Source organism: Ovis aries, chromosome 15 (assembly GCF_016772045.2).
Source record: "Ovis aries strain OAR_USU_Benz2616 breed Rambouillet chromosome 15, ARS-UI_Ramb_v3.0, whole genome shotgun sequence".
NCBI classification, from domain to species: domain Eukaryota; kingdom Metazoa; phylum Chordata; class Mammalia; order Artiodactyla; family Bovidae; genus Ovis; species Ovis aries.
The window spans coordinates 81398011-81656882 of NC_056068.1; the positions used below are offsets into that span (position 1 = coordinate 81398011).

General features: G+C 48.4%; 9 protein-coding genes and 1 long non-coding RNA gene across 32 annotated transcripts; 3 read left to right on the forward strand and 7 right to left on the reverse strand.

Moving 5' to 3' along the window:
- Nucleotides 1-9279: 9279 nt before the first annotated feature.
- Nucleotides 9280-36723, reverse strand: PATL1 (PAT1 homolog 1, processing body mRNA decay factor). Of its 7 annotated transcripts, none has more exons than XM_060400157.1 (20): nt 36590-36723; nt 34574-34685; nt 28368-28585; nt 27994-28074; nt 27061-27255; nt 26608-26700; nt 26025-26126; nt 25490-25579; nt 25035-25255; nt 23108-23197; nt 20737-20917; nt 20091-20214; nt 19171-19268; nt 18661-18720; nt 17490-17638; nt 16120-16279; nt 12427-12582; nt 10488-10579; nt 10243-10392; nt 9280-9928 (listed from the first exon to the last, which is right to left on the reverse strand). In XM_060400157.1, the coding sequence occupies exons 1-20, from the start codon at nt 36602-36604 to the stop codon at nt 9907-9909; spliced, it is 2409 nt and encodes an 802-aa protein (XP_060256140.1). In that variant the 5' UTR covers nt 36605-36723; the 3' UTR covers nt 9280-9906. The 7 variants fall into 7 exon arrangements, with proteins under 7 accessions (XP_060256140.1, XP_042088692.1, XP_060256138.1 ...); XM_042232758.1 differs by lacking the exon at nt 36590-36723 and adding an exon at nt 35692-36573 and having other exon boundaries at nt 26608-26679; XM_060400155.1 differs by lacking the exon at nt 36590-36723 and adding an exon at nt 35692-36573.
- Nucleotides 36724-46327: 9604 nt separating this feature from the next.
- On the forward strand, nt 46328-69134 carry LOC132657892 (uncharacterized). The gene is made up of 4 exons (XR_009596681.1): nt 46328-46548; nt 47230-47350; nt 56593-62980; nt 68832-69134. It is a non-coding gene; the product is annotated as an uncharacterized LOC132657892 (long non-coding RNA).
- Nucleotides 69135-79064: 9930 nt separating this feature from the next.
- LOC101112925 (olfactory receptor 10V1) lies at nt 79065-80031 on the reverse strand. The gene is given in 3 exon segments (XM_012096475.4): nt 79065-79238; nt 79271-80010; nt 80013-80031. Coding segments are annotated over 3 exon segments (933 nt in total).
- A 32384-nt stretch (nt 80032-112415) lies between these two features.
- LOC101113173 (olfactory receptor 10V1-like) lies at nt 112416-117273 on the forward strand. The gene is made up of 2 exons (XM_060400169.1): nt 112416-113663; nt 115006-117273. The coding sequence occupies exon 2, from the start codon at nt 115039-115041 to the stop codon at nt 115984-115986; it is 948 nt and encodes a 315-aa protein (XP_060256152.1). The 5' UTR covers nt 112416-113663; nt 115006-115038; the 3' UTR covers nt 115987-117273.
- Nucleotides 117274-128680: 11407 nt separating this feature from the next.
- Nucleotides 128681-178672, forward strand: STX3 (syntaxin 3). 15 transcript variants are annotated; one of them, XM_060400168.1, is made up of 11 exons: nt 132386-132517; nt 150369-150452; nt 162023-162122; nt 162850-162924; nt 163992-164059; nt 166853-166961; nt 167991-168064; nt 168167-168301; nt 169968-170078; nt 176438-176529; nt 177040-178672. In XM_060400168.1, exons 1-10 carry the CDS (start codon nt 132488-132490, stop codon nt 176513-176515), a joined length of 864 nt encoding a protein of 287 aa, XP_060256151.1. In that variant the 5' UTR covers nt 132386-132487; the 3' UTR covers nt 176516-176529; nt 177040-178672. The 15 variants fall into 15 exon arrangements, with proteins under 15 accessions (XP_060256148.1, XP_060256151.1, XP_042088706.1 ...); XM_042232772.2 differs by lacking the exon at nt 169968-170078 and adding an exon at nt 170191-170301; XM_042232767.2 differs by lacking the exon at nt 132386-132517 and adding an exon at nt 133351-134531.
- A 456-nt stretch (nt 178673-179128) lies between these two features.
- MRPL16 (mitochondrial ribosomal protein L16) lies at nt 179129-183251 on the reverse strand. The gene is made up of 4 exons (XM_027979824.2): nt 183112-183251; nt 182738-182803; nt 180821-180969; nt 179129-179781 (listed from the first exon to the last, which is right to left on the reverse strand). The coding sequence occupies exons 1-4, from the start codon at nt 183164-183166 to the stop codon at nt 179296-179298; spliced, it is 756 nt and encodes a 251-aa protein (XP_027835625.1). The 5' UTR covers nt 183167-183251; the 3' UTR covers nt 179129-179295.
- A 6690-nt stretch (nt 183252-189941) lies between these two features.
- Nucleotides 189942-190195, reverse strand: LOC105602398 (thymosin beta-4-like). Its single transcript, XM_042232776.2, has one exon. It carries the CDS (start codon nt 190123-190125, stop codon nt 189991-189993), a length of 135 nt encoding a protein of 44 aa, XP_042088710.1. The 5' UTR covers nt 190126-190195; the 3' UTR covers nt 189942-189990.
- A 7051-nt stretch (nt 190196-197246) lies between these two features.
- CBLIF (cobalamin binding intrinsic factor) lies at nt 197247-216037 on the reverse strand. Its single transcript, XM_004016507.5, has 9 exons — nt 215909-216037; nt 214834-215010; nt 213870-213983; nt 213302-213442; nt 211268-211449; nt 205689-205866; nt 203980-204181; nt 201724-201842; nt 197247-197485 (listed from the first exon to the last, which is right to left on the reverse strand). Exons 1-9 carry the CDS (start codon nt 215985-215987, stop codon nt 197424-197426), a joined length of 1254 nt encoding a protein of 417 aa, XP_004016556.2. The 5' UTR covers nt 215988-216037; the 3' UTR covers nt 197247-197423.
- Nucleotides 216038-222546: 6509 nt separating this feature from the next.
- LOC114118339 (ATP synthase F(0) complex subunit B1, mitochondrial-like) lies at nt 222547-223897 on the reverse strand. Its single transcript, XM_042232778.2, has one exon. It carries the CDS (start codon nt 223880-223882, stop codon nt 222830-222832), a length of 1053 nt encoding a protein of 350 aa, XP_042088712.2. The 5' UTR covers nt 223883-223897; the 3' UTR covers nt 222547-222829.
- Nucleotides 223898-229049: 5152 nt separating this feature from the next.
- Nucleotides 229050-243509, reverse strand: TCN1 (transcobalamin 1). Of its 3 annotated transcripts, XM_012096487.4 has the most exons (10): nt 243415-243509; nt 241350-241442; nt 240943-241122; nt 239846-239986; nt 237802-237957; nt 236399-236577; nt 233373-233556; nt 231308-231491; nt 229586-229704; nt 229050-229277 (listed from the first exon to the last, which is right to left on the reverse strand). In XM_012096487.4, exons 1-10 carry the CDS (start codon nt 243491-243493, stop codon nt 229216-229218), a joined length of 1377 nt encoding a protein of 458 aa, XP_011951877.2. In that variant the 5' UTR covers nt 243494-243509; the 3' UTR covers nt 229050-229215. The 3 variants fall into 3 exon arrangements, with proteins under 3 accessions (XP_011951877.2, XP_042088711.1, XP_060256143.1); XM_042232777.1 differs by lacking the exon at nt 241350-241442; XM_060400160.1 differs by lacking the exon at nt 241350-241442 and having other exon boundaries at nt 229050-229704.
- Between the last annotated feature and the right edge of the window lie 15363 nt (nt 243510-258872).

Sequence of the window (258872 nt, forward strand, 5' to 3'; positions counted from 1 at the left end):
GTATTTGGTTTCCCAGTTTTACCTTTTTTATAATCGAAACAAGAAATTCTTACTGGAAAACAGTAATTCGTGATTTCAAAGGACAACATGCTGTCCCCCAACCAGATGAAGCAGAAATTCAAGTCTGTTTAAGTCAGGTTTGCCTTGTAAGTTAACTGAGGCGTGCTCTCAGGGACAACACCTGTGAGAGGGTGAAGGCAACAGGATCAGAGGGAGAAGCTGAACCCAGAGGCACTCACAACAGAACTCCTCAGCTCTGGGGAAATCTGAACTTGGGTTGGTCTGTTGCAAGTGTGCAATCTTGAGACAAAACAGCTGGGTGCTTATTCTGCAGAACTGGTCGGTCATAGCCTGCTGGGCGTGTGGAAGGAGCCAGAGCTGCACCCCAGCCCTCTGGTCTCATCTCGCGTTCATGTTTCTGCAGCAGGATGATGAAACTGACTGAAACTAGGAAGGCCCAGACGTGAGGGCAGATTCCCCAGCGGGGCCTCCGGGGAAGCCGCTCAGCTCTCTCCTTGTGGGTTACAAGGGAACTGGGTGCGACCAGAGAGCAAAGAGCACATTCGCGGTGCATTTTACAGATGATCACACAGGGATTGATTGTAAATTTTTAAAAGGGGAGCTGCATACTAGCTGGGAAAATTCACCTCCCTAACCTCTTAGCAGGAGGCACTATTGACCGATTGACACTACAGGAAGTCTCCCTACATACAAGCGAGTTCTGTTCTGAGAGCACATTTGTAAATCCAATTTGTAAGTCCAACACGGTTAGTCTAGGTACTCAGCTAATACAATCTGCTGTTGTACTGAGCTGTAATCGGTTTATAATATTTTTCACACAAATAATTCATAAAAAACAAAGACAAAAATAAACATTTTTAATCTTGCAGTATAGTACCTTAGAAGTACAGTGAGTGAGTGTGAAGTCGCTGTTGTGTCTGACTCTTTTCGACCCCGCGGACTATAGCCTACCAGGCTCCTCCATCCATGGGATTTTCCAGGCAAGAGTACTGGAGTGGGGTGCCATTGCCTTCTCCAGTACAGTAGTACAGAAAACTACAGCTGGCACGCGGGGGCTGGCATCCAGCAAACGGGCGGGAAGCGTCACTGACCCAGGAGGGAGACGAGGGGGGAGAAGGCAGAGCTCAAGGGTGGGCAGCAGCAGGAGTCGGGGGACGAGCTGCAAGCGTGTTCACGCCTGACCTTGACGGCACAGGTCCTGGTTCCTTGCTGGATGCAGTTCCATGTCTACCTCTTGAGAAGAACGATCCAGGGCTGCGGAGGGCTCTCCTCCCCATCTTAGATGACGCAGCAGTGCTGGACTGCATGCTGAACGGCTGCAGCAGCCTTCGTGCACCACTCTACATTTGGGTCCCGGGCCCAAGAATCTAACACCGTGGCTCAAACAAAGGCAATCCCCTGGCCATTTCCTGTCCTGAATCTCCTGGGTTCTTCACTTCTTCTTCCTCCTGTCTCTTCATCCCTTCCCTGGGCACATTCAAATCTTTGAAAGTTCACAACTTAAAGCTTCCTATGTAGGGGCCTTATTGTATTCATTACCACATGTCTATATTTACAGCACAACATAACTCATCCAAGTGGGACCCCGCACACATTTTCCTAGGGGGTATGACAAACCTGGAAGTACTGGAACTTCATATGAAGTACAAACAGATTAGTAAAGCGAGGGAGAACCAGCTTTTACTGCGTGCCGAGCACTTCCACAAACGTAATTTCATTTATTCTTTGTCACTGTTCCAGTTGTTTTACCACCCCGTCTACAATTTTAAAAATTGAGAATCAAACAAGCAAAATACCTTATGAAAGCAAAGCCAGCATTCCAACACAGATACAAAAAGGCCCTCAGCCTTGGCAGGCTTCATGCAACTGGTGCCATGGAATCTTCTCGTAAGGACAGAAACTATTCAAAGAAATCGCGTCATAAACACAACTAACTGGTGTTTGGTTTAATGTAACAGAGCTACTGTGATACTTTTATCTTTTAAAAGTATCACTAGCCTGCCCCTGTTCCCGTTTCTCCCAGGGGCGCATACTAACGTTTTAACCAACCTCTTCAGGCTACACAGAGCCGTCTGTTTCACACCGGCTAGTCATACACTGTACTTTAGAGAAAATGGAGGCTGTGCATGAAGAACTCCTTCACATTTGAATACTTTTTTTAAAAAGATCATTCAAAAGATGTTTTTCCCCAATAGCTCTTAATGAACCCTCATGTTGAATGGCTGAAAAAAAAAAAAAAAAACCCTTTGTAATGACTCAGGTTAGGTTTATTTGCAAGTACAAGCGCAGGCACCTCAGTCGTGTCTGACTCTTTGCGACCCCACGGACTGTGCGCCAGGCTGCTCTGTCCACGGGATTCTCCAGGCAAGGACACTGCAGTGGGTTGCATTTCCTCCTCCAGGGGATCCTCCCGACCCAGGTACTGAACCTGTCTCCTGCACCTCCCACATTGCAGATGGATACTTACCGCCGGGTCACCAGGGACAGAGGCCCAATTTACGTTGGTTTAAACACGGAAGAGTTTATTCTCACACCTAAAGACATTTAAAAGATAATAGTAAAAGGCACGCAGAGGCGGGCAGCGCGGGGTCGGTTTGGCGGCTCACGGAAATCTTCCCGGCAAAGCCCCTTCTTTCTGCTCCTGTGCACCGTCACTGTCGTTGAGGTTATTTTTGCCCCAAGATGACGGCTGGAGCTCCAGTCATTGTAAGTGCATTCTAGGCAGCAAGAGAGGAAAGAAAGGAGGACAGACAGGCATTTCCTTTCGTTTAAGGAGCATTTCTGGAAGTTCCACACAAGGTGTCTGCTCCTGTTGGATGGAGAAACGTCGGGAAACGGCTGTGAAGGGGTGCAGGTGTTCTTTCCTGCCACGCCCTCACTACAGTGTGGGACAAACCATGTCCATGCTCTCTCCCTTTCCTTCCTTTAAATACAAGCCAAAATCTATTCACTATAAAAGATATAAGGGTTCAGAAATGCACATACAGAAAACGAAATCTCTCCTTAACCACACCTTCTAGAAATGACCATTGTTAACAGCTGGATATTTATTCTTCTACTATCCTGTGGATTTTAAAAATTAAAAAAAGTCAATGATAAGATGTTTGACACCTGCTAGTTCGCCAGGACGGCCATAACAAAGTGCCACAGACAGGGCGGCTTAAACAATGAAAGTGCGCTTCCTCACAGCTCTGGCGCCCGGACGTCTGAGGCTGAAGCCCAGGTGTGAGCGGCGCCGGTTTCTCCGGACGGCTCGCCATGGAGAGGGCCGTCTTCCGGGGTCTTCACGGGCAGGCTTCCCCTTGCCCCCATCACCGCTGCTTGTAAGGACGCTGCCCATACCGGATTAGAACTCACCCTAATGACTTCATTTATTTTCTTGTGACTTCATTTCAAATTAATCTTTTTTTGTTCTTTTGAACTCTCTATTCTGCATTGGCGTGTAGCTCATTAACAATGTGAGTTTTAGGTGAACAGCAAAGGGGCTCAGCCACACATAGCCATGGGTCCATCCTCCCCCAAACTGCCCTCCCATCCAGGCTGGACCAGAACACTGAGCAGGGTCCCCTGTGCCACACAGTAAGTCCCTGTTGGTTATTCTTTTTAAATACAGCAGCGTGTACATGTCCACCTCAAACTCCCTGACTACCCCTCCACCCCTTGTCAAAGGCGCTGTCCCCAAAGACGGTCACGCGCCGAGGCGGGGCGCTAGGCCTGCAGCTCGGGCTCTGCTGCTGTTGCTGGATGGTGGGGAGGAACAGCGCTGCTCTTGCTGTACAGCAAAGCTGAAGCGGTGGCGCACGCATATGCACACATCCACACACGTGCTTACGTCTCCGCATTCTACCCCCTGATGGATTACAAGATATTGAACGTAGCTCCCTGTTCTACATGGCACGGTTTGTTGTTTTTTTTTAATCTATTTTATACAGTAGTGTGCATCTGTTATTCCCAAATTCCTAATTTATTCCTCCCCAGCCCCTACCCAGCAAAGTGACTTTCCTTAGACTCTGCAAAGGCTTCCCGCGGCAATGTGAGTAAAGCCCTTCAAGGCAGTGTGGCCACTCCACTCCAGCGACATTGACCTGTCACGGTGAGAATCCCCGCCCCTTCTCATCTCGGGCAGAGGTCGGCTCCTTCACCCTGCTTGGGATGCTCCTCCCAGCGCTGGGCTTGGCCGTCTTCTTCTCGGTATGCGCGCGTCCGCTTCAATGTCGCCTTCTCCTCAAGGCCTTCCCTGGCCTGTCTGCAGCTCAGACCCCCATCACTCTCCGTCCTTCCATCCTCCCTTGTTCTCCTCTTAGTGCCAACTGCCCCCCAGAGCACAGCCTTTGTCACCTCTGTGCCCGGGAACGCTGGACACTCATGAGCTTGTCGGGCTTACTGTATGAAACTGTTTCCGACCTCGGGGCAGCTGTGGTAAAATGAGTGACGATGTCGTTTGGAATGGGCCTTGCACACACAGATGAGTTCATGCCACTAAGGTCTGTTCTGAAGCTCTGAATAATCCTGTCAAGCTGTTTCTTTGTGGCCCAACTATTTTATGAAACGATGCCAGTTGGACGCTTGCTTGGTATGGCCTGTGTGCTGGGAACTGGGGCGCAGATGGGAATGAGGACCGGCACGTTCATGGAGCTCCCATATGAATGCAGGGAACTGATGAGTGACCGACCGCCTGGGGCTGAATTTATCTCATATAAACAATGCATTTCCAAATACTGAGACGGAAGCGTGGGAGCAAATCGTTTTTAAAATCTCCTCTTCAAAATGCTTACACCAAAAGGACCACACAGATGCCTGACAGCTGCCTTTCTGAAATTCTGATCCTTATATACTGTAATGGACCTCGACAGTTAAAACCTGAATCACATTTTTGAACTACTGAGAGGGAATTATTTCATCTGCCTACTGGAAATGAAGGCATTAAAGCCCAATCAGAAGAGCGCAGATGTCCCTAAACGCTTGCAGCTCCTGAGTTCTACTACACGAAACATTTATCCATAAGCAGGAGCCTGCTTGTAGCCACGATGCTGGACATGGAGTTTGAAACTTCCAGTCTGAATCTTAAACCGGAGCACTTATTAGCTGGACGGTCTTGCTAATCTCGTTTGGGTAATGTACAATTATAGCTGCCCATTCTAATATTTCAAAGGGTAATAGAGAAGACTTGAATTAGAAAATTAATGTCCGTGCTCTCTGTACACTGTAAAAAGAGCTATAGAAACACAGACAGCATATTAAAAAGCAGACATCACTTTTCCGACAAAGGTCTGTATAATCAAAGCTATGGTTTTTCCAGGAGTCATGTAGGGATGTGAGAATTGGACCACAAAGGCTGAGCACCGAAGAACTGATGCTCTTGAACTGTGGTGTTGGAGAAGACCCTTGAGTGTCCCTTGGACTGCAAGATCAAAGCAGTTAGTCCAAAAGGAAATCAACCCTCAATATTCACTGGAAAGACTTATGCTGAAGCTGAAGCTCCAATATCTTCGGCCACCTGATGCAAAGAGCTGACTCATTGGAAAAGACCCTGATGTCACAAAGATTAACAGCAGGAGAAGGGGACGACAGAGGATGAGATGGTTGGATGGCACCACTGACTCCATGGACATGACTTTGAGCAAGCTCTAGGAGATGGTGAAGGACAGGGAAGCCTGGCGTGCTGCAGTCCATGGGGCCGCAAAGAGGCGGACACGACTGAGCACCTGAACGGCCATAGTGGGTTCACCTTTGTTCACTGCTGGATGAACAAGTGACTTGGCAGAAACTACCTGAGGATGGAATCTATTAAAAGGGGAGCAGTTAAATTATGGCATGCAGTGGAACACCATACAATTATTAAAATAAACAGTGGTGCCTCTCTACATGGACATGTAAGGATATCCATGACGCATTAGGAAAAATCCAGCATCTATATGCATCAAGCAACCGCTTGGTAGACAACATCAGACTGTCAGCCAGGGTTTTTCTGGGGGTGGTGGTGGAATCCCTTAGAGTGGTACTAAATCCGTAAGCAACGTAAGAGACGCTCTACTCACAACAGGGGAGGCACACACCACTGACGGCCTCGTCCCCATCCAGACGCTTCCTAGGTCTCGGGCTTGACTTAGGTTAACAGTTACCTTGGAGAATGAACTTGGCTGAACTGTAGAGCTTAGAGTCATGGTGAGTAAACAGGCTCCTTGGAACAGTCTTTCATGCCACATTCACAAGATAAAAGGCAAAGCTGAGGCTGTTAGGCAACCTGCAATCTATTCACAACTGCACCTCTGCTTCAAGGTTAATGGCCAAAACTACGCTACCTGTGGCCTTAACACACTAGACTTGCTGCCTGAAAACCATTTTACTTTCTTAAGGATCACAGTGCCAACATACTTAAACACAGCTGGGTGAGAAGTGTGAGACGCCTTCCACTACTTCCCCACTTGGACTTTGTGCACACGAGACTTCACTGCTCTCCACGGGGAGAGGGCAGTCGGCGGTCTGCATCAAACTCAGAAGGTCATCGTGGCCTTCCTGAGACAGACAGGGCAGCTCTGGTGAAAGCCGGCTGGCTGGTACTCAGGCCACAACGGACCTGAGCAGATTTTCTGTGTGGACGGAGCGGAGATCCATCCATTTTGATTCATCAGTCAGTGAGGAAAAAATCCAATTTCTGAAAATATAGAAACTCACTGGGAGAAGTGGCTTGGACTTAAAGTGGTTTTGTGATTCCTCAACTGTTTAACAGGGGAATTTAAAGTGTCTAACAGTGCAGGACCTGACCACACCTCACAGGATAACTGTCTTGCTTTCACATTTTTTTCAGCACATTCATCTTTCAAAGTCAAGTACGCTGGCTCTGAAACCGAGCACAGCCAGATCAGGCCTTCTTGTCCTGCTAGCACGCATCCCTGGAAAGTAGGGGGCTATGCTTTCTAGCAGTTTTTAGAGAACAACCCCCTTTCGGTTCTAATATCAATACATGCAGACTGAAGACAGTCTGGACAATGGAAACGAGAAACCACCACCCACACACAAACTCCTCCACAAGCCTCCCCCTTGGAGGCAGCCACCGCCCTCCAAGCACCCTGGATTGTACCCCTTCCACGCCCCGTGCCCACATGAAGTCATATACATGTGAAGGACTGACTTACACTCGACCTCATACTCGAAGTGCTTTCTGATGTAACTAAGCTCTTCAAAAATAGTTATTTCTTCTCAGAATATAAGCAATGCTTGCTCTCTACAGAAGATTTGGAGAAAACTGAAAGCAAAAGGAAGCTCCCCACAGTCCTGCCACTGAGAGATGCACGTCTTTAGGGGAACACCTGCAGGAGCATTGCTCTTGCTCAGTCGCGTCCGATTCTCTGCGACCCCATGGACTGCAGCCCGCCAGGCTCCTCTGTCCATTGGATTCCCCAGGCAAGAGCACTGGACTGGGTTGCCATGCCCTCCTCCAGGGGATCTTCCCGACCCAGGGATTCAATCTCTATCCCCTGCATCCACTGAGCCACCTGGGAAGCATGTCCTCCCAATTTCTTCCCCATCACATATACAGTTTCATAAGAACTGCATTCCAAGCATATATACTTTCTGCTTTCCCCCACACCAGACCATAAACACTTTTCATGATTAAATATTATACCTGTACCTATTGCACAGATTATCCCTTAGCCACTAGTGAGTATTTAGGTTATTTCTAATTTCCCTGTTACAAATGATGCTGCGGTAAGTTTGAAATAGCTAACATGAATTTATTACAAAGAATCACCAATTTTTTCTCACCTCTTCTGAGAAGATATAAATGAGAGCTAAGGAAATACTAACCCTGAGGCAGCTTAAGTTAAAACTAGGCTTTGTGAAGGTTCTTAACTAAACTCTCAGCTGCCAAGAGACGAGGAAGGTGAGCTGCGGTCTATCCACTGAATTTTTCTATCCACTGAATTTTCTAATTCTGCTTTGCAGTTAAAAGTGGGGGGGGGGGGGAGGGGCAGTGACTGTTGAAAGCATCCTAGCTTTTCTTTTTAAAAATATGCATTTATTTGTTTGTGGCGCACAGGATTGGACCAGGGATCAAACCCGTTTCCCCTACACTGGGATTGCAGTTTCAGCCACTGAACCATCGGGGGGGCCCACACCCCAGGTTTTTTAAGGAAAGTTATGTAAACATAAGATCTTTATCTGTCTCCCTTATGACAAAATCAGAAATAAAAACATCAGGTGATACCATCCTCGCCAATCCCCAGCACCAAGAGGCCTGCTGATCTATCTAAACACGCTAGAAACACGCTAAAAGGCATGTTCAGGAGAAACAAGCAGGAATGTTGGCACATTTTTTTTCAAGTATACAATTTGTTTTTATTTACAATACCCTATAAAAATGTAAATTTAGAAACTTCTTAATTAATTAAAACCAAACAAAAAAGATAAAAGCACAGAAGAGAAGAGATAATCGTCGAGCCTTCACCTGATCGGCTGTGAAGGGAAGGCAGGGGGTGATGGCAGAGGGGAGGAGGGGCGCACAGGGCACAGGGGGGAGAAGTACAGGCGGAGAATAGGACAGCCGGCTGGAGCGGAGGGCCTCACTGCTGTACAATACATTTATGTGCAAAATGTTCATTTGGGTATTAAATACCGGAACCTGCCCCCCTCCCCACTACATTCAGAAAGGTGAGAGCAGCGAGGTGTGCTCAGGACAGGCGGGTGAGATCAATCAGATGCTGTCTGTTCAGGGCTGGCATCACCAGGGACCCAGGCCCTCATCTGGGTGACTGCGGAGCGGTAGAGGGTGGTGACGGGGCCACAGGCGCCCCCCCCCCCCCCCCCCCCCGGACACAGACCCAGGCCCTGGCTGCAGGCGAGACCAAGGGGCTAGGGCAGCGCTTCCGCCTGCCGAGCCGAGGGACCAAGGGGCGGAGCGGCGGCCTGCGCTCCCGCGGGGAGGTGTGGAGGCCCCCCCAGGACACCAAGTGCAGACAGGGAAGGGGACGTCAGAGCATGGCTCACTGCAGCGGTCTCAGGAAGACAGAGCGAGCGCGCTGACGCTGCGCGGTGGCAGCAGGCTCCAGGCCCGCGCTCCCGCAAGCCTCCGCGCACCTGCAGGCGCGGCTCAAGCGCCCGCGGCCAGAGCGGGGCCGGAGCGGGGCCGAGCCTAGCCGTGTGCCGCCTCCACTGCTGCGCTCAGAACCGAAGGAAACCCGGGCGGGGAGGAGACAAGAACGGCTCAGCTGAGGGCTGGGCACCGGCCACTGAGCGCACTGAGCTTATTACGCGTGCTGCATACCCTATATTTTATTAGAACAGGGAGAACCCATCAAATCAGCAGAGGATGGATGAGGAACAGATTAAAAACACATCAGCTGGGTTGTGGTTAGAGAAGGGATGGTGTGCCAACTAAATTTCTCAGTCTAAACTCGTTCTTTAAGGGCCCTCTGGAGGCCACATAAACATATGTGTCGGGGTGTGTGTGTGCGCGTATATATTTATATCTCTACTTCATCAGCTCTCCTACAGTCATAGAAATAAGGGGCGATGAGGGAAGGGATTCTGTGGCAGGCTACAACCTACTCTGAGTTGGAGCGGTGGTGGGGGGATGAAGGGAGAGGTTATGTTTGTGTCTCAAGGGCAAAGAAAAGGCAGGATGGAGAAGACTCGAGTAACGTGGGACATGCAGGACTGTCACACAGAAGGTAAGAAACCAGCCGAAGTGTGAACCCAGCCACGCTTCACAGAGCAGTGGGCAGGACCTGGCATTCAGAGACAGCCCCTGTGAATGGACTCGGTCCCACCAGACGCTCTGGGGAGTGAGCTACCTTCCCTCCCTCGTTTAAAACAACACTCCATTGGCGATGGCAGCAGAGCAGGAGGCAGCCAAGAGGAGGCACAGGACGCGCGTGGAGGCCTTTACCGTATCCCCTGAACTAGCCTACGGCACAAAGAGAGAGAGGAGACCTGTGTGAATGAGTTCAGAGAGCAGTCATCTGCACCAGAACCCAGCCCTGTGTGACCTCTCCTATCGGAACACTGCGAGATCTGGACCCCAGCTGCTGTCCCACTGGGAGGGTTCTGCTGCGGCCACAGTGCTTTACATCCAGCAGACACTCGTGTATTTCACAGAAGTCTTTAATCTCTTCCACTGGGCTCACGGCGTCTCACGCCCCTCTCACCCCCAACCTCCTCAGCGTAGCTTCTGAAGTGCCAGCTTCAGGGAGATGTGGGACCCTCCTGTTTCCAACTTACTGCAGCTTTGTCTCCAGCAAGTTCAGTTTCTGTCGGTCAACGTAGCGAGAGAAGAGGGATACTAGGTTTGTGGGTATAGAGACTGGCTTGGCCAGGCCCGTCTGGGGAATCCGCAAAAGTTCTCGGGTTGCCACGAACATCACCTCCGTCCTAACAGGGAAAACCGAGAAAAATAATAATGTAAGAAAAGGAATGAAAAAGAGGACCTGAAAGAACTTCAAAGAAGAAACACGGCCCAGACTGACCACGGGTTGCTTTGCGCCGATTCTGAAGCGGTGTCTGAGCTCTGTAGGTCTTCCCCGCGGCTCAGGACGAGGAGGAGCAGGGACAGGCCAAACTGTGAGAGGAGACAGAGGGTGTCAGATGCCGCACTGACGGCCGGGGCCAGCGCTGAATGCAGGCACCCTCCACCGTGCTGCTCCGAGCCCACGCAGAGCCCAGAAGGGTCCCTCCTGACTCGGCAGCTCAGGCTCTCAAGGGCAACGGGAGCCCCGGGCCCCACAGCCCCCAGCTCCCCCATCCCACCCTTTGATGAAAAGCAGACTCTTCCCTGCCACAAGATGGGGGTGGGGGGCGGGTAGCTTTTCTCCTATTTACTAGAACAGAAATAGAAGGGAAAGTTACAAGAAGACAAATTTTGATACAGAAAATTAAAAGTTTATAGAAAAAAACAAAAAAAGTAAAACATAGAGTTTGAATTAAGAAAACAGGTGTTAAAGCCCTGTGGGAAAATACACAAAGAAAGGGAAATGGAATGATTAGGCTATGAAGAAAACATTCCCTTAAAAAATGACATACATATCTGGAAATATAAAGGCTTAGAGGATGCTAATGAGAGTTTGAAAGATGAAGAGAGGATGAGCAGATCCATCCGCCGTATCTAGGACTGCTAACACATGAATATTTATTTCACTCCGTGGGCAGGAAGAGCAGAAAACACAGACTCTAAGGGGCAAAAACACGGGCGAGGCCGAGGCTGGACGCACGGGTCACGGCTGCCAGGGCCCAGGAAGGGAAGCGGGCAGGTCCTGGGACTCCAGCCCCCCGTCTGAGTCCACCTCACGGAGGATATCCTCGCCTTTCCACAAAGGTCCCTTCATGTCACTGTCAGAAAAACAGCAGGTCACATCATCTCATCTGCCTTCAGGCTTTTGCACTGCCTTTATCAAAATAAAGCTAAGGGACCGAATAACGTGGAAGGCACACAACTCCGGGACCCCGTCTCGCGTCCCGAGGCCCCGCCGCCCTCTCCGTCTCCGAGGCGCTCCCTGCCCTTCCAGCCAGGCTCTCCAGGTTTTCAGGTGCAGAAGAGCACCCCCCCACCCGCCCCGGGTCTCCTTGTCCCTCTACTGTAGCGGATGGTCCCGAGTGAGCGCCACTGCGTACCCAGCACTAAACTGCATCGTTCACGGCCGCCTGCTCACCTAAGTGACGCCGACATCACCTCCACTTTACAGATCAGGAAACCGGCTCAGCAAAGTGCAATGACCGGTTCACGGTCACAAACCTAGGACGCGGCCGAGGAGGGGTGGAAACCTGCTCTGCCTAAAAGCGCACCGCTCTCCTTCTGTACTGACTCCTGGGAGTCTCTGGACCTTTAATCTGATATAAATGAAATATGAACTGGGATGTCTTGTGACAAAGACCGCTCATTACCTACCTAATCCTCTTTCCTCCTACTAGATCTGACTCTACCCGTGGTGACAATGGCGTGAACTCAGAGATGTTTCCAGCCTTCCCTGCACTCGGGTGTGGCGTGAGACTACGAGCTGGCCGTTGAGATTAAGTAGAAGTCGGTGGTTAGAGCTCCGGGAAAAGGTCCAAGTGAGGAGGCCAGATCCCCCACACCCTTCAGCCCTTTAAACCCACCTCTCCTCCTGGTGCAGAGCGGAGCTCTAAATTCCACACCCACTGAGGACGCAAGCGTGGCAGCCGCTGCTGGGAGGGCACAGCAGGGGACCAAAGGAGTCTGCACCCCAACACAAACCGGGTTTTCTCCACGTGAGGTACAGAGCACCCTGTCTTGTGAAAATCACTACCACCTCCAGCTTCTGTCACCACGAGCTTAATGGAGCTCCCGGCTGAGGCTACAGCTGCAACCCCCTAGCCCTCCTGTTTCCCGCCAGCAGCCACCATTTGTACCCGTTCCTCGGGCTGAGAAGGCTCGCAGGGCTCAGGGCTCACCTTGTTCTGGAGCACGGCAGAGAGGTGCGGGTTGGACGGAGCTGGGGCCGCTGCACTCTGAGGTAGGTTCATCAGCTGCTGCAGAAGGCTGGTGACGGTCACTGGTGGAAGATGGTAGAGGAGGAGAGAGAAGGGACTCAATAGGCACGGCAGCACCTACCGGAAGACAGAACGGACAGGCCATCACAGTCTGGTAGCTGCTGCTTCTGCCACAGCCCTGAGTGGGCAGGGACGGAGGGGTGCTCACTGCCCCAGGCAAGATGTAACAAAGGAGCCTGACAAGTCCGGCAGATACTGCCAGCATCTCAGCAGCGGATTCCATGGCAACTGCTGAGAATTTTTTCCACGCGCACAGGAACATCATTACTTGTGTGAACCAAGGGTGCAAAATCACTTCTCAAATACAGAGCAAGATACATGATAGAACATCAGTATTCATTCTACAAATACTCAGATGCTTACAATGTACCAGGCACTATGGGCTAAAAACATAGGATAAACAGGACAGACCCTCAGGGGTCTAAGATACAGAGAAGCCGTGAGTTAACTGTCAACTTACTATACTATGAGAGGCACTCTAACAGGTAAATTCTGAGAGTCAGAGAGTTACTGAGAAGTATTTTCAGACTTAATGGTATCTTGATTTATCTTTATAAAAGCTCAATGAGGAAACGGAGAAGTGATCAATCAACGTTTATAGATCAGAGATGCTAAGTGATCAGAAACCCAGACTCTGGTCACAAAGCTAGTAGCCAGAACCAGAATTCAAGGCTGTTGGATTCCAGCCTGCTAGTTCACTCTTTCTGCTTTGCCAGAAGGCCCAGACTGGGAAATTAAAACACAGGGCTGCTGGTGTAACCAGGCTGTGACACTTCAAGTCGAGGGTGCTTCCAGCACTCAATGACCATAGCATGAAAAATGAAGGCTGGTTCAGCTTTAAGTAGCATTCAAGAACAGAGAGACTCCTTTTCATGGTCGACTCTTCTAAACAAGCAGAGCTTTAAAAATTAAAGCGTTCTTGCGTGCGTGCTAAGTCACTTCCGTTGTGTCCAACTCTGTGCGACCCCAGGGACCGTAGCCCGCCAGGCCCCTCTGTCCATGGGACTCTCCAGGCAAGAATCCTGGAGTGGGTCGCCGGGCCCTCCTCCAGGGGTCTCCCGACCCCAGGACCGCACCCATGTCTCCTGCGCCTCCTGCACTGGCAGGTGGCTCGTTACCACTAGCTCCGCCTGGGAGCCCAGAGCATTTTAAACGTACACAGAAGTACCAACAGTATAGTGAAGTCCACGTACCCACAACCAAACTCCAAAAATTCAATCAGTAACAGGTTGCCAACCTCATTAAATCTATGTTCTTCCCGTACCACATCATCTTTTTCATAAACAGCAACACTTCACTGCTGTCACAATATTATCGTACCTGCAGAAGTTTAACTCCTTAACGATCATCTAATATCCACTCCAAACTCAAGTTAGTCTAGCTGGCTCAGAAGTGCCTAGGAGCCAATTTATTCTAATGATGGTTCAAACCAGACCCGCGCGTTGCATGTGGCTTTAAGGCTTTCAGAATCTGTTAGCAGGTCCTCTCTCACTGGCCCGTCTCCTTTTCTCATGCCATTTGTTTGAAGAAACTGGGTCATCTGTCCCATAGTTTGAATCTGGCTAATGGCACCTCTGTGGTATCACTTAGGAATGACCCAATCTTCAGTCTTTCGCCCGTAAAAACTGGTAATTAGGATCAGAGGTTTGACTGAACTCGAGTTCAGCAGAGGGGGCAGGGCGGTGTGCAGCAAGACACCCATGGAGAGCTGAGAGCTCCCTCCGCGCAGCGTCAGGAAGCACGCTGCTCCCCTCCGTGGGGCTTGAGGTCGTCTGCGGGTTCAGGTGTGGCCAGCCTGCCCCAACCAAAGAAATGAGAAAATCCCCATTCATCTCTGACCTCACGCTTTCAGCTCCAGTAATGGCTGCTGCCCAGACAGACTGTTTTTTCCATTAGGAGCTGTAAAACGGCCATTTTGTCGTTTCTTTGGAATTTGTTAGCTGAAATTCTTCTGTAAAGAAGAACTTCCTAATATCAACACTCTAGTCACCTTGACACGTGGCTGTAATGCAGCAGGATAAATGCTTCTTTTCCTTTACTTACCACTTTTCAGAATAATGAGTTGATGGCCAAGCAATCTCTTAAAGTGTTTAGTACATTCTTTTCATATTATGGACTCACGAAACATATCCAGTCTACAGCAATGCACTGGTGTTAATTTTTGTTTCTGACACAAATTATCCCATTGTGACCAAAAAGGGGGTTCCTTCGAGTCGGTCTGTGCATCTTTCAGGCAGAACCATAGTCATCTTTCAGCTCTCTTGGTTTCTGGCATGATACTCCATAATTACCTTGTACATTTTATGCCTCAGACCTGGAACCTGTTATTACTTCAAACAAACAGTATTTACAGATGTGGTCTATTACTCTTTAACACATACAGGTAAAATCTTAGCCTCTAAATTCAACCAAGTTTTCCTCAGTAGCAGGTGAGCTCCACTACAGCAGGCCTCTCTGGGTTTCTAACTCCTAGCACCGAGAATCAGCTGCTGTACTTACAGGACCTGAGCAGTGCCTGGGACACAGAAGTGCTTAGTAAGCATTTGCTGAGTAAAGAAACTCTTCCGAGTCTATTGTTTCAGAAAGAATAAGTCTCACACCTTTCGGTTCATTCTCATAAACTCTACTCTTCTGAACCTCATACTTAATGGCACTGGCCCTTTGTGCTAGCTGTATCAACTTCTTGCTTTGAAGGTCTAATACTATTTCGAATTTTGCTAATCTTTCAAGTATTGTGATAGGAATAAGCAGAGAGCAATTCTTACAAACTTGATAATCACGTTTCAAATTCTAGCCCATGGCTTCCCTAGTGCTCGGCAGTAAAGAACCTGCCTGCCGGTTCAGGAGGCACGGGTTTGACCCCCCGTGCGGGAGGACCCCACGTGCCCTGGAGTCACTAGGCCGGTGCGCCCCGACTGCTAAAGCCCACACCCCCGAGAGAGAGAGGCCCGAGCGCGGTAACTGGAGCAGCCCTGCTGGCCACCACGAGAGGAGCGCCCATGAGGCAACAAAGACCCAGCACGGTCAAAAATAAATAAAATCTAAAATACTACTAAAAACAGTAAAGAAAATAGAACCCACAAATTCTAGCCCAGTTTAAACTGCTTAAAAGCACTGGCCCAATTCCTGTGGGACACCATTGAAGTAAGCATACAGGTCAGTGTTAAGCCACTAAAAACAGCCCATGAATGATACTTTACATCCAATAAGGTAAGCAAGATCATGAACTGCAAATAGTGAGCAGTCAGACCCAGCCGGGGGCCTGACCTTCTCTCTGTAAATACAGATTCAGCAAGTCTGGGGTAGGGCTGAACTATTTGCTTCCAAAGCAGTTCTAACGCAGATCACAGCTTAACAACTGTGTCACACGAGACGGAATTACTGCTTTCCTCATGTTTAGGGACATGGTCTGTTGGATAAAGAAGTAGCATTAAAAACATAGGCTTGGAGTAAAGTTTTTGCTTTAAATACTCATGGAGCCAAAGATTAGGTAAAAGAACACAAAAGGGAAAAGGGGGGAAAATAAGTTTGGCTTCTGGAAATCTTATCCACTGTGAAGACCCAAGGGAAAGAGGACCCCACATGGCGGGTCACCTCATCCTGCGCATCCTTCTTGATGAGGAAAGGCAGGTTCCTGGCTGTTGTCATGAGAATGTCCGCTGCTTGCTCTGTGGAGAGGAAAGGCAGGACCCGGGCCACCATCCTCTTCCCCTTTCGGATGCACATGATCTGCACAAAGTGGTCGTCACTCGGGCTGCGGGGAAGAAAAGGCCAGCTCGGGTCAGCAACAGCAACGCAGAAACCCCCTTTCTCCTCCTCCATGTTGCCAGATGAACACACTGCATTCGTGTGCACCCTGCAATGATCTGCACTACAAAACAGTGAGAATTACTTTACCAACTCTCAACAAATAATAAAAAGTAAATTCTTTGAGTTTCATGAATATTGAAAATCATTTCAAAAATTGTACATTAAAAAAACTAATCTAACCATAGGCACTGATTTCCTTTATTAACTTTCAAGTAACGACACAAATGACATGGTTAAAACAGCAAAATCTGAAATATACATGTATTAATAATATTCATAATCTCAGAGATAATTCACTAGTGCTATCATTTTGAAGGCATTTTTGCTGTGTATTATATATTTTTATCTTTCATTTTTAAAAAAGGGGGATCCATATAATTTATATGGCTTGTTACTTTTTTCACTCAAAAACTTATAAACACTTTTCCATGGCAATACATAATACTTTACAGATTTTACTGGCTACGTAACAGTCCAATCTACGGAGAAACCCAGATTTATTCAACCAAGCTCCCTGTCAGTCCAACTCCAGAAAAGATGTGCTAAAAAGAAGGTCCTTTTCAAAAAGAATCATCAATTCTCTTGAATGGGCAAAGACAAAGGGAGCATCCTCTTGCATTCATCAAATAAATACTGTGATTTCTGGAACATTTACCATTAGCAAGATTCTATTCCAGATACTGGGTGGGAGAGAGATGACAGAGAGACAGAGAAATTATACTAAGAAGCTTAGTCTTCACTGGAAGACTGACTGGCTTCCACAGCAAATAAGAATTGTATGGCAATCCCAGGAAAGCATGAATGTTTACACTTTCCATCTTAGTAGGAAAGAAAATACATAAAGATTACACGGTTGAACATTAGTAAGCATAAACTAGATACAATCTATAAGCTCAACAAAAGAAACTAAATGTTTCCCACTGTCTCCAGCGTCCAGCACTGTTCCTAATAGGTATTGAAGAGGTACTTGCTAAATGAATGAATTCAAGATACATAGATTTCCACCCCCTCCCCCACCCCAGGCTCAAAAGGATTCTAAAATGTTTTCTATGGAGTGAGCTTACTGAAATGGTAAGGAAGGGTAAAGGCAGGATATATAAAGCTCAAAGGAATCCAGCGAGACTAATGTTCTCACCAAAGGACACAATTCTCACCTCTCCTGTCCAGGCAATTTCCCCCTTAAGTTGTCGTACATGCAACAAATTTTGTGCTTTCTTTCATCCATCAGGGCAGGTCGCTCTTCTTCCAGACTTAGGAGGTAACGCCTTTCGTAATCCTCCACATCAAGCAGTAAACTGTAGGTCTAAGGGAGAGACAAAGCGGGCCTCAGCAAACTCAGCGTGAGGTGCACAACGTGGCCGTCCAGGACTAGCAGACAACAACGTAAGAGTGGAAGCTCACAGAAGAGTGAGAGGAAAAACCTGCTCGCTTAAACCCAGAGAAACACTGTCAAACAACTCAGGAAGAAGACACCCTTCAGGAATCGCTCCCTGCCCCTTCTTGACCACTAATCCAGCAGGCGATGGTAGTGACACGATTATCCACTTCCCAAAGTTTCCAGCAGCAGCCCTGTTAGTAACGTGAGCAATGCACGCCACCGCGTCCCGTGATGCCTCTATCTGTGAAAACGAAACAGCTAGCGACTATAGGGTGCCAGGCCCCGCTCTAAGCACCGTGCCAATACTCACTCATGGAATACTCACCACAGCCCAGTGAGAGGAGACTCTCACCACTTTCATTCTCAAAGATTAAAAAACCAAAGACGGCACAGAAAGGTTAAATGACTTGCCTCAAGTCACAGACTTGGTGAGAAATGATTTGGAGCCTGTTCTCAGAGTCTGTGCTCTTAACGCCTATACTCTATGCCCCACAACATGGTGTTTTATGGTTCAACACTAACTGCCTACTACTGATTTTCCTTAGAACCCAGGACAGTGCCCAACACCCAGGGAATGGTCAATAAACATACGGGAACTGACTGAACAGACAATCCATTCACAGGCAGAACAGTGTAATTTTTCTCTTCATTTTCTTAGAAAGATGCCCTGCCCTAAAACACTCAGCCACTAACTGAACAAGCCTGGACAAAACCCCAGGACTTCTGATTGTAACTACAGTGCTCTTTCCACGAGGCCACAGGCGAGGTAAACCACACTCCTTTCCAGCATGCCCTGTACACAACAGGCACTTTGCACAAACATGTACATCAGTTAAAATCGCAGGACACTGGCCGACTGTTTACTTCCCCACGTGTCGCGTACACACACATTTCACAGTCTGCTAAGCTGAAACCAACTACAGCACCTTTGGCAATTCTAAACTTACTTTCTCAATTATGAAAAGGGTTTTTCGTCTTTTGTCCCGAACCTGTTTTTCTTTTGTCTCCTAAAAAAAAAGAAAAGACTTTTCAATATGAACTCTTTAACCATGTTAAGAATTATTTACTGCTGGTAAATTCCATAGGTAATTCTATTTGTGACAGTACTGTGGGGATTAATAATCAGGCAGAAGTAATGGGGGCAAAGGTCACAGAGCTGACTGAAGGGCCCACACATGAACTAGTAACTAAGTTCACAGAGGAGCAAAAGGTACTGGAGAATGCAATGGAAAATGAAGATACCATAGGAAAATCTTAAGCACACAGAAAATGATAGTTTTAAAAGCTGGAACAAACAGCTAATGCTGTTTGTGGCCAGGGTTACCTGGCAGGAGCCAGTTCAAAGGCTCCTGCCACCCCAGGTTCTGCCTGGCTGCCTTAGGATCCCAACCCAGGGACCGTCAAAGAAGCAGTGCTGACCCAGACTTCCTTAAACACACAATTCTGTGGCTACTTACATCATCCTCACTCCGAGACGTCACAACAGCATCAATCATTTTTCGGGGATTATTCACACTAGAGACAGTGAGCTTTCCCAAAGAGCCCTCAAACTGCACTGCAAGGACAAAAAGTTGCCAACAAGTAAAAACCCAGCAACACAGGCAGACAGCATTCAACGAAGATCATCACAGTCTCTCTTTTCTGGCCCCACTGCATGGCCTGCTGTTGTTTAGTTGCTGAGTCGTGTCCGACTCTTTGTGGCCCCATGGACTGCAGCCCGCCAGGCTCCTCTGTCCGTGCGATTTCCCAAACAAGAATACTGAAGCAGGTTGCCACTTTTTTCTCCAGGGGATCTTCCTGACCCAGGGATTGAACCTGCGTCTCCTCTGTCCCTTGCACGGTAGGTGGGTTCTCTGCTGCTGAGCCTCCAGGGAAGCCCCGCTGTGTTCCATGCGGGGACTTTAGTTCCCCTGACCAGGGATGGAACTCAAGCCCCCTGCAGTGGAAGCACAGTCTTAACCACTAGACTGCCAGGAGGTCCTATGTTCTCTAGTCTTTACTCCAGACCTAAAAATTCACTACAAAAATCCATGTATTATCGAAGGCAATCTCTTATCAAAAGATATCCTTTTCCATTTTTTTTTTGGTTGTAATTATGAAAAGTCTGAAGTATCTTCCCCTTTATCTATTTTATGGATACTAGAAATTATAACATTTTAAAAAGTCATGGAATCTCAAGCAGGAATGGACTTAAAAGGTCATCTGTCAAACTATCCAGTTCACGCTTGAGTAAGTGGGCCTCCGCATCTGTCAGGGACAGCGGTGCCGCGCACATCAGTCTCACACGTCCCCTTCCCGTCATCCACACAGCTGCGGCTGCCGTCCCGCCAGCAGCACAGCAAGTCTCTCGGCCGTGGGCGTGGGACAGCGGCCTCACCTGGCTTGTAGGTGTGCTCCAGCCTGGCCACCTGGGGCGTGATGAGCTTGGTGCGTTCCTTTCTTGGGCCGTCACCGTGCACTTCTTCAGCAGCTGACAGCTTCTCCAGTTTTTCAAAGTAATTCTGCCATGTGAGAAGAGGATTGGCCGCTCTCTATCATGGAGCGACTTACACCAGTGGCAGCACCGCTGCTCGCGCTCTATACGTACTGGCTTTTAACTTTTATCAGATTGTGAAGAATTTACTTTATCAAAAAATCCCAGCCTTCAAAATTAGCATCAATGGAAACATCATTAGACTGCCAAAATTCTTAATTTTAAGAACCAGATTATTGATGCCAAAAGATTTGAAAATATTGGTTTGAGAGTCTCTATAGTTTAGAAAAGGCATATATGCAAACCTTTCAGTGAATATCGTGAGAGATTCTTCAGCTTGAAAAACGGGACAAAATTCTTACCTACTTGAAGACTACCTCAGAAGAAAATTATACCAATACTTAAATGAGTACCTTCACCAGGGTAAGTGACTAAGCTTACCTTTCAAACTGGCCCAGAGTGCATACCTGGTAATAAGAATCATCCAGGTAGGGGTCAGTGCTCATGCCTGGTAACAGAAGTCATCCGGGCACTGGCCCAGAGCACGCACCTGGTAGTAGAAGTCGTCCAGGTAGGGGTCAGTGCTCTGCAGCTGCATCATCTGAATCTTAGAGACCCAGTCTTTCTCTCGCTGCAGCATGAGGTTAGCATACGGGTCCTTCCGGATATGATCCTGATGACTGCTCCGGTGACTCCCTCTGTCTCCTGCACCGTTGAGAGTCCGATGCTGACTGGAAAGGAAATACAGGTCACATGCACTCCGAGTGGACACATGAATTACACCTTATAACAATACTGGAGTAAACCAGGCCAACTAAAAAAAAAAAAAAAAAAAAAAATCCCCTTTGCTTTTATTAAAAGAGGAGTGAAAAAGAATAGAATTTTAACAAAATTTGAGAGGAAGGAGCTATGGAATACCTAATCAGAGGACTAAACTAAAATCTGGGTGCCTTACCATAAGCTAAGCACCTTCTCCTATGGACTTGTGTATAAGCCCCATAATAACCCTATGAGGTCCGTAAGTTTATTTTCCCCACTTAAGACAACAAACTGAGCTCAGAAGAGATCAGGTAACTTGCCCAAAGCAGTACACCTGGCAGCAGTGAGAGGTGTGACCACAGGCTACCTTGACTCCAAGTCTACATACTTTTAAAAAACTTGTTGAAAATTATGATATACTTTAAACACATAGAAAGGTCCAGCAAACATTATTCAAAAATCCATTTACTCACCATTTGGACTAAATGAAAAAATTATTTGGTCAAACTTGTTTCAGATTTTTAAAAAGTAAAATATTAACCTAACACAGTGCTACGTTTACAGTTGAGGGGCCACCTACAGCCCTCAAGATCAGTTTCCAGCTCCCCTTCCTTCCTATAGGAACTACTATCCTGACTTTGATACATATCCTTCAAGAAATATTTTTATACTTTTACTACTTGTACACCTACCTTTTATTACTTATATTACTTGTACATCTACCTTTAAATATCATACAGTAGTATTCCATTTTACATAAATGGTATTAGGCATAAAATTCTGCTCCTTGATTCTTATTCAATATTATGTGTTTCATACTTGTCCACATTGATAATATACCCCCCAGGTATATTCTGAAAAGTAAAACTGCTAGGATTCAATGTATCTACATTATAAATCTTATTGTTTATTGCCAAATTCTCTCTCCAAAGCCTATATATATTCCATTCCTGCTAACAACGACAGTGTTGAGACACTTCATGTTTTGCTGTCTGAGGATATAAAACGGTTATCTAATTTCAATCTGCACTTTTCTCATTACAAGTGAGCCTGAAAATCTTTGTGTTTTTATGAGCCATGTAGGTTTCCTCTATTGAAAGACTGCATGCTTGTGTCTGATGCCTTTTATTACACAGAAGTTTAATATATTTTTACAATTTCATAAAAAATATTTGTAAACAACTTTACAAATAACTGCTGCTAACTGCTGTACAAAGAAATGTACAATTTAATGTATACAAATTGGTAAGTCTGGACAAATGCAAACACTTGTCATGCCAGCAGCATAAAAAAGGCACTAGACATATACACCCACTCCTTGGGTCCCTTTGTTCTTCTTCCCTTTTGGGGGGCTTGGGGGCGGGTAAGATACTTAACATGAGATCTACCTTTTCAAATTCTGAAATGCACAATACCATAATGTCAACTGCAGGCCTGTTTGTATTTTAACAGTCAATATATTATTAATCTTTTCCTTTACGGTTTGTATTTTTTGTATCTTAAAGGCCCATACTAGTTTTTTACCTCTGCAAAGAATATTCCAGAATTTTTTTTTTTGAAAGAAAAAGGAAATTAGACACAAAGAACCATAAAAGGGAAGGCTGCAAAAACTTCAAAGTTATGTTTAATTCTCTTATTTTATGTATAAGAATGATGACAAAATATAAGCTCCATGAAAGCAAGGGCATGTTATGTCTTGTTCTTTCAATCTCCCAAACTGACCACAGTAGCTGGTACACAGCTGGGGCCACATATATAAATATATATTTGAATGAAGATTAAACAGAGGCAAAAACGAAGTGACTGTCGGCTTTACATAAGACCCAAATGTAATGCTAGAGACTATACTTCAAGATCACCTCCGAGCCGAGACGGTAAACAAAACGCAGCCAGAAGTATGGGAAGAACTTGGTAAGGAGTGAGTGGAAGATGCTGGCCACCCCCACCCCAGATCGAGACTGCATTTCAGAATCATATTAACTTGGAAATAAGTTGATAAGCCCTAGTCATTCAAAGCTTGTGCATTACATAAACTAGCACGTATGACCTGACTTAGCCAGCTGAAATAAGCTCAATATTGATTAAATTTACTTAAAAAGTAAGCTAAATCAGGCAAAAATGAAACCTAGATTAAGAAACCACAAAAGAGGTTAAGTACGTACTTTCTATTCTGTTGCTGCCTCTGATGCAAGAGTCGACGGTGCTGTGGATGAAGATGGGTTGTGTCTGGTCTAAACACTGGGGTCTGCGATCTAAGAAAAAGGGAAAGATGTTCAGTTCTGTCCTTTTGATGACCTGAAGCTTTAAAGAATGTGATCAATACCGGATAACTTCACACAGGTTCACCCAAGAGAATGCTGGTGTCTACTCTAAGAAGATCTTTCAGAAGGAAGACACAGCTGTATTTTCATGTCTTCCATGAAAGACAATTCTCAACTCCTAAAAAGACAATCATAAAATCTGAGTGAATCAGCAGTAAGCTAGTTTAATTCTCTTTGCTCCTAGCTGTTAAGGAGAAGTCTCTAACTAAATTTAATGTACTCAAATTCAGATTTGGAAATGATCCTGAAAATATACATGTGACGGTTAATTTAATATGCTGATTGCCTAAGACACCCAGTTGTTTGGACACTCATCTAGATATTGCTGTGATGGTGTTTTATAGATGCTATTAACATTTACAATTAACTTTAAGAAATAGAAAGATGGCCCTAGATAATGTGGGTGGGACTTGCCTATCAGTTGAAGGCCCTAAAAGGAAAACCAGTTTCCCAGAGAAGGAATTTTGCCTCAAGACTGGAATATGGGAAGGCCTGATTGCGTCTCCAGCCTGCTCACCTGCCCTACAAATTCAGACCTCAGGTTGCAACCACAACTTCCAACAGAATGTCCAGCTTGCTGGCCTGCCCTACAGATTCTGGACTTCCTAGCCCCACATTCATGTAAGCCAATGCCTTAAAGTAAATCTCTTCTTTATTTATCTATATGCTATTGGTTCTGCTTCTCAGGAGAACCCTGAGACAATGTGATATATAATAAAACACAATTTCACTGAAGCAGGAACTTAAACCTCTATGGTAAAGTCCCAGTGGAAGCAAGCAAGTAGCTAAACACTGAGATTAGCTGACAACTCAGCATCTCTATCTCTGTTCCTCTTTTTCTTTGGTTGCACGATGTAGCTTGCTGGGTCTCAGCTCCCCTGACTGAACCTGAGCCATGGCAGTGAAAGCACTGAGTCCTAACCACGGGGCCGTCAGGGACTGCCCTCACTGTTCCTCAGTGTAAGATAATTCTTGTTAGATGAGAAGCACTTGGCGCATGTATGTGTGTGTGTCAAATGGATATGTGAGACATAAGAAACTTTAGAAGAAATAAAAAGGTGACTGCTGCTGCTAAGTCGCTTCAGTCGTGTCCGACTCTGTGCGACCCCATAGATGGCAGCCCACCAGGCTCCCCGTCCCTGGGATTCTCCAGGCAAGAACACTGGAGTGGGTTGCCATTTCCTTCTCCAATGCATGAAAGTGAGAAGTGAAAGTGAGGTCGCTCAGTCGTGCCCGACTCTTCGAGCCTTCCAGGCTCCTCCGTCCATGGGATTTTCCAGGAAGAGTACTGGAGTGGGGTGCCATTGCCTTCTCCAGAAAAAGGTTATTAATGTGCAAATCTAAGTAGGAAGCATCCTGTTGTTTAGTTGCTAAGTTGCGCCCTACTCTTTGTGACCCCAAGGACTATAGCCCATCAGGCTCCTCTGTCCATGGGATTTCCCAGGCAAGAATCCTAGAAGGGGTCGCCTTCTCCAGGGGACCTTCCCAACCCAGGGATGGAACCCAAGGCTCAGCACTGGCAGGCAGCTCTTTATCACTGAGCCAGCCACCTGGGAGGCCCAGGAAGCACATGACTGGAGGGAAATGGGATTCACATCAAACGTTGGAGACCATCCAACATTTCTGTGTTTGCCAACTTGAGGATCAAATAACATCACAAAATACATCATTTGAAAACAGCAAGGAGACTGCTACCTTCTATCACTAAATGTCAACAATCAAGTGACTCAGTGGACAAGGGACAGACAGTCACACTTTCTCTGTATACCTTAGATTCTGCAGGTGGGGTCCTGGGCCAGGGGGGTGCTGCTGTGGAGGTGGTGGTGTAGCAGGGGGTGGGGCACTGAAGAAGGCGCGGAAGCCTGGCGCAGGGGGGAGCATCTGCCCAACTCGCCCTTGCAACAGCTTGGGATTCATGGCGGCAAGTGGGCTGCCCACGAATCCAGGGACCCGTGCAAACTGGCTGGGAGACATCCGTCCAGGCTGTAGCTGCAAAAACAAGATCTTGGATTTAGCTGATTGGCAGGTCCCCTTACATTCATCCACAGAACAGTGAATACTGTTTCCATCAATAACTTTGCTTGAGAAAGTAATGGCAGGAAGAAAGAAGAGGCAGTAGGAATTGATTAGCAGCAAAACAGAAAGGGTGGGGGCGGATGTGAGCCAGTGAACCTTAGGAAAGTTAGGCGAGCTCCTTATGGGCTGAGCTAATCCTACGCTTACCTGCGCTCCTCCAAGAAGCTGTGCTCTCTGGAGGGGGCTGAGGACAGGAGGGACGCTAGGGGGAAAAGGGTGGCCCAGCAGGGAGGAGTTCTAAAAAAAAGAAAAGGAAAAGAAAACATTAGAGTCATACCGTAAACACAGAGAAACAAGAGAGGAACTCAACGGAAATGCAGAATAGACATGGATAGGAAAACTCTTAAAGGGTAGAGCTGAACTGTCCGCTGAAGGAATGGAACAGAGAGTAATGCTAGGAGCTACGAAGCACCAGGATTATGTAACGTGAAAAGGCAGCAGTCGAATGAGGGAGTGTAACAGCACGAAACCAGATCATTTCGAGTCTAGATCTTTAAAGATACGAGATGAGCTGAGGGAAGAAACAGCTGAGTACGATGAACCATGTCTGCTGACCCGGGCACTCTAAGACCCAGAAATTCAAGTATGGAGATTACGAGAGACACGCATCATCTAGGAGGCACCGATACACTGATGAGAAAATACACACTGCACACCTTCACCTGGGTGCAGAGCGACGTACCGGGACACTGCAGAGCTGGTTTGGAGACACCCTCTCACCATAGGGAGCAGGATACCGCGGCGGCATCGGGGGCCGAACATGCACAGGCTTTGGACACAGGATCTACGAGGACAAGCATACGTGCGACGGCACTCAGGGAAGCTGGCTTTCCCCCCGCCTGTGCTCCCTCCCCTCGAGTACTGGCAGAGACACAGAACTCAATGCAAAGCCCTACTCCCAAGCAAACTGCTATGGCTTCGGTCCACGTGTAGAACCTTCGGTCACTTCCTCTCACAAATACCAAGCAACGTGCCACTTTTTAACTGAGGAAGATTTAGCTAATTCTCCAGTTATCCCCACCCTTCCATGCTATCTGAGGGAGGGACCAGCAGATATTCTGACCTGCAAATTCTCTCCAAGAGGATATATTCTGGTAGCAGTGAGGGAGATGGCATGATAAGAAAGCTGGAGGTTTAACTAAGCCCTGCTCTGACGCCCCTGTGATATGGCCGCCATGCTCAGCTCTTCGTGTCCACTGCGACTCCACCGTTTCAGAGGATACTGAGCCTAACTAGGCCAGACCAATGCCACCCTCCCCCCATACCTTCCACATTGGCCTTCCTTTCCAGCTGCTGGTTTCAGGTGGAGGGAAGTCTATGGAACAGGACTGCACAGGCTCTAGGGAAAGCAGGGATATCTTAAAGGTAAAAAGGGATGTGGACAATGCTGTGTGTTCCCACTCCCCCCAGCTTTCAGCTACCTCTCTGCCAAGGTTTTGGGCAGCCAGCAAAACACTTTAAAAAGGATATGTACACTAAATGTGGCTCACTACCCTTTTTCTCCCCCGATTAAAAGGCAGCAGCAACAGGAGCAGCACCAGCCAAGGGCATTGGGGAATGTGTCTCTTATTTGTGCTAACTTCTCCTCTAACCGGCTATTTTCCTTTTTAACCTGATGCCTACCCCACACTTCCACCCTCCTCCCAGCAGCATATTTCCCAAAGAGTTTTGCCCAGATTCCCAGTATCCTGGGCTGAGTGCCTGTTGATGAGAGGTACCTGCTGGTTGAAGCTGGGCACAGCCATCTGCTTAGGTGGGGTGCCTATGGGGACAGCTCTAACAGGAGGACTCCCAATGACAGGCGAGGTGGACCGCCTTGGTAATGCGCGCTCGGAAAGGTCCCGATCGTCTTCTGGGCCCTGGGGGGGCCTCTGAGGCAAGGCATATTCTAACACAGACACTGTAGGCATTTCCTAATTGAGGAAGTAGTGTTAAAAAAATTAGCTAGCTCGAAATGTCTTAATCACCTTTACAGATGCCCAATACCTTGAGAAATTATTTTTTTAATTTTTAATTTAGTTTTATTTCATATCCAGTAAAATTTACCCTCTGTGGCATAGAGAACTAAATTCTGATAAATGCACAGAGTCATGGGCCTGCCACCAAAATCAAGACTCAGAAGTTTTGTCGCTCCCCAAACTTTCTCAGCGCTGTCCCTTTGCAGTCACCTCTCCCACTGCCCTCGACCCCTGGCCAACAGCAACCTGCTCTGACAGGCGTGCCTGAAAATGAGTGAGTGTGTGTTCAGTCGTCCAGACAAGAATACTGGAGTGAACTGCCATTTCCTACTGCAGGGGATCTTCCCGGCCCAGGGATAGAACCCGTGTCTCTTGCAACTCCTGCACTGCAGGCAGACTCTTTATCACTAGTGTCACCTGGGAAGCCCCTAAAATGACTTTAATTGAAACTGAGATCATAAGCTGCCAAACTTTTCATGTTCCGATGGCTCCCTTTCAACCATTTCAAAGGAAAGCACAATCAAGTGGGCACTACCATGGAGTCTGAGGTTCAGCTACGGCTGCTGGACAATGTGACCAACACAAGGCCAGCAGAGAGCACACAGCTGCACATCGCTCCAGTAAGGGAAGGGCAACAACAGGAGCCAGGTTGCGGACGCTAGAAACTTTATATAACGCGAAAACGTTTAATACCTGAGCAAGCAGTGGTCCTCGGATTCGCCTCAGAACTTCAGATCCATCCCAGATGCTGGAATTGAGACTTCCTGGTTGGGGCTAGCAAGAAGGGAAAACACACACAAAGTGTGGAATAGTGCAGGCTCTCTGGGGAACTTACCAGTCTGTGGTGAACAAAGCTCCCAAAGAGCTGCAACTGTTGAGGATCAAGAAATTACCACATTCTAGAAAATACCTTTTACCCCAACTTCATCTCTAGAACTGCTATGAGGAATAATACCATCAGATTTCTATGGAACGTGTAACTCTCTTGGTATCGTAAACGAAACAGCAACAGCAAAGCCCAATACTCTACTTCAATTCCTAGTGTGCTCCAGCTCACAGCCACTTACTTCCAACACTGGCCTGGTCTGTACCGCCCTCATGATAGCTGGGTCTTCAAGTTCATTTTCAATCACCATCTTACTGAGCCTCTCTGCCAGATTCTCCTCATGGTCACCCAACAAGTCCATCTCATCCCGTTCTCCATTGCCGGTTTGTTCATTAACTGCTGCAGGAGGCTTCTCTTCCAGTTCAGCCAGGCGCTCATGAGCTTCCTGCCAATCATCATCTATGAGGAAATCAGAAAAAGAAACAGAGTTCATATTGGAATTAAAAGTTTCATGAAATTCTTCTGTCAGCCAATAAACAATTCCAACTCCAGAAGACAGGTGGGAAGTTAAATTTCCACCTAGACACACGAAATAAGGTTTAAATTAAGGGGGCACATTTAAAGTGGGCTTCTCACCATTGAGAACAAACATCCTAGCAGGAATAAAATTCAAACTAATTTTCAAAAAAATTAAATTCAAACTAATTTACAAAATTCAAAGTAATAGGTTAATACATTAGCAATGGCATCTAGATTATATTCTGAAACAGATTTCTAAATTGGTGATATATGCATATACTACAACCAGTGGGTTTGAGACTCTGTGACATTTTAGGCAAAAACTCATGCTAGCATACAAGTTTCTCTTAGATAACTGTGATCTTCTTTACAAGCTTTTAAATCCATTCATTTCATCCAATTGGTGTGTTCTGAGCATCTATTATGTGACAAACACTGTTCTAGGTGCACGGCATCCATCACCATAAGAAACAGACAAGGAAAGTGACATCTGAGCAAAACTTCGGGAGTTAAGAAGTTAGCCACGTGGATATCTAGGGGAAGAAAGTCTCAGGCAAAGGACGGTCAGTATAGAGGACTTAGGATTAGAGACCGACAATTTTCAGAAGCAGCAAGGGCTGCGTTTGGACTGGAATGAACAAGGGTGAGGGTAGAAGAAAAATGAGGTTGGTGCGGGTTGAGGGGAGCTCTCAGGGGTCCTTTAGAGCTTCTCTGAAATGGGACCCTCAGAGGTCAGGATGTGGCTGGGCTTGCTGAAAGAATCCATCTGGCTGCCATGCTGAGAACAGATTTGGGGAGAACGGGGTCGCACTGCAGGAAGCACGGAGCTCTGTTAGGAGGCTACTGCAAGTACGTCAGGGGAAAGGTGAGCACCAGCCCTCTTTAACCGCGGCCATTTCAGCACACTGCTATAGTCTGTATCACTGATCCCAGGTAATTTCCTCATTGTTTATGCTGACAGAGCATTATTTCACAGATGAAAATCTTCAGAAGCCTTTATCAGCTTCTCCAGAACTAGACCTCACCTCCATCACCTCTTTCATTCCAGGCTCCTTAACCACATCACTCATCATTCCCTTCTACCTCCATCATAAAAGCGCTACTACTGTGCCTTTAGCATTCAAATTCAGACCCCGTTCTTTCCCTCCTCACTGATGCTTCCTCTACATAATCTTTTCATCTCAGCTCTGGCCTCTGCCTCATCTAACCCACCAGAGCCCCACGCACTATCCTGCTGCATACGTTACATATTTTATCCTTATTTTAGTGTTGTGTGTTCTGCGAAACCCAACACAGAGAGACACCAGGGAATTCTCTTTATAACTCACATCACAACACAGAATTCTGAAAACTGTCCTTAATGACAATCCTCCCCATATAATTTTTCTATATAGCTCATTTAAAGAAAGGAGAAGGACTGGAAACAACATACAAAGAAAAAAAAAGTGTCTGGTATATACTAAGGATGTAATAAATGGTAGCTATTTCAAAAAAAGATTCAGACTTTCATATGCAACTTGTTAAAAGTATCTTTACTCCTTTTTCCTGTTTACTAATACATGTTTGCTAAAAAAAAAAAATTTAAACATTATACAAATATGCAACTTAGCCAAACTTCCCCACAAATTCTTCAGGAATGTTAAATTTTTTAAAGTAGAAACACGTAACTACTGATAAAAACAAGGTTAAGTGGGATTTCCAAACTTATAACCTGATACGCTCGGAACCACCGTCTAGTCTTGGAGGACTGTGGTAGATCTGAATGTGCTATGCACAGTAAGGGAAAAATCTAGTTTAGATAAAGATTTACAGTACCAAGTTATCAGTCACTAAAAACACACAAGGAATAGCATAATCAAAAATCAATTGTGACATTAATATTTGGTGTCATCTTTGCTAAAGAAGAGTAAGCCAAGCATGCTCTGAAGGACCAACTGGTTTTTCCAACCTTATTGACCCAACAGTGCCAAAAAAAAGGGGGGAAAAAAAAGAGTCTATAATCCCAAATTATGGGATGTTTTAAAAACATTTATTACCAAAATTTAAGAAACTGATTTGTTAATGGATTAATTCTAATGTAGAAGAGTTTTCATTCACTTCTCATAATCCTATTTACTAACTTTACTATGAAGTGAAGTGAAGTTGCTCAGTCGTGTCTGACTCTTTGCGACCCCACAGACTGTAGCCCACCAGGCTCCTCGGTCCATGGGATTTTCCAGGCAAGAGTACTGGAGTGGGTCGCCATTTCCTTCTCCAGGGCATCTTCCCAACCCAGGGATAGAACCTGGGTCTCCTGCATTGTAGGCAGACGCTTTACTGCCTGAGCTACCAGGGAAGCTTTACTATATGTCTCATCAACGATGATAATCTATTTGTCCTTAGTAATTAATTTAAAAAACACTGATTAATAGCCATATTCTGTAAGAAAGGCTCTGCTGTGAACTGCTACTTCTTCAAACATTGAGTAAAGAAATCCATGCCACAGAACGCCATCATCGCCATTTTAGGTGTTTCCTGTTTTGTGGAGAGTCACCTGAAGCAACACAGAGGCCACACACGTCCTTGGCGTAAAGAGGCCCTTCACTCTGTATCTTCTTTGAATGACTGAAAAATATAGTTACTTAAACATGCCCTTGTTTATTTGACCTCAACCCACACTCATCAAAATGATGAAGGGTAGGGAAAACAAACAGCAAGAGAAACGAAGGGAAAGAGATACCTACTTTCCTTCAACTACTCAACCTATACTCTGGGACTTCCCTGATGGTCCGACGGCTAAGACTCTGTGCTCCCAATGCAGAGAGCCCTGGTGCAACCCCCGGTCAGGGAACTAGATCCGACATGCCACAGTGAAGATTCTCATGCGACGCAACTGACTCAGTACAGCCAAATAAATACAAATGTTAAAAAAAGTTAACCTATACCCAGATGTGAGTTACTAAAACCCTGTCTGCTTTTATAAACATGTACTTGTTGTGGCAATTCCCTTCAAATTTGTCTCTGGGATATATCTGAATAAAAACAAAATAAAAAGAAAGTACAGTTAATTTAATTTTAGAGTAATCTCAGTCTCTAAAGATTTCAGCAGCTATCAGTAAAAAGGAGGAAGAAAGAATGAGGATCCTTCCACACGGAGGCAGAAGATTTCCAAGGATTCCCCAAAGACTCTTAAAAATAACTCGTAGTTTACACTGATTGTATTCATAGTTACTTAACCTCTCTGGCACTTTCCTTCTTCATTGGCTAAAATGACGACAATAATAGTGCCTACCTCAGAAGGTTGCTATGAGGATTGATAATAGATGCAAAACATTTAGAATGGTCCCGAGTATCTAATAAATACCTTGGAAGTGTAAGCTTTCATTTTTAGAGAATGAGTTGAGCTTACTGTGGCCCATTTATTGCTCAAAGATGATGCAAATGTTTTTTTTCCATGCAAAGACACTGACTAGTTTCTTACAGAAAGGTGACATCAGAGCATTTGTAGCCAGTGACTTAAAATAACTATTGTATTATCAGGTATTACTCAAGAGACTCACTTCTTGAGTTAAAAACCATCAAGACAAAACATGTCACAGGTCTAACATTCTACTTCCTTGTTTAAATTCTCTACCCATCTGTGGAAATATATTAAACAAATCACAGGTAGACTTAGAAATTTTCTTTTTATAAATCTGTATACTATTTATATCAAGGTGTTAGGAGGAACTAGGATTTTAACCTTACAACTGTCTCAATGTTATGGACTCACATCTGGAAATCTTTTCTCCACTACGGACTCTGTAGACCAAGAAGTCCTTAATCACCCTTGTGCCTCAGGGGACAGAAATGGGCTCCCCTATCCACATGCTACTTCACTGCTCTTACCTTTTTACCAACCTGTTCTTTTACTGTGTAACCCTGGGGGCTTTTTCAATGTGTGTGCACTTTTTGCTTTTCCATCCCATAAAACACAATTCTGCATACTTTAAAATTCTTTTAAGGCAGTACTCTCCTTATCTCGGGAGAAACTCAGAAAAAAGTCGAGCACTCTAGAAGTCAGGAAGAAGGCAAGACTATTTCTCTCCAGCCCAGGTTCAAACTGAGGACGTTTACTATGTCTCATCTTAATATACTTCATTTTAATACAGATGAATCTGCTATAAAATGGAAACATTCAGTACACTATTTTAAGTGAGGAAGAGCTCCAGAAGCAAGCACGCACTGGTCTGCAGCTTCAATGTGTTCTACAGGTTTTTGCTAAAGTTTCAAATATAGTCTGCAATTCCCACCAGCCCCTACTCCCGTCATCCTCTGTTCTTCCCCCCTCCCCTGTGACCTCCCTGGAGAAAGAGCAGCATCTTGGATCATCCTCTGGGACGAGCTCTTCCCTTAACTACGGCTGGAGTCCAAAAGGTCTTCAGTTCCCTTTTGTAATGAGCCTTGTTTCCACCTTAAATACTCCTCTTCCTGCTCCCAAAAGCGGCAGTTCTAGTTCTCCAGTGAATTCTGTAAACCCTGACTGAACAAAGAACATTTTTTCATTTTTGCCAGTTCACTCAACTCGGTCTAAGCTTAAACAAACTTAAGCCATTTAGGTCACTGCAAAACCAGTAACCAATATATTTTTAAAGACCTCTTGTTTGTTTTTGATATTCAACATTTTGGGGTTACCCAATACTGGTAAGTTTCCTCTTCTTCTTCCTTATTGCTTAAGTTTGAATATCTGTTGCTTGGACAGAGTTCAAAGAAACTCCACAGATGCACACATCCCAGTGTAAATGTGGTCACTGTTGGTTTTCAACACCATCAGTCAAAGCAATGGCACCCACTCCAGTGCTCTTGCCTGGAAAATCCCATGGACGGAGGAGCCTGGTGGGCTGCAGTCCATGAGGTCGTTAAGGGTCGAACACGACTGAGCGACTTCACTTTCACTTTTCACTTTCATGCACTGAAGAAGAAAATGGCAACCCACTCCAGTGTTCTTGCCTGGAGAATCCTAGGGACGGGGGAGCCTGGTGGGCTGCCGTCTATGGGGTCGCACAGAGTCAGACACGACTGAAGTGACTTAGCAGCAGCAGCAGTCAAAGCAAAGATAGCTGCATCTCCCTCTTTTTGGCCTCCCACACGCTGGATCTTAGTTCTCCAACCAGAAATGGACCTGGGGCCCTTGGCAGTGAGAATTCAGTCTTAAGCACTGGACTACCATGGAATTCCCTTACCTATTCATTTTTAAAGTATAGTTTAATTTTAACTTATTAGTATGCTTTTTCTAGAAACTCAAGTTTCAAACTTTATCATATAAACTTGCTCCCTAAATTTCTCATCTCAGTAATTATAACTGTGACCTTTAGTTTAGTTTGGCTCTTTAATTTTTTAACCTCTTCCAATTCCCGAAATATTTATCTATCTCCAGGGATGAGAAAATCTCATCTGTGCACAGCACTTTTCTAACTTATGAAGACTTTCTATCACCAAAATTCGTGGAATCAAAAACTCTATTTAGCTGAATATTCTACAGTACAACAGCAGGATCATGCTATATACTATTGATCAACTAAATTTTAAAACATACATATCTGAATCTGAGTTTTCTCCTAGTCCACTAGTTAATTTGTACATTTCACAAATAAATATTTACTTCTTCTAGGATTATTTTAAGCCTTTATAAAATGTGTACTTCTCTAATCACTTGATTTTCCCATAGTGTCAACTGAGGGCCACAGATCATAAAGCTGGAAGGGAAACAGCTTAGAAAAACACCTGGTTTTGTAAGCGAGGCAAACAGAAGCCCAGAGGAGCAGGGGAGCTGCTTGGAGTGGAGAATAGAAGTCTGCCAACTCTGTGAATGAGGATATTCCTGCTAAGACAAAAGTATCAATGCTGATAAAAGGCAGCACTTGAAAAGAGCAGGAGACCAAGACATGAGAAAAGAAAGCTGCCACTTACCAACTGCACCTGACCCAAATGTATCATCATTGAATTGATCAATCTCTTCATCCTCCTCTCCCAGGCCCTGAAATGCATCTTCATCTTCATCCAGAGGACAATCCTCCAAAGACTAAAAAAAAAAAAAAAGAGAGAGAAAAAGATTAGCTATTCAGGAAGTTCACCACCTCAATTTCAAAATGTTCTAAAAATGTTTTTCTTACCTTACCAATCAACACAATAGCTTCATTATAACTCTCTGTACAGATGGCATTTTTTCTATCCCCCGATTTCCCTGACATTGGAAGATTCAGTACCTTTTCTTTCAGCTTCTCTTTCCTATTTATTTAACCTCTTCCCCCAAACTTCCATTTCTCTATTTATCAAGGCTCTAATAATAGCATTTCCTCATGCAACCAAGAAATTAGGCCTGCAACTTCCTTCCCATCACTTGTTACAATGACAACTGAAAATGAACACTTTATTATTTTGCCTGAGTTATTTTTCACTGAAATTCTCATCTTCCCCATGTTCATGTCATATTCTCAACTATTAATCCCTTTTAAAGCTTTCTCTTCATTTTCCTTCACACAGTTTGTTTTCCTACAGGCTCATATTTGGTGGTAAAAGAGAAAGCTAAGTTTCAATCACAGTGAACTCTTGAAAAACTGATGTGACAAGTTCAAGCTACCTGGACAAGCCACACCCCTTCTGATTAATTCATTCAAAACCTCCTGAGCACCTATTGTGTCTCACGCTGTGTTAGACTTTAAACCACAATCTCTTTAAGTGGTAATGCAGGGACAATACCATCTCCTTCAGAGGTGTTGTGAGGCTCAAAGGAGGCAAAGTTTTAGACAAACACTGGATATTGCTAGACAATGCTAGATATCAACATAACAACCTAGGTGTGTTCTAAACACTCCCTTCCCTCCCCCTTCATTTCACTTTTCAACTGATTAATTTCCCAAGTTTTCTTGGGAACTTTGCCACTGCATCTCATCGCTTCTCTCCATATTTACATAAAGCCAGTTTGATCTTGAGCCATTCCTATCAAATAGAAGGTCTATGTGTCCACAGTTTCCAAAGACTCAGGGTCGGAAATCCACGCGCTCTCTGCAGGCACATTTCTGATATACCTTGACTGACCACCTCTCAGCGAGGCTGTTCCCAAACGAAAAGTTAGCTTCAGGGGCCAGTCTACCCATCTTAAGTCCTCCCAAACTCAACACGAAACAAGCAGGCGACAGCCTCCACATCAGAGGCAACTTCTCGAAGCACTCGCAAATCGCGAAAGTCTACTGAACCAAATCACTGCTTCTCAAATTGGAGAGACTCTTAGGGATCACCTAGGCCAACCCTGTCCGTTCTACAAGTCCCAGAAACAGTCCAAGGGATCAGGAGTCGCTAGAGGTCACACGGCGAGTTAGCGACAGCGCCAAGCCTCTCGACGGGTCCTGCATTCCCGGGACCTTCCCCCAGCCCACGTCTCCGTCCGCTCGCCCCCAAGGAACTCCTGCGGGACACGCCCCTCCCCAACCGCCAGTCCTCTTCAGTAAGCAGTCCTCGGCCCCGGTCAGAAGGCAAGTCCGGGCCCCCGGGGCCCGACGATCGCCCGTTTGTGAGGGGGAGACGCTTCCGTGTCCAGGGCGGGAAACGCGTCTCTGGCCTTTCCCGAGTGACTCCTCCACAGGGATCCCCGGCTGCGGGGGCACGGCTGTCTACTCGGCGCTCCTCCGAGGCGGGGGCGGGGGGCTGTGTGCTCACGGCACTTCACGGGCCCGCCCCAGCCCGACACAGAGGTCAGCTCTCTCCGCCGGCCACCGACAGGGCGGTCCCGCCCCCCCCCGCGAAGCTGGCTCGCCACTCGCGGCTGAAACCCGCGACCCCAGAACCGACGCCCTCCGCGGGGTCCCGCGGGTGCCCCCGGCCGCCCCCTCCCCCCCGAGGCGCGGGACCGACGCGCGTGAGAGACAGGAGGAGAGCGGGGCTCGCGCGGGAGCGAGGGAGGGGTCACTTCCGGTCGCGGCGGCTCACCTCGTAGCGGAACATTCTGGGGGGGGGGAGGGAGCGGGGAGGGGAATGGGAGAGGGAGGGAAGAGGCGCCGACTCCCCGGGCTCCTCCGCGCGCGGGTCCTCCACCGGCTCGCGACCCCTGGCCGCCGCCGTACGCCGGGGCGTGCGTGGGGACGTGCGCAGGCGCGCCTCGGCGAGGGCGGCCGCCCCGCTCGGCACCCGGCGGCGGCGGCTGCGCGGGGACAGATTTGGCGTCCCGCTTCCTAGTCTCAGCGGCGGGAAGGAGGTCCCGCGGCGAGAGACTGCGCACGCGCCGCCCGTCGGGGGCTTCCTCGCGGTCTGGGCTTGTAGCTCCGCCCCCCCGTGGCTCTGCGCTCGCCCGGCGCTCAGGTTCCAGTCACGAGTTTTCCGTCACCGACGGGGCGGAGAAAAGCCTTGTGATTGTCACAGGACAGGGCGTTGAAGCGTCCCAGGCTTGAGTCAGCTTGGGCTGGAAGAAATGGAGATTCCTAGACTGTCTTTCCAGCGTCCAGCACCGTCTTGGGGTGCTCGGCGTTCCTCGCGACCGGCCGTTTGCGCCGAATGCGGGGGAGGGGCGGCGGGACGTTCAGGCCTTCGGAAGGGGCGGCGTTCGTCGCCACCTTCAGCGGCACGTCTCCCGCTGCGCCGACAGCAGCTCGGGGCTGTGATTTATGTCTCTGTAGTGGTGAGGGCGTTAAAAAGAAAAAGAAGGCCGAAGACTTGTTTAGGGAGGTTCCGCCCGAGAGGTGTTTTTAGGCCCCAGGCGCGCGGAGTGGGAGAGCGGAGAAGGGCAGCCCGTCCGGGGGCAGCGCGGTCTTGGAGGCTGAGTGCGCCGCTGGTGACACCAGCTCCTGAGAGGATCAAGGCCGGGGCGGCGTTCGCCCGGGGCGCCGTGCTTCCGCGAGCCCGTGGGGGGATTAACCTCTGCTAGCGCGGCCCGCCCTGCCCTTTCGGCCTCAGGACTCTCCTCGAGGATTAACGTCGCACCACGAAGAATTAATTCTAAGAAGGAGGGCGTTTCGCAGCTCCTTTCTCCTGGTGTCTGAGTGCAGCCTCGCCTTAGGAGTGGCATGAATTCCTTGCGTGTTAGTCTGACCAGTTTAATCAGAGTCTGAGGAGTGGACATTGTGAATTTGGAACTGGAAGTTCTGGGTGGGAGGCAGTGCTTTGTCACTGGCTATTAGCTTTGGAGCAAGTTACCTAAACGTGTCTGAGGCTTAATTTCTCTGTAAAGTGGATTTAATGATACCTGCCTCACAGAGTAGCGGTTCCATGGCACGATGATTCCACTACTACTCATGATGGCGGTTTGTGAGACAGTGATACTGTTAATCGCTCAGTTGTGTCGTTCTTTGCGACCCCATGGACTGTAAGCCGTCAGCCTCCTCTGTGCCTGGAATTCTCCAGACAGGACCACTGCGGTGGGCTGCTATTCCCTTTGGATCTTCCCTACCCAGGGGTCGAACCTGGGTCTCCTGGATTGGCAGGCAGATTCTTTATCTTCTGAACTTGTGAGATGGTACTATTATTTTCTCTATAGATGTGGAACCTACGGATTAGAGATGTTAAATAATTTATCCTAAACCACTTCCCTTGTATCTCAGTCGGCATAGAATCTGCCTGCAGTGCAGAATACCCCGGTTCGATCCCTGGGGGTCAGGAAGATCCTCTGGAGAAGGAAATAGCAACCCACTCCAGTATCCCTGGAAAATCTCATGGACACAAGAGCCTGGTGGGCTGCAGTCCGTGGGGTTGCAAAGAAGAGTTGGCAAGACTGAGAGACTAACACTAATAAACCACCCATAGCAATGGCAACCAGGTCTTTCTGATTCCAAAAATCCAATCTCTTAATCACTGTGATGGTTTTACAAAAGTGAGTGATTACATGGGCTAGACCTAAAGCTTGAAATGGAGCAGGCTAAGTATAAGATGATAATTAGAATCCAAGCATTCATACAACATTACACAATTTCATATGCTAGGTACCAGCAAGTCTTAACAATGATCAAAGAATTGGTGCCATGTAGACCTGTGCATGCCTGCCGAATCGTGCCCGACTCTGTGCAACCCCATGGACTATAGCCCACGAGGCTCCTGTGTCCATGGGATTTTCCAGGCAAAAATACTGGAGTGGGTTGCCATTTCCTCCTCCAGGGGATCTTCCCATCCCATCAAACTCAAGTCTCTTGAGTCTTTTGCACTGGCAGGAGGATTCTTTATCACTGCACCACCTGGGAAACCTGGCGATTGTGACCCACTGTCGTATGTGGCCAGCTGCCTGTTTTTGTCAGTAAAGTTTTGTTGGAATGCAGCCATCCTTATTTATTTACATATTCTTGGTTGCTTTAAGGAGCCAAGGGAGAGTTGCATACTTACAATGGAGGCCATTTGGCTAGCAAAGCCTGAAATATTTACTATCTGGCCTGTACAGAAAGAGTTTGCTGATGCCTGATATTGTGGATCCTGTTTTCTGATGATTATGCTAGAAATCAGAAATTTAAAAAAAAAAACTATGCCTCTAATTAATGAACTACTTGAGAAAACATAATGGGAAGTAGGAAACATTTAGAACTAAGCTATAAACTTATTAACATAGAAAGACTTTTCAGTTCAGTTCAGTTCAGTTCAGTCGCTCAGTCATTCAGTTCAGTTGCTCAGTCGTGTCACTCTTTGCGACCCCTGTCCATCACCAACTCCCGGAGTTCATTCAAACTCATGTCCATCGAGTCAGTGATGCCATCTAGCCATCTCATCCTCTGTCCTCCCCTTCTCCTGCCCCCAGTCCCTCCCAGCCTCAGGGTCCTTTCCAATGAGTCAACTCTTCTCATGAGATGGCCAAAGTATTGGAGTTTCAGCTTCAGCATGAGTCCTTCCAAAGAACACCCAGGAATGATCTCCTTTAGAATGGACTGGTTGGATCTCCTTACAGTCCAAGGGACTCTCAAGAGTCTTCTCCAACACCACAGTTCAAAAGCATCAATTCTTCGGCTCTCAGCTTCACAGTCCAACTCTCACATCCATACATGACCACTGGAAAAACCATAGCCTTGACTAGACGGACCTTTGTTGGCAAAGTAACGACTCTGCTTTTGAATATGTTATCTAGGTTGGTCATAACTTTCCTTCCAAGGAGTAAGGGAGAGATAGCTAAAGCAGTTTATATAGAAAATAGGATAATCTCAAAGAATAAGGAAAAAAATTATAACGAGCAGAAGTGAAAGAAACAGAAAGCAAGGTGTCATAGAGACCATGAATAAAATTACCTGTTTTTCTCACTGTGAGGCCTGTCTTTAATGGAGGTTCATGAGAATCCTTTAGGTGAATAGTGTATTTTTGGAACTACATAACAGGCCCATTCTTTTCTTAAAAAAAGAAAAAAAAAGGTAATTATCTGGATGTGCAGCATATTCGTTGCTGCATGTGGGATCTAATTCCCTGACCAGAGATTGAACCCAGGTCCCCTGTCTTGGGAGCACAGAGTCTTATCCACTAGGCCACCAGGGAAGTCCCAACAAGCCCATTCTTAAGATGGAGAAGGTACAAATTATTTTCACAAGTAATTCTGGGGAAATACGACATGAGGTCTCTGGAGAGTGTCCCTTGAGTGGATGGAATAAAAGTCTTTCCTTCATGCCAGGTGTATGAAAAAGGCTTTTGACATCAGAGAGAGGAGGACATCAGTTAGTGAAAACTGCTGTGCTTTAGCATTGTCTGTCCTTTTTCAGAAGTTGTAAATAACCCACTGTGGTATTTACAGAATCTAGACATCCTCTTTCTGTTTTTAGATGGTGGTAAAAACATAAAATGCACTTTCTTGGGAGACTAGTTTCAGATGTTGTATTGATTTTCATTAAGTAATGTACAGTTCTACAATAGTGGTTCCCAGCCTCAGCAAGAGGGCTTATTAAAACAGGCTGCTGGGCTCCATCCCCAGAGTTTATGAAGTTAGTAGTTATGGAGTGGGACCTAAGGATTACATTCATACAGTTCCCGAGGGATGGTGATGCTCTTGGTTCTGGGACTACACCTTGAGAACCACTGCTTTATTACCCTTGAGTGCTTGCAGAGGGAAAAAGAGTGGTGGGCTGTCCACAGGGTCATTTCTTACATAGTCAACAAAGTTGTGACGGACATCCTAGAAAGTTACGGGAACCCTTGGTGCAGCAGACCTTAGGCAAAAAGACTAGCCATATAATGAAAATAAAAATGTGTAAGACAAAAACCTGCGGTAGATTAAAAGAGCCCGCAGATTCTTTGACTTTCTCTCATCGAGAGGTGCGTTCTGTTTCCACGGTTCCTTGCATCTGGACTGGACTGTGAAGCCTTTGACCAATGGAGAGGTGGGGGGAGGCGTGCTGTGTCAGCTCTGTGTCTAGTGTCTGAGAAGGTTGACATTGTGGGTCCACGTTAGATGTCTAGTTACCTCACTGAGGAGGTCACATGGGAAAGCTCTGAGGCTCCATGGAGAGGAAGAGGGGTCCAGCTGAAACCAAATCACCAGCCACACTAGACTGATGAATGAAGCTGTCTTGGACTCTCCAGACCCACTCAACTACCAGCTGAATATTATCAAGTGACCCCACTCAACCCCATGTGGAGTAGAAGAATCACTCAACTGAGCCTTTCCCAAATACCTGACACATGATACTGTGGTGATACAATAAATGGTTGTTTTAAAACACACAATTCTGGAGTGGTTTATTACTACTGATAGGTACCTGGGACTTCTCTTTAGAAAAGTTACACCAAACTTGGAAATAAGGAAAAAGGTTACTATGTGCCCTTTCTGTGTTGTAACAAGAACATTGTCTAAGGATAACTTGAAGTTCTCGGGGAGTAATTTTATTTGACTGAGCATTTACTGTTAGTGAGGTGCCAAACTGGGTACAAGTTAGATGTTATTTTGCAGAAGATTGCTAAACTGCAAATTACTTTTGTCCAGTTGAGATGATTTCATTTTGATAGAAAGGTAATCCCATAGGGGACAGTTCAACTGCCTCCCCAGATATTAACTGGTATATCTAACATTCGAGTCTTATTCAGCATTCTTTTCTCTACTCGGTTTGGTACATGTTTTCTTGTATTTCTTTTAAACCAGCCTCACCATCCTGCTGAGATAAATAAATGGCCCATACTCATATTGGTTCACAGACTGGTCCCCATACACGAAGGGCAAGGAGAGCCTGGAGAGAGCCATTCCAGGTTGGTAGGTGGTAGGAAGCGCCTACAAAGCAAGAGAACTTACATACGGAGTCTGTCTGGGGCAGTCAGATGAATAGATCACTGCACTCACCTTCCAGAATCTTAAAAGATTATGTAGAACCCTGAACAGAGTCCAGTCATGCGTACCATCCAGGTGGTCTCAACAACATCTTACTCTCTTGTCCTTAAAAGTAGCTCCCACCTTGGGAAAGGTGGGCAGAATGTACCTTCTGAGTACAGAGGAGGGGGTGTGGAGCATCCGGTATCCAGGGTCCAGTTCTGGGGGCAGCGGATGATCGTGTCCTCTTAGTGACGACCTGCACCAGCTTGTGATACACGCAACAGTTTGTTATGTAAGAAGCTGAGAATCTGTTCTGTGCTGGGTTTTGATCATGGGCTGGGTGGTTTATGAGTTAAGTGCTGAATGGTTGTGTATTAGTTTGCGCTCACTGCTGTAACAACTTAACACAAACTTAATGGGTTAAAGCAGCACTAATTTATTCTCTTACAGTTCTGGAGGTCAGAGTCTAAAATGGGTTGTAGAGCTGTGTTCTTGCTTCCAGAGATGACTAGGAGAGAATCTGTCTTCTGACTTTTTTTAGTGTCTAGAGGTTGGCCGCATCTTTTAGCTTGTAGCCTCATCCTCCGTTTCCAAAGCAAGGAGCATAGCATCTCCCAGACTCTCCATCTGTCTCTCTCTCTTTCTGTTGTCACATTTTTCTCTCCCTTCCTCCTTCCTCCCTCTTATAATCTGTGATAACAGTGGGAGGGGGGACTGTGTATTCATAATCCAGGGTAGTCTCTTCATCTCAGGATCCTTAATCTCATCTGCAAAAATCCCTTTTACTGTATTGCCGGGGTCCAGCCCCAGTGGATCCAGGGAATTCGAAGGGTGGGGCGTTGGCATGAGAAAAACTTATTTATTGATTGATATAAGATTAGATTAAGAAACTGTAGTGTAGTAGGAAGATTAAGTGGAGGAAGAGGGCTGAATAGCTTGGTTTACGCGGAAGGCCAATAAAATTCCAGACAAGGAATTTGCACCATCTACGTTGGGCCACCGGCGCTCGCTTGAATATCTAAGGGTGCCTCACCTTAGGCTCCCTTTCGCGGGTCTTAACAGCCAGGGCAAGTAAGTAGACCTGGCGAGCCTCCGCGCCCCAGGTGGAGATTCAGCCTGAAATTAAAGTAAAGAGCAGAGAGAGGGAAAGGGAGAGAAGAGAGAGAGAGAGAGACACGGGGGAGCCAGATTCCCAAGAAACCAGGCCGAGAGACTAGGCCGAGAAACTGGTCCGAGAAACTGGTCCCCTCCTTTATTGTTCAGAAGGCCTTTTATACTTTTGATAAAACATGGAGATCAATGGGTAACACAAGATTTTGTAGTGTTCGTAGCCCAGACTCTTTCTATACATCATTTTGTATACAAAAGGCCTCAGGTGATTTACATTACCTTCTGGCCAAGAGGCTTGTTAACACTTTTTGGCTCTCTTCCTTAATGAATGTTAATCTCATTTCCCCTGAAGTGTTTTTCTTTAATCTACATCTCCTTAAAGCGCTGAAGTTACATCTCTATAGAACAAAAGTGCAGTGGGTTATAACAAAGAAGGTACTTAACTCAAAGATCTAATGTTGCTAATACCAGGTCTACTACTTGTTTTTCTATATTCCAACTATATCTAAAAATAAAGAATATGAAAATCTGGCAGCAAGTATTGGCTCAACAAATGAAACCTTTAATCAGTCCTATTCTAAAGATTTTGACTCCTCGGAAGCCCCTACATTCCTAGGATGTTTTAAGCTTCCTGTGCCTCCTGCGGTCAGGAGGCCTCAAACAATCACTCGCGCAGCTGTACGAGTCCTGCAGGCAGGCTAGAAAGCCATCAGAGGGGTTTTTGGATTGAAACACTCTTTCAAATGCAGAAGACTAAAGCCCTGAATTGACTTTTTCCAGAGAATGTCAGAAGAGTGGAAAAGCAGAGCACAAAAACCGGCAGATTTTTGTTGGGGTACATGCTTAGGAATTTCCAGAGGGGCCCCTGAAGTCTGAGCACGCCTTGCGTATGTCAGCTTCCTTCCTCATGACCTTGTCACGGGCGGGAATCCTCACACTGGCTCCCGGCACTGTATAAAGTGACATACAGGTTCTGGGGGTTAGGACTTGGGGGACCATTTGGGAGACCAGTTTTCAGCCTACCCCATGTGGTATATGTGAACAATTGTGGGGTATCCAAAATGATTTTTGGTGGTATAATGAAACATTTTAACATTTAAGTGTTGGTTCTGTATACTATTTAAAGATGGAAAAAAAGATTTCACTAGGTGGAACTATGAAGGGCGTTGAAAGGAGAATCAAGAACGAGCAGGGGATCAGGCAGGCTTCCCGCCCCCTCCAGCCATGGGTCCCGGAAGGGGCAGCTTGGTGCTGACAAGTCCTTGGCAGTAAGAACAGGCTGTGGAGGCACCCCTCCTGTGTGAGTCTGTGAGCAGCTGGCTCTCGGAGGTGAGGAGATGTGATGGTTCGCTGGGGCAGACCGTGGCACTGGAGAAGGCAGCAGAAGGTCCGTCTTGCTGCACGTCTCTCTTACCGAGCTGGCGAGAGAAGGGGGCGCGCGCAGTGCTGATGCTCCCGTCGTTTCCTGCTGACCCTGAGCACTGCAGAGCAGAGGTGGGGCGCTGAGAACGAGTCTCCTCATCATTCACACCAGTGGTCCCCAGCCTTTCTGGCAGCAGGGACAGGTTTTGTGGAAGAAGTTTTTTCACAGACTGGTGGAGAGGGGAGAGTTTGGGGATCATCCAAATGCGTTACTCGTTGTGCGCTTCACTGCTCTTACACTGTGATGTCATCATGCAGCTCACCACCTGCCGCTCACTGATGGGGTTTTGATACAAGTGTGTAAGCAGCTGGTTTGTGGTGGTCCCTGGGAGTCAAGCCTCTCTGGAGACCATGATCTGTATTTGCAGCCGCTCCCCAGCACTAGCATCCCTGCCTCAGCTGCTCCTCAGATGATCGGGCGTTACGTTCTCATCAGATCTGATGGGAGGCAGAGCTCAGTGGTAACAGCTCTGGGGAGCAGCTGCAAACACAGATGAAGCTTCAGCTTCCTCACTGGATGCTGGTCATTTCCTGCTATACCGTCCAGCTGGGAGCCCCTGATTTACACAACTCAGGAAAGGGGTGTTTGTTTGTTTGTTTGTTTCCGCTGCTTGGTCTGCAGGATCTTAGTTCCCTGACCGAGGGTTGAACCCATGTCCGCAGCACTGAAAGCACTGAGCCCTACCCACTGGACAGCCAGGGAATTCCCAGAAACTGCTTCTTACTCAGCATTCCATTCTCTGCGGCACCTGCTTCAGCACCTAACCGTGTAATTGTTCAAACACTGCTGAGTTCTTTTTAGTTGTAAACCAACATGTAGAAAAGAGATGGTTCATAGGCAGTGTCTTCACACCCTCTACCTTGTAGGTCCAGGTGCTCTTCACGTGCCCCTTAGTATTGCCTCCTCGCCTTGATTTCTTGTGGTTTCTGCAGAATCATCAGAGCTGGACTGGGTGGCAGCATCCCATTCAAAATACAGCTTTGCCCATTTTACTGGCAATAGCTAGTGCTAAAGAAACGGGGGCGGGAAGGGTCGGGAGAGAGGGAGCAAATGTCATGGAAGCTTAATCGGCTCTTACCCTTAACTTCCTGCCCAGTACCTTGGCTTTCCTAGGCCCGAGCTTAGTGGGGCCATGTTTCTGGCATGAGACTCCCATATTTCCCCACACCTAAATGAGAGAGACTGGACTTCCCTGGTGGCTCGGTAGCAAAGAGTTCACCTGCCAGTACAGGAGACGTGGGGTTGATCCCTGGGTCGGGAAGGTCCCCTGGAGTAGGAAGTGGCAATCTGCTTCAGCGCTCCTGCCTGGAGGATCCCACGGGCAGAGGAGCCTGGGCGGCTATGGTCCATGGAGCCGCAGTGTCCCAGGAGTGTGACTAACAACAGCAACACATGGGGAAGGGCAGTGGCCCCCACTCCAGCGCTCCTGCATGGAGACTCCCAGGGACGGGGGAGCCCGGAAGGCTGCAGCCCATGGGGTCGCTAAGAGTCGGACACGACTGAGCCACTTCACTTTCATGCTTTAGGGAAGGAAATGGCAACCCACTCCAGTGCTCTTGCCTGAAAAATCCCAGGGACGGGGGAGCCTGGTGGGCTGCAGTCCACGGGGTCGCTAAGAGTCGGATACGACTAAGCCACTTCACTTTCACTTTTCACTTTCATGCTTTGGAGAAGGAAATGACAAACCCACTCCAGTGTTCTTGCCTGGACACTCCCGGGGACAGGGGGAGCCTGGTGGGCTGCCGTCTATGGGGTCGCACAGAGCTAGACACGACTGAAGCGACTCAGCAGTAGCAGATTAGCTTCTAGTCTCTGGCCTTTTCCTGGGGCACTTGGGAGAAGCAGAGAGAGAGTCAGACTATTTCATGAGCCTGTTGTTGCTGAAGGGACCTTGGCTGGATCTCTTTTTTGGGGGCAAAGTTCAGAAAAGGAAGAGAAGCTTGTTCAACAAAGCCTGAAAATTGGCCAGCGTTGCATGAATACTACTGAAAGCCTGGTGGTGTTCCGCTAACAATCACGCAGAAGCCCGATGAAATTACGAGGGTGCTTAAGTGCTCAGGCACGCTTGTTTCCCTCGCTTGATCAGGAAGATGTCTGCATTGCGGTTTTCTTTCGTTTCTTCCCTGTTGAGTAAGAGGGGATACCTACAATAGAAAACACAAGGTATGTAGTATAAGACACAGGACATTTAGGATCTGATAGTGAACTGGGGATTATATAATGTGCGTAGCAAACCATCTTGGATTTAGTGGGTTAAAACAACAATAATGATTGATTTGGCTAATGAACCTGCAGTTTGGCTAGGACCATCTCTGCTCCAGGTGGCACCAGTTGGTACTGCTTGAAGGCCGGGGGTGACTCAGTGGTTGGTTGCTGGAATCATCTGACGTTTCACTCACTATCTGGCATCTGATGCTACCAGTCAGCTGGGGGCCCAGTGGGGTTTTCAGCCACAGCACTTACGTGGGGGCTTTCTGTGCGGTTTCTTACTTTCTTCCCAGCATGGTGGCTGGGTTCCAAGAGCAAGTGTCCCAGAAGGGTCCGTTGGGGGTGTGTCCCTTTTATAATCCAACCTAGAAAGTCACAAAACATCACTCCTGCTTTAGTTACAAGTCCATCCAGGTTGGAGGGAAAGACGGACCCCATTTCTGGAGGGGAAAAGTGTCAGCATTATCGTGTGAGGAGAACATGTGGGAAGGGGTGTGGCATCAAGGTCATGTTTGGAAAATGCAATCTGTCACAAGGGCTAAGAGGTAGGAACTCAGGCCCTTTGGATCAGACAGGCTCAGAAGCCTCTGGAAACAGAAGTCAAATCTCACAAGGCAAATATTTTTCTCCCCTTAGGAAGTCACTACCACCACCACCAGGACCGCTGCCTGCGTCTGTTATCACTGTGTGTGAGGAAGGGGTGTATTCAGAGGAGGCTTGGGGAATCTCTGCAATTTGGGAGCTTGTTAAACCTCTGGTAGGTGTATGCCCTGATTCCACAGTGGCATATGGGCAAAGGGCACATAAAATCCCCCTGACACCCAACCTATCGACGGCTGCCCTGTTCATTTCAGTCACTCCCCAGACAGTGTGGTTTGTGTTCACTAACGTCATGCTTGTTATCTATTGCTGCATAAAAAATAGCCCCAAATAGAGTAGCTTTAAACAAAAGTGATTTACTATCTCACAACGTTTCTGAAGGTTGGGAGTCTGGGAGCAGCTTAGCTGGGTGGTTCTGGCTCATTGTTTTAGGAGGTTGCAGTCCTCTGAAGGCCTGCCTGGGGCTGGAGGATCTGGACCCAAGATGGCTCACTTACACAACTGTTGGCCAAAGGCATCGGTTCCTCCCCGGCTCTTCATAGGAGGCTGTGGTTCCTTGCCATGTGGACGTCTACATGGGGCTTCCTGATTGTCCTCATGACGCAGGAGGTCCTCTTAGAGTGAGTGACCTGAGTGGGAGGCTGCCATATCTTTCATGACCCAGGCTCAGAAGTCGTTTATCATCATTTCGGCCACATTCTTTTTGCTAGAAATAAGTTAAGTACACCCCGACAACTCAAAGAGAGTGGGATTAAGCCCCACCTTGTAAAGAGAGATATATCAAAGAATTTGTGGATGTATTTTAAACCCAGCACATCACAGCCTATGTGAAGGCAACCTCCAGACCTTTCCATCATGGCAGTTTTCTGGAGAGATGAACAGATTCTAGTATTATGACGTAAATGATTATGAAACAGGGTTTCTCAGGTGGTTTAGCAGTAAAGAACCCACTGGCCGATGCAGGAGACGCAGGCGACACGGGTTCTATCCCTGTGTCAGGAGGATCCCCTGGAGGAGGCAACAGCAACCCACTCCAATGTTCTTGCCTGGAAAATTCCATGACCAGAGGAGCCTGCTGGGGCTATAGTCCATGGGGTTGCAATGAAATGATTATAAAGTAGAATGCAAATAAGGTGATATTGGTGCAGCAATATACAGACTGATTTGTGGAACAAAGTAAACAGCCAAGAACGTAACGTAAATGTGCCTTTAGTGTGTGATAAAGATGACAGCTCAATTCAATGGACAAAGGAAACATGGTTTGAAAATGACACTAAAGCAAGTGGTTACTTGTTTCGGGAGGAAAGTTTACCTGGTAGCACAGCATAAACCAGAATAAACGCACCGCACACAACAGAACAATAGATCCGTGCCGTGCGAAAGTTAGACAGAGAGCAGCAGGAGCAAAATATGGATGAGTATCTGTACGATTTCACGATAAAATTTCAGGACTTCTTTACTGTAAAATCGGAAACATTTCAAAATTTAAACACTGAATTCCATAGTAAGAACATATCATACGCATGAATATCACTTCAGTTCGGTCGCTCAGTCGCGTCCGACTCTTTGCGACCCCATGAATCGCAGCACGCCAGGCCTCCCTGTCCATCACCAACTCCCGGAGTTCACTCAGACTCACGTCCATTGAGTCCGTGATGCCATCCAGCCATCTCATCCTTGGTCATCCCCTTCTCCTCCTGCCCCCGATCCCTCCCAGCATCAGAGTCTTTTCCAACGAGTCAACTCTTCACATGAGGTGGCCAAAGTATATATAATCATTAACAAAATTTTAAAATATTTTTCACACATATGAGAAAGTGTTAACTTAAAATGCCAAGACAAAAATAAATCTTAAAGTTCTTTAAGCATCTTAAAAAAAAACTCACACAAATTTAGATGGCTGTAAATATATAAGACGATGAATTAATAATCAAATGTAAACCAGATAAATAGTTGCTGCTGTAAAACCATCAAGTTGACAAATAGTAAGAGAGAAAGAAAGAAAACAAGAAGGAAAGAGAAGGAGGGAGGAAAGAAGACAGGGAAGGAAGGAAGGAAACCAGCCCAGGGTTGACCATAAAATTATAGTCAGTGCCTTTGTGGAGCAACAGACTGGTTTCAAATAGGAAAAGGAGGACGTCAAGGCTGTATATTGTTACCCTGCTTATTTAATTTATATGCAAAGTACATCATGAGAAACGCTGGGCTGGAAGAAGCACAAGCTGGAATCAAGATTGCTGGAGAAATATCAATAACCTCAGATATGCAGATGACACCACCCTTAGGGCAGAAAGTGAAGAGGAACTAAAGAGCCTCTTGATGAAAGTGAAAGTGAAAGTGAAAGTTCAGCTCAGTCGCTCAGTCGTGTCTGACTCTTTGCGACCCCATGAATTGCAGCGTGCCAGGCCTCCCTGTCCATCACCAACTCCCAGAGTTCACTCAGACTCACGTCCATCTAGTCGATGATGCCATCCAGCCATCTCATCCTCTGTCGTCCCCTTCTCCTCCTGCCGCCAATCTCTCCCAGCATCAGAGTCTTTCCAATGAGTCAACTCTTCGCATGAGGTGGCCAAAGTACTGGAGTTTCAGCTTTAGCATCATTCCTTACAAAGAACACCCAGGGCTGATCTCCTTCAGAATGGACTGGTTGGATCTCCTTGCAGTCCAAGGGACTCTCAAGAGTCTTCTCCAACACCACAGTTCAAAAGCAGCAATTCTTCAGCGCTCAGCCTTCTTCACAGTCCAACTCTCACATCCATACATGACCACAGGAAAAACCATAGCCTCGACTAGATGGACCTTAGTCGGCAAAGTAATATCTCTGCTTTTGAATATGCTATCTGGGTTGGTCATAACTTTTCTTACAAGGAGTAAGCATCTTTTAATTTCATGGCTGCAGTCACCATCTGCAGTGATTCTGGAGCCCAAAAAAATAAAGTCTAACACTGTCTCCACTATTTCCCCATCTATTTCCCATGAAGTGATGGGACCGGATGCCATGATCTTCGTTTTCTGAATGTTGAGCTTTAAGCCAACTTTTTCACTCTCCTCTTTCACTTTCATCAAAAGGCTTTTAGCTCCTCTTCACTTTCTGCCATAAGGGTGGTGTCATCTGCATATCTGAGGTTATTGATATTTTTCCCGGCAATCTTGATTCCAGCTTGTGTTTCTTCCAGTCCAGCGTTTCTCATGATATACTCTGCATATAAGTTAAACAAGCAGGGTGACAATATACAGCCGTGACGCACTCCTTTTCCTATTTGGAACCAGTCTGTTGTTCCATGTCCAGTTCTAACTATTGCTTCCTGACCTCCATACAGATCTCTCAAGAGGCAGGTCAGGTGGTCTGGTATTCCCATCTCTTTCAGAATTTTCCACAGTTTATTGTGATCCACACAGTCAAAGGCTTTGGCATAGTCAATAAAGCAGAAATAGATATTTTTGTGGAACTCTCTTGCTTTTTCCATGATCCAGTGGATGTTGGCAATTTGATCTGTGATTCCTCTGCCTTTTCTAAAACTAGCTTGAACATCAGGAAGTTCATGGTTCACGTATTGTTGAAGCCTGGCTTGGAGAATTTTGAGCATTACTTTACTAGCATGTGAGATGAGTGCAATTGTGCGGTAGTTTGAGCATTCTTTGGCATTGCCTTTCTTTGGGATTGGAATGAAAACTGACCTTTTCCAGTCCTGTGGCCACTGCTGAGTTTTCCACATTTGCTGGGATATTGAGTGCAGCACTTTCATAGCATCATCTTTCAGGATTTGAAATAGCTCAACTGGAATTCCATCACCTCCACTAGCTTTGTTCATAGTGATGCTTTCTAAGGCCCACTTGACTTCACATTCTAGGATGTCTGGCTCTAGCTGAGTGATCACACCATTGTGATTAAAAAAGTTGGCTTAAAGCTCAACATTCAGAAAACTAAGATCATGGCATCCGGTCCCATCACTTCATGGGAAATAGATGGGGAAACAGTGGAAACAGTGTCAGACTTTATTTTCTGGGGCTCCAAAATCACTGCAGATGGTGACTGCAGCCATGAAATTAGAAGACACTTGCTCCTTGGAAGGAAAGTTATGACTAACTTAGCATATTAAAAAGCAGAGCCATTAATTGCCAACAAAGGTCCATCTAGTCAAGGCTATGGTTTTTCCAGTAGTCATGTATGGAGGTGAGAGTTGGGCTATAAAGAAAGCTGAACACCAAAGAATTGATGCTTTTGAACTGTGGTGTTGGAGAAGACTCTTGAGAGTCTCTTGGACTGCAAGGAGATCCAACCAGCCCATCCTAAAGGAAATCAGTCTTGAATATTCATTGGAAGGACTGATGCTGAAGCTGAAACTCCAATACTTTGGCCACCTGATGTGAGGAACTGACTCATTTGAAAAGACCCCAATGCTGGGAAAGATTGAAGGCGGGAGGAGAAGGGGATAACAGAGGATGAGATGGCTGGATGGCATCACTGACTCGATGGACTTGAGTTTGAGTAAACTTCAGGAGTTGGTGATGAACAGGAAGGCCTGGCGTGTTGCAATCAATGGGGTCGAAAAGAGTCAGACAAGACTGAGTGACTGAACTGAACCTTTGTGAATGGGGCTTTGCTTGTGGCTCAGTGGTAAGGAATCCACCTGTCAATGCAGGAGACGTGGGTTCGATCCTGAGTGGGGAAGATCCCCTGGAGGAGGACATGGCAACCCACTCCAATGCCCTTGCCTGGAGACTCCCATGGACAGAGGAGCCTGGTGGGCTGCAGTCTATGGGATCGCAAAGAGTCGGACACGACTGACCGAGCACACACCTATGTGTGTCATCTGTGCAAGTACAAATTAGTGGTCTTTCTAAAATGCAGTTTGGCAGTGTGTAAGTAGGGGGTTAAAATATTTTAACTTTAAGGAAGTAACCAGGTTCATACACAGTGACTTATATAAGGCTTTTTATCACAGTGATACTTAGAACAGTGAAGCATTGGTAGCCATCTGTTATTTTTTGTTTTTGTTTTTTTTTTTTAAGTGGCATGGGCTTAGTTGCTCGGAAGCATGTAGGACCGTCTGGGATCAGGGGTCTAACCAGTGTCTCCAGCATTGGCAGGCAGACTCTTTACCACTGAGCTGCTGGAAGCCCTGGTAGGCATCTAAATGCCAGTAAAAATAAATGGATATGTTAAGACAGCCATGTTTTTGAAGGCTACTGGAGTGTGGCAAATGTTTGTGCTACCAGTTAGAGAGCAAAGCAGGGCATCAAAGCTCCTTGGTACATGATATATGGACGGGGAGGCCTGGCGTGCTGTGATTCACGGGGTCGCAAAGAGTCAGACACGACTGAGCGACTGAGCTGAACTGAACTGAACGTATAAAGTTCCCGAATCTTAGTTGAGGTTTGACTGGTGAGGTTAGAAGGGCTTCCTGGTGGCCCAGTGGTCAAGACTTTGCGCTCCCGGTGCAAGGGGCGGGGCTTGGTGCTTGCTCGGCTAACTAAGGTCCTGGCGGCCGCAGCGAAGGGGAAACAGGGCGAACCGTAACGTCGCAGCCCAGCAGGAGCGCGGAGAGGAAGACGGTCTCATTCCAGTTCTGCCAAACAACCATTGTTAGTTCCTGCACCCCTTCTTGAAATGTCCCATTCGTATTGAGAAGAAAATGGAATGAAGATACTGTTTCTAATTTTAAAGCATCACCCGTTACACGTTTCTCAGTGGCATATCAGATATTAATGTGTTATGCTTTCACAACGTCTCAAGACTGACTGACCTTGAAAGAAACATTTCCCCAAACTCAGTCAATAGAGAGGAGAAAAAGAAGAGTTTATGAGTGGAAATCTGAAGAACCATTAGTGTTCTTAGAGGGCCTCTCACTGGAGTTATTGAATACAATAACTCCACAAGCAGTTATTGAATACCCCAGCATATGCAAACCTCTGAATAGCACTGTGGAGAGATTACAAAGAAATAGGAACATTCTTTGCCATCACTTGATCATTAATTCAATAAATATGTATTGAGTGTTTAGTTAAGTACTATTTTTGACTTGGTGGCTCAGCTGGTAAAGAATCTGCCTGCAATGCAGGAGACCTGGGTTCAATCTCTGGGTTGGGAAGATCCCCTGGAGGAGGGGAAGGCTACCCACTCCAGTATTCTTGGGCTTCCCTGGTGGCTCAGCTGGTAAAGAATCTGTCTGCAGTGTGGGAGATCTGGGTTTGATCCCTGGGTTGGGAAGATCCCCTGGAGGAGGGAAAACCTAACCACTCCAGTATTCTTGCCTGGAAAATCCCATGGACAGAAGAGTCATGGGGTTGCAGAGTCAGACACGACTGAGTGACTTCACATTCACTTACACTTCAAGGTTCATGGATGGAAAATATTCCTCTTATGACTTCACATTCACTTTCACTTCAGGGTTCATGGATGGAAAATATTCCTCTTATAAGCCTGAAAGTGAAAGTGAAGTTGCTCAGTCGTGTCCAACTCTTTGTGACCCCATGGACTGCAGCCTACCAGACTCCTCCGTCCACGGGATTTTCCATGCAAGAGTACTGGAGTGGGTTGCCATTTCCTTCTCCAGAGGATCCTCCTTGTGTCTTATAAACCTGGTTCAGCTTAATTCCTTTGGGTTTAGAAAACATGGCCACTAAAAACATGCCCATCTTATTAGCACTCTTTAGCTTGGCTTTAAATCATTCAGCACTCAAAGCTCCTACTGTTTCCGCACATAAGGAAAATATCCACTCTCTCCATCTCCCTGCATCTCTGCGTGAAGGAGGTCAGGCTGGTGTGCACTGCCCATCGGGGCGATCACTGCCCTGTGCGGCACCACCGAAAAGGGACTGAACGTCGAAGATACATTTCTCTAGACCAGCGCTCCCCCACTATTGGCACCAGGGCCGGTTTCCTGGGACAGATTTTTCCCCGGACCAGGGTACAGGGAGGGGAATGGTTTGGGGATGATTCAAGCACATCACATTTCCTGTGCACTTGTTTCTATCATCGCATCAGCTCCGACCATCAGGCACTCACTCCTGGACTTTGAGGACTTCTGCTCTAGACTGTCGGCAGTATGCTGGGCTAGAACAGACTCTCAAAGGGAAATGAGAATTTAAAACAAGCGTCTTGCTTCCGATGCTCTGTAGCTGCTCTCACACACCCAAGCATTCCTCCCACCCAGCAGCCATCACGTAACAAGCCGCCCAAATGCTCACGTGTTTTGTTCATTACTACTTGGACCTGGGTCAGAGTCACCCTCATGGGAAGGACGTTTAGGTTTCTGTGAAGGGGCAAGATTTTAAGGGTCTCATAAAGATTGTCATCCCTAAAATTATTTTTTTTTCCCTGATAAAAAAGAAAATTCACCCAGCTAAAATAAAAATGTGAGCTAAGATGGATGGGAGTGGGCGTGTAAATTAAAGAGGGCCAGGTAAATGCTCTATTGTATCCATCAATAGCACCTTATCTGATTTTATTTGCCAGAATCAATTTAGCTGCTTTTTCAGGCCCTACAAAGGGCATTTGGGAGGAGAGGGTGACATTTACTGGGTGTAAACCTTGGCCTTCCCTTGTGGCTCAGATGGTAAAGAATCTGCCTGCAATGCGGGAGACCTGGCTTCTATCCCTGGGTTGGGAAGATCCCCTGGAGAAGTGAACGGCTGCCCATTCCAGTATTCTGGCCTGGAGAATTCCATGGACTGTTTAGTCCATGGGGTCCCAAAGTCAGACACGACTGAGCGACTTTCATTTCACAAACTTTGGGGCATGACTGAATGTCTTCCAGCAACTCGGACAGTTTGTCAAATACCACTTTAAACTTTGTCAATGTATGCAAGTTCAGATAGCTTATTTAAATGTTGTTAAAATGCTCGGCAGGTAGGAGGTTAGCTATTAATACCTCCGTCTTGGGGCTAGGACACAGAAAGTGTAATTAACTTGACTCATTATCTTCCAGGGATTTGCAACATTCAGATCTCCTTGTAGGTAGCAAAGATGACGTACATCTTGGCTTGACTCTTGTCCCCAAACCATGAACCATCTGTGATCTTGTCACTGAAAACAGTCAAGGAACCCAGGACAGACCAGTGAATGACTTTTCCCAGGTCGTAGATCTTTTATACACAGAAGCATGACCTTAATGACATTTAAAACTAGAGGAAAAGATAAGGAGTTTCATCCAAAATTTCTAGCTAATTCTTTGAATCTACAAGGTGTCTGTGGTTGGGCTACTCTAAAAATACTACTGATTCGAATAAAAATTATATGAGTGAGGTTTGGCTAAGCCTATAAGCGGTTCATGTATCTGCAGACTCAAAGCTGTGGTTATAGGCACCACAGGGGCCAACCTCTGGTTCTTTAAAACACAGTCATACTGACTGGTCCACAAAATTGGCAATAAAGTCTGGTAGGGTTAAGAGCTATTTAGAAGAATGTAATAAGAACTCTACAACCAACCTGTCTTTTGATAGATCTAACTCACTCTGAGTAGCACATGCCCAGGAAAATATTTTGAAAGCAAAAAAGGCTATTTGTATGAAGATATTTCTAGTGATTGCATTCATTTGAATTAAAAAAAAAACTCAGTAATTGGAAACTGGATAAGTATATTTTTATGTGTTACAATTGCTATCACAGATTGTTATATAGCCATTAAGTAGTATTGATATATGTAAGACCACATGGAAGAATGTTTAAATGAGACTCAAAGTGTTAAAACACAAATTATTGTGTTTACTGATCAAACTTGTATAAAATTTCTCTACATTAGAAAGAATCAAAAGAAAACACTATAATTAGAGTTTAGGAGGTTCTCTTTTTTTTCCTATAGAATACTGATGTATGAAATAAAAAATAAAAAACTAATTGGTAAATGAAAAAACAAAAACTTGAGTCTGGAGTCAAGAAGACCTTGTCAGCTGCGTAACTATGACAACCGTATCTATGTGCATTTCACTTTAATCTTCAAAGTGCAAGTGATTAGCATCCACCCTATAAATTGTTGTAAAGGTTAAACGCAGGAATGATTTATACAGGGCCTGGTGTTGTCATAACAGGCTAAGTATTATCCTAACTGATTTATCAAAAGCTGTGCTAGTGGCCATGTGTGAGTTTCACCAGACAGCATGAGTTATTCTGATGTAATATTGTCTGAGAACCCGGCGATCGTCTTTTCCTGCTTTCATTTCTTTCTGCACGATAATATGCCTTCCTGCCTCGGATTATCTGCACGGCACAAAGCATGTCGGTGTGGCATGTTATTGCTCCAAGTCGAACCCACACGACCTAGTCTCATGAAGAAATCCCTGACTGTAAAAATATTCCCGACTCTGTGAGAAGTTGCCAGAGCATCTTTACCCTCCTGGGCTTTAATCACTATAACTGATGACTAAGGCTGCATATATTTATGTTTTCTCTCATTTCAGGTTCTCCAAGAAGGAGGGTCTCAAGGCTCTTGAATCCTGTGCATACCGGTGCACGCGCAGCGACTAGTACCAGAATGCAGGAGGCAACGTAAGGATGAATTCAGCAAATAAATCAATGATTTCTTACTTTTACGTGCTGGGAAAGAGAGAGAATATACAGCACACTCTGGGAGATTTTAAGGTTCTTGTAAAGACTGGTTCAATGTAGGATCTCATTTTAATCCTTTATAAGAAACGAAAAACAGTAGGGAACTTCTCTAGACCATCCTGAATCTTGGGGCCAGAGCCAAAACAATTTCTACCTGATACTTTAGGACCACACAGATTCGTGTTACATAATGGGGTCTTAAGGAGTTGACCTGTCTACCCTTGAAATGATCATTACCGTTCTTGTGACCAGATGTATAACCCCTCAGTTCTCTTCATTGTGAAGTTATCAGATACTTTTCTACTCTGAACCCAAACAGGAAATTGCTCAGTTGATTCCCTTCGTCTGTCTTCACTTGCACTAAATTGGGAGAACAAGGCCCCGTGACGAATGGCACGGCATGAATAAGTCTGATTATCTGGATAGAAAGTCAACACGAAACAAACAAAAAGAAAGTCAAGACTTAGATCAAAATTCTGTGGTGCTGCCAGCCTTCCGGATTTTTGCAGATGTTACGAAACCCAAAGATAGATCATCTTTATTGTCCTAAGGAAGAATCAGGGTCACTTCGTTGTCGTGAAGAACTCTAAATGGCGTAATCTGTACCTTTACTATAGTCTGTGTCTTCATAGCTGGATCTTAAACACAGAGGTAAAGAATCTGACACCCTAAAAGTCAGCCAAGAGAGATGCTGGGTTTGGCTGAGAACTCACCTTCCCATAGAAGAGTAAACCTGTCTTCTAAGCCAAGTATAAGGCTAAAGACTTCCCACTGTCCCGAAGCCTTTACAGCTCCTGCAGGGATTGACGCTAATCTCCTGGGGTCCCTAGATCCCTGCCCGGAAGCAAGGGCCAGCTCAGAGCTCAGACTTGCCTGCAGGAATCTCTGTTAAGCGAAAGCTCTTCTTCAGCAGTTTGGCGTCTCATTCTGTTTTATTTAGAGTGAGGCATTCCCCTCTCAGAGCTTGGACACCAGAAGTGTTGCACAACCAACAAGCAAATTCACATCTTCAACTGTGGTTGGTAGCCCTTAGAAATTTCAAAGCAGGAAAAGCAAAAAGCCTTTATTAGTCATTGTTTAATAGCTTTTCAAGAATCGACTTGATACTTTTCACTGGTACTTTGCCTTGATGATGTCATTCTCTTTCTCTGTTGTTTTAAAAATTGTTCCTAAGTACACCTGAAAGGGCTTCTCCCAGGGGGTGCTAGTGGTAAGGAATTCACCTGCCAAGGCAGGATAAGTGTTTCCATTCTTGGGTCAGGAAGATCCTCTGGAGGAGGAAATGGCAACATACTCCAGTATTCTTGCCTGAAAACCCGTGGACAGGAGGAGCTGGGCGGGCCACAGTCTGTCGGATTGCAAAGAGTCGGATGCGACTGAGCGCAGACCACGGGTACACCCGGAACTGACGCAGCGTTGTAGATCACCTGGGCTCCAGTACAATTTTTAACAGATGAAAAAGCTATAAAAAATAGTTCCTCGGGTGTTATGTGGATGTTATACTCTGTGATACTCTTGTTACACCAGAAGGCAACAGCCAGAATAATTTCTCTTCTAAAGTAAGATCACTAGTGCTATTTTTGTATATTAAAAAAAGAATATTAAGTAATACAGTATCTAGTTACCTAAAGGGTTGAGAGATTGGATCAAACATATGATTATTTTGATGCAAGTCCCTTGAAATTTTATGTGATAAAGGCAAAATCTGGGGCTAACAGAATACCTCTTTATTTTTCAGATATTCTGAAGTTTTGTAGACGCAGTAAAATACTCGTTTAAAAATAATGTAAAATATACATGTATCACAATGTGTAATTTTTTCCAGGTGCTCTTGCATTACTCTTTTATTCTAAAAGGGGGCAGAGCACACCCTTGGAAAGAATGACATAGCCCAAGGACACAACCTGAACCGATTAGAGCCGAAGGGGGCAAAGGCGGCGGACAAGTCAACTTCCCTTAGACCTTGAGTCTCAGTATGTGATCACTGTAACACGTCAGCAACTAAGGCACCAGGGCGCTTCCAAAGCCAACTATCAAAGGCCAAACCATGGGTGATGTTCTAATTTCTGGAAATTCCTGCCCCTTCCCACAAATAGTTGGAATAATCCTCCCACTTGTTAGCCTATGAAATTACCCAGTTCATAAAAACTAACCACACCATATTTCAAGGTCACTCTTACCTTCCGAGATGGCCCATACACTGTCTATGGAACATGTTTCTCTCTAAATAAACCCACTTCTTCCCTGGTGGCTCAGACGATAAAGTGTCTGCCAACAATGCAGGAGACCCAGGTTCAATCCCCGGGTGGGGAAGATCTCTTGGAGAAGGAAATGGCAACCCACTCCAGTATTCGTGTCTGGAAAATCCCATGGACAGAGGAGCCTGGTAGGCTACAGTCCATGGGGTCACAAAGAGTTGGACACGACTTGACTTTCACTTTTCTTACCTAAAAACAAAAAACAATCCCCCCTCATTTGAAAGCAATGTGAAATGTATGTAAAATGTACAAATATTACAATATGTAATGCTTTCCAGATACTTTTGCATTACGCTTTTATTCTAACACTATTTTGTGAGCTCGAGATTATTCTTTGTGTTTTACAGATGAATTAATAGATACTCACCCAGGTTAAGTCATGCACAGTGCTTGAGACAGGGTTGGAATCCAGGTTTCATACCTTGAAGCCCCTTTCCTTTTGTTTTTGCATAGCACATTGCTTGGTACTGAATCTTACAAAAGTCTTAAGAGCAACAGGTTAACACAGAAAAGCCTCATCTTCTGAGCCTCAGTGCTACAGTGCCAGGGGGAGGTTTCTTTTATTATATTAGGCTACCCTTGTGGCTCAGCTGGTAAAGAATCCGCCCGCAACGCAGGAGACCTGGGTCCGATCCCTGGGTTGGGAAGATCCCCTGGAGAAGGGAAGGGCTCCGCACTCCAGGATTCTGGCCTGGAGAATTCCAGGGACTGTGTATTCCATGGGGTCGCAAAGAGTTGGACACGACTGAGCGACCTTCACTCTTTCTCTCCTAGTGAAACAACCTGTTGCCCTAGACGGCAGGGTGAAGCTTTGCTGATTTTTCCTCTCCCCTGTCTTGCTGCTGCTTGGCCTCAGACTTGGGTGCTGTCAAGGGAAACTCCCTTCAGCACAAGCTGAACAGAGCCTTCTCAGCCTTCTGACCCAACAGGAGAACCTCGGGAACCGGGAAGCACCAGGGAGATTCTGGAGAGGGAGGGTCTTAGGGAAAACAACCGGATAGGGTTGTTTATGAACTCCCAAGCTCACTCTTGAGCCTCAGATGAGTGGAAATGATTCTACACAGCAAGACTTTGAGAACTGAACTAAGAGATAAATTGCTTTTCAGTTGCCAGACTGGCCACAGGGTGCTGGAACGCGTGCGGAATGCATCTGAATATCACGTTTTTACTTTGAAATATCCCTTCTCGTGGAAAATGGAGCTGACGTTGAGACCATGAAGGGCTGGTGGCGGTAAGAGACTTTCCTGCCCTTTGACCCTAATAACAGAGAAAGCACGGCCACTTGGGGTGATAGGAACCGTGCTAGAGAAACAGGATGGGGGGACAGATGGGCAAGGTTTGGGGAGAGCTGTGAACGCTGCTGATGCCCCAGCTGGACCACTCTCTTGAGCAGCGGATCTTAAACTTTATTAAGTATCAGGATCACTTGGAAGGCTTGTGAAAACCCAGGTTGCTGAACTCCGCCTTCTCCAGTTTCTGACTGAGTAGGTCTGGGCTGGGGCCTGAGAGTCCGCATTCGTAGCGGCTTTTGAGGTGATGCGGATGCTCATGGCCCTGGAAATGCACTTAGAGGGTCACTGCTGTCAAGGAGCATTGCAGAGGGACCAGCTTGGTTCCAGGTGCGTATTATTAATTGGAATAAGACACACACATACACACACACACACAGTTCAGGCCCTAACCCAAGCTCAAGAGACTTCCCTGGTGGTCCAGCGATCAAGCATCCGCCTGCCAGGGCAGGGGGCGTCAGTTCGATCTCTGGTCCGGGAACTAAGACCCCACATGCTGTGGAGCAACTACACTCGGGCCCCATGCCTGAGCCCGCAGCCTGCCCGCAGCAGAGAAGCCTCCCCAAGGAGAAGCCCGAACGCAACTAGAGAGTAGCCCCCGTCAGGGCAACCAGAGAAAGTCCGAGGGTGGTTACAAAGACCCAGTTCAGCCAAAAATGAACAGACAAATGAACAAATAAGGAGTAATACATATATGTAAAAAACCCCAAAACCAAAAATAAATAAATAAGAAATAATACATATATGTAAAAAAAAAATAAATAACAAAGAAGAAATAATACATATATGTAAAAAAAACAAAAATGAACAAATAAGAAATAATACATATATGTACAAAAAGCAAAAAACATCAATAAATAACAAGAAAAAATACATATATGTAAAAAAAGAAAAAACAAAAATGAATAAATAAACACATAAGAAATGATACCTATATGTAAAAGCACTCTGGCCCTACCCCCAGGAGCAGCCCCTTCTTTCTGCTGCCCCTCCTCCCCCTACACTGAGCAGCCCCTTCTTCCTGCTCCCCTCCTCCCCTACACTGAGCAGCCCCTTCTTCCTGCTCCCCTCCTCCCCCCTACACTGAGCAGCTCCTTCTTCCTGCTCCCCCTCCTCCCCCTACACTGAGCAGCCCCTTCTTCCTGCTCCCCTCCTCCCCTACACTGAGCAGCCCCTTCTTCCTGCTCCCCTCCTCCCCTACACTGAGCAGCCCCTTCTTCCTGCTCCCCTCCTCCCCTACACTGAGCAGCCCCTTCTTCCTGCTCCCCTCCTCCCCCCACACTCCTCACTGTCCCCCTTTCCTCCTCTGGGAGCTGGTGCATCAAGTGTGCAAAGAATGTCTGTGTCTCCCCGACCTCAGGAACAGCTCCTTCTGTCTCCCCCACCTCCTTCTCCTTCCCTTCCCTCGTCCCTTTCCTGTCTTTCCACGCTACTTCCGCCTTATCTTAGAAGCACTTACAAAGCATAGTTGGAATTTCCATGAGAACAGTTCCAATTTTCAGCACAGTGGTGACTCAGAGGAGGTCAGAGAGACTTTCTTCAAATAATTATTAAATTGTTGCAACATCGGATACCTGGTTCCATCGCCTATAGATACTCATAATACCTTTCGGCTCACTTCTCAGCCATACATTGCTGAATTTTCCAGGTGAAGGCTGGGTCTAGGTGGGGTTCGCTGATTCGGTTCCAGTTTTGGTAAACTGAATGTACAACATATATCCATTAAGACAGATCCGTGTCTAGAAAAATCAAACGAAAGAGCACTTTATTCGCAGTGAAGCCCATCCACCTTGCACTGGGCGTGGCTGCTACACAAGCTGGCCTCTGTGCTTTTTTGTTCTTGGGATTTGGGAAGAAAGAGACAGAACTTGAGAAAAATAACAGATGAGCTAGTTTCAGCAAGTTCCACGAGAAACAGGCAAGAATCCTTTTGAATGTCAAAAAAGCAATCACATTTACAATCTTTCTGACATCAGGAAGAAAAGAATGAGCTTGTTCTAATTCTTTTAATAATTTTCCTTTTTAGAAAAATATCCATAAATAACACTTTCTCACCCTACCCATATAAACAGCATATCTGAACTTAATGATCAGAGATAATGGAGCAGTCTTAGGAACAAAAAGCCCATTATTTGTATTATTAAAAAACTGGACACACCTAAAACGTTCAGTTTGGGTGGAATGGTTTGACTCTGTTAACCAGCTCTCACTTCGAAGATGTTGTGTAGCAAACCAGTCCCAAACCCAGCGACTTATAAGCGTGAATTTACTTATTTACTTAAAATAATTGTGCAGGTGGCTGTGGGCCAGCGTGGGTTGCTCTGATTCAGGCTGCAGGTGGGATAGACTTGTCTTCAGACTGTGTTTCGTCTTCTCCACACATGTTTTCAGTCCAAACTGAAGGGTCATGCTTCCTGGGGCATGGTTTTCTCATTGCGATACAGGAAGGTAAGGGGATTAGTCAAACCAAGTCAGCGTGTCTGAAATCTGTGCTCCATCGTGTGTGCTAACCTTCCATTGGTCAGAGAGAGTCACATGACCAAGACCGGCCTCCAGGGAGCCTGCCGGCTTACCCTGCCCGGTCCTGGGTCCCAGTCCAGGGTGCAGCCAGGTCGTGCGATGGAGGGAGCCAGGGCAGAGCCCAGAGCGCCAGTCCACGTCTAGGGCACACCCTAACAGTCACATGACGAGAGGTGAGTGTGGCTGAGAAAGCTCAGCTGATAAGTCGTGTCCAACTCTCTGTGACCCCGTGGACGGTAGCCCACCAGGTTTCTCTGTCCGTGAAATTTCCCAGGCGAGAGTACTGGAGTGGGTTGCCATTTCTTCCTCCAGGGGTCTTCCTGATCTGGAGATCGGATCCGCTGTCTCCTGCATTGCAGGTGAATTCTTTACCATTACACCAGCTGATAAGCCCACACGATGAGATATTTTTCTTAAAAACAACAGCGAAAAAACCCACAGCTTTTTATTGTGGGTAATGTCAAAATGCTGAAGCTGAGACTCCAATACTTTGGCCACCTGATGTGAAGAGCTGACGCATCTGAAAAGACTCTGATGCTGGGAAAGACTGAGGGCAGGAGGAGAAGGGGACGGCAGAGGATGAGATGGTTGGATGGCATCACTGACTCAATGGACATGAATTTGAGTAAACTCTGGGAGTTGGTGATGGACAGGGAGGCCTGGCGTGCTGTAGTCCATGGGGTCACAAAGAGTCGGGCATGACTGAGAGACTGAACTGAACTCAACTGAATGTCAAAATATGCAAGTAACAAGAGGAGTCCAGGGAGCCCCTAGGTGCCCTCACTCAGCCCCAGCAGTCATCAACACGGGCTTCCCTTCCTTTATCTGAATTTCCATTCAGCCACCCCCCACCCCCGTTGGGTTGCATTAACTCCTAGATATCATATACTATAGGGTCTATATGCAAGAGAATTTTTAAAAAGCACTGGCCGTGATCTCTTGAACTATAATTTCTTAAGAACGTGATGGAATCTTAGTTATAAAAAACTATGTCAATTATAGGTTTGAACGACGCAGGAAATGAACCCAACTTTTTGTAAAAGAGGATAATGTGTTATTACAGGTACATTAAAAGCATGCTATATAAGAGATCAAGTGGAAATTTAACAAAATGCTAATAACAGTTGTTCTTTAGTAGTGGGAATAAAGATGAATTTTAAGAACTTTTAATTTCTATCCACATGCACTTTCTTTAATAATTATGGATTACTTTTATAATGATGACAAATTTCAGTTCAAACATAAATTTAAATTCCTGGGCAAGGCAGCTTACCTGTTTGGATATGCAATCTTCCCTAATGGTCCTGTAACTAGTTTACTGAAAAGGAAGCACAGAAAAGTAGAAAGAGAAATACACTTGCCATCAAAGGACCTTGGGCAGACCACTCAGACTCTCACAACCTAGGTGGACTCCCCGTCTGTCAAATAAGGATAATGTAAGAGCAAGCTTCATGCATTAAATAAGCAGGGGGACAGTATACAGCCTTGACGCACTCCTTTTCCTATTTGGAACCAGTCTGTTGTTCCATGTCCAGTTCTAACTGTTGCTTCCTGACCTGCAGATAGGTTTCTCAAGAGGCAGGTCAGGTGGTCTGGGTATTCCCATCTCTTTCAGAATTTTCCACAGTTTATTGTGATCCACACAGTCAAATGCTTTGGCATAGTCAATAAAACAGAAATAGATGCTTTTCTGGAACTCTTTTGCTTTTTCTATGATCCAGTGGATGTAGGCAATTTGATCTCTGGTTCCTCTGCCTTTTCTAAAACCAGCTTGAACATCAGGACGTTCACAGTTCATGTTCTGCTGGAGCCTGGCTTGGAGAATTTTGAGCATTCCTTTACTAGCATGTGAGATGAGTGCAATTGTGCGGTAGTTTGAGCATTCTTTGGCATTGCCTTTCTTTGGGATTGGAATGAAAACTGACCTTTTCCAGTCCCGTGGCCACTGCTGAGTTTTCCACATTTGCTGGGATATTGAGTGCAGCACTTTCACAGCATCATCTTTCAGGATTTGAAATAGCTCTACTAGAATTCCATCACCTCCACTAGCTTTGTTTGTAGTGATGCTTTCTAAGGCCCACTGGACTTCCCATTCCAGGATGTCTGGCTCTAGGTGAGTGATCACACCATCGTGATTATCTGGGTCATGAAGATCTTTTTGTACAGTTCTTCTGTGTATTCTTGCCACCTCTTCTTAATATCTTCTGCCTCTGTTAAGTCCATACCATTTCTGTACTTTATCGAGCCCATCTTTGCATGAAATATTCCCTTGTTATCTCTAATTTTCTTGAAGAGATCTCTAGTCTTTTCCATTCTGTTCTTTTCCTCTATTTCTTTGCACTGATCGCTGAGGAAGGCTTTCTTATCTCTTCTTGCTCTTCTTTGGAACTCTGCATTCAGATGGGAATATCTTTCCTTTTCTCCTTTGCTTTTCACTTCTGTTCTTTTCACAGCTATTTGTAAGGCCTCCCCACACAGCCATTTTGCTTTTTTGCATTTCTTTTCAATGGGGATGGTCTTGATCCCTGTCTCCTGTACAATGTCACGAACCTCCGCCCATAGTTCATCAGGCACTCTGTCTATCAGATCTAAGCCCTTAAATCTATTTCTCACTTCCACTGTATAATCATAAGGGATTTGATTTAGGCCATACCTGAATGGTCTAGTGGTTTTCCCTAGTTTCTTCAATTTAAGTCTGAATTTGGCAATAAGGAGTTCATAATCTGAGCCAGTCAGCTCCTGGTTTTGTTTTTGCTGACTGTATAGAGCTTCTCCAAATTTGGCTGCAAAGAATATAATCAATCTGATTTTGGTGTTGACCATCTGGTGATGTCCATGTGTAGAGTCTTCTCTTGTGTTGTTGGAAGAGGGTATTTGCTATGACCAGTGTATTCTCTTGGTAAAACTCTGTTAGTCTTTGCCCTGCTTCATTCTGTACTCCAAGGGCAAATTTGCCTGTTACTCCAGGTGTTTCTTGACTTCCTACTTTTGTATTACAGACTTGACGTGGAACAACAGACTGGTTTCAAATAGGTAAAGGAGTATGTCAAGGCTGTATATTGTCACCCTGCTTGTTTAACTTCTATGCAGAGTACATCATGAGAAACGCTGGACTGGAAGAAGCACAAGCTGGAATCAAGATTGTCGAGAGAAATATCAATAACCTCAGATATGCAGATGACACCACCCTTATGGCAGAAAGTGAAGAGGAACTAAAAAGCCTCTTGATGAAAGTGAAGGAGGAGAGTGAAGAAGTTGGCTTAAAGCTCAACATTCAGAAAACGAAGATCATGGCATCCGGTCCCATCACTTCATGGGGAATAGATGGGGAAACTGGAAACGGTGAAAGACTATTTTTTGGGCTCCAAAATCACTGCAGATGGTGACTTCAGCCAGGAAATAAAAAGACGCTTGCTCCTTATAAGAAAAGTTATGACTAACCTAGACAGCATATTCAAAAGCAGAGACATTAGTTTGCAAACAAAGGTCCATCTAGTCAAGGCTATGGTTTTCCAGTGGTCATGTATGGATGTGAGAGTTGGACTGTGAAGAAGGCTGAGTGCCGAAGAATTGCTGCTTTTGAACTCTGGTGTTGGAGAAGACTCTTGAGAGTCCCTTGGACTGCAAGGAGATCCAACCAGTCCATTCTGAAGGAGATCAGCCCTGGGTGTTCTTTGTAAGGAATGATGCTAAAGCTGAAACTCCAGTACTTTGGCCACCTCATGCGAAGTGTTGGTTGACTCATTGGAAAAGACTCTGATGCCGGGAGGGATTGGGAGCAGGAGGAGAAGGGGATGACAGAGGATGAGATGGCTGGATGGCATCACCGACTCGATGGACATGAATTTGAGTGAACTCTGGGAGTTGGTGATGGACAGGGAGGTCTGGCGTGCTGCGATTCATGGGGTTGCAAAGAGTCAGACACGACTGAGCGACTGAATTGAAGAGCAAGCCAGAAACATTTTGTTCTTGAGGATCAAGTACATGTGAAAACATTTTGTAAATGGAAACTTGCTATACAAGTTGGAAGATATTACTACTATTTTTGAGACCAGATTCCAAGCTAGAACCCGAAGGCCGATAATCATGATAGTCCGCTTTAGACGGCAGGCTCTAAGGAATTGTCTTGTTCCTTCGTTTCGTGTGGCCAGTTGGAAAGAGCACTAAGCTGATGGCACGATGGGCTAGGGTTCCTGGTCTGTTGTTATCACTGATGAGTGCTGGAACCGTCTAAGAGTCCTGCCCACTTTTTTTTTTTTTTTTGGTAAAAATTAGAAGTTTGGATTAGATAATGTTCAAGTGTTTGAACATTTGCTTCCAGTCATTAGGTTGATTTGTTTACTATCTGCTGGGTTGATATTCACACAAATCTGTGCAAATATGGTGACAGGGAGTGGACCAATTAAAACATGGAATCCAAGTTTTCACAAAGCAGATGTAGATTATGGAGTTTCATATTTAGAACCACACAGTACATGGAAACATCATTTATTTGGGAAGTTATGCGCTGCCTTCAGCGTGAGCTGGACTTAACCAGAGCGCTTAGGTTGGCAGACCGTGCCTGCCCCTTACGAGCCGAGTGACCCTGGGCAAATCCCTAAAGTGTCTTGATGATCCGCTTCTCAGTCTGACAAATGTACGTTATAACGTTTGTTTCATAGGGATTCTGTTAAGAGGATAAAGATGGTAATGTTCTCGAAAGAGCTATGCGTGTGGAAAAGTACTGTACGCACGCAAGATTTCTGCTCTGACGGTCGGGGGTGAGTCAGCTGAAAACGCAGCACGTCCTGTTCTCACTGATCGTAACGAGTGAAGCCGGTAAAGGGAGTAACCAGAGGCTGCGGGTATTTTTTTTTTTTTAAGTAAACAAAAGAAATAATTAGTTTCAAAAGCTTACAAGAACCTGAAATGGGAGTTGGAGTTTTGAATGTTGACACAGGAGCAAGAGATTTGTCAGGAGACCAGGGCTTCAGCTCAGTAATTGCCACTCCCTGGATTATTACCCTGAGTCTTACTAAACAGAGTTAGAACCCTTAGAGATATGTCTAAGGGCAAGCTATAATAATTCTCTGGGGACACTGTGCGACCTCAAGACATAATTATCAGACTCAAGAAAAAAGTTGAATTTGTATTACATTAACGAAGAGAACTCTGATAATAACTGGGAGCAACAGATTCAGCACACATCTAAGTAAACACGCCAGTTCCCAAGTACTGCGGCCAGTGGTTCCCAGACGTTTTCTCGTTTTGTGCGTTGGGCACAACTCTTTTAAGACTGCACTGTTTACACTCTGTCCCCTCTTTCTCGCCTCTTACAAAGCCTTAGTATTCTGGCTATTTTATTCCTCAAAATCTTGATGTCTTGGGAAAATATAATTTTTTTTCCTCTAATGGTAAAATAAGCAATTCTGTTAGTTCCTCCTGGCAGTCCAAATGTCCATCTCTCTTTTGGAGGGTGCTCCCTAATTATCTTCCTGGAAAAGTCCAGCTCATCTTTCCTCAGACGCTCCAGTGCCACCCCTCTGTGGGGGCGCGTGTGGCTAACCCAGCGTCTCACAGTGCTTCCTGTGTGTTTCAGCTTAGCCCTTGTTGCGTCAGATCACAGTGATTTGTTACCGTGTTTGTTACCCTCCCTGGCCTGTTAGTTCCGTAAAGAGAGGACATGTCTTTTTCCATCTTTAGGTCTCACGATCTCACACTTTGTCTGATGTTGAATATGGGATGACATCAGAAGAGAGAATGGAAGAACCCAGTGGCTGAACATGTGGTCTAATTTTTTAAGAATATTTGGCTGCTCCAGCTCTTGGGTGGGGCACACAGAATCTTTGATCTTTGCTGGGGTAGGCCAGGGATCAAACCCTCTGCATTGCGGGTGTGGCGTCTTAGCCATGGGACCACCAGGGAAGTCCCACCTAGCCTCATTTTTGACCTGTATCTCTTCTCCGAAATGGATGGACGCTCAAAAGACAGAGCTAAGAAAAGAAATCTCTTGATTAGTATTCATCTCTTTTCTTGCTTCCTTAGTGGTAAAGAATCTGTCTGCCAATGAAGAGACCTGGGTTCCATCCCTGGGTCAGAAAGATCCCTTGGAGAAAGAAATGGCAACCCACTCCAGTATTCTTGACTGGAGAATCCCATGGACAGAGAAGCCTGGCGGGCTACAGTCCATGGAGTTGCAAAGAGTCAGACACGACTTAGTGACTCAACCGCAAGAAGAACCATCCCCATTACTCCAGTCCTTTCTTTCATCTTTCCCTGCTTCTTGCCTGTAATAAGTAAAATGGTTCATTGTCAAAAAATAAAGCAATACATGGATTATGACCTAAAGGACAAAATAAACAATCATGATTAGATGCTGATATAAACACATATTTGAATAAAATTAAAGAGGGAGAACAGACAAATCTCCCAAACAGTAGCTACTTCCCTCTCAATCCGGGGGAGCATAACTCGGCATTATCTGGACATGAGTTTGAGCCAACCCCGGGAGATAGGGGAGGACAGGGAAGCCTGGGGTGCTGCAGTCCATGGGCTTGCAAAGAGTCAGACACGACTGAACAACTGAACGACGGCAACAAACTCTACATTCCTCAAGCGTGAAAGTAAGTGCTGACTTCCTTCCCCCCAGAAAAATATGGGAAGGGAGAAAAAAGGGTACATTTACGCTGGAGAACCTGACAATCGCAACCTCCATCTGGCGATCAAAGTCAGTGTCAACAGGGAAGCCGTGTTTTCAGTATGAACCCTTGACACGATGTGGTTAGAATGATGCTTCACCTCCGTGTCTTTCTTCCCAAAGCTCAGAACCCTTTGTCTCACTGTCAGAAAAATTCAATCTGAAGGAAATTCAGCAAAATACCTGACCAGAACGTCTCAAAACTGTCAAGGCTATTAAAAATAAGCAAAGTCTAAGAAACTCACAGCCAAGAAGAACCTTAAGGGACACGACTACTGGGTTATGTGGTATCAAGTGAATGGGATACTTGAACAGAAAAAAGGTAATATGTGAATAAAGTATGAAATTTAGTTCTTAAGAATTGGTTGATTAGTAATGACAAATGTACTTTAATAACGTTAACAATAGGGGAAGCTGAGGGCAGTGTGTAGACACTCCCAGTCCTTTCTAAACAGATAGGCCCCTGGACTTCCCTGGTGGCGCGTGGCTAAGACGCCAAGCTCCCAGTGCAGGGGGCCAGGTTGGACCCTTGGTCAGGGAACGGGATCCCACATGCTGCAACGGAGTTTGCACATCACAGTTAAAGGTCCCGCATGCCGCAGCTATGACTGCATGGCCAAATAAAGAAATATTCACTTAGGAAATAAAATAAATGTTCCCCAGTTTATGTCACCATGTTGATCGCCTTTATGGAAAATATTGCAGCCTGTAATTATCTTTTCTGTTGTTTTAGCACCAGAATTTATTAGCAGGCTGACACAAACATGTAAAGTAGGCCAAGACTGTTTTCACTGCATCTTTGATTTCCTTACTTCTCTATATACCACGGGACCCTGGTTAGAATTTAGAGCCATGGCTTCCTCCTAGCACTCAATAGGACATTGCATATAGGCCTGTTTCTTAATAGCATCTTTTTCTTGTTTTTTTTTTTTGTTGTTGTTGTCTGAGCAGAGAAAGGTTTATTTCAGGACCAAGCAAGGAGAACAAGTGGCTTGTGCTCAAAAAACCCAACTCATCCTAAGAGCATCTTACATCACCCTTAACCTTAGTCAACGGATCGGCACAGTGCAGAGAGTCCACCTTGAAATACACTTATCTTCTTGAAATACACTTATCTTCTTTGTTTGCTTTCTGTCTTTCCCATTAGATCGTAATCTCCATGAGGCGACCGTCTTCTCTGTCCATGCCCTGTGGCGTTCTCAGTATGTTCCAGGTTGCCATACATCGAAGATGCTCAGTTGGTGACCGTTGAATGAAGGAAGGAAGGAAGTCGGAGGTTACAACCTAGACCTGTAGGATCACTGCAGCTGGAGCAGAACTACCATCCTGTTACACTTTAGAGGAAGGCGCTTTCCGCCTTCCCCAGGGAGAGGCAGCAGACAACATGCCTGCGACCTGGGCTCCACTTCCCTCCTTCCCTCCCTCTCACCTTCCCTTATCTCTTTTCTTCCTCCCCCTCTCCCTTGCCCACTTCCCACTCTCCCTCCCTCCCTTCCTTTCCTTCCTTCCCTCCTCCATTCTTTCTTTCTTTCAATAACAAAAATAGTAATATCCCCAAGCATCCCATGAAGTGTGAATAATATGACATTGCCTGGAGTTGTGTGAATAAGGCGGTGACGTACGTTGCTAGGAAGTCACTTCTAGGAGACTCAGACTTTATTGAAAAGTTGTCACTGAACCAGAAGCGCCTCGCTATTAAGGATAAAGAAAGGCTGTTTCTGTGCACAGCTGGGGGCTTCCCCCACGCGGGGATCCCTGAAGACAACGATGACAAAGAGGCTGGGAGCCCTGAAAGACAGTCGCAGAGGAAGGGCTGGGTGTCAGGCCCTAAGCGCAGTGCGTCTTCCTATGCGTTTAATCAAGAGCGGTGTCGGAGAGCTAAGGAAGACTGTGTTTCTTATGGTCTGTGTTAGTCTTTGAAGTATTTCTGTGCTTTGACTGGTGTGTTCTGTTTCTTCCATTAGGTTATTTAACCTGCACTTCTCCAGATGATTTTTTTTTTTTTGAGTGTCATGCATTCAGTTCAGTTCAGTCGCTCAGTCATATCCGACTCTGCGACCCCATGGACTGCAGCACACCAGGCCTCCCTGTCCATCACCAACTCCCAGAGTTGGCTCAAACTATATGTCCATCGAGTTGGTGATGCCATCCAACCAGCCCATCCTCTGTCATCCCCTTCTCCTCCTGCCCTCAATCTTTCCCAGCATCGGGGTCTTTTCCAGTGAGTCAGTTCTTCCCATCAGGTGGCCAAAGTATTGGAGTTTCAGCTTCAGCATCAGTCCCTGCAATGAACACCGAGGACTGATCCCCTTTAGGATGGACTGGTTGGATCTCCTTGCAGTCCAAGGGACTCTCAAGAGTCTTCTCCAACACCACAGTTCAAAAGCATCAATTCCTCGGTGCTCAGCTTTCTTCATAGTCCAACTCTCACACCCATACATGACCACTGGAAAAACCACAGCCTTGACTAGACAGACCTTTGTTGGCAAAGTAACGTCTCTGCTTTTCAATATGTTGTCTAGGTTTTTCATAGCTTTTCTTCCAAGGAGCAAGTGTCTTTTAATTTCAAAGCTGCAGTCACCATCTCCAGTGATTTTGGAGTCTAAGAAAATAAGGTCTGTCACTGTTTCCACTGTTTCCCCATGTTTTTGCCATGAAGTGATGGGACTGGAAGCCATGATCTTAGCTTTTTGAATGTTGAGCTTTAAGCCACCTTTTTCACTCTCCTCTTTGACTTTCATCAAAAGGCTTTTTAGTTCCTCTTCACTTTCTGCCATAAGTGTGGTGTCATCTGCATATCTGAGGTTATTGATATTTCTCCCGGCAATCTTGATTCCAGCTTGTGTTTCTTCCAGTCCAGCGTTTCTCATGATGTACTCTGCACAGAAGTTAAATAAGCAGGGTGACAATATACAGGCTCGATGTACTCCTTTTCCAATTTGGAACCAGTCTGTTGTTCCATGTCCAGTTATAACTGTTGCTTCCTGACCTGCATATAGGTTTCTCAGGAAGCAGGTCAGATGGTCTGGTATTCCCATCTCTTGAAGAATTTTCCACATTTTGTTGTGATCCACACAGTCAAAGGCTTTGGCATAGTCAATAAAGCAGAAATAGATGTTTTTCTGGAATTCTCTTGCTTTTTCAATGATCCAGCAGATGTTGGTAATTTGATCTCTGGTTCCTCTGCCTTTTCTAAATCTAGCTTGAACATCTGGAAGTTCACGGTTCACATACTATTGAAGCCTGGCTTAGGGAATTTTGAGCATTGCTTTGCTAGCGTGTGAGATGAGTGCAGTTGTTCATGGTGGTAAATTTATGAGATATTCAAAGACATATTAGGTATGGTCTCTGGCATCAGTGAGGTCAGTGTCTGACTTGGGAGATAAAACACAGCTTTATCTCCCAAGGTTTTGTTAGAAAGGCCAGAAATGTTTCCCTAACAACAAAGTCCAAAGTGAGACTGCCCCTTGAAAGAGATGTTAGCATAGTTGAGGATGGACAGACGATAAGAGTCAGGGAGGCTTTGCGGTGGAGGTGAGCCGGCCCTGAAAGAATGGCTGCAAGTCAATGATGATTGAATTAACGTAGTGTTTTTGAGATCTCTAGATCCCAAGCTGATGGAAATAGTTTCTTACTCCCAAGAGGTCAGAGTGTACTGAGAGAGGTAAATAGGAGCAGTGCCGTGTTCTGGATGCAGCGATGTCGTTACATCCCAGCACACAGGACGCCCAGGCTCAGCGCTGTCGCATGTTCTGCGTGAGAGGGCTGCCAGGGAAGCCTTTTCAGTTCATGCGCTGCTGGGCTAAGTAGCTCGAAATAAAATTACGTGTCCTTTAAAAGTATGTAAAAGGTGGGCTTCCCTGGGGGCTCAGAGGTAAAGAATTGCCTGCCAATGCCTGGGACATGGGTTCAATCCCTGGTCTAGGAAGATCCCACACGCTGCAGAGCAACTTAGCCCACGCGCCACAGCTACCGAGCCTGTGCTCTAAGCTGGGAGACACGACTACTGAGCCCACGTGCCCGAGGGCCCAGGCTCTGCGACAGGAGAAACCCCGGCAGGGAGATGCCGCAGCATCGCAGCTGGAGAGTCGCCCCAGCAATGACTGGAGAACGCCCGCTCACAGAGACAGAGACCCAGAACCACCAAGAATAAACAGATAAATGACGCTTTTAGAAATGGTGCAGAAAAGGGAAGCGATGGTGGGATAGCATCTAGCTTCTAACCATCTTCCATAGTTTAAACAGAAAAGATGGAACGTAGTGAGCCATAAATCACTGAAAAATCATTGAAAGGGGTGGAGAGGTGGGCTCTAGGCTCAGACTCCAGGAGAGACTCTACAACGCAGAACTGTCCTCCCGAGGAACCAGGTTGTTTAACTGAAAGGGTCGGGGGAGCAGGGAGTCCCCAAAGACGGAATGTTTGACTCCAGAACCGCAACTCAGGTGCTCGACTCTCAGCAGCAGCATGGAAGCCTCACGCTCAGGACACTTCCTTCTCCAGGTTACTGGGCTCCAATCCATGTCTTAAGGGACTGCATTTGGTTGGTGGAAAGCAAATAATATCCTAGTTGCTAGGGAGTCTGGGAAGTCTAAAGCTGGTACGTGAAGACTCACCAGAGGGTGGTTGGAATAGGTTATGTACAGACCAAGTTGCCGTATCCTGAACAAGCGGTACACAACCGCAAAAGTCAGAGAGCACCTAGTGCATTACCCGTGTGTGTGTGTGTGTGTGTGTGTGTGTGTGTGTGAATTATAAATTGTTGTTGTTTAGTTGCTAAGTCATGTCCGACTCTTTTCTGAGGGACTATAGCCCACCACGCTTCTCTTGCCATGGAGTTTTCCAGGCAAGAACACTGGAGTGGGCTGCCATTCCCTTCTCCAGGGGATCCTCCCAGCCCAGGGATGGAGCCCAGGTTTCCTGCATTGGCAGGAGGGTTCTTTACTGCTGTGCCACCAGGGAAGCCCAATTATACATTACACACGTGAATATTCTCCATGTGTTTGACTGGTGTGGGACAATTTCTGACCTGTAATCTGCAGTCCATGTAGACAGCCCACTTACCTGAGATCCCACCTACCAACTAGAGATCCTGTATGCCACTACTAAGACCCAGCACAGCCCAATAAAGAAATATTAAAAAAGATAAAGTAGCGATTCTCTTCAAAACCAACCAACCAACCAAGAAACCAGTGATGACCAAGAGTCCACAGGAAGTTACTCAGATGTGCCAAATGCGTGTCACCCGAGGATAAGGCTTCTAAATGGCCAGGTTTATAAGTGTTTTAGGGTAATTTGATTGTATGAAAGGATTTGATACGCTCTCCATGATGTCCTTCTTGAAGAGATGGTTTAGTCTGGGTGTATGGTGAATCGGTTACTTTTTTGCTGCACAAGGAACCACTCCAAACTTCAAATAGCAGGCATTTTATTTTCCCAGGCTTCTGTGGGTCAGCATTTAGGCTAGCTCAGCTGGGCAGTCCTTCTGCTGGTCTTGCTGGGGTCACTCGTGTGGCTTCAGACAGCCGGTGGCTTGACTGGGGCTGGTCTCGGGAGCCTCAGCTTGGTGTCCAGTTTCTGCTCCGTGGGGTGTCGCCCTAGCCCTGGCCTCTTCACAGGTCAGTCTTAGGACAGCAAGAGAGGACAGGGGGAGGGGGACCGCTGCCTGTGGCACCTTCGCGGACGTCCTGGTGACCAGAGCGAGTCACATGTCCATGGAGGACAGAGGTCACCTAGAAGCACGGATACAGGACTATGGGGTGTCCTGGGGCAGGTCCCCATGGAGACACTGCACCACAGCTGGTATTAGCTGAGCAGCTTTCTATCTCGTTGGACGACAGTTCCCAAGGAGGAAGACTGCATTCATCCTGGCCTATTCTAGATATTTGTCAATGACTTGGAGAAGGAAAATGAAATGCAATTATAATTTTGGCCGTGACATAAAATTCTGATGAATGAAATAAATCCTGAAGATCACTTTGTCAGTTTGGGTCACTCCAAAACCAATAAAAGCACAATGTATCAGTGTTAAATAAAAAGGTTTGCTTGTGCGTTAGTAAAACAAATCATGGTCAGGCGGCATCGAGAGGCCTATGAAAGCTGCCCTTGGGGGCCTGCCTGGTGGTCCTGTGGTCAAGACTCTGTGCTTCCAACGCAAGGATTGGGTTCCATCCCTGGTCAGGGACGTAAGATCCCACATGCCCGTGTGGCACAGCCAATAAAAGAAAGAAAGAAACAAGGAAAACGGTATTTGATTCATATTTATGAGACTAAAATGATCAAGATGAATTAATAAAAATACAGTTCACAGGTAAAAGTAAAAATTAATGGGTGAATGTAACTCAGATGACCATTGTATCTACTACTGCGGGCAGGAATCCCTTAGAAGAAATGGAGTAGCCATCATGGTCAACAAAAGAGTCCAAAATGCAGTACTTGGATGCAATCTCAAAATGACAGAATGATCTCTGTTCATTTCCAAGGCAAACCATTAAATATCATGGTAATCCAAGCCTATGCCCCAACCAGTAATGCTGAGGAGGCTAAAGCTGAAAGGTTCTATGAAGACCTACAAGACCTTTTAGAACTAACACCCCAAAAAGATGTCCTTTTCATTATATCCGACTGGAACGCAAAAGTAGGAAGTCAGGAAACACCTGGAGTAACAGGCAAATTTGGCCTTGGAGTACAGAATGAAGCAGGGCAAAGACTAATAGAGTTTTGCCAAGAGAATGCCCTGATCATAGCAAACACCCTCTTCCAACAACACAAGAGAAGACTCTACACATGGACATCACCAGATGGTCAATGCCAAAATCAGATTGATTATGTTCTTTGCAGCCAAAGATGGAGAAGCTCTATACAGTCAGCAAAAACAAGACCAGGAGCTGACTGTGGCTCAGATCATGAACTCCTTATTGCCAAATTCAGACTTAAATTGAAGAAAGTAGGGAAAACCACTAGACCATTCAGGTATGACCTAAATCAAATCCCTTATGATTATACAGTGGAAGTGAGAAATAGACTTAAGGGCCTAGATCTGATAGACAGAGTGCCTGATGAACTATGGAATGAGGTTCGTGACATTGTACAGAAGACAGGGATCAAGACCATCCCCATGGAAAAGAAATGCAGAAAAGCAAAATGGCTGTGTGGGGAGGCCTTACAAATAGCTGTGAAAAGAAGAGAAGTGAAAAGCAAAGGAGAAAAAGAAAGATATTCCCATCTGAATGCAGAGTTCCAAAGAATAGCAAGCAGATTTTTAAAAAAGTCTTCCTCAGTGATTAATGCAAAGAAATAGAGGAAAACAACAGAATGGGAAAACTAGAGATCTCTTCAAGAAAATTAGAGATACCAAGGGAACATTACATGCAAAGATGGGCTCGATAAAGGACAGAAATGGTGTGGACCTAACAGAGGCAGAAGATATTAAGAAGAGGTGGCAAGAATACACAGAAGAACTGTACAAAAAAAGATCTTCATGACCCAGATAATCACGATGGTGTGATCACTCATCTAGAGCCAGACATCCTGGAATGCGAAATCAAGTGGGCCTTAGAAAGCATCACTATGAACAAAGCTAGTGGAGGTGATGGAATTCCAGTTGAGCTGTTTCGAATCCTGAAAGATGATGCTATGAAAGTGCTGCACTCAATATGCCAGCAAATGTGGAAAACCTAGCAGTGGCCACAGGACTGGAAAAGGTCAGTTTTCATTCCAATCCCAAAGAAAGGCAATGCCAAAGAATGCTCAAACTACCACACAATTGCACTCATCTCACATGCTAGTAAAGGAATGCTCAAAATTCTCCAAGCCAAGTTTCAGCAGTACGTGAACCATGAACTTCCAGATGTTCAAGCTGGTTTTAGAAAAGGCAAAGGAGCCAGAGATAAAATTGACAACATTTGCTGGATCATGGAAAAAGCAAGAGAGTTCCAGACAAACATCTATTTCTGCTTTATTGACTATGCCAAAGCCTTTAACCATGTGGATCACAATAAACTGTGGAAAATTCTGGAAGAGATGCGAATATGAGACCATTTGACCTGCCTCTTGAGAAACCTGTATACAGGTCAGGAAGCAACACTTAGAACTGAACATGGAACAATAGACTGGTTCCAAATAGAAAAAGGAGTATGTCAAGGCTGTATATTGTCACCCTGCTTATTTAACTTCTATGCAGAGTACATCATGAGAAACGCTGGACTGGAGGAAGCACAGGCTGGAATCAAGATTGTCGAGAGAAATATCAATAACCTCAGATACACAGATGACACCACCTTTATGACAGAAAGTGAAGAGGAACTAAAAAGCCTCTTGATGAAAGTGAAGGAGGAGAGTGAAAAAGTTGGCTTAAAGCTCAACATTCAGAAAACGAAGATCATGGCATCTGGTCCCATCACTTCATGGGGAATAGATGGGGAAAGAGTGGAAACAGTGTCAGACTTTATTTTTTGGGCTCCAAAATCACTGCAAATGGTGATTGCAGCCATGAAATTAAAAGATGCTTACTCCTTGGAAGGAAAGTTATGACCAACCCAGACAGTATATTCAAAAGCAGAGACATTACTTTGCCAACAAAGGTCCGTCTACTCAAGGCTATGGTGTTTCCTGTGGTCATGTATGGATGTGAGAGTTGGACTGTGAAGAAGGCTGAGCACCAAAGAATTGATGCTTTTGAACTGTGGTGTTGGAGAAGAGTCTTGAGAGTCCCTTGGACTGCAAGGAGATCCAACCAGTCCATTCTGAAGGAGATCAGTCCTGGGTGTTCATTGGAAGGACTCATGCTGAAGCTGAAAGTCCAATATTTTGGCCACCTCATGGGAAGAGTTGACTCACTGGAAAAGACCCTAATGTTGGGAGGGATTGGGGGCAGAGGGAGGAGGGGACGCCAGAGGATGAGATGGCTGGATGGCATCACTGACTCAATGGACGTGAGTCTGGGTGAACTCTGGGAGTTGGTGATGGACAGGGAGGCCTGGTGTGCTGCGGTTAATGAGGTCGCAAAGAGTCAGACACGACTGAGCGACTGAACTGAATGGAACTGATGACATTTGAAGGAACAGGTGGAATCTTCTAGCTCAGCTTTGTTTTCTCAGAAATAAGGAAACTGAAGTCTAGAGGCTTAGAGAGACTTGTACAAGGTAACACATGTTCCCACTGGCAGAGCAAGCCTAGGGCAAGGAGAGCGGCGCTGTGTGGAGTCCGCTTCGTCTTTAGGTTTCTGATGCGAGCCTTCTCATCCTGGCATATATTCTGCTAGCACTTCAGTTTTCTCTTCTAGAGTAAAGAAGACGATACTTATGATGGCGTAAGGGAGAGAACCCACATAACGTTCCTCATTCCCAGCAGATGTCCAATAAGTAAATGCTTCTCCTCCATCCGCGCCTAGGACACTGCGCCGCCCTGTGTGGTAAAGCTTCATTTCAGTGGGTAGCATCCACGTCCTCCGGTGCTCCTACAACACCATGTCACTGTGGCGTACACTCTCGGCTCCTGCAAACCATCCGGGCATAATTATTAACAGCGTCCCATTTCATTCTCAGAAGTGTCCTGATTTAAATAAGTCACAGAACCAGCCGACCTAGAGCCCGCGTAGTGCCCTCCTGAGGGCAGTTTTCAGTTCTTTGTTCCTCATGCTATAGATCAAGGGGTTTAAGATGGCAGTGATGAAGGTGTAGACCACTGACACCACCCGGCCCGACTCAGGAGAGTAGCTGGACCTCGGGGACAGATATATGAAGCTGGTGCAGGCGTCCTGCGGGAGGACCGCCGAGAGGCGAGAGGAGCGCCGAGAGGCGAGAGGAGCACCGAGAGGCGAGAGGAGCACGTGGAGCAGGCCCGGCGGCGCCCTTCCGCGGGCCGGATCCGGAAGACGGTCCCCACGATGAAGACGGAGGAGACGGAGACCACCGAGAGGGGAATGCTTAGGCTGATGAAGCTGATGGCGTACAGAGCGCTCTGGTGAACGTGCGTGTCCGCGCAAGCCAGGCGCATGGCAGCGGGCATGTGGCGGAAGAAGTGGTAGATTTCACTATTGTTGCAGAACGGGAGGCGGAAGATTAAAGCAGTCAGCGGTAGCGACAGCAAGAACCCTAGTACCAGGGCCCCCACCATCAGCGCCACACACAAGGGCCCGCTCATGAGGAGGGTGTACCCTAAAGGGTAACGGATCGCTATCAACCGCTCGTAAGCCATGGCTGCGAGCAGGACGCCGTCAGCCCCTCCCAGGAAGACGAAGAAAAACATCTGGGCACCACATCCGGCGATAGAAATGGGGGTTGTGCCCATTGAAAGAAGGTTTGCCAAGGCCAGGGGCGTGATGCAAGATGTACAGAGGATTTCCAGAGCTGCCAGGTTAGCCAGGAAAACGCATATGGGGGTGCGGAGGGGATGACTGATCTGAACAGTAAGGGCAATGAGCGCATTTCCACGCAGGCTGGTCAGGTACACCGCCAGGAAGGCCACGAAAATCAGCGCCTGGACCTTAGGGTCGGCTGAGGATGGACGAAAGGAGAACTGCACCTTGCCGTTTTATTTATTTCCTCCATGGGTACCGCACTGGACCTATGAAAAGGGAAGGTGACAGGAGTCTCTAGGCATCTCTTTTAAATTTAACCTTTTGTTTTCTGTTGGGGTATAGCTGATTGACAGTACTGCGAAAGTTTCAGGTGAACAGTGAAGGGACTCAGCATACACGTCCGTGTATCCGTTCTCCCCCAGACGGCCCTCCCATCCAGGCGTCCACATGTCACTGCGCGGAGCTCCCCGCGCTGCACAGTAGGTCCCCGCCGTGGTCCCTGACCATGTCTTTCCCCCGTTCTAGGCCTCTCTTTTAACATGATGCTTTCCCAACTCCTCCATGCACAGAGGTACTTCGGCAGCTTTCCTTTTACAGCCGAGCAGGTGACATTGCGATTTATAGTTTGGCCCTCTCTCACCTTCCTCCCTTTTCCTTCCTACGCTGAAGACCGAGAACTCCTCGGTGGTGGGGGTTCTGACGACCTTTACTTTAACTCCCGTCTCTAGCACAGTACCTGGCAAAGAATATTTCTCAAGAAGTATTTCTGAACAAACGAATGGATAAAGTCAATTTAAAGTTCAAATTTACAAAACAGATAAAGGTATCAGTTCATCACGGGAAACTTGAAATAAAAAGTTTTAGGAACATATAAGTAGATGCGTGTCACAGTTTAAAGAACACCGGGCATTGTGATGTTGTATCAGAAGCTCCACAGTTCACACGCATCACAGTTGATGCTGTGTATAAAGCAGATACCTAAGGAGAACCCAGCACAGCACAGGGGACTCTGCTGAATGCTGTGTGGTGACCTGAATGGAGAGGAAACCCAGAAAAGAGGGGACATGTGTGTGTGAATAGCTGATGTGCTCTTCTGTGCAGCAGAAACGAAGATAGCGTGGCACAGCAACTACACGCCAGGAAATTGAACAAACTCTGTAATTCAGTGTAAAACCTGGAGACTTTGTTGATTTGTTTTGCTTCCTCTCCTTTATCCAATAATATTAGTATTTATTTGTCCCTAAACACTGATACTGTCCTTTAGAATTTCTCATCTCTAAAGACTAATATGATATCACTTATGTGCAAAATCTAAAAAAAAGATACAAATGAACTTATTTACAAAACAGAAAAAGACTCACAGAGAACACACCCAGTGGGTGGAGGGATAGACTGGAAGTTTGGGATTGACAGGTGTTTTGCTTAGTTGCTCAGTCGTGTCTGACTCTTTGCGACCCCACGGACTGCAGCCCGCCAGGCTCCTCTGTCCATGGGATTCTCCAGGCAAGGGCACTGGAGTGGGTTGTCATGCCCTCCTTCAGGGGATCTTCCCGACCCGGAGATCGAACCAGGTCTCCCAGATTGCAGGTGATTTCTTTACCATCTGAGCAACCAGGGGAGCCCAAGAATGCTGGAGTGGGTAGCCTGTCCCTTCTCCGGACCCAGGAATTGAACTGGGGTCTCCTGCATTGCAGGTGGATTCTTTACCAGCTGAGCTACCAGGGAAGCCCAGGATTGACATGTACACCGGGCTATACTTAAAGTCGATAACCAGCAAGGACCTGCTCTATAGCACAGGGAGCAGTGCTCACTGCTCTGTGACGACCTACATGGGAGAAGACTTTGCAAAGGAGTAGATGTGTATGTATGTGTAGCTGAGCCATCGTGCTGTGCCTGAAACCAGCACAGCACTGCCGATCAGCTTTAAAACAGAAACGAAGGCCTTCCCTGTCCTTCGTTAAGAATCTGGTCTGGGAAGACTGCACACGCTGCGGGCCGCAACTACTGGTCCTGCGTCCCCCGAGCGCATGCGCTGCAGCAGAGAAGCCGCCGCAACGAGGAGCAGCCCAGCTCCCAGCACCCGGGGAAAGCCTGCAAGCAGCAGTGAGGGCCCAGGGCAGCCGAAAGGAAACGAGCGCTCAAGCAGTGAGAAGATCCCGCACATCCTCTGCTTTGGCGCCTCCCCACTGCCCCATCAGTTCTATCCGCTGTTACCTTCCATTGGGATTTTTGTGATGGCCTTCCTTCTAACCTTCCATTTCTCTTCTTTTCTCTCTATAATTCATCTTGCTCTCCATGATCACATAATTCATCTGCTTAAGGTTTTGTAATGCCTTCTTGTTTATTAAATGACGGCTTTCACACCCGTCTGCTGGTTATCCACAGTCTCTCTTGGGTCTGACTTTTTCAGCCGATCCCACTGAGGATGGATATCCCTTGGTTATCCCTGCTATGCACCATGTAGCCTACTCATCGGCCTCTTATCTATCTTTCACCTTTCCGCTTCATATAATTCTGTTTTCCTTCTAGCTAGAAAACTTCTCCTTCTTTGCCTAATGCAGATCCTGCCCGCTTTTAAAATTCTAGGTCATGTTCTTTTGCGAGGCCTTTCTGGAACGCTCCGGTTTAAATCTCTCTCCTTTCTCCGAATTCTTTGTCACTCATAGTGTTTTGATTTTAGGGCTAATGTACAGTCTTTACTGTATCTGTATGTTCTGTTCCACATTATATTCGAGGTTCCTGGAGGACAAGGGCTCTGTCCTATGACAAATGATCATTTATTCCAAGTTAAGTCCCAGACAAAGTGAAAGTGTTGAATACTTACTTGGGTTAGCTTATTTTATCCATTCCAGTGGTCCCAAACCCTTCTGGCACCAGGGACCTGTTTCTTGGAAGACAGTTTTTCCATGGACCGGCATTGGGGGAGATGGTTTTGGGATGATTTAAGCACATTATATTTGTTGTGTACTTTATTTCTATTATTATTACATCAGCTCCACTTCAAATCATCAGACATTAGATCCCAGAGGTTGGGGACACCTGCATAAACCATTTTAGTAAACATGTACTATTATCTCCCCAATCTACAGGTGAAGACATACAGGACTAAAAAGGTTAAAGAGTGCTTGAACTCACGTAAGTCAGCAGTAGGGAAGCCAGCATTTGAAAGTCGGTTCATAGAGCTGCTGTGCTTAGCCTTCGCCTGTACTACATTGCCTTCCACTATGCTTCATGTCTCTGACGTGGGGGCTTGGACGGTCAAGCATCAGCCTGCAGTGCGGGAGACAGGTTTGGTCCCTGCGTCGGGAAGATCCCCTGGAATAGGCAATGGCAACCCACTCCACTATTCTTACCTGGAGATTTCAATGGACAGAGGAGCCTGGAGGGCTGCAGCCCACGGGGTTGTAAAGAGCCAGATACCACCGAGCGGCTAACACTTCCAGCACTTTCAAGTGGCTTTGTTATTTGACTATAGTTCAGCCATAGGTAGAACTCTGGATGGTCTATTGGAAAAGAGCACCTAAGATCTGAGACCAAAAATGCTGGATTACAGTATTTCTGGGCTAGAGAGGCATTATTATAGCCTAGACCATGGTTTACCTGCATGGCCTAATTGACCTTAATGTTTTATTTGTTAGCACGAATTTGGACTCACCTGAAGAAAAAAGTAAAATCTTAATTTGGGAGTTCTGACTGTGGGGTAAACGGGGAAGGGGGGATAATGTGCTAACTGTCACTCAGAGGCTGAAAGCCCGCTTGGGGCAGAGGTTTCTGTGCCTCCTGGAGGTACTCGTACCAGCTGGAGGATTCCCACATCAGACGTACCCAAACAGAAACATGTTTGTCCTTATAAAACATTCTTGAATAACGCTGTTTATATGTCATTATAAATGAGTATTGTATATGAATTTATGAATTCATAAATGGCTCTCATAGAATTAATTCATAAAATGAAATACACATTTTATGTTGTTGTTCAGTCATGAAGTCATGTCCGACTCTTTGCAACCCCATGGACTGCAAATTTTAAATATGTCTGTAAATCTGAGAAAATTATATGTCTGAAGAGACTATTTACTTTCTGAAAGAGACTCCAAGAGTATTTTGCGGCAGCAGCATCTGGAAAGATGAGTCAGAATCTTGTCCCTTTACTGTAGATACCTTGAGTCATATGGAACTCACTTCTGAAAGTTGGTAATGGTGGCATATAGGCAATCTCACATAATACTTTTCAACGTAATACTTTCACAAGCACACTCTTGAGTAAATCAAATGAAATGCTCAGACCAGCAGCATTCAACAAAAGGTATTATTCTCCTATTGCATAATACGAGGTAATATTCACTGGACCCTGCACACCATGCTAACCATTTTATAGGCGTCCCTTCACTTAAGTGGTCCTTCAGCCCTTTATTGCCTGTATTGTTTTCAGATGAAGACATCCAGGCTTAAAGGCTTTAACCAACTTGCCCAGCTAGCAAATGGGAAAGGAACGATTCCTAGTTCAGGCTGAAGCAAACCTCAGCTTCTGTTATGAAAATAAACTACACCTTACTGAGCAGCGCTCTGTGTGTAAGGCTGACTGGTAGGTGTCCTAGAGAGTCAGGTCCTTTCATTGTCCTTCAACAAACTTATTCTCCGTACATGAGTGCCACAAGCCTTTCTCAGATCCTTACAAAGTCAGCGCTTAGAACCCTAATTTATAGCCTCCCTCTTTTCTTTTTGCTCTTTCTTTTACCCTCTCTCACCAACTGCTCACTTAATCAATATCCATTTTCATACATTTTTGGAAAATTTTTATTTTCAGAAAACACAGTTGCTTCACAGCGTTGGTTTCTGCTGCACAGCCAAGGGGATCGGCCATGCGCGCACACGCATCCTCTTTTCTGGACTTCCTTCCCATTCAGGTCTTCACAGGGGACCGAGCGGAGCTCCCTGTGCCGGATGTTTTCATTTGTTATCTATTTTAGTAAATAGTAAAAAGCATTTATTAAGACTCTCCACTAGGTCAGGCATAGCTGTAGTTTCTGGGAGAAGAGGGAAGAGGGTGGAGAATGAGACAGCATGTCAACACTCAAAGAGCTCAAAACCGAATGAGAGATACAGTCATAAAAAGAATACAAGTCAAGTTCAGCTGAGGGTGTCATAAAAGGCCAATGTGTGAGGAAAACTCAGGCACATCTCTTTCTATCCTATAACGCTTTTTGAAAAGTTCGTGTAATTAGAATTAATTCTTTTAACGCATATGGGGGATTCTTTTCTTTTTTAAAAAATTTATTTTTTTAACTGGAGGATAATTGCTTTATAGAATTTTGTTGTTTTCTATCAAACCTCAACATGAATCAGCCATAGGTATACACAAGGAACCTTCTAGCTATTCCTCTTATAATAGAAGTAGGCATTTTCTAATTCTTTGACTCCTAAAGCTTGACATTTGTGATGATGGACTTTTTTTAAACCAGAGAAATCCTTGAAAGCACCAACATCTGTGTATCTCAAGGTTAGGACAGTGCTGGACTCAGTCTAATCTAGGGGCTTCCCAGCTGGCTTAGTGGTAAAGAATCCACCTGCCAGAGCAGAAGACACAGACTTGATCCCTGGGTCGGGAAGGTCCCCTGGAGAAGGAAATGGCAACCCACTCCAGTAATCTTGCCTGGGAAATTCCATGGACAGGGGAGCCTGGTGGGCTACAGTCCACGGGCTCAGAAAAGATTCAGACACGACTGAGTGACTGAAACAGCAGGCATATCTGGACCACAATCCCTTGGCCATATCGGACAGAGCCTCCTTCTTGCCATTCGTCATGGTGAAGAGCATGGACTTCACGGCGTGCATTCTGGAACTCCCCTTCAACTGTCTAGTATAGAACACTGGTTCTGAGTCAAAACTGAACTTGGACTGTTTCTGGGAAAATTTCCATACTTAGCTTCTGTTCCTGGACAATGTCTACCACGAGGCTTGTCCTGGTTACAAGTTAGAGTTTTCCCCAAGATTCTAAAACTGGAGTCTAGAAGAAGATTCTTGCCTTTTAATGTGCTCATGTGGACTACAAGTCATCGCAGATTTATGTGGATTCTTTGCTCAGTGCTGAGGACGCCAACGTTCTGTCCTCCAAGGATCCCCAGGCTGGTTTGTTGATTGCTTATGGATTCAAGCATATCACTATGTTGAAGCACTTCTCAAATTAGATCTGATTCAACTCTGGGACTTAGAGAATGTTTCATCTTGCCTCTTCTTTCTGTATAAGGCAACACCCGCTTTACGTATCATATCTTTGTAGCTTGGAACTAACCTCTGAAGTTCCCATGATGTTTAGGCTCAAAATTATCATCAAATAATGACATTCATAATAACAAAGCTGACTGAAGGGACACTCTTGGTCCCCAGAGATGACTTGGGAATGTCTGCCTGGGAAGCATAAGGCTACAAGATCAAATTCAGTGTTCCTAATATTTAAAATTGCATCAGGAATATTCCATTGGTACATCTTCCCTAAGGATTATTTTTTTCAGTCACTTGAATTCAACGATGAGGTCAGTTGGGAAAAAGAAAAATGATTATTTTCATTGATTTACCTTGAAATCCTATTCAAAAAAGGAAATGTCCACACGGAGCGTTATTCATGCTCGTTTCCATGTTCTGCGGCACCCTACTCGCTCTCTGTTTTGTGATCTTATTTATTCACTTGGCTCTGCTGGGTCTTTGCTGCTGTGCGGGCCCTTCTCTGGCTGCAAAGCAGGCACTGCTCTCCTGTTGCGGAGTGCGGGCTCCAGGGCTCTGGGGTCGGCAGCTGTGACCTGTGGCCTCAGTAGTCATGGCTCCCGGCCCCAGGACGCAGGCCCAACGGCTGTGCACGAGCTTAGTTGCCCTGCGGTGTGTGGGGTCTTCCCAGATCAGGCGCTGAAGCCGTGTCTCCTGCACTGGCAGGCGGATTCTTTACCACTGAGCCACCAGGGAAGCCTCCCCTTCTCTCTTTGTTCCTGGGAAATTAATTCCTCCTGACTTTCCTCTCACATCTAAGATATTTCTTCTTAGTCTCATTCAGTTCAGTTCAGTCGCTCAGTCATGTCTGACTTTTTGAGACCGCATGGACTATGACATGCCAGGCCTCCCTGTCCATCACCAACTCCCAGACTTTACTCAAACTCATGTCCATTGAGTCGGTGATGCCATCCAACTATCTCATCGCTTGTCGTCCCCTTCTCCTGCCTTCAGTCTTCCCCAGCATCAGGGTCTTTTCCAATGAGTCAGCTCTTCCCATCAGGTGGCCAAAGTATTGGAGTTTCAGCTTCAGCATCAGTCCTTCCAATGAATATTCAGGACTGATTTACTTTAGGATTGACTGGTTTGCTTTAGGATTTATTTCTTAATCCATATTGCTGGTTTTCCCACTTTCCCTAACTCCCACTAAAGCTGAATCTTTGTCTCAGTTCTTCTTTTCTATTTACCTTTTTTTGGGGATAAGTAATCAAGTTTAGTTGTTTGACTTTAAATACGAACAACAGGCTGATAACGCTGAAATGTATCATTTCCAGCCCTTGGACAGCAAGGAGTCAGTCCTAAAGGAAACTGACCCTGTATATTCTTACTCCTTGGAAGGAAAGTTATGACCAACCTAGATAGTATATTCAAAAGCAGAGATATTACTTTGCCAACAAAGGTCCGTCTAGTCAAGGCTATGGTTTTTCCTGTGGTCATGTATGGATGTGAGAGTCGGACTGTGAAGAAGGCTGAGCGCCGAAGAATTGATGCTTTTGAACTGTGGTGTTGGAGAAGACTCTTGAGAGTCCCTTGGACTGCAAGGAGATCCAACCAGTCCATTCTAAAGGAGATCAGTCCTGGGTGTTCATTGGAAGGACTGATGCTGAAGCTGAAAGTCCAATACTTTGGCCACCTCATGGGAAGAGTTGACTCATTGGAAAAGACCCTGATGCTGGGAGGGATTGGGGGCAGAAGGAGAAGGGGACGACAGAAGAGATGGCTGGATGGCATCACCAACTTGATGGACATGAGTCTGAGTGAACTCTGGGAGTTGGTGATGGACAGGGAGGCCTGGCGTGCTGTGATTCATGGGGTCGTAAAGAGTTGGACACGACTGAGCGACTGAACTGAACTGAACTGATTCACTGGAAGGACTGATGCTGAAGCTGAAGCTCCAATACTTTGGCCACCTGATGCAAAGAGCCGACACATTTGAAAATACCCTGATGCTGGGAAAGATTGAAGGCAGGAGGAGAAGGGGACGACAGAGGGTGAGCTGGTTGGATGGCATCACTGACTCAATGGACATGAGTCTGAGCAAACTCTAGGAGATTGTGACGGACAGGGAAGCCTGGCGTGCAGCAGTTCATGGGGTCACAAAGAGTCCACATGACTTAGCAAGTGAACAACAACAACTTTGTCCCTGAACTAGAGACTAGTGTATCCACCGTCCATCTGTCAATTACAAATCGGTGTTTGCCAGTTTGCCTTCTGCCCCTGCAGAGACTGAACCCTTTGCTGCTGCAGCTGCTGACCTTCAACACACCATGAAGGGAGGTCAGGTTGGAGAGTGAGGCACTCTGCTCCGGGGGGACTGGTGGAGCAGGTCTCTAGATAGTTAGATGTTTTCAGGAACTGATTTTATGACCCCAGTCCTTGCTTCTCCTCATATCTAGGAAAGCACTAAATCCTTTCATGGTGACGTCAGCTCCTCAAGACCAGCAGAAAACCTTTTGGAAATAAGCACTTGATTGAACTCCCCCTACACTGAGATCATATTTGCTGACCTTCTCCCACTACCTCCTTGGAGCAGTTTCTCAGCTCTCTGAGGGGCTGTCCCCCAGGCTGCAGTCCTCATTTTGCCCCCAATAAAACTTTACTCCTAACTCTCACGTTGTGCATCTTTTGGTAGTTGACATATCTAACAGCTCTAATTTGATCCTAGTATCTTACATTGTGCTTCCTGGTGGCTCAGCTGGTAAAGAATCCGCCTGCAATGTGGGAGACCTGGGTTCGATCCCTGGGTCAGGAAGATCCCCTGGAGAAGGGAATGACAACCCACTCCAGTATCTTGCCTGGACAATTCCATGGATAGAGGAGCCTGGCGGGCTACAGTACGTGGGGTCAAAAATAGTTGGACATGACTGAGCAACTTATGCTCTTACATTTAACATCTCAAAGCCAGAACTTTTCACCCACCATCTGCTCAGGTGTCATGCATTGAACCATTCAGATCCTGACAGCAGTCTCTCAATATTATTTGTTGACCTTGATGAAACTAACATTTCACTCAATTTCTTGTAAAACATCTAAAGAGATGGTTTTCTTTCAGTGTCCCTTGGAGAAATGAGGGATCATTAAAAAAAATTTTGTTTTATTTCATTCATGAAATTACAGAATTATTATAGAAGGGATTTTAAGAAGTCATGCAGGGATTATCATCTTGGATCCCATATCTCAAAGGGCCTTCAAGATTATTAGTGGAGTTTTCAAGTTCAAAAGCACTAACGTTCGTCAACATTTTCTTGGGACAAGTTTATGCTTTATTGTTATTAGTATTACTGCTGTTCTTTGTTTTCGGTTTTTTTGTTACTTGGGGGTTGGAGACAATATATAAGAACGGTTAAAAGAGTAAAGCTGATTCAGGCACCTTGCATGCGAAGCTGTTTCAGTTGTTCTGACGCTTTGTGACCCCACAGAATGTAGCCCACCAGCTTCTTCTGTCCATGGGATTTTCCAGGCAAGAATACTGCAGTGGGTTTCCGTGCACTCCTCCAGGGCATCTTCCCGACCCAGGCGTCACATCTGAGTCTCTTACGTTTTCAGCATTGCCAGGCAGGTTCTTTATCACTAGAGCCACCTGGGAAGCCCAAACTTGGATCCTGACCTTGGCTAAGCCTCTGACCATGTGTCCTTGGGTAAGTTAACTACACTTTCCAAGCCTTGGCCACTTCCCTGGTGGCTCAGCGGTAAAGAATCTGCCTGCCAGTGCAGGAGACCTGGGTTGGACCCCTGGATCAAGAAGATCCCTGGAGAAGGGAATGGCAACCCATTCCAGTATTCTGGCCTGGAGAATCCCATGGACAGAGGAGCCTGGAAGGATGCAGTCCATGGGACCACAGAGAGTCCGACACGACTGGGTGACTAAGAATGCATGCATGCACGCAGCTCTTCATTAGCTCTAAAATGGTTATTGTGGGGTTTACGGAGAAAACACCGTAAAATCTGTATCCTGCAGAGAATGTTGAGAGCTCCAGATTTTATTCAAGGTTACTTCCTATACAGATGTCCATTCTGAATATGGACTTTCCAGCTTTGTTGGGGTATAACTGGTGAGTTAAAATTGCATTTCTTTAAGGTGTACAATGTGATTTTTTATACATTAAGAAATGATTACCATGGTCAAGCTAATTAATATACCCTTCACTTCATATGGTTTTCCAAATGTGTGTTAAGAATACTTAACATCTCTTTACTTAGAAAATTTCAAGTACACAGTGCGTTTCGTTAACTTCAGTCACCATGCTGTACGTCAGAGCTCTGGAACGTACTCATCTTACAGCTGGAACTCGAACCCTCTGGCCAGCCTGTCCTCTCCACTCCCTAGCCCTCGGGAGCCACCCTTCTACTCTTTGTTTCCTTGAGATCAACTTTTTTTGATTCCACATGTAAGTGTAAACAAAAACCATTTGTTTTTCTGTGTCTAGCTTATTTCACTTAACGTAACCCCTCCAGGTTCATCTATGTTGTCTCAAATGGGAGATTATCATTCTTTATTAGGCTGATTAATATTGCAATTTTTATGTCTACGTACATATATATGTGTATACACACACACGCATATATGTATCGATACACACTTTTTAGGCCATTCACCCTTCAGTAGACGTTTGGCTTGATTGCATATCTCAGATGCTCCAAATGATGCTGCCGTGGAGACGGAACGCAGGTATCTCTTTGAGATGCTGATTTCACTTCTCTGGCTTCTCCAAAGGCGTGGGATTGCTCGATTTCGCTGCCACATGGTAGTTCTATTTTTAATTGTTTGCAGAACCCCTCTGCTCTTTTCCATTATGGCTGCGCCACTTTAAACTCTCAGCAACAGTGTATAAGACCTCCCTCTCCCCCACAGCCTCGCCAAGACTTGCTATCTTTTGGCTTTTGGATAATAGCCATCCTAACACGAGTGAGGTGATATCTCACTGTGGTTTTTATTTGCACTTTCTTGATGAATAGTTGCATTGAACATGCTTTTATGTACTCTTTGGCCACTTGTGTGTCTTCTTTGGAGAAATGTTTATTTGGGGTTTTTGCCCATTTTGAAACCGGGTTGTTTGGGAGTTTTTGCTTTTGTGCTGTCTACATTCTTTACGTATTTTGGATGTTATCCCATCTCAGCATTTAGGGTTTGTGAGCATCTTCCCTCATTCTTCAGCTTACCTGTTTAGTTTCTCGACTGCCTCCTTCGCTGTGCAGACGCTTCTCAGCTTGATGATGTCCTAGTGTTTATTTCTGCGTTTCCTGTTCATGCTTTTGGTGTCACCACGGAAAAATCATCGCCAAGGTCGGCATCACGCAGGCTCCCTCCACGTTCTCTTCCAGGAACTGCATGGTTTCAGGTCTTATGTCTACGTTCTTAACAAATTTTGTGTTGATTTTTGTGTGTGGTGTAAGCTATTTCACTTTTTCATGCAGATATACAATTTTCCTCATGTCGTTTGTTAAAGAGACTGTCCTTTCTCCACTACGTATTCTTGGGGCCTTTGTTGAAAACTGTTGACCGTGTGTGTGGGTTTATTGCTAGGCTTTCTGTCTGTTCAGTTGGCCGGTGTGTCTGTTTTGTGCCAACACCACTGCTATCTAAGTCACTGCAGCTCTGTGTTACAATTAAACACCAGGACGTGTGAGCTCTCTGGGTCTGTCCTCATTACCCATTGCTCTGGGATCTTCTGTGGCTCCTTCCGTTCGAATTCTAGGACAGTTTTTTCTACTTTTGTGAAAAATGCCACTGGAATCTCGATAGGAATCACGTGAATCTGTAGATAATTTCGAGTATCGTGGACATTTTGAACATATGAATCCTTCCGACCTGTGAGCGTGGGTTACCGTTCCACTCATTTGTGTCATCTTCAGCTTCTCTCCTCAGTGTTCTATCCTGATAATCTCCCATGTGCCTGTTACCTCCTCCTTTAGGGTCACTCCTAAGTGTTTTGTTCTTTTTGCTGCTACTATAAATGGGATTGTTTTCTTACTTTCCTTTTCAGATAGTTTGTTGTTAGTGCGTAGAAATGCAGCTTATTTTTGTATATTGCTTTTGTATTCTGCAACTTTGCTGAGTTTTCCTGTGGATTCTCTGGGTATTTCTGTGGAGTCTTTGGAGTTTTCTATATATCGTATAAAATCATGCCGTCCATAGAGATAATGTTATTTTTCTGACTTGGATGGCCTCCACTTCTTTTTCTTACCTAACTTCTCTGGCTAGAAGTTCCAGTGTTTTCTTGACTAAAAGTAGCGGATTTGTGTTCAAAGATGCTTGAAAATTATCTGACATATTTCAGCTTGATAAAAGCTCTGAACAAAATAGAAATAGGAATACACTGTTTGAAATATTCTAGCTTTCAGTAATTCTGCAAGTGTCTATTGAGTACCCGTGGCGTGCCAGGAACTTGCAGTACACTGGCGAACAAGACAGAGCATATTTCTGCCCTTGTGCTTGTACTAGTGAGCGGTTTCTGTGATGTAAGCGCTTCCTCGGTGGCTGAGTCAGTAAAGAATCCATCTGCAATTCAGGAGACCTGGGTTCGATCCCTGTCAAGATCCCCTGGAGGAGGGCGTGTCAACCCACTCCAGTATCCTTGCCTGGAGAATCCCATGGACAGAGGAGCCTGGAGGGCTACAGTCCATGGGGTCGCAAGGAGTTGGACAACACTTAGCAACTAAACCACCATAGGCACTTTTCTGGGTACGTCACATGTATCACTTAATATTCACAATTAGCTTGATGAAGGAGGTAAGACTATTAACCTCATTTTTCAGATAAAGAAACTGAGGGCCAAGATGTTGAGTAACTCACCCAAGGTCATACAACCAAGGAATGGCCCCCAAATTCAAACCTGTGCTCCCCTGCTCCAAAGCAGGAATCAGAGACCTTCCTGGCAGTCCAGTGGTTAAGCTCTGCCTCGCAAGGCAGGAGACACCACTCTGACTCCTGGTCTGGGAGCTGAGATCCCACACAGCACGGAGCAACAGCCCCGGGCACTGCAAGAAAAGGTCTTGCACGATGGGCAGTGAAGGCCCCACGTGCACAGCCAAGACCCAGTGCAGCCAAGCTGTAATAAATAAGTAAGTATTCTTAACAATACATAGAGCAGGTATCGGCCAACTACAGCCTATAGGCCCCATCTGCAGGCTACTTCGTTTTGTAAATCATGTTTATTGGAACACAGCCACACTTAGTCATTTCTCTATTGCCTGTGGCTGCTTTTGCGTTACAAACAGCAGAGATGAGCAATTGTGACAGAGACTGTATGGCCCATAAAGCCTAAAGTATATATCCTCTAGGACTTTACAGAAAACATTTGGTGGTCCCTGTTGCAGACCTTAATTCTCCATCGTGCACTGACTCTTTGTATTAAAAGGCTGTGTTAAATTCTCACAGAAGGCATCATTTTAAATGGTGGACAAGCAAACCAGGTTCATAAAATATCAGGTGCTAGAAAGGACAGCCACTGTTACAATGATTATCCGAGGCTTTGCAGAGGTTCAAAATAATGCATTCAGACGAGAAAATAAAACAATTGGCGTCGATGATATGATTTTACACCTTGAAAATGTTAAAATAAATCTTCATTTTGCATTAAAACTATTAAAATAGACTTTTCTTCCGTGTGGCTGCGTGGCCACGCTGCGTTAGTTTCTACTGTGCAGTGAAGTGGCTCAGCCACGCGCGCACACACCCCTGCACACACCCCTTCCCATCCACGCGCACACACCCCTTCCTTCCCATCCACGCGCACACACCCCTTCCCCTCCACGCGCACACCCCTTCCCCTCGGACCTCCTTCCCATCCACACGCACACCCCTTCCCATCCACGCGCACACCCCTTCCCCTCCACGCGCACACACCCCTTCCCCTCCACGCGCACACACCCCTTCCCATCCACGCGCACACACCTTCCCATCCACGCGCACACACCCCTTCCCATCCACGCGCGCACACCCCTTCCCCTCGGACCTCCTTCCCATCCACGCGCACACACCCCTTCCCCTCGGACCTCCTTCCCATCCGGGTCGCCACAGGGCGCTGAGCAGAGGTCCCTGCGCTCTGCAGAAGGTTCTCATTGGTTGTCTCCTCCACACATAGGACCGATCGTGTGTGCGTGTCGGTCCCCGGCTCCCAGCTCAGCCCACCCCCCTCTTTGGTGTCTGTTTGCTTGTTCTCTACATCTATGTCTATTTCTGCTTTGCAAATAGGATCATCTGTACTATTCTTCTGGATTCCACATATGTGAGTCAATCTGTGATGTTTTTCTGACTTACTTCACTCTGCATAGTACTCTGTAGGTCCATCCATGTCTCTACAAATGACCCAATTTCGTTCTTTTTCATGGCAGAGTAATATTCCTCTGTACGCACGTCCTACATCGTCTTTATCCATTCCTGTGCTGAAAGACACTGAGGCTGCTTCCACGCCCCGGCTACTGTAATGCCGCTGTGACGAGCACCGGCGTGCATGCATCTCTTGCGGTTTTCTCCGGGTCTATGCCCAGGAGTGGGATTGGTGGGTCATATGGTACAGAACATAATAATCTTGCTTCTGCATGGTTTAACTTCTGTGTTTCAGGACTCTGTCTAAAAATCATTTTCCGAGAAAGGTCATCCTCTACTCCCTTAACTACAGTTGCCCACTCCAGCCCCCATTCCTCCGCTTTATTTTCACTTATCATCACCTAAATCCCTTCACTTTCTAATTTATTGTCGGTTCTTTCTCACTAGGTTGTAAGCTGCCTCGAGGCTAGGGCTTGTCTGTCTCGTTTGCCACTGTTTCCACTCGCTCCATCCGCGCCAGGGACCCAGCGCAGGCGCTCAGTAGAGATGTGAGACCACCTCGGTGGCGATGCGCCAGGGACCCAGCGCAGGCGCTCAGTAGAGATGTGAGACCACCTCGGTGGCGATGTGTCAGGGACCCAGCGCAGGTGCTCAGTGCAGAGATCTGAGACCACCTCGGCGGCGATTCCTGTGAAAGGAGAGATGGAGCGGTTCACACCAGGGTCTCGCGTCCCTCGGGAGTCTCGGCAGTTCTTCCCTGTGGTCCCTAAATGATACGTCACGTTTCCCGAGCTCTCGGGGCAAGAAACGCTTAAAGACCCCACTGCTAACTAAGCCTCCTGAAGATTTTCAACAAGCCTGAGGTAAGGTTTGGCTTTTGTTTGGGAAAAAGCCTCTGATGGTGGGTTCCCTCCAGCCCATGGGGTCACAAAGGGTCAGACATGACTGAGCAGCTAAGACTTTCGCTTTCTTTTCCTTCCTTTCTCCTTCTTATTACGTTTTAAGGTTAGACAAATGTACCACGAATTTACAGGAAACAGGCAAAGATCCTCATTTCTCCTCATGGCACGATTGTGACTATTGATGGGCTCTTAAGGGCTTTCCAGGCGGTGCTAGTTGTAAAGAACCAGCCTGCCAATACAGGAGGCGTAAGAGACGTGGGTTCGATCCCTGAGTCAGGAAGATGCCCCGGAGAAGGAGACAGCACCCCACTCCAGTATTGTTGTCTGGGAAATCCCGGGGACAGAGGAGCCTGGCGGGCTACAAGCCCATGGGGTTGCAAAGAGTCAGACACGACTGAGCAACCTCACTTTCACTTTTCACTTTCATGCACTGGAGAAGGAAATGGCAATGTTCTTGCCTGGAGAATCCCAGGGATGGAGGAGCCTGGTGGGCTGCCGTCTATGGGTCGCACAGAGTCGGGTGCGACTGAAGCGACTCAGCGGCGGCGGCAGCAGCAGGAGCAGCAGCAAGCTGACTTTCCTCCATTCATGCTCCCCGCCTTTCATCCTTTCTTGATCCTTTTCCTCGTGAAGGCGTTTTAAGGCATTGAGTTCCTACACCGCGTTATTTAATGATTCTTCAACAATTAGAGGATTTTGTTGCCTGCGGGTGGCACGATTTGCTTCTTACTTTTAGGTACAGAAATACTAGTACTAGAAACAGCTCTATATGAATATCTTTTCCTTTCCTTTGACTTGCTTCTTTAGAATTCCCAGCAGTAGAAATATTAAGAGTCTATTTTTTGCATGTAGTCATCTTTATTATAGTTCATGAATAATTAGAAACAGTCATGGATTTCTTTATTAAGACACCTAGACTCTGGTGAGCATCTGCTTTCCATGTGTTAGAAAATCCACTGCTGACTTGAGAGTGGGGAACAGGCCAGGGTCTTCGCATCATCAGGACAGATTCGCATCTCACAGGAAACCTGAAGGGGTCTCTGGGCCGCCCAGATCGCCTCCGCCATCGTAACAGACACGTCCACCCTTCCGCGTCCTCGGGACTTCCTTGCACCGCTCCCTGGTGGTCGGGTGGTAAAGAATCTGCCTGCCAGTGCGGGAGACGTGGGTTCGCTCCCTGGTCCGAGATCTCACCTGCTGCGGAGCAACCAAGGCCGTGGGCCTCAGCTACCGAGGCTGCGGTCTAGAGCCTGGGAGCGACAGCTGCTGCGGCCGAACGCCCTGGAGCCGCTGCTGCGCGACCGGAGAGGGCAGCACCGGGCGCAGCCGGGCCTCCCGACTCGGGAGAAGCGCGGAGCAACGGAGACCCGGCAGAGCGGGAAGAAAGTACAGAAGCGAGCAAGCAAATAAATAAAGCCTAAGAGATTTTCAGTGGGCACCGGGGCAACAGAACATTCTATTACTCCGCTGGTTTTTAAGGCACAGTTCCAGGGTTAAATGTTGCGCCTGAACAATATTTTCAAATCGTCCAAAAGTACTGTATTCCTTTACCAAATCAAATAAAGGACCCCAAAGCACCGTGTTAACCGCAGTAATGATTTGCTACAATCCACCTATGGGAGACTGCGACTAAGCACATAAAGCGTCCTGTGAACCGCAAGGAGGGTGGCTGAGGTTCCTCTGCTCTCCCCGAATCAAGCTATTTGGAGCCCCAAGCACACGCAGAACGGGAGTCTTTCCCGAAAAAGCTTCAATTAAAAAAAAAAAAAAAGTTCTCCAAATAGGAGATAATGCAGTCTCCTATAGATGGAATATACAATTCAGTATTCTCCCCCAAATCCAAAAAAATCTGCAAAGGAAACAAACAGGGGACGTGACCGCAAGCCGACACGGAGCAGTGTAAGTGTGGGCAGCCGGCAGTTTCTCGGCCACGGCTGGAGTCTGTGCTTCGGTTTTCTCGTCTGTAAAATGAAGACAATAATGGTTCCTACCTCATAAGTTTATTATCAGGAGTAAACGCATTGATTGGCATATAGTGCCTGGAATAGTCCCTGACACCCAGGAAATGCTAGTTTCTATTATTTTTAAAGCAGTGAGCACCCAGCAACACTTCATACACATTAGCTGGTATTTTATGTTTATTTTTTTCCCAGTTTTCCGTGCTGTGACTCAAGCTACTTGGCTTTGTTGCTTTGGCTTAATTATTTTTTGAAAATTGAATTGCCAGAAAAACAGAGTTGCCTTTACTATATGCAAATCGCATGAATATGTGTGTAAAGACAAACAAAATACAGAAGCTGCCCTAAAGACGCTAGCAGCGTATTGTGTAGCCGGGGAGACAGGCCTACACACAAGTAACTCAAGGGTAAGTAGTTCCAATGAAAGGAATGTGCTGACTATGTATCGAGAGAGGAAGAGTCAATTTCAAGCTTCTAAATCAGCATTTTCCTCTGAGGGGCCTGGTGCTTCTAGCCAGGATGGCTTTGGCTCAGATGTGTCCTCGAAAGAGTTGATGAGCAGGGACTGGTCTGCTGTGGGCGTTCTGGGAAAGCAGGCTGGCTGGGAAAGCAATCTTCCTTCAGTTCCATTCCAGGGGGCATTGAGGATAAGTTATCTGAATGAAGGACTAACCGTGCATTCATGGAATGACACTTTTATTGTTGAAAAAATCACCCGTTGTGACCAGACATATATTTTTCTTAATTTCTGTATACACTGTGTGCTTTGAAATTTTGCAAAGCGCTGCACTCCACAGTTTGAGGGGAACACCGCTTGTTGCTCCCTTTGTCGTGTTAGAGTTTGCAATTAAGAAGCGTGCTCAGAATGCCGGTGTTTAGCAAAGAGCGTTAGAACGTGCAGAACAGGAAAGACGCTTTCCAGGCTCATCCCTCGAAGCGTGTATTCTTTCCACAGCGTGGCGACTGCAATTTTTTAAATCTCACTTTCTGTGTGGTGTTATATCGCAACTATTTCCATGTTGTTACATTGTATCTATAAATGTAATTTCAAACAATTGCGTAGTGCTTCATCGACTGACTCTAGCATTCCATATCAGGTTGGTTTCATTATCCCCTATTAAAACTACGCTGTGACTTTTACCTTGAATATAAAGGTTTCTGTTGCTGTTGTCATTATCATTCTTATTTAAGATTAATTTCTAATTTTAAACATGATCACTAAAGTCAAATGCTAATTTTTATTTGGAAAATTCCCAACCTACACAGATTAAGAGGACAGTACATGAACACCTATGCGTGCATCACTCGGCTTGCAAACGTGTGAAATATCATTTTCCTGAAGATCTGAGTCTCCTACCTCTCCATCAGTGAGTCTGGTGATACTCATTTCTTCAAGACCCTGCCTGTACTGGGGATCACTGTCAACAACTAAAGCAACAGGAAACGTAGCGTTAAAACTTGGTTCACTTGTTACACCAAAAAAATAAGTAAATAAAATGGTGGCCGAGTGTTTAATTTGCATATATTTTGGCCCCACCCCCTCTGTTTAGCAGGAAAGTGTTTGGGGCGTGGCCCAGGCTCTGAGAACCCCCCAAGAAGATCAATGCAAAGACTTCTCCATTCAGAGCTACTACCTTCAGCCATTCGAATAACACTGAAGAGGTAATCCATAAACACAAGACAGTGTCTGTGTGCACCTGCAAGTCTGTTTTGCAGCAAATTAACCCTCAACAAGGTGTGAGGGCCATGTGCATAGGACTGGATGGCTTAGAACAAAGGTGTGGTGGGTAGGACGCGACTGCGGATTTGGTCATTGAGGAGCTTCCTGACGTTATACCCCAGGTAAGCTGTGCTAATGTCACTTATAAAAATATTTTGTGATAATTGTATGTGATATCAAAAGAATAAGAAATTCCCTTTTTGTTTTTTCTTTAGTTTTACTGAGGTATAATTGACTAATAAAGTCAAGGTTCCTTTCCTTGTTTTAAACTGCAGCACTGAAGCGTATGAGACCACAGCACCCCAGCAGGGGTCACACCCAGGCCCCTCGCAGTGGAAGCTCGGAGCCCTAACCTCTGCACTGCCGGGGGTTCCCGAGGCTCCTTTGCATTTTAAGTTTGGGATCAGAGTAGAGGAACATGTCTTAAAAAGTGTTTGCTGCTGCTGCTAAGTCGCTTCAGTCGTGTCCAACTCTGTGCGACCCCATAGACGGCAGCCTACCAGGCTCCCCCGGCCCTGGGATTCTCCAGGCAAGAACACTGGAGTGGGTTGCCATTTCCTTCTCCAATGCATGAAAGTGAAAAGGGAAAGTGAAGTCGCTCAGTCCTGTCTGACTCTTAGCGACCCCACAGACTGCAGCCCACCAGGCTCCCCCGCCCCTGGGATTCTCCAGGCAGGAGCACTGGAGGGGGTTTAGGGGACTTAATCTAGAATTATGCTAAGTCGGGTCGGTGGAGGGTGAGCCATACATAAGGGGATGAAAGCCCTGCTTAGGGTGGACTCGATACTAATGCGAACAAAGGTGCATAAGAGAAAGAAGGTGAAACAAGAGTAGGGTCAGCATTTGATGAGGTAAAACAAAACGAAACTGGATTGTTGAAAGTTTAAAGAAAAAACAAAGCACAGCACCAAACCTGTGCATGTGGGGAACGGGGAAGACGGCAGTGCGCGCTGTTCAGCGTCTCTGGCTTGCAGCTCCCGCCTCTGTAAAACAGGTGACGCGAGCACCTGGGTTGCCGGCCTTCTAGGCTTGCTATGAGAGCCACGTGCTTTTGTACGAATACGTACTTTTAAGGCGTCCTGGGCATGACTGGACGGTCAGAGTGACCGAGGGGCACGAGCGTGGTCAGGAAGGTTTGCTTTAAGAAAGAGAAAGGGGGAATGGAGGTCAAGGGAAAGCCTGGAACTGGAAGGAGACCTCGTTGAGGCCGATCTACGGCTCGGCATGGCTGGGCTGGGGAGTGACACTTTCAGACCCCACCTCTCCAAGGTGGGCGTCACACCCTTCCCAAGGGTGAAAGGACAACGCCCACTCGTGTAACTTCCCGGGGTCACACAGCTAGCAGGTTGAACGGTAGGGGAGGCAAGACCGCGTCAACCAAACTCCAGAGGAAGCAGTAAGGGGTAAGGACTCAGTGACTGCAAACTGTTTCCAGCACAGCTGGACCTGCGCCAGGCCCAGGGACACAGGAGGGTGCCTTTGCCCGTGACTTCCTTCCCCATCGCAGGCTAACGGAGGAGCACCGGCGGGAGCGGTCCACTTCCCCTTCCGCCCCTTCTGAACAGGCCGGCGGGGCTTCCCTCATCTTCGCTGCCTCCTTGCTGCTTAGGAAGCCTCATCGGACAGGTCGCCATCGGGCTCACAGTCTGGCGAGCCCCCTCCCTGCATACCCCGATGTGTGTCCTCCTGCTCGGCCTGGCCTTGCTGGAGATCGCCCGCTCCCCCGGCTCTGTCCCCCGACCCTGGCCAGCACCCTTCCCACGGGGAGGACGCCCTTGTCTCTCCCTGGCTGCGGATCCCGGATGTGCTTCCTCATCATTCTCAGGGGACTGACTGTGTCTTGCTGGCTGCCAGTGCTTAGGACAGGCACGTGGCCACGTGTCACCCCTGCGTTAGGCCTCGTGCTGAGTTGGCAGCTCTGTGAACAGATGGCCTTGGGGTCTCTAGGCCTGGGGTTCCTGCTGACGTTGCCTTTGACCACCTTCATCTGCCTCCTTCCATTCTGCGGCCACGATGACACCTACCACTTCTGTGACACGCCTGCCGTCACGCGCGGGCACCAGGCTGCCTCTGTGCCGCTGGCGTGCCCGCTGCAGCCTCCCCTTCCTCCTGATCCTCTCTCACGCCGTGAGGATGGAGTCGGCCCAGGGAGAGCGCCGGGCCTTCTCCACCTGCCCCTCCCACCTCACGGTGGCTCTCCTGCAGTTTGGCTCCTTACCCACCTTCGCCCCAGCGCCAGCTCCTCCCCAGGGGACGGCCGGGCGGGGTCTGTGGTCTACACCTTTTTCTCACCGCTGCTGAACCCCTGGATCTAAAGCACGAGGCATCAAGAGGTGACTCAGGCAGTGAGAAGACTTATGGCGAGAACGTGCTGACTCGTGGAGCCAGAAATAGCCCGTAGGAAAAACATTGCCCAAATCGGAGGTAGGGACATGATCCAAAGGACAGGAGGCTCAAAAGGAAAGAAAGGGGTGGAGGGAGGGCTGTGTCGCCTGTGAAACGCTCATCAGTACTCAGTCATCCACTTCCCAGCAGATTGCGGTGCTGCACCACCGACCGGTCCCCACCCACATAGTCAGCCTCCTCAGCCCCCTCTCTCATCACGTGTTTAAAATGAGGACCAGTGCGGGACCGTCTGTGAAGAAAGGAGGGATGGATGAGATGAATGGCCACGGTTGATACAGGAGATGCCGTCCTGTTGCCTATTTCAACGGCCTTCACCCCTGAAGGCAGGCAGGCCCAGTGGCTTCACACGTCCAGACGGCCTTTGCTTTTTCCCTTGCTCGGTTTCCACGGCCTTAATATGTTGTTTTATCTTTTATGTTTGAGATTCCTTTTTATTTTGATCCCATCACGTGCCCATCATTTTCTCTTTCGTCGTTCTTTAAAATTTATGTCTAATTGGAGGATGATTGTTTTCCATGTTGACTTGGCTGCTGCCGCACACCAACGTGGATCAGCCAAAGGTCTGCGCACGTGCCCCACCCCCCCCACTGCATCTCAGCTGTCTAGGTTGTCACACACCAACGTGAATCAGCCAAAGGTCTGCACACGTGCCCCCCACTCCCCACCGCATCTCAGCTGTCTAGGTTGTCACAGAGTGCCACACTGAGCCTCCCCTGTTACAGAGCGAAGCTCCACTGGCTATCTATTTTACACATGGTAATACGTGTGTTTCACTGCTACTCTCTCAAGAGACACGTTACCCATGTTGGCCGGAGATGTCGCGATACACTTTTAGAAAGGTACAATCAACATTACCGTGTGGAGCTGTTTAAATTGATTAAGGGTTCATTATACTATTTAGGATTGCCTTTATCATTCACATTTTGCTCTGTTAAGCTTTTGTTCCGACCTTGTATATGGTATAAATTCAAGTTTATTGTTGTAAAATTTTCAAAAATGCTGCATCACGAAATTCGGAGTGAAGAAGAGTTTTTCGGTGAATTTTATGCAGATACTTCCTGTGACTGGGCAACACGTGTACTAGTGTCTCAGAATATGACAGTTCTTCAGAATATAGTTCTGAGTCAGACGATGTGAATATTAGACCAACAAAAAGACAAAAAAAAAATCTTAGTAATTGACTCTGATATGGAAAGTGAAAATGAAACTCGAAGTGCTGGAGAACGCTCCTTTGCTTCTAAAGAAGAGCAAATTGAAGACAAGATTTCAAAAAAAATTGGAAGACTTTATAGGTGTGTCAGGTGTAACTAACTATTGAACATAATAACCCCCCAAAAGTTGTTACTATTTACTCAAACACGGGCATTTCAATATTCACTTACATAATAAAACGCCAGCCACAGCATTAGTTTCTGCAAAAATTCCCTGGTCATTAAAAATCTGTCTGGCCAGACTATCTGACAGTGATTTTTTATTTTCACAAAATCATACTTCTTCTTATGCGAGTGAGTTTCATATGTTTTGGTATCGCCTCTTTAAGAAGTCTGTAAGGCCCCTCGAAGCAGAAGAAGGTACTTGTTGTTTCTTTGTGTTTTCCGGTGCTCCTGTATTTGCTCACCAAATATGCTAGATACTTAGTCCCAGGCTCAAGACAAAAAACGTGAGCCCTAATCTTTCCTCCACATGAAAAAGGGATGATACTATTAGTGCATTCTTGCAGCAAGGGGTTGGGATGACAGTTAAAGAAGCTCATGATGTGTACAGTTACAGTAGGGAAGGACAGAGTAAGCCATGACCTCTTTCAAGTCCTCAGTCATTTCCAACCGAGACGCTTTCATTGTTTTTCAAGTTTGTTCAAGTCCGGCCTCTGGATGGCCACGTTGGCTCTTCCTCAATAGTAAGGAGTATCGAATCCAGACTCCAGGCTTGCTCTGCCTGCTGCCAGACAGGCCAGGGGATCGAACCACGCGGTGTTGGGCCAGGATTACCAGCCTTATTCAGACCAGTGGGCTCAGAAGACAGTGGACTAGTGTCCCGAAGAACCATCTTGCCTGAGTCAGAAATCGGGCTCCTTTGATTAGAAAGGAGGAGGCCCGCGGCTGGCCGCTGCACTTAGTACTGGCCGGCCTTAGAGCGGTGCTGCGATCGTCCTTTGTCCTTGCTGCTGTCCATGTGGGTCCACTTACAATGTCCCTGCAACCCTCCAGGACAAACGCTGTTCTCTATTCTGCAACTTTTTATCTCCATAAGAATGGAAAGTGCTAAACCTTCCTTTCAAGGTCAAGTCTGGGAGGCAGGGTGCAGAATGGGCCACTATGTGTATTTCAGGCTAGAGGTGACATTCTTTCACAGAGGGGCAGAGCCAGTATGACTAAGCACAGGCCACAGAGCACAAAGGTTAGAGCTAAAGGGGAAGGTCCCATCTGGAGTCAGGTTTCCCTTCCTTGTCACAGTCGTGCTACTGACCAGACCCTTGGCCCCTTTGTGCTGTGCTGGGCTAAGTCGCTTCAGTCATGCCTGACTCCTTGCAACCCTATGGACTGCAGCCTGCTGCGCTACTCTGTCCTTGGGATCCTCCGGGCAAGACTGCTGGAGTCGGCTGCCACCTCCTCCTCCAGGGGGTCTTCCTGGGATTGAACCTGCACCTCTTTGGCTGTGTGGATCACAACAAACTGGAAAATTCTGAAGGAGATGGGAATACCAGACCACCTGACCTGCCTCCAGAGAAACCTACATGCAGGTCAAGAGGCAATAGTTCAAACTGGACATGGAACAACAGACTGGTTCCAAATTGGGAAAGGAGTACGCCAAGACTGTATATTGTCACCTTGCTTATTTAACTTCTATGCAGAGTACATCATGAGAAATGCTGGGCTGGAAGAAGCACAGGCTGGAATCAAGATTGCTGGGAGAAATATCAATAACCTCAGATATGCAGATGATACCACCCTTATGGCAGAAAGAGCCTCTTGATGAGGATGAAAGAGGAGAGTGAAAAAGCTGGCTTAAAACTCAGCATTCAGAAGGCTAATGGCATCTGGTCCCATCACTTCATGGGAAATTGAAGGGGAGAAAGGGGAAACAGGGACAGATTTTATTTTTGTGGGCTCCAAAATCACTGCAGATGGTGACTGCAGCCATGAAATTAAAAGATAAGCTTTCCTTCCTTACTCCTTGGAAGGAAAGCTACGACAAGTCTAGACAGCATATTAAAAAGCAGAGATTTACTGACAAAGGTCCAAATAGTCAAAGTTATCGTTTTCAACTAGTCACATATGTATGTGTGAGTTGGACCACAAAGAGGGCTGAGCACTGAAGAATTGACGCTTCTGTGCTGTGGTATTGCAGAAAATTCTTGAGAGTCCCTTGGACTGCAAGGAGATCAAACAGGTTAATCCTAAAGGAAATCAACCCTGAATACTCATTGGAAGGCTGATGCTGAAGCTGAATCTCCAATACTTTGGCCACCTGATGCCAAGAGCCAGTTCGTTGGAAAAGACCCTGATGCTGGGAAAGACTGAAGACAAAAGGAGCAGGCGGGGGGCGGCGGGGGGGGGAGGATGAGATGGTTGGATGGCATCACCGACTCAATGGACATGAGGTTGAGCAAACTCTGGGAGACAGTGCCGGACAGGGAAGCCTGGTGTGCTGCAGTCCATGGGGTCAAAAAGAGTCGGACATGACTTAGCAACAAAACAACAACAGGAATTTATATTAGTCACCAGTTTCTATGCGGCATGGTTCCCGAGTCAGTAGGTTTTTCTCTCTGCAACTTTAAAAAAATGAGTAATTATTTAGTGCCTATAAGATATAGGCACATTAAATTCAGCATAGGTGACCAGGAAAAAAAAAAAAAAAAAGGACGACAAAAGGAACGGCGAGAGGGAGAGAAAGGGAAGTGGGAGGCAAAATGGAAAACTTAGAGAAGAAAGGTTAAAGATATGCGGCTGGAATTAAAAACTAGATTCCAGAAATGGCCCACAGTATCACTCAGAGATGACTGTAACTCTGGCCACAGTGGAAAGGGTCTGGACTTCAAACAAGTTGAGTTCCAGCTCGAGGCTGGCAGCTAGCTGCTCTGCGGTGCTGCATTCTGAAGCGCTGAGCAGTGTACCCAAACTGCTGAACACAAAGCATCTGAAAAGCCAGTCGCCGCCTCTTTGCAGCCTGTGGGTCGGCAGCCTGCAACCTCTGCCCTAGAGAGGCAGAATGGTTTTGTTTGTGCTTCCCAGAGTGCACTCCTGATACTTGCTAACGTGTGTTCCTGCTCAGGATGCACACAGTTAGACCAGTCAGACTCGCAAGTGGCTGGCGGATTGTTTCTCTGGAATTGTTTTGCATTTTTCTTTCAGGATTGTTCTGGCAAACTCCTGCCAAGTGCTTTCTCTCTTTCTCTCTCACACATAAGACTTCATTTCAACAACACTTTCAGAGTTTTCAGAGCTACTTGCCTTTGAGATGAAAGCTTTAGGGGCTACATAAATGATCATTTAAATATTTTTTGTATGTATTTAAAATTTGGGGATAAAAAATATAACCAGTACAATGCTGTTATGTAACAAAGTGAGTGAACTGAATTTAAGTCAAGAAAAACCTTAAGTAAATAATCCTGATAGCTCAAATAAAACATAAATCATGAACATTGCTTGAATATGGCTGAAGTTTGAAAAAAATGTTGTTTCCACATTTTATAATGTAGTCACTAGTGGCCACTGTTACAAAGCTCATCGATTATAGGGAGTGCAACAGGATGTTAGGTGATATTTGGTGAGTAAATACAGGAATGCCCAACACTGTAACACTCTGCAAACAGAGAATACAAGACCTCTGTTAGGCGCTTAGTTTCCGCTTAGGTGATAAAATGCAATTGACTTGAATTACTCGCTCCCACTGAGGACATATCCTGCTGCTGCTGCTAAGTTGCTTCAGTCGCGTCCCACTCTGTGCGACCCCATAGACGGCAGCCCACCAGGCTCCCCCGTCCCTGGGATTCTCCAGGCAAGAACACTGGAGTGGGTTGCCATTTCCTTCTCCAATGCATGAAAGTGAAAAGGGAAAGTGAAGTCGCTCAGTTGTGTCCGATTCTTAGCGACCCCATGGACTGCAGCCCACCAGGCTCCCCCTGTCCCTGGGATTTTCCAGGCAAGAGTACTGGAGTGGGGGTGCCATTGCCTTTTCCGGAGGACCTATCCTAGTAGAAGTCAAAAAACGAGTATATAAACACTGTTGTTTTTGTTCAGTTGCTCAGTTGTGTCTGACCCTTTGTGACCCCACGGACTGTAGCCTGCCAGGCTCCTCTGTCCATGGGATTTCCCAGGCAAGAATATCGGAATGTCTTGCCATTTCCTTCTCCAGGGGATCTTCCTGACCCAGGGATTGAACCCAGGTCTCCTGCATGGGTAGGCAGATTCTTTACCACTGAGCCACCAGGCAAGCCCTGTATAAATACAATATGGAGAGAAACGTGCTGTAATTGAGGTGCGCACAGCCACCACAGAGCATGAAGCAGGCGGGATTCTTTCTTTTTGGAGGAGGGGAGGGGATTAATGTGTATCAGAATAAGGCTTCATTGAGCAGGTGACACTTGGTTGAGTTTTGAAGGCTCCTTACAATTTGTCTCAGCTCAGTTGTCTAGGTACACAAAATTAACCCTACTTGGATATGTTAAAACTGCATGTCTGCCTAAACTACCTCGACATGGGAGAATAAAAATCTAGGCAATAATTAAAGCAAAGCTAAGTCTAGCAGCAATTAAACCAATTTAGAATATCATGGCCCTAAACAATTCCTGTTTGTGTTCAAACATGGACCTACAGGGCACGGTCAAGTTAAAAGGTGAGTTAGCCTCTTCGGGCTTGGTTGAACCAAAGTTGGCAGGGAGATCTCCAGAAATGAGATGAGAAGGAGTGAGAGTTGAGAAGGAACCCAGGGTTCTGTTCCCACAAGTCCCAGAGCCCCACATGGTCCCCCTGAGAAGAAGCAGCGGGAAGGATGGCCTGTGTCTAGATGGGCGCTTCCCTCGTTCCGGGGGGTTTCTCAGAGAGTCCGTCTCAGTGGTTCCCCAGGCGTTAGGAGCAGGATTCCAGCTTGCACTTCACCCAGCCTCAGGGAAGGCCGTGGCTGCCAGCTCTCGAGAAAGGAGGTAGAGAGGGTGGGGGGAGGCCAGGCTGACGGGGTTGCTGTGTGGTCTGGACCATGGGGATGGGCCAGCCAACCCTACTGGCCGCTGGCTTTTCTCGTGCTGTGAGGGGCCTCCTGTGTGGAGCTGCAAGTGAATCGGAACGTTAGCTGACCCTCCCGGAGCTCATGCAGCGACACTATTGATGTCAAACAGACAAGAGCAGGGCTCCCCACTCCAGTATTCTCGCCGGGAGAATTCCATGGTGGGCTCATGCAGTCCGTGGGCTCACAAGAGTCAGGCGTGACTGAGCGGCTGACACTTCCACTTTACCTACTAACCACAGGCAAGTCTTCAAGAGACGCTCCACTGCCGAGCCCGCGAGAAGGAACGCCTGTTCCTCCCTAGAAATATGACCCGGTTCCTAGGCTGTCTGAGAGGGGTGGGAGAGAGTTGTCTGCTCCCCCTGCGGGAGGGGTCCGTGCTTTGTTGGGACACCCAGGAAATAGAGTGTGATCTACTCAGGTTTTCAAGCTACGTACCCAGTGCCTATTGCTGGTCGATGCTCAATGCATTCTCGCAGATGAGTGGATGCATGAACAGTCCTATAAATTACACTCTGTGAGGCCAGGGGGTAGAGGAGTGCACCAGTGTCTCTATGGAAAGGACGGCCTCTCCGTGTGAAGGGCACCACGTCTGGAGGCAGTGCTGGCGTCACAGAACTCATCAGAGAGGACGCGACGTCACCGCGGGTCTATAGCTCCCGAGTATGACGAGACCTGGCGTTTCCTGATCCAGCCTTCAAGGGGCAAGGAATTGGGCAGAAGCAAAGGCAGAGTAAAGCAGAGGGCGAGAACATTCAGCTGCAACCAAAGCTCACAGTGTCGCTATTTCCGTCTCACTGAGGAGGCCCCAGAGGACAAGTACACTCGGTTGCAGAGAGAAGAGAGATTTCTTGTTCGCTCCTCAGTGCCTTGGATGAGACACAAAAGGCGAGGATAATTTTATTCGTATACTTGTCTCCTAAAAACCCAGAGTCTTACAATAAAACCCTGACTGTAGCCCGCCAGGCTCCTCTGTCCATGGATTATCCAGGCAGGAATATTGGAGTGGGTATCCATTCCCTTCTCCAGGGGATTGTCCCGATCCAGGAATCAAACACAGGTCTCCTGCATGGTAGGTAGATTCTTTCCCATCTGAGCCACCAGGGAAGCCCCATAATAAAACCCTAGCTGCAATAAGATGAAAATCAACTTGCCCAGTATAAAAGGTAGAAGTTAAATATACTTGAAGATATTGGGGCTGAGAAATGCTGAGCAATTGAGTATAAAATCTAGTTGCGGGCTTCCTAGCAGCTAAGGCAAACAGGGAAACATGAATTATGTAGCCCTTGTGGACAAGTAGGATGACATACATGTGTTCAGTAAGAGATAAGTGTGCGTGTCTGGGTGAGCGCGTGGAGAATGCGTTGAGAACTCAGGTGAGTCTTTATTCTAGGCAAGTTGAACATCTATTGTATCGGCAATGGGACTGTTTATCGCAAGGTTCACTACAGTTTTTAGGAGCTTCAAAGATATTCTCCACAGTGAGTCTTGTATTTTTAAACTGATTTGAAAGCTGACTGATATTCTGAAGTAAATTTTGAGGGATAGTAAGGGCCATATGACTGAGGGTTGTAGCTTCCCTGAACTATGGTCCAATACACAGTTATAACTTTAGGGAGCATGTTCATTCACTTTCTAGCTGACAATGGGGAGAAACTGATTATTTGCTGGAATAAAGAATTGTAATTCTCCACAAGACCTTGATAGGCCAGCATGATGAGCTCAATCTAAAAGGTTAACTTTAGAAAGAGATGAGAATAGGGGTGGGATGGCGATGGGGCTGGGAGGGAGGGATCTATGTGCACCCACGGCAGATTGTTGCTGAGGTTTGACCGACAACAACAAAATTCTGTAATGTAATTATCTTTCAATAAAAAATAAATTAATTTAAAAAAACCCTTTCACATCGTCAGTCTGAGTAGCATAATTCTAAGGACAGGGGTGAAAGGAAATTTTTAAAAAAAAAGAGAGATGAGAGGAAAGGAAAAAAGAAGAGGGAAAGAAAGTAGGAAGAGAGGGAAGGGGGGGAAAAGAAAGGGAAGAAGGAAGGAAGGGCACCCACCGGACAGCAGACTCAGCCCAGGGCAAGAGCGTGGCGTGTTTGGGAACGAACGAGCACAGAAATGCCGCCGAGATTTAGCGCAGTCGTGGACGACAGCGTCGAGACGCGTGCAGACTCTGCGGCCGTATTTGGTGTTAATCTCTGCTGTAACAGTCATCGGCTGTGTAACTAGCGGTGTGTCATGTAACTTCAGTTTCCTTGTCTCCAAAATGGGAATCTAAAGAATCAATAACATTTTTGCAATTTAAAAATAAATGCAAATACTTCACAGAAAGTTTGAAGAGTGAAGAAAAGCGCGAAGAGAACAGTCCTCTTGCGTTTTCCTCTTGACCCCACCGAGGATCCGTGCTTTCCTGTTTGGACTGGTGGCCCGGCGGCGGTAGCTCCGCAGGCAACGGGGCTTCTTCACGTTCCTCATTTGCTTGCATGCGTGCGCGCTCGGGCGCTCAGTCGTGTCCGACTCCCTGTGTGCCGGCGACGGAATGACACACCAACACTGCAGAGTGGTTTAAATCTTTATATTTTAACCCTTGCTTCTTACAGCTGCTTTATTTTTATATCCCTTGCACAACACCCTACAGGGCAAGCTGCCAAGCACTGCGATTCAGAGACTATACAGTCCGCAGGCACAGGGCGAGATAACCTTTACCTTGGCTTATTTACTGCAGCTAAGACTTTGTTTTGGGGAACTTCCTTATCAACTTAGAATCCGTTTTGTCCCAAGGTCTGTTCCTTTTGAGGAATCAGAGAAACATCCTTGTGTGCAAGCAATGTTCTTTTCCCACGGGAACAAATAGGATTCTTAGCTGAACATCTCGTTTGCAAGAATGTCCAGCCCTGGTTGAGAGTCTCGTTTGCAAGCACTTCTCAACCTTCTTTATACCTTGTTCCCTACACTGTGACCCCATCGACTAAAGCCCGCCAGGCTCCTCTGTCCATGGGATTCTCCAGCCAAGGATACTGGAGCGGGTTGCCATGCCTCCTCCAGGGGATCTTCCCAACCCCGGGATCGAACCCTCCTCTCACGTCTCCTGCATCGGCAGGCAGGTTCTTTATCACTAGCTCCACCGGGGAAGCCCTTTCCCTCAATTTAACGTTATATTATACGCACTTTCTCACTTTATTAAACCTTATAACAACTTGAATGTCCACAGTACCACAGTTCATGGCATGAATGTGCCTCAGATGACTAGAACGTCACCTTTTGATGAGTATTGCTCTGTTTCCTCATAAAAATTATTGTCCAAGCACACTGCACGTATCTTTTTGTATTTGGCTCCATATCCCTGACTCTTCCTCAGGACAGATCCTTCAATGTGAGTAGTGATTCAATGCATAGATTTTATTGAAAATTGCTGACTTCTTTCTAGAAAGGATGTGCTCTTTTAGCATCAGAGTTCTAAATTGAAGATTATCGTCTCTACTTTCAGAGTCCTGGGTAGCAGTCACTGGCATTGATAGAAGCTCGGTAACTCTCCAGTATTCATGTCAGTACAGAGGTCCATGGTTGCCCGACACTGGGCCAGGTCCTGGGCATTAGTGAGGAGTGGAACCCAGCCAGTCCCTGGCCTCATGGAGCTTGAGGTCCATGGAGAGTACAGAGATACACAGCAAACGCAGAGGCAAGCGCGTCGTGAAAGGAGTGACGAGGTCCCTGGTTATAGATAATAGCTCTCTTTCTTGTGCTTGATGGCTCTCCTTGGTGTCTAATTCACAAAGATTAAACATTTGGGGTAGAGAGTATTGTGGGCGTGTTTACTTGCTGTGCATGGAGAAGAGGCAGGCTGGTGTGTGCTCCAAAGCTACTTCCAGAAAAGGAATTAAAATTCTCAAGGAGCAAGACACTTAGGAACTTCCAGGTGAAAAATTCCTGACCACAATTCCACCCATCTTCCAACCCTCTTTGGTTGAAGGACCTCAGCCTGAGCTGAGAACTGGAGACTGATCACCTCCTCTTGGCAGAGAACTTGAATCCTGGGCCTCCCTGATAGCTCAGTTGGTAAAGAATCTGCCTGCAGTGAGGATACCCCGGTTCCATTCCTGGGTCTCCTATCCCTGGAGAAGGGAGAGGTGACCTACTCCAGTATTCTTGGGCTTCCCTTGTGGCTCAGCTGGTGAAGAATCCACCTGCAATGTGGGAGATCTGGGTTCGATCCCTGGGTTGGGAAGATCCCCTGGAGAAGGGAAAGACTCTCCACTGCAGTATTCTGGCCTGGAGAATTCCATCGATTGTATAGTCCATGGAGTTGCAAAGAGTCGGACACGACTGAGTGACTTTCACTTTCCAACCCTTTTGCCCCACATAGGGCTGTGCCACAGATGACAGCACAGACAGAAGCCTTCAGAAAAGGGAAGAAAACTTGCAAAGCATGCAGGGAGCCGGACTTTAAAAGGGCTGGCCGACCAGAGTAAAAAACAACACGCATTCGAAAGGAAAAAATCGCAAGTCAGCAAGAATATTAAGGTTGCATTATTCTGTTTAGGGAAAGCAGCAATGTCCTTACATCTTTTTCATATTCTTAAAGGTTGTGATGTATCTGCAGGCATCAGCACAGCAGAAACAAGCAAGAATACATTCCTGGTGGGGGAGAGCAAGGCCAATCCGGCGATTCTGTTAGTTTCCGTTTAACTCAGGGTGCCAAGTGTTCCCTGCCCCGCCTCCCCCCACCTTCTGTGGCATGTGAAGGGCTTAATCACTGGAAGCAAGGCCAAGCTCTGTCTCTACAGCAGTATGATGTGTGGGGGTGTGTGTATAGTTGGGGGTGTGTTGTTTTGGATACCATATAAACCTGCCCTGAAATTCTTTCCAGCTGATCATCGGCAGCAGAAAGAAAACTGGGCGAAGAGATTCTGAAATAAAATAATGCGGTTCTTTCCTTTTACGCATTCAACAGTCGCCTCTGTGGATGCTCTCTGTGCTAGTCATACGGACAGGACTTGGTGTGTAATTTTGGGACCATTTATAGAAGCGAGGGCAGGATTAAGCGCACTTAGTGTTACTCAGTCAAGCTCAAACTATTCACTGAAAAGTCCAGTGATGAGCTGTTTGGGCATCGATGGAGACATTATTCAGAAAAGCAGCTGAGCAAGAAGATGGTGGACTAGTGTCGCAAAGAACAACCCAGTTGAATTGCTCTTGGATCGAGCAGTTTGGAAGCCACTAGAGGCCTTTGCTGGAGTGGTCTCTGGGCGCAAGATGGAAAGCAGATTGTGCTGCAGAATGAGTGGGAGATGGTTGATGTGGAAAGGAGACCGGGAGCCCTCAGAGGGTGATGCAAGATGAAGGGGTTTCTTCCTCATTTTACCATGGGACGTAACGTTGCTGCGGAGGGGATCAAAGGGATCAAAGAGACAGAGGGAAAGACTTGTGCAGGGCCCCGGAGGGAGCGCAGGGGCTCAGAGGACTGGCTTTGCAGAGGAGAGGGGACACTTCTGGAAAGGCATGTGGAAACTTGCTGGAGGTGCAGGGCTGGGCAGAGAGTGTTCTGGGTCTAGAGCTGGTGAGGATGGTGAAGAGTTGCCACCAGGTAGCTTCTGTTATTTATTTCCTTTTTTTTTTTTTCAGTGAAGTTGGAGGCTGGGTCATTACTGTGGTGAGACAGGAGAGAGCAGAAGAGAGGTCTTAAAGAGACCAGGGAAATTTGCTCCAGTCATCATGGGGACCAGAGGGAACAGCTGATTCAGAGGCTTGGGGACAGTACTAGAGTTCATAACACCTTTTTACCACTGTTGTGGCACCAGTCCAGAGAAGGCAATGGCACCCCACTCCAGCACTCCTGCCTGGAAAACCCCATGGACGGAGGAGCCTGGAAGGCTGCAGTCCACAGGGTCGCTGAGGGTCGGACACGACTGAGCAACTTCACTTTTCACTTTCCTGCACTGGAGAAGGAAATGGCGCCCCACTCCAGTGTTCCTGCCTGGAGAATCCCAGGGACGAGGGAGCCTGGTGGGCTGCCGCCTACGGGGTCGCACAGAGTGGGACACGGCTGAAGTGGCACAGCAGCAGCAGCGGCAGCAGCGGGATTTTGTGACCTCCTATAGCCATGCTCAGCCTGGAATGAAGATGCTGGATATTTCAGAAGGTAACAGGATTGGCAGAGGATCAAGAGGGGAAAGTATCAGCAAAAGACTGATGGAAGAGTCGGGCCATCGGTCTCGGTTGGCTGGAGCAGGGAGGCAAGCCGAAAGGAGACGTCTCTAGGAGAGCCGGGGGCATCGAGGCAGGCTTACAACGGGGATGGACAGCCGTGTTAATGGTGTCGGCTGACGTTTATGGCTAATTTCCTAGCGTTTATGGCTAATTTCCTAGGGATCAGACACACTTCCTTTTCAGAACAATTCTAAGTGCTGTGTCCTATTGCTTTCTTCATAGATGAAGAAATTGAAGCAGAAACTTCGGCAGTTTGCTCCAGATCATTCCATTGGTCAATGACAGATGAGCTTGTGCTCTCGACAATCAGGCAAGGGAGTGAGGGAGTAGAGAGATTTGTGCTCTGGGAATGGTGTACCGAGCTTCCCTGTGCTCAGGGGTAAAGAATCCACCCACCAGTGCAGGAGATGAGGGTGCGATCCCTGGGTGGGAAACATCCCCTGGAGAAGGGAATGGCAACCACTCCAGTATCCTTCCCTGGGAAATCCCATGGACAGAGGAGCCTGGTGGCGTGCAGTCCGTTGGGGCGCCAAACATGACTTAGTAACTAAACTGCAACAACAGTGGTGCGCTGTGGATTAATATTTCACTGCTGAGCTGGACAGCTATTCCTCCACCAATGCTCATCACAGAGTTATTTATAATAGCGAGAAGGTGAAACAACCCAAGTGTCCGTGAACAGATGAATGGATAAACACAATGGGGTATATACAGACACAGTGGAGTATTATTCAGCCTTGAAAAGGAATGTGATTTTGGCATAAGCTACTACATGGATGGACCTTGAAAACATTATGCTTAGTGGAATAAGCCAGACACAAAAGGACAAATGGTGTATGATTCCACTTATATGAGGCACCAAGAATAGGAAACGTCATAGAGACACAGTAGGGTTGAGGTTGCTAGGAGCTGGGAGAGATTGTGGGCAGTTTTAGCTTATTAAGTAGAACTTTTGTTGGGGATGATGAAAAGTTTTGGGTAGAGATAGAGGCGATGGTTATACAACATCGCGAGTGTGTTTGATGTCGCTGAATTGTACATTGACACAGGGTTAAAATGATAAATATTACATAACATATATTTTACCACGACTTAAAAAAAAGAGATTTCAGTGGGGAGCTACTTCTGGGTGATTACAACCAAAGAGCTGTTGAAGAAGTGAGACGCTGAATTTGGAGGGAACGATGGTTGGAGCTGAGGAAGGAAGGGAGAGACGCAGAGCTGAATGGGTCAGCCAGCAGGAATCCTGTGTCCTGACGTTTGGCTATCCTCAGGGGCATCGCCTGGACCATTAGCAGCCCCAGTGCATGGACCACATGGAGGATTCGAACCAGACTGGGGTGGTGATTCACTTCCACTTCCGCCCCTTCTCCAGACTCCCTGAGGTTCAGATGCTGACTTTCGTGGCCTTCCTGATTGTGCACCTGGTCAGCGTCGGCGGCAACGTCTCCATTTTGCTCGTTGTCTGGACCTGCCGCTCTCTGCACACCCCCATGTACTTCTTCCTGGCCAGCTTGGCGGCTCTGGAGACCTGCTGCTCCTCCACCATTGCCCCTCTGACGCTGGCCAGCACCCTGTCCGCGGGGAGAGCCCTCGTCTCCCTGGCTGGCTGCGGTGCCCAGATGTTCTTCATCTTCCTGGGCAGCGCTGACTGCATCCTGCTGGCCGTCATGGCCTATGACAGGTTCGTGGCCATCTGCCACCCTCTGCGTTATAGCCTCAGGATGAGCTGGCAGCGGTGTGCCCGACTGGCCCTGGGCTCCCTGGTGCTGGGGTTCATCTTGGCCACGCAGCTGACTGTGCTCATCTTCCGACTCCCCTTCTGCGGCAGCAAGGAGATCAGCGTGTTCTACTGTGAAGTCCTGCCCATCACGAGACTGGCCTGTGCGGACACCCGGGTCCACGAGGCCACGCTGTTCGTGGTGAGTATCGCCGTCCTCACCCTCCCCTTCCTGCTGATCACCCTGTCCTATGTCTTCATCGCGGCCGCCATCCTGAAGATCCGCTCTGCCGAGGGGAGGCTCAAGGCCTTTGCCACCTGCTCCTCCCACATGACCGTGGTTCTGCTCCAGTATGGAGGTACCAGCCTCATCTACCTGTGCCCCAGCTCCAGCTACTCTCCGGAGAGGGGCCGAGTAGTGTCCGTAGTTTACACCTTCATCACCCCTATGCGGAACCCCCTGATCTACAGTATGAGGAATCGAGAGCTTAAGCATGCTTTGGAGAGAGCAGTGATGAGGTTCCTGTCGTCCTAAACGCTACAAACGCCCTGGATGCGCCTCTGTACCCTGTAGGGTGGAGACAGGCGGGTGTGCTCTCTGAGAGATGGGAGGCGGGGCAAGCGGTCATGGGTTTTGCACTGTTACTTCTTCCTTATATTATTTTCGAGAAGTCATTTTTCCTTTGTAAGGAAGAGATGGAAACAGTGGCAGACTTTATTTTTCTGGGCTCCAAAATCACTGCAGATGGTGATTGCCACCATGAAATTAAAAGACATGTATTCCTTGGAAGGAAAGCTATGACCAAGCCAGACAGCATATTAAGAAGCAGAGACATTACTTTACCAACATAGTCAAAGCTATGGTTTTTCCAGTGGTCGGGTACAGATGTGAGAGCTGGCCTACAAAGAAAGCTGAGCGCTGAAGAATTGATGCATTTGAACTGTGATGTTGGAGAAGACTCTTGAGAATCCCTTGGACTGCAAGAAGATCCAACCATTCCATCCTAGAGGAAACCAGTCCTGAATGTTCATTGGAAGGACTGATGCTGAAGCTGAAACTCCAATCCTTTGCCCACCTGATGGGAAGAACTGATTCATTTGAAAAGACCCTGATGCTGGGAAAGATTGAGGGCAGGAGGAGAAGGGGATGACAGAGGATGAGATGGCTGGATGGCATCACTGACTCAATGGACATGAGTTTGAGTAAACTCCAGAAGTTGGTGAAGGACAGGGAGGCCTGGCATGCTGCAGTCCATGGGGTCGCAAAGAGCTGGACATGACTGAGCGACTGAACTGAAGGAAGAGATGTTTTTAAGAGAACATCTTACCTGTTTGTTTTCTTCCTCATTATCTGTCCATTTCTTCCTCCATCCTCTCTCTAATGCTTGTACACACACACACGCGCGCGCACACACACACACGCACACACACACACACACGTTCACTTATCTCATGGCATCTCTTTGTGCCTATCCATGGTTGATACGGCCTGAATATTTGCATTCTTTCCAAATTCACAGGTTCAAATACTAATGCCCAGTGTGATGGCATTAAAATATGGGCCTTAGATGAGAGATGTTTAAGTCACGAGGCCAGAGCCCTGGTGAGTGGAATCACTGCTTTTATGAAAGAGACTCCTCAGAGCTCCCTAGCACCTTCTGCCGTGTGAGGGTGCAATGAGAAGTCTGTGACCTGGAAGAAGGCCTTTACCCAACCTCATTCTTAGATTCCTCATCCATAAACGGGGGATTAAAATACCCACAAGACCGAAATTCTGGGGTAGTTATAAGGATCAAAAGATAAAAGCGGAAGTACTTTGTGACTTTATGTTTTAAATTGTTATTATTATTTTGCCATGCAGTGTGTGAGATCTTAGTCCCCCAACCAGGGATCAAACCTGTGCCGCCTGCAGTGAAAGCAAGTCTTAACCAGTGGGCCCCCTGGGAAGTCCCTCCGCTGTGACTTTCAGAGGGCGATAACGCGGTGCACGTCAGGCTTGCTATCCTCCAGTAAAGTCTGTGCTCTTCCCTTAGAACTTCTCTCCAGTTCTCAGCAGACTCAAACATTGCATATATGGGCAGGGGCAGAGCCAGGAATAAAACACAAATCAAGCTAGGGCCGTCCCATATTATGATTTCCACAATGTAAGTGCTGAGTTTGTGCATTTCGAATGATTTATCTTTAATCCTCCATTATCTTCTAGGGAAAAGTGATGGGGAAAGCCTTAGAATTTTAAAGTTTTGTTGGTTTCTCTTTAACTTTCTACCTGGAGCTAACCCATCTCCATCTCCATCTCTGACTCTGCATTAGTCTGCTTCCAAATCACCCTTCGTTTGGACGTGCCTAGCGGTTAGGGCTCCGTGCTTTCACTACAGGAGCCGCAGGCTTGATCCCCGGTTGGGGAAGCTCTGAAGGCCACTCCCTTTCTCCTCATCTGTTCGCTGTCTTCCCCATTCTCTGTGCATCTCCCCTCCCATTCTCTCTCTGTCTTGCTGTCTCTCTCACACTCATCTCACATTCTCTCCTGTATATCCCTAGTTGATACGGGCTCCCCGATGGCTCAGACAATGAAGAGTCTGCCTGCAGTGCAGGAGACCTGGGTTTGATCCCTGGGTTGGGAAGATCCCCTGGAGAAGGGAGAGGCTTCCCCACTCCAGTATTCTGGCCTGGAGAATTCCATGGACTGTATAGTCCATGGGGTGGCAAAGAGCTGGACACGACTGAGTGACTTTTACTCACCCGCTCACTCACTGTGGACCGTGCTCCCGCCTGTGGTAGGCAGAGCAGGAAGTAGAAAGGTAAGTCAGAGGAAGCTCCAACCTGGGAGGAAGCTAAGTCTGGCCATAGCTGGGACTTCCCTGGCGGTCCAGTGGCTAAGACTGTGAGCTCCCAACGCAGGGCACATGGGTTCGATCCCCGGGGGAGAAACTAGACCCCATCTGCTCCAACTAAAGCTCCACGAGCAGCAGTGAAGGTCGAGGAGGCCCTGTGCCAGAACTGAGACCTGGAGTAAGAAAGGAGCAGACAGAAGAGCGTAAACCACACTGACTCCAAAGGCCGAGCGCTGCCACCACAATGCTCTGAGCCACCGAGGGAGGGCCAGCGACGGGCACCCCGGCCAGCCGGGGGTGGGGGGGCACCTGAGCTGCCCCGAGACAGGCTGAGGTCCGCGCGTGCGCAGAGGGGCGGGGAGGGCGCTCCTGGAGGGCACGCGCGGCCTGGCACAGGGCGTCGGCTCCGCGCCTCTGCTCCCCGCCTGCCGAAGCGCAAGCGGCGCCGCAGCAGCTTTCTCTGCCTTTTTCTGACCCGTATCGCAGGCCTCACGGGCAGAGACCACGACCAGGACTCACGTGACAGGAAACTGAAGGGTCAGTTTATTCTGAAAGACAAGAACCCGAAAGGGTCTTCCTTGGTTCACTTGCAGCCCTCGCTTGTGTTCTGCAATGGTCTGCGAGGTCAGAATCTGCAGGACTCCGGTCCTGCCCAGCGCTAGGTGCCTGGGGGAGATAAACAAGATACGGCCAAACCAATGTGAAGGATACCCTACCGAGCGAAATAAAACGAGCTGTCCGCTGCGGGTTTGTTCGGCGCCTGCAGTGTGCAAACTTGCGGTCACGACTCTTCACGGTGGGGATGCTTTGCGGCCGTGTTTCCAGATTCTGTCGCCACCAAACTCTTTTATCCCTTGGAATCTCTTAGAAATGTTTCATCCTGCCGAACCTACTTTGGAAAAGGCTGCCGTAGCTGATCCTGACTGAACACTGAAAGGGTGATTTCCCTAGTGATTGAATTACTCCAGGCACTTTTCAATTCCCCGGCCTCTTTGAGCAAATAGTGTGGTTACGAGTTAGCAGCCTTTTCTAGTGACTGAATAAGGAGTTAATGATTGCATATATCAACGCATTCATCATCACAGAACGCAAGAGATGCCTGTTATTATGACCTCAGACGCAGGGAGATAAGTATCTTGTTCAAGGTCACATAGCCAGAACTGAGCTTTGACCTAGGCCATGTGGTTTCAAACCCTGGGCACAAAACCGCTGTGTCTCCCAGCATCTGTGACTGCCCTGTAGGAGCTTGGGGAAATTGCTTCATCTTCCTGCCTTTCCGCTCATTTCAGTCTGCCAGTCGTGTCGCCAGGCTTCCCTTTCCACCACCAGCTCCCGGAGCCTGCTTGAACTCATGTCCATTGAGCTGGTGATGCCATCCAATTCAATTGCTTAATAAAACAGGGACAATAATATTTACTCCGCCTCCCTAAGCTACTGTGAGGTCTCCAGGGAAAGGACTCCCAAGCACAGCGGGACGGTGACAGGCGCAGCAAGGCCACGCAGACGTCCGCACGGAGCCATACGCTAGGTGGTGTGCTCTTGTGATTACAGAATGTTTAAAGACGCAAGTGCTCGATTGCGTCTCACCTGAGGTTTCCCTGCGCTTATCCTGTTAACTCTTGACAGTAGAAGAGCAAGCCTGTCTTCTCTAGCTCAGGAGTAACAGGACACTTCTCTGCAAGACGCTTCCTTACTGTGTCTCCCACTTACCAGGCTCTTCAGAGGAGAGCTGTGTGTCTAGGGGCTCCAGGGATTGAGGCATTCATATAAACATAAAAACCATTGAATATGGTACAAATTATTTACATTGCCAAACCATAGGCATAGCCTTGTGCTATAGGGAGATTTGTGGGCAGAAAAAACATCTGAGCAACATGACAGAAAACGCCCTATAAACAAGACACACTATTTTTAAACTCTCCGTTTTATTGAAGTATAGTTGATTTTCAGCGTTGTGTTAATTTCTACGATGTAGCAAACTGATTCAGTTATACATATATATATGCATTCTTTTCCATATCCCTTCTCCGTTATAGTGAATTATAGCATATTGACTCGGTGTCCTGTGCTATACAGCAGGACCTTGTTGCTTATCCATTTCGTATATAATAGTTTGCCTCTGCCAATTCCAAACTCCTAGTCCATTCCCCCTCATCTGACAGGTCTGTTCTCTATGTTTCTAAAATACATTATTTCAGACGCAGTTCAGTGACACAGTTCATCCTTCAGTGGAGCACGGGGCAACAACTGCATTTAGCCTTAAGGTGCAGGAAGGTCCTTTAATCCTTCTTAGGGAGAGGAGAGGAGAATCTGCAGGGAGCACGTGCGCGCGCGCGCGCGCGCGCGTGTGTGTGTGTGTGTGTGTGCAGTCAACTATTCTTGATTTAGCCTCCAAATAATTGCAGTGTGCCTACCTTGTGGTAGCCCGGGAAGATGAATAATATGAGACAGATTTTGTTTTCTTGGGCTCTAAAATCACTGCGGACAGTGACTGCAGTGACTGCAGCCATGAATTTCCTTCTTGGAAGGAAAGCTATGACCAACCTAGACAGCATATTAAAAAGCAGAGACATCACTTTGCCAACAAAGGTCCATCTAGTCAAAGCTATGTTTTTTCCAGTAGTCATGTATGGATGTGAGAGTTGGGCCATAAAGAAGGCTGAGTGCTGAAGAATTGATGCTTTTGAACTGTGGTGTTGGAGAAGACTCTTGAGAGTCCCTTGGACAACAAGGATATCAAACCAGTCCATCCTAAAGGAAATCAGTCCTGAATATTCATTGGAATATTGCTGAAGCTGAAGATCCAATACTTTGGCCACCTGATATGAAGAGTCAACTCGTTGGGAAAGACCCTGATGCTGGGAAAGATTGAAGGCAGGAGGAGAAGGGGACGACAGAGGAGGAGATGGTTGGATGGCATCACCGACTCAATGGACGTGAGACTGAGCAAATTCCAGGACGTAGTGGAGAACAGAGGAGTCCAGTGAGCTGCAGTCCACGAGGTCACCAACAGCTGGACACGGCTGCGCGACTGACCGCCAGCGGACCTGCCACTGCGTGAGTGCGAGTGAGTGGGTGCAAGAAGACCCAGGGTCTGCTCTTAAAAGAGATCCGAGCAAGTGCTCTTCACGGCGGGAGGGCAGAGGATCGTGCAGGCCGTCCAAGTGAGCCGGAGAAGGCCTCAGTCTTGAGGAGGAGCAGGGCCTTGCAGACATGGATGCAGAAAGGGCGACCCAGGCAGAGATAGGTGGGGATCACGGGCACAGTGGGTGCGGAGGAGAGGTGAGAGTTTGGTGAGGCTGCTGGTGTGTGTGTGTGTGTGTGTGTGTGTGTGTGTGTGTGTGTGTGTGAGGCTGGTGTGTGTGTGTGTGGCTGGTGGGTGTGTGTGTGTATGAGGTGACAGTTTGGTGAGGCTACTGGTGTGTGTGTGTGTGTGAGGTGAGAGTTTGGTGAGGCTGCTGGTGTGTGTGTGTGTGTGTGGCTGGTGTGTGTGTGTGTGTATGAGGTGACAGTTTGGTGAGGCTACTGGTGTGTGTGTGTGTGTGAGGTAAGAGTTTGGTGAGGCTGCTGGTGTGTGTGTGTGTGTGGCTGGTGGGTGTGTGTGTGTGAGGTGAGGTGAGAGTTTGGTGAGGCTGCTGGGGTGTGTGTGTGTGTGTGTGTGTGTGTGTCAGGCTGGTGTGTGTGTGTGTGTGGCTGGTGGGTGTGTGTGTGTGTGAGGTGAGGTGAGAGTTTGGTGAGGCTGCTGGGGTGTGTGTGTGTGTGTGTGTGTGAGGCTGGTGTGTGTGTGTGTGTGTGTGTGTGAGGCTGGTGTGTGTGTGTGTGTGTATGTGTGTATGTGTGTGTGTGAGAGGCAGTAACAGAGCATGGGGCTTGGAGCCAGGCTGAGTAAAGGCTTGAAGGCTATTTGAAGGCGACTCTGGACCCTCTGCTCTTGTAAAGAGAAGCCGCTGATGAACTCCAGTCAGAAGAAAGGCGTCATGGAATCGTATTGCCAGAAGGCTCGCTTAGCAACTTTGGTGCACTGTGGCTCAGTGCCCAGGCTTCCCTGGTAGCCAGATGGTAAAGAATCTGCCTGCAATGCCGGAGATCCACATTCCATCCCCGCGTCGGGATCTCTGGGCCGGGAAGATCCCCTGGAGGAAGAAATGGCAACCCACTGCAGTATTCCTGCCTGGAGAATCCCGTGGGCGGAGGAGCCTGGAGGGCTGCAGCCCGCAGGGTCACAAAGAGTCAGACAGGACTGGAGGGACTGGCAAGCATGCAGGCTGAAGGCCTTGCATGTCTCTGGCCTGATGGTCGGGGCTGGGCTCGCATCCACGACGAGGAGGCGCCAGGTGGCCGACCTCTCGAAGCTCATGGAAGGTGTGGGAGGCAGACGGGGTGACCGCACAGGGGCAGAGCTGTGATGAAGCCCAGTGTGCCACTGAAGCATGTTTGAGGGACACGATCCTAGAATGGCCAGCATTGTCCAGTTCAGATACAGAGAAGAGAGCTCTAAGGCGGTGAGACAGCATAGTATTGGCCTTCCTCTGGGATTAGAACTGTGTTCCTGGCAGCTACCGAGATGGCTCCTGGTCTTCGTTCCCGTGTGTATCCCCTCACCTTGAGTGGGGGCTGAACCTAGTGATTCCCCTTTGTTTGTTTAGTTTTTTGAATGTTGAGGTTTTTTTTAATTAATTAATTTTTAAATTGAAGGATAATTGCTTTACAGAGTTTTGCTGTTTTCTATCAAACCTCAACATGAATCAGCCATCAGTTTGGTTCAGTTCAGTCGCTCAGTCGTGTCCGACTCTTTGCGACCCCATGAACTGCAGCACGCCAGGCCTCCCTGTGAATCAGCCATGGGTACACATATATCCTCTCCCTTTTGAACCTCCCTCCCATCTCCCTCGCCATCCCACCCCTCTAGGTAGATACAGAGCCCCGTCTGAGTTTCCTGAGCCGTACAGCAAATCCCCGTTGGCTGTCTATTTCACACGTGGTAATGCAAGTTTCCATGGTGCTCTTTCCGTCCCTCTCACCCTCTCCTCCCCTCCCTTTTCCTTCAGTCTGTTCTCTTTGTCTGCTTCTCCACTGCTGCCCTGCAGCTAAATCTACCCTTCTAGATTCCCCATACATGCATTAGTATACAATATCTACCCTTCCCTTTCTGACTCACTTCACTCCGTATAATAGGTTCCAGATTCGTCCGCCTCATCAGAACTGACTCAAACGCATTCCTTCTGATGGTCGGGTAACACTCCACTGCGTATCTGTACCGCAGCTTCTCTCTCCCTTCATCTGTCGATGGACGTCTAGGCTGCGTCCAAGCTCTAGCTGTTGTAAACGGTGCTGCAATGAACAATGGGGCACATGTGTCTTTTTCAATTTGGTTTCCTCAGGGTATATGCCTAGGAATGGGATTGCTGGGTCATGTGGTGGTTTTATTCCTGATTTTTAAAGGAATCTCCACACTGTCTTCCATAGTGACTGTATCAGTTTGCATTCCCACCAACAGTGCAAGAGCGTTCCCTTTTCTCCACACCCTCTCCAGCATGTGTCGTTTCTAAACTCTTTGATGATGGCCATTCTGACCGGTGTGAGGTGATATCTCACTGTAGTTCTCATTTTTATTTCTCTAGTAATGAGTGATGTTGAGCATCTTTGCAGGTGTTTGTTAGCCATCTGTATGTCTTCTCTGGAGAAATGTCTGTTTCGGTCTTTTCCCCACTTTTTGATTGGGTTGTTGTTTTTCTGGTATTGAGTTATATGAGCTGCTTGTATATTTTGGAAATCAATCCTTTGTCAGTTTTTTCATTTGCTATTATTTTCTCCCATTCTGAGGGTTGTGTTTTTAGCCTTGATGATAGTTTCCTTTGCTGGCAAAATCTAAGTTTAGTCAGGTCCCTGCTTGTTCACTCTTGTTTTTATTTCCACTACTCTGGGAGGTGGGACTCACTTTTAATCAATAGAATACAGCTAAAGCGACGTCACAGTGAGGTTAGGTTCTAAACACGTTTTGGTTTCTCTCTCTCCCTCTCACCTGCTTGATCTGATGGGCTTGAGCTGCCCTAGGAAGGGGCCCATGGGGTCAGGAACAGCCCTGATGAACTGGATCCTGCCAGCAACCATGTGAGTGACTTCAGAAGCAGGTTCTTTCCCTGAGATAAGGCATAGCCCCCAGGCAACACCTTAACTGCAGTCTTGAGGCAGAGGCACCCAGCTAAACTGCACCTGGACTCCTGACTCACAGAAACCATAGAGATAATGTTGTTCCATTCTGTTTTAGGGCAACTTGTTACGCGGCAATAGATAACTCGTGCAAAGGGTAAGGGGGTGAAAAGCACGACTCAGGAAGCGTATTCTCCACCCTCCCTGCGGTGGGGAAGAGCTGCCATGAGGGAGCAGAGAGGATCTTCCCCTTCAGTTCTCTGCTTCCCGTGTCTCCTCTGACCGCACGACACAGCCCGGCCGGCTGCCTCCAGGTCCCAGGGTCACAGCAGCCCTGAGGGCTAGGACGGGCTGCGCCTCAGGTCTTTCCTCCTGTGGGGAAGAGAGAGGGGAGCGGAGACCCAGGCCCCAGGGTCCTCTTCTTGGTTTGTTTGCAAAAATGAAATTAACTATTGGTCATCTACAGCCAAAATGAAACACTTCAATTAATCTTATTACACTCGTCTGTTACCCGAGTCACAAACTGGACTATAGCCCGCCAGGCTTCTCAGGTCATGGGATTTCCCAAGCAAGAATACTGGAGTGATCATGACTTCCTCCTCCATCCCTGACCCAGGGATCGAACCCGCATCTCCCGCATACCACGGCACCACCTGGGAAGACCTACTGGGTGAAGTGAGTGAGTGAGCGTCAGTCGCTCAGTCGTGTCCGGCTCTCTGCGACCCCACAGAGTAAAAAGCCTCTTGATGAAAGTGAAAGAAGAGAGCGAAAAAGTTGGTTTAAAGCTCAGCATTCAGAAAACTAAGATCATGGCATCCGGTCCCATCACTTCATGGCAAGTAGATGGGGAGACAGTGGAAACCATGGCTGACTTTATTTTTCTAGGCTCCAAAATCATTGCAGATGGTGATTGCCGCCATGAAATTAAAAGATGCTTACTCCTTGGAAGCAAAGTTATGACCAACCTAGACAGCATATTTAAAAGCAGAGACATTACTTTGCCAACAAAGGTCCGTCTAGTCAAGGCTATAGTTTTTCTAGTAGTCATATATGGATGTGAGAGTTGGGCTATAAAGAAGCTGAGCGCTGAAGAATTGATGCTTTTGAATTGTGGTACTGGAGAAGACTCTTGAGAGTCCCTTGGACTGCAAGGAGATCCAACCAGTCCATCCTAAAGGAAATCAGTCCTGGGTGTTCGTTGGAAGTACTGATGTTGAAACTGAAACTCCAGTCCTTTGGCCACCTGATCGGAAGAACTGACTCATTTGAAAAGACTGTGATGCTGGGAAAGATTGAGGGCAGGAGGAGAAGGGGACGACAGAGGATGAGATGGCTGGATGACATCACCAACTCGATGGACATGTGTTTGGGTAAACTCCGGGAGTTGGTGATGGACAGGGAGGCCTGGTGTGCTGTGGTCCATGGGGTCACAAAGAGTTGGACATGACTGGGCAGTTGAACTGAACTGAACTGAGAGTGTAGCCTGCCAGGCTCCTCTGTCTGTGGGATTCTCCAGGCTAGAATATTGGAGTGGATTGCCATTCCCTTCTCCAGGGGATCTTCTCGGCCCAGGGATTGAACCCAGGTGTCCCGCATTGCAGGCGGATTCTTTACCATCTGAGCCACCAGGGAAACCAGACAGTGAATGAGCCACACTCAGTGTTTTGAGGAGGGCATGGCAACCCACTCCAGTATTCTTGCTGGGAGGATCCCAGGGACAGAGGAGCCTGGTGGGCTGTGGACCATGGGGTCTCAAAGAGTTGGACACGCTGAGGTGAAACTGAACGCTGCTTCTTTAGTGCGGAAGCAGCCACGCGCTAGACACGGCGGGAAACCCAGCACCAGGGCAGAGCAGGAAAATGAAATGCATCAGCCAGAAGGGGCGCCTGCAAAGCCTCAAGCCAAGGCGCTCTGCACCTGCCCGGAGACGCTGCAGCCCACTGGGCTGTGCTAGAGTCTTCCTCACCGGCCTTCGCGCTCCCCTCGCCCGGGTCCCGTGTCCCTCAGTAACTTGCCTTTCTTCAGCTTATTTTACACAACTAGCTTCTGGAAGTCAGACTTCCGCCTGTCATGGAAGAGCAAATATTCATAGAAGATGAACAAAATTGGGTTCACACCTAACAGGCGCTTTAAGAAAGTCTTGAAGTCTGTCCTGGCGACCTTTAAATAGAATGTCATAAGATCTCTGATGATGCTTTCCTTCATGGGTTCCTGGACTCCCAAGTGCAGTTAAGAAGGCTTTAAAAAACTGTAATAAAAATTTTTAATAATTTTTTGTTTGTTTTGGCCATGCTGTGCACCACATAGTCCCCAAACCAGGGATCGATTCTGTGCCCTGAATTGGGGGTGTGGAGTCTTAACCACCAGTCCACCAGGGAAGTCTGAAGGGGGCACTTTATTCTGGCTTTCATGTGTTAAAAGTTTAAAGAAAATCAAATAGTCATTTCTGTTATGGCCTCATAGGATAACCAAAAGGTCATTTCATTTTTCTTCACAGAAATATCCTTCCACAGGAAACCCGATTCCTTTCTGTTTCCTAGTTCTATTGAAATACAGGTGACACATGCGTTGCGCTAGTTTAAGGGGAACCACATGAGTTTAAAGAAAATCGCTGGCGTGCAGCTGGTTTACAATGCTGCGTTAGTTTCAGGCGTAAAGTGATTCAGGTATCCGCATACTCATTCTTCTCCAGATTCTTTTCTCATATGGGCTATTACACAAATCTGAGTAGAGTTCCCTACGCTATTCTTGTTGGTTATCTATTTTATATACAGCAGGGTGTGTATGCTAATCCCAAATTCCTAATTTCTCTGTCCCTGCCATTTTGCTCCTTTGGTAACTATAAATTTGTTTTCAAAACCTGTTAGTGTTTCTTTTTTGTAAATAAGTTCATTTACATCAAATGACTGGATAAATGCATATTCTGCAAGATGATTGCCGCAAAATATCCATCACCTCACACAGTTACAATCTGATTTTTATTATGATGAGAACTTTCAAGGTCTATTCTCTTGGCAACTCTAAACGCATAACACAGCATTGTTAACTACGTGTATGCTGTGCATTACGTCCCCCAGGGCTTACGCACTTTATAACTGTACTTTTCGGCCCGCTTCACCCATTTTGCTCCCCAGCACCCACTCCTGGCAGTCATCTGTTCTCTGTATCTATGAGTTTGCAGAAATCAAATGTCTGATTATCCAGTAAGTGTATTTTCTAAGTGTTATAGAATCATTCAAGCACAATAGCCACAAATAAAAATAAACAATGTGTGCTGCATCTTTGACTTAGTAAGAATAGAATGCTGGATTTCTAATTAAAAAAAAAAAAAGATATGCAACAAACAGCAGAGGTTTACTGTAGAGCGCAGGGAACTATAGTCAATATAATAACCCGTAATGGAAAATCATCTGAAAAAACAATATACGTTCAACCAAATCATGCCGCTGTGCACCTGAACTATTGTAAGTCAACTATACCTAAATAAAGTATATACATTAAGAAAAAAAAAACTTAAAGAGAAAAGGTTGAGAAGCACCAGTTTTGATCAACTCCTTGTCTCACAGATAACAACACAGGTTGTGTGATGTCAGGTGACAGCTGTTTTGTGGCGGAAACTGTCTAGAATGCAGGCCTCCCGGCCCTGTGTCAGCAATTGCTCCGTGGCCCCAGAGCTGCCCTCCCCGCGTGGAAAAGCCATCTGGTGACAGGAAAACTTCCTTAACTATTCAGACAAAGGTAAGGAGTAAGAAAGAGTGGTGGAAGTTATAGGGAGGGAAATTTTTTGTTCTGCATAACAAGAAACTGTTAAACATCAGGTGGAACTGTTCAACCAGATAAAGTGTTTGGGAGTGTTTGGAATAATAGTTAAAAAAAAAATTACAGTACGTTGAGGCAGAGGCTGAATGGCTACCCTTGATCATCTCCTAGGTCCTTTGCAGACTTCTAATGTAGAGAGCTGCTCACGTCTAATGTAGAGAGCTGCTCACGTGTCCGCGTCCTCAGAAGACTGTTAGAGAGCGTTGAGCTAAGCCGTCAAAGTTAACAAACGTGTGTTAAGGAGAGAAGCTGGAACGCGATTTCTGACTTGTTCGCCTTTCCCACTGCTGACCACCTGGGGGCGCACGAGCCTTCCTCGGACCCGAGACAGGACGGCGACCCCGGATCGCCGGGTGCAGGGACGCGGACCGAGGCGAAGACCGGGGCGGGGCGAGGGTGCAAACCGTCCTCCCGCCGCAGACCGCCTCCACGGGAGGCCAGCACGCCAGCATGGATGGCCCATCGAGATCGCACCGGAGGCCGAATTCTGCTAGGGTTATGGAAAAAAACCAATCTTTAAAATATGGATAATTTTAAAAGTCTCTACTGAACTTGTTATAATACTGTTCCTGTTTCATGATTTGGTCGCTCGGTTCCCGAGCAGGGATGGAACCCACACTGCACGCCCCCAACCCCGTGCAAAGGGGAAGTCTTAACCCCGGGAGGGAAACCACAGAGCCAGGGAAATATTCACAGCATTTAATCTGCATGGATAGCGCAGATTCTTTCCCTGAAGCGAGGACTGACCCTTCGCTACCGCCGGTCCCAGTTTTTGAGCTCCACTCCTTATCTGCGGGACATGGCGTTTGTTCCCGAGCAGGAAGACGGACAGGGAAGAGGAAACAAAGCGGAGGTGCGGGGGCGCGGGGGGGGGGGGGGGGAGACGGAGGGGCAGGGGGAAAACGCGCCCAGCTCTCGGAAGGGAGCCCGGCCGGCAAGACTGATGGCAGGAGCAGCCGGGGGCGGCGGGGGACGAGACGGCTGGACGGCATCACCGACGCGGTGTCACGAGTTTGAGCAAGCTCTGGGAGTTGGTGATGGTTAGGGAAGCCTGGCGTGCTGCAGTCCATGGGGTCCAAAGAGTCGGACACGACTGAGCGACTGAACTGAACTGGCCCACCTGGAGAAATCAGATAGGAAATAACAGCTTAAGGTTTGCAATACAAACATCTTCCTTTTACACCTCTGCCCCGCAGGAGACGAATCAGCCGCTCCTCCTCTGGCAACAGGCCTTGCAGCAAACGGGGAAGCTGTACTATCTCTGATTCACCCCCTAGAGAAGCAGTAACTTTGCAAAGGCGTCCACACGGTGAGTGGCAGCTGTTCTGACTGCATCACTGAACTACGTACATTTCTCTGACGGATCCCCTTGGCCGACATCATAAAATCCAAATTCTTCGTCCCAGCCCACCCAACCCTGCCTCACCTCCAGTAATTTTCACGAAGTAGAGTTTTTCAGCTCCAACCCGCAGTTCCCAGACCTTACACATTCCTTTACTTGGAAGGCCCTTCCTCCAGGCAGAATTAGTAGCTCTCTCTCCCATCTATTGGGAGGCTTCCCAGTTGGCGCTAGTGGTAAAGAACCCGCTTGCCGATGCAGAAAGAAGACGCAAGAGACGCAGGTTCAATCACTGTGTCGGGAAGGTCTCCCAGAGGAGGGCATGGCAACCCACACCAGTATTCTTGCCTGGAGAATGCCAAGAACAGACGAGCCTGGTGGGCTACAGTCCATGGGGTCGCAAAGGATTGGAAGAGGGGTGTTTGCTATGACCAGTGGGTTCTCTTGGCAAAACTCTGTTAGCCTTTGCCCTGCTTCATTCTGTACTCCTTGATTTCCTATTTTTGCATTCCAGTCCCCTATAATGAAAAGGACATCTTTTGGGGGTGTTAGCTCTAGAAGGCCTTGTAGGTCTTCATAGAATCGTTCAACTTCAGCTTCTTCAGCGTTACTGGTTTCAGCATAGGCTTGGATTACTGTGATATTGAATGGTTTGCCTTGGAGATGAACAGAGATCATTCTGTCGTTTTTCAGATTGCATCCAAGTACTGCATTTTGGACTCTTTTGTGGACTGTGATGGCTACTCCATTTCTTCTAAGGGATTCTTGCCCACAGTAGTAGATATAATGGTCATCTGAGTTAAATTCACCCATTCCAGTCCACTTTAGTTCTCTGATTCCTGAAATGTCAATGTTCACTCTTGCCATCACCTGTTTGACCACTTCCAATTTGCCTTGATTCATGGACCTGACATTCCAGGTTCCTATGCAGTATTGGTTTTTACAGCATCGGAATTTACTTCCTTCACCAGTCACATCCACAACTGGGTGTTGTTTTTGCTTTGGCTCTGTCTCTTCATTCTTTCTGGAGTTATTTCTCCGCTGATACGAACAAAGCTAGTGGACATAATGGAATTCCAGTTAAGCTATTTCAAATCCTAAAAGATGATGCTGTGAAAGTGCTGCACTCAATATGCCAGCAAATGTGGAAAACTCAGCAGTGGCCACAGGATTGGATAAGGTCACTTTTCATTCCAATCCCAAAGAAAGGCAATGCCAAAGAATGCTCAAACTACCACACAATTGCACTCATCTCACATGCTAGCAAAGAAATGCTCAAAATTCTCCGAGCCAGGCTTCAGTAGTATGCGAACGGTGAACTTCCAGATGTTCAAATTGGAGGAACCAGAAATCAAATTGCCAACATCCGTTGGATCACTGAGAAAGCAAGGGAGTTCCAGAGAAACATCTACTTCTGCTTTATTGATAATGCCAAAGCCTTTCACTCTGTGTATCACAACAAAATGTGGAAAATTCTGGAAGAGATGGGAATACCAGAACACCTGACCTGTCTGACCTGACCTGACCTGTCTCTTGAGAAATCTGTATGCAGGTCAGGAAGCAACAGTTAGAACTGGACATGGAACAACAGGCTGGTTCCAAATTGGGAAAGGAGTACGTCAAGGCTGTATATTGTCACCCTGCTTATTTAACTTATATGCAGAGTACATCATGAGAAACACTGGGCTGGATGAAGCACAAGCTGGAATCAGGGTTGCCAGGAGAAATATCAATAACCTCAGATATGTAGATGACACCACCCTTATGGCAGAAAGTGAAGAGGAACTAAAAAGCCTGTTGATGAAAGTGAAAGAGGAGAGTGAAAAAATTGGCTTGAAACTCAACATTCAGAAAACAAAGATCATGGCATCTGGTCACATCACTTTATGACAAAGAGGGGAAAACAACGGAAACAGTGAGAGACTTTATTTTTTGGGGCTCCCAAATCCCTGCAGATGGTGACTGCAGCCATGAAATTAAAAGGCGCTTACTCCTTGGAAGGAAAGTTATGGCCAACCTAGACAGTATATTACAAAGCAGAGATATTACTTTGCCAACAAAGGTCCGTCTAGTCAACGCTATGGTTTTTCCAGTGGTCATGTATGGATGTGAGAGTTGGACTGTGAAGAAAGCTGAGCACTGAAGGACTGATGCTTTTGAACTGTGGTGTTGGAGAAGACTCTAGAGAGTCCCTTGGACTGCAAGGAGATCCAACCAGTCCATCCTAAAGGAAATCAGTCTTGAATATTCATTGGAAGGATGATGTTGAAGCTGAAATTCCGTACTTTGGTCACGAAGAGCTGACTCATTTGAAAAGACCCTGCTGCTGGGAAGGATTGAAGCCGGGAGGCGAAGGGGCCAGCAGAGGTTGAGATGGCTGGATGGCATCACCGACTTAACGGACATGAGTTTGAACAAGCTCTGGGAGTTGGTGACGGACAGGGATGGCGTGCTGCAGTCCTGGGGTCGCAGAGACTCGCACACGGCCGAGCGCCCGCACCCAGGCGGGACCGCCCCTCGGCCCGGGCGCGGGCCCTTTAAGGGCGGGGCGCGGGCCCTTTAAGGGCGGGGCGCGGGCCCTTTAAGGGCGGGGCGCGGGCCCTTTAAGGGCGGGGCGCGGGCCCTTTAAGGGCGGGGCGCGGGCCCTTTAAGGGCGGGGCGCGGGCCCTTTAAGGGCGGGGCGCGGGCCCTTTAAGGGCGGGGCGCGGGCCCTTTAAGGGCGGGGCGCGGGCCCTTTAAGGGCGGGGCGCGGCCCAGGTGAGGGCGGGCACCGCCGGAGCCGCGCCCCCGGAGCCGCGCCGGGAGCGCGGGCGGGCCTCGCGGGGCCGCGGACGCTGCTTCTCGCCCGGCCGCCGCCTCTTCCGGCCGCGCACCTGGGCCCCGGCCCCGGCGCCAGGATGAAGGACCGGCTGGAGCAGCTGAAGGCCGTGAGTGCGGGGGCGGGCGGCGGCTTCCTCCGGCGCCGGGCGCAGGCCTGCTCTCCCCGGGCCGGGCGCGCGCGGCGCCCGCCCTGGACGCCCGCGCCCCGCCCGGCTGGACGGCGTCTGTCGGGGGCTGGGGTCCGCGGGGGCGTCGGGAGGGGCTCCCCGTGAAGGTCGGGGGCGCGCGCCGCCTGCCCGCCGCCGCCGGGCGCCCCGGGTCCCTCTCCCCTTGGGGGGCGCTGAGCCCGCTGCCCTCGCCCCCGCGAGAGCCGCTCCCGTGCGCGACCGCCTGACCGTGAGCTGATCTGGGCCAGCGGGTGTTCAGCGCCCCGGCACCCCCAGCTGTCTGTAATTATTAATCCCCCGCCTGCGACCCGCATCCGAGGGACGGCTGTGATCAGAGCCAAGGGTCTGAAGGGAGTCGGCTTCCAGCCCTGCTGCGTAAAAGCGGTGAAACCTTAGGCAGCCTACTCTTTTGAACTTGTTTCCTTGTCTGTCGAAGGAAGGTTAATGGTACCCTAGAGATTTGTGTTGAGATCGGATGATGTAATCGGGCTTAGTATAGAGAGAGGGTAAAGCATGGGTTTTTACGCGCAATATTCATTGACTCGTTGAAAAAGTAATTACTGAGTGTTCTCTATGGGCAAACCCAGTGCTAAGCCCTGGGGATTGGGTGACTCAGGCTCTATCTTAGGGGAATTTAAGATCTAGCCTTTGATGCAATGTCGTCCCATCTACTTGGGAGCTTGTGGGAGGCGCGGCCGCTTAGGCCTGCCTCCAGAGTGAGGGAATCAGAATCTGATTATCCATAAATCTCTCCAGGTAATCATGCGCACACTGAACGAAGTCTGAGCAACAGGGGTCTGGATAGAGGGGTTGCCTCCCCGCTCCACTGCCTACCAGCTCTGCCCGTGACCTTGGAGCCTAAGTTTTGTCATCTGTGAAATGGGTATTCCTGAGGACTAAAACCGAGAGAGCTCGCACAGCCTTTTACGGTGCGTGGGGCACCCAGGACTAAGCACTGGTGAACCTCACGCCGGTCACTGAAAATCTCCTCGGAAAAGTGGAGCCTTGAGCAAGCGTGAGGGAGTGCTGGGCTGAGGTCCCAGCTGTTTCCTTTCCCTGCCCTCGCCCGAGCTGAGACCTTCCTGACCCTTTCACCTCTCATAGTAGGCCTGCGTTGGAGGCAGGGGAGAGGAGGGGATGGTCACTGGTGGTGGGTGTCAGCCGCCGTGCCGCCTCCTTGCCCTTTGTCGTCTGAGTCTCGCGACGTCCCTGAAATGACAGAGCAGCAGTGGCTGCCTCTGTGTGTAGAGGGGAAGACTAGAGCTCGGCCTGGGGAGGACGGATGCCCCGGGTCACAGGGCGGACGGGAGCCCGATCCAGGGAGGAGCCAGGCTCCTGACCTCTCCCCGAGCCTTTGCCCCAGAGGCAGAGAGCAAAGCAGAGCGTGGAGTTGAAGCTCACCGGTCCAGCACAATCTGCAGTCACGGGGTGGTGCAGAGCTGGTCGGCGGGTGAGGCAGTGCCCTTCCTTAAGTGAGGAAGTCCATTTCCAGGGCAAGATGCCCTTTCAACAGACAGCAGAGAGCATCAGTGAGCTCTGAGTCCCAAGTATAAATTCAGCTTGTTGGGAGGAACCCAAGCAAGTCCCTTTTTTTCTCCGAGCCTCAGTGTTACCGTCTGTAAAATGGCGGCAATGCTGCGTCTCTCCCTTTTCCTCCCGGGAGCGCGGTGGGAGTGAGACTGTAGACTGTAGACGGAGCTGTGAGGCTGGCGGTGCGGCCTCGTGGAGCAGGGGGATGGATGACGGCGCCGTGCAAAGAGGACGGGGCTCGCACGGGGCTCGGGTTCAGGACATTCTGACCGTGGCTTTGCCGCCGAGCGCCTGCTCCTCGCTGCCGCTGCGCCTCACTGCTGCTCTCACGCCACTTTGTAACACAGGTGGAGTTCGGTGGATCTCCGAGGCCCTTCCAGCAATGTTAACGTTTTCCTTGAAGACTGATAATGTTAGGGTTTCGGTGGGTTTTGGCTTCTAGCTCACCTCCCCTAGCCAGCCCCTCCTTACTCCCGGGGAGAGCGCGCGCCCCTTCACGGCAACACCGTTGCCATCTTCCCTCTCTGATTCCTTTTGTCAGGGTTTGCTAACCTGCTCAAAGGCAGTTTCACCCTGAGCGGCAGTGCGATCTCTGTGAGCCGGGATCTTTGTAAACCCTGGGGCCCGCGGAGAGTGACCTGCCCCGACAGCTGAAGAGCCGCCCTGTGCGGGGCGTCAGTGCTGCTCCACGTGGATAGGAGGAGAATAGTGAAGCCAGGAGGCTGATGACTCTAGAAAGCATTTTTTTATTTTTTAGTTGCTTATTTACTGACTGTGCTGGGCCTTTGTTGCTGCCCGAGCTCTCCTGGAGCTGCCGTGAGCGGCGGCCCCTCTCCCGCTGTGGTGCGCCGGCTTCTCTCCGCAGCGGCTTCTCTCCTGCAGACGGTGGGCTCCAGCATCTGAAGCGTGTGCGTTCAGTATCGCGACTCCGCGGCTTCTGGAGCACAGGCTCAGTAGATGCAGCGCCCGGGCCTCGCTGCTCCGAGGCCTGTGGGATCTTCCTGGGCCAGGGATCGAACCTGTGTCTCCTGTATTGGCAGGTGGATCCTTTACCGCGGAGCCACCCAGGGAAGCCCTGGCGAAGGCGTTTGTGATTCTCAGAGCTGCCCAGGGCGGGGCCAGGCTGGTGGGACCTGGGAGGCTTGGTGGGATGTTGACTGTTGTAGGAATCTGCGCCTTCTTGGAAAGGGGGGCAGCCCGTGAGGAGGTTCAAAGTCTCCATCAACCCTGAGGGTGTGTGTGTCTACAAGGGCTTCACTGGGAGCCTGTTCCAAGGCTCAGAGGATCACCGCACCCTCCCCTCAGGTCACTGAGGGTGAAATGAGATAATCCCTGATAATCACCCAGGGCAGGCAACTCAAGTTCCCCAGACGGACGGGCTGGGAGCAGCACCTTCCCCGAAGGGTGCCCCTTCCTGCCGCAGTCACAGGCTGCGACTTACCCGGCTCTTGCCCTTCTCCTCCTGGCGGGCCGGCCCAGAAGCCTGCGCTTGGTGACGTCAGGCTGGCCGGGAGCTGTGGTGCCCACGCCCAGCCTGTCTCAGCAGGCAGTTCCTGCCGAGGTCTCAGCCGCTGAACTTTGGATCCGCTGAGTCCAGACCCTTCCGGTCCCGGAGCCTCTTGCCCGGCCCTGGTTTCATTCAGCCAGTGTTCAGCCAGCACCTTCTATGTCCCTGCCCTCCCAGAGGCTCCCGAGTGAGGGTGGGAATTGATGCTGAGGGACACAAGTCGCTGGGCCTTGGGGATCACAGTCAGCGATGGAGGCATATGAGGAACAGACCTATGATCCCATCCTTGAGATGGAAATAGCTCCTTGAAGACCCCGTGGGCTGGTCCCTGGCGCTGGGGCTTTAGGGCCCGAGGGCTCTTCCCAGCAGTGGTGCTTCCGCTTGAGTCCTTGTTGAGACTGAAATCTACTCTGTTCAGAGGCTGGAGAGGCTCCTTAAAAGAAGCACAAAGATCCTGGAACTTCTCACCCATTCTCCCTTTGGGCTTCACGGAGACACCACTATTGGTGCTTTTTAACCTCTGCCTGCCTCTGCTGGGCATCTTGATATGTAGTTTTTTTATTTTTGGCAATTCTACAAGGCGTGTGGGATCTTATTAATAATAGTTCCCCAACCAGGGATTGAACCCAGGTCACAGCAGTGAAAGAGCCAGGTCTTAACCCCTGGACCACCAGGGAATTCTAGGCAGAGTGCTTATACAAAGCCCTGGTCTGAAAGAACACATGGTTGTATAGGGAAAACAAAGGGATATGGTCCATGAAAAGCAGACCCCCAGCATCAAATGGAAACAGTGTCAGACTTTATTTTCTTGGCTCCAGAATCACCATGGACAGTGACTGCAGCCATGAAATTAAAAGACGTTTACTCCTTGGAAGAAAAGTTATGACCAAACTAGACAGCATATTAAACAGCAGGCATCACTTTGCCGACAAAGGTTTTTTTAGTCGAAGCTATGGTTTTTCCAGTAGTCATGTGTGGATGTGAGGCTTAGACCATATGGAAGGCTGAGCACCGAAGAACTGATGCTTTCGAACTGTGGTGTTGTAGAAGACTCTTGAGAGCCCCTAGGACTGCAAGGAGATCAAACCTGTCAATCCTAAAGGAAATCAACCCTGAATATTCATTGGAAGGACTGACGCTGAAGCTGAAACTCTAGTACTTTGGCCACCTGCTGTGAGGAGCTGACTCATTGGAAAAGCCCCTGATGCTGGGAAAGATTGAAGGCAGGAGAAGGGGATGACAGGGGATGAGATGGTTGGATGGCATCACCGACTGGATGGACATGAGTTTGGGTAAACTTCGGGAGTTGGTGATGGACAGGGAGGCCTGGCGTGCTGCAGTCCACAGGGTCACAAAGAGTTGGACACGACTGAGCCACTGAACAACAGCAACTTCAAGGTTGATCCTGCTCACAGAGTGGCAGCAATGTGTGGAATGGAGGTCATGGACTTGGGATGCGTGTCCAGAGAGCTGGAAACATCTCGGGGTTACCGGGTCCTCCACAGAGAGCCGATCAGGACGCGTGAATGACATCGCCACCTGAGGCACTGAAGACCAGACTGACTTTTCGCTCTCTGTTCGGTCTTGTGTCCTGCAGGGCTTGTCCGTGGCCTCCTTCCCATTTTGAAGTTCCCCATATGAGTGCCCCAGGAGCACGGTCACATCGGTCGTACAACCGTCAGAGCAGGGGCCGTGCTTCCCCTTTGAAGGCTTCTGGGCCTTCCTGCCTCCCCTGTCTCCCCGGCCGGATTCGCTCCCTGGGAGAGCTGCCCCGGGGCTGGGAGAGCTGCCCGGTGAGCAGACGGCAGTGCAGCTGAGACGGGAGTGACAGGGATTGCGAGGGATTACAGACCCAGCAGCCAGAGGTCAGAGAGAGAATGTGGGGCTGGGGGAAGGCGATTAGTTCTATTTTTACTCCCGTGGTTGCGGGGGGAGGGGGGAGACATGCTCGAGCGTGCTGTCTTCCCTCCCTTTAGGGTCCCTTCCCCGTTTGGCAAAATTCCTGCCCGTCTTCCCAGGCTTGCTCCTTGCAGGTAACACTCCTGAAACACAGCCTGGGACCTGCCCCCTGCCTGCCAGCAGCCCTGGTGGGTTGCACGTTGCTTCAGAGCAGAATATTTCTCTTCTATTGTCAGTGGGTTTTTTCTTTTCTTTTTCTTACCACGGTGTGGGCTTGAAAGCACCTTCCGTCCGTCTTTTATGAGTTGGACTCTAGTCCCCTAAGACCTGTTATCTCTCAGACCCATGGGTCTAAGACTGGTTGGAGTCACCTCACCACATCAACTCTGGTAACGATGGTCATTGATTGAGCTGCCGCTTCCTGTTGGAAAGGGTGTGTGCGTGTCTAATCCTCTCCGCCCTGCAAGGCACGGTGGTGTTGTAGTATCCCCATCTCACAGGTGAGGGAACTGAGGCCCAGATGGGCCCGAGGTTCGAGTGGTGAGATCAGGAGCTCAGCGAGCCCCTCTTGCTCACCTGTTGCTGTCGCTGGCTGCCTCCCCGGCTGCCCGGTGTGCCCCTTGGCGTGGTGGCAGACGAGACCCGCGCCCTTCCGCGTGGCAAACTGCCTGTCGACTGATCACTAACGTCTTGGCCCTTACTCACCTTATTCTTCACCGGGACTTACCCTTCTGGGTCCATCCCCTCTGGGCTAGTGAAACTTGACCCGCTTGAAGTGCAGCATTTACTCTGGAACCCGTAGACTTGCTAATGAAGCCAGAGGTCGCTGGTTCCACCTCTAAGGATGAGGATGGGTGAGTTCCAGGGCTCCTCCCTGTACCTGAACTTCCAGCCCTCCTCCTCGTGGAGGGTTGTCCCCTTTCAGGAAGACCGCAAAGGAGACCGTGTGGGTATCACGGTGAGAACCCAGCCGCCTCGGCGCTCCCCTGGAAGGTCTCACGCATCACGGTGAGAACCCAGCCGCCTCGGCGCTCCCCTGGAAGGTCTCATGCATCACGGTGAGAACCCAGCCGCCTCGGCGCTCCCCTGGAAGGTCTCACGCATCACGGTGAGAACCCAGCCGCCTCGGCGCTCCCCTGGAAGATCTCACGCATCACGGTGAGAACCCAGCCACCTCGGCGCTCCCCTGGAAGGTCTCACGCGTCCCTGAAGGCTCGCTACCAGTGTCACCGCTGCAGGGAAGGTTCCCGATCTGAGCTGACAGCGTTCAGCAGGCCTTCCCGGAGCCTCCACAAACTCCGTATTTTTGTTGATATGTAGAAGCAGCCACGTACTGTTACGGTTTTAGAAGCCGCCTGCCAGTGAAGCCCTCTGTGAGAGTCCAGACCACACTCCCACAGCCCAGGAAGCTGTAAGCCTATGGCCTTTCCAGTGGTCATGTACGAATATGAGAGTTAGACCACAAGGAAGGCTGAGCATCGAAGAATTGATGCTTTCAAACTGTTCTGCTGGATGAGACTCTTGAGAGTCCCTTGGACTGCAAGGAGATCCAACCAGTCCATCCTAAAGGAAATAAACCCTGAATATTCACTGGAAGGACTGATGTTGAAGCTGAAACTCTGATACTTTGGCCACCTGATGCGAAGAGCTGACTCATTGGAAAAGCTCCTGATGCTGGGAAAGACTGAAGGCGGGAGGAGAAGGGGACGACAGAGGATGAGATGGTTGGATGGCATCACTGACTTGATGGACATGAGTTTGAGTAAACTGCGGGAGTCAGTGGTGGACAGGGAGGCCTGGCGTGCTGCAGTCCATGGGGTCGCAGAGTCAGACACGATTGAGCAGCTGAGCTGCAACAGCAGATGGACTTGCTGGGAGGTTCAGCAGTCCCGAGGGGCCTTATCTCCAGCGTTTTATGTCAGGCCTCTCTGCAACTTCCTCCCCTCTCTGCTGTTGGGTCAGCCTGTTTCCTGGCTGGGCCATTTCCATGGCAACGCTCCCCTGTCTGCATGTGGAAATGAGAGAGGCTCACCCCCACCTAAAGAGATCAGTGCAGCGTATGCTGTCTGGGTTTGTTTGGCTGCTTGGGTCAGGGAACCCGCAGGAAGGCAGCGAGCTTGCTTTTTGTAGGAATATGTGTTTTATGCTAGACTAATTTTAGACTGGCAGAAGGGTTAGAAGATAGTACAGAGAGTTCCTGCCTACAGGTTTCTCCCATTGTCAACGTCCCACGCTGTGATGGGACGCGTGTCTAAACTGGGAAACCGACCTCGGTGCGTTGCTCACCGCTCAACTCCAGGCTTTTTGTGGGTTCCACTCGTTTTCCCACGGATGGTCCTCCCTCTGGCCTGCGGTCCCACCCAGGGCACCACACTGCGTTGAGTCGTCCTGTTCCCTCAGCGTCCTCTGAGCTGGGATGGTCTCAGTCTTCTCATCACGACCTCTTTGGCACAGCCTCTGTGTGTTAGCGCTTTGGACGTGTATTTCTGGGGGACCAGGGCTGTGGTTGGGTGGCGGCAGTTGCTGTTAAGACGCATCTCTCCAGGGTGATGGACCTCAGGGATCTGTGTCCAGTGGCCCACCCTCCTCCCGGCTCTGGTGCTCAGTCTTCAGGATCTGGGGAGGTTGCTTGGCGCCTTTATGCTTTGGTTTTCTCAGCTGTAAGGTGGGGAGGGTCCCCAGAAGATTCTTGCAGCGATTAAATGCCTTGGTAAATTTGAGACCCATGTCTTAGGCTCTGGTCTCATCTTTAGTTATTTCTTAACCACACGCTGGCATGCGGGATCTTACTTCCCTGACCAGGGATCAAATCTGAAGCCCCTGGGCTGGAACTGCGGAGTCTTATCTACTGGACCGCTAGGGAAGTCCCAGGCCCGTGTCTTAGAGTCCTCCTCGCAGGTGGGCTGCTCAGTGACTGCCAGCACTCCTGGGCCTCCCTGGTGGCTCAGCCGGTAAAGAATCTGCCTGCAGTGTGGGGGACCTGGATTTGGTCCCTGGGTGGGGGAGACCCCCTGGAGAAGCGATAGGCTGTGCACTCCAGCATTCTGGCCTGGAGAATTCTGTGGGCTGTATAGTCCATGGGGTCTCAAAGAGTCGGATGTAACTGAGGGACTTTCACTTTTACAACCATTGGTGTGCAGTGCTCTCGGAGCCTCCTGGGGGGGTGGTGGGGCTTGGGGGACAGAGGCTGAGAGCAGGTTGGGGAGGAGGCTGCAGCTGAGGGAGGCAGACAGCGCAGGTCCCTTCCTCTTTCCTGGGTCCTTGGCAGCGGGATGCTGAGGGGTGTGGGGTGTTGATGGGGTTGGGGGAGGGGAGGAAGCCAGGGAAGTGTGGAGAAACCTAGGAGGGGAGAGGAAGCGAAGGGCCCACCTTTGAATCTCCCTGAACGCTCCTGGGGTGAGAGGGACAGCAGGGAGGAGGTGTGGCCTTCCTTCCCCAGGTGCCTTCCTGCAGGCATCCTCTGCCGTTTCCCCAGGAGTCACCTCGCCATCCGTTCTCTGATGCCCCGTCCTCGCCTGGGCGTTGGCCCCTGGGACTGAGGGCGGTCATCTCCCTCCACATGGTGACGGAGTGGCCTGAGTGCCTCGCATCTGAGACCGTGAGGCTGCGGGGAGAGCAGGGTGCCCAGTCCGGTCTGTGCTATTGGAGACGAGAGACGATCAGTCAGTGCCGCTGGCTGAGCGAGTGGACAGACGGGTCTGTGACTCTGGATGGGACCTTGTGAACGAGAAGAACGTTGTGGGCGAGGCACTTGGTTTTGAGACTCCAGCTCTTTGTCTGAAATAACCCACTGTGACCCAGGGGTTGGGCTGCGCAGGGGCCCATTTGTTCCTTATTGGCCGCGTGGTTCTGGGTGAGTTAACTTCCCTGATCACAGATTGCTCGTCAGTGTGGATGGCGTCTCCCCGCTCGGTGCTTCTGCCTTTTCCTCCTTCCTCTCTTTAGATGACCTTCCATCTCTCTTCACCACTCCTTCCCTGGATCTTGCTCAAGGCCTGGCGGACAAAAGCAGCGGAGTGAACGCGGCACGCGGGGGTGCGGCTTCGGTGAGCTCTGTGTCCAGCAAAGGGCGTGCAGGATCTTCGCAGGCTTCACAGACGATTAACGCATTCTGACCGTGGGCTAACACACAGATGAAACGCTGAATTCCACAGAACATAAGCCACATAGGACTTGTTCCCTGGCGACGATGTAGTAAAGTTAGAGATTAACTGTACAGTAATAGCTCTCCTTAGGTCTGCCCACTTTGAAGATTTTAATTCTTAATGTGTTTAGAAAGAACTGACTCATTGGAAAAGACCCTGGTGCTGGGAAAGATTGAAGGTGGGAGGAGAAAGGGACAACAGAGGATGAGATGGTTGGATGGCATCACCGACTCGATGGACGTGAGTTTGGGTGGATTCCGGGAGTCGGTGGTGGACAGGGAGGCCTGGCGTGCTGTGGTCCACGGGGCTGCAGAGTCGGCCGTGACTGAGTAACTGAACTGAACTGATTTAGAGAGTTTGCCTACTTTTCTAAATAACTCGTGGGCTCAGAAGAAACCAAAACGGAAACGACAAACTGTTTAGAAATGAATGATGAGGAGTAAAGGTCTACATTTTTGAGAATTGGCAGAAGCAAAGGTTACAGAGAGCCCTGTTTCTATAAATGCATGTGTAGAGAGATGGCTTCATTCACATAAACGAGCCACATGTCAGTCCGTTCTAGGGGACCTGCTGTCACCCAAGAACTGGCATCAGAGTTGCGTCTTTAACAGAAACTCATTTTCGTGAAGGCCGGTAGCATGGCACGGTCTTGGGAGTTCACTCTGCACCCGCGTTGCTCGAAACGCTTCACACACACTCACTCATTCGACCCGCACGACAGCTCCAGGGGCAGCTACTCAGGCTGCACGTAGGGCGCTGAGTCTCAGAGAGGCCGAGCCACTCGCTTAAGGTCGCACGGCTGGGGCTCCAGCACAGGCAGTCGTGGGTGTCTCTGCAAACCCGCACATCTGTGGGCTTATGCGCACCGGTATGTTTCTTTAAAAGGCTAGAAACGCTACTTATTCGGCTGCCCCAGGCCCTAGCTGTGGCAGGTGGGGTCTTTTAACGTGGTGTGCGAATTCTTAGTTGCAGCTTGTGGGGTCTGGCTCCCTGGCCAGGGATCGAACCCAAGCCCCTGCACTGAGAGCTCAGAGTCTTAGCCACTGGACCACCAGGAAAGTCCCTGCACAGGAATCTCTTTCAGTCCTGCACGTAGACGAGTCCAGTTCAGTTTCACCGACATTGCAGCGTCCCTGAAATAAGTGTGGGTGTGTTTCTGAGCCGGGCTGGGGAGGGCGTCTGCAGACAGAGTGTGGAGGGTAGGAGCTGGGAGGCCCGGCTCCCGCAGCCCTGCATTCGAGCCCTGACACTGCTCCTCATTAGCGGGGTCACCCGGGGTGAGCCATCTAACCGAATGGAGTGGGAGTCTCCGCTGTGAGTGGGGTGTCACACGTGTCCCTCCTGGGGTTGCCGTAAGAAGCAAAGGTGACTTTTGAAACCACAAGCGTACCTGCAACAAAGTACCCTCACTATCGTCGTGACGGTGGAAGGCCTGAGGCTCTGTCAGCTGGGACTTTGGCTCTTGCCCAGTTGTCCAGGGACTCGGTGGCCTTGGGCTTATTTGGTAATGAGTTTGTTCCTCAGCGTCTTTATTTCAGATGGGGCCAGCTCTTGCCTCAGACTGTTCAGCCAGAAGCAGTCTTGAAGGTGAGCGCCTGCGGCTCACCGAGGAAGCCGCTCTCGCGTGGTTGTTTCCTCTTGGTTCAGCGGGAGGGTGTTAGGAAGAGGCAGAAAGGGGAACGTCCGCCCCAGGAGGGTTTCGGTTTAGGAGGGCAAAGGGGCGTTGACGGAGGTCCCTTGGACCCTGAGATGGGGAACAGAGAGCCCTGAGTGCCTGCTGCGTGCTGACACTCAGACTTTCTGGCTCTCTTCATTGGAGGAGAGAGACTGGAGGAGCCAGACGCTGGGCCCAGGCAGGGGTGTGTGTGTGTTTGGAGTCCTTGGATGTGCTGGTATTTGTCCTTGGGAATCCACAACCCCTCATCCTGGAAGGGAGGCTCGGGGGGTGGGGGAGGTAGGCCGTAGGGACGAGGAGAATCACACGTCCTTGTCTCTCTGAACCAGATTTAGTGGGTGAGGATCTGGGTCTGTGAACAGGAGTCTCCCAAGCACAGAGCTCTTTCCATGTGGGAGGAGGAAGCAATTGGAGGGCCGACGGGCCAACCACGGTCCTTCCCCCGCGGGGACATCGGGATCAGACGCGCCTCCCCAGGCCGGACTGCTGGTCCCCCCTTTCTGTTATCATCTCCTTCACCCCGAAACTTTCCCGAGCACTCCTGAGTCTCCCTCTCTCTGTCACCCACTGCGGGAGGGGCATCAGAGAGCCCGTAAACAGAGACCTCCGCATTTGGGGCGGCCTTTTCCTCTGTCCGTTTCTTTGTCCCTCCCACCTGGACGCTGATCGGAAGGATCCTTCAGGAGTTGCTGGTGACTCGGGTGAACGCCGCAGCCATGCCTGACCTTGGAAAGGAGGGAGGGGACTCCATCTTCTTTCCCTTTTCTTTAGAAAGCGCCATTCATGTGCTCTGGTGGGGTTCCTGCTGGCTAAGCGTGTCTCTTTCCTTCTCTCGTTCTCTCTCTCTCTTCTTCCTTTTTCTCTCTTGGCAAGAGGCCTGGTTCTGAAAGTGAAATCGTGGTTTCAGCCTCAGTGTAAGAAGCAGATGAAGGTGGAGCTCTGCAGGTGGGAGGGGTGCAGGCTTGACTCCCCCACCAAATTCCCGGGGGGGTGGTTTCTGAGGCTTCCCCGAGGTCTCCTGAGGGTCCACAGAGTCGCGTTGGAAAGCTAAGCTTCTTACTTGGTGAGAAAACCGAGGCTTAGTGGGGACCAGTGCCGGCCCGAGGCCCCCACAGCCCCTGTCTCAGCCCCGCTTTCAGCCAGAGGGTGGTGGCCACCTAGCACCTCCCCGGGGCTCCTCAGGCGGCAGACCTGCCACGCAGGAGACGAGGGTTCGATCCCTGCATCGGGAAGAGCCCCGAAGAAGGCCGCAGCAAACCTCTCCAGTATCCTTGCCTGAGAATCCCGTGGACAGAGGAGCCCGGCGGGCTGCAGTCCAGTCCACGGCGGGGGCAGGGACGGACACGCCCGAGCAACTGAAACGGCAAGGGCCCTGCGGGCGGCAGAGGTTCCTCTGAAAGGAGCCCACGAAGGGGGCCCACAGGCTGAGCCGACGGAGGAGGGCCGGGGCGCGGCCAGGCTGGGTGGCGGGGTCGCGGGTGGCGAGCCCTGGGTCTGCATCCTCCTCCCGCCGCCGTTTCCAGAGAGGGGCCCGGGCCGGGAGGGGGCGGAGGGGTGGGGGACAGAGGTGAGCTCAGTGCGGCCGGCCGAGTCACGGCTGTGCCTCCTGGCAGGCGAGGAGCAGGGGTCAGGGAGGAGGAAGCGGGTGGCGGGCGCGTGGCGTGGCAGGCGTTTTCAGCTGCGGCCGCTGGTGCGGCTGCTGCAATGTTCCTATTGCCACACGCCTCGATAAAGATGCCCCAGCGCCCTTCCAGGCGGTGCTAAGTCCCGCCGGCCCGAGATAAGGCGCCTCACGTGCTTTGCTGGCCCTGGGGCTCCCGAGGCCCCCTGGCCCCTGTGAGAGCACGGATGTGTCTGGAGAGAAGGACCGCCGCCCAGCACCTGGTGGGTCTGTTCCCAGGGAAACCCTGGCCCGGTGTCATGTGGCTCAGACGACCTGGGCTGACGGCCGCTTCCTGGAATTGTCTCATCTGGACTGCTCTTTGTTGCTGTAGCTGTCATTTCTGGGGGCAGCTCGCTGCAGTGGGAAAAACTGTAGGAAGAGCTTCCCATCCTGGGAAGATGGGAGTCAAGGAACCTGGGTTCTGTTCCCGGCTCTTCCGATAACTCGTGATTCGGTCTTGGGCTGTGGTGAGAGAATCTCTTAAGTAAGAGAATTTGCCGATAGAATCTGCAGGGTTACTTTCGGCTCTAACGTTCTGTATCTTGTTTTGGTTCTTTCCTGTTTAAGAGCACTTAGACCCAGATAAAAGCTGTAGAGACGACTTTGCTGGATCTTGCGTGTGGTGGTTTTATTGAGATGTTACCACGTGCCAGTATTTTGGTCATCGGAGGCAGACAGCTGACTCATTGGAAAAGTCCCTGATGTTGGGAAAGATTGAGGGCAGGAGGAGAAGAGGGCATCAGAGGTTGAGATGGCTGGATGGCATCACCGATGCAAGGGACATGAACCTGGCAAACTTCGGGAGATGGTGAGGGACAGGGAGGCCTGGCATGCTGCAGTCCACGGGGTCGCAAAGAGCCAGACACGACTGAGCAACTTAACAACAGCCACAGCCGTGTGCTGTTCATCGTGTAAGGAACTTAAAGTGATTATCTCATTTAATCCTCACGAAAGCCCTGGTGGACACTGTTGCTCCTGTTTTGTGGGTAAGGAAATTGAGGCTCAGAGATGTTGAGCCAAGTAAATAAAGAGGCATTGAGCCTCAGTGACTAGCATGAAGCGGGGTTTCCCAGGTGGCTCAGTGGTGAAGATTCCAACCCTGCCAGTGTGGGAGATGCGGGTTTGATCCCTGGGTTGGAAGGATCCCTTGGAGAAGAGCGTGCAGCCCACTCCAGTATTCTTGCCTGGGAAGTCGCATGGACAGAGGAGCCTGGAGGGCTACAGTCCACGGGCTTGCCAAGTCAGACATGACTGAGCGCGCAGGCACGGTGAACATGCGGGGAGTCACTGACCGAGCTCTGGTGGTCCTGCTGCTGCGGAATTGACCGTGACGAAGCCTTTATGTGAGCACTTCTGTGCGTTTAGACTGCACGTCCTTACAGTTAGGTGGTGGGGAAAGAGACACTTACTAGGCACTCCTGTGTGCTGTGCGAAGCTTCCCACCGGTGAGCCTCTTAGGAGTCCCAGGGTCTGTGGTGTTGTGGCCACTTAGCAGCAGAAACCCGCAGGGCAGTCAGAACTTGTTGCAGGCCTCATAGCAGGCAAGTGATAACGACAGGCCTTGAGCCGCAGCTCCGGGTGACCCAAGGCTGCTTTTTCCCCAGTTTGGGCACCCTCTCACTGGAGGTGCCTGCTCAAAGCCGGCAGGTGGGGAGTCCCTGTCTGAAGGCCAGGGCTCTCGTGCGTATCATGATGGAGGGCTCAGCCTGCCTCCCGTGCTCCGGGACACAGTCGTTCCCAGCTTCCAGAAACGTCTCTGAGTCCACCCCACGGTGCAGCCTCATCTCACTTCCTGAGCACATTTGCCCGTTTGAATGAAACTGAGTGGGCACACGCGTGTGTCTTGTGTGTGAGTTACGTGTGTATCACAAGCCTGAGGTGTTTCCCTCAGCGGGGGTCTCCATCAGACGCTCATCAGGGCTGTGCCGAGTCACGTTCCTGCGGGAAGGTCGGGCTCCTGTTTTCTAGCGAGGGCCTTGGAGATCCTTCTTGGGAGACGGAGCCCTCTGGAGTCCACTGAGATGCCCAGGTATTGATGATAGTTGGTAAAAGCAGCATTTTATCTCAAACTTCAGAGACTGCTAGGTGGATCCAGGCCGCTGGTCTCAGTGGGAGTTAGTTATTAAACTAAGTTGATTCAGTTTTCGTTACATCTACAGCGTATGGTACGCGCTCGGTATACATTCAGAATAGGTTAATTAATGACAAGTACAAGTAATTTCAGGGCCTCCCTGGTGGCTCAGCAGTGAAGAACCTGCCTGCAACCTGGGAGCCAAGGGCTCGATCCCAGGGTTGGGCAGATCCCCTGGAGAAGGAAATGGCAACCGGCTCCAGTATCCTTGCCTGGAGAATCCCATGGACAGAGGAGCCTGGTGGGCCACAGTCCCTGGGATTGCCAGAGTTGGACACAACTTAGCGATTAAACCACTGCCACAATTGACTTCATTTCATACTTTTTTTCCTTTGGCCTTGCCATGTGGCCTGCGAGATCTCTGACTGAACGCATGCCCGCCGTGCTGGGAGCGCGGAGTCTTACCCACTGGGCCACCAGGGAGGTCCAAGCAGGAGCAACTTTAATTGGAAGTGACAGAAGCTTCTGGCTGAACAAGTGAGAAGCAGTATTGCAAGAACACTGTTGAAAGAGGACTGGGAGCTCTGTGGAGCTTGCTCTGAGCCCAGGAGTGGCTTTGGAGGGTGGAGATGAGGGTAGTGTCTCTGTTGGGTGTTGCTAGAGGGTGATTTGGTTCTGTTCATTTCACGATTCAGAATCCTCAGGGAGCCTGGGTGGGCACCGATAACTTTCCCAGAATCATGTGGGGAAGGTAGACGAGGTTAGGTACCTTCCCGAAGGAAGGTGTTCTGGGCAGGCACACACTCCAAGTCTCCCGGCGAAGCCCAAGGCAGCCCCGGGCCTCCGGGAGTTCAGGTCGGTGGGGAAGGGTCGATAGGTGAAGGGGTGATTAATATGGGCGGGGTGGGACTGAAGAGGGTTTGCACAGAATGCATTGGGAGCTCAGGGAGGTTTTAAATGTTGCAGGGGGTTGGGGTGGGGGAGTGTCAGATCAGGGGGACAGAAGTTTGTTCGAGATTGAATTTTAAAGGCTCAGTGAAATTTTGCCAGCTGGACACATGCGTTTCAGGAAGAAGTCCTCCTCCGACGGTCCGGCAAGATGAGAGCATGGCGTGTCCAGAAACGTGTTAGGGGCTCCAAGCGCCTGCCCAGAGACGCACCACAGAGAAGACAGCATGTACGCCTGTGGCTGGTGGATGCAGAGGGCTCCCAGAAAACAACACGATTCTGTAAAACAGTCGCCCTTCAATTAAACAAACAAAAGAGTTGTGAGTGGGAGCCAGATCTTAGGGGGCCCGTGAGCTCTGTTAGGCTTCGGGACTTTTTTTTTTCCCCCTTAGACCATTTTGGGGGCATTTCCCCCTCTTTTATTTTCCTTTTCTTGAACACAAAATCTTAAAGACTACTGAAGGAGGTGACAGTACCTGATCAAACAATATCTAAGTACCTAACAGTACTTAACTGAATTCTTAAGGAGTGAATTTGGTTTCAGGAAAGGGCCTGGGATTTTCTAGGTAGGAAACATCCTACCTGGGCACAGGGCCACTAGGCTTTGGGACTTTTAATCCTGGGAAACGGCAGGAAGGCGCTCGCGGGGCCGGAGCGGCGTTCTCGACGTCCAAGTCCTTGCACGAGACTGTGACCCTCGGGTTGTTGAGGGCTGCAGACACGCCAGAGAACGAGGTGGAGGGCGCTCAGTTCTCACCTGTGTCTGCCTCTCTGCGACCCCAGGGACTGCAGCCCACCAGGCTCCTCTGTCCACGGGGTTTTTCAGGCAGGAATACTGGAGTGGGTTGCTGTTTCCTTTTCCAGGGGAATCTTCCCCACCCAGGAATCGAACCCAGGTCTCTTTCATTGCAGGCAGATTCTTTACCCACCGAGCTCTCGGGGAAACCCGAGATGAGGGGGGCGGCAGTCAAAGGCGGCTCCTCAGGGCTGAGAGCCCCACCTCTCAGGGAGTTCCAGGAGCTCCATCAGGCGTAGACCATCCCGGGTCGGTGGCCGGGGAGGGAACGGGGGCCTGGTGGCCTCGCTTGCTCCTGGAGTCCTGTGTTGAGAGTGGCGCGTCTTGGCTTAGGAGGCCACGGGCCCCTGAAGCAGGTGGAGAGCCAGGATCGAGGTTCACCCCCCTCGCCACCTCCACCCCCGGCACCCGTCTCCCTCGTGCCTAGAGGTGGGGCGCTGTGTGCGCTGCAGCAGTCCGGGGGCGTCTGGGGAGAACGCAGAAGCAGCTCGGGCCCTCTGGCGGGTGGGAATGGGGGCACTTCCTTTTGCTGCCAGTTCGTGGTCCTGCAGAGGTGGCTGAATGAGACTCAGAAAGCTGGGGGTCACTGGGGTCACTGGAGGCTGCAGGAGGGCTCCCTGTTTCCTATGAACACGAGCTCTGACCGGGAGCTCTCGCGGTGCCGTCTCCTTTACAACAGGTAGTTGCTGAAAACAGGAAAAGGTTTGCTCCCACTGTGAGGATTTGAAGCTGGTGCTTTGGAGGAATCGGCACTGTTCTGATACATATATCCCTGGTGGGGTAGTTCGTGCACCCGAACGTTGTGGAGAATAGGTTAGAAACACGGGATCCAGACCCGAAGGGCGGGCTGGGATCTCTTGTCTCCAACACTAGCTGTGTGGTTTTGGCCGAGTTACTTAGCCTCTCTGTTTTAGTCTCCAACCGGAGTAAGTGACAATAACAGCACCAATCCCGTCATCACCAGCCCACGAAACATGGTGTTTACTGGGTGCTGGCGGTATGCCAGGCACCAGGCAGAAGCGTCTCGTATTCATCGTGTCACTTACTTTATAAACAAACCTGTGATTTAAGTGGTGTTACGATTAGCACTTTATAGACGAGGAAAGCTGGGGTCGATCGACTGATTGGTGTTTTTCTTTTTTCTCTCTCTCGCTATAGTTAATTGAAAGCTGCTCAGTCATGTCTGACTTTCTGTGATATAGTCCATAGGCCAGAACATTAGGGTGGGTAGTCTTTCCCTTCTCCAGCGGATCTTCCCAACCCGGCGATCGAACACAGGTCTTCCGCACTGCGGGCAGATCCTTCACCAGCCGAGCTCCCCGTAGTTGGCTTACAATGTTGCATTAAGTTCTGGTGTGATTCAGCAGCACGCATATGCACATTCTTTGGGAGCTAGGGCTTAAACTCCCGTATGAGAGGCTGACGCGCCGCAGAGCTGTTCTGCGGTCTGCAGGCCATGTGTGAGGCGCGCACTGCAGATACAGCCCCCGGTGCTTGGCGCGCGGTCAGTGCTTTCTGGGGGTTTTGGTCTCACCTCGTCCTTTTCGTCCTTCACAGAAGCAGCTGACGCAGGATGACGACACCGACGAGGTCGAGATCGCTGTTGACAACACAGCTTTCATGGACGAGTTCTTCTCCGAGGTGGGTGCCTTCCGGTGTGTTTCTTCTGAATGGACGTAAGGAACCACAGCTTCCTTAGGCAAGAATAAAACCCGTAGGTCTTTCAGGGGCAGCAGAGGAAAGCCAGTCTTCTGCTGGAGGGGAGCCAGGCCGAGAGGCTGCAAGGAGAGCCTCCTGTTACCGGGGAGGGCGTGGGCTTCTAATCTCACTGAGAAACCCAGCAGAAGGCAAACCATGTGCAGCAGAGAGACGCTGTTAGAGTCTTATGCTCCTGATGACATTTTCATGATGCCCTTTCTTCCTACAGTACAGAATTTAAATAGGGAACCAAGCCAGGGCACCCAGCCACGAATGTAAGGAAACGAAAAGAAAAATGCATTTCATGGAATTTTTAGGCCTGTAATTGAGATAGATCAGAATTGTTGTTACCAAAAATTCAATCCCTTTGACTTAATTCTGGTAACAACTCACAAACCAAGAAACCACCAGTTTGAAATTCGGCAGAGGCAGAAATGGGTGGCCCGTGTGCACAGGCTCCCGCGGCCTTTGAGGGAGAGGCTCCTGTGGGAGGTGCTGTGGGAGACGTGAGTGATGGAGAGCTTGGGGAAGGGGTGCATGCATCACGGACAAAAACGCAGGCTGTGGGCCAGGGAAGCTTGGGTTCGCAGCTCAGCCCTGGGGACGTCCCCTGGCAGTCTGGTGGCTGAGACTTTACCTTCCAGCTCAGTGGAGGTGGGTTTCCTCCCCAGTCGGCGGGGACCTAAGATCCCTCGTGCCCCATGACTCAAAAACCAAAGCATGAAACAGAAGCAGTATTGGAACAAATTCAGTTAAGGCTTTAAAAATGAATGACCTGTAAGAAAACATCTCAGCCCTGCTTCTGACAGCTGCTGTTCTGTGAGCATTCCTTCCAGGCTTGCTTTCTTCACCTGTACACTGGGACTGTAATATAATTCCCTAAGGACTATCAGGAGGATTACGCGGGCTCCTGTTTCTGAAACGTTCATGAGCACCTGCCATACACCAAAGCGCTCCAGCGTGCACTGCCACCATACTGCGGCTTCCTTAGGCTTTTAATTGCTGTATCTGAAGAGGTGTCCTGCTCTCTCTGCGGGGCAGGTGTGGGTTCCTCTCGGCCTCCGGGCTGTGGGTGTGGAAAAGCCACCCTCTGGTCCGCCTCTCAGTGGAGCGGGGCTCGGTGGCTCCCGCCACTCATCTGTGAGGGTCATAGTGGGCTCAGGGTGAGTGTGAGCGTGTGCACGCCTGATTGGGAAGTTAGCCCGGACTGCGCCCCACCCTCCCTGAGGAGGGGCCCGTCCCTTTGCTGGAGGAGTCATAATGAGATCAGACAATGCTTGAGTTATTTATGGGTCCAGTGTTGTTCTAGGTGTGGACCCTGGAAGGAAAAGCTCTTTCAGTTCAGTGCTGGGGGTGGGTGTGAGGAGCTGTGTGACGTCACTGCAGCTCATCGCCCTGGTCTTGCCTTGGAGAACCAGTTACATTGACTTCTTTCCTAAGATCAGGACTTTCTGCAATAACGGTGTCCTCCCTTTTCTCTTAACCCAGTAAGAGGGGACCTGAGAGGCAGTGTTCCTTGGGAGGTGGGCAGATGGGTGGGCCTTGGTTTCCATGACCTGGTCTTAGTCTACCCTCAAGCCGTAAATAGCAGTTGACCTTGGGCCGGTTCCTGAACCCAGCTGGGCTTTAATCCCTGCTCTGGAAATCAGGAACAGCAGAACTTACCTTTCAAGCCTGGCCTGAGGATTCCCTTGAGATCACATGAGGATCGTACATCTGGAAAGCATTATCTGAGCCGGAAAGCGCCAGATGGAGGGCAGTTATTTCTGGAGACTTAACAAGGTCTTGGGGGCTGCTGCTTTTCTTCTTGCTTTCTCTTTGTTAAATGCTTTTTTATCATTAAAAAAAAGAAAGCCCCATCATATTTAAGGTAGAGAAGGGGACAGCAAGCTTGGCTGGAAAGAGCATGATTCTTTTGGACTTAATTCCTTATCTGCCACTCTGCCACTAACTGTGTGACCTTGGGCACATGTCTTTTTTTTTTTTTTTCCAACATTTTATTTTGTATTGGGGTATAGCTAATTAATGGGCTTCCCTGGTGGCTCAGAGGGTAAAGAATCTGCCTGGAGTGCAGGAAGATCCCCTGCAGAAGGGAATGGCTGCCCATGCCAGTATTCTTGCCTGCGAATTCTGTGGACACAGGCTGCAGTCCAAGGGTTAGAAAGAGCTGGGCATGACTAGGCGTCACTTCGCACTCATAGCTGATTAACAATGTTGCGATAGTTTTGGGTGAATAGCAAGGGATTCAACCATACATATACATGTAACCATTCTCCCCCAAACTCCCCTGGATGCAGGCCTCCGCGTAACACTGAGCGGAGTTTTATGTGCTGCACGGTAGGTCCTTGCTGGTCATCGTTTTAAATGTGTACACCACAGTATACATGACCGTCCCAAACTCCCTGACTCTCCCTTACCCCCATTTTCCCCGGCAGCCATAAGCATGGTCTCAGAGCCTGTGAATCTCCTTCTGTTTTGTGGGTCAGTTCATCTGTATCGTCTCCTTTTAGACTCCACATGTAAGGGATGCCATGCAGTATTTCTCCTTCTCTGTCTGACTTACTTCACTCAGTGTGACGCTCTCTAGGTCCATCCACGTGGCTGCAGATTTTCCCCTTCTTTTTCACGGCTGAGTAATATCCCGTCGCTTGTACGTACCGCATCTTTTTATCCATTCCTCTGCTGATGGGCGTGTAGGGTGCTTTTGTGACTTGGCTGTTGCAAACAGTGCTGCTGTGGACATTGGGGTACATGTATCCTTTCGAGTCATATTCTCCAGAGGTACGTCCAGGAGTGGGATTGCAGGGTCACATGTTAGCTCTATTTTTAGTTTTTCAAGGAGCTTCCATATTGTTCTGCTAGTGGCTTTACCAATTGATATTCCCACCAGCAGTGTAGGAGGGCTCCCTTCTCTCCGCATCCTTTCCAGCACTTATTTGAGGATTGTCTGGTGATGGCCGCTCTGGCTGGTGTGAGATGATATTTCACTGTTGCTTTGATTTGCACACCTCTGGTCACTAGTGATGCAGATCTCTGCACATGCCTACTTGGCCATCTGCCTGTCTTCTTTGGAGAAATGTCTGTTTAGATGCTCTTCTATCGGGCACATGTCTTAACCGCTCTAAGTGTCTGTGGGTTTAGCTGTGAAGTGGGGAGAAAAATATTCATCTCCTAGATAAGTTGGGGGTGAAAGGAGCCAACACGGAGAAAGTGCTCACAAGAGACGTCGGAGAAGGTTAATTCCCTCCCTTCACATCTAATGGGGTGCAGAGAGGGTCCGTACTGGAGGCTCTGTCTCAGGCAGAGACAGGAGGGGGCCGGTGCACGGGTCTTGGTCTGCATCTCAGCTCGGCTCGTGGCAGTGGTGTAGCTTTGAAAAGTTGTGTAACTGCTCTCAGCCCCACCTTCCTCTAGAACAGGCCTAGCAGTGTAGTTGTCGAGTCACTAAGTCGTGTCTGGCTCTCTGTGACCCCAAGGACTGCAGCACACCAGCTCCTCTGTCCTCCACTGTCTTTCTGAGTTTGCTCAGACTCATATCCGTTGAATCGATGATGCTATCCAACCATCTCATCCTCTGTTGTCCCCTTCTCCTCCTGCCTTCAATCTTTCCCAAAATCAGGGTCTTTTTCAGTGAGTCAGCTCTTCACATCAGGTGGCCAAAGTTTTGGAGCTTCAGCTTTAGCATCGTTCCTTCCAACAAATATTCAGGACTGATTTCCTTCAGGATGGACTGGTTGGATCTCCTTGCAGTCCAAGGGATTCTCAAGAGTCTTCTCCAACACCACGGTTCAAAAGCATCAATTCTTCAGCGCTCAGCTTTCTTTGTAGTCCAGCTCTCACATCTGTACCTGACCACTGGAAAAACCATAGCTTTGACTAGACTGATCTATGTTGGCAAAGTAATGTCTCTGCTTTTTAATAATCTGTCTAGGTTGGTTATAACTTTCCTTTCAAGGAGCAAGCATTTTCATGGCTGCAGGCACCATCCGCAGTGATTTTGATTTTTATAATAACTTTGATTTTGACTGTATAATAATCAGAGTTTTTTTGATTATTATATTCATAATAACCAGCAGTATTTCCTGCTGGTTGTTATAAAATGAGAAAGTAATGGATATACCTGCACAGTGTGTGACCTATGGTAAGTTTGTCTTCAGTAAATTTAAGCTTTTTCACCATTCTGTTCCCCAGTATATTTGTTAATGTGTACACACACACACACACACACACACACACACACACACACACACACACACACACACACACACACACACACACACACACACACACACACACACACACACACACACACACACACACACACACACACACACACACACACACACACACACACACACACACACACACACACACTGGAGAAGGAAACGGCAACCTACCCCAGTGTTCTTGCCTAGAAGATCCTGTGGACGGAGGAGCCTGGTGGGTTGCTGTCCATAGGGTCCCACAGAGTTGGACATGACTGAAGTGACTTAGCTCGCACGTATATATCACAGAGTCTACTTTAGAGAATGTGGCCTGGAAATATCCTCGAAGGTGGATTACAGTGTATTCCAGATAATGGGGGTTGGGTTATGAAAAGGTTTCCCTCTTCACGTGTCTGAGGAACACACCCAGTGCCTCCTGCAGAATGGGGCAGAGTGGCTTGCTTGTGAGTGTGCTCTTGTGATAAGAGCACACAAGACGTTCATCTCTCGGACTTTTGGACTGCTTCCAGCAAGTATGTCACCCCTGGTTATTTGCAAGGCCTGACGGTGTGAATCACAGATGGTCAGGGAGGTATTTGCAAGGTGCAGATACAGTCATAAGACCAGGAGGTTTTCAAATTGTACTCTGCCCTGTGAAACTCAAATGATTTCTCTCGCCTCCCAGTTACTACAGAAAAGGATTGGCCCTGGGGTGTTGAGGCCTCACAGGCTGATTAAGCCAGGGTCTAGCAAATGATAAACCTCAGATTTCCGTCTACTTTGCAGTTGTCTGCATGTTTGCCCCGCTCTTTTTGTTCAGCTGGCGGAGAGGACAACGTTTTAGAGGAAACAGGACCTACCTGAGAGATGGCGTCTGTTCTGATTGTATCTGCTTATATAATAAACCCCTCTACCAGTTAGTGGGGTAGAATAGCCCTTCTGTAACACTGATGGAGTCTGTGGATTAGGGATTTAGGGTTCAGACAAGGGCCCAGTGGAGGTTTTTGTTTTTTTTTCTTTGTGGCCCTGAGGTGTGACTTATGGGATCTCAGTTCCCTGACAGGGATTGAACCTGGGCTCCAGCAGTGAAAGCACTGAATCTTAACCACTAGAATCACCGGGGAACCCCCAGAGGCGGGTTATTTTTGCTGCAGTTTCTGGCGCCTTGACTAGCCGGAGTCTGGAGTCTCAGAGACTTTTGACTCAGGCGTCTGGTGCCTGAAGGAGGCCGGGGGAGTCTCAGAGGAGACCTGTGCTTCACCACTTTCTGTGGCCTGGGCTTCTCAGGGTCATTGGTTTGGGGGGCAGCTCAGGGCTCCAAGGCAGGCCCGGCAGCTGTGGCAGTCACACCGCCCATCGCTTGTGCTGTGCGCTGTTGCTGAAGCAGTCAGAAGCCTGCCTGGTCCAAGAGAGGACTGCACGGACAGCCCTCTCCCTGAGCAGAGGGACGGCGCTGTGCCGTGGCCGTGTGGCCCGTCACCTGCTGTTCTCTTTCTCCGGCCGCACTGGGTCTTGGCTGCAGCACGCAGAGTCCTTCCCTGCGGTGCGTGGGCTCTTCGTTACGGTGTGCAGACTTCTCAGTAGCTGCAGCACAACAGGCTGAGTTTCCTTGTGGTGTGTGGGATCTTAGTTCCCCGACCAGGGATCAAACCCATGTCCTCAGCGTTGGAAGGCAGATCCTTAACCACTGGGCCAGCAAGCAAGTCCCCATGCCATGTTTTAAAACCACCAGAGTCACAGCTCCATGTGGCATCACCCTACACCAGCATCACTTCACGGGAGGCCTGGGATCGATCGCTAGGTCGGGAAGACCCGCTGGAGGAGGACATGGCAACCCACTCCAGCATTGCTGCCCTGGGGTCTCCCACGAGCGGAGGAACCTGGTGAGCTCCAGTCTCTAGGGTTGCAAAGAGCCGAACACGGCTGAGTGAGTGAACACACACACCAGCATCACAGGCAGGGAGCACGTTCAGAAACCCTCTTCTCAGGGAGGAAAGCTACCCAGGTCCTTCGCACTGCCCTCCTTGTGGCCCTTTGGCTGGCGACGGGTCCCACAGTCGTGCCCACCCTTCGCTCGGAGTGGAGATCAGAAAAGTGAGAAATGGCTAAGGGGCAGGACTGTCAGGATTACCACAGGGCCAGCCACAATCCAGCCTCTAGGCCTGGCAACCCCGCTGCCCAGAACAAAAAAGGGGGATATGCCGGGGGCCAGCGTGAGGAACTCCGCCCGTGGCAAAGGTCTTGAGGAAGGAGGCTTGGGATAGGCAAAGACGTGATCAAGCCTCCTTCCTCATGACCTTGCCATGGGCGGAGTTCCTCATGCTGGAAGGGCGGGGCCAGGTGAGGTGGCTGTTTGGATTGCGGTATGAGATGCCCAAAGACTTCAGTTACGTTTGAGAAACACTCCATGCTCTTTTCCTCCCTTGGAGACTGGAAGTGCACATGAGCTTGTTACAGGCTCTAAGGATCCCTACAGTGAAGAAACCTGGTCTATTTACCTGTCTCAACAGTTATTTTTTCATGGAGCCCTTTCTGACGTGTAACTTCTGCTAATGAGAGAAATGAACTCATTGACGAGAATGCTGTCATAAACTTTTCTTTTTCGCAGTGGTTTATGGAGCAAGCTTGTCTCCAGAGTTCAGTTCAGTTCAGTTCAGTCACTCAGTCGTGTCCGACTCTTTGCGACCCCATGAATCGCAGCACGCCAGGCCTCCCTGTCCATCACCAACTCCCGGAGTTCACCCAGACTCGTGCATCGAGTCGGTGATGCCACCCAGCCATCTCATCCTCTGTCGTCCCCTTCTCCTCCTGCCCCCAGTCCCTCCCAGCATCAGAGTCTTCTCCAGTGAGTCAGCGCTTCGCATGAGGTGGCCAGAGTATGGCCTTGGCTGGCGCCCTCGGTTGCGTTGAGCTGCAGTGTTCTCGCCCATGAACAGGGCAGTGACGGGGACATCACAGCCGTCCAGGGAAGAGCCTGGTTTCTGGGACAGGTGTGAGTTAAATCAGGTTTAGTTCTCAAATACATTATTGTGCGGGGTAATGTCAGAACACAGACAAACAGCACTTGAGTGTTTCGCTCCAGCACGTGTATCTCCTGCTCGCCCTGCCCTTCCCCGGCTTTGGTTCTCTGGCACATGCACGGAAAGGAAGTTGATTGCCTGCGTCTGCTGCCATGAAGCACTCAGAAAGGCACCTTTGAGAAAAACCAACGCTTCCAAGAAAAGACAGACAAAGTTAGGAGAAGGAAGAGACAAGCTCTGCGGTTGGCCGCTTGCCCATCCTGAAGTCCTGGAGGGGTTCTGCGATTTCCTTGGTGCGCCGACTAAATCGCTGGATTACTCAGAGGCCCCGAAGCAGCTCCAGATGGGGAGCCTACTGAGGCCAGAGGGAGGGGCAGCTTCTGTGAGTGGAGGATGAGTGAGGCGGCATTGGAGGCCCCTGACCTGGGAAGCTCTGTGGACAGGCTGAGGACGGAGCCTGGGGTCCAGTTCTCCCATCTGCTGGGCCGTCTAGTCAAGTGTCTAGAGTGACTCTGAGCTTGGGGTCCAACAGTCTCATCCTACCGACTTCCTACCTTGTCTTCCTGCCACTGAACAGACTTTGAGTCAGGATACTCTTCACGTTATGGAATAATAATATTCTGGGAGATATTTTTCGAGTCATCCAGTCCTTAGGAGTCATCAAAACCTTACGCTTGTGACTTCTTTTTTTAAAAATTGGAGTATAATTGCTTTGTGATGTTGTGATAGTTCCTGCTGTGATCAGCTGCCTGGGCCCATGTGTCCCCTGCCTGCTGGGCCTCCTCCCCCCCAACAGCGCAGCCCAGCCCTCTCGGCCGTCACAGAGCGCTGGGCTGGCCCCCGGGCGGCGCCGCGGCTTCCCGCCCACAGTCTGTCACGCATGTCGTGCCTCCACGTCAGCGCTGCTTACCCAGTGCGTCTCGCCCGCTCCTTCCCCCGCTGTGTCTGCCTGTCCATGCTGTGTGTCTGTGTCTCTGTTCCTGCAAATAGGTTCATCTACACTGGTTTTCAGATTGCACATGTATGCATAGGCTTGGATTACTGTGACATTGAATGCTTTGCCTTGGAGACGAACATAGATCATCCTGTCGTTTTTGAGATTGCATCCAAGTACTGCATTTCGGACTCTTTTGTTGACCATGATGCCTACTCCATTTCTTCTGAGGGATTCCTGCCCGCAGTAGTAGATACAATGGTCATCTGAGTTAAATTCACCCATTCCAGGCTATCTTAGTTCGCTGATTCCTAGAATGTTGACATTCAGTCTCACCATCTCCTGTTTGACCACTTCCAATTTGCCTTGATTCGTGGACCTGACATTCCAGGTTCCTATGCAATATTGCTCTTTACAGCACTGGACCTTGCTTCTATCACCAGTCACATCCACAGCTGGGTATTGTTTTTGCTTGGGCTCCATCCCTTCATTCTTTCTGGAGTCATTTCTCCACTGACCTCCAGCAGTGTGTTGGACACCTACTGACCTGGGGAGTTCCTCTCTCAGTGTCATATCATTTTGCCTTTTCATACTGTTCCTGGGGTTCTCAAGGCAAGAATACTGAAGTGGTTTGCCATTCCCTTCTCCAGTGGACCACATTCTGTCAGACCTCTCCACCATGACCCGCCCGTCTTGGGTGGCCCTACCCGCCATGGCTCATAGTTTCATTGAGTTAGACACGGCTGTGGTCCGTGTGATCAGATTGGTTAGTTTTCTGTGATTGTGGTTTTCATTCTGTCTGCCCTCTGATGGAGAAGGATAAGAGGCTGATGGAAGCTTCCTGACGGGAGAGAGACTGAGGGGGAAACTGCGTCTTGTTCTGACGGGCAGGGCCGAGCTCAGTAAATCTTTAACCCAATTTTCTGATGATGGCTGGGGCTCTTTCCCTCCGTTATTTACCTGGGGCCAAACTATGGTGGAGGTAATGAGGATAATGGCACCTCCGTCAAAAGGTCCCATGATGCACTGCTACACTCAGTGCCCCCGGCCCTGCAGCAGGCCACCGCCGGCCCACGCCTCCGCCGGAGACTCCTGGACACTGAGGCAAGTCTGAATCAGTCTCTTGTGGGGTCACAGCTCCTGTCACCTGGGTCCTGTTTGGGCTGGACTGGATGAAGCACAAGCTGGAATCAAGATTGCAGGGAGAAATATCAGTAACCTCAGGCATGCAGATGACACCGCCCTTAGGGCACCCTTATGGTGAAGAACAACTAAAGAGCCTCGTGATGAAGGTGAAAGAGGAGAGAGAGAAGTTGTCTTAGAGCTCAGCGTTCAGAAAACTAAGATCATGTCATCCGGTTCCATCACTTCTTGGCAGACAGATGGGGAAACAATGGAAACAGTGAGAGACTTGATTTTTGGCTCCAAAATCACTGCAGATGGTGACTGAGCCATGAGATTCAAAGACGCTTGCTCCTTGGAAGGAAAGCTATGGCCAACCCAGACAGCATATTAAAAAGCAGAGACGTTACTTTGCCAACAAAGTCCATCTAGTCGAAGCTATGATTTTTCCAGTAGTCATGTATGGATGTGAAAGCTGGACCATAAAGAAGGCTGAGCAGTGAAGAATAGATGCTTTTGAACTGTGGTGTTGGAGAAGACTCTTGAGAGTCCCTTGGACTGCAAGGAGATCCAACCAGTCCATCCTAAAGGAGATCAGTCCTGGGTATTCATTGGAAGGACTGATGCTGAAGCTGAAACTCCAGTACTTTGGCACCTGGTGGGAAGAACTGACTCACTGGAAAAGACCCTGATGCTGGGAAAGATTGAGGGCAGGAGGAGAAGGGGCCGACAGAGGATGAGAGGGCTGGACGCCGGCTCGACCCCTGGTCTGGGAGACCCCACGTGCTGCGGGGCGGCTGACCCACTTGCTACACTCCTGAGCCTGTGCCTCGAGCCTGGGGCCGCGGCTGCTGAGCCCCGGGCGCGGCTGCTGATGCCCCTGCGTCTAGAGCCGGTGCTCCGCAGCGAGAGACGCCCTGCCTTGCGGAGCTTGCACACCACAGCGAAGACCCAGTGCAAGCAGAAATACGAGTGAATATAAACGAGGACTCGAGTTCCTTCCCCCGCTTGCTTTGCCAGTTGCAGAGCTGTGATCAGGTTTTCTTTTCCTTTTTTTAAAGAAGTGGATTGTTCATTGGAGGAAAGGGCTGCTGGAAGCTGCATCGTGAGTTGTCTTTCCGTTGCATCTCAGGGGCTAAGACCCTCCTGTGTGGCATCTTACGAGGTTTCTGTTTGTTGACTGTGGCCGTGTTGGCATGCCCCTCACTGTGGAGGGCAGGCAGGTGGCTGTGGAGGCTTCGAGACCTCTTCCAAGCCAGCTGTGCCCTGCTCATTGCAGCCACCCCCGGAGGGGCTGTGGGGCCGGGGCACCTGGTGCCTGTGAAGACAGAGCTGAGGCTGAGCTTCACACGCGGGTGGCAGGGTCCATGCGGGTCAAGGCACGCCTCCCGGTGCTTTCTTTATATTCAGTTGGCTGCACCGGGTCTTAGCAGCAGCGTGCAGGAGCTTCCTCAGCTGTGGTGTGGACGCTCTTGGTTTCAGCCCGTGGGCTCTGGTTCCCCAACCAGGGATTGAACCCAGGCCTCCCGCACTGGGAGCGGGGTGTCCTAGCCGCTGGGGCTCCAGGGAAGCCCCGGGACTTTCCCATGCACACCTGGAGCTGAGGAGCCTCTGCACGGGCGGGCACGCTCCAGGGTCCCGACGGTCGTCCAGGGCGGTCAGCTGGTCGGAGGCGTGTCCAGGGGCGCTGGGCAGTCCCGCCGGGCAGCCGGGCTTCGGCGCTCTCCTGCCTCTCCTGGGCGGCTCTCCTGCCTCTCCTCTCTCTCTCTCTCTCTCTCTCTCTCTCCCCCCCCCCTTCGCTGCGTCTCACTCCGCCCGTTCTCTCCCTTTCGCTGTCTGCCTCTCTGCTGTCTCCCTGCCTCTCCCTCTTGCTCACTGTGGCTCTGGCTTCTGGAGCAGCGGAGGCCCTGCCGGTGTCCTGAGCCTTCCCTCTGACGCTTCCTTGGGTTTTCCTGGCTCTTCTTGACTCCAGCCGCGACCCCCCTCCGAGGTGGGACCCCCCTCCGAGGTGGGCGGCCGGTGGCTCCTCAGGGAGCGGTGAGGCCGGAGCCTCGTGGACGGCTGCCGGCGCGCCCCTCCCTGGCTGGATGGGGTGGGCCGGGCGCGCCCTGGGGCCGTGGGCCTCGGGAGGCTTGCCCGGGGCCACCGCCTCCCTCCACGAGTGCGGCGCTGGGCGCGGAGCTCTGCTGGTCTGCGGCCAGGCTCCCCCTCCTGACGCCTCTCTGCTCACAGATCGAGGAGACGCGCGTCAACATTGACAAGATCTCCGAGCACTTGGAGGAAGTGAAGAGGCTCCACAGTGTCATCCTGTCTGCGCCCATCCCCGAGCCAAGTGAGTGCCGCGCGGGGCTCAGGCGCCCGCCGGGTCCCGCTGGGGGTCGCAGGGGAGGGCGTGTTCCCTCAGGCCCGCGTGCCCGCGTGTCACCGCCGCCCTCCTCCCCCTCCCCTGCTCTCACCGCCCTGTTGGCGCCTGTCTGTTCCGAGGCCGCGCCGGCTCTCCGCCGCAGCGCGCGGGATCTTTGCTCTCTGTTGCAGCATGCAGACTCTTTAGTTGGGGCCTGTAGGATCTGGTTCCCTGACCAGGGGTCGAACCCGGGCCCCCTGCATTGGGAACGCGGAGTCTTAGCCACTGGACTCCAGGGACGCCCCCGTCCCCTCTGCTTTTCCTGGCTCCACTGGGCCAGACTCTCGTCTCCTTCCCAGCGAGCCCAGCCCCGTGGCTGGCGGGGACTCTTGCTGCTGCCGGCGTGCCTTGCCTCTGCCCCCGCCTTGGGTTTCTGGAAGGCACACCTGGGCTGTTTTCTCTGCTTGGAATGCTTCCCCAGACCCTCCTTTTCTTCCACGAGGTGTTTTTATTCTGCGGGTCGAGGGCAGGGTGCCTGGAAAAATGCCTTTAAAAGCTAAGCTCACTGCGTTCTGATGATGGGTGTCTGGGGAGCCCCTGGGGATGCGTACTGCCCTGGACGCCTGAGAAAGCACTACGCCTCCTCTGCTGATTGTTGTCGCTGACAAAGTGTTCAGTCTCTGCTAACTGATTCTGCCGGCCTTTGTTTACCCAGAAACCAAGGACGACCTGGAGCAGCTCACGACCGAGATCAAGAAGAAGGCCAACAATGTGCGGAACAAACTGAAGAGTAAGGGGCTAAGGGAGCAGCCAGCCCCCCAGCCGCCCCGCGTCTGGGGTCCAGCCCTCCTGCGGCAGAACACGTCCTCATGGGGGTGACGTCGCGCGTGGCCTCTTTGCTCGTGATCTGGGCTCCGTCTTGGCGTGACGGATGATAGCCCCAGAGCTTTGTCTGTGGTTGAGTGAGGCGAGAACTGAAGCCTGGGGACGGGAGCGGTGTGTGCTTTCAGCTGGTGGATGTCTGGTGGCTCGGGTCCCTAAACTCAGTCCCTCGCCTTTTCCTGGTCCCGTTTCCTCCCCCGGCAGCTGCGCACGTGTGAGCAGTGCTGTCAGTGATACGAGGATGCCGGGCAGATCGTCTGCAGGCGTCTCCTGGGGGCCAGGTGTGTCACCTCCCCCCACGCCCCCTCCCACCCCTCAGCTGGGGCAGCGTTCTGTGAAGCCGCTGTCGCAGATTCAGTTCCTCTGGGAGCCCAGAAGCCTCCTCAGGTCCGAGGCTGTCGTCTGCATTCTTGCCCCACTTACTGTCTTTGGTGATGAGTGCGCGCCGTTGGTCAGGGAGAGAAAGTGGCGTTGCTGAGCCTGAGGTATCATTTCTTCGCCCGCTTTGGACCGTACTGCTTGTTTCCATGGGGATGGAGTGGAGGTTTCCGGTGGCCGCTTCCAGTCCGGCAGTGAGCCTGTGCCCCTGTCTGCGTGTTCGTGTTTGATTTCCATGTTAGCATTGCGAGGGGGGCCCTGCAGCGTGCCCATTGTACAGAGCGGAGACCAGGAAGGCTGAGCGCTCGCGGCTTTTCCAGGTGGCGTGCCGGGATGTGGCTGGGAAGGGACTTGAGCCCGGGTCTCTCGGTGATGGGGACTCGTGCTGTTAACTGCTGCGCTGGGGCATGGCCGAGTGAGACCCTGCAGTGAAGGTGTCCTGGGGCTCAGACGTGAGCCGGGTGTCGAGACAGGACCTGCCTGCCGTTGGTCTCCTGGGCCGGTGTGTGTGTTTGAGAGAGGAGGCTGCATCGCACGGTGAGTTTCTTGGAGGAGAGCAGGGGCTGCGTTGCTAGAATAAGCTTCTCTCCCATCCAGGCATGGAGAGGCATATTGAGGAAGACGAGGTGCGGTCGTCGGCAGACCTTCGGATTCGGAAATCCCAGGTGAGATTCTTGGCCTAGCAACCGTCTATCCCAGTCTTTAAAAATTTTTTTTCCCTTAGCTGTGGAGTCTTTTTAAATTTTAAAAAATACTTATTGAAGTAGAATTGATCACAGTGTGGTGCTTCAGATGCGGCAAAGTGATTCGGTCAGGACATACACACACGCACGTGTGTCTTGCTCTTTCAGACCCTTTTCCGTTGTAAGTTATCACAGGATATCGAACATCGTTCCTCGTGCTGCGCAGTGACCCTGTTCCATATATGGCAGTGTGTATGTGTAAGCCCCATACTCGTAATTTATTCCCCCACCTCCCCTTTGGCAACTATGAGTTTGCTGTCTCTCTGTTTTGTAAATAAGTTCATTTGTGTTGGTTTTTAGACTCCACATGCTTCATACCAGTGATGTCGTATGACATCTGTCTGTGCCTTGCCGCGTGTAAGTGAGAGACTCTCCGGCGCGTGCACGTCGCTGTGAGTGGCCGTATTTCATTCTTTTCTCGCGGCAGTGTTGCGCCGCGTCTTCTTTATCCACTCATCTCCTGATGGACACAGATTGCTCCCATCTCTTGGCTCTTGTGACTAGTACTGCGGTGAACACTGGGGTCTGTGTATCTTTTCTAATTAAGAGTTTTCATCTTCTCTGGATCTGTGCCCAGGACGGGGGATTGCCGGATCGTATGGTGGCTCTGTTTTTAGTTTCTTAAGGACCCTCCCTCCTGTTCTCCATGACACCATTTACGCTCCCACCGACAATGTAGGAGAGTTCCCTTTTCTAGCTGTGGATCTCTAAAAACAGACAGACAAACAGACCTTATTTGGAACTCAGTGTGAAGAGCTGGTAGCGGGGAGCTGCCCAGGTCAGAGTGGGGGACAGGGCTGAGACCAGCCCTGGTGGCCCCTCTCGCACCGTCCTCTCAGGAGGCGCCTGAGGTTCCCAGAGCACAGAGGAAGGTGTAGTGAGCCTCCTTGGTTTACAGGAGAGGAAACTGAAGTCTGCTCTCTGGAGACTGTTGGTCGTCGGTTGTCCAGCTTGGAGTCAGGCTGCTTGGCGGTCATGAAAGATACGACCCTTGTCACTGAGGAACGGGCATGACGTTCCAGTGCCACAAGGAAGCTCTGACATAGGACCGCAGGAGAGAGGGTAGGAAGATAGGACCAAGTCCTGTGCTCCCAGCATCGGGAGAGCCTGGAAGGACTGAGGTCCCAGAGGAGGCTGGGCCCTGGGTGGGCAGGGTGTCAGCGCGGGCAGGCTCAGGGAAAGGTTGTCCTTGGAGGCATGTGGGCAGGAGTGGTGTGTGTAGAGTAGGGGTGGTATAGGGTGGGTAGGGGCAGACGTGAAGAGAACAGTCTGTCTAGAGACAAAAGTTTGTCACAGGATAGTGGGGGTTGCGTTTTTGGTAGAGAACCCAGTGCCATATTCCAGGGGCCTTCGACTGCGGTCTCGGGAGTTTGGATCTGATCAACTAGCTGGTATGCATTTACTTTGGGTTGCAGTCTGTTAGGAGGATAATCTGCTAGCCATTTGAAAACTGGCTCAGCGTGGGGCACGTGGGTCTCTCATTGGGTTTTTGCAGTGATTTTGGTCTGAATTTGCCTGGTGATGGTGGGTTTTAAAAAAGTGTAGATATTGGTGATTTGGCAAAGGAAAAACCTTTGTTGGGTCTTGATGCTGAGAAGTGGGCAAGGAATAAAAATGATGATGATTTGAGTTTAGGCACCAGGGCTGTTGATGGAAGCATTGAGTCAGAAGCAAGAAGATTTGAAGCAGGAAAAGCTGGGTGATCCGTTTGAGTAAGAACGCAAGGGTCTTTGGATGTGGAGGGGAGTCGGGCAGGGCCTCTGGGATTCCCAGAGTATCTCCTTTGGCCTCAATTACTCTGTGAGTTCAGCAAGACAGGTTAACAGATAACTGAAAACATGCTTTGAAAAGGTGAGCTGGCTTTCCCCGTGGTGTGAAGTTAGGAAGCCAGAAACACCGAGTCTTGCCCCTGGCCTTTGGGGTTTTGTTTTTCATTTCTTTCACACTTTTGAAAGATCACTTTCCAGTTATAGTTCTCACACAATCTTGGGTATATTCCCCCTGCTGTAGAATGCATCCTCGAACCTGTCTGACACCAGGACTTCGTGCCTCCCCTCCCGCACGCGTCTGCCCCCTCTCCGCCTCCCCGCTGGCCGCCGCCAGCTCACTCCCCGTGTCTGAGTCTGCTTCCTCTCTGTTACGGCCATAGTTCGTTGTGTTCTTTAGGTTCCACATATCAGGTGATGTTATACAGTACTTGTCTTTCTCTGACTTGTTTCACTTGGCATGATACCGTCTAGACCAGCCGAGGCTGTCACCAATGGCAGGGTTTCACACCTGACTGCTGGGTAGCATTCCCTGTGCGTGCGTGTGTACGTGTGTGTGCACCTTCTTTATCCAGTCCACTGTTGATGGACGCCTGGGGGGCTTCCGTCTCGCGGCAGCTGTGAGTGATGCTGCTGTGAACACTGGGGTGCCCGTATCGTTCTGAATTAGTACTTTTTACACAGATATATACGCACATATTTTACACATGCATATATTTACACACACACGCACACCCAGGAGTGGAGTTGTTGGGCCACATTGTAGCTCCATCCTCAGTTTCTGGAGGAATCTCAGTCCCCAGTGGCTGCACAGTCTGCCTTCCTGCCAAGAGCTGCCCTAGGCCTCGCGGTCCCGGGTCTGGTGCTGCTGTGGGCGAGGCTGGGGCCGGGGCGCTGAGCCTGTGCCCCTCGCTCCTGGGGGCTCACAGCCTTGACCTTGTCCCCGCAGCACTCCGTCCTGTCCCGGAAGTTTGTGGAGGTGATGACCAAGTACAACGAGGCCCAGGTGGACTTCCGTGAGCGCAGCAAAGGGCGGATCCAGCGGCAGCTCGAGATCAGTGCGTGTCTGCAGCGCGTTCTGTGCCCCCTCCTGGCCTGTCGGGCGCTGGTCTGTCCGGTCGTCAGGGCCAGGGAGACGGGGCCTCCAGGTGGCTTCTGCCTTCCCTTTTGTGCCCCAGCCAAGGACGGGGCTCACGGCACTGCCGCCGCCTGGATGTCGTGTCTTAGGCTGAAAGAGGGTGGCTCCGTGCTACCAGGTCCAAGTGTTGGTTGCCATGGGAACCAGCATTTCCACATCCATGGAGGGAAATACCTGCTTCCTGGGGCTCATGGCATCTTTGCTGCCTCTTTGACAGCAGGGAGTGGTGCAGGTTGCCCCGTTTGTGTAAAGGAGTTAACACAGCCTTACCCTTTAGGAATCGGTAACTTTAGGAGTAACTTTAGGAATCAGTAGCAGTCAGGGCTCCACAGCGCAGAACATGCTCTGAGTGCAGGAATTAAATGGACATGGTCGCAGGCAGGGAGGGCAGGCCGGCCAGGGCCTGGGGACAGGGTGCGCTTGGGCAGAGCAGGGTGGGGTAAGTCGGTTGGAGGGAGGGCTCACCTGGGAACTGGCCCTTTGTCCTGAGGACTTTGGACCCGGTGGCAGAGTGAAGGGGGCCAGGAGATGTTCCAAGCTGGAAAGGAATATAATCCGACACAGACTTCAGGAGGGTAACTGCTGATAAGGTTGAGGCTGGATGGGGTTAGGGGAGACATCGGAGAAAGGCGAGCAGGCTTTAGAGGCCACTGTGCTCCCACTGGGATTTCCAGGTGGTTCAGTGATAAAGAATTGTCTGCCCATGCAGGAAACACACGAGGCATGGGTTCGATCCCTGGGTTGGGGAGATCCACCAGAGGAGGAAATGGAAACCCACTCCAATATTCTTGCCTGGAAAGTCCCACGGGCAGAAGCCTGGTGGGCTGCAGTCCACGGGGTCGCAAAGAGTTGGACACAACTGAGCGACGGAACATGGCCGTCTTCAGGAAGCTTTTGAAATGATGAGCTTTGATCTTCTATCTGATGCTCTCCTTCTTTTGTTATAAAGCCGGCAAAAAGACTACCGACGAGGAGCTGGAGGAGATGCTGGAGAGCGGGAACTCTGCCCTCTTCACCTCGGGGGTGAGTGATGGTGCGGGGCTGGGGGGTGGGAGGCCCGCAGGGGTCCTGGGGGCCGTGGCGGGCCTGGGGGCCGACGGTCCATCTCTCTGCGGCCCACTGTAGATCATCGACTCTCAGATTTCCAAGCAAGCCCTCAGCGAGATCGAGGGCCGGCACAAGGACATCGTGAGGCTGGAGAGCAGCATCAAGGAGCTTCACGACATGTTCATCGACATCGCCATGTTGGTGGAGAACCAGGTGAGGCGCTGGGTTCCGCGGGGGTGGGGAGGGGGCTTCCTGAGGAGGGCGGGGGGGTCCGAGAAAGCCACGGGGGGGTCGAGTCGGGAGGGAGAAGCATCGGGAATTGGTGTAGCGGAGTCCCAGAATCCCAGTACCCCAGTAGAGGAAGGCACCTGGGATGCTGACGCTTAGGGGGTTGCCTCCTTGTTATTCCTGCTGGTTACTCTGGCCTGGAAGTCATGTCTATGTAACGTGAGGTGTGAAGTGCTCTGTAATGTACCTGTTCCCTCCGGCCTTGGGATCATCATCATTGTTAATTTTTATTAGTGACGCGGGTTCTTAATGGTGATGCCTTAAAACACTCTTCTGATAGGAACTATCAGCGTTTCACTGGTGACGCTGAAAACATGGGGTCTTTCCCCCAGTTTATGGTGGAAAGTTAGGTGTCACAGAGATTTTTGTGTTTTCCCACTTTTGCTTTTTCTTCTGTATGAGTTTTTCCAAAAATGTTGACTGTTTTTTTTTGCTGAGGAACAACAAAAGCAATGAAGGGACAGCAAAAATAATATCAACGGGAAAACTCGAGTCCCTCACGGAGCCTGCTCCGTTCTGGGCCAGCTTGCCCAGGGACGGACGGCCCTGCTCCCTGCCTGTGGGGTCAGTGTCTCGGGTCCCCTGGCCCCTGCTTCTTAGGGTGCAGTTAAATTCACCGCCAGGCAACGGTGTGGAGCCACCCTCACCGTGAGCTCCCAGTGGCTCTGCCACCTGGAAAGGATCAGAACCTGCTTCCCGTGTAGCAGGAATCCTAATGGCGCCCGAGCGCCACGTGGCTGGTTTTGACACGTTTCCTGCTCTGGGCTCGGGCACCTCTGCTCCATCCCCTTTCGCCCTTGGAGACCGTTCCTCCCGTCCCTCCATCTGCACTCTTGTTTTTCTCCCCACACTGCCTTGCCGAGGAACTGGTTTGAGATTCAAGTGATGGTAAGTGCCGTTCTCTCTGCAGAAAGCCAGGGGTTGCGTGGAATGAAGGTCTAGGTGGGTGGAGGGAATTCCCATCTTAAGATGCACAGAAATCAATTGGGAAGACTGAACTTCAGGTCAGGAAGTAACAGCTGGGGAAAGGTCGGGAATCTTGCTGAGTGACCATGATCTCTTAACCAGATAACTCAGGTAAAACCAACGTCTTGTTACTTACAGGGCCTGGGGATACCTTAGAGAAAGCAAGCGTCCCCACCTCAGCTGTTCACTGAGCACCTGCCGTGCACCAGGCACTTTCTGTAGTAGTGGGCACTTGGTCCAGACTGAGCGAGCTTGGCTCACATCTGAGTGACCAGGAAGAGGCCAGCCTTCCTGGCAGCGCGAGAGATGCGTTCTGGCTTCTCTTCTCACGTTTCATTTTAAGAAAAAGGGGCGCGGGGCACCCTTCAGGATATTCCAGGTGTCTAGACCACGTGCTCCTGGTGTGCAGGGTGCTGTCTGGCAAGACATAACTGAGTGGACATTTCGAGGCCGGGTGGCCGCCGCCTCGGCCTGGGAAAGCACCGGCCACCACGGGGAGGTGTGCAGGGTTACCCCGTGGAAGGCCGCATGGGCAGGTTTCCAGGCGCTCCCCATGGCCTCGCACGCGAGCTGGGACCGTCCCGGGGTGCGTGTCCAGGGTGTGACCGGACTCTGTCCTCCGCAGGGGGAGATGTTAGATAACATAGAGCTGAATGTCATGCACACGGTGGACCACGTGGAGAAGGCTCAGGAGGAGACCAAAAGAGCCGTCAAGTACCAGGGTCAGGCCCGGAAGGTGAGCCCCCCGCCACCCTCAGAGGACAGGTCCATCGTGTGCGCTCTCTCGCTGTCTCCTCCCTCTCCCCGTCTCTGTCTCTGCTGCCGCCACCTCTTGCATCCGGGGAAAGGGCGCCATGATTGACCGTATTGAGAACAACATGGACCAGTCCGTGGGCTTCGTGGAGCGGGCCGTGGCAGACACCAAAAAGGCGGTCAAGTATCAGAGTGAAGCTCGCAGGGTGAGCCCCGTGTCTCGGCGGGACCAGCCGGCTTCTCCTCTCCCTGGTCGCCCCCATCCATGTCCCTGAGATCCCCCTGCCTTCCCTCTGTCCAGCCTCCTCCTTCATCAGCTCTCCCTAGGGAATAGCTCCCCTTCCCTCCCTGGCGTGTCCCGCATGGATCTGGCTCCCACCATCTCCACCCGAGAGCCCACACTGGCAGGCAGTTCTGCAGGATGGACCCGTCACTGCCCAGCGTTGCTGCTGCTCTGCTAGACAGAGCTCTTGGCCCATCCGGCATCACGCGGCTCCTCTGCCCTTTAGGAGCTTCCTCTGCGCTGCCTTCCACTCGGCCCACACCTGTCCTCTTTGGTCTCTCTTCCCTGCTGTGAACCCGGCTGTGTGCTGATGGCTGTGTCAACGCTCAGGGCACACCTGTGTTTTCTACTTGCTAGATCAAACAGTTGAGAATCACTTTAGTCCCTGGCCACCTAGGAAGCGTAGGAACCTGGGATTCAAATTCGGGTTCCAGCCCGGCTCTTCCCATCACCTCATCCTGCTCCACTGCCTGCCCCCACCTTTAGTTCTGGTGTCCCTGTTGCTTGGAGCATCTCTGCCCAGTCACCGCAGTAGCCAGCTCTGGTGGGGTTTGCTTTTTAGCCTGCTCTTTTCTGACTTTGTGCTCTGATATTTCCATTCTTCAGTTCTTTTTCTTCCAACTTGTTGCTTGGGCAGGTGTCTAGGGAGCTGGGAAGTTATTTCACATGATGAATCCTGTCCTGTTCACAACAGGACCTGTACTTTCAGGCCCTCAGTCACTGTCCTGGGTTTGACAGGTGGGAGTGTTCTTTGGGGGAGAGATGGATGGGAATTTGCATTTAGGACTGTGTCAAATACATCTTCATACTCCCCTTGAAAAGGAAAAGCTCAGTCCCGTTATACCTTGGTTTACTGCTGCTTAGAGACCCCGTGACGGTTGCGGTTACGTCTGTCCACACGTGAGGGCTGCAGTGTGAGCTCGGAGCTGAAAGAGGCTCCGTATTTACACCTGCTGGCACTGCTAGTGCAGAGGCAACTTAACAGGAGGTCCCAGCAGAGCGTCTTTACGTAGGGATGTCAGCTTTCCATTTCACTCTATCTGGGTCGAGAAGATGCTTCCGGTGCAGAGGTGGGTTTTGGATGGCTGACTGCGGCTTTTTGGTGGTTTGTAATAATGACTTGTTTTTATTTCTCTTGTCCCTCTCTCCAGAAATTGGTAATTATCATTGTGATAGTAGTTGTGTTGCTGGGCCTTTTAGCGTTGATTATCGGACTTTCCGTTGGGCTGAAGTAAGGGCGGCCGTGCTGACATGTAAGTAAAGGGAAGGCTCTCGGGACTCTGGACCGGCTCGCTCTTGAGAACCTAGCCTGGGATTTCCGGTCCTGCGTCTCCTCTCCCGGCTGTCCGCAGACACGCCGAGTGCTCACACTGTCAGTCCTGTGCCTGCTCTGACCTCCGTCTGGTCCTCTTCTTGGGTCCTGGCTGCAGCTGGGCTCGGTCTCTCGTTGGTTTCTACCCCGAGGGGTCTGGCTCTGGTCTTGTCGATGTGTTCCTCGTTTCCCGAGCACCTTGCCTTCACTCCCGGTCCCGAGCAAGCCTGCTCCTCAGCTGGGTGCAGTCTCCAGCCGGGATCCGGGGTATGTCCTCCAAGCTCTCGCTGTCTTTCAGGGCTCTTGGGCTTTGCCTTCCCTTCCTTTCCTTGTAAACGGAGCTTTGAGTCAGGGTTCATGGCTGTAGGGCTGTGTTAGTGGCTGACTGGCTGGATCTCCAATCGCTAAGGTGTTTTGAGTGTGCAGTTGTGCCAACACCTAATACAGGCATCATTGGCTCCTCACACCACCTTCAGGAGACAGGCGCTGTTATCATCTCTGTTTTATAGGTGAAGATGCTCAGGCTTAGAGAAGTTAAGTAACAGGGCCAAGTTTGAGCACACAGCTAATAGTGGACCTAGGGGAATTCTGTCAGAGCTACTCTTCGTAAAACAAGGTGGCCATTTATCATCGTCTGTAAAGTCTAGAGAGCCTCAGAGGATGGCGACTTTAAAATTTAGGATATTAATTTGTAAAAAATCTGGTAAAAACAATAGAGCTGGCCACTGACTCAGGGCTTCATGTATGTAGCCACAGCATGGCACAAGAGACCTGTTATTGGGACTGCGAAGACTTCCGAGGCTTCTCAAGTGTTTTTCTGACTAAAACATAGCATTATGTATGGTTAAGGACAGACTGGTAAACGCTGAAAAGGTGAGCGGAATTAACTTTTAATATTATTGCCAATAATCTTATGGCACGTTCACACACTCGGATGAGGTTTTACATCATTCAGACTATGTTATCAACAGTTTGGTACCCAGTCACAAGGTCACAAGCATCATTTCTCAACACTCAAATCTCTTTGGGACTCTCATGTTCAACAAGATTGTGACTATACTCTCAATTATTCAACATGTTCCCAATGTTGGAGGTTTGCTATTATTGTTTTGCTATGACTAACAGTATGATTAACTTTTATAATGTTTTCCTCTTTCTTACAAATTCATGGAAGGTGGGTTACTGCGGTAATAGATACACAGACGTGATAGCAGAGCTGACCCTTCACTTCTTGCCTGTTTGCCTTTTTTTCCTTCCTCCTCCTCCCATGTGACTAGAGGATCTCAAAGTCAGATTATTTTTAACCCTAAACATTCAACTTGATACATACATCCACTAGGTGACTGATCTCGCATAAGTAATTAACTGATTTACTTTTTTTCCCTCCTGGTACTGGGACTCTAGTCCTTGACATTTTTTTGTTTGTAGAATTTCGTTCTGACGCTTCACAATCCCTCTGGAAAGGATATTAACATTAAGAAAAGGTATAATAGTCAGTGTCTCTCCAAATCCATGGATGAAAGATGCCTTCCAAATTCACAGGGCCCCTCACCATCCCTAATTCCAGGAATTCAAAATGTAAATCATTTTGTAAAATGAGGAGGCAGATCAGTCCATTGTTTTTAGCTGACTTACCCGACGTCTAAGATGCTAAGTTGCTGAGCCCTTGCTGGGTCGCTTCCCCGTTCCCTGACTGAGTCCAGGCCGACCGGCACACAGGCTTGGACTCGGGAGTCAGACCTCAGAACAGAAACACCCGACGTCCGTGCTCCCCACCTGTGCTCTAGGATAACAGTATCCCCCCCATTTTCGTTGGGGAAGCTCGGTGGAGCTCAGCCCGCAAGGCAGAGCCGCCGTGACAGGCCTCCTGGACATTTCCGTGTCCTGTTCGCTGTGCCTTTCTGCTTCTAAGACAGGCTGGGTGGGCGCTGAGGGAGTGAGAAGACTCCAGTGCCAGCAGGCCTCGGAGCCGCATTCGGAAGGAGCTGATGGGGGCCCTGCACACAGCACGGGTGTCTTTCTCCAGCAACCGTGCCTCGCCACCCACACGTCCCCCCTCAGAGCTGACAGCCCCTGGGAAGGGTTCTAAGAGGCCCAGGGGTTTCCCTTTTTTCCCCTTCTGTCTCTTGTAACAGGGCTTTTGGATCTTCCCAGGTGGCTCAGTGGTGACGAATCCGCCTGCCAAGCAGATGTGGGTTCGATCCCTGGGTCAGGAATTTCCCCTGGAGAAGGAAATGGCAACTCACTCCAGTATTCCAGCCTGGGAAACCCCATGGACAGAGGAGCCTGGCGGGCTGTAGTTCGTGGGGTCACAAAGAGTTGCGTATACCTGAGCATCTCAATCAGACCAGGACGTTGGGCTCTTGCATGCTGGTGCTTCCTTCAGGCCCCGTCGCGGATGCCTGTCGGCTGTCGGGTGTGTGTTGACTCTTCCACGACTGTGTGCAGCTCATCTCTCCTCTCCGTCTTCCAGGTGTGTGGCTGAGTCTTACTGTCACTCTTCACCGTCACCCGGGGTGCTGACCCGACCAGCATCTCCCCCCGCCCCGCCTGGCGTAGAGCCCAGTTTCACCCCAGCCTGGTGTGGCCGCCACCCCTGCCTTCAGATGGGAGCAGAGTGTGAATGGCCTTCCTGAGAGAGGGAGCCCCGTTCCTTTGTTTCCCTGTAACCACCCCTGGGCCTGACCCGGCAAACGGTCTCGCCCGGGAGGAGCCTGAGCGCCTCCCCACCTTTCCTACCCCACCGGCTCTGAAGCGCCTCCTCCGGGACTGTGGGAACCACACCGGCTTCCGTCTCCCCTCCGACGTGTCAGACTGTGTCCTGTGCCTTGGGGAGCCCACCCGAGACCTCCCCAGGTGCTGTACTGTCTACCTCACGGAGTGTCCTCCCCAGCACTGTAATGGTTTGTTTTAAAGTGGGATATCTTTAACAAAGCAAGGGGATTCTTCCAAGTTTGGCAACAGTAAGACCTGGGCCGGAGTCTCCTGCCTGGCAGGATCCCAGTCCTCCCAGCTTATGGTCCTTGTCTGAAAGCAGGAGGCGCGGGCAGAGGTCGCTGTGGTCTCGGAAGCTGCCTTCTCTGAAGTGCAGCCTTGAAACGACGCTCCCAGTGTGCTGAGCTCCGTGGCCACCTTCCACCTCTGTCTCTGCTGTCCTTCCTCGTGTGGACTCAGGGACGCACCGCCTGAGACCGTCATCTGAGGTTACTGTCTGTCTAGGCTGGGCTGTGGCGTCACCGTTCCCGTATCTGGGTCTGGGGAGCTGCTGTTCACTGCGGGGAGGCCCAGAATAACCAGGCCTGTAAAATCAGCCGGGGCTCAGGTCCTTGAGGGTCAGGCTCTGGGAGCTTTCAGACGGGGGCAGCTGTGAGTATTTCGTGTGTTCCAGATGTATTTTTATAATCGTGTGTGTGACATGTATCTACATATATGCATGCGTCTCTCAGGAAGTAGGGAACTGGAAATGAGGATATTCTAACCTCAAAAGAGTAACTTGAACTAGGCTAAAAATCAGGAATCATAGTAGAAATGTGATCTTCTCCTGTCATTGGGAAACTTGCTGTTTTCTGCACAAGCGCTCAGACCACCCAGATGGCTGGGGTGGGCACCAGGCAGGTCCCCGCTAGCAGACACGAGGAGGGACGAGCTCACCACCGCTCCCCGCTTGCTGCCCAGGCTGGGCTTGTCCTGAGAACACCCCATCGCAGTCTGGTTTTGTTCGCATGACCGTGGGGCTGTCCTGTGTCCAGGACTAAGCCAGCTCGGGAAGCCAAGGCCCACTCAGCAGTTCCTCCTGCTCCCAGGTCAGTGGACTTGGTAGAGTGCGTGTCGCCCCCACTCGTCATGGAGGAAACAGCAGCCGGGAAATGTTTAGGCTCCCGGCTGTCCTGGCCAGCCTCCCGATCCGCACTTCAGCTTTGACTTGAGTGCCTTCTAGGATGGGGGAGCAGCCTGACCCAGGCACCCCGCCTTCCTGTGCCAGGGCCACTCACCCAGCCAGTGCCCAGCACTCGGACGGAGCCGAGGGGGCCCCGTCGCCTGTGGCTGTGATGTCCGACTCAGGCCTGGCTCCAGCAAGGCAGGCAGCCAAGCTCCAATCGGACCTTTGCTCTCCTGAGACTCAGGCCTGGGGCTTATCATTTGGATACAAGTGAAGGGTTTTTTTGTTCTTTTTTTAAAATGTAAACTGGATAATTTTAATTGCTAATTTAAAAATAAATGACTCTATATACTGACTGTGAAGTGGTTCTGGCTCCAGGTCCCTGCGAAACACTTGCTGATGGGCTGCCCCGCGTGGTGACTTGCGTTTGTTTTGGAAAGGGGTGAAAAAAAATTTTAACCGTGTGCTAGAGCAGGTGGATCCAAAGTTCTAATTTTTGAAAATGGTTTAACTCCCAAAGAATGCACTGTAAAGATCCATGTATTTGGATCTTAGATTTCAAGGGATTCCCCCCAAAAGACTCTGGCTTACTCACTGAGAATATCTGTGGCTCTGGGGTGAGTGGGGTGAGCCTGATGTGATGTGGCCGCAAGGCAGAACGATCCTCTGAGCTTGCTGTAGACTGTGACTCTTCACGGAGAGGTGATGTGTCTCTGAGCATCCTGGGTTCTGGAAGCCAGATCCATCTTCCTTGCCCTTCACGCCCGCTTCCGCACCCAGGCCCATCCCTGCCTGCCTCCCTCTGAAACCCTCTCTGCAGTGCCGTCGTTCCTCACGCGCTTTTTCTTTCCTCGTCTGGACGAACAGAAGAAGATCATGATCATGATCTGCTGTGTTATCCTTGCGATCATCTTAGCTTCTACTATTGGGGGCATATTTGCCTGAAAAAACACCAACAGGTGAGCCATCTCTGGGGGCCGGGGGTGGGGAGGGGGTCAGACCTGTTTTCACCTGAGATGCTTGTGTCCTGAAGGCTTGTCACCCGGTGCCTTAATCTGCGTGGGATTGGGTGCTGCAGTAACGGCTGGAGAAAACCCAGAAACAGGGACATGAGTGAAGGGGGCGCTGGTAGAGCATGGGTGGACCAGGAGGCAGGAGGAGGCGGTCTGTCCTGTAAGCAGGTCTGGCAGCAGAGGGTTTTGTTGGGAATCCTTTGCCTAAGGGTGTTGGCTTCCTGTAGCGAAGGCCCTCCCACAGTGAGGGCTTTGGCACAGGGGAATGGTGGAGAACAAATTCGTTATTGACTAGAAGCACCCTGAAACTCTGGAAGAGGGCCACAGGGTGAACCCAGAGTAAGTAACGTCCTTCCCTTCGGAGGTCAGGAAGGTTTTGCAGCCCTGAGCGCGGCCGCGGCCGCGGCCACCCTGCCGTATGCTCTGATCTCCCCTCCGTTTCTGTCGTCCTTTCAGCCCTCACAGATGGACCCTCACCTGCTTTCTCAGTGCTTCTTCCACCTCTGTGGGGCCGCAGCTTCGCCGCCGCAGACTCCTCCCGAGTTGTTCTTCCCATTGTGAAACCTCATGTGAAACAGGACCTCAACCTTCTCCCCATTCAGAGTGACGCAAAGGGAGACAGGAGAATACGGCCTGGGGCGGCAGGCAGGGTGACTGGCTGGGGGTATGGCGCTTTGTGGCGGGTTAGGAAGGCGGTACATGGACGAGAATGCGTAGGAAGGAGACCCTTTAGGAAATGGGCTTGGAGCAGGAGCCCCCCGACTTCAGCTGTTGGGGGCGGGACTTCACCGCAGGGGGTTGTCCATCCGCTGCTGCTTCTGCACTTCTGGTTCCAGGTCTCACCTTTGACCCACCCTCCGTCCCTTCCTTCTTCAGAGCCTCCGTCTCTGAGGCGATTGTACAGTGATAGAGCCCGAGCATGGCTCCTCACTGCTGTGTCCACAGTGCTTAGCACAGCGCCTGTCACTTAGAGCTGCTGTCTGTCCACTTTACTATGCTGATTTCTGCTATGGACGAATCCTTGGATTTGATTCAACACTTTAAGGCATCAGTGGGAAATGATCTATATCACAAGTCTATAAAAATGCCAGAGTGGGTTGATCCACTTATGCAAAAGTACAGGAGTGCCCCCTCACCCCCCATTTCCACAACATACACTTTGAAGTCCTTTATCTACAGGAGGTGGGGATAGGAGTTGTGCATAGCCTGTTACTTTGTAGAGAGGGCTGGCCCAAGGATTGTGGTTCTGTAATTAAACGTGGACCCCGAAAGAAACAGGTTTATGCTGTGACTGAATGCCCCACAGTCATCAACACCACTGCTCCGTGAGCCCTAAGAGGTGACGATGTTAGGTTAGAAGGCCAAATGAACCCGTCATTATTACTTCTGATTCATGCTGCCAGCTAAGACGGGCTGCAGTGGCCAGCAACGCGTGTACAACCAACTGTTCCAAACACTGTCCTCTATTCAAGGTTCGGGTGTGTTCTAATGCAGGTTGGTGATTATTGTACAAGATTCACTAAAAATACATTAAAATCACAGTATACGATTCTTGAGCATCACTCAACTGCTTAGATGAATCTGTACTTTGGAAAGTAGAGTATTTTGCCATCAAGTCTAACTTTTTAAGAACGGGGGGTAAAAAAATGGACACTTCAGTGTGCTGTTTTCTGCCCACTTTCAAAGGAAATACTTCTATCAATCTGTATCTCCTTTGGTTTGCATACAGGATAGCAACCACTGCTAGCTAGCTCTGAAAAACAGATGAACTTTGTTCAAGGCAAACACGGAGCTGGAATCACGGGCTTTTGAATGACCCAGGCCCTTGCTCATTCAGCAGTAGGGATCTGAGTGCCGGGCAGCCCCTGCCCTGTGCTAGGACCTATAGGGACACAGACGCAGAGCCAAGCACCCTCCATCCTCAGAGGGTTTCAGGCCTAGGAAGGACCACAGCATTCAGCTTTTCCGTCAGTTTCTTTTGCTAAAAGGCAAGGGTATGTCTCTTGCCACACTGTCCCAACACCCGCCCCCCCCTTCCACGACTGAGAGAAGATGGGTAGCTGGGCATAAATAAATATGTTGTCAATTATTTTGTGTACTGCTGTCTTCTCTTTGTTTTTCTAGAAACAGTAGAAGTTTGTAACTAGTAAAGTGGCATAAGCTTCCCGGTGGCTCAGAGGGTAAAGCACCTGCCTGCAATGTGGGAGACCCGGGTTCGATTCCTGGGTCAGGAAGTTCCCCTGGAGAAGGAAATGGCAACCCACTCCAGTATTCTTGCCTGGAGAATCCCGTGGATGGAAGAGCCTGGTGGGCTACAGTCCATGGGGTCGCAAAGAGTCAGACACGACTGAGCGAGCTCACTTCTAAAGTGGCATAAAAACTAGCTCCTGAAGTGTGTATATATAAAAGGTTGACTTGTATCAGAGGCGGGAAAGGAAATGTGATTTAGCCTTGAAGACATTCTTCTTTCCGTTGAGAACCAGTCAATTAGGTCTGTTCTGGTTCTTAATCCTTTAAGGCACTGAGCGACCAGTGAGAAGTCACATCATCTTGAGCTGATGCTCACACTTTAATATAATGCATTTAAAAGAACCTGACAGGCGATGTACAGTTTTTCAGAGCGTCTGTTCATATGCTGCTCCTCGGTTGTGACATCAGAGGTACCCAAAGACCCAAAGGACTGGCTTAGGGGCGCGAAGGCGTGGATTCCCACTACACACGCTCAGGCATGTAGAACTTGCCCCAGTACCGCCCCCGGTGGGTCAGGTCGTAGGGGCTCAGCACCTTCCGTATCCCCAGCATGTTGGCGGTGGTGATGCGCTCAAAGGTCCAGGGGTTCTGGTTGTTCCGTTCTCGCTCCTCTTGGTCTTTCTGCATCTTCTCTAGAGTCTCACGGCTCACGGCCTTGGCAGGGAAAGGCAACTTGTGGGCAACTTGGTTAAGGATGCCTTGTACCTCCTGGAATTCGCAGCGCCCACCCACCTCGACTATGAGGCGGCCCGCCTTCACAGGGGTCACATAGTGGTCGATGGCACCCTTGCCGCCCCCCATGCGCTGCCCCATACTCTTGCGGGTGATGGCCTTGAACGGGGCTGGTACTCGCCATAAGGCAAACATGTTCTTGGGGTCCATGAAGCGGTTGATTGTCAGGCGCATCATTTCAAAATGCCCCCAATGGAGGTAACCGCCACCCAGTGCCTAGAAGTGAATGGAAGCATTAGAAACACATAGAAATTTAGATATCCTTCATTTGTGCTTTAAAATAGGTGGCGCTAGTGGTAAAGAACCCTCCTGCCAATGCAGGAGACAGACAGACAGGTTTGATCCCTGGGTTCGGAATATCCCCTGGGGGAGGCCATGGCAACCCACTCCAATATTCTTGCCTTGAGAATTCCATGCAGAGGAGCCTGGCAGGTTAGAGACCATAGCATCGCAAAGAGTTGGATGCAAGTGAAGTGATTTAGCACGGCTGGGTGCTGTTCTTAACGTCTCATGCTAATTGTGGCTTCAATGATACACATGAAAGTAAAAATATAAATTCTAATAAGCACAGTGGAGGAAAGCCTAGGGTATGATGGTAACAGAACAAGTGTGGGCCCACTGCAATGGACAGCCAGGGAAGACCTCTTTGAGGAGGTGAGGTTTGTAGCTAACGCCAGAAGTGAACGAACCAGCCAAGGGAAAACAGATGAGCGTTCCAGGCAGAGGAATGGCACACGCGAAGCCCACAGTGAGCCTGAGCAGAAGCCAGTGTGGCTGGGGCGGAGAGAGGAACGCGGAGCACACCGAGGTGCTGAAAGGCTGGCAGGGGCTGGTTGGCCAGGCTTTGGGAAGCAGACTTGAAAACCTCTGGCTGCCTGGTGGGAACTAAACCGCCGTCCACAGCCATTTGTGTAGATAACGACGTCAAGTTTTCACAGACGCTACCTGATGAGCAGGATATGTCTAGACATCCCACATACTGACTCATGGATAATCTTGATCAGAGGTGTGAGTAGATCTCACGGTCTGACTATGGGATAAATGAGGTAACTTCTTCCGTCTCCTGCTTTTACATTATTTTCACTCCACATTAAAAAACATTTATGACTCAATGCTTACTGGGTGTTGCACATCAGTTTAAAGAGCTGCTGGTGGCAGTTCTAGTGAAAGCTGCGGAGGAAGAGACCAGAAGGAACCCAAGGAGTCTGTTTTAGTCCCTGGCTTCCGTCCTGTAGCCGTCTGACGCTGAACTCACCAAGATTGCAAAGCTGCCTTCTGTGAACTCAGTGGCTTCAGTGGAAGGACCTCGTATGTCACGCAGGTTTTTAGGCTCTCTTCTCACTTTTGGCACAAGCGGTGCCCTTTCAACAAATCTCAGCTTGGGCTTTTCAGGAATGGAGACATCTAAAAGGAGCCATAGACAAGCAAGAATAAATCAAACCAAAGGATTTTGACTTCGGTCAATGTTGAAGGAGTCATTTTTTTCTTAGACAGATTCATAACAACCAGGTCAAAGCCTTAAAGTTACCACTCAACAACAATTCCAAAAGTGTATTAGATTTACCTTGTGGATGCTTTCATTGACACTGGAATCTTTTGACTATGACAGTTGTTGATAGAAATGTTTTTGAACCTTTTAAGATAGCAAAGTTTTAAATTGCCAACCAAAATGCCTTTTTAAAATGCCTACCCTACAGGGACTGTTAGGGAAGGTATAGAGATATGAGACAGTCACAAAATAACACAAGGTAACATTTTTTTGTGTATGTGAATGTTTCACGTGCTGCAATTAAGCTGAATTCTTTACACGCATTATCTTTTTTAATCTCCAAAACAACTTTATAGCCCTGTTTTTTTTTAGGGCTTCCTTTTTAGATTTTTTAAACTTTTACAAGTTTAACACACATATATTAAAGGGTCCAATAAAAAATGTGAATTACCACAAAGTGAACACACAAACGTACACACATAACTATCATCCAGATAAAGAAATGGAAGGTAGTAATTTTAATCTCCATTTTATAGAAGAGGAACCTCAGGCCTGGAGACATTTTATAATTTGATCTGGGCCATCCAAAACAGCAAAGCCAGACAGTATGATACTATATTGTACATAAAAGCAGTTAAGTTCTCCTGCTTGCCACATTCTTACTGGGAGACTTACAACCTAGTACTTCTTTGATTTATGCTCTTTGCTTTATCTGTTCAAGGGCATTTCACACTGAGAGCTGTATATATCCTACCATGTGCTTGCCTGGTGAAGGTAGGTGGGCAGAAACCCAGGCCACACACACTATGTCTTTATCAGGTCTGACACTTTGACAATATGGAAAAAAATTAACTTGTCATTTACAGTTATTTCCATAGTAAAATAAGCATGGGTCTGTGATGGAGTCAAATATAAAACAGGAGACTTTAAGGACTACAAAAACTTCCCCCTGCCATTTCTATGTGTCTTGGGCTTCCCTGGCAGTTCAGCAGTAAAGAATCTGCCTGCCAATGCAGATGTGTGTTTGATTCCTGGGTCAAGAAGATCCCCTGGGGAAGGAAAGGGCAACCCACTCCAGTATTCTTGCCTGGAAAATCCCACTGTCAGAGGAGCCTGGCAGGCTATAGTCCAAGGGGTTGCAAAAGAGTCAGACACCACAAGCACACAACAGAGAAACCTAGTAACATTTTCTCCCGTCTCCACGGCTGTATGCACTCCCGTGGGTGTAGTAGTTTCACAGCTATTTGTACAAGATGAGGCAGCTTCAGAAGTCCAGGCATCTTTCATATTTTTGAGATTTCCAATATATTTTCAAAAGTGTAAGATTTATCAAATTGTGGCTTACCTTGCTGTTTATATTAATAAACTAATGCTTTTCACACAGTAGGTACATGCACTTACGTGACCTCATCTGGAGCAAACACCAGAAGTCTAAATTGGAGGCCGATTAGCTGCAGCTGAGAAGGGGGCTGCGGGTCTCGCACCAGTTGCAGGGCATAGGGGAGGTAATCCACTGATGATTTTAGCATTTAGAACACTGCCTGGCGTAGAGTGCCTTCAATACACGACTACTGAATGGATGAATGGGAATAGGGGCACAAAAAAACGCCTGCTCTTCACCCACCCCCCGCTAGGTTCCATCACAGAAAAGGCTTATAAACCAGAAGACAGATAAGCTCTCACCTTCAAACGTTGGCACCGGGAGCAGCGTCTTCAGGCCGGCACGGGCGGGCGGCGCTGCCCACGAATCTACAAAGAAAGGTCAGATTAAACCCCGAAGGCGACAGGGCCAGGGCCTGACGCGCTCTGTGCCTGACGCTCCTGAGTGGGCCGCGGGCTCCACTCTGGGAGACCCGAGGCTCTCGGCCCCCGAGAGGGACCGGTCGGGGACTCGGCGGCGACCCCCCGTCGCGCGGACGGTTCTGCACGAGTCTCTCCGCGTGAGGGGCGGAGGGCGCTGCAGGCCCGCCCGCGCTTCAGCACTCGCGAGGGCCTCCGGCGATGCGAGCGCCCGACGGGGCGTGGGAGTGAAGCCTGGGGGACAGGGGACAGCTGACCTGACAGGGTCGCTCGCAGGAGGGGGGCGCGGGCGCCACTCAGCAGCCGCCACATGGTCCCGCGCGCGGGGCCGCCGAAGGCGACGCCCGGGAGCCTCGTCCCAAGCCGTTCCAGCCGTGACTCCGTCGGGCCGGAAGTTGCGTTCGCGCCGGTCCAGGCCGCAGAGAGTCCCGGGTGGAAGCGGAGGAAACCGGAGGCTCGGGACCTGGGTTCCGGCCTGGCGCCCGCACGGGCTGGCGGTCCGTCCCGAGATGGGTCCGGCGGGGACGGGCGCTGTCTCCGCCGGGGACCGCGCGGAGCGGGCCGGGCGCGCGTGGTGAGGTGCTGCCGTGCGGTTCACTGCAACCCACCGCCTCTCGTGCCTCCTCCCTCCCGGGACGTGGGAGAAAGCGACGGACGCACGATTACCTTAACGTTTCCCGGGCGCTGCCCTGACTGCGCCTCGTCCTGGCGTTGAGTCCTCAACAAATCTCTGCAACAAGCGCGTCCTTACACCCACTTCGCAGATTCCATCTCCAAGGCCAGAGGTTTAACTTTGCCCAAGTCCCACACCGGGAAAGTGGTGCAACCCGATTTTGAGCTCAGTCTGCGATTCCGAAACGAAGTGAACGCCCAATGTCAAAACCTGGTATCCAGTTAAAATGAAAAACGGTGCGATTATTCTGGGAGAAGATTGGGCAAGTCATCTTTATGGGCCCGAAGCTTTTTCATATTTAGAAAGAGGCTCTTTCCCCAAGCTTCCAGACGGAAAATGGGATTACCAGTCGAGGCTGATATCTAATGTACTTAAGTCCTGCTAAATCCGCGCGTGGTCTTTCTCCAAGGATTAATTTCGTAAATGGCAACAATAAAACCTGTAATCTCGCACAGCTGTTGGGAGAACCCTCCCTGCCCACAGTTTTATGTACTTCTCGACTGCACGTTGAATCTGTATCAGATGAGTTAGTGGGTTTTATTGCAGCCACTCATATCTGTGCCAAGAACGGCTCTGAAAGGGTTAAACTGCCCCCCACCCCCACCTGCCCGGCCTGGGCCAGATTTTGGGCAGCTCTTCTGTGCTCTCCTTGCCTCTCTACAAAAAGTGGGCGATTCCCACGTGCTCAGGCATTTAAAAGTCGCAAGCGGAGCGCTGGATAACATTGTTTGGGGTGGAGAATAAGCCCGCAGTACAGACACTCCTTGATTGGACTCTTAAGTCTTTCGGTACCCTGAAACGTCTACCTCATTACTTATTTTAAAAGAACTATACATTAACTCAAATTTCTGCATTTAAGTAGTAACTGTAATGTCTATTTTTTTCTTTATAAGAGTTAAGTACAATGGAGGCTACAAATATGAAAATCTAGTGGTCCTATCTTTATGAATTTATGTAGAGAGGATATGATGGGAATACAAACAGCTAACACTGAGATATGAGAAGAATAAATAAAGGGTGTGAAAGATGGAAGGATGGACCTGAGGTCTTCCCGGATCACAGAAAATGATTTTTCCCCTTAAATTTTTCACAGCTGTTTATTTACACTTCTCTTCTGATAGTGCAGGGCTAGTTTTTTGTAGGAAAATGAAGTTCAGGGATTACATGAATTGCTATACAGCTAATATGGTGCAAAATAGGGAATCTTGACAGACTGAGTTTTATTGGAATGTTTGCTAGCATCTCCAAAAAGCTGGTTTTAAGACTTTCCTCAGACCTTCGTTAAACATGTAAATATCTGGTTACTACTTATTCAGTTGAGTTCAGTTCAGTTCAGTCGCTCAGTCGGGTCCGACTCTTTGTGACCCCGTGAATTGCAGCACGCCAGGCCTCCCTGTCCATCACCAACTCCCAGAGTTCACTCAGACTCACGTCCATCAGGTCGGTGATTCCATCCAGCCATCTCATCCTCGGTCGTCCCCTTCTCCTCCTGCCCCCAATCCCTCCCAGCATCAGAGTCTTTTCCAATGAGTCAACTCTTTGCATGAGGTGGCCAAAGTACTGGAGCTTCAGCTTTAGCATCATTCCTTCCAAAGAAACCCCAGGGTTGATCTCCTTCAGAATGGACTGGTTGGATCTCCCTGCAGTCCAAGGGACTCTCAAGAGTCTTCTCCAACACCACAGTTCAAAAGCATCAATTGTTCGGCACTCAGCCTTCTTCACAGTCCAACTCTCACACCCATACATGACCACAGGAAAAACCATAGCCTTGACTAGATGGACCTTAGTCGGCAAAGTAATGTCTCTGCTTTTGAATAGGCTATCTAGGTTGGTCATAACGTTTCTTCCAAGGAGTAAGCATCTTTTAATTTCCTGGCTGCAGTCACCATCTGCAGTGATTTTGGAGCCCCCCAAAATAAAGTCTGACACTGTTTCCACTGTTTCCCATCTATTTCCCATGAAGTGATGGGACCAGATGCCATGATCTTCGTTTTCTGAATGTTGAGTTTTAAGCCAACTTTTTTGCTCTCCTCTTTCACTTTCATCAAGAGGCTTTTTAGCTCCTCTTCACTTTCTGCCATAAGGGTGGTGTCATCTGCATATCTGAGATTATTGGTATTTCTCCCGATAATCTTGATTCCAGCTTGTGTTTCTTCCAGTCCAGCGTTTCTCATGATGTACTCTGCATAGAAGTTAAATAAGCAGGGGGACAGTATACAGCCTTGACGCACTCCTTTTCCTATTTGGAACCAGTCTGTTGTTCCATGTCCAGTTCTAACTGCTGCTTCCTGACCTGCATACAGATTTCTCAAGAGGCAGGTTAGGTGGTCTGGTATTCCCATCTCTTTCAGAATTTTCCACAGTTTATTGTAATCCACACAGTCAAAGGCTTTGGCATAGTCAATAAAGCAGAAATAGATGTTTTTCTGGAACTCTCTTGCTTTTCCATGATCCAGCAGATGTTGGCAATGTGATCTTTGGTTCCTCTGCCTTTTCTAAAACCAGCTTGAACATTGGGGATTTCATGGTTCACGTATTGCTGAAGCCTGGCTTGGAGAATTTTGAGCACTACTTTACTAGTGTGTGAGATGAGTGCAATTGTTCGGTAGTTTGAGCATTCTTTGGCATTGCCTTTCTTTGGGATTGGAATGAAAACTGACCTTTTCCAGTCCTGTGGCCACTGCTGAGTTTTCCAAACTTGCTGGCATATTGAGTGCAGCACTTTCACAGCATCATCTTTCAGGATTTGAAACCGCTCAACTGGAATTCCATCACCTCCACTAGCTTTGTTCGTAGTGATGCTTTCTAAGGCCCACTTGACTTCACATTCCAGGATGTCTGGCTCTAGATTAGTGATCACACCATCATGATTATCTGGGTCATGAAGATCTTTTTTGTGCAGTTCTTCTGTGTATTCTTGCCACCTCTTCTTAATATCTTCTGCTTCTGTTAGGTCCATACCATTTTTGTCCTTTATCGAGCCCATCTTTGCATGAAATGTTCCCTTGGTATCTCTAATTTTCTTGAAGAGATCTCTAATCTTTCCCATTCTGTTATTTTCCTCTATTTCTTTGCATTGATCACTGAAGAAGGCTTTCTTATCTCTTCTTGCTCTTCTTTGGAACTCTGCATTCAGATGCTTGTATCTTTCCTTTTCTCCTTTGCTTTTCACGTCTCTTCTTTGCACAGCTATTTGTAAGCCCTCTCGAGACAGTCATATTGCTTTTTTGCATGTCTTTTTCTTGGGGATGGCCTTGATCCCTGTCTCCTGTACAATGTCATGAACCTCATTCCATAGTTCATCAGGCACTCTATCTATCAGATCTAGTCCCTTAAATCTATTTCTAACTTCCACTGTATAATCATAAGGGATTTGATTTAGGTCATACCTGAATGGTCTAGCGGTTTTCCCTACTTTCTTCAGTTTGAGTCTGAATTTGGTAATAAGGAGTTCATGATCTGAGCCACAGTCAGCTCCTGGTCTTGTTTTTGCTGACTGTATAGAGTTTCTCCATCTTTGGCTGCAAAGAACATAATCAGTCTGATTTCGGTGTTGAGCATCTGGTGATGTCCATGTGTAGAGTCTTCTCTTGTGTTGTTGGAAGAGGGTGTTTGCTATGACCAGTGCATTTTCTTGGCAAAACTCTATTAGTCTTTGCCCTGCTTCATTCCGCATTCCAAGACCAAATTTGCCTGTTACTCCAGGTGTTTCTTGACTTCCTACTTTTGCATTCCAGTCCCCTATAATGAAAAGGACATCTTTTGGGGGGTGTTAGCTCTAAACGGTCTTGTAGGTTTTCATAAAACTGTTCAACTTAAGCTTCTTCAGTGTTACTGGTTGGGGCATAGACTTGGATAACTGTGATATTGAATGGTACCTTGGAGATGAACAGAGATCATTCTGTCGTTTTTGAGATTGCATCCAAGTACTTTATTTTGGACTCTTTTGTTGACCATGATGGCTACTCCATTTCTTCTGAGGGATTCCAGCCTGCAGTAGTAGATATAATGGTCACCTCAGTTAAATTCACCCATTCCAGTCCATCTTAGTTCGCTGATTCCTAGAATGTCAACGTTCACTCTTGCCATCTCTTTTCTGACCACTTCCAATTTGCCTTGATTCACGGACCTGACATTCCAGGTTCCTATGCAATATTGCTTTTTACAGCATCAGATCTTGCTTCTATCACCAGTCACATCCACAGCTGGGTATTGTTTTTGCTTTGGCTCCTTCCCTTCATTCTTTCTGGAGTTATTTCTCCACTGATCTCCAGTAGCATATTGGGCACCTAATGACCTGGGGAGATCCTCTTTTGATATCCTATCATTTTGCCTTTTCATACTGTTCATGGGGTTCTCAAGGCAAGAATACTGAAGTGGCTTGCCATTCCCTTCTCCAGCGGACCACATTCTGTCAGACCTCTTCAACATGACCCGGCAGGCATGGCTTGGTTTAATTGAGTTAGACAAAGCTGTGGTCCTAGTGTGATTAGGTTGACGAGTTTTCTGTGAGTATGGTTTCAGTGTGTCTGCCCTCTGATGCCCTCTTGCAACGCCTACCATCTTACTTGGATTTCTCTTACCTTGGGTGTGGGGTATCTCTTCATGGCTGCTCCAGCAAAGCACAGCCACTGCTCCTTACCTTGAACGAGGGTAATGCTACTACTACTTATTAAGAAACTCTAGAGATGAGGTCCAGGAATTTCTGTCATGAAGTAGCCCTCTCAGTGATTCTAATACCTAATCAAGTTTGGGAATCTGTGCTCTGTGAGCACTTTGAAAGTTTTAAAAAGTAGAGTATAGGCACAAGGCATTGTTTCTGGATTATCGAGGCCGATATCCACTGACATTTATAATTCTCCTATCTGTATAAAAAATATCTAACACCTCAGTTTTTAATTTCTTATTCTAAATTCCAGAGATGAAGATGAAAAATCTGTAGCCCAGTCCAGGTCCAGGTGTTGACTGAACATAACATGCACACATAACATGCATACACACACGTGTGCGTGTGTGTGCGTGTGTGCGTGTGTGTGTGTGTATGCTCTCACTTTAATAAAAATATTGGATTCTTGCTTATCAGATTCTAATCAGAATATCATAATGTAATAAATAACCACGCAGGCTCTTCACTTCAGGAAGCCCACAGAACCTTCTCGAGGGGCTAGTTAATATTAGCTTTTTTTTTTTTTTAATAAATCCATTTAGCTTCCATATGGTGTAGAGCATTTGTAAAAGGGCAATGGTACGATAGTTTTCCACCACAAAAACAACGTGCTGGCGACTTCCCTGGCGATGCGGTAGTTCAGAGTCCGCCTGCCGTTGCGGGGGACACAGGTGTGAGCCCTGGCCTGGGAGAATCCCACGCGCTGCGGAGCAGCTGAGCCGGTTCGCCACAACTAGCGAGTCTGTGCTCTAGAGCCCGTGAGCGGCAGCTACTGCGCATCACGTCCCGGCTGCAGCCTGAACTTCTAGAGCCCGCGCTCCGCAACCGGAGAACCACCGAAGTGAGAAGCCTGTCCACGCAAGCAGGAGCAGCCCCCGCTCCCCAGGCAGAGAAAGCCCGTGTGCGGCAAGGGAGACCCAGCGCAGCCAAAACCACGCAGGTGAATTAAAGACACGCTGCGCTCTAACGCAGTGTTGGTAATGAACGTACTGCAGACGCGCTGTTTACCGAGCGCTCTCATGCACACGCAGGGTACCCTATTGGAGTCCTTTTTTTCTGTAGATGATGGTGGAAACAAGGCTCAGGGAAGTCTCCCGTCATTGCACGTGTATCCACCGAGCGTCTAGCTTACTGCCCCGAGAGGCATGCGTGTCTACACACGTCCCAGAGCTCTCCAGCTAAATTAGAGTCAGTCAGACTCTTGGGGGGTTACTGGAGTTTCACAAGGCAGTTATTTGCAGCATTTCTCATGGAGTGAGTCGACAGGCACGAAGAATGGATCAACCTCTAATTGTTTGACCAACAAGAGGGAACCATGACAACTGCTGGTCTTGCTTTTGTCTTGGAATTTATAGACGAGATCCATGGTGTTTCTTTTTTTTTTTTTTTCAGGTTTTAAAACTTTTTATTTGCATATTAAAAAACTGTGCATTCCAATAATTAAAATCATTTGAACAACAACAACAACAAAGGCACTCTGATTAAACTGCAATTTACAGCCCGCAGAACACCTTGGACCAGCTTTTTACTCTAGATTTCACCGTCGTCCCACCCAGCTTCCTCCTTCACCAACATGCAAGTTCTTGTCCTTCCCTGCCAGCCACAGAGGCAGATGGGAGAGGCAGGCGCGGCCTACCTTGTCAGTGGTTCTCCATCCTTTGATGTGAAAAGGGGTAGCACAGTCATTTAAACTCGATCCAGCCTCTTTGCATCTTACAAAGTTAAACAACTGAAAGAAGTAGAATAGGAAGGCAATGCTTGTGGAATGTTCAGTGCGTGCTGGCGGCGCAGGCTTCATTACGACTTGCCTGCTTGCTTCTCCTGTTCAATCGTTTCTTTCGAAGGCAGTGGATTTTTCTCTTGCGTTTCCGTTTTCTTCAATTTCGACTTATCGAACTTCTCAATCTCAGCCATATCGGGTTTATCAGACATGGTTGCAGAGGGCGTGGAGCGAGCTGTGAGCGAGTGAAGTCAGGTCTGCGCTGTGGCAGCCGCCGAGAGCCCCATGGTATTTCTATGAATGTTTTCACCATAGTAAATGAATCCCCATTGTGGCTTAGTCAAGTTATTTACAAGTCTGTTATTATAGACCATGCTGTAATAAACATCCTTATTCATACCATTTTGGTACTGTTTTGGTATTTCTATTGGGCAAATTCCAAAGAAAAATCACTGGATCAAAGGGATGTTCACTTAAAATCATTTTGCCTTATAAAATTGCATAAAACCAGGTTGCCTAAAACCAACAATGTATGAGCATGACTGTTTCTACACACCCTTTCTGAGAAAGGATGTGAAAGTTCTTTTAGAGCTTTCCAATTTGACAGGTGAAAAACCACAACCCATGTTATGTGCATAACAGGACTTAACACAGAATTGCCTCTGACTCAGTGTGGCCTGAGGCCCCAAGGTATGTGATAATTCCTGAAATTCAGATTGAGGAGTTGAGCTTCCTAGTCTGGACTTATTAACATAAAGGAGCTGATGGGGACCGGCTTTGCTGTTCTTAGCTACCCACTCTCCTCTAGTGTGCAGTTCCTTACTCAGTCGTGTCCAGCTCTTTGGGACCCCATGGACTGTAGTCCGCCAGACTCCTCTGTCCATGGGATTCTTAGGCGAGAACACTGGAATGGGTTGCCCTTTTCTTCTCCAGGGGATCTCCCTGACCCCGCGGTCTCTCACATTCCAGGCAGGACCTTCACTACCTGAGCCACTAGGGAAGCCGCAGTCTGTAAGAAGCACCGGAAAAATAAAAAAAGGCAGGGGAAACTGGTGATTACAATAAGGGTTTCTCTGGACAGAGCTGATATTCTGTGAGTTTCACTTCCCTCCCGGCTGGTCAGGGATGAAGTGCTCGGTGAGGCTCAGTGAGAGCCAGTTGAAGATCATCTCGCTGACACAGGACTGGGAAAGTCTGTGTCTGGAGGCTGACCAGAGCAGCCCGCGGCTCCAGAGAAGGAAGTGGCCACGGCTGCACTGATGTCAAGTCAAAGGTGTGGCCGTGCTGTTGGCCGGGAGGGGACCCCCGTGCAGGGTGCAGTTCGCAGCTTTCTCGCATCCTCGCCAGCAGGACCCCCTGGAGAGGCGAGGCGAAAGAAGCCAGGGGAGTGGGACCGACGGATGGCCAGGGCCAGCGAGAGAGTTACAGGCAACAGCCGGCTGTTCAGCAGCGGTGGGTGTGCCGCAAGGCACCTGCGGGGCCCTCCGCAGTCAGTGTGCGTGTCCTCTGAAAACCCCGTGAAGCACCGCGAGGAGAAAGAGTCCACTTTACAGTGTACCCTGGGTGACTTCCCTGGTGGCCCCGTGGTTAAGACTTTGCCTTCCAGTGCCAGGGGTGTGGGTTTGATTCCTGGTCGGGGGGCGAAGATCCCACATGCAACCCGGGCCAAAAACCCAAAACGGAGGTAATATTGTAACAAATTCAATAAAGACTGGAAATGATCCACATTAAAAAAAACCCCCTGAAACAGCTTTCTCCGACCCAGTGGAATTCTGTAACAAAGTATCCCAGACTGGGTGGCAGAAACAGTAGAAGGTTACTGCCCGGAAAATCCCATGGGCGGAGGAGCCTGGTGGGCTGCAGTCCATTGGGTTGCTAACAGTCGGACACGACTGAGCGACTTCACTTTCACTTTTCACTTTCCTGCATCGGAGAAGGAAATGGCACCCCACTCCAGTGTTCTTGCCTGGAGAGTCCCAGGGGCGGGGGAGCCTGGTGGGCTGCCGTCTCTGGGGTCCCACAGAGTCGGACACGACTGAAGCGACTCAGCAGCAGCAGCAGCAGCAGCAGCTCGGCTGTTCTGGGGGCCCAAGTGTGCAGTCGAGGTGTCAGCCGCCTTGGTCCCTCCTGAGTTGTGGCAAAGGGCCTGCTCTAAGCATCTCTGCTGGGCTGGCAGATGGCCGTCCTCTCCCTGCGGCTCTTCATACCGTTTTCCCTCTGTGTTGGTCTGTCATGCATCCAAAGCCCCACCTTTTATAAGGACACTAATCGTATTGGATTAGGGCATAACCTTGGTTACCTCACTTTAACTTGATTTCCTCTGTGAAGATCCTTGCTCCAAATAAGGCATTTTTAGGTACTGCTGGTTAGGACTCCAGCTTACCTTTGCTAGGGGGAGAGGAGGGTACAGGTCAGCTCCTAGCAGGTGCCATGACTGTAAGCCATCCCAAAGGGGTCAGAGGTGAGGGGTCAGGGGCAGGAAAGGTCTTAAGTGTTGGTACATGTGCAGAAATGAGACCTAAAGGCCCCTCCCCTTGCCTCCATTTTTGTTTTCACTGCTCTCTCTCTGGCTGAAACTGAAAGAGGGGAGTAGCCTTACTTTTAAATGCAATTCCAAGTTTCAATTATTACACAACTTTGGACATTTTAGTTGCTGAAGTCAATATGTTTTCTGTGACTGGGAGTGACAATACAACTCTTTTTTTTTTTTTTTTAAATCAAGGAGTGAGGAGAAAACGCAACAAAACGGCCTTCCAGAGCGAGTCTGGATAAGCAGTAGCAGGCTAAGCTGTAGCTGATTTCCGATAGCATCCTCTGGGCTCTGCGTAGTGGCGCTGCTTGCCTCCTGGTTACACACTCTGCATATTATCTTTGGCTGCACCCTGCTGCATTCGGGGGTTCCCTGACCAGGGACTGAACCTGGCCCCCTGCCTTGGGAGCACAGAGTTTTAAACACTCAACCACCAGGGAAGTCCCTAGTTTGCAATTTAAAAAAATTACTAGAGATGATGAACTTTTCTCATCTTTTTGGTTTCATATCTTTTTGTCTGTTTTTCTGGATGTGTGATTCGCTTTTTTGTGTGTTTTGAGTTTCAATCAGCCTGTTCATTTTTTTTCTTCCAGATTCAAAGCTGCTTGCTGTGTATATTAACTCCTGTTCAGGTGTATGTGTTTTGATTTTTTTTCATCTTTCAGTATGTCCTTTAACTTTTTTGAGGCATGATGACTATAATTTTTTAAGCAGTAAAATCTACCAGTAATTTTAAGAGTTTTTTAGACTGATCATATGATTATAAGGGACAGAGGTAAAGCTCTAACATAATTCTTTTCCAATTTGAAAATCCTCATTTGGTATGTGACTTTATAATGTACTGAATTCCCACATTTTAATTTTTTTGGGTTCCTTCTGACATTTCACTCCACTCCCATAGTCTCTCTGTTCTGAAACCAGTGCCTCACTGTTTTAATTATCATTACTTTATTACACATTTTTACATACATCTGGTCAAGTTCTTCACTTTTGCACTATACTCTGTGAAAAAATATCATGGCACATTTCGCATGCTTGGTCTTCAAGACAAAATTTAAAACTGTTCTTTTCTTTTTTTTTTCATTTCACGTTTGTTTTATTCCTCCAGGTATATTGTTAGGTCCTTTGAAAACATGAGAGGGTAGCTTTTTTATTTCATTTATTTTTCTTTTTAAAAAAGTTTATTTATTTTTAATTGGAGGGTAATTGCTTTACAGTGTTGCTCTGGCTGGAGATTCCAATACTACGTTGAATGAAAGGGATGAGAATGGGCATCTTTGTCTTTCTGAGCTTGGAGGAAATGTTTTCAGTTTTTCATGGTTGAATAAAATGTTGGCTTGTAGGACTATCGTATATAGCCTTCATCATATTGAGGTATATTCCCTCTATTTCCACTTTGTTGATTCCATATTATTTTTAAATGGGGGATAGTATTTGGCGGCAATCTTCCTTCTTCTCTCCCTTGCATCTTCACGAAAGTAGTTAGGCACAACTGACCCCTTCTTGACTACTTTTGAACTGTGGTGTTGGAGAAGACCCTTGAGAGTCCTTTGGACAGCAAGGAGATTAAACCAGTTAAACCTAAAATAAATCAACTCTGAATATTCATTGGAAGGAATGATGCTGAAGCTGAAGCTGAAGCTCCAATACTTTGGCCACCTGATGCGAAGAGCTGGCTCATTTGAAAAGACCCTGATGCTGGGAAAGATTGAGGGCAGGAGGAGAAGGGGATGACAGAGGATGAGATGGCTGGATGGCATCACCAACTTGATGGACATGAGTCTGAGTAAACTCCGGGAGTTGGTGATGGACACGGAAGCCTAGCGTGCTGCAGTCCATGGGGTCGCAAAGAGTTGGACACGACTGAGCAACTGAACTGAACTGACCACTTCCTGCGGGAAGCAAGCTCAGCCTTTACCAGCCAGGACCACTAGAGGTCACAAAAGCGCTTAATATAGTCACTGAAACACCGGAATGCAGTCTGGAGCATTAGCGGTTATGCAAAAATAAATCCACACAGATTGCATTTAATTAAGGTTCCTTGTCAAAGTGGAATTGTGATTCCTCATAGCAGACCCATCGTCAGCCTCACTCCCCTGTCCCCTACCCCTGCCAGTACAGATGAACCCAGTTAATCACTAGTGTGCTGAGTGACATCAGTCGTGTCAACCCTCTGTGGCCCTATGGACTGTAGCCCACCAGGCTCCTCTGTCCCTGGGATTCTCCAGGCAAGAATACTGGAGTGGGTTGCCATGCCCTCCTCCAGGGGGTCTTCCCGACCCAGGGATCGAGCCCACGTCTTTTATGTCTCCTGCTTTGGCAGGTGGGTTCTTTACCCCTAGTGCCACCTGGGAAGCCCACTCGATCACTAGGCAGGAAGTTAAAATGAGGTTTTCATACACGAAACCAGCCTAGGATCCTTGCTCTTTGCCTTCCATGCCCCTCTTTTTCCTTCCGTGTCAATCATTAGAGCAAATGTTGGGTGCAGGACTCACACACACACACACACACTTTCCTTTGTGTGTGCGTGCAGTTGTTGAGAAAAGGTCGTCTTGGTCTGATTTTTATTTTTTGGCTGTGCCATGCAACATGTGGTATCTTGCTAACAGTTCTTTGACCAGGGATTGAACCTGTGTTCCCTCCATTGGCAGTATGCAGTCTTAACCGCTGAACCACCAGGGAAGTCCCAAAGTCATCTTTGTTTAAAATTTCCCCCCACGTTTCACTGCTCAACTATTATGCGTTGAGTGGAGAAGACTTGGAAAACAGAGAAACAGACAAAAATTGACCACTAGTCGTTCTGTCATGCAGAGGTGGCCACCGCCACACCCTGGGATGGGTGATCCTGGGATGCTGTGTAGTCTAATGTCTTCACTGGGCTATGCATGGATGTCTTTCCATGTGACCAAGCATTCATCTTCAACACGAACTGTAGGGGCTTTTAGAACCCCGCCGTGTAGCTCCCCGGGGTTCTCCTGTTTTGCTCTATTGTTGGGCATACAGAGGGCTTCCATCTTCCCCGGGCTACAACTGTCATATGTCGTGTGCGAGCACTCAGTGGTAGCCGACTCTTTGAGACCCCGTAGTCTGCCAGGCTTCTCTGTCCATGGAACTTTCCAAGCAAGAACACCGGGGTGGGTTGCCGTTTCCTGCTCCAGGGGATCTTCCCGACCTAAGGATCGAACTTGTAAAAACTGGCAACAAATTAAGTGTAGAAGAAACGTGCATGGGCGTTAGGTCGTGCCCGTTGTCTGACTCTCTGCAACCCCGTGGACTGTAGCGCAACAGGCTTCTCTGTCATGGGGTTCTCCAGGCAAGAGTTGCTGTTCCCTACTCCAGGGGATCTTCCTGACCCAGAGATGGAACCCACGTCTCTTCGTCTCTTCGGTCTCCGGTGTCGGCAGGCGCCACCTGGGAAGCGCATTTTCTCGCCACTCCCTGAGGGCCTCTTCCACTCCCTGAGGGTCCTGGCCGTTGTCTGGGATCCTGTGACTTCCTGACAGCTGTGAGGGGGTGGGGACCTGGGCCTGCGGGCCGCGCTTCTCTCCCGGGGGCCAGGCTGCTGCCAGAGGGCAGGTGCTGGCTCCGAGATGCCGGGAGCGGTGGCCTGTGGCGCAGGGGCTGTGAGGTCTGTCCGCGTCTGGGTCCAGTCTTAGGGAGTCTTGAGGGTGCACTGCTAAGGCTTCTTCTCTAATCGTCCCAGCTGCCTTTTGTAAAAGTTTATTTTTAAATTGAAGGATAATTGCTTTCCAGAATTGTGTTGGTTTCTGCCAAACATCAAGATGAATCAGCCACAGGTATACACCTGCCCCCTTCCTCTTGAACGTCCCGACTCTCTCCACATTCCCCTCCCAGGTTGTTACAGAACCGGGTTTGAGTTCCCTGAGTCACACCCAGCTGACGTTTTGATTCTTACGTATCTGTGTCCTTTCATGCTTTTCCCCTTCCTATAAATTTCAGAATTGGGAATTTTGGGGGTCAAAGTTGAGTATATCTTAGGTCTTCTGATACGTTTTCATATTCTTCTCTAGAAAGTTTGTACCAATATTGACTCCAACAAGCAGAGTTTAAGAGTTTCTTTGTCTTAAATTTTCCTCCCAAAGATCTGTAACTACTCCAGTGTCCTGGCCTGGAGAATTCCATGGACTGTATAGCCCACGGGGTTGCAAAGAGTCAGACATGACTGAGTGACTTTCACTTTCACTTTTCATGTGTGTGGTGTACATATGTATACATATGGAGAATAGGGTGAGGTTATCGATACATACCTATATTTTACATCCAAAATATTACATGTTTTATTTATGGAGCACAGTTACAGATATATATGTACCTTTAATATATGAAACACGTTATATGCTAAATTTATATTAATATTAAATATAACTATGCATAAATAGAAATTATATAAAATCTATTTGAAACGTGATTTACCCAGAATAAATATTGGAAATGGAAGGGGAGAGTTGTGCTATAACATCATTGATCTAGTTGTGAACCTTCTGGGAGTTTCATATGGAATAATTTTTGTCACATGTATGGATGAATGTATTTGTGTGTGTGTGTGTGTGTGTGTGTATGTTTATAATAGGTGATTTGAAAAGGAGTACTTGGTATAGATATAAATTATTTTTTAAAGATTTCCTTTATAGAAGAAAAGACTGTGTCAGTTAAACAATCAAAAAAAGATCAGAATGACCTTCCGAATATCAGCCAGGGGCCCCTTTTCCCTCACCCTACATTTCAATGCTGTCTCACCATCATGGTCGTGGAAAACCAGACTTCTTTCATGGGTCACAGACGTTGAGACTCCAGCCATTTGCTTCATTTATTTTGCATTGCGGTTTCCATATTTTTAACCCGTAATACGGTAGCGTCGAAAATACCCACTTTGCGGGGGGCACAGATTTCAAACGATGTGAAAAGACAATTCCAGCCATCCTTCGGGGGACGTTTGCAAGCAGCTCAGTCCGCCGCCTCTTAGTACCGCGTGAAGTTGGCTGTGATGTGCTCCTGGTTGACGGGCACGTAGTCGGCGACTCCTGGAAACAGAACAGCGGGAAGTGACCGCGGCGCCCGCGCCCGCGCCCGGCGCCCTGGTTGCGGGTGGGCCGCTCAGTCGCGTCCGACTCTTGGCGACGCCGCGGGCTGCAGCGCGCCGGGCTCCTCTGTCCGTGGATTCTCCAGGCGGGAGCTCTGGAGTCGGTTGCCATTTCCTTCTCCAGGGGACCGTCCCCCCCGCGGCGGCAGCTGCGTCTCCCGGGCCTCCCGCCTTGGCAGGAGGTTCCTAACCCCCGGCGCCCCCTGGGCAGCGCGTTAATTGCGCAGCGGTAGGGGAACAAGACCCCGCCCCCGTACTCCTGCCTGGAAAACCCCAGGGACGGAGGAGCCTGCTCGGCTGCAGTGCATGGGGTCGCGAGGAGTCGGACGCCACTGAGCGACTCAGCAGCGGCAGCGGCAGGGCCGCAAGATCGCCACCGAGGTGGCTAGTGTGAAGGAAGCATGGAGTTGGGATTTTGAGGCCTTTTTTCTCAGGCTCTCAGCGGTGGTGTGGAGCAAATCTTTGCCCAAGCCTTAGATTGTGCCAGCCTCCTGCTCTCCTATATACAATTGGACTGTTAGTATTTATGCTGAAGAATTATTTCCAGGGTTAGAAACAATGACTGCCAATGTCTAATACAATATTTAACATAATAAATGTGCAGGAAAGTTGTTACTATTAACATGGTGTAGGTAAGCCAAATTTAGAGCATTCGCCTTGGGAACGCATACATTTTGGAGGACTTAAAGAAGGGCAGCTGGTTGAGAATTTTGTCTTCTGGAACACAGATTATGACATAATTGACGACTAAGTTTGAAGTAACCAGGCGTCAGAAAGCTTGACAATTCCAGGCCCAAATCGTTTTGGATCTCAGAGGACATTTTTACCCCCAGAGAAGAAAAGTAACTAGCAGACAGGAGAATAAGCCTGACGTAAGTTTCCAGGGCAATTAAAGAGATGGAAACTGTGAGAGAAATAATGGCAACAGTGATACGCATTTTTGAGCAAATAGGACGCAAAACGCAGTGACCTTACTCCTCTCTAATCCTCACAATAACCTACAGGGCAGTGCTATTTCCAGTTGATAGCTGTGGGCACTATGGCTCAGAGAACAGTCATTATCTGCCTAGTGCAGCTGGAAAATAAGAAAAGGGGCTTTAGGAATTGCCTGGTGGCCCCGTGGTTAGGACTCAGTGCTCTGCCAGGGCCCAGGATTAATCCCTGGTCGGGGAACTAAAATCCCACAAGCTGGGCTACATGGCTAAAAACGAGAGAGAGAAGGGGTTTCAAACCAACGCTTCAGTTCAGTTCAGTTCAGTTCAGTTCAGTCACTCAGTCATGTCTGACTCTTTTCGACCCCATGAATCGCAGCACGCCAGGCCTCCCTGTCCATAACCAACTCCCGGAGTTCTCTCAGACTCACATCCATCGAGTCCATGATGCCATCCAGCCATCTCATCCTCGGTCGTCCCCTTCTCCTCCTGCCCCCAATCCCTCCCAGCATCAGAGTCTTTTCCAATGAGTCAACTCTTCGCATGAGGTGGCCAAAGTACTGGAGTTTCAGCCTTAGCATCATTCCTTCCAAAGAAATCCCAGGGCTAATCTCCTTCAGAATGGACTGGTTGGATGTCCTTGCAGTCCAAGGGCCTCTCAAGAGTCTTCTCCAACACCACACTTCAAAAGCATCAATTCTTCGGCACTCAGCCTTCTTCACAGTTCAGCTCTCACATCCATACATGACCACTGGAAAAACCATAGCCTTGACTAGATGGACTTTAGTCGGCAAAGTAATGTCTCTGCTTTTGAATATGCTATCTAGGTTGGTCATAAGTTTTCTTCCAAGGAGTGAAAATTAGAGATACCAAGGGAACATTTCATGCAAAGATGGGCTCAATAAAGGACAGAAATGGTACGGACCTAACAGAAGCAGAAGATAGTAAGAAGAGGTGGCAAGAATACACAGAAGAACTGTACAAAAAAGATCTTCACAACCCAGATAATCATGATGATGTGATCACTAATCTAGAGCCAGACATCCTGGAATGTGAAGTCAAGTGGGCCTTAGAAAGCATCACTAAAAACAAAGCTAGTGGACGTGATGGAATTCCAGTTGAGCTGTTTCAAATCCTGAAAGATGATTCTGTGAAAGTGCTGCACTCTATATGCCAGCAAATGTGGAAAACTCAGCAGTGGCCACAGGACTGGAAAAGGTCAGTTTTCATTCCAATCCCAAAGAAAGGCAATGCCAAAGAATGCTCAAACTACCAAACAATTGCACTCATCTCACATGCTAGTAAAGTAATGCTCAAAATTCTCCAAGCCAGGCTTCAGAAATACATGAACTGTGAACTTCCTGATGGTCACGCTGGTTTTAGAAAAGGCAGAGGAACCAGAGATCACATTGCCAACATCCGCTGGATCATGGAAAAAGCAAAAGAGTTCCAGAAAAACATCTATTTCTGCTTTATTGACTATGCCAAAGCCTTTGACTGTGTGGATCACCATAAACTGTGGAAAATTCTGAAAGAGATGGGAATACCAGACCACCTGACCTCCCTTTTGAGAAATCTGTATGCAGGTCAGGAAGCAACAGTTAGAACTGGACATGGAACAACAGACTGGTTCCAAATAGGAAAAGGAGTACGTCAAGGCTGTATATTGTCACCCTGCTTATTTAACTTCTATGCAGAGTACATAATGAGAAACGCTGGGCTGGAAGAAACACAAGCTGGAATCAAGATTGCCGGGAGAAATATCAATAACCTCAGATATGGAGATGACACCACCCTTATGGGAGAAAGTGAAGAGGAACTAGAAGCCTCTTGATGAAAGTGAAAGAGGAGAGTGAAAAAGTTGGCTTAAAGCTCAACATTCAGAAAACGAAGATCATGGCATCCAGTCCCATCACTTCATGGGAAATAGATGGGGAAATAGTGGAAACAGTGTTAGACTTTATTTTGGGGGGCTCCAAAATCACTGCAGATGGTGACTGCAGCCATGAAATTAAAAGACGCTTACAAGGTTACGTGACTCTAAGATCTTTCTTATATGCTTGGCTGCAATTCCACAAATTCTGACAGGCCAGATTTTGTTAAAGTCGTGACAGGTGCTAGGGAAGACATCTCTCTTGCTGTTGTCTTGGACAATGAAGCATCTCGACAAAGCTTCAGTCTGACTCTGCTGTGACTCTACTGACTTGACAGCTGTGTGAAGGGATGGTCACATCTCTGTGAACGTCGGGTTAACTTCACATCATCCTTAGACAAAGTAGACTAGTGCTCTTTAAGGCAGAGAGTATTTTAGCGTTTGTGCAAACACTTTGGAGATGGTTAAGGTTTTTGCTGAGTCTGTGTTTCCTTTGCAATTTCTCCAAGCAAGCATTCTTCATTTTGGCAATTTTTAAAACACTAGTGTGAAAGAAGGTGAACAATGGACCCCGAGGGAAGCTGTGGACGTGATTCCTGCTCCATCACTTACTACGTGTGTGCCTGGGGGGAGTCTCTTTTTCTTTCGGAGACAGTTTTTTTCTGCTTGAAAGGAGAGTCACTAATACCTACAGGGTTGATGTGAACAGGAACTGAAATACCAGCACGGCGTCGATGGCTGTTATTTTTACCCCTCTCACCGACCTCCTCTGGCTGTGAGTGTGCTGTGCTTTCGTTTCCCGCATACGTGTCTTTTAAGCCCAAAGTGGCCATCTTCTTAGACCACACACTTGTCTTTTTTTTGTTTTTTTGTTTACGTCTTTCTCACATCTGCTTTTGTTTTCTTTAGCTCTTACTACTTTAGGTCAATCCACTTTTCTTCACTGAATACTTTTTCCACTAGCTCAGAGTGGTGTTAGAATTCTTGATTTTTTTATTTGTTGTTGTTTTTTCTGAGCCACATAGCATATGGGATCTTAGTTCACCAATCAGGGATCAAACTCTCGCCCCCTGTAGTGGAAGTGTGGAGTCTTAACTGCTGGACCACCAGAGACGTCCGAGGATTCTTGATTTTTTAAAAAAAAACTATTTTAAATAACTACTCATTTGTTATCCATTTGTCTATCTAACATTACTGTATATTCATGATATATGTGCATACGTACATACAAAGCTGTTATATATACAACTATTTATATACACATACTCTCACAAGTATTTATTGACTAAATAAATGAATGAATTAAATATGGAAATGAAAGAACTTAGGCTTCAAACAGTGGGAAAAGTGCCTGCATTCCTCTTCTTCACTCACCTTCTATTAAAGGTGTTCTGCCACTCAGGAATTGCCAATATGTCTTGTCATTAACATTTCCAGCGATATTGTTAATTGAAGAGACCTCAAGTCCCCAGGATGTCATTGTGGTTTCAAACCTGTGAGAATAATATCATACGTGATTAATGCCTCGCTCCAAGTCAGGTAGTAAGAAAAGATGAAGGGCCAGAGACGTTCTAAATGCTTCAAAGATCAGAAAAAGATGCCTGAAAGAGAAAGTGCAGATGACTTATGAGCAGACCATTCACTTCACTTGGAATTAAATAACAATACAAATGAGTTTTCAAAAACATCAATAAGCAAATTAAAAAATGTTAATGTCCAACAATGGGCAAAAAAATTAGGTGAGTGATGGAATAAATATCCACGATCGACTCTTTGGCAGTTATAAAATTCATATTTTTCAATACTTTCAGTGACATGGAAAAATGCTTATGCAATAATAGTAAGTGAAAATGTGGGGTACACATTGGATGAGAGATATCTATCTATCTCATGTATGTATGGATCACAAGTATTTATAATACACATGGAGAAAATACCTGTAAAATTATAAAAAATACCAACAGTGATTATATTCTGGGTTGACTATGGATGCTTTGTTTTCTTCTTTCCCCCCACAAAATTTCTCCTATGTGTATTTACTACATTACAAATTCAGGCAAAATTAAAGCTAAGATTGGGGAGGAAGTAAAGTATGTTCAGAAGATTGTTGGCAAATTAGGTATTCTAGAAACGAGATCTTTATCCTGACCTGTTCTACAGAAGCTGGAGAAGTTCTGGAGCTGGCCTGCGAGCTGCAGACACACGTACTTATCCTAACCCTGCGCGGCCGCTCCCGCGTCACTCATTCATCAGTTCCTTGGCCTTTGTCAGTCTTTCTCCCGGACGTCTCTCTGCAGAATTTGGATTATGTCATCTTTCCTCTGAAAGTAACTCATCTTTTCCTCCCACGACTTAGCATCTTCCCCTTCCTCCTCTTACAGCTTAGCTTCTCCATATGTCCCTACTGTTTCCTTTTTTGCAAACTATAAACATTCCCCAAAGCTTAATGTTCTCCTTTTAATTTTATTGTTTTCCCCAGTTGGGCAGTGGAAAGAACATGGGCTTCGAAATCAGTCAAATGTGGCTTCAGATCTCAACTCTGCTAGTGACATGTTTTGTGATCTTTAGAGCATTACTTAACGATGTTGGATCTAAGTGGTTCCATCTGTAAAGTGGGAATAATTCTGTCTCAGGTTTTAGTGGAAGCATTGTATCTGCCACCTGCGACACTGTCCTTAACTTCCGCCATCGCCTCTGTCGGATGAGAACCCAGTCTCCTTTGCTTACCCTGCCTTCTTCTTCTAGGACTTCTTTTTACCTCCAAAAGCTTCCCGATGATTCCGTTTCAAACTCAGACAACTGGACTTGTCTAAGGGGATTGTTTTTCTCTGAAGGACATTCTTTCTCCCTGACAGTCCCATCGATGGTTCTGAAGCTTCTTTCTCTTGGCTCTCCACGTCCAGCCCCTCACAAGCCCTGGGCGTCTTCCTTGGCAGGAGTGCGTTTCTCCTAGATACAGCCCTCCTCACTTTGTAGAACAGCTCCGTTTCTGTGGTCACGCCCTAGCTTTCCTCCTAGTCATTCATTCTCCAACCCAATTAGCATTTTGCAACACCCTTCTTTCTCAAAAGCTTGCAATGCTTCACCGCAAGGTGGAGCCCATTTCCCCAGCCTGGGATTTCCGGCTGTCTGTGGTATCACTCAGTCTATCCCTTCAGGCACCGTTCATTTAGTTCAGTCCCTATTCTGTCCCTAGTCAAGCTGGTTTATTCATTGACCCTAAATCTCTTGCTCAGTTCTGTCTCAAATGCTTCGTCCTCCTCTAAGAGTTAGAGGAACTTATACCCAACACTTGTTAACTCGGGGGTGACAAAATCCCCTCTTCTTGGAATACCATCCTTTCATATCTTGCTGTATAAGGCCTCTTCTTCGAGACTTCCTTGACCCTTCTAATCCGCTCTGTGCTCTCTCTCCTTTGAATTCCTGTTTTGAAAACTCCATCATCATCTATTTAATTTTTATGAGGGCCTTTCCTCCTTACGAGATCACAGGCACCTCGAGGGGCGATTCGATAAAGATCGGCTACTTTGTAAGAAGGGGACAAAGCAGGAATATGAGCAAGGAGAGAGAGAGAGAATGGGAGTTCAGACTGAACTTGGAAGGAGCGGTGAACGTCGCTGGAGCACTCACTTGAACTTGGGGTTTCGGCGCTGCGCTTCCTCTAGGACGACAAGCAGCACAGATCCTTGCTTCACACTGACGCTGATGGTCACGTTGAAGAGCAGCTCCACGCCCCTCAGCTGGTTACTTATGGTGTAGACGACAGTGATGTTGGAGGCTGAGGTGGGAACAGGGCTGGGAAAGTCGGACTGAGTTGGTTGTACCTCTTGATCTGTGAAGAGCACAGAGGCCAAACTCAGTAAAGATTATGGAGTTCGCAGTCTAGGTGCAAAATCTCTGTTATTGGCAGAGCATCGCAGAAAGCATTTCAAGAAATAGCAATGGTTCTGCGTCTTTTGTGGAATGTTCTGAGAAACTTGTGTGATCTAGGAAGCTGTCTCCCGTCCTAGAGAAATGGTCACAGCTGAAGAACCGACAGCTCCCTTAATAATGAACATTTCTTTTCTTAAAAGAGTTGTTAAGCTGAAGGGAGGGTTGTGAGCCCTAAGTCACATATCGTACATGGCACTCCCTGTTCACCTGGGGCTTTTTGTTTACCCGCAGAATCTGGAAACAAAAGTAAGATGTTTCAGACCATTTAACAAAATCCCTGGGTAACTAGTGTGGAATCCTAGGAAGGACTCTATGGCCACCTTGTTCAAGCTGGGAAATCTTTGGTAAGCAGCCCAAGGAATTAGGTGAGTGTGGCTGTGTTTGTACAATTGGAACTGGATTGCTTAACTGTGGTCTCTGTAGACTCTGTCCCGAGACTGACAAAGAGCTTGCTAATCCCTGCTTCTACCAGGAAGTTCAAGCAATGTAAGGAGAATCATATTTTATGTCAGCGTGTGATTAGAAAGAAATATATAATATCTCTGTGCCAGGTTTTCACCCCACCCCTGTGGTGCGCTGTGAGCATATTTTTATATCTCTAAGTCTTGACTATAAAGTCAACTTTGTTCTTCTCCTGAGCTTCCCAGGCAAACTCGGTGATTGGTCAGACTTTCGTTGCTTTTGCACCGTGTGACGCTTCTATTTCTACTCAATACTTCTTTCTTTTAAAGATTTTTTTTTTGATGTGGAGCATTGTTTAAAGTCTTTGCTGAATTTGTTACAATTCTGCTTTCATTTTATGGTTTTTGGCTGCTTGTGTGAAGGGCAGGGAAGCCTGGCATGCTGCAGCCCATAGGGTTGCAAAGAGTCGGACATGACTGAGCGGCTGAACACATATGGGGCCTTAGTCCCTTAGTCGGGGATCGACGCTCCAGCCCCTTTGTTGGAAGATGGAATCATAACCACTGGAGTGCCAGGAAGTCCCTACTTAATATTTATTTCACTCTTCCAAATGCTGCAGTTTTGTCTACGTCTTACCTCCTGGCTTTGTAAAGAGCAGATATGTAAAGACAGCATCATGTTTGGTGTGCTTGTCAAATGGATGAAGGAAGTCACGGCCCAGCTCTCTCCACCAGCGTCCCGCAAAATGCCTTGCCTATAGCAGGTGCTCAGTGAACATGTGCTGAATGACGTGGACATGGGACTGAATTCCAAGGGCAGGACAGCACGGCTGCCTGCTAACCTACAGCTCTGGGGGACTGGACGTCAGATGTGGCTCTGCCTGCCTGGACGTCACAGGTATAATAAGCCCTTATGCCACTTACAATTGGTCCAGTTAGGTCCACCTGTCATTCCTGGCCTAAGACACCACTTTATAGGGAGAGACAGATGTTCAGGGTCCTTACCAGGGCTGCAGGACACTTGGGGCACATCTAGGTAGGTCTTGCCTTTCAGTGAAGGGAGGATTTGGGCAATGGACATGGGGTTTTGGAATTTCCCCTCCTTGATCTCGTCCAGTACAGTATCCACGGTCTGCTGGCAGTCCCACTGCTTGTTAGGCCTCTCAGGTGTCACGGAGAGAGCCTGGGGCCAGGGGGAGGAGACACACACACACACACACAGGTTAGGTATAGCTGAGAGCTGGCCTTTATAAGTCCTGTAAGGGTTAGACTCGATCACTGATCTTTGTGATCAGCCAGAGGTTCTAGACGACGTCTCTCTCGTTCATAGCCGTGTCCCCGCTGCTTAGTGCAGTGTCCGTCACACAGCAGTCCCTCAGTAAACATCTGAGCTACATTTAGACTGAGGCTTCCCAGGTGGCTCAGCGGTAAAAAATCTGCCTGCCTATGCATGAGAGGTAGGAGACCCAGGTTCATTTCCTGGGTCGGGAAGATCCCCTGGAGGAGGACATGGCAACCCATTCCAGTGTCCTTGCCTGGAGAACCCCAAGAACAGAGGAGCCTGGTGGGCTGTAGTCCATGGGGTCGCATTGAGCTGGACACGACTTGGGGACTGAACGGCAACACTTACATCCAGGGAGTGCTATCAGGGTGGTGGTACTTGCTCACGGTACTTAGATGAAGAAGGGCGAGGAGAGCTGGCAAAGCAAGCCTCTGGGGAGCTCTCGTCTAGGACAACCTGGCCGTCTCACCATGGGAGACCTCTTCTGCTCTCTGCTCTGCACACCCTTCCGGGTACTGGCCCCTCATTTGATCACACAGGACCGCCAGCCAGAGATTCCTTAGCCCGGGCCACAGCGGAGGATGCAGGGGTGGTGTTGGAGAAGACTCTTGAGAGTCCCTTGGACTACAAGGAGATCCAACCAGTCCATCCTAAAGGAGATCAGTCCTGAATATTCACTTGAAGGACTGATGCTGAAGCTGAAACTCCAATACTTTGGCCACCTGATGCAAAGACCTGACTCATTGGAAAAGACCCTGACGCTGGGAAAGATTGAAGGCAGGAGAAGGGGACGACAGAGGATGAGATGGTTGGATGGCATCACACACTCAATGGACATGAGTTTGAGCAAGCTCTGGGAATTGGTGATGGACAGGGAGGCTTGGCATGCCGCAGTCCATGGGGTCACAAAGAGTCGGACACGACCAAGCACCTGAACTGAACTGAACTGAAGGCGCTGGTGACCATCTTTCTCAGACACTTTGAAGAAGCAGGAGAGGAGCAGAAAAATCAGGACTGAGACATGATAGAGTGATCCCTAATATCTTATTTGAGACCTTTATTCTGATTAATTCTGAAATCACCTGGATCCTCTAGTTTATGTGAAATATAAATCTCAGTTTTGTTTTTTTTCCTCAAGCAGGAACTGTTGGAGTTTCTGTTATTTGCACAATGATTCTCGATGAATACACTGTGCAAGTCACTCCACTGAGCTTTCTATCTCATTGGTAAAATGGAAATCAGAGCTCCTGCCCTACCTTTGGAGCGGTCATTGGAGGTTCAGTTGGGATGCTATGCAAAGGCATTTTTTTTTTAAATAAACACTTTTTTTTTTTTTGCCAAGTCTCCTGGGATCTTAGTTCTCCAACCAGGGATGGGATCGGTGCCCCCTGTGGTGGAAGCCCAGAGTTTTAACCACAGGCCTGTCGAGGAAATCCCTGCAATAGCGTTTTGTAATGTATGATGTGGAAGCTGTCCTTCCATCTCCCCCGCTTCAGGGTTGTACTGACGGGAGCCACCAGAGCATGTTAATGTGCTGGGGTTACTGACAATTGATTCACTTGAAGCTTTGCATGAAAAATGCGAGAGGGGAGCCAGACATGGATGTGAGCTGGAGAGAACAGCGTGAGCACACAGGCAGTTCTGACAGGCACTGTTGACGTCCACAACCGCGACAGTGCCTATTCCCAGAGTCCATTTTACTGGGATCTGTGGTTAAAGGCCATCAGTTAGGTCTTCCCAGACGCCACATCTTGTCTGCTAGCCACGTTCCCCTCCCAGACCCCGCTAAGCGATGGGTATCCCTTTGGGATAAAACACCACGAACACCCACTCTTTAGGAAGGAGTGATGCATTGAGCAAAAAGAGAAGGGGGCAGCAGAGGATGAGATGGCGAGATAACAGCACTGACTTGGTGGGCACGAATCTGAACGATCTCGGGAGGACAGAGGAGGACAGAGGAGCCTGCTGCAGTGCGTGGTGCCGCAGTCCGAGGGGTTGCGGAGTCCGACACGACTCAGTGATGGGACAGCAACATCGATGCGTTAATTGTTAGAAGTCAGTAAGAGCTCGGCAGGAGAAGTTTACAGCTTGGCAGGAGAGGTTTACCTCTCCAAGTTAAGTTCTTGCCAGAGGAACCTTGAAAGCATTGGCATGTTGATGGAAGAAAGATCAAGGATTCAGGAACAGAGGGAAGGCCCCATGAGTGCCCCTGGGAAGCAACATGAGTGATCTAGGTCACTTGAAGGGTGATGATAGCAGGCGGAGGTGACTGAAGGCTGCAGAGGAAGCTTAATTCACCTTATTCCCTTGGGAGAGACCACAATTATTAAAATCCACATTGTATCTGTGATTCTTTTATACCTTTGCTATGATGGGGAAAATGAAATCCCAAGAGAGTAATTTTCCCAAGATTGTGGTCAACCCGGGATTCAAGCTCAAGTTGTCAGAGCTTTAGAAACCTTGATGCTGACGCTCCAATACTTTGGCCACCTGATGTGCAGAACTGACTCTTTGAAAAAGACCCTGATGCTGGGAAGGACTGAACGCAGGAGAAGAAGAGGGCAACAGAGGATGAGATGGTTGGATGGCATCACCGACTCAGTGGACATGAGTTTGAGCAAGCTCCGGGAGTTGGTGAGGGACAGGGAAGCCTGCGTGCTGCAGTCCGTGGGGGTCGACATGAGTGAGAGACTGAACGGCAGCAGAAACACTTGGCTTTCGGCGCCAGAATATTTCAGGTTAGAACAAGTTTATATAGCTGACACCTGGTGGTTTCAGACTTCAGATTGCCTGGGTAAGAAACGCATGATGGGGTTAGGCAGAGGCAAGAAAGCCACCTGACCTTTGATATTTGGATATGAATGAGGCCCTGCCTTTTCCCAAGGACAACTTTAATTCTCAGGTACAACTTATCACAGTGTACCTTGCAGAATTGACAAACCAAATTAGCAAAAGCAAACACCTGTCTCTCTGGCACCAAGGAGAGCAAGGTTATCTTAAATGGGTCATGAACAAAACACCATAGATTTCTTCTTCCAAACTTCCTTTGTTTCACTACAAAGCTTTCTAGACCAGAGCCCTGGGAATACTCTTGTGTGATTCAGCCAGTAAAACAGTGTTTTGTTCTCTGGCAAAATTCCACTGACCGCAACATGATGTAGAAACTGATTTTATTTTCATTAGTTGGTTCCGTGGCACACGGGGGATTTTTATCCACTCTTCTGTGTAACATGAAACAACTTCTAGTCTATTTATGCCCTTTGCTGATTTTTATCTTAATTTTTAAAATATTAAAAAATTGAGATGTAATTGACATGGAACATTGTGCTCCTTTCAGGTGTACGGTTCATCTTATGTTTGTATGCACTGTCGGACGATTGCAGTATAGTCTAGCCATCCATTGCCACACATGGTTTCACAGTTTTTATGCTGTGATGAAAACTTAAGAGCTACTCTCGTAGTAACTTTTAAATATATAATATAGTACTGTTAGCTATAGCCACCATGCTGTACACTGCATTGCTAACTTAATATGCAGAGCACCAAGCCATTCTGTCCATCCTCCTGCACTAATCCAGAGCTAAATTAGATTTAGGGCTGGCATCATAACACCGTGATTCTGTTTCTTTATTTTTTAGTGATGTATAGTTGATTTATGGGCTTTCCAGATGGCTCAGCTGGTAAAGAATCTGCCTGCAATGTGGGAGACCTGGGTTCGATCCCTGGGTTGGGAAGATGCCCTGGGGAGGGGAAAGGCTACCCACTCTAGCATTCTTGCCTGGAAAATCCCATGGGTTGTATAGTATAATTTTAGTTTCAGGCATATAGGATAGTGCTTCGGTGTTTTTGCAGATTATACTCCGTGATAGGTTATTACCAGATGATGGCTATAAAGCCCTGTGAACGCAGCACGGCCTTGTTGTTTGTCTGTTTTATGCCTAGTAGTTTGCGTCTGCTAACCCCACGCCCCTAGTTCGTCCTCCCGCTTCTCTCTCGCTTTTGGTGACCACAAGTTTGCTCTCTGTATCTGCGAGCGTGTTTCTGTTCTGCGTATACGTTCACTGTGTTACCTTTTAGATTCTACAGGTAAGTGACGGCATACAGCGTTTGTCTTTTTCTGCCTGTTCAACTTCACTAAGCATAATATTATGATTCTCTGGTTCTCGGGCGTTCCATGTTGGCAAGGTCATGGTGCAGTTTTTCTCTTACTCCTATAGGGCTCAGAAGGTAAAGAATCCGCCTGCAATGTGGGAGAACCAGGTTTGATTCCTGGGTTGGGAAGATCCCCTGGAGAAGGAAATGGCTACCCATTCCGGTATTCTTGCCTGGAGAATCCCATGGACAGAGGAGCCTGGCAGGCTGCAGTCCGTGTGTGTGTGTATGTGTGTGTGTGTGTGTGTGTGTGGTTGTATTTGGAGCTATACAAATACAGGGGAACACTGCACAGACTGTGAACTGGATGGCCAGACGCATCTGGCGTTGCCATGTAGTAGGGATCTTTGTGAGGCTGAATTGACATCAAGAGAGTAAAACAGCTTGACAAAGATTAGATGTTTAGGCAGCTTTGGCTTATTTTCATTAATCCTTTTGAATATGACCCCACATTTTTGGGGGATCACGATACAAGGCAAGATGGAATCAGAAGAGTCAATGTTACTTGAGGACTTACTCGAATAACCTTATTTTTAAAAACACACCAAACCCTCATTCGAAGTCACTTCAATTGTGTCCGAGACACTTTTCGACCCCATGGACTGGAGCCTGCCAGGCTCCCCCGTCCCTGGGATTCTCCAGGCAAGAACACTGGAGTGGGCAGCCATGTCCTTCTCCAACGCATGAAAGTGAAAAGTGAAAGTGAAGTTGCTCAGTCCTGTGTGTCTGACTCTAGCAACCCCATGCACTGCAGCCCTCCAGGCTCCTCTGCCCATGGGACTCTCCAGGCAAGAACACTGGAGTGGGGGCCATGTCCTTCTCCAGGGGACCTTCCCGAGCCAGGGATCGAACCTGCGGCTCCTATGTTTCCTGCACCGGCAGGTGGGTTCTTTCCCACTAGGGCCACCTGGGAATTTTTATGAACAAACTGATCATTGTTAATAGTAAATGAATACATTTCTTGGAGTTACTATTTTTCCCCAAGGAAACAAAGAGGGTTCATGTATATTTGTTTTTCTACTTTACCGGTGAAGTAGAGGGGAGTTAAGGCTTACCTGCATTTTTCTGGGGGCGGGGCAAGCTGTACGGCGTGCGGGGCCTATTTTCCTGACCAGGGACTGAAGCTGCCTCTCCTGCAGGACGCGTTTACCTGCATGGCAAGGCCAGTGCTGTAGATGTCCCCGATGATGCCACTGTCTCGGATCCTCGTGCTGATATCCTCCACGATCTTCTTTAGCAACTGAGCGAACAAGGCACGGTACCCATCCTCTGCACCTATGGGGATCCTGTTGTACATACAGGTCAGAGCCAAGGTCGCCGCCGCTCCTGCGTCTGTGAATCACAGCAGAGGGTAAGCCACCCCCTCCACAGTTTGAACAACCAACATTTTACTGTTGGACTGCTGCGTTCAGTGGGGGCTTTCCTAGGGGCTCAGGTGGTAAAGAATCTGCCTGCAGCGCAGGAGACCAGGGCTTGAGTCCCCGGTCAGGAAGATCCCCTGGAGAAGGAAACGGCAACCTCTGGCACTCTTGCTGGAGAATTCCACGGACAGAGGAGAGGGGCGGGCAGCAGTCCATGGAATCGCAGAGAGTCGGACACGACGGTGGGGCTAACTTCGGTTTTTCACTTTGCTGTGTTCAGTAACCTCCCTGACCCTGCAGGACAGCCTGTGAGACAGGCCCTCTGACTGCGTCCATTTCAGGGGTGAGGGTATGGAGACTCAGAGCGGTCGGGGAACCGCCCAGGGCGGCCTAGCTGGTAAGGAGCAAGGGCCTGAGCGGCGCCGCAGGACGCCACGGCTCACGCCTCAAAGGACAGCCCACTGGCAGCACTTTCAACCCCGCCTCGCATGTCCCAGCGTTTATCTGTCAAAAAGCCGGTGCTTGGTGAAGTTCCAGCCGTCGTCACTTCTCAGCGAAGCCTCCTCTGTCATCGCACCCAACAGGCGCCGTCTCTTTTCTGAACTCCTCCAGCATCCGCTGTTTGTACCTGCTTTGTCCTCTCTGCCCTCTCTCCTTACCCTGCCGGGAGCTCTCAGATGAGGGGGCGGGTGGGGCCTGCCTCCTCCGGGGTACCTGGTGCAGGGGTCCTCGGCCCTTTCCTTCTTATTATGTGTGAGCTAAATGGACAGACTCTGGCACAGTGAGACCAGAACAGACCAGAGACTCGCCAGATGGCATTTTCCCTCACTAATCTTTTCCTCCCCACTCTAGTCTCCACCCCAAAGTTGTGTCATCTCGCTGAGGACGGCAGTGTTGGCCGAGAAGTCCCAGTTCCTGAACTGGCAGAGACGCCCCAGCCACGAGAAGGTCCCTGATGAGAAACAGAGGCCAGTCTGTGTTTGACCCACAGGGAAGATACCTGAGCAAATATCGACCTGAGTGTTGGTCTAGTAGGGACTGAAATGAGAGAGGTCATTGAAGCTGCATATGTAAGGGGTGAAAACGTGAGCTGATGCTGTTGCTTAGACAGTGGCAGAGGAGAAAAGGTGACCACAAATGAGGGACCTCACAGAGGGCATTGTGCCGAGAAGGGGTCATTATGTGTGATGGGGTGGAGGAGAGAGTGTCCATTCACAGGCAGCCTCACAGGATGCAGGAAGAAGGTTCCAGTGCATCCTTGAAGGAGAGCGTCAAGGCTATAAGGTTCAGAGAGGAGCTGTTTAATGTCAAGAGAATGTTTGGACATTGCAAGGAGAAGCCCTGAGAAGAACAGAGCGTGGACGCATCAGTTCAGTTCAGTTGCTCAGTCGTGTCCGACTCTTTGCACCACAGCACGCCAGGCCTCCCTGTCCATCACCAACTCCCAGAGTTCAGTAGGGATTAAAGAGGAGGCTCAGGGTGGGGCTGAGTCTAGATGTTGGTTTAATCATTTGACTGCTGTTGGGACGACTCTTGACTTGGACGACATGCTTATTGGTTCCAGTGGAGATTCTGGAACTGCCAGACACGTCGAGGTTTGTCCTGGTTTTCTGTTTCCCTTCTCTCTTTCGTGTGTACCTTATGCTTTATTTATCCCTTGCACGCCCACCAAGTGTCTGCCCAGCATCTCTCACCTGCTGACATCGTCCCGGCCCTCCCCTCCTCCTCCATGGAAAGCAGCCCCCGCCACGGTTCCCCCAGCTCTACCCCTCAGTGACCTTGGTGTTCCAAGCTCAGGGAAGTGTCTGAAACCAGTGACTTACCCACATCAAAGGGAGCGGAGCTGGCCAGCAGGGTCTTGGCGAAGCGGGCTGCTATGGGTAAGGTTGTCTCTGGGTTGTTCTGGCACAGCGCCAGGATGGCCAGACTGGGCCCATAGAAGGTGGAAGCGTAGGAATCGAGGCCTTGAGAGAGGACAGGAGCCTGCGTAAGACTAAAGTTCACCGTAAGGAAGGCATTTGTGAAAAAGGAAAAGCCAGACCTTTGAAAAGGACATGGCTAGAAATCCTGTCCAAAAAGAAAGATACTGTGTTGGGAAGAGATAACTTCCTGTGTCTCAGAACAAGAATGGCATCTGGCAGGGGAATAGAATCAAAGGGAGGCTGCTGTCTTCAGGGGAAGGCATGCAGTCAGGTCCTCCTGGGAGGGCAGTCTTTTCCAATTCGTTGGACCGAAGTGGAGATCTCACATGGGGATTATCAGAGTGGCCTGAGTGGAGGCACACTGGGTCTCTTCCCTCCATGTCCACCCTCCCCTCCTTCTCTTCACAGACTTAAAATTCTCGGGAAGGGCCATTTGCCTCTTCCCCACTGCCTTCTGATGGGGTCTTACTGGAAGGTGTCCAGCTCTCCATCTGGGTCCGGAGGGTTGATACTTTGTCCCCAGGGTCTCGGCAGGAGGAGGTGAGGGCCATGATGGTGAGGGCTAGCTGACCAGCGGTCAGGCCTGTGGAGGAGGAAACAGACAGCACCGTTAAGCAAAGGCCTTCTCAGAGGGGAGTGCTCCAGCGGTCAGGCTGAGCTCTCTGCTTCTTTCCGTATCTTTTTGATTTTTTTAAAAATGATGTGATCAGATAGTTTTCTGACCTTTCTTAAGGAAAGAAGTGTGGGAAGACACTGTAGGAAGGTGTAACCTGGTGACCTCTATGTGGTTTAACCACCTCATTCGAATTTCCTGGTATCTGTTTAGAAAAGCAGCAAGAATACCCCTGCAAGTTCATATGGAAACATGTCTAGTTACAAGACGCTTTTAACTCTACTCAAGTTTCTCTAACTTGGACCTCCAGGCAACTCCTGTGAGGCAGGCAGAACAGAGATTTTAGTGCTTTTGTTATTATCGCTGTTTGTGTTTAAAGTATTTATTCTTTTTGGTCATGCCATATGGAATGACCCAGCCAGGGATTGAACTTGCGTCATCTTGCATTGGAAGCGTGGGGCCTTAACCACTGGACCGTCAAGGAAACCCTGCTATTAGTGTGACTGTTACTCGAATGACCTGCATTTTGTGAACCACGGGGGTGAGGTTGGTGGGAATCTGTGAGCCCTTCAGGATCACAGAGTTAGTAGGTGGAGGAGTCAGACCTGCAAGCCTGCTCATTTACGTTTAATCTGAGCTCTTTCTGCTTTGCTGCCCTCCCGTATGAATGCACCCACCGGAGTTTCCGTCCTTCCGGGGATGCAGGGAAAGGTGTTTGGGTGACTTAGGCACCGTCACAGGTAGCACTGGGTGGAGGGGCTTGGGGAGGGGGTCTGGGAGTGGAGGTTCAGGGAGCCGCCAAGGGGCTCTGGTTTCTTACCGGCTGTGTCACTGGCCATGAGGTCGAAAGTCAGGAGCCTCTGGGCCTCCACGTTGCAGGCTCCTGCCAGGTTCATGGCGATCAGGATGCTGGGATTCGGGAAGGTGGAGTTGATCACCGAGTTCTCCATGAGAGCTTGGATGCCATCGACCCAGGGCTGCTCTGCTGAGGGAACAGCTGCGAAGGGCAAAGCCATTTACTAAACCCCTCATCCTCACTCTCTCTTCTCAGAAATGTTTTCTGCATCTCTTAGGAGAAAGTGTCTTTTAGCTTTGGTATCCTCGGGGATGCCCCCATTGGGGGTGATTATTAAAGAGAAATGGAGAAAACGCCGAGGTTTCCTTTTGAGGCCAGTTAGTCCCTGCACGCATGCTGAGTCACGCAGTCGTGTCCGACTCTTGTGACCCCATGGCCTGTAGCCCGCCAGGCTCCCCTGTCCATGGGATTCTCCAGGCGAGAAGACTGGAGTGGGCTGCCATGCCCTCCTCCAGGGGATCTTCCCCACCCAGGGATCGAACCTGGGTTTCTTGCACTGCAGGCGGATTCTTTACCATCTGAGCCCCCGGGGAACCCCAGTTAGTCCCTACATCTTTCCAAAGAACTAAGGTCTTTAAGAAAGTGATTTTTTACTTCCAGCACCAAACGCTGTGGCTCACAGACGTTTCACGCTGTTTCCAGCATGTTCCCAGAAATCACCGATTCCCTTGCATCCATCCTTTTCTCACTTTGCCATGAGATATAAGAAGGACCTGGGCTACGACCTAGCCTCAGCGGGCACCCAGCCTTCTCACCACCAGTGGCTCACAGGCAGGACAGTCACCGAGGGTCTCCCCCCAAATCATCAGCCATCATTCCTGCAACAGCGTTTCAATCTCTTAGTGTGAAATGCAGAGACTTGCCTGTCAAAGAACTCATACCACTAAGTCGGGAGAGATGAAGCGTACAGACTCACACCCTGCAGGGAACCCCTGTCACGACTGCTACTTTCAGGCTCTCTCGTCACTAGATGCCAGGGTCTGGGCTTTCTGCCAGGGTAACCGCTTCCCGACCTCCTTGGAAACCACGCCCTACTCACAGCATGAGCTTCGGGTCTGGGTGCTGGTCCTCGTCGCAGCCCAGAGAAGGGTCAGGAGCTGGAGGGCAACCCGGGCCATGCTTCTGCCTCCTGGCGCGTCCTGTCTCCTGGTCCGGGTCCGCTGTGTGCAGGTGTCGTGTTTCCCTGCTCCCCTTATATATGCGGCTCTTTGTAAAGCAGCCTGCCTGCTCCCCAGCCCAGCCACTCCTAAGCGCTTATCCTGATTTCTGTTTGCTCATGCAGGCTTGCCTACTCCAGAGCCTCCAAGGCATCTGAAGGTCATGTCTCGGCAGCACAGTCAGAGGAGATGCTTGGGACTTCGTCTGCGATGAAGGCCAAGTGTCCTTTCCTAAAGTCCCGGGAGGCTGGCTAGTGTGCGAGTCTTAAGGGGACTTTCTCCTAAGCCTTTCTTACCCAGAAACCTCTTGGCTATTTTTCAGCAACCATTTCATTGAAGCTGGGGTGATCCCTAAGGCCCTACCTCACCTACAGTTCGTGGGGTTCACGGCAAGAATACTGGAGTGGTCAGACATCGCCTCTTCCAGCGCACCACATTTAGTCAGAACTCTCCTCTGTCACCCATCCGTCTTGAGTGGCCCTGCACAGCGTGGCTTCATTGAGTTATGCAAGCCCCTTCGTCACAAGGAGGCAGTAATCCACGACCGGGAAACTTGGGCAAACTCTGGGACGTGGTGAGGAACCAGGAGGCCTGGCGTGCTGCAGTCCGTGGGGTTGCAAAGAGTTGGACACGATTTGGTGATGAACAGCAACGCCTCACTTCCAGTCGGAGGCACTTGTTTCACGAGAAGTGCTCTGAGGCTCTCAGGCGGCATGGGCCACGTGAGGGCTGGCTTTATGCAGTGAACTAAGCCATCACGACTTGGGTTCCAGCCCATGGGCAAACAACGGACCGCAGTTCCCCAGAATTTTTTTACTTTTTAATTTCTTTTTCCTACCTAGGGAAGAAAGCAGTTTCAAACACCCAAGGATTTCAGATGTTGTTTTTTAAAGTAAGTAATTGGAAAACGTGGAATCAATGAACTATATCAAGCAATATGTATATATTAATTTTTTTAGGATTGTGGCTGTATAATAAAGCAAAGTAAGCCTCCCCATCATGGAGAACTGAAAATAATGAGATTATGAAGGAGGGAGCTATGTTTTTTCTTTTCTAACGACCTATTTTTAAGTAGCTTCTTTTAGGAGGCCATTCTCCAGTGACTCCCAACTTAAAATAAGATTCAAAGGCCTTCAAACAACCTCTGGCCCTGTGAGATCTGCCCTCTGGCTTCCTTCTGGACCTCACCTCCATCTACCGCCCCCCTTGCCCTTGCCGCTTCTGCAGCACCTCTTGCTCCTCGCGTCTGCGTCCGTCGGCCCCCTTAGCTCTTGCTGTCCCCTCTGCCCGGGGCATCTTCACTCCAAATACTGGCACGACGGTCCCTCGCTTCTTTCATCGCTCTGCTCCGAGGTCAGTTGTTTTTGGTTTTAATTTTATTTATTTTTTCACTTTTGTGGTGCTGGATCTTGGTTGCCGTGCGGGCTTTTCTCCTGCTGTATTGAGTGGGGGTACTCGCTGCTGGTGGTGTGCGGGCCTCTCCGTGTGGCGGCCTCTCTTGCTGTGGAGGGCGGGCCCAGGGCACGCGGGCTCAGTTGCTCTGTGACACGTGGGATCTTCCCGGATCAGGAATTGAACCCCTGCCCCCTGCGCTGGCAGGTGGATTCTATACCACTGGCCACCAGGGAAGCCCGAAGGCCAGCTTTTACTTGTTTTCCGTTCCACGTTTCATCCTTTCAATGGTAAACTTTCAACTGGAGTAGAGTCGCCGTACAAGGCCCTCATTCCTGCTGTACTGCAAAGCGAATCAGCCACGTGTGTGTGTACCTCCCACCCTGGGGTCTCCTTCCACAGGCCGCCACGGAGCTCTGAGCGGAGTTCCCTGCCAAAGGTCTGCCCTCAGCCCCAGGCCCCTGCGCGAGAGACGGCCTCGCCCGCCGCCCGCTGCCCCGTCTGCCACAGGCCCTGCCCCTGGTCACACTGTGCGTGATTCGGTCACTGTCTGCCTCCTTCCCCACGGGAGTGCCGGCTCCGTAGCGCCAGGGGCTTCCTCCATTCTGTCCACTGCTTGTCCCAGGTACTAGGTGAGAGGCTACCTAGTCAGAATCAAAGGGATCCTTTACAAGTTTTAAATTTTGTCTTTCTATTGAAATATAGCTGATGTACGACATCGTGTGAGTTCCTGGCGCACAGCGGAGCGATCCAGTTATACACGTGTAGGCTCCTGTTCATATTCTTTCCCGGTGCGCTTTGTTACAGGACATTGGACACAGTCCCCTGGGCTGTGCAACAGTCTTCATCTGCTTTATCCGTAGCACGTGCATCTGCTAACCCCAGGCTCCTGAGCTGTCCCTCCCCACCGCTCAGCCCCCTGTGGTAATAGTAGCTGTTTCCTAAGTCCCCGAATCTGGTCATGTCTTGCAAATAAGCCTATTTGTATCGCATTTTAGAGTCCACATACAAGTGATCTCATGCGCTGCTTGTCTTTGACTTAGTGTGATCACATCTAGGTCTCTCCATGTTGCTATGAACAGCATTATCAAATGCACATTTTTTGAATGAGTGAATTAATGAGCAAATACATAGCATAGGTGATAAAGCATTTCTTTTCTCTCTTGGAGAATGTCGGCGGTGGTGTGGGGCGAGAACACAGGATACGCATCAGGGTGTGATGCACGTCTAACATCATCTTATGTTTCCACCTCCTGGCGTTCATGCCCTTATATAATCAGCCCTCTTGAGATGGTTGGATGGCATCACCGACCCAATGGACATGAGTTTGAGTAAACTCCGGGGGTCGGTGATGGACAGGGGGGCCTGGTGTGCTGCAGTCCGTGGGGTCGCAGAGAGTCGGACACGACTGAGCGCCTGGACTGACCTGAGCTTCTCTAGCGTATGAGTTGACCTTGCTTCTGATAACTATAATACAGCAGTGATGGGATGAGGTTGCGGAAGACCAGCTCCGTCTGGCTTGCAGTCCCTGGCTCTTCCTGCCTCTTGCTCTGATGAAGCGTCTGCTGTGTTGTGAGCTTCCTTACGGAAGAGCCTGTGTCGGGAAGAGCTGAGAGCATCTTTCAGCCCACAGCCAGGCAGGGCAACAGTCACGTGAAGGAGCTTGAAAGCAGACTCTTCCCCAGTTGAGCTCTGAGATGAAGGCAGACCCAGCCAATATTTTTTTTTAAGTTGATTTGTTGTATTTTCATTCTGTTCAGTTCAAAATTTTTTTTTTTGTTTGTTTTTTTTTTTTTTTTTGGCTGCACAGCATGTGAAATCCCAGTTCCCTAATCAGGGACCAAAACCGTGGCCCCTGCAGTGGAAGCTCGGAGAGCCAGCCACTGGGACTCGAGGGAAGTCTCTCCAGCTGACATCTTGATTGCAGGTTTATGAAAGAATGGAAGCAGAGGACTCAGGCAACCTGTCCCGCCACTCCTCACCCAGAGAAACTGTGAGATAACTGTTGTTGTTTTAAGCCATTAAGTTTTAGGGTGTTATACAGCAATAAGTAACTAATACGCAGTATTTGGTGGGCGGTGAAGCAGTTTCGGGCTGCATGGTGGAGAGCCTTCTGAAGGAGTAGAATAATCCTCACACCTTTAAGATGTGCGCATCCTAATCCCTGGAATCTGAATGCATTAGGTCAGGTGGTAAAGGGGAGACAGGCTGGGACCTGGGACCCTTTGCTGCAATGTCTGAAGCTGGACAAAGTCTCCTCAAGCCACAAAATACAAAAAAGCAATAAAGGGCTGAAAGTAGCTGTGCGCATGCGCAACAGGGACAAATTCTGGACAAAAAGTACATAAAGATCAAAAAGCTCAGCTCGCACTTCTAAAGAGCTGGGAGCAAATGCAGGGTGCTGTGTAGGCCCGTCTGTGCCCTCCACAAACAGGTGGGCTAAACACCTGCGCTGCCCCTCCTGCCTGACCCGTGGGCATGCACCACTACCTTCACCCCCCCCCCCCCCCGTAAGGAACCAGCTCGCCTCTGCTGGGGGAGCCGGCTCGAGGGGGACTCTGTTATTAGCTCCTGCTGCCCCCTGCTGTTGCAGGAATCCAATAAAGCCTTGTCTGAATTTCTTTTCTGGCCTCTGATCAACTTCTTTTGATTAAAGAGAGCAAGAACCCTGGTTAGTAATTATTTATATTTTCTTTGTATTTTTTGCTTGAGCTTCCTGATTTTTTTTGTGGACCATCTTGACGGGCTCAGTGTCATCACAGGGGTCCTTCTAAGTGGAAGAGGGAGGCAAGAGAGTTAGAGTCGGAGGAGACTGATGGAGGATGCAGAGGCCAGCATGATACGATTGTTGACTTTGAAGATGGTGGAGCTGAGAGCCTAGGAATGCAGGATTCCTGTGGAAGCTGGAACACGCAGGGAAAGTGATTCCCCCCTAGAAACTCTGGAAGAACACAGCCCTTTTTTGACACTTAGATTTAAGCTTCTGACCCAGTTCAAACTTCTGACCTCCAGAATTGTGAGAATAATACTGTCTTAAGCCAGTACAGTGGTGGTAATTTGTTATAGCAGCAGTAAGAATCTCATACAGGGTTGGGAACCAGCAAGATGCTGACCTTGGGTTCCAGAGCCTGTGGAACCCAAGGTGGGTTCCAGAGCATGGGTTATCTCAGCGGTAACCAGCCTGAGACAACCCACGCGCCCTTGACGTATCTTCTCTTTAAACATCCACTTTCTTGTACATTACCTCCTACAGCCAGGGTTGCTTCATGTTGACACAATTGTTTCCATTTGCAAATACTTCCGGAACAGGAACCAAAGAGTCTATAGTTTCTTAAGCAGCATGTTTTGACAGTCTTTGGCTAACTCTTGACTGGACTTCTTTATTTGTTTGTTTTTTCCTGTGCCTCAGTTTTTGGTATCTCTCTGGATATCTGAAAGGTTTATTTGTGTTAATTACTTCGTTGCAGGCATAAGTTTCTGCCTTCAGACTCAATCTAGGTTCTGATATAATCCCAAACTATAAGAGCTTCTCAGAATGCAAGTGTGGCCAGAACTAGGTTTCATTTACCAATATTCAGTTCAGTTCAGTTCAGTCGCTCAGTCGTGTCTGACTCTTTGCAATCCCATGAATTGCAGCACGCCAGGCCTCCCTGTCCATCACCAACTCCCGGAGTTCACTCAGACTCATGTCCATCGAGTCTGTGATGCCATCCAGCCAACTCATCCTCTGTCGTCCCCTTCTCCTCCTGCCCCCAATCCCTCCCAGCATCAGAGTCTTTTCCAATGAGTCAACTCTTCGCATGAGGTGGCCAAAGTACTGGAGCTTCAGCTTTAGCATCATTCCTTCCAAAGAAATCCCAGGGCTGATCTCCTTCATAATGGACTGGTTGGATCTCCTTGCAGTCCAAGGGACTCTCAAGAGTCTTCTCCAACACCACAGTTCAAAAGCATCAATTATTCGGTGCTCAGCCTTCTTCACAGTCCAACTCTCACATCCATACATGACCACTGGAAAAACCATAGCCTTGACTAGACAGACCTTAGTCGGCAAAGTAATGTCTCTGCTTTTGAATATGCTATCTAGGTTGGTCATAACTTTTCTTCCAAGGAGTAAGTGTCTTTTAATTTCATGACTGCAATCACCATCTGCAGTGATTTTGGAGCTCCCCAAAATAAAGTCTGACACTGTTTCCACTGTTTCCCCATCTATTTCCCATGAAGTGATGGGACCAGATGCCATGATCTTCGTTTTCTGAATGTTGAGTTTTAAACCAACTTTTTCGCTCTCCTCTTTCATTTTCATCAAGAGGCTTTTTAGTTCCTCTTCGCTTTCTGTCATAAGGGTGGTGTCATCTGCATATCTGAGGTTATTGATATTTCTCCCGGCAATCTTGATTCCAGCTTGTGTTTCTTCCAGTCCAGCATTTCTCATGATGTACTCTGCATAGAAGTTAAATAAGCAGGGTGACAATATACAGCCTTGACGTACTCCTTCTCCTATTTGGAACAAATCTGTTGTTCCATGTCCAGTTCTAACTGTTGCTTCCTGACCTGCATACAGATTTCTCAAGAGGCAGGTCAGGTGGTCTGGTATTCCCATCTCTCAGAATTTTCCACAGTTTATTTCGGTCCAACAGTCAAAGGCTTTGGCATAGTCAATAAAGCAGAAATAGATGTTTTTCTGGAACTCTCTTGCTTTTTCCATGATCCAGCGGATATTCGCAATTTGATCTCTGGTTCCTCTGCCTTTCTAAAACCAGCTTGAACATCTGGAAGTTCACGGTTCACGTATTGCTGAAGCCTAGCTTAGAGAATTTTGAGCATTACTTTACTAGCGTGTAAGATGAGTGTAATTGTGCGGTAGTTTGAGCATTCTTTGGCATTGCCTTTCTTTGGGATTGGAATGAAAACTGACCTTTTCCAGTCCTGTGGCCACTGCTGAGTTTTCCAAATTTGCTAGCATACTGAGTGCAGCACTTTCATAGCATCATCTTCCAGGATTTGAAATAGTTCAACTGGAATTCCATCACCTCCTCTAGCTTTGTTCATAGTGATGCTTTCTTTTTTTTTTTTTAACTGTCACTTTATTGTTAAGATGGCTGAATTAATTACAAATTTAAACTATAACTTTGGTAATTTTTACCCAGGTACCAAATTTTATTCAAAGAAACTGCTTATTTAAAAGTGATCACAGGACAACTCAAAATGTACAGCAAGATGAATCAGAGAAAGATCTTACTGGCCAATAGATGGTTTCAATTCTCTCACTGTATCAGACTCAAAACTTTTCATTTATAGGAAAGGTAAACTGTAACTTCAGTAGATAACAATACAGAAAGATTTTATCAGATTGACTGGTTTCCATTTAGTCAGTCAACTGTTTCTAGCTGTCTCAATAGGGACAGATGTGTTTACATAACTGGCTGAGCTTGCGCCTTCTTTGCGAGCAGCTTTAGATCTGCGATGCACTTGGCGATTGTTTCCTTCTCCTGCTGTGCAGGGATGCTCTGCACCACATGCTTCTCCACCCAGTTTATCATGTGCTCTTGTTCCTTCTGACGCATCATATTCTGCACAGAGATGTGATAGTCCAGGCGATTCTTTACCTCCCTGTATACTCTATGCAGCCGTTCCCGGTAAGTAACCTCCAAGGCCATAGCAATGTTATTCCTTTGAACATCAAAAAGGTAATGGCGCTTTTGAACCAGTGCCTGCTGTGACTTCTCCATATCAATAGCATCCTGGATTTGTTTGATGGACGCCTGTTTCACCTCTTCCAGTTGGGCAATTTTTTGCTCATTGAGTTTATCAGCAAATTCCCCAACAGAGGCACCATATTTTTTAACTACATAGACAAGGAACCCTATTGTTGATATGGCAGAGGCGGTCTCTGGAGTTATCACGTATATTTCTTTGGAGAGTAAATATAAGATAAGCCCAGTTCCAAGCACATAGGGTCCTGTTACACCAGTTTTAGGATAAAGGAACTGGAAGAATTCCTCAGGGATCAGCCCAAAATGAACTTTCCCTCCATGTTCAGGAAGAGGTGGTACAGGGGCAAGACTTGGCTGCCCTGTGTGAAAGATCCTCGTTGCCTGCAATACCCCTGGACCGAGGAAGGCTGCGTTCTTCAGAGACGGGGCTGCTGCGGCGGCGGCAGAAAGTACCACCCAGGACAGCATTGTCAGGTAGCGTTTGCACAGCAATCTTCCCGCCCCAGTGACCCCGACAGAAGAAACTGTCAGGGACAGAAGCAAGATGGACGCTCCCGTAGTGATGCTTTCTAAGGCCCACTTGACTTCACATTCCAGGATGTCTGGCTCTAGATGAGTGATCACATCATCATGTTTATCTGGGTCGTGAAGATCTTTTTTGTACAGTTCTTCCGTGTATTCTTGCCACCTCTTCTTAATATCTTCTGCTTTTGTTAGGTCCAGACCATTTCTGTCCTTTATTGAGCCCATGTTTGCATGAAAGGTTCCCTTGGTATCTCTAATTTTCTTGAAGAGATCTCTAGTCTTTCCCATTCTGTTCTTTTCCTCTATTTCTTTGCATTGATCGCTGAAGAAGGCTTTCTTCTCTCTTCTTGCTATTCTTTGGAACTCTGCATTCAGATGCTTATACCTTTCCTTTTCTCCTTTGCTTTTCACCTCTCTTCTTTTCACAGCTTTTTGTAAGGCCTCCCCAGACAGCCATTTTGCTTTTTTGCATTTCTTTTCCATGGGGATGGTCTTGATCCCTGTCTCCTGTACAATGTCACGAACCTCATTCCAAGTTCATCAGGCACTCTATCTATCAGATCTAGTCCATTAAATCTATTTCTCACTCCCACTGTATAATCATAAGGGATTTGATTTAGGTCATACCTGAATGGTCTAGCGGTTTTCCCTACTTTCTTCAATTTCAGTCTGAATTTGGCAATGAGGAGTTCATGATCTGAGCCACAGTCAGCTCCTGGTCTTGTTTTTGTTGACTGTATAGAGCTTCTCCATCTCTAGCTGCAAAGAATATAATCAGTCTGATTTCGGTGTTGACCATCTGGTGATGTCCATGTGTAGAGTCTTCTCTTGTGTTGTTGGAAGAGGGTGTTTGCTATGACCAGTGCTTTTTCTTGGCAAAACTCTATTAGTCTTTGCCCTGCTTCATTCCATATTGCAAGGCCAAATTTGCCTGTTACTCCAGGTGTTTCTTGACTTCCTACTTTTGCATTCCAGTCCTCTATAATGAAAAGGACATCTTTTTGGGGTGTTAGTTCTAAAAGGTCTTGTAGGTCTTCATAGAACCTTTCAACTTCAGCTTCTTCAGCATTACTGGTTGGGGCATAGGCTTGGATAACTGTGATATTGAGTGGTTTGCCTTGGAAACGAACAGAGATCATTCTGTCGATTTTGAGATTGCGTCCAAGTACTGCATTTAGGACTTTTTTGTTGACCATGATGGCTACTCCATTTCTTCTGAGGGATTCTTGCCTGCAGTAGTAGATATAATGGTCATCTGAGTTAAATTCACCCATTCCAGTCCATCTTAGTTCGCTGATTCCTAGAATGTTGATGTTCACTCTTGCAATCTCCTGTTTGACCACTTCCAATTTGCCTTGATTCACGGACCTGACATTCCAGGTTCCTATGCAATATTGCTCTTTACAGCATCGGACCTTGTTTCTATCACCAATATTAGTGAAATGCTAAAGGAATATTATTCTATTGACCTTCTTGTCTGTTTCTGAGACTGAGGCCATTTCTACCAGACAGCAGTGTTACTACCTTCTACTTAGAGACCGCTGACTGGGAGAAACTCATCTTTCTCTGCCAGAAATCGAGGCTAGCTGTGCTAAAGGGAAGTGTTGGAAAGCATGGTGCATAAAGTGAGGTTTGGTATTTTGCCCACTCAGAATTAAAGGAGAATTGCAAAGAAAATGACTTTCATGCTGTGATGGCATAGTATTTGATTCCATGTTGATACACTGAGGAGATGAATTTCTTATACCACTTTTGGGAAAATTAGTCTAAAGAAATTGGGTAACAGGCAAACTTGGCCATGGAGTACATAATGAAGCAGGGCAAAGGCTAAGAGAGTTTTGCCAAGAGAACACACTGGTCATAGCAAACACCCTCTTCCAACAACACAAGAGAAGACTCTACACATGGACATCACCAGATGGTCAACACCGAAATCAGTTTGATTATATTCTTTGCAGCCAAAGATGGAGAAGCTCTATACAGTCAACAAAAACAAGACCAGGAGCTGACTGTGGCTCAGATCATGAACTCCTTATTGCCAAATTCAGACTGAAATTGAAGAAAGTAGGGAAAACCACTAGACCATTCAGGTATGACCTAAATCAAATCGCTTATGATTATACAGCGGAAGTGAGAAATAGATTTAATGGACTAGATCTGATAGACAGAGTGCCTGATGAACTATGGACGGAGGTTCGTGACATTGTACAGGAGGCAGAGATCAAGACCATCCCCAAGAAAAAGAAATGCAAAAAGGCAAAATGAATGTCTGGGGAGGCCTTACAAATAGCTGAGGAAGGAAGAGAACTGAAAGGCAAAGGAGAAAAGGAAAGATATAAGCATTTGAATGCAGAGTTCCAAAGAACAGCAAGGAGAGATAAGAAAGCCTACCTCAATGCAAAGAAATAAAAAACAACAGAATGGGAAAGACTAGAGATCTCTTCAAGAAAATTAGAGATACCAAGGGAACATTTCATGCAAAGATGGGCTTGATAAAGGACAGAAATGGTAGGGACCTAACAGAATCAGAAGATATTAAGAAGAGTTGGCAAGAATACACAGAAGATCTGTACAAAAAAGAGCTTCACTACCAAGATAATCACGATGGTGTGATCACTCACCTAGAACCAGACATCCTGGAATGGGAAGTCAAGTGGGCCTTAGAAAGCATCACTACAAACAAAGCTAGAGGAGGTGATGGAATTCCAGTTGAACTAGTTCAAATCCTGAAAGATGATGCTATGAAAGTGCTGCACTCAGTATGCCAGCAAATTTGGAAAACTCAGCAGTGGCCACAGGACTGGAAAAGGTCAGTTTTCATTCCAATCCCAAAGAAAGGAAATGCCAAAGAATGCTCAAACTATCGAACAATTGCACTCATCTCACAAGCTAGCAAAGTAATGCTCAAAATTCTCTAAGCCAGGATTCAGCAATACGTGAATCGTGAACTTCCAGATGTTCAAGCTGGTTTTAGAAAAGGCAGAGGAACCAGAGTTCAAATTGCCAACATCTGTTGGATCATCGAAAAAGCAAAAGAGTTCCAGTAAAACATCTATTTCTGCTTTATTGACTATGCCAAAGCTGTTGACTGTGTGGATCACAATAAACTGTGGAAAATTCTGAAAGAGATGGGAATACCAGACCACCTGACCTGCCTCTTGAGAAATCTGTATGCAGGTCAGGAAGCAACAGTTAGAACTGGACATGGAACAACAGATTTGTTCCAAGTAGGAAAAGGAGTACGTCAAGGCTGTATATTGTCACCCTGCTTATTTAACTTCTATGCAGAGTACATCATGAGAAACGCTGGACTGGAAGAAACACAAGCTGGAATCAAGATTGCTGGGAGAAATGTCAATAACCCAGATATGCAGATGTCACCACCCTTATGGTAGAAAGTGAAGAGGAACTAAAAAGCCTCTTGATGAAAGTGAAAGAGGAGAGTGAAAAGGTTGGCTTAAAACTGAACATCCAGAGAACTAACATCATGGTATCTGGTCCCATCACTTCATGGGAAATGGATGGGGAAACAGTGGAAACAGTGTCAGACTTTATTTTGGGGGGCTCCAAAATCACTGCAGATGGTGACTGCAGCCATGAAATTAAAAGATGCTTCTTGGAAGAAAAGCTATGACCAACCTAGACAGCATATTAAAAGGCAGAGACATTACTTTGCCAACAAAGGTCCATCTAGTCAAAGCTATGATTTTTCCAGTGGTCATGTATGGATGTGAGAGTTGGACTGTGAAGAAAGCTGAGCACCAAAGAACTGATGCTTTTGAACTATGATGTTGGAGAAGACTCTTGAAAGTCCCTTGGACTGCAAGGAGATTAAACCAATCAGTCCTGGGAGATCAGTCCTGAATATTCACTGGAAGGACTGATGCTGAAGCTGAAGGTCCAGTACTTTGGCCACCTGATGGGAAGAGCTGATTCATCAGAGAAGACTGTGATCCTGGGGAAAGACTGAAGGCAGGAGGAGAAGGGGACCACAGAGGATGAGATGGTTCAACAGAGATGAGTTTGAGTAAGCTCAGGGAGGGATTGAAGGACAGGGAAGCCTGGCGTGCTGCAGCCCGTGGGGTCGGAGAGAGTCAGACATGACCGAGCCCGTTAGCAACAGTCTTAAGCCACTATTCCCCAACTTCACGTCGACTGTAGAATCTATAAAGATATCTGACAGCGGGCACCCCATCACAGAACCGTGGAAGTCCCCCTGCCTCTAGCTGAGTTTTCAGGATGTCACGCAGACCCCAGAGGATGGAATCCATTGCTGTCCAGCTGAGAACTGTTTCACTCCCGGTTCCTGAAGACCAGGGCAGAGTTGAACCTGAGAGTCGACGATCAGTGCCCGCAGCAGTGAGCAGGAGGAGCGTTCAGCCCCTGACCGTAAAGCAGGGTGGCTGCTGGGGGGGAGGGAAGAAGCGAATCTCGAAAACACAAGGAGAAATGAGGGAGATGTTGCTGAACTAAGTTCACTAATTCGGCCTGGAGGCCTCTTCCTTTTGGACGCTATTATCACATTTTTTAAAGATTTGTGTGTGTGTGTGTGTGTGGACCATTTGTAAGGTCTTTATTGAATCTGTTATAATGCTGCTTCTGTTTAGGTCCCCACCCAGAGATCGAGTCTGCACCGCTGCGCCGGGAGGTGACGCCTCAGCCTCGGACCGCCGGGGGCGTTCCGTGCAGGCGACTTTAAGTGGGTTGCTCTGTGCTTCATCTGAAGCATTTTTGGCATCTTAAAGGCGTCTCTGGTTCGTACCTGGATGTGCCCACAGCTCAGGTACTCAGTATACGGTGTAACCCAGTTCAGGCTTAGACATGATTCAACTTTTTTTTTTTTATGTGAGTTCTGCTGAACTGAACACTGGAGTCATTTCTTTTTCTGCATGTGGATTTGGTGATGTGCCTATGAGAGTGATTTTCATGGTGAAATAGGAGAAGAAATAAGATTTTCACGGTGAAATCGGAGAAGTGGGACCTAGGGGAGGCAGCTGGCGACAGGGATGAAACGGCTCCTCAAGCCTTGTGCGCTGACTTTCACGGACAGGCCTCCCGTTTTACTCCGCCTAGGGCAGTATTTTTCTCTCTACCCACCCGCTGCCTGTATGAGGCCAACGTGTCTCTTCAGTTCCTCCCTTGCCCCCAGAGACCTCAGTCTCCCTACGAGACGCCTCCTCAATCTCACTGGTTGCTGCTGCACCATTTGAGTTAGAACCTTCTCTCCATCTCCCCCAGTTGCCCAAGGTCGCCCAGAGAGTTAGCAGGGGAACTGTGAGCAGAACTCAGCGTCTTAGACAGGTGGGTCTAATCTTTTTCACTTCGGTTCTTCCTGAGGTAGTCTTCCCTCTAATAGTAATTCCCTTTGGTATTAAATGATTAGAGCGTGCTCTTTCTGTGTAGCTGTTGGTCTTTTATTGGACACTCAAAGAGAGAAGTAGAGGCTATTGATGTGCTGTGAGGATTGAGATATAAATGAAAAAGAACATGTAAGCTCAATTTCCACATAGAATTGTCCCACAGAAGGCTCAGACCCAGCTGAGGAGGGTTTGAATTTATTAGTATTTGCTCCAACGAACCTCCAAATTGTCTCCATTTTGGACAACATGACTCCCAGCTCCTGAAAAGGAAGGAGGAGACGTGGCTCCAGTGAGTTGATCACCAAATCATCAAATAATGGATCTGGCTCTCCCAGACCCTTGGAGAAGGAAACGGCCCCCCCCCCCCCCCGCACCACGTGTTCTTGCCTGGGAGACCCCACGGACAGAGGAGCCTGGCGGACTGCAGCCCATGGGGTCCCAGAGAGTCAGGCCCGACTGCGAGACAGCACACTCTCATACCCTTGGCGTGTCCCCGAAGCGCACACACTCACACGCGACCGCTCCAGGCGCCTCACTCTGCAGGGCTGTTTCTCGTCCTCCGCCTTACCTTGGGTCAGTGGCTGGCCATTGCTCAGAAGTTTCCAGTAGGTTCTGTCTTTACTACTGGCGCTTATGCCCTGAACAGAGGTGACGAAGGGGCCCCACGAGGTCTCCTCCACTGTGAAGCTGTGGGGAATAGCGAGTTGGTACATGGATTCAGGATGTTCCAAGGCAACTCTCCCATGGGCACTTCTTTTATGCACCTAAGAATCACTGGGAGATATTACACAGACCTCCTGGCCTTCTTCCCAGATACTTGATTCTGGAGATCTGGGCCAGAACCAGGAATCTGCATGTTTTATCAACACTCTAGGTCATTCTGAGGCAGGCAGTCTACAATCCATGCAGATTATAGAAACGCTGCCCGTGGTTTCTGCCCCTCTCTCCTGCCATTGTAGACACTTTGCCATCAACGGTCCCTGATCTTCTACCCACGACACTAACGGTTTGAAGATGCTAAACAGTGCAAGAAAGTGTTAACCAGTTGTCCCAGAGGTACTCAGGAAAAGGAAAGGATAACTTAATAGCTCATGTTTACTTATTAAGAAGTGACATAATTGACATTTGTTTCATAGTCTCTAGTCAGATTTTTCTATCTTCCTGGGATCACTTGAAAACAGGCTTTATAAGGACAGACACACACAGATACATATTTTCTTCTGTATGACTTTCTCTGTTGCATCTTAGAGCATGTTATTAGACGCAATAAATGCCAGTTAGGCTTAAGGATCCATTTAAGCCGTATTTTTCAGAGGTGAAGCCAATATCTGCATTTTAATATTAAACCTCTCCAGGCCAGGGAGCCTTACCTGAGGAGTCCCTGAATCGCCTATAAGGTGGAGGCGGCCTGGAGAAGCTCCCCAGTCTCTGTGAAACCTCAGATTTAAACGACAAGTCTTGCACTCACAGATTTAGAGAGTGAACTCGTGGTTACCGGGGGAAAGGGTGGCTGGTGGAGGTGGGGTGGCGTAGACTGAGAGTTTGGGATCGACATGTACATGCTGCTGTGTGTAAAACAGACAACCAGCAGGGACCTGCTTACAGCATAGGGAGCTCTGCTCAGCAGTCTACAGTAGCCTAGATGGGAAAGGAATTTGCAAAAAAATAGATACTTTTATGGGTATCGGAATCACTTTGCTGTATACCTGTAACTAACATGATTGTTAATCAACTATACTCCAATATAAAATAAAAAACCACAAATGACACATTTTATGCATTTGTTCATTTTCTGGGATGAGAATTCCACTCACCTGACTTTCAAAGGGGTCAGTGATTAAAAGCCAATTAAAACGCACTATTCTAGACACAAAATGTGTGACTCAGATTCTGTTAATTGGAGGAGTTCTGCTGACAGAAGAGAGATCCCTGGTACTTATTTGTCTGCCTGTTAATATCTGCTAAGTGCTGGAAGAGGAAATATTTCCCTTCCCTTTTTAAAATCCATGTGCTGTGCTATGAGGATGAGCAGCGAAGCTACTAACTGAGAAGTGTTTTAAATGTACACTGTACGCTGGTGTGGATGTATTCCTGCTGAGCCATAATCACATTAGATTCCTTAACCTTAGGCTAACTATTGGGCTTCCCTCATAGCTCAGGTGGTAAAGAACAGCCTGCAATGCAGGAGACCTGGGTTCGATTCCTGGGTTGGGAAGATCCCCCGGAGAAGGGAAAGGCTCCCCACTCCAGTGCTCTGGCCTGCAGAATTCCATGGACTGTGTAGACGTACCGAAATAGAGCCTCGTTTTTCTCCTGAGCAGCCTTCATCACATCGAGGAAGACAGAACCCTTTCTCACGGTGACTTGGGTGTGACTTGTCGTGTTGATTCGCACAGAATATTTGACTAAGATGTTCAAGGGTGCAGTTGTGGGCGTCGCCATATCAGGCTTTTCAGTGGAGACGTTGAATTTGACTGGCAGAGACAGGAAAGTAGAGGAGAATTATTATTCAGAAGAATAAAAACGATGTCAGAGTCTGCACACCTCTCCAAACCTATGCAACGACTCTTTCCCCGTTAATGCGGAAGAGGGTTTATACCAGGAGCCCGGATCAGCAATCGGGGGGTGGGGAATGAGTGGGTATCTCTCAGACAACTAAAGCACAAATTAAAACCAGATACTCACCGGCTTGTGGAGGCTCGTGTTTGCCTCAGCTTCCAGCTGTTGCGGCAAATCAGTTGCCCCGTTTCCCGTTTCTCACAGAGGCTCCTGATCTTTTTTTTTTTGCATTGGTGCAGGGTACAATAATGCCCCACCCCCTTTCTTTCCTTTTTTTGAGTACTTGCTGATTTTTTTCCTTTTAGTGATTTAAAAAAATAAGTCATTTATTAATGTGTTTGTTTTTGGCTGTGCTGGGTCTTTGCTACTGTGGGCCTTCCTCTAGACACGGTGAGCGGGGTGGCTGCCTCTAGCTGTGAGGTGGCAACGCTTCCTGCTCCTTGCTGTGGCTTCTCTGGTTCTGGCACACGCTCCAGGGCATGCGGGCCCCAGGGGTCGCGGCTCCCAGGCTCCAGAGCACAGGCTCCGGAGACGCGGTGCGTGGGCGCTCAGCACGTGGGGTCGTCCCGGGCCGGGGACTGAACCCGCGTCTCCTGCCCTGGCAGGCGGATCCCATACAACTGAGCCACCAGGGGAACCCCCGGGCCTTTTAATTTCTTACTGAAGTATTGACACACAACGTTGCGTTAATTTCACAGGTAAAACACGCCTCGACATTTATATACATGAGGAATCGTCAGCACTGGGACTCTAGTAACCACCTGTCACCATAGAAAGTTACTACAATAGCGCTGACGGTATTCTGGGTGCTGCACACTATATTGCCATGAAGCGTTTATTTTATGACAGGAAGTCTGTCTCCTAGCATCCTTCCCCTAGTTTTCCCAACCCCTGCCTTTTTATTTGTTAACATTTTTAGAGAGCATTACGTGCCAGGCGCTGTGTGCTATTTGGCATGAATTACCTTCTTCAGTCCTTACTAGTGCTGGTTACATACGTTGTCATTGGCATCCCTTACGGTAGAAAACTTTTAAGCTTAGGGTTTTGTCCAAGTTCCCTAAACCCATACGTGGCTGAATCAGAAATGAGCAAGACAGAAGGAAAAGGCTCCCTTCTTCATCCCTTGTTGCAAAGTCAGTGGTTTGATTAATGGTTCAAGCTGTAATTTCCTTATAACACTGCCACATTCTTTCCCATTGACGTCCCGTCTCTGGGTGCTCATGCATTGAGCCCAGTGAGAAGCCGGAGATGTTACACTTTTTAGGTTGGGAATGATGCTCAGAAAATCTCTCTGTATCCAGCAGTCAGAAAGCACCCCTTGAGAGACTGACACCCTTTAGTCACTTTCCAGCTGGCTTCATGGCAAAGAATCTGCCTGCCAACGCAGGAGACACAAGAGATGCTAATTTAATCCCTGGGCAGGGAAGATCCCTTGGAGCAGGAAATGGCAACTCACTCCAGCATTCTTGCCTGGGAAATTACATGAACAGAGGAGCCTGGTGGGCTACAGTCCAGGGGGTCCCAAAGAGTGGGATACGACTCAGCAAGCACGTTTATCCGTTAATCAACGCTGCCTCGTTGTCAGTGTTTGAACCAGGAACAGCGTCTACTCCCCTAATAAGGACAAATCCTCTGGCAGTTTTGGTCCCTGATGGCATGAGGGCTGCGTCTTGTCTGGGAACTGTTACACTGTTCCCAGACAGGTTTAACTGGTTCCTTCTGGTTCCCAAGGACATCTCAGCCTTACACACTTTGGGTGTTATGCTGAAAGGCAAAACTGTCCATTAGTGCTATACCTGGATTGTGGCCACAAGAAGGGCTGATGACATCCAGATAGGTCTTTCCCATCAAGGCAGGTAAGATCTGGGCTGCAGCAATCGGCAGGTAAAATACTCCCTGAGAAATGTTGTCAAATACTGTGCGCAGAGTTTCTCGGCAATTTCTTTCATTTTTGTAATAGTCCGATGAGACAAACAGAGCCTTGTGTGTGTGTGTGTATGTGTGTGTGTGTGTGTGTGTGAGAGAGAGAGAGAGAGAGAGAGAGAAGGGGAGAGAATGAGAATGGATGGGAGAGACTTCACATTGTGGGAAAGCTTGAATCTAATTTGGCAAATCTTGTTTGTACACTGACTACATGGGAACCACCTTAGACTGCTAAGGTACCTTTCAAGAAGCTTATGAGCTAGTTTGGGTGGGGAGGTGGGGATTGTTTAATCACTCAAGCTTTCACAGCATCAATGAGAACAGTCTTTCTCTACCGTATTCACTCTTTACTGCTGACACTGAAGCCATACGAGATAGTCCTAACTATGAGACAGTGTTAACCAAATAGGTTTAATAGAAAGGAATCCCTAAGATGAAGGTCCTAAGACCGGTGTCTCCAACCCCCAGCCCCACCCTGGGGGCCCGCCGCAAGGGGTGAGCAGCAGGCCGGTCAGGGAAGCTCCCCTTACCCCTCCCCAGCGCCCACCTTACCTCCTGCACCTCCGCCTGCGTTACTGTCTGAACTGTCCCGCCCCCACTCCCGCAGAAAAATGGAATTGTCTTCCATGAAACTGGCCCCTGGTGCCGAAAAGGTCGGGGACCCGTGCCCTAAGAGAAGGGCCTCCCTGGGGGCTCAGCTGGGAAAGCAGCTGCCCGCAGTGCGGGAGACCTGGGCGTGATCGCTGCTTTGGGAAGAGCCCCGGAGGAGGGCACGGCCGCCCGCTCCGGCGTTCTGGCCTGGAGAGGCCCGCGGACAGAGGAGCCTGGCGGGCTACAGCCCGTGGGGTTGCAGGGTCAGACACGACGGAGCGGCTAAGCACAGCGAAGCCTGGGAGAGGCGTCCGGCAGCGCGGTCTCCCCGAAGGGGAAGAGCTCTTAGGCATCAATGAGGCGGCGGAAGGCCCGGCAGGGAAGGCAGCAGCGAGCAGGGCCCGGAGCTGCGACGGCGGCTCGGTAGGGACAGGCAGAGGTGGGCGTGCGGCCGAAGCGGGCAACGTAGGCTCGGCCAGGGCCGGCCTGCTGTGGTGAGAGTGTCTGAGTTTCAGTAAGACCCCCAGAGGATGCCTCTTGGCTTCGGAGGACCGGTGTAGCGAGGACACGCGGCAGCCAGCCTGGAGAAGAGCGTCGCAGCTGGGCTGGCAGACCCTGAAGGTCCTGGGGTGGTTGCTGGACACTGGGAAGCCTAAGAGGGTCTTGAACAGAAACTCTCCAGGCAGCAGGTGTAAACTGGACTCAAGGGGCAGCATGACAGGGTAGGGAAATTTAAGAGGGTATTAATTAATTTCCTGGGAAATCCCATGGACGGAGAAGCCTGGGGGCTACAGTCCATGGGGTCGAAAGAGTTGAACAGGATTCAATGGCTAAACAACGACTAAGGTGGACTGAGCTTGAAGATACTGATCTGTAGTTTCTCGAAGAAGGACAGTTCCCCTTTCCATCTTTTCTTGAAGACTCTTAAAGGTAACCAAGTGGTCAGTCAGGGTTTTTTTTTTTTTTTTTTTTTTGGTGAGTTATTAAAAACAGCACAAAAAGAAAACTCGTTAGGGACTTCTCTGGTGGTCCAGGGGCTAACACTCCGTGGGGTGGAGTGGTTGAAACCCCATGCTCTGAATGCATGGGGCACAGGTTTGATCCCTGGTCTGGGAATTAAGATCCCACATACTTTGGGGCATGGCCAAAAAATAAATAAAAATTAAACAGGTCATCCTAAAAAATCTCATCACATTCTATCTTCTTTTATAAACAGTGTGGGGGGTAAGCAGCTCTCGATCCTGCCATGGATGACCACCACCTGCAGGCTGACCAAGACCAAGCCCACGCTCCACACCTGAACTTGTGTATTACCGACTGGTTTGGGATGTGAGCATTAGTGCTTTCTAAAAGCTCCTCTCCTCTAGGTAAATCAGACGTGCACCCAGAACAGGAAGCCACTGCTTTATGTTAATTCCTAGCATAGCCAGTGTAATAAAGAAGAACAACAACACGGACAGCCTTTAAGACTGGACCCTTATTTACATCATCATCACCTTGTCGTTTTCTGCAGGAGCCCGGTGCCGCTGGGCTGAACACTCTGATCTTCCTGCGCTTTCGTCCTTGCTTCTTCTCTCCCTATGAAAATCCTCTTGTCCCGGGTCAGCCTGGGAGACCCCAATTCATACCAAAGACTTGGTGAACTCCCTTTTTCCCCTGTGTGCTTTTCCTCATCTCTTCTTGTAGCTACCCCTTAGCGTTGAGCTGATCAGTGACTAAACTCAGGAATACATTCTTGGTCTTCAAAGAACACACACAGGACAGTGTAAGCATTGAGTGTGAGTTCTGACACCAACTATTTTGGTCCCACCGCCTCTCCATCACTCTTGGGCTTTGCTCTGTTAGGCGATTGACTGGTACTCTGTGACTCATGCTCTTAGTCTAGGAAATGGAGGTAATAATTCTTTCTCCATTGGGTGGTTGTGCATTAGTGACTTTATGTCAATAATTATCACCTGCTGTTACTGCCTCTGCTACTTCTCATTTCCATAACAATAACGTGATTTGGGAGGTAAGACAAAACACTGACCAATGCATGGTATGTGGTAAAGCGGGAAATGACGTGTTAAAAGAGCAGCAAAGCAGACTGCAGTGGGCACTAACTAGCATTGAGTGCAGGCAGGAAAGCCGCACAGAAATACTGGGTGTGGCGGGTAAGGAGAGGGTGCACTTCAGGCGCGGGGGCGGGGATCGTGATTAAAACAAAGGCAGGCGGATAGTGAGTCCTCAGGAGACGGAGAGGAAGGAGGAAGATGCTGCCTTCCGCCATGACCCCGTTCTCTGTCTCCTGGTTCGCCTTCTGACTTACCTGCATGGCCTCTCCCGTGCTAAATACGTTTCCAAGGAGGCCCTGTTTGCCCTCGGCCTGGATCTTGTTTGCCAGTGACGCTATGTAGCCGCTGATCTTACGCTGTGTGCTCGCGCCCATCTTCCTTTGTGTATCCCTCCGCACACACGTCAGAGCAAGGACAGCCATCGCTCCGGTATCTGTCAGGAAGCACAACACTGGTGACCGAGTGACTAACCCTCCCGGGTTCACCCTGGACTGAGTGGTTTCCTGGTACGTGGGGCTTTCGAAACGAACAATAGGAGGCCTCCAGGCAGAACGGGGTGCTTGGTCATGCTCGTTAACGATGCAAGACAAGAATTTCCAGGTGCAGTAGCCAGCCTCTCGCCCTGACCTCTCAAGTATGTCAAGATTCCTTCCTTATGTGGGTAGCCGTGAGCCTTGCACCAGGAACTCGCATCTCGGTCACAAGAACACAGTCGATTTGTCGGTGCAAACACACAGTCTCCTTTTAGGTCGTGGGTGTTCTCATCTTTTTCATCTTTCAGCCACGTTGGCAAAGAAATTGAGAAAACCGAGGATGATACACCAAACAAAAATGTCTCTACCTTTCCAAGTTTTTCATTAGACTGATTTGCAAATAGCACTTAGGAGAACTGTTTATTCAATAAACACCCTTAATGGGGAGGATATGGCAAGAGATAAGAGTCAGGGTAAGACCTGTTTTTCTGGCTCATTTCTTGGTTCCTTCTGTTTTCTTTAGGTCTGCTGCCTTCCCTCTCATAGAAAGAGAAACATAAGAAATTCACATTCTCCTTATTACTCTGAGACACTGGATGGTGACTTTCTTAGAGCTTCTTGGAGAAAAATGAGTTTGTGGATCTGTCTAAAAGGGACTCCTTTTTGGATGTGTAAGCTGATCCCGTGGGAAATTTCTGGTCCTTTTCCATGATGGATACACACCTTATTGATCAAAATATTGCTTCTTACCACTGGGGAGAGTGTACTGTTCAAGTCAGGCCAGGCATCCAAACGATTCCAATGGGTTAGAGAAAGATGCCAGGTTGAGATAGGTGAATTCCACTGCATTCTCTTTCTCTAACATTTATGCGTCCTGAGATATCTTATCTGATAATCCTCATGATCTATCCTCATTTTACAAGTGGGAAAATTAAAGTTGAGCGCTAACATCCATTGGCTATTCAGAGAAAAGGGGAAGGAACTGGGCCCTTTTACTGCACTGCACATCTACAAAGAGGCTTAGAAACCATCCAATATCCATTCTTCGAAAAAATCCTCTTCTGAGAAGACTAAGGTAGCGAGGAAAGAAAAAACTCAAGTGCTTATTGGTAGAAAAATATGAAAGACAAGGCTTCCTGGTGCCCATGTCCTTGAAACCAAGGGAACTGGGTTTAATGACTTACCTACCGAGAACTGGTCCTCAAAATAATAGTTCTTATTTTCAGGAGTGAAGTAATAAGTCACACTGGTGATTGAGTAGTGCCCGTTGAACAGACACAAGGCCAACAGGGCCAGACTGAGCTGGTAATAGTTAGTCAGTGGGTTGCCGCCGTGTGCCTCTGTCAGGGAGGGAAGGAACAGCTTATTCACACAGGTGGTCCTGGAACAGTACATTTTAAGCTTCTTTCTACTTACTCTGTCTCCAGTTCTTTACATTTAAAGAGAGGCGAATAAGCGAGGCAAGCGATTGCTCAGAGAAACAGCAAGCTTGAGGCATTTAAAGGCTTTTAAGGTCCACCAAAGGCTTCCCTGGTGGCTCAGACAGTACGGAATCTGCCTGCAATGTGGGAGACCTGGGTTAGATCCCTGGGTCAGGAAGGTCCCCTGGAGAAGGGAACAGTGTCCCAGTCCAGTCTTCTTGCCTGGAGAATCCCATGGACAGAGGAGCCTGGCGGGCTCCTCCATGGGGTTGCAGTGTCCAACATGAGTGAATAGCTAACACTTTCACTTTCAAGGGCCACCAAATTCAGCTCCTCTCCTTTTACTTTATGCCTCAGGAAATTTGGCATTGAAGAGAGAAAAGTACTGTTCTCCCAGCAATCCCACTCCTGGGCATGTACCCTGAGAAAACACTAATTCAAAAAGATCTGTGCACCCCAGTGTTCGTTGCAGCCCTATTTACAATAGCCAGGACGTAGAAGCAAGCTGACAGAGGCATGCAGAAAGGTGTGGGGCACATACACAATGGAATATTACTAAGCCACCGAAAGGAACAGAGCAATGCCATTTGCAGCAACATGCGTGGGCCTAGGGATTCTCACGCTGAGTTAAGTCAGCACAGAGAGACAAGCAGCGTATCAGATCACTTATGTGTGGGATCTGAGGAAAAGGTACAGACGAACTTAGTTACAGAGCAGAAGTGGAGTCACAGGTGTAGAAAACAAGCTTATGGCTATGCCGAGGGATGAGAGGTGGGGAGGGATAAATGGAGTCTGGGGCCGACATACGGACAGCCACATCCCACTCCTGGCGACCCCAGGGACTGTGGCCTCTGTCTGTGGGATTCTCCAGGCAAGCGTACTGGGGCAGCAGCAGCGAGACTGCACCCAGGCCTGGCACACGGTGTGTGCCCAGTCGCTCAGTCGTGTCTGAGTCTTCACGGCCCCCTGGACTGGAGCCCTCCAGGCTCCTCTGTCCTTGGGATTTTCTAGGCAAGAATACTGGAGTGGGTTGCCATTTCCTTCTCCGAGATTCAGCCATGTCTCCTGCGTTGCAGGCTGGTTCTTTCCCGTGTGAGCTGCCAGCCCATGTCCACACTGCTGTGTGCAGAATAGATGACGAATACGGACCTGCTGTGTAGCACAGGAAAGCCCACTCAGCACTGTAATGGCCTGTATAGGGAAAGAGTCTAAAAGAAGAGCGGGCAGATGGCTGTTAATATAGACCCAATTCACTTTGCTGTACACCTAAAGCTGAAACAACATTATACATCCACCACACTCCAATAAAAATGTGAAGAAACACTATCCTGATGTTCAGATGGTTACAGAGCGAGAACTGGAACCCAGGAGTGCGTCTCACTAGCAGCCGAGACGCTCAGCCTGTGTTTCGGCGCCTTTGCCATCTTTGTTCTTGTACCAGAATCATTAAGCGTACACTTTGGTGCTTATGACACAATGTCTCATCTTGATCAGCTATTTCTGGTGTAATTTGTTCAAAAGCCAAGCTTCTGCAGAGACCTGTGACCTGTGTGTTTGCATGTGGGAGTGTGTATTTATCATCCAGTGCGAGGTAAGCTTGACGTAGGGTCAATGCTTAATTGAACATATTGGAAAAGAAAACTCAAGACACATCTGAAAGAAAGAAGAAGGGACAGTGGTCTCCAAAGGTGCAGTGGGATGAGTGGAGGGAAGAAGAGAAGGAGCGAGCAGCCGGAAACTGCACGCAGCTCTCCACCAGTGGAGGAGAGACAACGGCATCCCGGGCCTCTGAGCGTGTGATTCTCACCCATGTTCTGAATTTCTGCTTGGAATTTGACTCCAAGTTTGCTAACCAGATGAGCACCACGTATAAACTCTCTATCCTGATTTTCACATGCTCCCAAAGCCAGAATATCCAAGGCAAGCTCTCCCGAGGTTAACTCCATCTCTGAAAAGGAAAGCGTTCAAGTTAAACGAGGTGCGTGCGCGTGATTTTTTTGCCGCCTGCCTTCCTTGCCATTTATATTGCTGTCGCTGTTTTGTCCTGTTCTACTCTTTACTAATGTTTTATTGCCCTCTTCTTTATCCCCCCAGAGCCTTTCCTAGCAGAGCTGTATAAATGCAACCTAGATCTTAGTCTTTCCCATGAAGTTGTAGGCTCTTTTAGGGATCAAGAAATCCTTGAATGAAGAATAGAGATAGATAAATAAAAAAGCCTTGGAATCTTCCTCCTTGAGGGCGCCATCTCACCAGGATAGGAATAATCGACTTGTATTTAAAATATCCAAATTCTCAGGCTTCTCCTATCCTCACAGTAGTATCGTTGGGTAGGGAGGGGTGGCTGTGTCTTCCCCTTATACTCAGTGTTGAAATGAGAGTTTCAGTGTGGACTCGGGTCTCAATTCCAGTCGGTATCTCCACAACTCCGTGGTCACCTCTCTGCTGTCAGCTTTCTTGGTTGTGGCCCATGCTCTTGTCTGGTCCTGAACTCAACTTAATGACGTAAATCTTAACGGATGAGCATGTATGATTTCTTTTGCTTTTCCTATTTTCAGGGCCCAAAGAAGGAAAGCTTCACTCTACAGTAAGCGGCAGGGGGTTGAGGATTTGAGGTACTTTTTGTCACCTCAATTAAAAAAATTTTATGTGAACTGTATTTTGAGAAAACCCCACTACATACTTGGACTAGATATTTTTTGAAAATTAGGGGACATTGGTTTATAACATTATACAAGCTTCACGTGCACAGTATTTTATTTCTACTTCTGTTCATCTCAAGTTTTCTACAGCTAAGATGGATGTACCAGGGATGACCTGGACACACAATTTTTAGGACTCACTGGAGATCGTCTTTATAGATGGGTAAGCCTTTCCCTAAATGTTCTGGGGAATATAGGCGCTCACCTCTGCTATTTATGTCTTCTTTGATTTGTCCACTCAGCTGCTGTTCTAGCCTTTGACTCTTAATCCCAACAAGTCTGAAGGTCAACAGGACGTTGGCATCTTGGAACCGTTCGGTGTACTTTGCGTTTAGCATCGTGTTTATCAGAGGTTCTATATGCCAGAAGTTGGTTTCATTTACCGCTGTGGAAGGGAGAGAGGAAATAAGAAGCACACACATAGAATATTAGGGCTAAGAGCAGGAATGATGCTAAAATATTTAGTAGCAGGTATGGCATAGACACAGACCCACTTGGTAGCCACTGGTGATGTTGCTGGAATGAGATAGGGAGGTCTGGAGCCCCACTCTGCCATGTATTGCTTCTTTGCCAACCAGCATGTTAATGCTTAAACAACTGGATCAGCCTTACCGATGCACACCTTCCAAGTCCCCGCCTGCAACCCAGTCTGCTTTCTGGATTCAGTCGTCTTCTCCTCCATCTTCTTCTTCACCTGGGTTAATGCTGACAAGAAGGAGAGAGAAGAGAAAGAAGGCAAAAGTTCTCCCTGTCATTAGTGATTGACCCCAGAGCTGCATTGCCTGATTGCCCAACTGGCCAGGCATCAAGATCAAGGCATTATTCAGCAGGGAGGACCCTTTGAAAAACCTTCCAGTTTTAGCCTACAATGTGTCCAAGTCCCAGGGGCAAGGATGGAGGGAGTCCTTCTATACTGTGGAATTAAAAAGAGAATCCAGAGCTCCCAAGAAACCTGGAGGAGAAGAGTTAACCATCACTGGAAATATTTCTCAGCGTACTTTGACCATCACCTAAGAAAATCCTTCCCATCTCCAGATTATCTCATGGGCTTGGGGAATAGTGAAACGAACTCGAACCTTGGGCTCAGGAAGATCTTTCCTGGGGTCTTCACTCCTTAACTTGTAACTGGGGGTGAGTTATGTAACTTTCCTGACTTCAAGAAGTCAAGAAACAGCCGAAGAGAATGGACAAGAAACCACCAAATAAGCTAGAAGATGCTGTACGCGCTGTTACTTCTAGCTCAGCTCGAATTTCTGTCACTGTCCTTAGCGAGTCCAGGAAATGTTATTTTTCTTGCCCACCTGCCTTTAATAGAGAGAGTTAGGAAGATCTGAACGGAGTGATTGAAGAAGGTCATGGTTTGTTACGGGCATACGTGGACAGTTGTGAGTCACCTCTGAGATTCAGCTCAGCAGATTTTTTGGCACTGAAATAGACTTCTTTAGTTCCTGGTAAAGGAACAACTCAGGTCAACTTCCGTAACTACTAAAAGCAAAGTGAATTATTTTGTGCTGTGAATGAAACCTCAAAAGCCTGATGGAGAAGCCCTCTTCTTATGCCACAACTGAGAAAAAGACAGGCCAGGAGAAAGAATTAAGAGCTGGCAGACTCTGAGCTTTCATCTTTCCGCCGTGGGATGGATTTCTTCTTGTAGGCTAGAGAGACCAGGGAGATATAGCTGCAGCTGGTGCCACACAGTAGCATCACCTCTGGCCTGGTCTGAAGCTCAATTCCATGGTAAAGAATTCCAACAGAGAAATTATGAACTTGTGAGCTGTATAATACTTCAAGAAACCACCTGCTTCAACAACCTTCTTTGGTTATTCTTCATTTATGAATGAAGCTAAAATGATTCATGGGACTTCCCTGTCAGTCCAGTGGTTAAAATTCTGTGCTTCCAAAGCAGGGCGTCCAGGTTCGATTCCTAGCCAGGGAACTAGATCCCACATGCCACCACTAAGACCCAGCACAGCCAAATACACAAACAAATAAACGTTAAAAAAGCACTGGTTCATTCAGTTACTAAGGGGTCACACCAGACCTGAGGCCAGCTTTTCCTTTAGTCAGTATTTTTTAATAGAACCACACAGTCTCTGGAGCCTCTACCCAAAGGAGAGATGATGGGTTTTTACCCATGTCCCATGGGGAAGAGTTGAAAAGAGGAAGATGTACAGCTTAGAAGATCTAACTAGGTCAGGACAAGACAGCAATCTTCATTATTTGAAAGACATTATTAACATTACTTTTTTCTTTGTAGTTACAAGGAGTTAACCCCAAACCTTTGGGTTGAACTTCTTAAAAATAGATTGTATCTCAAAGTCACAAGATATCTTTCCATGATCTGAAAACTTGTCTGAGGTCATGAATTTTCTGTTCTTAAAAATGAAAGAGAAAAGACAGTTCCTTGACAGGGCTGTTGTGGTAGAAAGGATCCTAGCCTAGGAAGAAGAGCGAAACAAGTTAATACTGGATCTCTGAGCCCTCTTAGAATAACATGCATCGTAGAACTGTCCCCCCCCCCCCACCTCCTGTCACCCTTTAGGTCGCTCATAGAGCCGAGCGGCATCCAGCATTGGAACCGGGCCTTTTCTCAGGTAACTACACAGTAGCCTCCAGGAGACTGCCGTAGCTCAAAATGCTCAAAGTTGAGAGCAACTTTAGCTCAAAGCACACTCACCGTGCATCTGGCATAGTTGACTCGGAATAAGAGAGAAGACTAGCAGCCCCGCTAGGGCGAGCTGGCATGACGGTCTCATCTCTCCAGCCGTGCTCAGGAGTGGTGAGGCTGGGCTGGCTCTTTATGGGTGATGGACGGAGGGTACTGGGAGCTCCTCCTTCCGTTTGCCTCAATCTCTTTCACTCAAGCAAATATTGAGTAATGTCAGGAGGTGTGGTCAAGTGCGTTTGCCCAAATAGCGTAATAAACCAGGAAGACTTGAAAGGCATGGCTAGGGAGAATGAGGAAATGATATTTCTTTGCTTCCCATCTTAAACCATTAGGGTTCAAGTTCCTTTCAGTCCAATGAGAATAAATTATGTGAATGACTGTTTTCAGTGATGTTCCCTCTTTCCCATTTCACCTCCCGAGAGATTCAGTGTGATGGGGGCAGGGCTTACAATATATAAAAATGGAAGCAGAAGTTGTGATTCTGAAGTTGGAACAGGCAGGATGGGGGAGCTTGGCATATGGGAAGGTCTTTGGCATAGTTCTTTTTTGAGATGTCCATCAGCAGATGAATGGATAAGAAAGCTGTGGCACATATACACAATGGAGTATTACTCAGCCATTAAAAAGAATTCATTTGAATCAGTTCTGATGAGATGGATGAAACTGGAGCCGATTATACAGAGTGAAGTAAGCCAGAAAGAAAAACACAAATACAGTATACTAACACATATATATGGAATTTAGGAAGATGGCAATGACGACCCTGTATGCAAGACAGGGAAAGAGACACAGATGTGTATAACGGACTTTTTGGGAGAGGGTGGGATGATTTGGGAGAATGACATTCTAACATGTATACTATCATGTGAATTGAATCGCCAGTCTATGTCTGACGCAGGATGCAGCATGCTTGGGGCTGGTGCATGGGGATGACCCAGAAAGATGTTATGGGGAGGGAGGTGGGAGGGGGGTTCATGTTTGGGAATGCATGTAAGAATTAAAGATTTTAAAATTTAAAAAATAAAAAAACTAAATTATTTTAAAAAAAAGAAAAAAAAATAAAAATTTAATTAAAAAAAATAAATAAAAATTTTAGGCATAGTGGTTTTTGACCTAAGATTTTTCTTTTTCCCAAGAGTTTCCCCTGAGAGTTTTCTGGCCCAGGAGGAACACACTGAGATACACATCAGCTGTGGATTTTGAATGTACCAGGAAGGATGCTACATGCTGCGTGTAAGAAATGTCCATCCTAGTTCTTCCAAACACTATTAACGAGTCCTCTGGCTTTAAAATGTTTGCTCAGGGTCAGCAAGCTGGTGGAATACAAAGTCTCTGATATATACCCCCACAGAAGTGGTCATTTTAGCAGTCATTCATGGACAAGAGTTGCTACCTGAAAACTTTAGGTTTCAGGTAGGATGTTGTAAACCCCAGTGGAGTCCTCGAGGAGGGCTGTATTGAGAAAGCAAACCAAAGGAGACGGACTCGAGTTTCCAAAGAAGCAGGCAAGCGCGACACCACCAGACGGGCCAGTAAACAGCCCTGACGGATGTCTGCGAAACACAGGCGGGAAGAAGCGCCTTGACGTCGGTCTTGGCAGTGATTTGTTTGGATGTGACACCAAGAGCATGAATAGTAAAAAGGAAAATAAACGAGCAGGACTATGTCAAACTGAAAAGCTTTTGCATAGCAAAGGAAATCATGGGCAAAATGAGGAGGCAGCCTAGAGAATGGGAGAAAAGTATTCGTTAGATGCTCTATATCTGATAAGGCTGTTGTTGCTGTCGTTCAGTCGCTATGCTGTGTCTGACTCTGTGACCCCATGGAGTATAGCATGCCAGGCTCCTCTGTCCTCCACAGTCTCCAGGAGTTTGCTCAAATTCATGTCCACTGAGTCAGTGATGCTATCTAACCATCTCATCCTCTGCCGCCACTGTCTCCCTTTGCCTTCAGTCTTTCTCAGCATCAGTCTTTTCCAATAAGTCAGCTCTTTGCATCAGGCGGCCAAAGTATTATAGCTTCAACTTCAGCAATAGTCCTTTCAATGAATATTCAGTGTTAATTTCCTTTAGGATTGACTAGTTTGATCTCCTTTTCCGTCCAAGGGACTCTCAAGTGTCTTCTCCAACACCACAGTTCGAAAGCATCAGTTTTTCGGCACTTCTTTATGGTCCAATTCTCACATCTGTACATGACTCCTGGAAAAACCATAGCTTTGACTAGACGGACCTTTGTCAGCAATGTAATGTCTCTGATTTTTAAACCTAAACGCTGTCTAGGTTTGTCATAGCTTTTTGTTATGAAAAACAGCATGGTATTTTGTTTTGTTTTTAATTTATTTTTTTTTGTTTTTAATTTAAATTTCTTTATTTTAATTGGAGGTTAATTACTTTACAATATTGTATTGGTTTTGCCATACATCAACCTGAATCTGCCACGGGTGTACACGCGTTCCCCATCCTGAACCCGCCTCCCTCCTCCCTCCCCATACCATCCCTCTGGGTCATCCCAGTGCACCAGCCCCAAGCATCCCATATCCTGCATTGAACCTGGACTGGCAATTCATTTCATATGATATTATACATGTTTCAAGGCCATTCTCCCAAGTCATCCCACCCTCTCCCTCTCCCACAGAGTCCAAAAGACTGTTCTATACATCTGTGTCTCTTTTGCTGTCTCGCGTACAGGGTTATCATTACCATCTTTCTAAATTCCATATATATGTGTTAGTATACTGTATTGGTGTTTTTCTTTCTGGCTTACTTCACTCTGTATGATAGGCTTTTTCTTAAGAAATCAAAGATAGAACTATTGTCTGGTTCAGCAATCTCAGTTTGGGGTATACAGCCAAAGGAAATGAAATCGGTATTGTTACAGAACTCAGGCTCTGTTTCTTGTTGCTCAAGAAACCTTACTGAGAGACAAGTGTTGGGTAAAGGAAAAGTAGCTTTATTTTAAGGAAGTTTGCAACCTGGGGAGATGGTGGACTACTGTCTGAAAGAACCAACTCCCAACCCCCCAGGTGTTATCTGGGATTTACAGAAGAAGGGAAGCAGGAAACGGCTGCAGGCCATGTGCTGGGGCTACGCGGCTCTTGTCATCACAAGATGCCTTGCTGATGTTGGAACCGAGTATGGTCTTTACACTGACCGGATCAGCACATCTGTTCTAGGGGCCAGTGGTCATATATTTCCCGAAAAACAGGAGCAAAGGAAGAAAGAGAGCAAGAAGGTCTAAGTGAAACAGGAACCAGCCCGCAAACCCCTGAGCTTAAACTGTTAGCAATTCTTCGGTTGTGAAACAAGCATGATTACAGTACCTCAAAGTGGTATCTGTATCCCCATGTCCTTTGCAGCATTGTGGACGATAGCCAGGATCATGGCATCAACCTAAGTGTCTGTCAACTGATGAATGAATAAAGAAACTGTGGTACATGCACACGCACACACACACACGTGCACACGCACACACACACGTGCACACACGCACACGCACGCACACACATGCACACACGCACACACACATGCACACACGCACACACATGCACACACGCACACACACGCACGCACACGCACACACACATATGCACACACACGCACACACGCAGGGATATTTTTCAGCCACGAGAAAGAGGGAAAGTCTGCCATTTGTAACAAAATGAATGGGTCTTGAGGGCATCATGAAGTGAGATAAGCTAGAGAAAACCAGACACTGTGCAGTATCGGTTATGTGGCATCTACGAATAGTCACGCTCACAGAAGTGGGTGGTAGAATGGGAGTTGCCAGGGGTTGTGGCTTGGGGGAAACAGGGAAATGTTGGGCAAAGGGTGCAAGCTCTCAGCTATCAGATGAATATACTCTGGGGATCTAATGCACAGCATAGTGCCTATAGCTACTGTTATATTGTAAGCTTGAAATTTTGCCAAGAGTAGATCTTACGTGTTCTCCTCCTCACATACAAGCAAATGGTAACCATATGAGATGATGGATTTGTAATTACTTGATTATGGTGATCATTTAATAATACATGTGTAATCAAATCATCCTGTTCGTCACCTAAATGTATATATACAACTTTTGTCAATAAAGTTGGGAGGAATAGAATCTATCAGCGTAGCTATGGACTTAATCATGACATCCTTTCCTCCATTTTCTCCCTCTGCTAACGCTCATGTGCTGCTCGTCCCTGGGTTTGCCTCAGTTGTCCATTTTCAATGGACAGAGTCACTTACTGGTCATGTCCCACCACCTGTTTCATTTTGTCTGTATTACTTGCGCAGGTCTCCAATCTCTTCAAAATACGACTTTAGAAATGCGTCATGCTTTCCTAGTTACTATATCAGGAACAATGTCCTGCAGCTACCAACTACTTTCTCATTTCTGTCTTAAAACTACTCTGTTCAGACCTGACACCCCCACCCCTTCTCTGGACCTGGGGTGTGGCGGGGTGCTCACGTCACAAGGTCACATGTCACTTCCACACTGCTGTGTTCAACATGGCTTTAAAATTCTCATTTACCTCGCCTGACAACTGATGGCTCTTTTTCTCCTTAGATACTTATGCTAACAGTCTGGAGCACCATCCTTTTAAGGAGTTTCCCCCTAATTTTCTGATTGATCCTCTTTGGTTTTCTCCCACTGGTGTACCCCAAGGTGCCTGATTTTCTGAAAGTTGTAATATTCTAGGGTTCAGTTCCCAGAATTCTTCTTTTCCTTTAGTGATCTCATTAAATCTCAAGGCTTTTTTTTTTTTTTTTGATGTGGACCATTTTTAAGTCTTTATTGAACTTGTCACAATATTGCTTCTGTTTTGTGTTTTGGCGTTTTGGTCACGAGGTGTGTATGTGGCTCTCACCTCCCCGAATAGGAATCAAACCTGCACACCCTCTGCATTGGAAGGGAAGTCCCTAAATCTCAAGGCTTTAAGCAACACCCGGATATGAATGTTTGTAAAATTTATATCTTCATACCAGAGACCCGCTTAATTCTAGACTTGAATTTGAGCTTGGTCATATGAATTACTTGGGTCCACAGGAAGTCAAAGTTATAGTTTTTCCAGTAGTCATGTACAGATGTGAGAGTTGGACCATAAAGAAGGCTGAAGGTCAAAGAATTGATACTTTTGAAGTGTGGTGTTGGAGAAGACTCCTGAGAGTCTCTTGTACAACAAGGAGATCAAACCAGTCAATGCTAAATGAAATCAACCCTGAATATTCATTGGAAGGACCGATGCTGAAGCTGAAACTCCAATACTTTGGCCACCTGATGAGATGAGTGCACAGTTGCACTCTTCTCACACGCTTGCAAAGTAAAGCTCAAAATTCCCCAAGCTAGGCTTCAACAGTATGTGAACTGTGAACTTCCTGATGTTGAAGCTGGATTTAGAAAAGGCAGAGGAACCAGAGATCAAATTGCCAACATCCATCGGATCATCAAGAAAGCAAAAGAGTTCCAGAAAAACATCTACTTCTGCTTTATTGACTATGCCAAAGCCTTTGACTGTGTGGGTCAGAAAAAACTGGAAAATTCTGAAAGAGATGGGAATACCAGACCACATGACCCACCTCCTGAGAAATCTGTATGCAGGTCGAGAAGCAACAGTTAGAACTGGACATGGAAAACAGACTGGTTCCAAATTGGGAAAGGAGTACATCAAGGCTGTATATTGTCACCCTGCTTATTTAACTTCTATGCCGAGTACCTCATGAGAAACACTGGGCTGGATGGAGCACAAGCTGGAATCAAGATTGCCGGGAGAAATATCAATAACCTCAGATACGCAGATGATACCACCCTTATGGCAGAAAAGAAGAACTAAAGAGTCTCTTGATGAAAGTGAAAGGGGAGAGTGAAAAAGTTGGCTTAAAGCTCAACATTCAGAAAACTAAGATCATGGCATCCAGTCCCATCACTTTATGGCAAATTGATGGGGAAACAGTGGAAACAGTGGATGACTTTATATTTTGGGCTCCAAAATCACTGCAGATGGTGACTGCAGCCATGACATTAAAAGACGTTTACTCCTTGGAAGAAAAGCTATGACCAACCTAGACAGCATATTAAAAAGCAGAGACATTACTTTGCCGACAAAGGTCCATCTAGTCAAAGCTATGGTTTCTCCAGTAGTCGTGTATGGATGTAAGAGTTGGACTATAAAAAAATAAATAAATTTAAATTAAAAAACAAAACAAAACAAAAAACAAACAAAAAGAAAGCTGAGCGCCGGAAAATCAATGCTTTTGAACTGTGGTGTTGGAGAAGAGTCTTGAGAGTCCCTTGGACTGCAAGGAGATCCAACCAGTCCATCCTAAAGGAAATCAGTCCTGAATATTCTTTGGAAGGACTGATGTTGAAGCTGAAACTCTAATACTCTGGCCATCTGATATGAAGAACTGACTCATTGGAAAAGACCCTGATGCCAGGAAAGATTGAGGGCAGGAGGAGAAGGGAACAACAGAGGAGGAGATGGTTGGATGGCATCACCGACACGATGGACATGAGTTTGAGCAAGCTCCGGGGTTGGTGATGGACAGGGAAGCCTGGCGTGCTGCAGTCCATGGGGTCGCAAAGAGTCAGACACGACTAAGCACCTGAACTGAACTGAACTGAACTGATGCGAAGAGCTGACTCATTGGAAAAGACCCTGATGCTGGGGAAGACTGAGGGCGGGGGGAGGCGGGGATATGAGAGAGGATGAGCTGGCTTGCGGGCATCATCAACTCAACGGGCATGAATTTGGGCAGACTCTGGGAGACAGTGGAGGACAGAGGAGCCCGGGGTGCTGTGGTCCATGGAGTTGCAAAGAGCCGGACATGACTGAGTGAACACCAACCAATTCTGAAGTCTTTATTGAACTTGTTACAAAAGTACTCTATTTTATGCTTGGTCTTTTGGCCTCAAGGCATGTGGGAGCTTCCCTCTCGGAGCAGGAACTGAATCCACACCCTCTGCACTGGAGGGCAAGGTGTTAGCCACTGAACTGCCAGGAAAGTCCCGAAATCTCAAGGCCTTAAGTGATACCTGGACATGAATGTTTGCAAAGTTTATGTCTCCACACAGGAGATCTGCTTGATTCTAGGCTTGAATTTGAGCTTGCTAACGTGAATTACTTGGGTCCGCAGGAAGTTAGAAAACGTGATGAAAGAGGAAGGGTGAAAAATTGCTTTTGCACTGAGTTCTGTTGTGTGAATCTGAAGACCTACTATGTGTGGAGAAAGCTGGCCTACTGGAAGGACCGTATAGTGAGGAACTGAGACAGTTTAGCTGTCTGTCTGCCAGCTCCTGACTTGGAGAGAGGTGATTTCAGATCATTCCACATCAGCTGAGCCACCAAATGAATAGAATAACATGAGTAACTATTTGGCTAAACCCAGAGCAGGTTGCTGGCCCATGCCTTTAAGAAAACGATTGTTAATCCTCTAGGGTTTGGAGTAGTTAGCTATGCCACAGTATATAACCGCTACCATGCTTAGAATTTTTTCCAGTTACATAGTTCAAGCAATACTTTTGTGAGCTGACCATCCACTTCGTTTCTAGCTACTCCATTATTCATTAAATGATGTCTATCAGGCAAAACGCTCTCGTCATCACTCTGGTTCTGCTACTAATTATAGTGATCGCTCCAATCTTTCCTCTGATGGTTAAGTACTGTCATCTAATCGTGGCTAATTTAGGATCCCCTAAAGCTTTCAGTTTTCTCCTAACTTGACCACATTTTTAAAAAACAGGTTTTTTTTTGGGGGGGCGTGGGGGGAGATATAATTCACATCCTATACAATTCAGCCATACAAGGTAATTTCAATGGTTTTTGGCTCAGAGGTCTTCCGTGTATTCAGATAGTATAGCCATCACCACAATCAATTATAGAACATTTTCACCACTCCAAAAAGATCCTGTGCCCATATTTAAATGGGATCATTTATCCATTTAGGATTTTGTTGCAGAGTTCCTTGTATACTCTAGATAGAAGTCCCTTATCAGACATGTGATTCGCAAACAACTTCTCCCATTCTGTTGGCCGTCTTTTCCACCTGAACTCTAAAAGCTGTGGGTATAATTGATGCTCCAATTTGAGACACATTTCCCACATACTTCTGTAGCAATAGCACCAACCTCCACCCTGATTGTCCTTATTTTTTTTTTGACTACTCCTTCTCTGTACTCACTATGTATATTTAAACTTTAAATGCTTTGTGTTCTCAGGGCTTCGTATTAAACTATCATTTTCCTCATGGTACAAATTCTAGTGTTCTCACATCCAGGTTGAATCCTTTAAATATTCAAAAATTTCCCAAAGTTTTATTCCTGTCTTAGAGTCCCTTCTGAGCCCCAACTTGTAGCCAAATGTTTTCCCCACATTTCTGCTTGCATCACTCATAAGAATCTCAAAATTAGAATATCCAGAGTTGAAGTCTTTTTCTGCTCCTGCTGACTTGCTCCTTCTTTCTACTGCCATCTTTGCTGTGCTGCCCCGGCGGCTCAGACAGTAAAGGATCTGCCCGCAGTGCGGGAGACCTGGGTTCAATCCCTGGTTGGGAAGATCCCCTGGAGAAGGGAATGGCAGCCCACTCCTGTGTTCTGGCCTGGAGAACTCCATGAATAGAGGAACCTGGTGGGCCGCAGTGCATGGGGTCGCAGAGAGGCGGACACATGTGAGTGACTTGCATTTCCATCTCACCATCTTTGCTATTTAGCAGCTGTGTGATCTTAGGTACGTGCCTTAACCTCTCTGAGTCTCCGTTTCCTTGTCAGTAAACTGTAGATGATGATATCTCTTGTCCCCTAAGATTTGTAAAAACCTGATCGGTTACCATAAGGGTGATTAGAACAGTACCTAGTACATAAAAGACGGTGCGTAATTGTTAACTCGTTTTCTCACTAATAACGATCGACTCAGTTGTATATACCTGAAATCTCGTTGTCAAGCCTGACAACCTCTGGCTTCCTCAATCACTGATCTCATCAGTGCCAAACACTGTGCCTTGAGGAGCCTGCATCTTTCAGCCTTTGCTGCCATGTCTCTGCCCTAAATTACCACACTTTCTGCACCCTCACCGTAACTTCCACATTTCTGTCTTCCCCGCTTGTTCAGGTCAGTCGCTCAGTCGTGTCTGACTCTTTGTGACCCCATGGACTACAGCACGCCAGGCCTCCCTGTCCATCACCAACTCCTGGAGTCCACCCAAACCCGTGTCCATCGAGTTGGTGATGCCATCCAACCATCTCATCCTCTGTCGTCCCCTTCCCCTCCTGCCTTCAATCTTTCCCAGCATCAGGGTCGTTTCCAATGAGTCAGCTCTTCACATCAGCTGGCCAAAGTATTGGAGCTTCAGCTTCACCATCAGTCCTTCCAATCAATATTCAGGACTGATTTCCTTTAGAGTAGACCGGATTGTTTTCCTTGCAGTGTGAGGGACTCTCAAGAGTCTTCTCCAACACCACAGTTCAAAAGCATCAATTCTTTGGCACTCAGCTTTCTTTATACTCCAACTCACATCCATACATGACCACTGGAAAAACCATAGCTTTGACTAGATGGACCTTTGTCGGCAAAGTAATGTCTCTGCTTTTTAATATGCTGTCTAGGTTGGTCATAGCTTTTCTTCCAAGCAGCAAGCGTTTTTTTCATTTCACAGCCACTTGTACACCCTTCCAATTCATTCTCCATCCAACTGCTAGAGCAGCAATTCTCAAACTTGGCTAATATATAGACACCACTTAAAGGAAAGGAATTCTCAAGGAACATAGTTTGACATACACTCCCCAAAGACTTTTAATCTATAAAATGTCAGTTTTGAATTTTCCTTGCTGAAGAGATATTTTATCATTGTGCTGATCTAGTTTGAAAAAGTTCTTTAAATCCCCTTACAATCGAAAATATGTCTGTGACTCTTTGGGCTTGGAGCATTCAGTTTCACACCTAAACCCATAACTTTTCAAAACCATATTTCTGATTATTTGTGTCCTAGTTAAAACCTTGAAGGCTTCTGTTGCTCTTTGAATGAAACTCCATGTTTTATTTTCCCATTTTGAATCTGTTTTTATTGAAATACAGTTATTTACAATGTTGGATTAATTTCTGGGGAACAGCAACGTGATTCAGTTTACATGCATGCAAACATTTTTAATGTCCTTTTCTATTATGGTTTATCCAGGATATCTAATATAGTTCCCTGGGCTGTACCGCAAGACCTGCTGCTTGTCTATTCCATGTATAATAGTGGCTTCTACTAAACCAGACTCCCACTCCTTCTCTGCCCCTCCCCGCCCCCGCGGCAGCGCGAGTCTGTTCTCTGCGTCTGTGAAAGCGCGTGCTTTACACGTGGCCTCTAAAGAGCTGTGCCTTCTGGCCTTGGCCCATCTCTCCCGGGTTCGCTCGCTCTCCGTGTATCAGGTCGCGGCCTCACTCTCTCCGCTTTTTCTGTTGGGCCGCGTTTCTTCTTGACTCAAGGCGTATTTGCACGCGTGCCTTTCCTCCTTAGAATGCTTGCTTTCGCGTGGCGATGCTTCCTGTTCTCTCCGCTGGCCCGCTCCTGCGTGAGTGCCTGGCTGCTCAGCCGCGACCCACGCTTTGGGACCCCATGGACTGCAGCCCGCCAGACTCCGCTGTCTGTGAGATTCTCCAGGCAAGAATACTGGAGTGGGGGCCATGTCCTGCTCCAGGGGATCTTCCCGACCCAGGGATCAAACCCGCGTCTCCTGCCTCTCCTGCTTTGGCAAGCAGATTCTTTACCACTGAGCCACCTGGGAAGCCCAGCCTTCAGCTTAACTACCGCAGTATGTGACCCCGCTGTGGGTTCAGTTGTGTCTGACTCTTTGTGAGCCCAGGGACTGTGGCCCACCAGGCCCCTCTGTTCATGGAATTTTCCAGGCAATAATGCTGGATTGAGTAGCCTTTCCCTTCTCCAGGGGATCTTCCAAACCCAGGGGTCTAACTAGGGTCTCCTGCATTGCAGATGGATTCTTTACTGTCTGAGCCACCAGTATTTTCAGTTACCTGTGACCCCATAGTATAAAAATGTCAAGCGGAAAGTTCCAGAAATAAACAGCTCATTAGTTTAAAATTGTGTGCCCTTCTTCGTAGCATGATGAGCTCTCACGATAGCTCTGTCCAGCCTGCACCTGGACCACCCCTTCGTCAGGTGCATCTTGCCCATCAGTCAGCAGCCGGCAGGGGGCCCAGGCTGACCGTATGGTATCAGGGCGCTCCTGTTCCAGGAGCTTGCTTTATTTAACGGTGGCCCCAAAGCACCAGGGTAGCGATGCTGGCCATTCCCGCATGCCGAAGGGAAGCGGTAAGTGCTTCCTTCAAGTGAACAGATAAAAGCTCCTGGCTTAATAAGGAAAGAAGAAAAAACCGTATGCTGAAGTTGCCAAGGCTGACAGCAAGAACAGATCTTCTACCCGTGAAGTGGTGCAGAAGGAAGAGAAACTCGTGTTAGTCTGGCTGGCACATCTCAACCTGCCAAAATTAAGGTCACAGGGCATGCAGAGTGCTTCGCTAAAATGGACAGGCATAATGTTGGTGCAGGACATTCTGAAACAGAGAGAGACGGAGAGACCACATTCACATGCTTCTTACCTTAGTATGTTGTAAGAATTGTTCTATTTTATTATTTCGGTTCTTAATCTTTTATTGTGCCTAACCTATACATTCGGAGAAGGCAATGGCACCCCACTCCAGTGTTCTTGCCTGGAGAATCCCAGGGACGGGGGAGCCTGGTGAGCTGCCGTCTATGGGGTCGCACAGAGTTGGACACGACTGAGGCAACTTAGCAGCAGCAGCAGCGGCAGCAGCAGCAGCGACCTATACATTTAACTTTATTCTACGTGCTGTGCTTAGTTGCTCAGTCGTGTCCGACTCTCTGTGACCCCATGGACTGTAGTCCCCCGGGCTCCTCTGTCCATGGGATTCTCCAGGCAAGAAACTGGAGTGGGTAGCCATTCCCTCCTCCAGGGGATCTTCCCGACCCAGGGACTGAACCCAGGTCTCCTGCATTGCAGGCAGATTCTTTACCATCTGAGCCCCCAGGGAAGCCCAACTTTCTTCTAACAATGTGCATATAGAGGAGAAGAGTAGATACGGAGTTTGAGACTCTTCTCAGTCTCGCTCCTCCACTGGGGGCTTGGGACACGTCCCCTGTGGTGAAGCGGGACTGTACTTCCCCAGGGTCGCTCTCTCTGCCTCCCAAGACTTGGTTATGTTCCCCTGTTATCGACTGTCTGGGTGGTTGGTGCTTTCCTTTGCAGCACTTACGAGAATTACCATTAGTTATCTGCAGAATTATTTAACTGCGTTTATTTAATGTGTACCTCTCTGCCAGACTGTGAGTTCCTCGAAGGCAAGGTTATATCTTTCTTCTTTCTCTACTTTTATTTTTAATCGGGGGATAACCGCTTCACACTGTTGTGCTGGTTCCCGTCACACAGCAGTGTGACTCGGCCACCGGGATGTGTGTGTGCCCTGCCGCTTGGACCTCCCTCCCGCCTCGCCCCGTCCGCCCCTCTAGGTCTTCACAGGGCGCCAGACTCGAGCCTCTGCCATGCAGCCCCTCACGTCAGCTAGCTGTGCACACACGTGCGTGCCTCCGTGCTCCTCTCTCAGCTCACCCCGGCCTCTCCTCCCCGCACCGTGCCCACACGTCTGTCCTCCGTGTCTGCATCTGTATTCCTCCCTGCAAACAGGCTCAAGACCTTTCTTGTTCACCATTGTATCTCCTGTTGCACCATGCAAAATGCCTGCCATGTGAGAGGCTGTCAAATATTTGCTGAAAGGAACTGCCCCAGATGCTTACGCCAAATAATAAATTAATAACATGTATTGGCTGATAATTGCATTGGAATACATGTTATATGTTTACTAGAAACTGAAAGATTGAGGTGGCTTCCAGCAAGACTGAGAGAGCGTTCAGGCTGCAAGCATCTGAGGTTTGGAGTCAAGGTCACCCATTACTAAAAGTCATCTATCACTTGGTATTTGTTAATCTCATCAAGCAGATCCACTTGAGATAATGTGTCCTCTGAACTCCTCTTGTTCTGTTGATAAATAGGACTTACGTAATTCTGGTTATTTGCTTGACTGACTAGAGGTGAACACTGAGGAGTGAGCCAAGATATCTAGTAAAACCCAGATCCTTCAAGGTCATTGGCTGAGCTACACAAGATCTTAAGAGCTTCCAGGTTCAGTTCAGCCGCTCAGTCGTGTCCGACTCTTTGGGACCCCATGGACTGCAGTACACCAGGCCTCCCTGTCCGTCACCAACTCCCAGAGTTTACCCAAATTCACGTCCATTGAGTTGGTGATGCCATCCAACCATCTTATCCCCTGTCGTCCCCTTCTCTTCCTGCCTTCCATCTTTCCCAGCGTCAGGGTCTTTTCCAATGAGTCAGCTCTTTGCATCAGGTGGTCAGAGTATTGGAGTTTCACTTCAGCATCAGTCCTTCCAATGAACATTCAGGACTGATCTCCTTTAGGATGGACTGGTTGGATCTCCATGCAGTCCAATGGACTCTCAAGAGTCTTCTCTAACACCACAGTTCAAAAGCATCAATTCTTTGGCACTCAGCTTTCTTTATAGTCCAACTCTCACATCCATACATGACCACTGGAAAAGCTATAGCTTTCCTGAAGAAGCTGAAGTTGAACGGTTCTATGAAGACCTATAAGACCTTCTAGAACTACTGAGATTGCCAATTCCCAGGCAGGTTGATAAGTAGCCCCGGGGGTCCCCAAGGAGAGAGGGGTCTGGGATTCTCAAGGAGGAGGAAAGGACAAACATCTTTTTTCCTCTAGGTTCCTTAATCAGATAAAATGGTTTTTTCTTTAAGTCTGAAACTGATGATTACACAACAAACAGCTCCGTTTAAAGTCTGGACTAGGGATCATACAACAACAGTGTGTCCTGCTTGAGGACAGCCTCTCCTTCCTGAAAACCCTGATATTTTAGAATGTATATGATGGGAGCGGGTCTGGTAGGATCTTTCTGTCCTTAGTTCTAATCCTGTTGTCTTAAAATGAAAATTGTGGGAGTGGATCTGGTAAAATTTTCACAAACTTGAGACATTCTTTTCATTTATTGTAATAACTAATTAAAAAGTATATAACTGCCTTGCTAACACTAGCTAGGCGGGCATTCTCCCCCTTCTGATGTCTGTGTCAGAAGCTTTCTTTGTCCCTTTTATACTTGAGTACAACTCTGCTATACAAAAGCTCTTGAGTGTTCAAGCCTGGTCCCTGGTCCTGACACTAAATCTTCTTCTTTGGAGATCAAGAGTTTGACATCTTTCACTGTAAGTGATCAGTTCAGTTCAATTCAGTCACTCAGTCGTGCCTGACTCTTTGCGACCCCATGGACTGCAGCGTGCCAGGCCTCCCTGTCCATTACCAGCTCCTGGAGCTTGCTCAAGCTCATGTCCATTGAGTCAGTGATGCCATCCAGCCATCTCATCCTCCGCCACCCTCTTCTCCTTTTGCCTTCAGTCTTTCCCAGCATCAGGCTGGTGTGAGAGACTCTCTTCTTTCAGCCATTGATAATATGTAAATGAGTGAGAATGTCTGTGTTTCAGTAAGACCTTTTCAAATCGACCCTGAAATTTGAGCTTCGTGTAATTTTCATTGTGGGGCTTCCCTGGTGGCTCAGAGGTAAAGAATCCACCTGTATTGATCCCTGGGTCGGGAAGATCCCCTGGAGGAGGGCATGGCACCCCACTCCAGTGTTCTTGCCTGGAGAATCCCATGGACAGAGGAGCCTGGTGGGCTGCAAAGAGTCGGACACGACTGAAGTGGCGGAGCACGACAGTTTTCATCTGTCACGAGATACTCTTCTCTTGGTTTGGTTTCACCCGCTTAGCTACGGTCCTCCTCTCTGCATAGCCCAGTTCTATATTGTATGCGGCACAGTGAGCGTCTGGCAGGCTTATTTCATTTTATTATGATGCAAGTGCATTAAGCTTTCGATAACAGAGGTGCCTCTTCAAAGACGGAGACCTCGACCAAGCACACTGCAGATGGGGTCAGTCCTCACCTGTGGCTGACTTAAACAACTGACCATTTGGCCGCTTCAATTCCTGCTCTTCTGCTATAAATTCGTCATTAAAGGGTGTGTCTGAAGAAAAGCCTGGGTCCCCCATCAGGGATCCCACTGCAAGCAGAACCCCAGGTCCAGGCTCTCTTTCCCTTTCAGCTAGGCATGCTGAGTACCCTCCAGGACCTGTGAGTAAGAACCCTCATCTTTCAAACTTTCTGGATGGTTACTGCTGAGGGAAACTTGCAATCCTAAGAAAGACCGCCTCCACCTTGGCTCTGCAAGGGGAGACGCCCATGGGAAGCGTGTCTAGCCATCTCCTCACTGTCCTGGGGAGGGCAGGAGGCAACCAGGCTGCAGGCGTCACCCTCGAAGCTAACGAGGGACGTGTGTTCATCCCGCAAGAAAGAGCAGGTGGGCATGTCCGTGAACCGAAATGGAGAC

What these genes read in the sequence shown, in the direction of transcription:
- TCN1 (XM_012096487.4), bottom strand. Translation starts at nt 243,493, where the DNA reads ATGAGACCGTCATGCCAGCTCGCCCTAGCGGGGCTGCTAGTCTTCTCT. An exon ending in GCACGGGAGAGGCCATGCAG is followed by an intron (nt 233,557 to 236,398) that starts GTAAGTCAGAAG and finishes CACACACACAAG; the next exon opens with GCTCTGTTTGTCTCATCGGA. An exon ending in TTCTTGTGGCCACAATCCAG is followed by an intron (nt 231,492 to 233,372) that starts GTATAGCACTAA and finishes TGTCTCTGCCAG; the next exon opens with TCAAATTCAACGTCTCCACT.
- PATL1 (XM_060400155.1), bottom strand. Translation starts at nt 35,811, where the DNA reads ATGTGGAGGCTGTCGCCTGCTTGTTTCGTGTTGAGTTTGGGAGGACTT. An exon ending in CTGAGAGGTGGTCAGTCAAG is followed by an intron (nt 34,686 to 35,691) that starts GTATATCAGAAA and finishes TTTTTTTTTTAG; the next exon opens with TCTTTGGAGGATTGTCCTCT. An exon ending in AAATTGCCTGGACAGGAGAG is followed by an intron (nt 16,280 to 17,489) that starts GTGAGAATTGTG and finishes TCTTCCCCGCAG; the next exon opens with CCCGAGTGACGACCACTTTG.
- LOC105602398 (XM_042232776.2), bottom strand. Translation starts at nt 190,125, where the DNA reads ATGTCTGATAAACCCGATATGGCTGAGATTGAGAAGTTCGATAAGTCG.
- LOC114118339 (XM_042232778.2), bottom strand. Translation starts at nt 223,882, where the DNA reads ATGGGCTCAATAAAGGACAGAAATGGTCTGGACCTAACAAAAGCAGAA.
- STX3 (XM_060400161.1), top strand. Translation starts at nt 134,313, where the DNA reads ATGGATGACGGCGCCGTGCAAAGAGGACGGGGCTCGCACGGGGCTCGG. An exon ending in CTGATAATGTTAGGGTTTCG is followed by an intron (nt 134,532 to 150,368) that starts GTGGGTTTTGGC and finishes CGTCCTTCACAG; the next exon opens with AAGCAGCTGACGCAGGATGA. An exon ending in TGCGCCCATCCCCGAGCCAA is followed by an intron (nt 162,123 to 162,849) that starts GTGAGTGCCGCG and finishes TTGTTTACCCAG; the next exon opens with AAACCAAGGACGACCTGGAG.
- CBLIF (XM_004016507.5), bottom strand. Translation starts at nt 215,987, where the DNA reads ATGGCCCGGGTTGCCCTCCAGCTCCTGACCCTTCTCTGGGCTGCGACG. An exon ending in GGAGAGCTGGACACCTTCCA is followed by an intron (nt 213,443 to 213,869) that starts GTAAGACCCCAT and finishes TCCTCTCTCAAG; the next exon opens with GCCTCGATTCCTACGCTTCC. An exon ending in CAGAACACCTTTAATAGAAG is followed by an intron (nt 197,486 to 201,723) that starts GTGAGTGAAGAA and finishes TTCTGTTTCCAG; the next exon opens with GAGTCGCCGACTACGTGCCC.
- MRPL16 (XM_027979824.2), bottom strand. Translation starts at nt 183,166, where the DNA reads ATGTGGCGGCTGCTGAGTGGCGCCCGCGCCCCCCTCCTGCGAGCGACC. An exon ending in CCTGCGAGCGACCCTGTCAG is followed by an intron (nt 182,804 to 183,111) that starts GTCAGCTGTCCC and finishes CTTTCTTTGTAG; the next exon opens with ATTCGTGGGCAGCGCCGCCC. An exon ending in CCCGGTGCCAACGTTTGAAG is followed by an intron (nt 180,970 to 182,737) that starts GTGAGAGCTTAT and finishes GGCTCCTTTTAG; the next exon opens with ATGTCTCCATTCCTGAAAAG.
- LOC101113173 (XM_060400169.1), top strand. Translation starts at nt 115,039, where the DNA reads ATGGACCACATGGAGGATTCGAACCAGACTGGGGTGGTGATTCACTTC.